The following is a 264,742-nucleotide window of genomic DNA, read 5'->3' as shown; positions in this document are numbered from 1 at the left end:
TCCATTTTCAGCTTTTTGGTAGTTAATTAGAGATAAGCCACACAATCTTTCTGCCTGGGTGGCTTCAAACCACTATCCTCAAATCTCAGTCTCCTAAGTAGCTAAGCTTATAGGCTGGAGCTGTAGGTGTGTGGCTATATTGCAAGTATAAATAAATTTGTGACTTGCATTTCCATTTTTTTTTGTCTTTCAAAGAATATATTTTGTGCTTAAGACAATTTGTTCACCACTATCTGTTTTGTGTCGTTACAAAACTTTGCAGCCGGCAAGTAGAGCACTGGCCTACCAAGCTCAAGGCCATGAGTTCAATTCTTAGTACTACTAAGAAAAAGAAAAAAAAGACTCAAAGACTGGTAAGCAAAGAAAAGTCCCACAGCTTCACCAGACTAAGTGATCCATTGCAAGAAAAATTGGCAGCCAGTTCATTTTTCATGCTTTGCTGTAGTTCCATACACATCAAAATCAGTGGAAATTTTAAATTAAGGGAAAAAAAGGAACCGGAGAGGTAGAGAGACAGGGGGAAAGGATGAATGAGCTGGTTACTTAGAGTAAGGGAAATCCAGATTTTCAAGAATGTAAGTGCTGGATGTCAGCATTGCCAAGGTGCTGAGGAAAGATATTCTGCAACTTAGAATTCTATAATGTTAATGTTACTGCCCATGTTAGCAAAATACCTCAGATAAACAACTAAAGGGAACAAAAGATTTATTTTGGCTTATAATTTTATAGAGGTTGCAGTCTATAACTGATTGGTATAACTTTGGGCCTGAGCTAAAGCAGAGAATCAAGGCAAGAGAAAGAGCCGAATCAAAATAAGTGATGCTTATGGTAAAACATGAATCTTAATATAAGGGATCAAAAGGCACACCAAAATCATGTGTGGCACACAATTCAGGCAGTGCTGAGACACATTTTGACATTGAAGTAGAACTAAACATGGCCATGTCCTGATATACATGTAGGGGATAGTGCATGTTTTAGTCTCATAAAATGTGGCTTTTCCATCCTTGTTCACTCTTAACAGAAGCCATTGCTTTCTGCTAAGAACAAGCTTTTGAAGAGTGTTCTCACTGAATTTTAAGTCTGCATATAAATTGCTTCATCATTCAATGAAAGAGTATTTGAAAACCAGACAAGGGCCTCTGCTTATAATGTATAACAAACCTTGTGCTTTGGCTCTACCCTAAGGCTAATTCCTTAAGGAAAACCTTTATCCTTAGCCTGCCCCATTTCCTTTCACATACCCTAGTCCTCTTCCCCACTGTCACCAACAGATACAGCTTTGTATTGCTATTTTTCATGCACCCAGCAAATACTCTAGTTGCTCTTCAGAGACAGGCATTGTCTTTCATTTCTGTCCATCAGTAGGATCTTGAAAGTACTTCTAAGCTCATAGGTGGCATGTGGTAAATCTCTGAGTGAATTTTTTTATTTTTATGGTCCCGGGGTTTTGAACTCAGGACCTGGGCCCTGTTCCTGAGCCTCTTTGTGCTCAAGGCTAGTACTCATCGAGTCATAGAGCTACTTCAAGCTTTCTCTGAGTAGTTTACTGGAGATTTGTCTCATAGACTTTTCTGCCTGGGATGGCTTTAAACCACGATCCTCAGATCTCAGCCTCCTGAGTAGCTAGGATTCCAGGCGTGAGCCACTGATGCCCTGCAGAATGAACTTTATGGCTTATTTGTAACCCGGTAATTTTCAAGTCATACTAAGGTTAAGTTCAAATAGTTCACAAACAATGTAATGCTCTAGGATGCTAGCAACTACTGAAATAACTCAATTTAAAAACATACAACTCACGTTTTATTTTAGTTCAGTTCATAATAGGAAAAAGTAAAAATAGTAGATATTTAAATAATAATTTTGCCATTTATCTTTTAGTACACTGCTACGGACACATAAGAATGATCTAATTTAAAACACTTTCCCTTCTGAATGTATCTCTACTTCTGAAAACTGTGAAAGTATTAATAAAAGTCATGTTACATATTTAAAAAAATAAAATCTACATATCTCATCACCATTTTTATGGGGAAAAGACAGATATAATAAGATGTGGTACATAAGTTAATGATGAAAAAAAGGTTTAGAATCCTAAGTTGGCGTATTGAGTATGAAAACAATGACACAAATGATTTAAACTCTCATTAAAACAGTTTCATATTTCTCTAAAGGTACATTTGGCAGAAAGAGGAATTGTCAGCCAATATAATATACAATGAATATATCAGTTGTTTACATTTCCAACGACCACAAACACCAAGTGGAAAACCTAGGAAGAAAATCTTACAGAGACATAATTAAATGAGCCTTAGACCTTCAGTCACTGAAGATTAAGATCCTACTTAGCTCTGGTGTAAAAAAAGTCAGAACCATTCATACAAAACAGTTGGTTCTTCTGGTGAGTATGATTTCTTCCATGGGAATTAAAGGTAGTTTCATTGTAAAACAAATTCCAAGTCACAGTACATTGTGTTAAAGTAAGGCTCTAGTGTATTTTGGAAGTGTAGTAAGCTACAGCTTATTTACTGGGAAAAATTAAATATATATATATTCTTTTTGCCTCAGGTCATTGCATTCATATCATCCCAGTAAACGTATCTGTGATGTACACTATTGATAACTTAGGTTTCAGTTTTAAGCAATTATCTGTACTATTACCCACTCTTCATTTTATGGCTTTTAAATATTGTCCTTAAATATCTGAAAAGTAATGACCATATTCTGAAAGCTCATGAAAAAAGTTCTATGAACATCAGCCTGAAAAATTGTAAGGCCTTTAAAGTGTCATTAAGTAAGGTTATAGAGAGTAAAACAGGAACAAAAAAGCTAATTTGAAAATTCTATACATGGGGTTAGGGATTTAGCTCTGTGGAAGAGCACTTGCCTGGCAAGTGCAAGGCCCTGAATTTGGTCCTCAGCTCTGAAAAAATAAAGATAGAGAAAATTCTATATATGATCCCCTTCACAAAAATGAATTTATGATGTTTCTTTTTCAAAAGTGGAAGAGGGAGGTCACAAAAAACTCCTGTTGACATTTGGATACACTAGTAATATAAGGGTTTCCCCCCCAATTTTCAAAATAATTCTTCAAAATATACAGCTTTTAAGGCCTAGATTTTAAAAGACAATAAATGTGATATTAAAGTTCCCCATCAAAATAGCCCAGCCAGTTCATCACACAGATCTTAAAATAAAATGGGCATGTGAAGACTTATATGAAAAAATTGTACATTTCCAAATTATATTTAATAATACTGCACACAATTTATGGAAAGACTAGAAGGCTTTAAGTAGCGCAAAGTCTAAACAAGTTTTAGCAGGTAAATCAGTTTTCACATTATAATTCTAATGTTTAAATTATCTAACCAGTAAGCCATAAAACCTTTCTTAGGCAAGGGTTCTACTGTATTTTGAATATGGAACCATAGTTCTTTTCCCTAAGATGAAAAAAATTGAACAAAAATAATTTTATTTGGTCTAGGTTTTAAAATATTGGTACAAGAGGTTTAAAAAAATGTTTAAATTGCTTCAGTCATAGATAAAAATTTATAAAGCAAAGAAGACCTTTAGTATATATCAAAAGTCATTTATTTGTAATTTTCTATTTTTTAAACTAGTGAGAAATTAACTGAATTACTGAGTTTTAGCTCTAAAGTTTTGATTACATTGTTCTATTTTAAAGTAGTTAAGAGTAAGGTGGATGTAGTTTAGTGCTAGAGTATGTGCTTAGCATATACAAGGATCTGGATTCAGTTCCCAGCACAAATACGAAATAAAGTTTAAGACGACATCTCAAACAAAGTTGTTTAAATAGACAATGTTGGCCCTGAATTATATCAAAGATTTTTTTCCCTCTCATCTTTGTCTGGTTTTAGTTCCTTCAGGTCAGTTACTAATGGGGAACAAATATGTCATGTTTTACAACTTAATCTGTGGCCCCTGTGTCCTTCTCTTCAGAGCCCAAAGTGCTAAGCACATGGCACGTGCAATTGACTCAGGTATCCCTGAATGAATAGCGATATACCAAGGATGGATTAAGAAATGTAGAAAATCTGTAGACGATAAGAACTACATTTGTAAAACACTTAAATGATAATTTTGAAATTTCTAATCCCTTTTCTAGACTTAACTTTGGTGTGTCTCTAACTAATAGGAAGAGAAATACAAGAATACATGGTTATATCATTGTAACTAAACTGCAAGGAAGGACACGTAAAAAATTTTTGTTTCATTCATGTATTGAAGAATGAATTTTATTTACCTCACTAGTAGATCCCAGCTGCTCCAGTTATTCTGAGAAAAAATTATTTTATCAATAACAGGAAAAATATCTTCCAATATTTGTTTTAACAATTGTAATTAAATTGCTTAGTTATACTACAGAGTAGAAGCAATTAATGAATTTTGGAAATAAAAATATGTATGTACATTACCCTGATACTAAGCCAAAATATATCTAACAACCAATCTTCTTGATTTTTGTTACTCATAAAAATAAAGGAAAATATATTGTAAGTATTTTCTATATAGATTTCAATTAGAAAATAATAGCTTAATGAAAATAATAGTTCATGTGAGTGGACTGATAAGGAGGCACGAGAAGTATTCAAAACTTGACAGACAACATACTGCCAAAAGAAAGATTGAAGAATATTTGCCTCAATGACACTTTTTATAGGCAACAGCTAGATTTTTATACATTTCAATTTTATCTTATATTCAAGAAAAATACAGATCTGCAAATTAAGATGACCCAAGCTGTAGTTAAGAACCCCTTCTTTTGGCTTGCAAAATGTAGCCTTTTGATTTGATAATCCCTCTACTTTTCACAATGACGGAGTATCTCAGCAGCCACAGTGGCACCCATTCCTGTGCCTGGATGTCAGGAATGCTCTCCTGAAGAGCTTCTTGGAAAGTTGCTTCAGAAAGCAGCTCTAAAACAACAATGAACAAAACCCCAAATTAAGTTTGAAAACAAATGCACTTTTTGTTGTTGTTGTTGGTGGTGGTGGTGGGGCTTGAATTCAGGGCCATCTGGGTGGTGTCCCTGAGCTCTTTTGCTCAGGGCTAGTGCTTTATCACTTTGAACTACAGAACCATTTCTCATTTTTCAGTAGTAAGAGTCTCAAGAGGACTTTTCTGTCTGGGCTGGCTTCAAAACATGATCCTCAGATCTTGGCCTCCTTAGTAGCTAGGGTTACAGGCGTGACCCACTGGCCTAGTCAGAAGCACTTTTTATGTAGGTAAGCATTTAAACACAAGAAAAGAAGCACTCCAGAAGTGAACACACACACACACACACAACTTATTTTTTTGTCAGTCATGGGTCTTGGACTCTGGGCCTGGGTGCTGTCCCTCAGCTCTTCAGCTGAAGGCCAGCACTCTACCACTTAAGCCACAGCACCACTTGTGGCCTTTTCTGTTTATGTGGTGCTGGGGAATCGAATCCAGGGCCTCATGCATGTGAGGCAAGCACTCTTAACACTGAGCCACCTTCCCAGCCCCAGAACTAAATATAAAATAGAATATTGTTTACCTCAGTGTCTAGTGCTATTACCTATCCTATTTAATGGTAACTTCTGGTGAAGTAGAACCTGGACATTTGTGTTTTTTGAAGATCTCCAGGGAGTTCTAATGGACAACAAGGGAAAATACAGGAAGTAAAAAGAGGAAAAATACTCATAACCTTACTAGTTGGAGACAATACATCATTTCCGTTACCAAGTATTTTCTTACAACTTTTTTTTCTGGGTGTGTGGGCCTCTCTAAATATATATAGTAGTGTTATTTAAAATAATTTATAAAATATTTAATAATGGGAAAATATAGTATGTGTGGAAAATAAATACATTAGGTTTTATAGAATGAGTTGACTCACTCTGACCTTCATGTATCTGAAAATCTTACATTCCCACCGCGGGGGCTCTGACAGGTGTCCTCTCTTCCCTTCATACTCTTCTGTCTGGTATTCATGTGGTGTATTCTTTTCTTGAAATCTCTGGTTAATGGTAAAGGCTTCCCTTACCATCCTATCTAAAACTATCACCCCTAAGATGGCACTCTTTTCCTTCTTTTGCCAACTTTGCCCACAGCATTTACCATTTACCATTTTTCCTACTTATTTTATTATCTATGTCCTCCTATTAGTATATAAATTCTTTGATGACTGGAGTTTTCTGATTTTGGTAATGTATGTCTAGTACCCAAAATAATGCTAGGTACTTGGCTGGTGCTCAAATGTCTGTTGAATCAATCAATCAAGATGGAAAAATTCCATGAGGGTCAGGACAACCATACAATAGGTATGATTTTCAGATGCTAAAGCCCCACCTACCTCCAAGTAAACTGCTATGATACTAGAACCAGTATCATATTAATAGTAGATGCTCAGTAAATTTTAGGTATTTTTAAAAAATGTGGTACTGCGTTTTGAGCTTAGATCAGTCTACTGCTTGAGCTATGCCCCACCTCTCAGCCTTATTTTGTGCCAGACTTTTTTTTTTGCCAGTCCTAGGGCTTGAACTCAGCCTGGACACTGTCCCTGAGCTTCTTTTGCTCAAGGCTAGCACTCTACCACTTGAGCCATGGGTGACACTTCAGGCTTTTCTGTTTATGTGGTGCTGAGGAATTGAACCCAGGACTTCATGCATGCTAGGCAAGCACTCTACCACTAAGCCACATTCCCAGCCCTTGCCAGACATTTTTCTAGGTAAGTACTATATATGAATTCATTTAGCCCACATGTTAACTCTATGTGTTAGCCACTATTGTGCCCCTACGTTTATAGGGAAAACAGTGAGAAGTAAAGATAACTTACCTAAGAGCACACAGATATTAAACAGTTTACACAAATAGAAAACAAATATCTACTAGAAAAGCATTATTAAAAGGGAATTGGTTATAGAGTAATAAGAAGAGGTCCTTGAGAGAGTAGTATGATACAGATTAGAATTAATGGGAATGGAAGGAGAAGAAAGCAAATGAAAAGGGATAAGTTTCTATAGCGAGAACCACAAACTGACATAAAAATAATGTTTAAAAATATAAAAAATAAAATAAGGAAGTGGTGTTGTGGCTCAGGTGGCACTAGCCTTGAGCTGAAGAGCTTAGGGAAAACACCCAGGCCCAGAGTTCAAGCCCCACGACCAACTAACTAACTAACTAAATTAAAACAAAAACAAAAACAAAAACAAAACCAGTGCTAGTATATCACACCTGTAATCCTAGCTACTCCAGAGGCTGAGGTCTGAGGATTGCAGTTGGAAGACAATCCAAGTAGGAAAAGTCATAAGACTCTTATCTCCAATTAACCACCAGAAAACCAGGAAAAAACATAAAACAATAAAAAAAGACCCTCATGATTGGGGAAAAAAGTCAGAATCATCTATCTCATAGTTTTACCCTTAATGTGGGTGGTTAAACCACTCTAACTTGTAGGACAGTGGGTAATGAAGGAAAAAAACCCCATCTATTCTGAGGAAGAAGGGCAATTTTAGAATGGAGGACTTTCATGTAAAATATTAACAAAATTCTATATTAGGAGTTAATTATTTTACAACTTAGTTGCTTAAAATAAAAACAACACAAATCTGAAAACTGTTATTTACTAATTATATATTTTAAAATTTATCCAACTCTGTTCACTCTTCAGAAGTAAACATGAAGAATCAAATGAACTGCTTTATAGAGCCAGGTGTCTGAATATTCATAGATGGAATTAGTTTGTAAAGTCTATCCAGGTTTAGAACCAAAACAAACAAAAAACGACAAGCACTATCAAATAGTAATATAAGAACATGAAAAAATCCCTCTCCTCATAAACATGTGATATTTTGCAACAATAATGACATATTTGCACATAATCTAAAAGCCAATATGTAGATATATAGAAATAAATTACCAGACTTTTCATATTACCTATTGGAAAAAAAAGGTAGGAGTTATTTAAACAAATACACACATATGTAAACAGCTCCATGATGTTATATGTGCCAGTTATAGAAATACTGGCTTATATCTCAAAATAAATCATCATAGCAACTCAGACTTTTTATTACATTATTATTATGGGTTTTTTTGGGTGCCAGGCCTGAAGCTTGAACTCAGGGTCTGGGTGCTGTCCCTGAGATTTCATGCTCAAGGTTAGCGCCCTACCACTTGAGCTACACCTCTACTTTTGGCTTTTTGGGAGTTAATTGGAGGTAAGAGTCGCACAGACTTTCTTATTTGGCCTGGCTTTGAAATGTGATCCTTAGATCTCACTTTCCTGAATAGCTAGGATTACAGGCATAAGCCACTGGTACCTGGCCCACTAACATTATTTTAATGAACCTACTGATTTGCTTGCAAAAGCTTTTACTGGAGGAGGGAAGCAAGTCACTTACAGAATCTTATTTGTCATTTACATGGAAATATACAAGTTAAAGTTTTCAGACTGCAATAATACAACACAAATTGTAAATCAGGAAGATAGTAAGTACAGCACTGTGGATGAGTTCTGAATTCATACAGAACCTAAGTCTAGGTTCAAAGTTTGTCTTATGCCAGGTAGGTGGTGGCTAGTTTCTTAAACTTTGAGGCTCTGTCTCATAATTGATTAAATGTACAGTTTTAGTTATTGTAAAGATTATAGATTGTCTGTCTAAGGCACTTAGCATAGTATCTGGCATTTAAAAGTAATAACTACTAAAATGCCTCCTCTTCTTCTGATGGAACAGTATAAAAATGAGATTGGCCGATAAATAGTAGAGTTCTTAGGTTATTCAGAATTAATGTGAAAAAAAAAACTCAGTTCACCCATAGTATGCTATGTTTTTAGACATGACAGTAAAAGCTGAATGTTTTGCTTAAATGTTTTCTATATATACATATGTATACATACACTTATATATACATGTCAGTGCTGGATATCAAACCTTGTGAGTGCTATGCAAGCAATCTATCACTGAACTATACCTCCAAACTTTTCTTCCAGTATTTATTGAAATAGAATCTCTACAAAAAAGTCAGAGATTTAAAACTTTAACAAGACATTTCCCACTTATAACCAAAATTTCCTTATATGAAAAAAATAGTAAACAAACAGCCCCTTTGAAATATTTTTGCTTGTAAGTTATGTTAAACTTTTTTCCTCCAACCTTCTTATTTTGCAGTATTGATTAAAAAAAAAAAAAAGTTTCTTTCTAGCCCAGTGCTGGTGGATCCCACTTACAATTATCCTGGTTATACAGGAGGCCAAGACCTGGAAGATTATAGTTCAAAATTAGCCTGGACAGAAAAGTATGAGAGACTCTGTATCTAGTAAACTAGCAAAAATGCTAACTAGGTAAGAGACATGGCTTAAGTGGTAGAGTAACAGCTGTGAATAAGAAAGCATAGAGAGAATTTGAGAACCTGAGTTCAAGCTCCAGTAATTACAGAAAGTATACAAGCTATTCTCATTAATCATCAAATAATGTTTCTGACTGCACCATATATATGTCTTTTCTTTTTTTCCTTTTTGCCAGTTCTAGGGCTTGAACTCAGGGCTGGGTACTGTCCCTAAGCTTCCTTTGCTCAAGGCTAGCACCCTACTACCTGAATCACAGCTCCACTTCCAGCTTTTTTGGAAATTTAGTGGAGGTAAGAGTCTCATAGACTTCCCTGCAGGGGCTGGGAATAACTGAATAACTAGGATTATAGGTATGGGCCACCAGTGCCTGGCTCATAGATATGTCTTAATAGTGGTGATTAACAAAGTATTTGATTCCTCTCATGATGCCCATTAAATTTTGAAGCTGAGATCTGAGAATCAAGGTTCAAAGCCAGCCCAAGCAGGAAAGTCCAGGAAACTCTGATCTAATTAACTACAAAAGAACAAGTGGAGCTGTGGCTTAAGCACAAAAGCTCAAGGATAGCAACCAGGTCCTGAGTTCAAGACCTAGGACTGGCACACAAAAAAAGAAAAAGACTAGTTCTAGACAACAACATTCTAATTTATCACTGCACACATTCAAAATTAAATTTCCCATGCTGGGGAAGAATACAGGGCCTTGCACATGCTAGGCAAGCCCTGTACCACTGAGCAACATTTCTCTAGACCATCAGCAAGTAGCTCCTGTCAAGACAAAAGTTTGTGATTAATCTCTATAAGAGAAAACAATCAGTCTTACCTTTTGGATCATTGTGAGTCAGTAGTTGTATATCAAACTGTTTAGCAAATGCAGTCAAATCAGGTGGCATTACACAGCAGGAGGCAAGATTAACTTGGTTACTATTTGGTTTTACCTAGAAGAAAATAAAATCATGAAGTCTTTAAATAAAACAGAAAGTAGGATGTAATAAGCAATACAGGGCTTAATTTTAGCATATGTGAAAAATCACATTCTACAATGCTTCATATTTACATGAATATTTTCACTAACCTGTGCTTCTCAAACCTAGGTTAATATTTAGGTAGCTCTAGGAGGAAGAAAAATACAATACAGTGCTACAAACATTTCCTGTTAGAACTGTTTAGCAATCTAGTACATCTGCCATGGAAATAAACATAATTTTAAGTGTGCTGGGTACACATGTTAAAGGTAAAGGATCAAATATGAGTAGGAACTTTTGGTACCAAAATGTAAAATATGGCTAATAATCACAGATTTTGAAAAAGAATCAGGTAACTTACAGTAGTTGCACTGGTAGATTTTTAGATAAATCCTGGATCATCTAAGTCTATCCAGCTATTTCTTGCCATATCTACCTATTAAGTCAATGATGTTCTTGCCTGTAAGAAACTCTGAAAGCTTTATGAAGAAGGCTAAGGCTCACCAGAGGCAGTCATCTGATCTTCTAGCCTTCAGAATCATGAACTAGGAAGTGGTGCTGTGGCTTAAGCGGTAGAGCGCTCGCCTTGAGCTGAAGAGCACAGGGACAGCGCTCAAGCCCAGACTGACAAAAAAAACCCCAACAAAACCAGAATCATGAACTAAACACCTTTCCTTTATGAACAAAACAAAGAAAAAAGAAAAGAAAAAAAAGGAGGCAATGGTGGTGGCTCAGAATGAAATAAAAGAAAGTACAAATAACTTCCCTGGTAATTTAATAGATTATTACAAGGCTAACTCTCTACCACTTTCAGCCACAGCACTGCTTCAACTTTTCCCATGGTTAATTGGAGATAAAGAGTCTCACAGATCTTCCTGTCTGGGCTGCCTTTGAACTGAGATCCTCAAATCTCAGCCTCCTGAATAGCTCAGAATACAGGCGAGAGCCAACAGTGCCAGGCTCATCACACATTTTCTAATGCCTTTTTTTTTTTTGTTTTTTTGGGTAGAATTGGGATTTGAACTCAGGACCTCACACTGTGTCCAGCTGGGCAATTGCCATACTTCCATCAATTATCATTTTTTTTTTTTTTTTGGGTCCGGTCGTGGGCCTGAACTCTGGGACTGGGTGCTGTCCCTAAGCTTTTCAGCTTAAGGCTTGTGCTCTACTGCTTGAACCACAGCGCAACTTCCGGCTTTTTTTCTTTTTGCTTATGTGGTGCTGGGGAATCGAACCCAGGGCCTCATGCATGCAAGGCAAGAGCTCTACCACTGAGCCACCTTCCCAGCCCCAATTATCATTTTTTAAATGGGATTAATATTCAGCTCTATTAAAAACCCTCAACTACCCAAAACTTTCAGGCCTCACAGTGCCCATGTTTGGAAGAGATTCCCACAGTAGGCATGTACTATGTGCATAAGGCTCAAAGTATGTAGCAAAGGTGGAAAGTCAAGTTCCTTCTCAGAGGGCTCAGAGTTTGGCCATCTTTTACCTGTGCCCACTGATACAGCTGCTCCAATTGTGTTTTGTCTAGGTCAGATGTTCCTATAGCAACAATTTTCTTGCTTTGAACTAAGTTTTCTAATTCTTCCCAGTAAGGCTGTAAATGTTCCAAGGAAAGATTAACTCCATCTTCAATAGGCGGTGAAGCAATGATCACAGAATCCAGCTGTGCAACTCCAAGGACTGAACAGGCTGGCAAGAGGATAAAGAAACAAAGGATGGATGTTTTTTACATAATAAAAACAAGTAGCACTGATGTCCACAGGTATTCCACTGAATACCATCCGGATCATTCACTACTTTTCTAAATAACTGATTTTCTAAATTATGAAATAATTACTTCATAATTTGGAACATTTTCATCTTTAAAAAAATTGCAAGAACCTACTTTCCCTGCTCTAGTTTTCCTGCTCTCGAGGCTGGCGCTCTAACACAAGTACAGATCCACTTCTGTCTTTTTGGTGATTAATTGGAGATAAGAGTCTCACAGGTTTTTCTGACTAAGCTGGCTTTGATCTCAGCCTCCTGAGTAGCTAGCATTACAGGAGTAAGACATGGGCACCCAGCTTACTTTTCTATTTTTAACCAAAATGTGAACCTATATAATTCAATACAATTCAATAGACGGCTTAAGAAATGATGCTAAAACTTTAAAAGGTAAAATTAGAATCAGCTTATTCTCCTTTTTACCTAGAGCTGATCACAAGTTATACACAAATTTGAAGTTCACTATTAAGAAAAATGTTTTAATTTTTGCTTACCCATGTCAACTGCATTTCTAGTTGATGATGAGGAATTTGATCCCACAATGAACAGTTTTGCTGGGTAGCAAAGAAAACAAAACTGATTACTCCATTTGGGCACACATCTTACTACTATATATCAATATCAATATATAATATTAACATATAGATAATCCTGAATTATTTTTCCTTTCCTGATCACATAATTTTTTATTTTTTTAGGTCATAGGGCTTGAACTCAGGGCCTGGATGCTGTCTGTGAGCTTTTTCCCTTATGGGTAGCGCTTTGCCACTTTGAGCCACAGCTCCATTTCTGGTTTTCTGGTGGTGAACGAGATAAAAGTCTCACAGATTTTCCTGCCTGGGCTGACTTTGAACCATGATCCTTAGATCTCAGCCTCCTGAGTAGCTAGGATTACAGGTGGGAATCACTAGTCCCCAGCTTTCCTAATCATGTAATTTTACATTTTTTATTTTAAACATAATTTCCACTATAGTTTTAAAATCATATGGTAGCTGTCCAACAAATGTTTACTAATAAAATCAAGTATTAATTTTGCATTTATTACAAAGCAGCTCAGATAAAGAGCTTAATTACTTTAAGTATGTACGTAATATGTCATATACATATATATGTGCATAAATGTGCACACACATATATAAAAAATTGCTTTTTTTGAGATGGGATTTCACTATGTAGCCCAGGCTAGCCTTGAACTGGAAATCCTCCAGCTTCAGCCTCTTGAGTACTAGAATTATAGATACTGCACCACCACATCCAGCTGAAATGTAATTTTTGTGAATTAACATTAATGGAGAAAATAAACCATAAAATAAACACAGTGCTCAATAAACTAAAATCTATACAAAAATGAAATTAAAAATAAGAGAGGAGGCCAGGTGCCGGTGGCTTACGCCTGTAATCCTAGCTATTCAGGAGGCTGAGGTCTGAGGATCGAGGTTCAAAGCCAGCCCGGGCAGGAAAGTCCGTGAGACTCCTATCTCCAATAAACCACTCAGAAAACTGGAAGTGACGCAGTGGCTCAAGCGGTAGAGTGCTCTCCTTGAGCTGAAGAGCACAGGGACAGTGCCCAAGCCCAGAGTTCAAGCCCCATGACTGACAAAAAAAAAAATACATGAGAAGAAAATTGAAAAAAAAAAAACTACAATATTACCTTTCTAATACAATCATTTTCAGATATTATATTCTAGGTTTTAGAAATAAGAAGCAGGTTATAACATTTTTTTTCTATTTTTAAATTAGTTTATTGTTATGGTTGAATTATATTGAGCATCTACTTTAAAGAAGATGGTGGTCTGGTTCACCAGTTTAGTCTAAAACCCCCAAACCTCTGAAATCCCCATTACTTTGAATCTCAAGCATTTCAGATAAAGGAAACTCAATCTGGTTGTTTTTTTTTTTTAAATCGGTTGTGGGGCTTGAACTCTGGGCTTGAGCGCTGTCCCTCAGCTCTTCAGCTCAAGGCTAGTGCTTTACCACTTGAGCTACAGTGCCACTTCCAATTTTCCGATGGTTTATTGGAGGTAAAGAGTTTCACGGAGTTTCTTTCCTGCCCGGGCTGGCTTTGAACCATAATCCTCAGATCTCAGCCTCCTGAGTAGCTAGGATTGCAGGTGTGAGCCACCAGTGCCTGGCAGGAAACTCAATCTGTACTTATTAAAATTTTTAGGCATAACACATGCCTGAGCATTGCCACATTATTATGCATTACTTTGGTTAGTGAGGAAGTAAAAGCAGTTTTCAATATAGAAAACATAAATATATTAAGGCCAGGGCTTTGGCTTTATTTAAACTTTTTTTTGTTTTTTTTGTTGGTCGTGGGGCTTGAACTCTGGGCTTAGCGCTGTCCCTGCGCTCTTCAGCTCAAAGCGAGTGCTCTACCACTTGAGTCACATTGCCACTTCCGGTTCTCTAGTAGTTTATTGGAGATAAGGGTCTCACTGACTTTCCTGCCTGGGCTGGCTTTGAACCTCGATCCTCAGATCTCAGCCTCCTGAGTAGCTAAGATTACAGGCGTGAGCCACCGGCGCCCGGCTTAAACTTAACTTTTATATTATATTCACTGTTCAAAAGTCTAAATTCATGGTACTGGTGTCACACCTGTTATCTTAGCTATTAGTTACTCAGGAGGCTGAGATGTGATGATTGAGATTTGAAGCCAGCCCAGGCAGGAAGTCCATGAGGCTCAAAGTGATAGAGTGCTAGCCTTGAGCAAAAGAGCTCAGGGACAGAGCTTAGGCCTTGAGTTTAAGTCCTAGCACTGGCAAAAAAAAAAAAAAAAATTCTAAGTTTACTCAATAGATAAACAGGTGGGAACTGTAGGAGAAAGGAGAATGGGCAAACAGGATAATGTAGTACCTTTATTTTATTTAAAGTGATGAGATGAGCATTTAACTTATGTAGCAATGTTCTTGTGCATTCCTTATCATTGTTCCTTCTTTTCTCTCTCTCCTTTTTTTGCTGGTCATGGGGCCTGAACTCTGGGTCTGCGTGCTGTCCAGCTCAAGGCTAGCACTCTACTATTTGAGCCACAGGGCCACTTCTGGCTTTTTCTGCTTATATAGTACTGAGGAATTGAACCCAAGGCTTCAGATGTGCAAGGCAAGCACTCTACCACTGAGCCACCCTCCCATTTTCTTTTGGTGGGTCATGGGGCTTGAACTCAGGGCCTGAGCCCTTTTTTGCTCAAAGGTAGTGCCCTACCATTTTGAGTCGCAGTGCCACTTCCAGTTTTTGAGTGGTTGATTGAAGGTAAGAATCTCAGGGGGACTTTTCTACCTGGGCTGCTTCAAACTCCCATCTTCAGATCTCAGCCTCGTGAGTAGCTATGATTACAGGTGTGAGCTACTGGTGCCCAGTTGTTCCTTTTCTAACTGTTAGTCTTTTTTTTTTTGGGGGGTCCGGTTGTGGGGCCTGAACTCTGGGCCTGGGCACTGTCCCTCAGCTCTTCAGCTCAAGGCTAGCGCTCTACCACTTGAGCCACAGCGCCACTTCTGGCTTTTTTTCTTTTTTGCTTATGTGGTGCTGAGGAATCGAACCCAGGGCCTCGGGCATGCAAGGCAAGAGCTCTACCACTGAGCCACCTTCCCAGCCCCTACTGTTAGTCTTTCTAAAATGCTTTCCCTTGAAAAACCAATATAGGTCCCTTATCAAATAGGTCAATATTTACTAATTTGATCCAATTATAGCTCCCATAATCATATTATGAGACCCCACCACTATCCCTCAATTTATGAATTTATGCCATCAGAAACAGCTTCTCTGAAGGATGAAGACTGTTTAGAAAGAGGGGGAGCAAAACCCATCAAAAATCTCAAGCACTACAGTAACTAAGAACTACCTGACTCGTGAGAGATCTTAAGATGAATTTACATCATGATGGATTACAGAGGGAATATCCATTTTACTTTCTTACACAGACAGCAATGTGAAATTAACAAAAAGATATGGATTTTGGAGTTAGGCATACCTGTGAGAATTAGTCAAGCAACTACCGGTAGCATGACCACTTTTTTTTTTTTCTAACTAGCTGACAAGGCTGGCTTCAAATTCCTGGGTTCAGTATTCCTCTGTCTTAGACTTCTATGCAGTTGGGTCTATAGGTGTGTGCCAACACATCCAGCTATATGACAAATCTCAAGTTATTTATGTCACTTATGTTATAGGAGTAAGAGATCTACCTTGCAAGCCTTGATAATTATATGAGGAAATAATATCCATAAAATGACAAGTGCAGTGTCTGACATAAAGCAAGACACTAAATAGTTATTATTGGGATCAGAAAACAATGGTCCTGATCATTTTCTTCCTTCTTTTTGCACTATTCTTTTCTTTTCTTTTTTTTTGGCTGCACTGTCATTTTTTTTTTTTTTATGTTGGTTGTGGGGCTTGAACTCTGGGCTTGGCCACTGTCCCTCAGCTCTTCAACTCAAGGCTAGTGCTCTACCACTTGAGCCACAGTGCCACTTCCGGTTTTGAGTGGTTTATTGGAGATAAGAGTCTCATGGCTTTTCCTGACCGGGCTGGCTTTGAACTGAGATCCTTAGATCTCAGCCTTCTGAGTAGCTAGGATTACAGGTGTGAGCCACCGGCGTCTGCTTGTACTGTCGTTATTTTGACATCAGGGCTTTAGTCTTGCCAGGCAGATGCTCTACTTCTTGAGCCACACCTCCATCCTCCCCCCCCCCCCCCCCTCTTTGCTTTGGTTATTATTGAGATAGAGTCTTGTTTTTTTGCCCTGGCCAGCCTAGACTACAATCCACTTATTTACTCTTCCTTCTGTAGCTGGGGTGACTGACATTTGCAACCACACTCAACTTCTGCTGTTCTGATAGGAATTTTTTAGTTTGAGCTTGTGATCTTCCACACCTTCGCCTCCCACATAATTGGAATGTTAGGCAAACATCAATGTGGCATGCTTTTGATTGCCTAGGAAGGCCTTAAGTCACAATCCTCCTGTTTTCCACTTCCCTTTGAAGCTAGGATTACATGTATGAACCACTAGTGCCTCAGCCCTAACTCAGATGCATGCCCATCTCAATGATTAGCAATGGCCACAACAATAACAATGTTAATAATAGCTACCTAGCACTTACTTTGTGGTAATTACTATGTCAGCATGAGCTTTTCATGTTATTTCACTGAATCCATCCCATTTTACATATGAAGAAGTTGCAGATGGATTAAATACTTGGTAGTGTGAAAATATACTAGCAGAATTACATATTCAGGAATTCCAGCTTTCAATGACTTTGCTAAGCTGACTACATGCTTAGGGCCATAACAGCACAGCCTTTCACTTCTGTTACTGTGGTCACTGCATGTGGTTAAATGTAACTTGTTTTATTACTTCAGGCAACTTAAGTAGTTCTTACTAGTATCTCCCCAGGAAGGAAAGGCCTGTGTTTGCTTAAAGTAGAGTGCTCTCAAGTCTTCCCTTGATCTTTTTATTTCTTCTACCTTAACCTTTTTATTGTTGTAAATACACATAAATTATTTGAAGAACAGGAAGTTAAGTTTTACTTTGACTCCACTAAAGCAGTCAGCACTGACTTCCTATAAGTACCTTCAAGAGTCAACATTCATATTCCCACAAAGACCTGTTACCAGGAGCAAAGGAAGGCCTGTCCCATGTCTGACGACACTCACTACACTCCCACTGTACAAGAGAATGAATTTAAAGGCTGGACTTTACCAGAAACTTTCATTTCTTCTCTCTCATCGGGATTTATCTTTTCTATTGCATGAGATACAGTGCATTCCAAGACATCTGGAAACTCCTATAACAAACATAGGATATTTGTAATAAATACAAATTAATGTTTCTGATCACAACATTTTCTATTGTCTATAAAGTGTTTGAAAAGAACTCATAAGACAAAAGGATTCTTTACTTATGTAAAACTGTGATACAAAGGTAAAATGCTATGTGTTCTTATTTTGTATGAAAAAGTACCTTACTTTGATCAGGATGCCTGACTCACAAAAATTAAAAATAAACAAGAAGGTGAGGAGTCGTAAATATTAGCATAGTAATCTTACTTTTAAAAATTCATTTGCAGTAACATTAGAAACCTGAAAGTTTCTATATTAAGTATATGTACATATTTGTAGTACTGGGGATTTAAACTCAGGGCCTTACCTTTAGTAGGCAAACTCTCTACCACTGAGTCATGTTTCTAGCCCTATTTTGCAATGGTTATTTTTTCTTTCTGGTCTGAGATTGGGACTCTAACTAGGTACCTGCTACTTTCATTCATGCCTCCAACTCCTGCACTGGTTATTCTGAAACGCCTTTTTTTTTTTTCCTCCCAGTGCTAGTACTGGAGCTTGAATTCAGGGCCTCATGACCTCACTTGACTTTTTCACTCAAGGCTGGCATTCTACCACTTGAGCCACACTTCACTTCCAGCTTTTTGCTGGCTAATTGGAGATAAGAGTATCACAGACTTTTTTGCTCAGGCTGGCTTCAAACTGAGATCCTATGTTCTCAGCCTCCTGCATAGCTAGGATTACGGGCATGAACCATCAGCACCCAGCTGGCTAAGTAAGGTTTCGATTTTTGTTGGGGCTCCAATCCACCTATATTATGCTTCCTATTGTAGCTAGGATAACAGGAACATACAATCATAGCTAGCTTCTTTGGTTGTGATGGAGTCTGTTGGACTTTTTTGCCTGGGCTGGCCTGCAACCTCAATCCTCTCATTCTCAGCCTTTCTATCCCATAGTTAGGACAATGGGCATGAGACCTTGGCTTAATTATAAACTCAAAAAAATAGTTTTCATTGCTTTAGATTTTAATTTTTTTTGTCAGTCTTGGGTCTTGAACTCTGGGCCTGGGCGCTGTCCCTCAACTCCAGCTCAAGGCTAGTGTTCTACCACTTGAGCCACAAAACCACTTCCATGACTTGGATTTTAATGTCACTGACCTTTAACCTGTAAATGGATTTATGTCTTTAGTAGACTCTTTTAGGTTCACAACAATATTGAGATAAGGGATTTTTAATTTACCTCCTTTTTGAACTCATCCATTTCCTCCTATTATCAACATCCTCACCAGAGTGGTAATTTGTACTGATGAGTGTACACATATTCATCACAATCACCAAAGTCCAGTTTGTCCTAGAGTTTGCTCTTGATGTTATACGTTCTATTAGTGTGGACAAATATACAATGACGTACATTCACCATTACAGTATCACAGAGTAGTGACAGGGCCATAAAATGCTGTGTCCCACCTGTTCATCCTTCCCTACCACTTACTCCTGAAACCACGGTCCTTGTTACTTACTATCTCCATAGATTTACTTTCCTTACAATGTTAAATAGTTGGAATTTCACACTGTTGTCTTTTCAAATTTGACTTCTTTTTTTAATAATATGCATTTAAGGTTCCTTCATACTGATGGTTTGATAGCTAACTTCTGTCACTGAGTAATATTCTATTGTCGACACACCATAGTTTTATCTATTAATATGTTGAGGGATACCTTGATTACTTCAATCTGCTACAAATACCTACATGCTGTTTTGTGGACAGAAATTTCAGATCCTCTGGACACATATCAAGAGCAACATTGCTGGGTCATATGACAAGAATCTATTTTGTTTTGTAATCAACAAACATGTTTAACCAAAATGTATCTTTACCTGAATGCAATAAAAAGGACCATTCTACTGCATTCTAGTGAATAATGTTATGAGGATGACAAATGTTAATATGTCAGTTAAAAACATAACAACATTTAATGAAGCAAACAGAAAATACTTTCCCATAGTTCATGAGCACATCACAATACTGGCATAAATCTGGAGTTCAGAGCTGATAAAATCATGCATATGTAGAGTGCATCCTGATTCAGACACAGATTAATCAGACATCAACAGCTATAGAGTTATAAACTTGTAGTGTACCCAACAAAACAAGTTTTTCTAGGACATTCAGTTTGTATTTGATAGGAACCTTTGGCTGAGTTATCAGAGTAGTTTTAGATGGGTATTTTATATATTAGCATTTCAGTCATATCCTAGCATTTAATGGAATATAGTTCCTTATTATTTCATCAGAAACTAACATTTAAAAATTATTTCTAGTGACTATATTTCCAGGGTAATATTCTACAAAGCAATCTACCAACCAAGCCATTGGATAATCATTCCTCTACTAGAACAAATGTCAACTGGAATGACACTGGAGTGAGGAAACTAGGATGGGAACTGAGCAGAAGAATGCTAGTTTAAGAGTGAATTTTATGCTTTATACCCATTCCTACAGATCAGATTGCTAGCATGTCAAAAGAGCCACAAGGGATTTAAGGGCTAACTGCCTATTTGATTTCCCTCCCCAAACTGAAGATATTCACTTCCTGCTCACTTTACTTCTCTTTTATCCTGTATCATATCTGCATGCCCATTTCACTTACCCTGACCAAATCTGGGCTGATTTGGGAACTCCATTCATTCAAGGTCTTTTGGATACAATCTCGAAGCTGCAAAAAGAATGCATTTTTAAAAGGTTAACTAATGGCTCTTCTATCCTCATACTTGTACAATAAGGATATATTAGTTTATATTCTGTCTCATGTCAGCGTATTTTGAACTTACTTGGTAGTAATCCAAGTATATTCACTTAATTAGTGAAGACCTATACACATATGATAGAACAAAAATTTCCCAAAATATTTATGCTCATACATGCCAGGCACTCTAGTGTCTATTAATTAGAAAATATGCTGTTCCATGACTAAACTGATTTATAAACATTAATTATCCAACTCTAGCAATTTTAAATCAATGCCTTAAAGATAACCAGAGTCACGGGGTTTGCACTCTGAGCAATCAATGAAAAAAAGGAATGAGTAACTACATGCAGGCCCTGAACACAGTTGTTCTAGCCATAAACTTGTGAACTCATTATCTAAATGATGACTGCTTCTGACAAAAGTTAACTTAATACAGATAATACAAAGAACAAGTCATTTATCCATTTAAGAGTACAGAACCAGCTGGGCGTAGGTGGCTCACACCTGTAATCCTAGCTACTCAGGGGGCTGAGATCTAAGGATCACAGCTCAAAGCCAGCCTGGGCAGGAACATTATGCCCATAAAACTCTTATCTCCAATTAAGCACCAGAAAGTTGGAAGTGGTTCTGTGGCTCAAGTGGTAGAGCACTAGCCTTGAGCTAAAGAGCACAGACAGTGCCCATGCCTAGAGTTTAAGATCTATGACCGACAAAAAAAAAGTACAGAATCACCTAGGTTAAGATTGACAAGCTGAAACAATAATTTCTGTGCTACCTACAATAATCCACTTGAATTCAAAATATAAGGCCTGTATCTTTTTGTTAGGTATATTTATAATCAAACTCATCAGTACACTAAAAAATTGGTTGATAACACTCACACAGAATTACTCACCTAAAAATCAGAAAGTTTAATGTATATATAAGCAATAAAGTTTTATTCCCTCAACACACACACACACATACACACACACACACACACTCACTCACACACACACATACCCTATTGAAGTATGCAGGAAAAAGGGTAGAATTAGAGTTCAATATGTCAAGTGAAATGAGCCAGTCTCACAAAGGCTAGTATTCTGTATTTTCTCATATTTGCAAAAATATGAAGAGAATGGAACTAAGAGGGGAATTATTTAGTGAATGTGAAAGGCAGCAGGACAAATTAGAAGTTAACAATTCTATCAAGAGTGCTCTGACTCAAATCTGAGATGATTCATTACCTATGTAAGACTTTCAGGGAAGATTTCCTCAATCCAAAATGATAAAGGTGGCAGGGCAGGGCAAGGTAGCTCCTGTTCAATCATAATCCTCACTATTAAGGGGGCTGAGATCAGTGGGTTCTGGTTTGGAGTCAGCCCCAGGGCAGGAAAGTCTGAGATTCTTTTTATTTTTGGGTCCAGTCGTGGGGCCTGAACTCTGGGCCTGGGTGCTGTCCCTCAGCTCTTCAGCTCAAGGCTAGCGCTCTATCACTTGAGCCACAGTGCCACTTCCAGCTTTTTTTCTTTTTGCTTATGTGGTGCTGAGGAATCAAACCCAGGGCCTCAGGCATGCAAGGCAAGCGCTCTACCACTGAGACATCTTTCCAGCCCAAGTCTGAGATTCTTATCTCCAATTAATCACCAAAAAGCTAGGAGAGCTGTGGCTCATGTGGTAGAGCACTAGCAAAAAAGCTCAAGGACAGTACTCAGGCCCTGAGTTCAAGCCCCAGGTACAGCACAAAATTTAAAAATATATATATTGGCCTGTTTTCTAAACACATACATTTGATTTATCTTGGATTCTGGAAAACTTACACAAAATTATTTCATTACTTGAGAGATTCACTACACTACGAAGTGATCTTCAATCTTGTAAGTAGCATTTATACTGTCAGAACATTAACCTTGGCACTTGTTTCCCGTTTTTCTTCATTCTTAGAAACACACAATATCACTAAAGATAAATATCACCACAGTTTAGCCTCTGGCTAGATCAATTTGAAAAATTCCACATGACCGGTCAAATACCCTCACAACAAAGAAATTTCTGTAAGTTTTAGACCCTCAGCACTGCCAAAATAAATAAAAAGTTTAAGGCAAAGTACTAGAGGCTCATAGGACTCAGGTTCAAAGGCAGGCCCCTATAGATAAATCCACTCATATTCAACTAACCAGCAGAAAGCTGGAAGTGAATGCCAACAGCGAGTGTCTGGAAGCCTGGAGTTCAAAGTTCAAGACCTAATAATAAATAAATTCAATATTTAATAAGATTTTAATTAAACACAAAAGTAATCTTGGCAGAGGTCATAGAATTAAAAAAAAAAGTTAACTAGGCCTTTTAGAGAAATTAAACTCTATCCAATGTGTATATTTGTTTTAATTATGAGTGATTTTTTTTCTCAGTTTCTTAAATCTCTTTAAAAAAGCTGACACTTTTCAAATACATTTCTCAATTTGGAGCTCTGGTAGTTAGTCCTGTACACAAAAATGAAACACATTTATCCTGTTCAAAAGGTGTCAGTTTCCGGACAACATCTTGCCACTTTTTGGGAGTATTACCCTCAGCTTTGTCTAGTTTCTCCAATTTTGTCCTACTTTTATGAAGCATCACAAACAAAACACCATAAACTAAAAGTAGTCCTGTGAACAAAATTTTCAAACTGTGAATCAATTTTTTTCCCCCAAAATAAAATGGTCGGGGGCTGAGAAGGTGGCTCAGTGGTAGAGCGCTTGCCTTGCATGCATGAGGCCCTGGGTTCGATTCCTCAGCACCACATAAGCAAAAAGAAAAAAGCCAGAAGTGACGCTGTGGCTCAAGTGGTAGAGCGCTAGCCTTGAGCTGAAGAGCTTAGAGACAGCCATCGCCCAGGCCCAGAGTTCAGGCCCCACAACAGGACCCCCAAAAAATAAAAAATAAATAAATAAAATGGTCGGAAAAAATAGAAACACAGTATACAATGACTGACAGCTTTTGGTCAGATCTTTGGTTTTTTTTTAATGTATTGATATATACATGTAAGTATAAAACTATGAACTGCATGAGTAAAATGCATTTCTTACTGTTTTGCACTCAAAAACTCTGTAAACTACATCAGTGTGTCATGGTGAGATAAGAGAAAATTTTACCCAGTCTCATCAAAATACATGCATAATGCTATGTTGAATAATCATGATTAGTGAGGGAAGAAACTAAGGGTGAGTGTACCAAATAAATACTTCCCTTTGGAAGAAAGTGGGATGGTTTAAGCAACACATACAAACCTAGCTGGAGCCTGAACACAGGACACGGTTGGATTCTGGTACTGATTAAAGTTACTATCAAGAATTCTCATCTGGGGCTGGGAAGGTGGCTCAGTGGTAGAGCGCTTGCCTTGCATGCCTGAGGCCCTGGGTTCGATTCCTCAGCACCACATAAGCAAAAAGAAAAAAGCCGGAAGTGGTGCTGTGGCTCAAGTGGTAGAGTGCTAGCCTTGAGCTGAAGAGCTGAGGGACAGTGCCCAGGCCCAGAGTTCAGGCCCCACGACCGGACCCCCCCCCCAAAAAAAAAAAAAAAAAAAGAATTCTCATCTGAACAGTGCTGGCTCCCACCTTTTTAGAGTAGAAAGTTTCTCATTACAGCTGGTAACTTAGATTATGACAAAGTTTAGGCAATTTGTTTTTAAGAACTGGAGGCGTAGCTTAAGTGGTAGAGTGTCAGCCAGGGTTCAAACCCCAGTACTTTAAAAAGAAAAAAGAAATGTATTCTTTCATCAAGATTTGTATTTCTCACAAACTAGGTGACTGGGAGATAAATAGCTGTATGTTGAGTGTCTTCAAGTGCTATCTGTTCATCCACATAAAGATCTGATGAGAAAGCTGTTATTCAACTTTAAAGCTATGCAGACACAGGCAGAGACTATAGCTTTCACATAGCTCCTGTATTTAAAGGCTTATTATTTTTATAATTATTTTTATAGTCTGTTTCCTTCTCTCTTGTACCATCACACCCAACTTATTTTCAGTTCACACATAACAACTGGTCACATTCACTGGAATAAAAAAAAAAAAAAGTTGGTTGTAAGGCTTGAACTCAGGCCTAAGCCCTGTCCTTGAGGTCTCTTTGGCTCTAGGCTAGCACTCTATCACTCTGACCCATAGCTCAACTTCCGGTTTTTTGAATAGTTAATTGGAGACGAGTCTTCCAGACTTTCTGCCCAGACTGGCTTCGAACCCTGATCCTCAGACCTCAGCCTCCTGAGTAGCTAGAATTTAGAGGCATGAGCCACCGACACCTGGCAGGCATCTTTTCTCTTTCTTTTCTTTTTTAAAGTGCTGAAATTGTTCCACATTACAAATGTGCCTTAGACATTGTAAGTGGCAGGTAATGCTAACTACTGGCTCAGGATTGGAAAGCAACCAATATGTCACCATCCTATAATTCCAGATTAATCTCTGCCCGTTGCACCTAGGCAAAAAGAAAAAGAGAAAAAGAAGAAAAAAGAGGCAGATTAATTTCTAGTAAGAAAAAAAAAAAGCATCCTCTCTATATACCAAAGCCAGTCGCTTCGCAGCATCGGAGCGACCAATGTCAACACTGTACACGTCCACGTCGAAAGGATACGCGGTGGCCCAGCACGCGCTGACCTCGGCGGGGCTCCTTCACCGGGAGGAGCGGGGCCAGGGGCCCGGAGGTGGGGGGGGACGCCCGGGCGGGGCTCGCCTGCCTGCCTCCCTCCCCAGGGGTCGGAGACGGGGTGCAGCCCCGCGCCCTGGGGTGCAGAGCACCCTCCAGGTTCGTCCTCCCGAGACGCCCGCTCCCCCGGTGCCGGGCGGCCCCGCCGCACCTGCCCCGCGCCCGCCCGCGGCCCGGCGGGGCCCGGGGCGCCGCGGCCCCGCCTCACCTCCTCGCTGTGCGTGGACGGGCACTTCTTGCGCAGGCGGCCCCAGTTGAGCAGGTTCCCGGTCTGCAGGTGCAGGGTGCTGGCTCGCGCCAGGAGCGCCCCGGCCGCGCGGCTGTCGGTGCCCATGGCGGCGGCGGCCGCCCGAGGAGCCGGGCGGCGGCGGGGCGGCGGGCGGGAGGGCGGGGAGGCGGCCGCCGGGCAGGACGCGGTGCCCCGGCCCGAGAGGCGAGCGCGAGCGGCCGGGCCCGCGTGGCGGAGGCCGGTGTGCGCTCGGGGCCGGGAAGTCCGGAGGGCGGCGGAGCGGCGGCCGGGGCGGCCGGCGGCGGAGCGGCGGCTTCCTGCGGCCGCCTCAGCGGCGTCGGTTTCAGACTGAAGGCGCCGTTTCCTGGAAGACAATGACTAAGCAGAAATCGCCGCGGGAAAAAAAAAGTGCTTCGTAACCGTTACTCGGCCCGCGGCGGCGGGGCCGGGCCGGGCGGGCGGGCGGGGCGGGGCGCGCAGGGGCAGCGGGACGCCGGCCCGCGGGAGACTGGCGCTCGGCCCGCAGCGGGCGTGGCGCGAGGCGCGGGCGCGGGCGGGGGCGCCGGCCGGGCGGAGGGCGCGGGCCGCGCCGCCGGAGCGCGGCGTAGGACGCAGGAGCGCCCCCTGCCGGCCGGAGCGCCCCCTGCCGGCCGTACACCCTCCCTAGCCAGGGACAGCCCCAAGGCCCGCCCAGGGTCCCCAAAGCTTTGAAATGCTGGCAGGTTTTCATCCTCTCAACCTGTTGTATTCACCCAAGTGCTTTGTCTTTCTCCTTGGCTTTGCCGTCCAAAAGAATCTTCTTAAGTCAGCCCAGATTCCCCTCAATGGAAGAACGGATCAAGAAAATGTGGACTTTTACCCATCTGTTAGAATGATAAGGCATCATTTACAAAGGAAGGGAAGGACCTGGAAAAAATTATGTTCAGTGAAGTAAGTCAGGCCCAGAGCAACAAAAGTTGCATATCTTCACTCATGGGTAGAAGCTAGAATTAGTTTACAAATACATAAGTAAACACTTTGGGTGGCATGCAAGTGTTCACATATTGTTGCCTGAAATACAGTAGATTCAGGGGGAGAGCTCCAACAGTATAAATTCTTAGAAAGGCTCCATCACAGTTCAACAAAATAAACACCAGAAACAGGTACTTGAAAGGGGTGGGGTGGGGTCAAGAGGAGTGAGGTAAACAAAAGGAGAGAGGAGGTTGGGAAGAGAATGCAGTAAAAAAAGGCATATCCTACTAAAGGAAAGTGCAGGAAAGAGTGGGTTGGGAGGAGTGAGTGAGATTATTGAAAGGGGTGACACTGATTAACACTCATAAACTGCTTTGTTGAATGGCGGCTTCTTCAACTACTTAAAGATAATACAATAAGACTTCATCTTTGGCCTTGAAAAGCTAAAACTTCAGTTCCATAAACAAAGTCTAAGTCCAAGAAATGTTAACGATCTAAGAATACAGTAGTTGCCGGCTGGGAAAATGGCTCAGTGGGAAGATGGCTCAGTGGTGGAGCGCTTGCCTTGCATGCCTGAGGCCCTGGGTTGGATTCCTCAGCACCACATAAGAGCACTAGCCTTAAGCTGAAGAGCTGAGGGACAGCGCCCAGGCCCAGAGTTCAGGCCCCACGACCGGACCCGCCCCCCAAAAAAAGAAAAAAAAAAAGAATACAGTAGTTACGGTCTGTAGTCCCAGCTACTTTCCAGGCAGAGGTCAGATAAATAGAAGTCCCAGATCTTATCTTTATGGTCTTGTTTTTCTAAACTAATTGAAATTAAAAGCCCTGGGGAGCTTGGATTTAGTGTTGGAGAAAGATGGATAGCCTAGTTAGGAAGGGAAGAAAGCGGAGAGGAGGGAGGGGAGAGATCAGAGGACATTTAGTTTTCAGGTGAGATCCAAGGATCACTCACCTGATACAGGTATACATGCAGCTAGGATTTTTTCACCCCTATTTAAATGTCACATTTAATGGACTTGGTATTATATCCGGTTGAACACTTGTGGAGCTTTCCTCAATAAACCTTCACCTTTGCTCGGACAAATTAGGTTTATTCAATGGCAAAACCATTCTCATTATCAGGGATACGAAATCTGCAAAGAGAAATAAATGGGAAGTATTAAATTAATAAACAAAATAGGAAAAGGACAGAAAAAAATCTTTCTTGAAGGTTAGAAGTTGAACCTGAGATTTAGTAATTGTTGGTGCAGTGTAGGATAGCAAAAGTTATTTGATGAGGATTGTCCTGGAAGGAAGAATTAACAAGGGCTGCTTTAATGCATGTAAACATTTGATTCTTATGCTGAACTTGCTGTGGTATCACTTGACTTTTTATTTCATTATTTTATTTATTATTTTATTCTGTAATTCCAAGAAAATAATACGTGGCTAAAACTTAGAAATTAAGTTTGTTTTTTTTTGTTGGTCGTGGGACTTGAACTCTGGGCCTGGGCGCTATCCCTCAGCTCTTCAGCTCAAGGCTCTACCACTTGAGCTACAGCGCCACTTCCAGTTTTCTGGTGGTTTATTGGAGATAGGAGTCTCATGGTCTCTCCTGCCCGGGCTGGCTTTAAACCGTGATCCTCAGATCTCAGCCTCCTGAGTAGCTAGGATTACAGGCGTGAGCCACCAGCACCCGGCCTAGAAATTAAATATTATAAACTACTATACCCCAGTACCTTTCCCAAAGGGTCAGAACATATTGGCCAGAATGTTGGTCTTGACATCTACCTGCATAACTTTTTTTTTTTTTTTTTTTTGTCAGTTGTGGGACTTGAACTCTGGGCCTGGGCACTGCCCCCAGCTCTTCAGCTCGAGGGGAGCACTCTGCCACTTGAGCCACAGCACCACTTCCAGTTTTCTGATGACTAATTGGAGATAAGTGCCTCATGAACTTTACAGCCCAGTCTGGCTTTGAACCTAGATCTCCAATCTCAGCCTCCTGAGTAGCTAGGATTACAGGCATGAGCCAACGGTGCCCGGCTCTACCTGCATAATTTATATATGTAGCTTTACCAGGAAAAGTCTCCAAACCATGAAGGGGATAGTTTGAACTATATTGAAACTCTTGATAACCTATTCACATGGAAAGTCTTCATGATTGAACCTAATAATGAAAAAAATTAAGGGAGAATGTGAGACCCTGAGTTCAAACCCCAGAAAAAGCACAAGAACACAAAAGAGTTGAGAAAGTCATGCTGTTATAAATGGAGACATGGCTGAGCAGGTCTTACATCATTTTTGTTTGTCCCCCACCCCCCCCCCCACTTTTTTTGTAGAGTTTTGAGCTTCTGTTACTAGATTTATAATCAAATGTTTTGCTTAAACAGTATTTACATTATATGGGTCCTAGAATAATTTTGGAATTAAGATAAACTTTAAAATAATAGAGGAGGTGTATAAATATAAGAGTATGTGCTAGTGTGAAGGATGTTTACTGTTATTATTTTCTCATAATGTGATTAATATGTAGAGGTAACATAGGGTCCTGGTATATTAAGATATAACTTAGTATATACTTAGATGCTCTAACTACAAATTCTCCAGTTAGGTTGATAATGGTGGTAGTTATGCTATCAAGTACTCAAGTGGTATCTATAATCCACAAACTGTATAGTTCAGATATGTTCATGTTTGAGCTCATGAGGCAAAAATAATATTGATAATGTGAAGCTGTGGGCTGTGTTTCCAATAAAATATTATTGTATTTGGATAAGAACTCAGCCTCCGGAGTAGCTAGGAATACAGGTATGAGACACCAGTACCTGGCTGTTGGTTGTTTATTTTGTTTTCTGGTTTTTTGTTTTTGTTTTTTTTAATTGTGGCGGTTATTGTGGCCTGGACTCTGCCTGTAGTCAGAGTAGTTCTGTTTGCTTATACATTTCGGTAATTTTTATCTTGAACAAACTTGTTTGGCTTAAGTGAGTTATAATCCCTCATCCCTTTTATTTTCTCAAGAACCATACTCCCTCACTTGCTGCTAAGCAGCTTTGCTAGAGTCTGAGGATTGCTCTTGGTAGACAGTCCCCTCCTCCCCCTTTAGTTTTCTTATAAATGAAATGTGGTCATAGGTCCAGCCAGTTCTTTGAAATGGGTTGCCTTGTGTAATCCAGTTTGTTTGCATTTGCATTGTCTTCCTAATGTTTGCACTAAGTTAATGCTGAGATTTGCTAGCTGATTATAAAATAGGGTGATGTCATCTTGGAGATTGGCTGGCTGCTTTAGAGATTGGAGTAAGGCCCAGACTTGCCTTTTGTGAGTTTAATGGAAAGAAAAGCATGGGGCATTGGTAGGATTCATTTGAACATTCACTATTTAAAATATATTTAAATTTAAATGCTGATGGCTCATGCCTAGCTACTCAGGAGGTTGAGATTTGAGGGATCACAGTTCAGGCCTGGGCAGAAAAGTCCCCCTGAGACTCTTATCTCCAATTAACCACCAGAAAACTGGAAGTGGCACTGTGGCTCAAAGTGGTAGAGTGTTCTCCTTGAGTGAAAGAGCTCAAGGATAGCACCAAGGCTTTGAGTTCAAGCCCCATGACAAAGGAAAAAAAGTTGAGAGGGCTGGGAATGTGGCTTAGTGGTAGAGTGTTTGCCTAGCATGCATGATGCCCTGAGTTCGATTCCTCAGTACCACACAAAAAGAAAAAGCCAGAAGTGGCACTGTGAAACAAGTGGTAGAGTACTAGCCTTGAGCAAAAGAAGTTCTGGGACAGTGCCCAGGCCCTGAGTACAAGCCCCAGGACTGGCACGTGCGTGTGCGTATGTACACGCGCGCACACACACACACACATACACACACACACACACACACACACACACACACACAAGTTGGACACTAACTGAAACCATGTTATTTGAATATGAGAGGAAAAAAAATCACATATGGATACCAAATATACATAATATTCAAACCAGACTTTTAGACCCCAGATTCTACTACTCTACTAGACCACAGCTCCAACTTTGCCTTTTTTAAAAAAAATATATAATTGGGGATAAGAGTCTGACTGACTTTCTTGTTAAAGCTAGTTTCTAACCATAGTCTTCATATCTCGGCTTGCACTGAGCCAAGCTCAAACGCATTCTTTACACTGCCTCTTAAAATGTGTTTTACTGTGAGAATGATAGAAGGAAAAAAAAAAAAAAAAGACTACCCTATGTCCTTCTCTTTGAGGAATCTGGATCAAAAATCTTCTTAGGAACAATTACATTTGCCTACAATTGGAAGGTTTATGAATGTTTGTTTCCCATTGCAAATAAAAAGAGAGCCATTTGACCTTGCTGAGTTGTAGTTGGTTTAGTCTTGCTCTTTGTGACCTAATCTCAATTTATTGTGATTTATATGGCAATGACTCAAGGCATAGAAGACACACTGCATCTGTACTACTTGTTATTTCGTGATATGCTATTTGTTTTATTTTGAAAAAGAAAGCAGAGCCTTTTACTTCCATACTTTTGTATGTTGTTCGCTAGAATTTAGAATATCCTTTTGTCTGTTTTCATGTTCCCCTAATATAGTTGCTTGGTTTTTTTTGTTTTTGGTTGTGGGTCTTGAACCTGGGTCTGTGTGCTTCTAGTGCTCTTCAGCTCAAGGCGAGCACTCTACCACATGAGCCACTTCCAGTTTCCTAGTGGTTTATTGGAGATAAGAATCTCACAGACTTTACTGGCTGGGCTGGCTGTGAGCCACCATCCTCAGACCTCAGCCTTCTGAGTAGCTAGGATTACAAGCATGAGCAACTGGCACCCAGCTAGTTGCTTGGTTTTAAAGACCCTGTGTGGGTGTGAATATTTTTGGGACCCTTTTTAGGTTTGGGTCACACAATATTCTTCTGTGGTTTTCTAAAATATCTTCTATTTATTCTATGTACAGGAAACATTTATACTTTATTGTATTGGTTGGTTCATTATTGTTAACTTTTTTTGTTGTTGTTGGTTGTGGGGCTTGAACTTGGAGCCTGGAAGCTGTCCCTGAGCTTTTTGCTCAAGGATAGTGCTCTATCATCTGAACCACAAGATAACTTTCAGCTTTCTCTGAGTATTTATTAGAGACAGATTGCCATGGGGACTTTTCTATGTGGTCTGGCTTTGAACTACGATCCTCAGATCTCAGCTTCCTGAGAATAGGATTACAGGTATGAGCCACTGGTGCTCAGCTGTTGACTTAGTAATGCTAACTTACACATAGTGTTTACTAGGTACTAACCATAGATCCACTTTGCATCTATAAATTCACATAATCCTCTCATCACTATGAGGGAGGTACTGTTATTGCCTCTATACAGAACACAGTGGAGAGCTTTCAGAGTCATATCCTACCAAGTAGCAGAGCTGGGATTCTGATCCAGCTAATTGAGATCCAGTACTCAAGCAGAAAGCCTTTTTACTACGAGGACAGGCTTACTGACAACTAATACCTAATGATTGGCTAGGCAGTTAGCAGACATCAATGCATTCTTATTGGAAGAGTAGATGAATCACAGTCCTCCTCTGAGGAACTTTCTGTATCATGACATGGTCACAGAAAACTGAGACATGAGGTCAGAGCCAAGGGCTGAGGACTGGAGAAAGCAGGAGCCTGCTGTCTGGAAATGGCCTGAGCACCGTAAGCTTCATGTTTTTTCCACAAGGAATTGACATCACAGCTGATATCACAGCTGGATGGTCTGATGGTCAGGACGGCCTGGACTGGATCATGTTTTGAAACTTGGACTTGTCACCAGATGGCTTCAACTTTAAAAAGAAATAGTATTTGTTTGATTTATAAAATTAAAAAAAAAACATTTTTTTTCTCTTGTGAGAAAAAATAGTCTTTTCTGTCAAACTAAAGTGCTTCTGTATTATATATTAATATTTCTTAGTATTGCTATTTCCTGGATTTATTTGCCTTTGGACTATTACCTGTGCTGCTTGTGACCAGCTTGCCATGTTAGGGAGCTGAGTCTTGTGTTGAAGGAGTTAAAATTATGCATTGTAATTACCAAGTGCATTGCTTGTTAAAAAGAGAAATCTACCAGGCACCAGTGGCTCACACCTATAATCCTAGCTACTCAGGAGGCTGAGATCTGTGGATTGAAGTTCAAAACCAGCTGGGACAGGTAAGTCTGTGAAACTCTTATCTTCAATAAATTACTCAGAAAAAAAAACAAAAGTGGTGCTGTGGCTCAAATGGTAGAGCACTAGGCTTGAACACAAAGAGGTTCAGGGGCAGCACCCAGGCCCTGTAAAAAAAAAAAAAAGCCCCAGGACTGGAGAGAGAGAGACAGAGACAGAGACAGAGAGAGAGAGACAGAGAGAGATACAGAGAGACAGAGACACAAAGACAGAGACAGAGAGACAGAAATACACAGAGAAAGACACAGAGAGAGACAGAGATAGAGACAGACAGACAGGGAGGGAGGGAGGGAGGAAGGAAGGAGGGAGAGAGACAGAGAGAGAGAAGTGTTTATTAATGGAATTAAATATTAGTGGGAGTTTTCCACTGACCTTGTCAACCTCCTCTAGCCATCTTACTCCCAGACAACCATGATTTTTTAAAAAAGTAAACCTTTGGTAGAAATTAAGTAAATCTGTGATAGAAACGAATGAGTGGTTCCCTTTAACCTTGGTAATCTGTTGTACTTAGACTGTGAGCCTAATTCCTTGACAAAGAGGAGTGACAATTTGGGTTGGAATAAAAACCTAGTAAATTTCTCTTTCTTCTGCAGGCAGATCTGCATAATAAATTTCACATTCCTTACACAGATGCCCAAGCAATTTTCTTCTGTCTTCCTGCTCAAGACATCGATTTAGTTACATTCCACCCAACACACCAGAAAATTTCTGGGAAGTTGGTTTTCCTTCCACTCAGACTTGCATAGAAAGAGGTTACATTAAGGAAGATCTTGATCTTTGCCCTTGTCCAGAAAGATGACAGCCTTACAATGCAATGTTTTCTCCAAAAGGCAAGGAACAGAAGACCTAGAAGTTAAAGCAAAAACAGATGATTGAAGACAGTGTTTCCATTTTAGTTATTTATAGTTTAAGGTGGTATCAAACATTGATTTTTTGATCTGTAAATTGATTTATAAGTCAGTTTTCTATTAAAATTGTTTTTAAGGGCTGGGAAGGTGGCTCAGTGGTAGAGCCCTTGCCTTGCATGCCTGAGGCCCTGGGTTCGATTACTGAGCAGCACATAAGCAAAAAGAAAAAAGCTGGAAGTGGTGCTGTGGCTCAAGTGGTAGAACGCTAGCCTTGAGCTGAAGAGCTGAGGGACAGTGCCCAGGCCCAGAGTTCAGGCCCCACAACCGGACCCCCCCCAAAAAAAAACATTAAAAAAATTAAAAAAAATGTTTTTAAGTGGCATTTTCTACCACACAAGCAACTATTTAAAATGTAGATATCCTTATATTGTGTTTTCTTTTGTTTGCACATTGGTTTAGACCAATGAAGCAGTTCCATTTTACACCTTAAGGGTTTTTATTTACTTTATTTGATAATTATGATTTTGGAAATATGAAAAAAAAAACCTAGTAAATTTCCCTGCTGGGTGTGCCTGCCTAGCTCTGGGTAGAGTAACAGTATTGCACCTTTTATGCAAAAGTATATTGTTCTTGTCTCTCTATTCATTTCTGATGCCAGACACCTCTCTATTCATTTCTGTCTATTCATTTCTGATGCCAGAGAGTTGTGCATTTCTAATACTCTCAATGTCAAAGAGTGAAGAAATGAAGCTCACTTGTATATTGCCATCTGAACAGTAGAATTTCCAAAGCAGGGGAAAGAATATTTTGTGGAAGACTGTCTATAAAACATAGAGAAAGCTATCATGAGTCAAACCCGGTTCACCAGGCCCTTGGTACATGGAAGGGATGGAACAGAGGCTTTGCCAGGCAGGCTGAGAAAACCGCATAGGTGGACCCCGGCCTGCAGTCTGGCCTGACTGTTGGGGCCAGGCTTTGACTCGCTGGTCTGGTCACAACTCTCATACACACACACACACACACACACACACACACACACACACACATGCAGATAGGTTATCATGTACTGATAAGGTGCTAAAATACAGAAGGATGTCAGAGAAACTTTGCTATCACAAAGTCTGTGCTAGGTCTTGCCCTGCTTCCTAAATATACTGGACTCCTTGGCTTCCCAGGGTTTTCCTGGCCTCTAGCCTTCGCTGGGGGCCCATATACAATCTGTCTCTCCCATTGAGCCTTTCCAAGCAACTCTAGGGTTCACTAATCTCTCAGACATTGGAAGTGCCAAAACACTTGTCATTTGCGCTGTATGACACTCTGCCCTCCAACGGTGGGACTGATGACTTATTTTTGAAACAATCTCTCAGAGCCATATTTCTCCTTTTGTGAAAGAGGACACTGTGAGAAAACTCATCTTTTCTATCAAAGTGGGATCCTTAAAAGTTCCTGCTTTGGCCTAGTGACTTGGCTCTTATTACTTTTAATCTTTACAAGTATGAAAGGGAAGAAGAACTACTTTGGGATAAGGAAGGATTGTTGAACTGTAAGATTTTGTCCTAACTGGTTGTTCTAAGATGGAATTAAAACACATCTCAGATTGTTCAAGAAATATCAGAGGGTATGTATGTTTTACAATCGCTTGTCTACGGTTAATCTTATGTCAAAATCTTTTAATGGTCACCTTATATAAATGCATCTTACCTTCTTCAAACCAGCCAATCATAAGCAGATTGTGAGTCTTAGCTCAACTAGTCCAAGCAGAGGGGTGGGGCCTGCTGCATTAGGGATAAATAGGGAGCAGCCTGGCTGCCGTGTGTGCTTGCCTGCCAGATTTTTACCTGATGGTGCACTCTTCTGCAGAAATAAATTTTGCCTTGCTTAGCAGGGCACTGGTGGCTCACGCCTGTAATCCTAGCTATTCAGGAGGCTGAGATCTGAGGATCGCGGTTCAAAGCCAGCCCGGGCAGGAGAGACCGTGAGACTCCTATCTCCAATAAACCACCAGAAAACCGGAAGTGATGCTGTAGCTCAAGTGGTAGAGCGCTCGCCTTGAGCTGAAGAGCTGAGGGACAGCGCCCAGGCCCAGAGTTCAAGCCCCACAACCGACCAAAAAAAAAAAAAGTTTTGCCTTGTTGAGAAAATTCTGTTTTCATGCCTATCATTGTGACTCTGGTGGTTCTTGGAGAGCATATTTATAACAACATGAATAACAATTCCTGAGATAAGGAGTTATTTTGAGGATTAACTGAACAAATATATGTAAAGTGATAGCCACAGAGGTGAACACACACCACATCTTCAAAAATACCAGACTCAAAAACCTCCCCTTGCCTCTGGGTCCCAGTAATCTTCCTCCAGTGGATTCAAAAAGGTCATTGTTATGTGTCCCAGAATAGCAGAGACAGAGAAAGTGAAGTTAGCTAGGGACCAGAGTTACTAATTGAGTGTTCACCTCCCGGAAATGGGATGGATCCCTTCTGGGCTACCAAACAGAATGTGCTAGAGCAGCTTACTCATTGGCTTATTTATTAACCAAGTTGGGGAAAGTTTGGCTGAGGACTAAATTTCATGTGGGCTATTAATCTTTACTCACTCTATGGCCTGATTCATTGTGGTCCTTTAGGTTTTTCAAAATCAAAGAAACTGAAGAAGTCAACTCAAATAGAAAAAAACAATGAGGTTTATTTGGCCTAAAGCTGGTAGGGGAGACTGGGAACCTGCCTGTTTGATCCATGTGTCGTTCCATTATTACATGTCCTGACAGTACCCAGCTTCCTGGGTACTTATTCCTCATTTGCCCTCTGAAAAGGAAGAGGGGATTTCCTAGCATATGAAAACTAACTATTTCTAAGTTTCTCCTATGAGTAACCAAAAGCTGCCAAGGCAGAGACATTCAAAGCTCAAAGTCAGTACCTTAAATTTGGGCTTCCTGACTTCTGATCTTGTACAGCCAGGGCAGAAACAAGTAGTCGGGGGATGTGGCTTAGTGGTAGAGTGCTTGCCTAGCATGCATGAAGTCCTCGGTTCTATTCCTCAGTACCACATATACAGAAAAGGCCAGAAGTGGTGCTGGGCTCAAGTGATAGAGTACTAGCCTTTAGCAAGAGAAGCTCAGGAACAGTTTCCAGACCCTGAGTTCAAGCCCCAGGACTGGCAAAACAAACAAAAAAAAAAAAGCAGGTTTTAGATCTGTCACTGTGGTCAGGGACAGTTGGAGTTTTACTTTTACAATTGACTTCTCAATTTTTTAATCCAGTGTAGCTGTAGCTATGAGATGGGGGGTGAAGCTACTGGAAAAGGCCAGAATTCTGGACTGTGGGATCTGGATTTGGTCTTGACATACACCTAACAGCAATGGAAAAATTCTTTCAAAATAAGCTTTAGTCAGGTACTGTTGGCTCATCCCTGTAAATGCTAGCTTCTCAAGAGGCTGAAATCTGAGGGTAATGATTCAAAGCCAGCTTGAGCAGAAAAGTCCCTGAGACTCTTATCTCCAGTTAACTAGGCTCAAGTGGTAGAGCTCCACTCTTGAGTGAAAAAGCCAAGCAAGAGGTCCTGAGTTCAAGCCCCATTACAGGCCTGCACACATGTATGTGTGCCCCTCACCCCTGAGAAACAAATTCCCAAACCTCACCCCCACTAAAAAAATCCCAAACCAACCCCCAAATGAAAACAAAAAACAAAACCCACAAGCAAACATCGTTGTGTCTAAGCTGTTAAGAGTTGCTAAGTAGCTCCTGAGCTGAGTGTTCGACAGCAGTTGCATGTATCATTTAGTCTTCATAACAACCCTTCAAGGCAGGCATTGATTCCACTCTGAAGTTTCAAAACTGAGATGCACCTCAAAGACAAATCACTAGCAATGGGCAGGTGGAACCTGAGCCAAGCTCTGACCGATGCTAAACACTTACAAGAAAAGAGCAGAGGCTGGGAAGATAACTTAGTGGTAGAGTGCTTGCCTAGCATGCATGAAGATCTGGGTTCAATTCCTTAGTACCACATAAACAAAATAAGCCAGAAGTGGTGCTGTACCTCAAGTGGTAAAGGCTCAGAAACAGTAGCCAGGCCTTGAGTTCAAGGCCCAGGGCTAGCAAAAAAAAAAAAAAGAATAGAGCCATATATTTTCATACCCATATATTTTCACAGTGAACTCTTTATTACACAGCACAATGGGCAACCTCCCTGCTCCAGTGCCTTAGGAAAGGAGCATCAATTTGATTCCAAAGTAGAAATGCTAGGGAATCAAGCTCTAGCCGAGTGACCCAGTCCAGTACCATGGGGCTGGTTATTGTGTAATTTTGGTAGGAATATTTTCTGAACAGGATCTATACTGTGACAAGCTCGTATCGGATCTGTCGAAGGAAAGGCACCTGCTCAATCTAGATTTGCTTGTTTGTAAAAAGCACCAACTGCAAAGGGCCTTTATGATTTCTGGTCTGAGTCCGAATGTGAGTGTACAATGCAAGGAGAGTTTGGTTTTAGTCAGCAGTGCTCAGGTTTGGCTGTATCCAGGCCTGAGGTCAAGGTTGGTTGTGGCCCTGCCTTGTGCCTTTGAGATTGGTCAGCTTCTCTTCTATTTCCCCTTCCAGGGTCTTAGCCAGCACTTCACCTAGGCCTTTCTGGCCTCTAGGAACCTTTAGGCCTTCCAGGAGACAGAATTGGCACAGTCACTGTTTGGCATAGAGGTAGAACTAGAACTGCAGCCCTCTGTGCATTCTTCTATTTAGTCAGGCCTTGTACCCCTCTTTGTTCTTAACAAAGCAGTACTTGGAGAACTGTGGGTGGGTGGTCTGCAGCCTCAGTGGCTTCTGATGACATTTAACAGTGAAAATTTCCAGGAAGACACATTTTAGTAGGAGGGGCTATTTCCTAGTGTTCTGCTATTATTTTTTCCTTTGGACAACAGTCCACAGAACATTTGGTGCCTGGTCTGACAAGGGTGCCGGAAGGGGGTAGGCTAAGCCAGCAGCTTACTCACTCTGCAAATGCTTATTGAGCCTTTTGTCCCAAATTAGAGACGACTGTGCTAAATGCTACAGCCCTTTCCCAAAACGCCCACAAAGTCCAACAGTCTACTGGGAACCTACTCATCCAGCCAGGCAATCAGGCTACAACCATATCCCCTGTGTTCTGGGAACACAGATGGTAAGGATCCAGAGAACGTATATGGAGTACTAACGTGGTCAAAAGCCTAAAGAATAAGCCAGGAGGTAGGTGTGGGCCAGGAGGTAGGTGTGGGGTGAAAGGCTGCAGATTCATGATGACTACACATGTATAGTTCCTGGAGCAAGGGCAGGAAGTAGGGCACAGGCAGCTAGAGATGAAGGCAGGCGACACCCTGTGAGCCTCACAGAAGATTCTGGATATTTTCTTTTTCTTCTTCTTTTTATTTATTTATTTTTTTTGTCAGTTATGGGGCTTGAACTCAGGGCCTGGGTGCTGTCCCTGAGCTCTTTTGCTTAAGGCTAGCACTCTATCACTTTGAGCCACAGGTCCACTTCCAGTTTTCTGGGAATTAGTTAGAGATAAACGTCTCATGGACTTTCCAGCCTGGCTTTGAACTGCAATCCTCAGATCTCAGCCTCCTGAATAGCTAGGCGTGAGCCACTGTTGCCTGACTTGGACATTTTCTTGAGAGCAGCAGGCTATGAGACCTGAGTTCTATCTCTCATTTGCATGTGTGGGAAAAACAAAATCTTCTGGTGGCTGCCCACAGAGAAGATGTCTTTCTAAGAGCTCTGGAGCCAAAGCCTTCTTCCTAGAGATACCAGCTAACCTTGGCAGTCCACACTGGCTACTAAACAAGCTTTTGGCTTTGAGCATGAAAATTTGACGTTAATGTTCGGTTTAGATCTCTGTATCTGACTTAAATGGTGACATTTACATATGGCTGTTTAGAATACCTGACTATGACAACTCCCTACACCCATATTTTCCACCAGATAGTAAAGGAGGCATAATTCTGCGAGGACCAGTTAAGATCCACTTGGTAAAGGAACATAAACATCTGGAAAGTGTTTAGGACACCAGTGGTCCCAGCATGGAGAACTGTTAGCACACTGGCTGGTAGCTGGAAAAAAGCCCTAGCCATGCACACAAAGGCCACTTGCTCCTTTCTGACTTGCTCATCTGAGTGTGGAGGCCACAAACAAGAGGCCCTGGATGTGGTTCTTTGCCCTTTGAGATGGTAGAATATGAAACAAAATGTTAACTTTCTGTGGCATTATTTCAGGTGAGTCAGAACCTGTTGTGGAAGAGGCTTGGGAAGACAGGCCAGGGGCTGGGCCCCTGAAGGCTCACAGTGTGGGAACCTGGGTGGATGGAGATATGGGGAGCCACAGGGTAGGATGAGCATCAATAACCTCGCCTCCTGTGCTGCAGCTAGCAGCAGTCAGCCTAGGCACATTACTAAGCCCCAAACCACCAGGCTATCAGAAGGCGGTTTATGCAAAACCCCAGCTTAAGGGTTTAGCAGTTCCAAGAAATGTGTGGGCAGGCTCTTGGTTTGGAATGTCATGATTATAGCCAACCCTAAATAGTTAGCAATATATTTATCACTGTGGGCTGCAGGAAACTAAGCTACACTTATCAAGGTGGGGACAGGAAACTAAGCCACCTTTATCAAGGTGGGGGCAGCTCTCTGAGATGATATAATTGGCATTTCAGGGATAAACAGTTACATGGCCCATACCCAAATATCTGCCCTGGCCTCTGTTAGCCAAATATACATTGGTTCTGTCAGAACCATGGCTGCAGAGCTCCTACAATCCTGATTAGACTAAATAAGGTTCAGCTCCAGGCTCCATCCTCTATCACAGCCTCGGTCCCCCAGAACTCAGAAGCGGAAAGCTGGATTCCAGAGCCTGCAGCCAGCACCCCTCACGGCACCTGGACTTTGGAATACAAAAGGTCCCACACAGAATAGTCCAGGATCACTCACACATGGCTTTTCCAGTATCACACTTCCTTTTAGAGCTAGTTCTAAGCTTTCAGCTCTTGGGCAGTAGAAGGTGACAGGAAGATTATCAGGATTAGGGGGCTTTGCTGAGTGAGCATGGACGGGGTACTTTCTGCCAGAGTGATTTTTCTGAAACCCGTCTGATCAGGCTACCCCTGTGTGGTTCACTGTCTCCTGCAGCTGTGTTTGGAAAGATATCCCCCACAACTATCCTTGTCATCAAACACACTGATAAAAGAGGGATTATTAAAATGCCATTCTTGGGTCTATTCCCTGACCTATTGAAAGTGAGGTGAGGCCATACAGGGTTCAGGAATCTACCATTAAAACAAGTGCAGTTATTCTTCTACCCACTAAAGATTTTGCTGTTGTTCGTTGGTTTTTACTTCGTTTTAAGAGTATAAGGGATAAAGGCTATTTATGGTAGGAGAAAGAGGGGCAATAGTTTTTTGTTAAACCACAAAGACCTTGGTCAATAGGAGAAACAGAGAGAAGAGGCTGGTAAGAGCTGATCAAGGGGTTTCTAACCTCCATGCCTAGATACCTGTCCTCCCCACATCTACTTGAGGTTGAGAGCCCAGAACAGGAGCTTCATTAGAAAACCCCAGCAAGAGGTCTGTTGAGCTGGCCAGAGAGCACCTGGAGAACCATACCAACCTTGCCTTGCCAAAATGTCACAGTGGTAGTTGTGTTTGGGGCTGTGACTCTAATTGTTATGTTTAGGGTTTGGTGTGGATACTTGCTCTTAGGAGCACTGACCATTGGCACACTTACCAAAGCTGACTCTGCCTCCTCTTTCTTTGGAAGTCTTGGGCTAAGTCAGCCCTCTTAGTTTCAGCCTTTCCCATCTGTAGCCCATGCCCAACAATCTCATCAGTCCAACCCAACCCCTTGAATGTGGCTTTATAACTAGCCCAGCACCACACTGTGGATTGGATCTTCTATCATTATGCCTAACTCAATCTGTAGTCAAATGTACCAGGCTATTCCCACAATCTAGGTTAATTTCTTCTTTATTAATACCTTGTCCTTTAGAGACCAGAGTTGAGATGGGGTCTTGGTAACTTTTTGCCTAGGATGGTCTTGAACCATGTCCCTCCTTCCCGCAATCTCCACCTCCAGAGTAACTGGGGTTATAAATGTGAGCTATCACGCTTGGCTGCTTTGTTTTCAAAGGTTTTTCAACCTTAGCTAGATCAGTAACTTGATTGCTTAGAGTCTGCTTTAAGGGATTCTGCTCCCAGAAGCCCAGGGAGTCTCCATGCCAGAGGATTTCTTCCAAATGTCTCGGCTCATATTTCCTTTGCTTTCGTAAATCCTTTTGTCTTGTTTTTCCAGGTTGGACCAAATCTGCCATTCTTTTCACCTTATCCAAAGGTTGAACAAAACAATGAGTACTCATTGGATTTCCCATGGAACTTTGCCTGAGGGTATGAGTCAGGTGGTAAAGCATGTGCCAAACAAGTGTGAGGCTCTCAATTCAAACCCTCTTCACACACACACACACACACACACACACACACACACACACACACACACACACACACACTTTGGTGAAGCAAGTCGTTCTGTCTCTGTAGACGTTCAGGCCCTCTCCAGGCTGCTCCAGCATTATCTCAACCCTGCCATCCGTTCTAACATGCTCTTCCAAGATTTGTTTCTTTCTAATGCTGTCTGTGCTGCGATCTATCTCATTCCTTCCTTCCAGCTCTTTGGCTGTGATTGTAGGAATACCGTGCATTTGAGGATATGGGCTGACAGGTAGACACATGTACCTCTGGCCTTTGCTTCATTTCCCTCTGCTTCTCTTACTCATTTAAAAGCAGAGAGGTGTGAACGTGGGCTAAAGACAAGACTGGGGCAGTTAGGACTTGAGCCCCATTCTGGCCTTGGTATTGAGTTTCCTCTGGCCCCAGGCTCGTTCCATAAGCATTCCCTCTTTTATTTTTATTGTTAATTTTTTAAACTTGTTTTAATGAGTATCTTTGCCAGTCACCCTAAGCAAGGTTCAGGCAAATCTTATTAGTGGTGCTCTAAATGTTAATAAGTATATTTAATACTACATGTTGAAAGATTACATAAACAGTCTTAAGTTTTGCATTTTATTTTCTTCACATGGAAGAAACTAACAGTGTGTAATTAGGATAGTCTCTTCATGGGAATGCTGAAAAATATGTAAGCTTAAATAATTTGTTAGTAAATATCTAGTTAAATTCTGAAAATGTCATGGGTTGAATCTCTCAGATGCTAGGTAGTTATGGTTTAAAAGGCATTCATATGCCAAGAAATCTGCTAACTGATATCAGGCAAGTATCCTTTTTGGCAATCTCAGTAACAGCACATTGAGGGGAAACACAAATCATCTCTCTGCCTACAACAGTGAGTGAGTACCATGATTCTATTCCACAGGAAAGAGAAATAAATTTGAGATTTGGGTAACATCAACTGTCTTCAGACTATCAAGAAAATAAGGTATTTGCCATGAAGATATTAACTCATCATTTTTAAGTTTGTTTAAGAGGTCTAAGGAAAATTGTCAATATTACTATTGTTAATTATAAACAAGAATCCACAGGCAATGTTTAACATGGATGAGTCAGTCAGTCTTTCAATCAGTAATAAAGTATTATGTTACAGAAGAAGGAGGGAAGAAACATGTGAGATCAATTGTATCACTTTCTAGCTCTCAAACTGTTTCTTGTGAACATGTTAAATATTGCTAACAATACTAAATGTTGAATATGGTGTCTCAGCCACATGTCTGCATCCTTTGGCAAATTCCTTTGTGTCCTCTGCTGCCTTTGTAAGGTCTAGTGTTAGATGTCCTCTTTTTCCCTCTGCATGAGCACCTTCAGGTAGCTGGCACAGCTTTCATAGAAACACAAGAGCCTGGGACACAGATAGTCATTAACTGTAGCTGTTAAAAAAATTAACAAGCAAATCCAAGAAAAATGTGATTATGAAAGCCAAGGCCTATTTCCAGAGGTGGGAAGGGAGGGTAGGAATGTGTGTGTGTGTGTGTGTGTGTGTGTGTGTGAGAGAGAGAGAGAGAGAGAGAGAGAGAGAGAGAGAGAGAGAGAGAGAGAGAGAGAGAGAGAGAAGAGGATCATGTGCTGTGTTACACAACATCTGATCCTTGATCCCTGGATGTTTTCCAGTGGGCAGCTGGTTGGATTGATTTGGGAACAAAAATGCATTGGAATTGCTTGTAGCCTTGGTGGGAACTACATGACTCTGTTGCTTCAGTCAGTCCTGCTCCTCTGCTCCATTTTGATACAGCCCAATGGTTTCTGTGCATCACCTTTATAATAACAATAAAATTTCAAAATGGGTAATGGGTTAGTGAAGGGCTCATTCCAAGCCTACAGGAGGAGTATTAGAACGCCCCAGGACCCTATCCTGAACTGTTCTGTAAAGCAGGGAGTTCCTGTCCTGTCCTGAGAAACTTTAACATCTGAGGCAGCTTATTAAAAACAAAACAAAACAAAACTGCTGGTGGCATATCTGTCATACTAGCAACTCAGGAGGCTGAGATCTGAGAGTGTGGTTTAAACCCAGGCAAGAAATTTCATGAGACACTCATCTTTAATTAACCAGCAAAATGCCAGAGGTGGAGCTGGGGCTAGAGTGCTAGTGGTAAGAATGCTAGACTTGAGGGAAAAAGCTCAAGGACAGTGCCCAAGCCTTGAATTCAAGCCCTCAAACTGGCACACGTATGCATGAGTGAGTACACTCATATACACACATACACTTAGAATAGTTAAGCAAGTGTTGAACAGAAAAGATATTTATGAATCAGTTAGTTCTCAGGGCCAAAAGTTGTTCAGCATTGCAATCCACACGTAGGTAGGGGATCTTTATGGGCAGAAAAAGGAAATGACATACAGAAATAGCTTGCTTGCGTACAGTTCAACATTTGCTTTATTTGGGCATGTCTTGTCAGTTTGCAGCCTGTAATTGGCTGAAAGCTTCTGCTATGACTGGCCAAAACTCAAAGTTCAAGCAATAAAGGTAGTCCAACAACAGGTGAGTCCTATCGGTTAGTTTTTGTTTGAGGCATGACGGCAATTAAGGATCATGCTCACTCTAAAGTGGCTTGATGTAAAAAGTGTCCTTTTATTTATTTATTTTTCCAGTCTTAGGGCTTGAATGCAGGACCTGGGCACTGTCCCTGAGCTTCTTTTGCTCAAAGTTAGCACTTTACCACTTGAACCACAGTGCCACAATCATCTGGCTTTTTCTGAATAGTTTATTGCAGATAAAAGTCTCTCTCAGATGAGAGTCTCTTTTCTGTCTGGGCAAAGTGTCCATCTTTTGTTGTTACCTTGGGAATACAAGTCATAGTAATCTAAAGATACACTAAGGTAAACATAAAGGTTTGGAAATCAGGCTAATCATCTACCATTCAGGATGTTCCTAGCTGAAATGAAATGTTAAGGAATCTGACTGATGCTGCTACTGTTCCCAAACAATCAGGACATGCCTTTCCACTGGCTCTAATTGTAGTCTAGAATGTGTGCTAGCCCTTATTTCCTCCATCTTCCAGGGGGAAGAATGTCTGTTACATTCATGAACAAACAAGGTAAAATGAAAGCTTGGCCTATCTCGGAAGTTCTAAAGCTGAGATCTAAGGACAATTTTGTTTAATTCGAAGACTGTTTATAAACTTTCCAAGATAAAGGCCCTAGTCCTGCATTCCTACTGAGCTTATATAAGATTCAAGACCTAGGATCTGTGTATTTTGCAAGTCTTCTAATAGCCTCTTAATTGTTTTAGGATTGGAAGCTAGAGAAAACTTTCTAATAGTTTTGATTCACTGAGGTGAAAGGGAAAGCTCTTCAGTCATCAGATCATGTTGTAAAGTGTGGAACTTTCTCTTGAAAACTTAAAACTTTTCCAGAGAAATCTTGTGACTTTTATGTACAAATGGGCTTAATTTCAGAGCACTCTTTGGTAGGGCGCATAGCAACAGATGGGCTGAATGAGGGTAGGATTCCGAGGAGACGGCTGGACTGCCAAGTTCTGATGCAATTTCTGGAGAAAGAAGGGGCTCCAGTAAACAGCCAGGTATGTCATTTGCTTTTCCAACAAAGTGCTTCCAAACAAAGCTTCACTGTCTCAACTGGAATACTGAAGAAGGCTAGGCAGAGGTTGATTGCTGTCAACCGTTCTGAATCAATGGGCACAGTGCACAACTATGTATTTCAGCTTAGCATTACAGAACATCTTGGCACCACACGTTTATTTATTGCCTATAAATCTTTAGTGCAACTTCACCTTTTGTTTCAACTGGTAGGATTAGAGGGCTATAACAGCTGATTTAGCACTAGTAAGGTTAACACAGTTTCCTGAAAATGTTTTTTCTTTTTTTGTTTTTGTGCTGGTACTGAGGCTTGAACTCAGGGCCTCATGCTTTCTCTCAGCATCATTTGAGCTATACCTCCATGTCCAGATCTTTTTGCTGGTTAGTTGGAGTTAAGGGTTTCTCATATTTGTCTGCTTGAGCTGGCTTCAAATATAGATCCTCATCTATCAGTCTCTTGGGTTAGGGAGTTAAGGGTTTCTCATATTTGTCTGCTTGAACTGGCTTCAAATATAGATCCTCATCTATCAGTCTCTTAGGTTAGGATAATAGGTGTGAGCTACTGGCACTCAGCTTTACATAAAGTTGTGATTTTTTAAAAAATGCATTACACTAAGTTAAAGTTAGACTTAATTAATAATCTGCTTGAATTTGTTTAGAGGGAGTTTGTGAATGGGACCCACCAGAGAGAAGTTGTTGTTTTCCTCCTCCTCCTCCTCCTCCTCCTCCTCCTCCTCCTCTTCCTCCTCCTCCTCCTGCTCCTCCTCCTGCTCCTCCTCTTCTTCCTCCTCCTCCTGTTCCTCCTCCTCCTTACATAACAAGCAGGTGCAAGTGGATCAAGCCTATAATCCTAGCTACTTAGGAGGCTGAGATCTGAATATTACAGTTTGAGGCCAGCCTGGGCAGGAAAGTCCATGAGACTCTTATCTCCAATTAACCAGCAAAAAGCCAGAAATGGAGCTGTGTCTCAAGTGGTAGAGAACCAGCCTTGAGCAAGAAAAACCAAGTGAAAGCATGAGGCCCCGAGTTCAAGCCTCAGCACCAATACTATCCTATTCTGTATTCCAGGGCAGAGAGTGATATGCAAGGTAGGAAAATAAAAGCATAGAGGATATGAGAAAATGGCAACTGCTAATGACATAAGGAAAAGTAGAGAGGACGATGGTAGGGGACATTTTAGGATGGCTAAGGAAGGCCTTGTTCCACCCATCCTACAGTTAGGTACTTCTGCTAACTATTATGTTTTGAGCTTTATTTATTTATTTGTTTGTTTATTTATTTAGTTGGTCTTGGGGCTTGAACTCTGGGCTTGGGCGCTGTCCCTGTGCTCTCCAGCCCAAGGGAAGAGCTCTACCGCTTGAGCCACAGCACCACGTCTGGTTTTTTAGGTTTATTGGAGATAAGAGTCTCACTCACTTTTCTGCCCAGGTTGGCTTTGAACCATGATCCGCAGATCTCAGCCTCCTGAGTAGTTAGGATTACAGGCATGAGCCACTGGCTCCTGGTTGAGCTTTATTTATTTTGAAACGTGTGTATAAGGTTCATTCATTTCCATTGCTGTATAACATCCAATGAACAGATGGACAATATGAATTTAGCTATTGGTTAATATAAGACAGTATGAAATAAGACTACAAGGAACACACTTGGATGTGTCTCTGTGTGACATGTGATGTTTCTCTCAGATCTAAAGGAATGGTTTGTGTGTACATCTTCAACTTCACTGGCTTTTGCTAAGTTGCTTTCCAAACTGGGCCTCTCCATATATATGCTGTAGAATAAGGTTAACATAGCAAGCTCCTCATTGCTATCTTTTTTCTTTTCTTTTCTTTCAAAACCAGCACTTGGTACCTGAGATTTTGCTCATTGGCTGGCATTCTACCAATTGAGCCACACCTACAATCCCTTGGCCGCTATCTTTAGAAGGGTTTGGTTGCTTTAAGGTTGACCCTTGGCTGGCATTTTGGAACTTGGACTTCTGGAATATGTCCACTGTTTTCTTACTGATAAGGGTGGCTTTTATTGTGCCCAGACTTTGCAAACAATGTGGTTTATGCTCAAGCATTGCTTTCCTCCAGAGAGCCTGGAATTTTGAACCATACTAATTTGAACAATCCTTTCCTTAATTTACTGATGAGGTGGCACATCTCTAAGAGGTGCAGTTGACTTGAGTTTCCCTATTGGGAAATATCTATTCATATTCTCTGTTCACTTTCCTCTTGGGTTGTTTGTCTCACTGAATCAGAAGTCTTCGCATTTGTTCATTTGGCATACTGAAACTCATTTTTCCCTATCTGTGGTTGGTCTCTGCTTTTTAGAACGTCTTGCATGTTTGGAAGTTTTTCATTTGAATTTATTGAAATTAATCAATTAGTCATGGGAGAGGAAAAACCTCTATTTGTGTGTGTGTTGTGTATTTGGAGAGGCTATAGAGAGTATGGTTTAGGGGTATAGCTCAGTCAGAGAGTCTCTGTCATCTATCAATCATCTATCTATCTATCTATCTATCTATCTATCTATCTATCTATCTATCTATCTATCTGTTCTGGAACCACATTATATTTTAAACCTTCTGTGAAGGTTTAAAATCCTGTCCCACCATTTACTTTGCAGTTTAGTTCACTTAATCTTCCTGACCTCAGTTTATTCATTTGTAGAATGGTGTAAAGATTATATCTGGGGTGGGTTGGTCTTAAACTAAGATCCTCCTGTCTTCTGCCCCTCCAGGAGTTGAGTTTATTACTATCACACCTGGCTTTTTGATTCATCTTCATGCCTGGCTCCTCATTTGGTCTTCTTTCATTTCAGTGGCTAATTTGCCTCTGGAGAAGCTGAGGTAAAGCTTTTTGTCACCTGAGTCCACTTTCTTCCATGTCCCCTTCTCAGTCCCCAGCAGCTGTTTCTGGGCCTACATAGCTTTCTCTTCTCTCTGTCTTGCCCACTCTCTTCGGGACTCCAGACAACCACCACCGGATGACGTGGGCTGAGCAGCACTGCTTTAGAGAAGGTTTATTCTTTTTAAATAGTTTGATTTTAAATCATTACTTTATGATTCTTGGTGAGGTTTTATGTAATCTGCTAGATGTCTGGCAAGCCAGTCCCCCAAATGTCACTGGAGAAAATACATTTGCCAGCTCCAGGGAGGTGGATCTGCGTTGTTGGAACGAGGATGGATTCCTTTGTACGTGTACAGCAATCATGCCTACCTACCTGTGCCTCGTTGTTTCCTGTCCTAATCATACCTGTGAGACAGGCACTCACATAAGCTGGGAATAGAGATTCGGATTATGGCTACTGGCCGAGGATAGTATTTACATCCATTACCAGTTGGGTGTTTTCCTTAAAACATTCAGAGATTTGAAATACAACTCCTCATTCCCCTGACAGTGTAGCAGGGTTGCACTATGACCAGCATGGAGGGGCTGTAACCTCTGTGACAGCTTAGAGCAATGGCAGAGGCCTGCACACATGCTTAGAGAATGTCTGAAATTGGGTCAGCTGGTATACCGCAGCCCATCAAAACACAGGTAGTAAGCAGTTTGTGATGAGAAGGCTTGCGTTTTATTTCTCCTTGAAAGTAACACCCACATCCCCATTCCACCCCCCCCCCCCCACAAAAAACCCAACAAACCCACTTGATATGAGGCTCAGGCCAAAGCCACAAGTGGGCTTTGTACTTCTGTCCTCTAGGTGACAAGGTGATGGTATTTTGGCTGGCTCAGTTTTACTATCTCCCTGAGTTCCAAGTGAGCCAGTCAGTTCTGGTTTCCTTCCGAAAGAGCTTCCTTTTGAGTTCCCCGTGTGCCACTCTTGTGTTTGTTTTCTGTTGCGTAGGAGTCATTTATGCCAGCCAGTTGCTCAGATGACCATGTGGGCAAAGGCTGTCCAGAGCTGTGTGGGAGGAGATCAAACCTGTGGGAGGAGATCAGGTGGGCAATTCATCATCTTGGCCTTCCCAAGTGATGAAGTCAAGGGCTGTATTACTTTAAAAAGGTTAAACAAACAATCAGGAATCTCTAGAGGGAAGTCTGCTGTGGCACTGTGGTTCTGTCAGATCACCAAGACTACAGGCCATTTTTGATTCTTTGTCTGTGAAATGGTCAACACCAGATGATCTCTGTGGTCTGAGAGATCCCCAGCTCTATGATCCAGATGTTCAGTAGTACCTCTTACCCCTGTGTGCATGGTGTGCTTACATCTTAGAGGAAAGCTACAGACTTCGTGCTGTGCCTCAAGGCTGCTGTGGGGTTTGGGGTTTGGTTTTTAGCCCAATAAAGTTGCTATGTTCTTGCTGGCTTCAAAGCCAAGAAGTCGTTATTTAAGTCAGCCCAAAGTCCAGACTTTCCTTTGTCTACTTGCTCCAGAGATGGCTCTTAGGAAGCACAAACATTTAACTGGGTAATGTAAGATGAGAGATCTAAGCTGGAGCTGACTATTGCTCTAGATCAAACTTAAGCATTAGATTCATACACCTTCCTAATTGAACACTGTCTTCTGTCATTAAGTGCAGGCTGAATTCTCAAGCCAATTCCAGGTGGGTACGGGAGAACGTGGGAAGGAGGGCGCAGGGCGCAGGCTTTCCCAGGCTATATAAAATGTGATTTATCCATCCTCTTAAAAAGATGAATGATGGAGCACTCAGGGCTGAGAGCTTGTTTCGAGGTCACACGGGTAGCCCAAGCAAGGCTGCAGATGCTTCTGTACCCCGTGAGAGTCATTGGCAAGTCATTGTGAAGGTGGCTAGTGATGTGTGAAGAAACATGAGACTCTCTCTGAAAAATAACTAAAGCAACAAAGGGCTAAGGATGCGGCTCACATAGTACACATCAGCCTAGAAGGTGCAAGGCCTTGAGTTCAAGCCTTAGTACTGCTGGACAGACAGAGGGAGAGAGGTGGGGGGTGGGGGGGAAAGGAGGGAGAGAGGAAGGGAGGGGGAGGGGGAGAGAGAGAGAAAGAGAGAGAGAGAGAGAGAAAGAGAGTCCCAAGTGTATGACCGGATATAGATAATCAGGTGTATCAATAGCCAAAACATTTTCATACTCTCTCCTTCTTCATTGCTTCTTAGTTCTAAACCCCAAGGTTTAGGGAATTTGTTTTGACTATAAGAAAAATATGTGGAAAAAAATTTCTTTTTCAAAATGCTTTTCCATACCCTCCAAATGGTTTCTAGATTACAACAGGCCCCACGTTGCTATGAACAGTCTGTCAGCACTCAGCTGGCAGGGAGTGGAATGGACATAGGAGGAGTTCTGAAGAGTTGCTAGGGTCATGGCGGCTCTGTGTGGAGCTCTCTGCAGAAGCCTGGGGCCCTGCAGGCCCAGTGCGCCAGTTGGGAGGACGATGGGTGTACCTTGGCTTGTTGGCTCGCTCCTGCAGCTCGGGGGTGCAGGGGGAGGTCGTATGTTTCAGTCTGCTGTTTAGCGAAGTTCACAAATACCTGGAAACAAGAGAAGAGGGAGAGTAAGTGGACATTTCCAGAAAAATGGCATCCTATGCTCACCTGCCCACCCACTGTGTTCCGCGTCTCCACGGTGATGCACAGATCTCCAGGGTGGTTTGCACAGAAGCCCATCAGTGCCTCACACGTAATGGCTTCTCAGACTCTGAGCCACTCCAATGGAGTTCCTGCTGGAAGAGTCAGAGGTCTTAGCACTAGATGTGTGGGTAACAAGGCAAGGCAGCCTCAACAGCAGCCCCAGTCCTCCACAGAAGCTATTTACAAGACCTGTTCTTCATTCAGCGTGTGGTGTGGTCATAACACCTGCCTAAAGGAGTCCAGTGCGGAAGCTTAAGGATGACAGGACGTGCAGATGAGCAGGGAGGTGAGCTCCTCGAAGGTTGGAGATTCGCCTGTTCCCTCTGCTTTACTGAACGGTCTTCAAGGATTATATTAAAAACAAACCTTGGGCTGGGAAGGTGGCTTAGGGGTAGAGAGCTTGCCTAGCATGCATGAAGCCCTAGGTTTGATTTCCTCAGTACCAAATAAATAGAAAAAGCCAAAAGTGGTACTGTGACTCAAATGGTAGACTGCTAGCCTTGAGCAAAAAGAAGCTTAGGGACAGTGCCCAGACCCTGAGTTCAAGTCTCAAGACTGGCACACACACACACACACACACACACACACACACACACACACACACACACACACACAAAAGAAATATACTCATTACCTGACTTCTATAACTATAACCTTACTGTACATCACCTTTATAATAACAATTAAAAATGATTAAAAAATTGGACATATTGTGCCTGCCTTGTGTGTCATTTGTTGCCTGTGCTGGGTATGGTGGTCTTGTCTCTGTCCTGGGGGCCGGGGGACTGACTTGCCTGGTCCAGTGTGGTCTGTGTGACTGAGTACTCTTCGATGAGCAGACTGTCCTTGTGGGAGATGAGCAGCTGGAAGATCCTGGCCAGGGAGGACGAGGAGACCTGGTACTGTAGCATGTTGTAGTGCCTCTCCCTCTGCACGCTGCCTGGAAAGTTGCCTTGGAAAAACTGCTCCACTGGATTCAGGTCGGGAAGCAAGTCATCCTTGGGGGATTTGATTTTCATTGTGACAATGTAGCCATCTCCAAACCTGGGGGTCGCATAGGTGTGGTACAAGTCTGTTAGTGGGTGGATCTAAGGCAGTCCCTAAATAAGGAGTAGAGACACACTGGGGAAAATGGGGATTAAAGGTTCATACCATTGACCTCTTGTTTAATACTTGGAGAAAAGAAGCTGGGTGCTGGTGGCTCACTCCTATAATCCTAGCTATTCATGAGGCTGAGATCTGAGAACCATGGTTCGAAGCCCATCTGGGCAGGAAAGTCTGAGACTCTTATCGCCACTAAAACTACCAAAAAAGCCAGAAGTGCAGTTGTGGATCAAGTGGTAGAACACTTGCCTTGAGCAAAAAGAAGCTCAAGGACAGTGCACAGGCCCTGAATTCAAACCCCAGGATGGGCACCGAAACAAAAAACAACAATAAAAGAAAATCCTAGGAGAAAATAATCACGATGGTTGTTAGAGGAACTCTGGAACAAACTTTTAGAGGTCTAAATATCTGTTTGGTAAAGGAGAGCAGACATATTGGCTGGACTCAGAGGTGGTTGTCAGTCCTGTCTATCATGAAGATCTGAAGGAACAGAGGGGAAGGAGCAACTCCCAACACCCCTCCCCCTTACCTTCCCCCCCCTCCCCCACACCATGTAGGCACAAGGGTATTGACACAGGCTGGTGACTTTCACTCACATACTGATGTCCTCAAGATCTATCTAGTTTGCAAGCTTACTGTCTGTTCCAGAAATCAGGGTCAAGTACTCATTTGTCAAATGCACTTCCTTTACCAGACCTTTTTTCCCCCATGTGTATGGATGGTGGTTTTCAATGCACCCCATTCCACGGACCAGCTCTTTGATAGTTTCCAGACTCTTGATGAGTGTATTAAATACACAAGTGACAGCCATATGTTACTCTTGCCCGGCTTATTATTAGGCAAGCAATACGATGAGCATTTCATTTTTTTTTTTTTTGTCGGTCATGGGGCTTGAACTCTGGGCCTGGGCGCTGTCCCTCAGCTCTTCAGCTCAAGGCGAGCACTCTACCACTTGAGCTACAGCGCCACTTCCAGTTTTCTGGAGGTTTATTGGAGATAGGAGTCTCACGGTCTTTCCTGCCCGGGCTGGCTTTGAACCGCGATCCTCAGATCTCAGCCTCCTGAGTAGCTAGGATTACAAGTGCGAGCCACCAGCGCCCGGCGAGCATTTCATTTTAACTGACTGCTAGCTTCAGCCACACACCATATATCATAAGGAATTACTTATGATCGTTTACAATGAATGGGTATAGAATAATCCTATTCAAGAATTTTGACACAATTGGTTTGTCTTATAAAACAGGGTTATTTTTTTTTTTTTTTGGTCTGTTGTGGGGCCTGAATTCTGGGCCTGGGTGCTGTCCCTCAGCTCTTCAGCTCAAGGCCAGCGCTTTACCACTTGAGCCACAGCACCACTTCCAGCCTTTTCTGCTTATGTAGTACTGAGGGCCTCATGCATGGAAGGCAAGCACTCTACCACTGAGCCACCTTCCCAGCCCATCAGAGTCATTTTTTTAAACTGGAATATCTAGAAAGGCTCTCATGCCCTTTGCTCTTCCAATCATTCCTGTGTTTGTTGTGGACACTTAGGAAATAGGCCAGAGGTCTTCAATAAGTAGGGTGATACCGGGTTAGTAGTGATGACCTTCCAACACCCCATCCAGACTCTGCAAACATCCCAACTCTAACCTCCCACCCAGAGGCTCTGTCTAGCCTTCAACCACAACAGCCCAATTCAGAGGAGTTTCCTATCAGCACAATGGTTTTTCCTTCTGCCTCTGGACCACAAGGCCCTATTGCCCTCAGCCTCTACCTCTGGGATGAGGGGACCACACCCACAGAGAACACAGGACAATGGTAACCAAAAAGGTAGCCCCCTCCATCTGCTCACTTGTACTTGAGGTGCTGAATGGTGCCCAGACACTGAAAGGTGCCCTTCACCATGATGGCCAGCCGTGTACACAGCGCTTCACATTCTTCCATGCTGTGGGGCAAGAGAGAAGAGGTGATGTGGTAGTAGGGTTTGGGAAGACCCCCCTCCACCTTGTCCTGTCCTGGTGATCTCTTGCCTATGGGAAGTGAGGACCACAGCCCTTCCTTCTCTGATGATGCTCACGATGGTGTTCCACAGCAGGCGGCGAGCCTGGGGGTCCATCCCTGTGGTAGGCTCGTCCTGGGGATTGGGAGAGAATGCAGGTGAATGTGGACTTGAAGTTAGGCCTTTCTTGGTCACTATATGCTAATTGACTCCCTCTTAGCAGCAGTGATCTTTGCAAAAGACAAGCGGACAGACATGTCCACAGCCAGCTGGTCCCTGGAGGTAAGATGGGGTACAGCAGGTGCAGGGTGCAGAGGCAGGAGGGGTATGTGTGAGGGGACATGAGGTACCCCTCTAGACTCATTTCAGCCTGATCTTAGAATAGGACTGATGAAGACAATACTAGAATTATTCTTCCAAATGTGTGTGGAGGCCTACAGGGAGATTGCAAGTATGCTTGTAAAGGGGTCTGGGATCTAAACCCTCATAAATTTCAAGACAGCAGCCTGATGCCTTCTCTCAAGAAACTGAGATCTGAGAATCACAGTTCAAAGCCAGCATTGATAACAGGAAGGCCTGTGGGATTCTTATCTCCATTTAAGTACCAAAAACCTTTCAGTTGAACTATAGCTCAAGTGGTATAGTGCTCTCGCCTTGAGTGAAAAAGCTAAGAGACTGCTGCTCCTAGGCCCCAAGTTCAAGCCTCAATACTGGCACACACAAAACAAGAACAAAAAGACACTTCAGGCTACAGGAACCTAAAGGACCATCACTGGTGAGAGTCGCAAAGCGTTTGAGCCAGGTCAAGACTCCTGTCTACTTTGGATCAACTCTGATCTCCTGGGGAAGCAGTGACTTTTATTGATTGATTGATTGATTGATTGTTGGTTGTGGGGTTTGAACTCAGATCCTGAGTACTATTCCTGAGCTCTTTTGCTCAAGGCTAGTGCACTACCAACTTTGAGCCACAGCACCACTTCCGGTTTTCTGACTGTTTATTGGAGATTAGAATCTCATTGACTTTCCTGCCTGGGCTAGCTTTGAACAGTGATCCTCAGATCTCAGCCTCCTGAGTAGCGAGGATTACAGGCGTGAGCCACCGGCGCCCAGCTGGAAGCAGTAATTTTTTTTGGGGGGGGGGTCTGGTCGTGGGGCCTGAACTCTGGGCCTGGGCACTGTCCCTCAGCTCTTCAGCTCAAGGCTGGTGCTCTACCACTTGAGCCACAGCACCACTTCCAGCTTTTTTCTTTTTGTTTATGTGGTGCTGAGGAATTGAACCCAGGGCCTCAGGCATGCAAGGCAAGCGCTCTACCACTGAGCAACCTTCCCGGCCCCATGGAAGCAGTAATTTTTATCAGCGCGAGTAGGACCTCCCCAGTGTGAGCTTGTGGTTCCTCAGGAGACTTTCCAGCCAAGCTTTGCTATGACTTGCCTCTCCCACAAACACACACTGGGGAGCAACCAAGCAAGGCAGCATTTTCTAAAGCTCCTGGCCCAGAAGCTGTTTCCCCAGCTGAATTGCCCTAGCCGTGAGGCCTGCCTGGCCCTGCAGGTCTGTGTTCTCACCAGCAGCACCAGTGGTGGGCAGCCGATGAGCGCAATGGCGGTGGAGAGCTTGCGTTTATTGCCCCCACTGTATGTGCCGGCTAGGCGGTCCGCATAGAGAGACAGCCCCAGGCTCTGAATACTCCAGTTCGCCACCTAGAGAAAAGAAAGAAGTCTCAGTCTGTGAAGATGAACACCTCTCCAGTCCAAGGCTGTGGGCTCTCAGATCGCTCCCCCAACCAGGATGGCACACCCAAATTAGGCTGGCTTTTGGGCTCTGGCACATGCTGCAGGGTCAGAGCCTCCTCCACACACAATCGCAGGGTGGCTCGGTCAGCTTAGGACCCAACAGATGCAGCCCCAAGAGGCCATTTCTCACTGTGCTCTGGACTATGCCTAAGCATGGAAAAGGAAGAGTCCTCAGGCCTCCTTGAGAAGATGGTGGGCTCAAGACCCCCATTGGTTCTACCCCTCAATAGAGTCACACCTGTGATCTTGGGCATCTAATGTGTACTTACAGAGCACCTGCTAGGAGCCAGCTCTGTGCTAGGCACTAGGAAGCCATTCCATCAGTCCATTTGTGCCTTAGTTATTTTCAGGATAGGGTCTCAGATGAGGCTCTGGCTGGCCTGGATTGCAATCTTATTTGTGTTTCAGCAGATTGCTTGGATGACAGGTAAGTGCTCTGGTGTCAAGCCATTGTGCGCTTCCTCTGTGGCTGAGGATGACAGGCATGTACTATTGCACCCAGCCATTGTTTGAGATGGAGTCTTGCAAACTTTCTAACTCATTTATTTTGCTTCAAGCCATCTTTTTCTTCCAAGTAGCCAGGACTATTGGTAGTTCCTTTTCATTTGTATTGATTTAGTTTATTTTTTAATTTTTCTGTGTGCCAGTCCTGGGGCTTGAACTCAGGGCCACTGTGCTGTTCCTAAGCTTTTGTGCCCAAGGCTAGCCCTCTTTCAAGTGAGTCACAGCTCCACTGCTGGCTTTTTGCTGGTTAATTGGAGATAAGTCTCATGAACTTTCCTATCTTGGCTGTCTTTGAACTGTGATCATCAGATCTCAGCTTTCTGAGTAGCTAGGATTATAGGTGTGAACCACTAGCTCCTAGCCTAGTTTTAATTTTGAATATGTAAAACATTAACATGCTTCTAAAAGTCAAAACTATGCAACAGAAGTCTTCCCATCTTCCTTTAATGTCGATTTCCTCTTATTCATTACCAAAACCATCGTTTTCTGGTTTATCTTTCTTACGTTCTGTTTATAAAGGTAAGTAGTCATATAATTTCCTTCTTATTTTTCCTTACTTTTTACATAAAAGTAACATTCTATGTGTTCCCTTTAAATTTTGAGTTTTCATTTAATATTGGGAAAACTCCATATCATTCACAGAGATCTTCCTCATTCCTTTCTTTTTTATATAGCTGTTAAGTGCCACAAATTATTCAGTTAATCTACTCTGCTTAAATGTTTAGATAAAATTCAATATTTCACAGCTACAAATTCTACAAGTAGCCTTTTGTACATATTTTTCATATGGTGGGGTGTGCATATCCAGGGGAAATGCCCAGAAGTGTGAGCTGCCTCGATGGATAAATGCCTGCATAATCTGCGAGGTATGGGGTAGGGATTGTTAGGCCTGTGGTGTTCAGTGCTTTGTCCTAACTTCCTGGGAATACATGGCACCCAGTAGGAATCTGTTGGGATGAATGGATGATTGCTACAGTTTTCCATATATAAATAAAAGCACTCTATAGAAGGGTTACCAAACTTACCAAACTCCTCTAGTGTGTGTGTGTGTGTGTGTGTGTGTGTGTGTGTGTGTGTGTGTGTGCGCGTGCGCGCGCGTGTGTCTGTCTGTCTGTCTGTCTGTCCGTCTGTCTGTCTAGTCTGTTCTAATGGAGCTTGAATTCAAGGCCTTGCTTAGCTTTTTTACTCAAGACTGGTAATCTACCATTTGAGCCATAACTCCACTTCTCGCTTTTTTTTTTTCTTGTTAATTGGTGATAAGAGTTTCTTGGATCTGTCTCCTCAGTCTAGCTTTGAACCAGCCTCCTGAATAGCTAGGATTACAGATGTGAGTCATTGGTACCTGGCTCTGTTTTGCCAAACTTTTTATGTAATCACAACAAAGCATCTTTTACCTTCTCAATTTCTTCTGCGGGTACACCCCGGAGCCTGGCATAAAGGTAGAGATGTTCTCGGCCTGTGAGCAGGTCATCAATTGCATCAAACTGAGGACAGTAACCCATTCTTTGATGGACGTCTGAAATATCGGTTAAGATGCTGTGAGAAGAAACAGCCATTAGGTGGAGAGGCTTCTGTTAGTGGAGTAAAATCCTCTTCTCTTCCCCACTCTACTTTAGAAGTGTACTGGCATTTTTTTTTTTTCCCGGTCCAGTCATGGGACCTGAACTCTGGACCTGGGCACTATCCCTCAGCAATTCAGCTCAAGGCTAGCGCTCTACCACTTGAGCCACAGTGCCACTTCTAGCTGTTTTCTTTTTGCTTATGTGGTGCTAGGAATCGAACCCAGGGCCTCAGGCATGCAAGGCAAACGCTCTACCACTGAGCCACCTTCCCAGCCCGTGTCCTGGCATTTGGAAATCAATTTGGAGACCCTTTGGTTAGCAACATGAACTTTGGGAATTTTGAGCTCTGAATCTAGTCAGATCCTTTCAAGACATTTTTTTTTTCAGTTGCAAGACTTGAACTCAGGGCCTGGGTGCTGCCCCTGACCTCTTTTTGCTCAAGACTACCACTCTATCACTTTGAGCCACAGCTCTACTTCTAGTTTTTGAGTGGTTAATTGGACATAAGGGTCTCAGGAGGCCTTTTCTGTCAGGGTTGACTTCAAACCACAATTCTCAGAGTAGCCTCCTGTTAGCTAAACTAGGATTATAGGCATGAGCCACTGGCACCTGGCTGATTTGGACATTTATTACCCAAAAGTCAGCTTTGGTGTAGGATTAGATCACCTCATTTGTGAGTTTAATAACACTTGAAGATCAGCTTTAAGGAAATGACTGATGCTTTTTAATCCTTTCAGACATTTGAGAAAAAGCCAGAAAAGATAGATGCTTATTGGTAGAGATTCAGACAATAGAAAACAAATTCAGATAGCTACTTAGAGTAAGAGCTTGGCAGAGAATATAGTTAAAGTGAATTGTTTCACCAACTCCTTTGGCAAATGTATTCTTTCTCACTAGAAAATACATTGACTTGAGAAAAAAAATAAACCATTGATCAATTATTTATGTCTAATCTCCCCTTGATAGCGTTAAGCTGTTGACTAGAGACTGATGCATGGGGGGGGGGGGGGGAGGGAGGGAGCTGGGGGTGGGAGGGGGAGGGAAAGGCTGCTGCAGTTCCTCACTGTTACAAAAGCCACTTAAGGTGTGGTTAGGGAACGTTGCCAAATTCACTGGAGCTACTCCACCAGACAATCCCAACCTTTTAACCTAAAACTTCTTTCTTTTTTTCTCTTTTTTGCTTATGTGGTGCTGAGAAATCGAACTCAGGGCCTCAGGCATGCAAGGCAAGCGCTCTACCACTGAGCCACCTTCCCAGCCCCCTAAAACTTCTTTCTGACTTCCAGTTCAGTCCTGGTCATCAGATAGCGTCTCACACAAAACTTGATGACACTTGGCAAGGTTTCATGACATCTTCCCCAACTCTTTCTCTCTATAATTCCTCTGGTTACTATCAGACCAGAAGGACCGGCAGATGAATTAGGTTTACCCATGATCTGGTTCCTTTCCTGCCAGTGCCTTTTTTTTTTTTTTTTGTCAGTCGTGGGGGCTGAACTCTGGCCCTGGACACTGTCCCTCAGCTCTTCAGTGCAAGGTGAGTGCCCTACCACTTGAGCCACAGCACCGCTTCCAGCTTTATTCTGCTTATGTGGTGCCGAGGAATCAAACTTAGGGCCTCATGCATGTGAGGCAAGCACTCTACCACTGAGCCAACTTCCCAGCCCCTACCAGTGTTTTTGTGATAGCCCAGCAGGGATGGCCATGGGAAGCTGGGCAACTGGATGTATTCTATCTGAGCACTAAAGTGTGTTCAGGAACCCCTTCCCATCAGGCATTGGGCTTTGCAGAGGAAAGGGAACCCCGCCCAAGCAGATGCTGGCAGATGTCAGCAGTGCCCATCTCCACTTCTAAAGCAGAGTCCAGAGTTCCTTGGGTCAAATCTGCTGTGTGTCAGCTTTGCTATTCAGAAGCAGCCAGCAGAGAGTCAAACAAAGGAAAGGTTGTCCTCTGTGCTGTTCCGGGGAAGACCATTCTGTCTCAACACTAGCAGAGGACAGCAGGGAGCTTCCAGAAGCCGAGGGCACAAGCCTCTTGGTCTGGCCAGGTGAAGCACTGGCACACAAAGGACCAGTGCAGATTAAGATTCCCCGAGGGTCCTTGCCTGAGGTCATATCTAGAAACAACCCAGAGAGAAGACAGAAACGGAACTTCCCCACAGGAGTTCTGAACCTTGGACCCAGGATCACAAATGTGCTTCAGGTCTGAGTAAATTCCCTGAAACCTGCTGCAAAAATGTGGAGGGAGATAATGGGAGAATCAGGTGTATTCTTACACAAGAAGAAGGTGGAGGGGCTTGCCAGAAGCTCCAAAGAGTCGATGGCACCAAAGGGATGAAGAACCACTGACAGAGCTTCTAGAACTTTCCAGGGATCCATGCCTATGCCACACTTTCTTAATACAGTTGAGTTCACTTTTCCAGTAGGTTTATGTCTTATACTTTTTATTTGTTGGTTTCCTTATTTTAGTTTTTCGGTTTGTTTTGAAATCGGGTCTCACTATATAATCTGGGCTGTCCTCAAACTCATCATTCTCCTGCCTTAGCCTCCCAAATGCTGGGAATACAGGCATATGCTACCACACTTGGCCTTTGTCTTGTACTTTAATTTTGCTCTCAGGGAAGTTCAATCCTCTGCACAGATCTTTCTGAGTTTCTCCTAACTTAGGGTCTGAGAGTCACCTTTCCTACATTGGGTCAGGGACATACGTAAGGCCAGGACCTGTGAGAGCAGCTTGAGACAGGAAGGGCAGGGCGCTCACCTTTTGCCTGCCACCGTGGCATCACCAGAGGTCACTGTGGTGTCCCCAGTGAGCATCTTGAATGTGGTGGTCTTTCCAGCACCATTTACTCCCAGGAGACCGAAGCACTAGGAGGAAACAGAACTGTCCTCAGGCTCAGGGCTGAGCTGGCAGAAGCCTTTCAGACCTAGACTGTCATTCAAAGGCTATTGTCCATGTATGGCCACATACACAAAACATCCAGTGTCAGCCAGCATGGGCTCTATGTATATAGCATGCTGGACTCAGAAAACTGAGAATGAAAAAAAAAAAGACTGAAAAAAAAATCTCATAATGTATTTCTGCATTGAAATAATACTATGTGACAGATATTGGATAGCACAAAAGCATTATTAAAATTAATTTTACCTACTGTTACTTTTTTCATGTGGCTACTAGAAAAATTTACGCTATACCCATGCTCACATTATAACCCCATTGCATGCTGGGAGAAGAGTGGTGGCCAGGAGCTGGTTTTTGGAAGCCCTTTCTTGCTAGATTACAGGGTACTTACTTCTCCAGGGTGAATCCCGACACACAGCCTATCTACTGCTGGGCTGGTGGAGCCTGAATACACCTGCAAAATCCAGAGAGAATAGGCTAAGGACGAGGCAGGGTTAGAGCAGATGAGATCAAAGGACATTTTTCCCCCAATATTGGAGTTTGAACTCAGTGTTTCACACTGAGTCACATGCCCAATCCTTTTGCTCTCGTTATTTTTCCAGTAGGGTCTCATGCTTTTCCCCGGGCCAGCTTGATCCTTCTATTTAAGCCTCCCATGTGGCTAGGATGGAGGCATAAGCCACCATGCCCAGGTTACTGGTTGAAATGAGGTATTGCTAACTTTTTTGTTTTGTCTTAGGTGGTCTTGAACCATGATTTTTCCCAATTGCCACCACCCAGGTAGCTGGGATTATGGGCAGGAGCTACTGCTCTTGGGTACAAAGGTTACTATGGACATGGGCATTCAGAGAGGAGCAGTGGGAAGGGACCCATGCAATGCAGAACCACAGTGGTTCTGGAAGTCAGCTGGAGTGGTTCTTATTAATGCAAATAATAGGGGCAATGCGTGGAGACCAGATGCTTTTACAATCTGGACATGGTGATGTCATGGAAATTAGGAAGACAGACTATGTGTGCAAGTATACTACCTAGTCTACAGGAATAAGACAATCAATATTGTGTCCTCTGTGGGAAACAGCCAGCACCTCTGAACTAACAAGCCCTCTCCTTCCCTTACCTTGGTTAGTTCATTTAATCTTAAAATATCACTTGTATTTCCCCCACTAATAATTCGTTGTCTCTCTTCAGCCACATCATCATCTTCATCAGTAATGGGCTCCCTGGTGGGTTTGGCAATCCTAGAGGAAAGAAAGGGGACAGGAAAGGATTGAGGTAGGTGTATGGAGTCTTTGGCATTGTCCTTGTCTTTCTTTTACTTCTTAGTTAGCACTGGGATTTGAACTTGGGGCTTTGTGTTTGCTCAACTAGTTTACTTGTTCAGCTGGTACTCTAGCACTTACTCCATGCTTCCAGCCTACCTTTATTGCTGGTTATTTTGGACCCGCCCTTGCCTGGCAAATAGTATCCATAATTACTCCCTGTTTTCCCTTTTCTTGCCTCTACTCAAAACTGACATGCAAGCTGGGTGCCAGTGGCTCAGGCTTGTAATCCTAGCTACTTAGAAGGCTGAGATCTGAGGATTGCAGTTCAAAGCCAATTTGGGCAGGAAAGTCGGTGAGACTCTTACCTCCAATTAACTACTCAAAAACCAGAAGTGGCACCATAGTGCTCAGCCACAGTGACAGCCACAGCTCAAGTGGTAGAGTGCTTGCCTTGAGCTGAAGAGCTGAGGGACAGCACCCAGGCCCAGAGTTCAAGCCCTACAACCCACAACAAACAAAAAACTAACTAGCAATGGGGCCTGCTTTGCCTCTTTTTTCATGGAATCATTAACCAATTCCTGGATACTTTTGATCTTTACAATGAAATCATCCTATTTATTTATTTATTTGCTATCATCCAATTTAAAATGAGTGTATGAGCCAGGTGCCCGTAGGCTCCAGCCTGTAATCCTAGTAAATCCTCAGCAATAAATCAGAAGTCTTCAAGATTCCATTGCAATTAACCCACAAAAGGCTGGACTAGAGGTGTGGCTCAAGTGGTAGAGTGCCAGCTGTGAGCAAGAAAGCTGAGCAAAAAGCACAAGAGTTCAAGCTTTGGTAACCCCCCACACACAAAAAGACAAAACAAACCAAAGCACAAGAAGAAAACCACCACAGCAAAACAATGAAATGAGTATATGGAATTAAATGAGAAATTAAGACAACATTGTAAACAGTTTAAATTTGAGAACTGGCCCTAAATCTAGCATGCCAGGGCACTGTCCCTGCACCTTTGAAATTGGTTCTCAAGGCTAGTTCTCTACCACTTGAACCACAGTTACACTTCTGGCTTCTTACTGATTAATTGGAGATAAGAGTCTCATAGACTTTTCTGTCTGGACTGGTTTTGAACAGTGATCCTGAGAGCTCAGCCTCTTGAGTAACTAGGATTACAGGCGTGAGCCCCTGGCACCTGGCTTAGCATGCAGATTTTATAACCTTCTCTCCCTGTAAAATGCAGAACCCTTCAGGCCTTGAGAATTTAAAATCCTTCGCCAAATGGGGCTCCTGAGGAAGGAGATGGTCACCCTGGAGCACGGTCTGGTGGTAGCCTCAGGATGTGGGAAGCCGTACCATCGGGTAAGGAAGAAGTGGTGCTGGATGAGGAGGGTCAGGAGGAGGTATGCCACACCTTCCACTGCCATGGCAACTAGGTTCTTCCCAATAAGGTTCCACTGGAACGGATTGGAGATGTGCTCCTCTCCTGTGGAGAGAGGCCACCAGACATCAGCAGGAACTAAGTCTGTCAGCGACCCCAACTCACCCCTAAGACCTGGCTATAGCCTGAGGCCCACTGAACTGAATGTGAGGCAAAGCATGAATGAAGTAAGACCTCCCTGCCCCCCCCCTCCCTCCCAGCCTCTGGGCCTCCAATGCCACTCACCAAACCGAGCATAGACCTCTGTCACGGCCTGGCTCAGCGCCAGGTCAATAAGTCCCCGGCCAAGGCAGAAGTGGGGAAAGATAATGAGCAGCTTCCTCAGCATGGTATTGAACCTAAGCAGTGTCTGAAACAAAGAAGGATGGCTGCTGGAAGTGGGGGCAGAGGCTGATGGGTTCTCCTGAGCAGGTGGGTCTGGGCCCCCTCAAATTAGGCCTGGCAGGGTTGGGGGCTGCAGACAGAGGTGTCCCTGCAATCAGGCTGGCCACAGGATGCAGAGGGCTTGACAGGGAATTCAGAAAGTGCAATTAGGCACTAGGAAGTTCTCAGGGAAGAATCAAACCATGACCAAGGCTCCCCATAGGTTTCTAGTGAAGAGCAGCTGGAACCTTTGTCTAGCCAGGCAGCACTTTTGAACACTTGCTGTGCTCAGTACTTTGTGAACACGGTGAAGAAGGCACACATCGCTTTCCTTAACTCTTAGCCACTTGGAGAGCAATGGAAGTAATCTATCAAGGAGCCATGGCCCTCGCTTAGACTCCCTTCGCTATCACACAGAACCCTCTAAGGCTGCTGGTACTAGGAGCCTCAGCAGCTGCCAGGATGGAGCCAGGCATGAAGCACAAGGGAACATGACTAGGTATATGCTTGTGGAAGAGGTGAGGCTGGCCAAGCTCTGGTGGGCCAGGGCTGCCTTCCCCATATGGCTGATCCCTACCTCACAGCCGCTTACCTCTCAACTACCACTCCTTTGCTGAAGTTCCCCTCCTCCTTCAGCCTACCCTTTTCCATTCTTCCCAGAATGCTCGGTGTTCCTTTGTCTCTCAGCTTCTGAATCTCTATTATCTGGTAGTTAGTTTTCTTTCTTTCCTTTCTTTTTCTTTTCCTTTCCCCCTCCCTCCCTTCCTCTTTCCCTTCCTTCGTTCCTTCCTTTCCTCCTTCGTTCCTTCCTTCGTTCCTCCCTTCCCTCCTTCCTTTCTTTCTTGTTGGTCATGGGGCTTTGGTAGTTAGTTTTCTTAGCAGGAAAGCATATACATTTTCCTGCTGCTTTCTGACAGATCTTGCCCTTGTTTAGAGAACTTGCTCATGTGGCTCCTTCTCTTTTAAGCCTTCTCAGAATCCCATGGCAAATTCCCATCCCTATCTTATGTTACCACCTTCACAGGAATGATTGATTGATCAGCCAATCAGTGGTTCATCAGTGGTCCTCTGCAGGGATGAGGTCCAAGTTATTTCTGTGTTTTCTTAAACACCTTGCTTATAGCAGATTCTTCATTATTTAGTAAATGGACTAAAATGTGCAAGCCAAATTCAACTTGAAAGATTCTCCTAACCCCTGCCACCCAGCTCCCTGGCCTTTTATCGCCCTTACTCCTTTGACATGCACGAAATCTCATACCCTGTTCTGTGGCTTATGTTAGTTGCTCACCTGACGTGCTGGTCATTTTCTGACTGGAACAAGAGCTCCTGGGGACGAATGGGTCACACTTATCTTTTTACTACTAGCCCAACTATCACACTTATTATTATTTTTTTTTACTACTAGCCCTACTATCACACAGTATTCACAAAGCAGAGATGGTGGCTTCTGGGACTGGGGCTCCTCCCATACATACGAAACCAGAAATGTTTGTGGCATCTGAGACTAGGCTTGATGAGAGGGTGTGAGCTCAGTGAATGTATGATGTGGTTGTGGGGGGAGAATGTCTTGGAGGGCTCTTCGCTGGCCATGGAATTATTCTGAAGTAACACATTCTCTGAAGACTGTGTTGAGTGTCTTGGGCTTGTGACAGAAACAGCTGTAATGAGCATGGTCATCTAATGGCCTGTGCTGACTGTGATGCACCATGTTTCTAACATTCATGGGGCTGATGGATTTCATTTCTTGTTTGGTAGCCACAGAAAGACTGACTAGGACTGGGATGAGCTGGGCTTCAGCATGGCTCTGCTTAGTAAAGATGGGCTGGCCTGTTGGACCCTCTGGACTATGATATGAAGGGCCAGTGAGGGAAGGAAAGGCCAGCAAGACACCTGGTATTCAAGCACATGGGTGTGCAAGATACTGTGAGGACAGCCGTGGTAGACTGACACAGAAGCCGGGGCTCCAGTAGTTACAGCTCTGAAGACACTGCGTTTTGGTTTTTTTCTCTCTCTCTCTCCCCTCTCTCTCTGGTCAATAAGTCAGGGGGTGTTGACAGGACAATTGGACCTTATAGCTCATACAGCTGAGTCAGCTACCACAACCATGATTTCCTACTCCTGTCTGTGGCATTAACTTGGGTACAGGATAGTATGTATTAGTGTGATCTGTATAAAAATGTGGAGGAAAGAATATTTTATGAATTTGTTTATCTGTCTCCAGAACATGTATGAGAAACTCAAATAAGGTTGCCTATGGAGAAGGGAATTGGGTGGATCAGAAATAGGAGAAGGAAGAATTTCCATTATTATAACTTTTTGTTCATTGTACATTTTGTTGAAATTACCTGAATGTGGAGTGTGTGTGTGTGTGTGTATGTGTGTAAAACACACAAGGAAGCCTTGAAGAAATAAGAAAATAAAAAAGTTGAGTTGGCTGGGTGTCAGTGGTTCACACCTATAATTCTAACTACTCAGGAGGCTGAGATCTGAGGATTTCAGTTCGAAGCCAGCCCAAGCAGAAAGTCCATGAAACTCATCTCCAATTAGCCACCAAAAAGCCAGAAGTGGAGCTGTGATTCAAATAGTAGAATGTTAGCCTTCAGCATAAAAGCTCAGGGACAATGCCTAGCCCCCAAGTTCAAGTCCCAGAACTGGTGTATACACACACACACACACACACACACACACACACACACACACACACACACACACACATTATGTTGGTGGGAGGTCATTTCTAGCTTGTAGGTTAAAAACCCCTAACACTCTGAGCATTCTCACTGAGCACATACATCAGTGAGAAAAGAAGGAAGGATGAGAGGGCTGGGGAGAGGGGAGCAAGGAGGCAACACTCATCTATGTAGTGAACATCTCTATAGACAATGCTTGCATAGGCCTTGCTTGATCAGCCCATACTTGCCAGTGTCCTATGAATCAAAGAGGCTGAGAAAGTCATACTCACCCTGTTATTCTCAAATAACTCCAGGATGAAGGTGATGGCACTGCTGTTGATGCCGACAAACAGATTAGCACAAGACAAAGCCACATAAGCTGTGCTGGGGACATCGAACAGGAAGGATGCTGGGTACATCATGGGGATGACAGCCCATCTGTGTGAGATGACACCACTCAGGGGGAGGGCTCCAAGTTCTATTCCAGCAGCCAACCCTCTGGATATAATGCATTTCCCCCTCATGATAAGACGTGACATGTTGGAACTGGCCAGAGTCCCAGGAGCAAAAAGATATTGCATCCCTGGGTCTCTGTGTCTCTTCTTTAAATGGAGATGATAATGCCACCTCATCAGTTTGGTGAGGAACAAAAGGGATGTTAGCTATGTGCATACTGTGTGAATTGCAAACCTTCTGTAAAATAAGCAGTGTTTCCCACTCTAGGCTAGATCATCTTTGCTGGCCAGTGTACAGGAATCTTCTATTTACAGGGAGATGAATGGAGATCTTTACTTTGGTGAGCCTCTCTTGGCCCACACAGGAACGGATGGGCATCATTATTTCCATTTTTCACAGATGAGTAAACTGAGGCTCAGAGGAGTGAATTACTCATCCATAGCTAAGCTTACAGCAAGTGGTCGGACTGGGATAAAGATACTGGCTTTACTCTACCATGCAACTGGACTGAATCCCTGTGTGGGTCTCTAGCCTGGCTCAGGAGCTTCTTTCTGGCTGGGGTCTCCTACTGTTCACAAGTAACTCTTGGGCCTGTACAGATGGAGATCGTGATGGGCAAACTGACCACTGAAATAGAATCAGGGCTAGAGAGAAACTGAGGAGTGAAGGATTTCCAGACTTTGGTCAAGGCCATAGTCTCGATTGGTCATAGAAGAGCCAGACAAAGCCGGGCGCTGGTGGCTCACGCCTGTAATCCTAGCTACTCAGGAGGCTGAGATCTGAGGATTGCGGTTCAAAGCCAGCCCGGGCAGGAGAGACCGTGAGACTCCTATCTCCAATAAACAACCAGAAAACCAGAAGTGGCGCTGTAGCTCAAGTGGTAGAGTGCTCGCCTTGAGCTGAAGAGCTGAAAGACAGTGCCCAGGCCCAGAGTTCAAGCTCCATGACTGACCAAAAAAAAAAAAAAGAGCCAGACAAATGGAGTTTCTCCAGTGTCTCTGAATGGCCGAGACCTCAGATTCATCTCCAGTGGTGGTGGAGGTGGCAGCTAGACAGACTTCCAATTAGCAGCTCAGTTCTTCCTGGCATAGAAATGAAACGTGTGCAAAAGTGACCACCACTGGAAGATCTAGGATTCCATCAGAAGGCACCAACCCCTCCTCTGATCACATTTTGGCATCTTCCTTTGGTGGCATTAAGTAGGGGCCCAAATGACTCACCCATACAGCATGAGCAGGGCAACGAGGGCAGGAAGGTTTTGGGGAGACGTGTAGGCTTTCTTCTGAAACCCGATGAAGATGCCCACCACCAGCCCTGCGCTCACAGCATAATTCATCTTGAAGAGAGAAGAAGACAGCAAGTCACAGAGCCTCAGGGATCTCTGTCTTCAGCTCTGGACAGTGAGGAGTTGGACAAAGTCCCCCTCCAGCTCTTAGGGACTAGATTGATTCCACTAGTCATTCTTGATTAGCAAGCAGTGAAGCGGTTCTGAGTTTCCCCTTCCCCGCCCCCCCTGCCCCCCCCAACCCCCGGTCCCCCGAAGTCACATAGATGCTGAAATGATTTCTGAGGAACATAGTCCTAAAGCTATTATTAGGACAGACATGAAAAGATGAGCAGTCTTTAAAGCTGGGTTCTGTACAGTATGAAAGCTTGGTGAGGGGGAGGAAGGCACCCCACTGAAGGTGCTTGGGGTTGGGATAAGGAAGGTATCCATATAGGGTACCCATCAGGTGTGGAGGATCAGAACCAGGATGGAAAGGCAGAGGGTCTCCACACAGCAGGGGGAGAAGGGAGGGGAGGCATCCATACAGGGAAGGGTTGGTGGCAACGATGGGGCTTTCATTGACATCCTTTATACCTTACCTCCATCCAGGTATCTGGTTCTCTCTCTTTCTCTCTCTCTCTCTCTCTTTTAATTGTCTGACAAACTTGTTTACTACTTGTGTGGCAGTAAATAAATGGGTCACCTAGACCTTGGTATATGAAGGCTATTGTCCACAGGAATCCTGTGCCAGGGTTCAAGGGAGATTGCTGGCCAGGAAGGGATAGAGAAGGTGCAGGGCCAGTCTGTAATGGGAGGGACAATGCCAAGGAGCATGGGGACACAAGAGGACACAAAGGCCACCTTGAAGGGGTTCTCACTGGCTACAGAGGTAATCTGCCTTTCTTATTAATTGTAATCCATTGATTAACACAGGAACACTGGCTACATACAGATATAAACAAGTAAATGAACAAAGGGAAAGTTTGGCAACAAGCTAGATATCTGCCTATCTTCAGTTATTCTGATGTTCAGCATCTTCCTTCCTTCCTTTCCTTCCTTCTTTCCTTTCTTCCTTCCTTCCTTCCTTCCTTCTTTCCTTCCTTCCTTCCTTCCTTCCTTCCTTCCTTCCTTCCTTCCTTCCTTCCTTCCTTCCTTCCTTCCTTCCTTCCTTCCTTCCTTCCTTCCTTCCTTCCTTCTTTCCTTCCTTCCTTCCTTCCTTCCTTCCTTCTTCTCTCTTTTCCTTTCTTTTTTGTATGCTGTGCTATTGGAACTTGAACTCAAGGCCTCACATTCTTGTTTGGAATTTTTTTTTTTTGTCGGTTGTAGGGCTTGAACTGTGGGGCCTGCGCGCGCACTGTCCCTGAGCTCTTCAGCTCAAGGAAAGCACTCTACCATTTGAACCACAGCACCACTTCCTTGTTTAGAATTTTTGCCCAAGGATGGTGCCATACCACTTGAGACACAGCTCTATATTTGTTTTTTTGGTGGTTAATGGGAGGTATTTGAGAGTCTCACAGACTTTTCTGCTCAGGTGGCATTGAACTTTAATCCTCAGACTCAGTTTTCTGTACTAGAATTACAGGTGTAAGCCACCTGCACCTGGTATGAGCATCATTATTAAAAGTATTATTGGAAGGAATCTATGATGGTCACTATCAGCTAGTAATTTTATCATGTTGGTCTTAGAATGTTGAAAAAAAAAAAAGGATCTTATTGCTCAAGAGACCCAGAAGGGGCTGGGAATATGGCTTCATGGTAGAGTGCTTGCCTAGCATGCATTTAAGACCCTGAGTTCAATTGCTTAGTTCTACATAAACAAGAAAATACAATCACACACACACAGACACACAGACACACACACACACACACACACACACACACACACGTAATGAATTGGGTGCTGGTGCTGGTGGCTCACACCTGTAATCGTAGCTACTCTGGAGGCTGAGATCTAAGAATCATAGTTCAAAGCTAGGCTGGGCAGTAAAGCCCCTGAAAGTATTAGCTCCAATTAATCACCAGAAAACTGGAAGTGGAGCTGTGGCTCAAAGTGGTCGAGTGTTAGCCTCAAGCAAAAGAGGTCAGGGACAGCAGCACCCAGGCCTTTGAGTTCAAGTCCCACGGACCAAAAAAAAAAAAAAGAGGTATATTTTGGGGGAAAAAAGTCAGGTGTTGATGGCTCACATCTGTAATCCTAGCTATTCAGGAGGCTGAGATCTGAGGATCATGGTTCAAGCTAGCCCATGCAGGGAAGTCCATGAGACACTTACCTCCAATTAACCACTAGAAAATCAGAAGTGGAGCTGTGGCTCAAAGTGGTAGAGCTCTAGCCTTGAGCAAAAAGAGCTTAGGGACAGTGCCTAGGCCCTGAGTTCAAGTCCCAAAACCAACTACAACAACAAAGGAGACCCAGAAGGGACAGGTTGGCACTGCCATATTAATTAGGCCTTTGCTAACTAATGCATTTTGATCCTGTGGTCTGTCCTAAGATTACCATGCCCAAACATGCTGCCCACAACCTTTATTAAGAAAGAGGAGGCTGGGGTGTAGCTCAGTGGCAAAGAGCTTGTCTAGCAAGTCCAATGTCCTGGGTTCGATCCCTACTACCAAAAAAGTAAAGACACGCAAAAAATACAATTAAAAAAAAAAAAAAGGAAGAGGTAGGTAGTCTTGCCGTTAAATTACTAATTTTATTCTCCATTTCCCCTACCTTGATGTGAGAAAATGAAGGTCTTTCAGCCAACAAAGAAACAAAAACCATAAAAACAAATACAAAGAAAAATAAAACAATAACAAAAAAACTCTTAGGAACAGAGCCCAGGCCCTGAGTTCAAGACCCAGGACTGGCGCAACACACACACACACACACACACACACACACACACACACACACACACACACTCATTATCCTGAAACTCAGATTTAACTAGATGTCCTATATGTCCATCTGGTGACATTCCCATAATATCCTTACCCTTTTGGGGTAGCGGCTAGGATTTTAAGAAGGGGACATTGGATGAAGGACCCCTGGGAAGGCAAGAGGTCTTGTTGCAACAATTACTTGGTAAGGCAGAGGTTGTCAAAGAGGCACAGGACACAGAGGGCCTTTAATCAATGTCTGTGCACCACAGCTTTGGTGAGTCTCTTCCTAAGAAGATGTCAAGGGATAACAGATACATGAGGCTGTCGGCCTGGCTCCTTCCAATGCTCCCTGCAGTGTGAGAAGCCTCCCTACCTGGATCTCCCTTTGTCAGAACCCACACAGGTGCCACTCACAATGTCCCACAGGAAGTTGGTCAGCCAGTAGGTGGTGGGGCTCACTCCACTGACAAACTGCAGGTGCTTAGCTTTAGTCACTCTCTCTTGGATCAAGTAGAGGACAAAGCTGGCCGGGACGAAGGACATGGCGAAAATCACACAGATGGCAACCACAGCATCCACAGAAGTGGTCAACCTGCAACAGGACCAGAGACACAGCGAGGGAGAAATGAAGAGGGAAGCACAGAAACCAGGGAGGCTACACATCAGGCTCTGGGCCATTCTCAGCCACCTGAGGACCCTCCCTTGAAGCGTGACAGTGCACTGAGTTGTCTGAACCAATCGAGGCCAAGGTGAAGTGGGTATTGTTTATTGGTTTTCTGTTTCAGGAGGAAATTTCTAGAGAAACTTTCTTTTAAAATAACAACAGGGGCTGGGAAGGTGGCTCAGTGGTAGAGTGTTTGCCTTGCATGCATGAGGCCCTGGGTTCGATTCCTTAGTACTACATAAGCAGAAAAAGCCAGAAGTGGTACTGTGGCTCAAGTGGTAGAGCGCTAGCCTTGAGAGCTGAGGGACAGCTCCCAGGCCCAGAGTTCTAGCCCTATGACCACCACCACCACCACCAACAACAACAAAACAACAACAAAAAACCCAACAACTATATTTTCTGCTGGTTACTGGTGACTCATGCCTGTAATCCCAGCTATTCAGGAGGTTGAGCTCCAAGGATCTCTGTTTAAAGCCAGCCACTCAGGAAAGTTTGTGAAACTTTTATCTTCACTTAACCACTTCCCCAAAAGTCATAAGTGGAGCTGTGGCTCAAGTGGTAGACCATTAGCCTTGAGCACAAAAGCTCAAGGACAATGCCCAAGCCCTGAGTTCAAGCCCCAGGACTGGCACGTGCGCGTGCGCGCGCACACACACACACACACACACACACACACTATATTTTCTAATTATTTGTGATAGTATATAGAGAGATCTTATACTAAGCTCCTGTTAGGTTTAGTAATTTTCTTTTGTCAGAAAGAATTGTTACCTTGTTTAGTCACATTTTGGGGAAGTGTTCACAATATAAAACTTATGTGAAAAAGGGAACAGGCCAGTCTTACAGGAGCAGGGTTCCAGATACCCTTCCTGGACCAAAGAGAAGGCATCTGGCTTGTGGGGTAGTGAGGGCTGAAGCCAGCCTGATCTTCAGGACATAGGACTGGACACAGAGCAGGAGGGGGTGGGGCAGGGAAGCACCTCTGTACTGAAGGAGCACTTTGAGCTCCACAGAGTCACCATCTGGGGTAGTCACGCTCTCATGACACTCTAGAAAGCCTCGTCCTCATATAGAACAAGCAGAGAACCACAAGTGTGTTTCTAGGAAATGTCCTAAACTATGAAGGGCTACTGATACTAAGTTCTTAAAACGCTATTATATACATTTCCTTTAGTGAACATACTATTAAAAAATTTCAATTCTGTGTGTGTGTGTGTGTGTGTGTGTGTATGTGTGATACCAATAATGGGATCTTGAAGTTCGGGCTTTGTACTCTTGTTTGGCTTGAGGGCTCTTGCTCAGGGCTGACATTCTACCACTTGAGCCATGCCTCTAGTCCAGCTTGCTTTTTGAAAATAGTTAATTGAAAGTGGAAACTCATGGACTTTTCTTCCTAGGATGGCTTTGAACCCTGATCCTTAGCTCTCAGCCTCCTGAGTAGCTAGGATTATAGACATGAGCCTCTAGTACCCAAGATTTCTTGAAGCTGTCCTGTAAGAGCCTGAACACAAAGATCTGAACACTCAGAAGCAGGACCGCGTGAGAGAAAATATCTGAATCTAGAACACAAGAGTAAACCTAGAATCTTCTGCAGCCCAGAAGATAAAGATTTCTGGATTCTTCCCAGTCCCTAGCAATCATAGGGGAATCTTTGTGTCAACTTCAGGACCAAATTGTTACCTAGAGCGCAACAGAAACAGCATAAAATATGTTTACTTTCCAAATCCATGTGATCTCAGCAGAATGGCCATACCGTTTGCACACATAGCATTTGAAAGTGTTCTATTCATGTGTGTCTGATCTAATAATGTGGCCATTGAACCCAGCACTGCAGGGTAGTGAAAATTCTTTCTCATTTCCAAAAGTGGGAGGAAGGGGGAAGGGATAAGGGGGCAGGGCAGGAAGCGGTGGGGAGGGGCGGGGCTTACACAGTGATCTCTGAGAGCTGCTCCTTGGTCAAGTTCAGGGGCTGGCTGATGACCGTGATCCCATGATCCTCTGGGTTTCTGCCCTTGGGCAGGCTGGCCCGGAGGATGGCATTGTGGGCCACGTTCAGAAAGCTTACTAGAGCATGCCAACCTTTGTTGTTAAACCACACCTAGAGAGAGGACAGAGATGGGCTAGGTTAGGCTGTGTTACAACTTGACCTGGAGAAGAACTTTGATGACAGCTGTTTAAAGAAAAAAAAATCTAACAACAAGAAAAAGAATGTGGGAAGGAGGAAAAACATGGCAGCTGGGAGGGATTCCTGTCTGGACTGCTGCTGCTGCAGAAGCAGCAGCAGCAGCAGCAGCAGCAGCAGCAGCAGCAGCAAGGATGGAATTTAATGAAGCTGGGAACACAAGAATAACCAGATGTGCCAGGCCCTAGTGGCTCACACCTGTAATCCTAGCTACTCATGAGGTTGAGATTTGAGGATCATAGTTCAAAGCCATCCTGGGCAGGAAAACCCATGAGACTCATATGGCCAATAAAATACTCCCCCAAATCTGGAAGTGGGACTGTGGTTCAAGCAGCAGAGCTCTAGCCTTGACCAAAAGAAGCTCAGGGACAGTGCCCACACCCTGAGTTCAAATCCCAAGACAGGCACATAAAACAAACAAAATCCCCAAACAAAACCCAGATGGCATGAGGGCAGATCATACTTATCAAGTACCTTAATGTTGTCTTGAGTTTCAAGGTATTTAAGGAATTCAGGTATTTCTTTAGAGGCCTCTCTGGTGATAGAGCCCTAGAAAGCCAAAGAAGCAAATGAGAGAGTCCCCCTCCCCCTTCTATAGTACTCATGACAATTTCTATTTCATAATAAGGAAGTTAAAAATCCCATTCAAATGCACAGCCTGTATACATACCCCGCTCACATTCATGATCTGGCCAAGGTCTCTTAAAAAACTAACAAGTGCTTCTCCAGTAATGGGGATGGCTGGGAGTTTTCCTCCAATGGATATTCCTCCATACCTACCGGGCAACAAGAAATCCTCAGGTCAGTGCCACAAATTCATGTTTACCTGTGTTGCTTTCTCCTTCTTTCTTTCTTTCTCTCTCTCTTTCTTACTCTCTTTCTCTCTCCTTCCTTCCTTTCTTCCTTTCCTTCTTTGTTTTTTGGTCAGACTTAGGGCTTGAACACTGGGCCTCAGCACTGTCCCTGAGCTCTTCAGCTCAAGGCTAGAATTCTACCACTTGAAACATAGTGCCATTTCAGGTTTTTTCTGTGTATGCTGTACTGAGGAATTGAACCCAGGGCTTCATGCATGCTAGGTAATCACTACCACGAAGCCACATTCTCAGCCCAGGGTATAATTTTTTTTTTCAGGTTATAACTTTTTATAAGAATAGTTTCTATGGGGCTGGGAAGGTGGTTCAGTGGTAGAGTGCTTGCCTTGCATGCATGAGGCCCTGGGTTCAATTCCTCAGCACCACATAAGCAAAAAGAAAAAAGCCGGAGTGGCGCTGTGGCTCAAGTGGTAGAGCACTAGCCTTGAGCTGAAGAGCTGAGGGACAGTGCCCAGGCCCAGAGTTCAGGCCCCACGACCAGATCCAAAAAAAAAAAAAAAAAAAAGAATAGTTTCTATGCCCAGCCCTGGTGGCTCATGCTTGCAATCCTAGCTACTCAGGAGGCTGAGATCTGAGGATCTCAGTTCAAATCCAGCCCAGGCAGGAAAGGCTGTGAGACTCTTATCTCCAATTAACCACGGGAAAAGTGGAAGTGGTGCTGTGGCTCAACAGGGGGTAGGGGGCGGGGGTAGGGGAGAGGGAGGAGGGGAGATAAATATATATATATATACATATATATATATGTATATATATATATATGTATATGTATATATATTTTTACCTCTGTTCATTGACCCAGAATTTGCTCTTTAAGCTGAAAGAAAGAAAAAAAATCATGCAATAAAAACCACACATATGGCAGGATTAACTCTCCTTCTTAAATAGTCATTGGGGTGTTTCAGTCTTCAGGGATATTTTTGCATTTCCAGAAACTCAAGCAATGTGGAAGTGGCCCACCAGGGAGGACAAGTATGAATCCACACTGGGAGAAAGAAGTGACGGCTTCCATGATCAGATTTTCCCATCCTCTCCTGCATGCCCAGCTTTCTGACTACTCTGTGGTCAGGTCACATGCCAAACCCATGTATGAAAACAGCAACCACCATGCCAGCTCTCCCCCTTTTACCATGGGCAAAAGAGACTCTAACAATGCCCTGCAGACTGGAGGAAGTGCTGACTTGCTTCTCAGCCTGAAGTGAAGACATCAGCTTTCAGACAAGGAGAGATAAGATGACATGATGGAAGAAGGGCAGCAAAGAAACCTATACCACAATTCAAGTCATCTTGGGTTAGTATTGTCAAGGATCATCAAGCAAGCAAGCAAGCAAATAAAATAAATAAATGTAATATTCTGTATTTCAGATTAGAATGGGGCAAAGTTTAGAGTGGATGCTGTTTGTTGCTCTGTGCTTTCTGCTTGCATTTTGGGGCTTGGAGGGACTCTTGTTTTGCTAATGCTACAGCATGTAGTATATTCTAATCCTCTCAGTCTGTTCATCCTTTCTTCATGGATCTGGTAGGGGAAGCAACTGAAATACTGTTAAAATTATACAGAATGTTTCATGGTTAAAGCCTGAGAGCAATATAGGGGCTGGATCCCATTTCTGGAGGGATTCTTTTGGTGGAATGCTTTTCACCTGGCTGCTTGCTCTTCTGATAGAGGCTGCTGAAGGTCTTCCATCTCAGAGCATAGAGAACTAGTTATGAAAGAGTTCATGGCCACTTCAAAGGTAGTGGTAACAGGGGATAATGTACAGTTCTAGTATGATGATGCAGCTGCCCAACCAGCTCTCTCCACACCCCCCCCCCCAACCATCTAGTTGTCTTCTTGTCTTGCTTTTTATTTTCCTTCTTGCTTATCCTTTTTCTCCTCTGCCTGCTCTCCTTTATTTCCCCACCAAACTCTATCTCTCTTTCTTAACTGGTTAAAATATAGGGATGTATTATTGAATAAATCCTATGCTTAAAAAATCATATAGTAATTTGTATTATATATGTGTGTATGCTTGTGTATATATGTGTGTGTGTGTGTGTTGTTTGGGCTTGAGTTCAGGGCCTAGGCACTGTCCCTGAGCTTTTGAATTCAAGGCTGGCTCTCTACCACTTGAGCCACAGCTCCACTTGTGGCTTTTATGGTGTTTAATTGGAGATAGGAGTCTCACAGACTTTCTTGCCTGGCCTGGCTTTCAACCATAACCCTCAGATCTCAGCCTTCTGGGTAGCTAGGATTCCAGGCATAAGCCATCAGTGCCCAGATATTTTTAGTAAACTGTTAATAGTGCTTGGGTTAACTGGGTACCAGTGGCTCAAGCTTATCACTGTAGCTACTTAGAAGGCTGAGATCTGAAGGATCATAGTCCAAGGCCAGGCCCTGGGAAGAAAAATTCACTAGACCTCATCTCTAAAATAACTAGCAAAGAAATCAGAGACAGATATGTAGCTCAAATGGTAGAATGCCAGCCTAGTAAGCACGAAGCCCTAAATTCAGATCTCTCAGTACAACAATAACAACAAAAATAGTGCCCAGGTTAAACTTTGACAATTTGCCCTAAACATGGAAACAAACAAACAAACAAAAACCCAAAATGAAGTTGCATTTTACTTGTATATACCTTACCTTGCTTTTTCTGTTAGATGAGACCCTCACAATTGAAAAAAGGAAACACTCTACTGCCCTGCTCATAGATAAACTGTCAAGAGTAGATTAACTCCTGTCCCTAACCTATGTGTTCAGGGGGCCGGGATGAGATGTATCAAAGGATCTTCTCTTACCTGCTTCTTATGAGAGCGGGGTACGTCTTTACCAAGTAGTCAGAAATGTTCCTGTTAGTCAGGTCTTGTAGGATTTCAGTGCTGGGCTGTGTTCTCTGAGCAAGGAGACATGCACATTATTTTGGAATATGAGACTGTACAGAAGCTGCTTGCTGTTCATTTCCAAAAACAATTTATGGACTCAGAAGCTGGATGATGCTAAGCAAAGAATCAACAAGTTCCCACATCCATGACACGACGCTCATCTGTGGTCCCTCTTTTTCTGTCTACTCCATGGATGACACAGAATGGCTAACTCCAAATTACATCTCAACCCATCTGTGTCTCTTCAGTGCCGAATTTGCCACCCTGGTTCAAGTCATCACTCATCTCACCTAGGCCTCTATGGAAACTTCCATACGGCCTCCTGAATGCCACCATTGATCCGCCACATTCCAGACTCCACCCAGCTACAGACTGAGCTTTGAAACTGTAAATCAGCCACCTTGCTTGCCTGTAAACTCTAAGATCAAATCTGATATCATTGCCAAAGCTTACCAGAAGCCCTGCCTCTGTGTCTGAGATCACCTGCTGCCCACCCCACACTCCTAGAAGTGAAAAGTGAATTATCCAAAAGGTTTTGGGGAATTCACAAGTTGGGCCACCAGGTGGCACTATCACCTTATAGCTAGGAACACTCAGCATTGAGTTTCTTGTGTTAACCATTTTCATAGATCAAAAATGCATAGCTGATAGACTCTGGTGGCTTACACCTGTAACCCTAGCTATACAGGAGGCTGAAATCGGAGGATCATGGTTCAAAGCCAGCCTGGGCAGGAAACGGTGAGACTTAATCACCAAAATGCTGGAAGTAGAGCTGTGGCTCAAAGTGGTAGAGTGCTAACCTTAAGCAAAAGAGCTCAGGGACAGTGCCCAGGCCTGAGTTCAAGCCCCATGGCCTAAATAAATGAATAAATAAATATATAGACACATGAATAAGACAGAAAGAAAGACAGAAAGACAGACAGAAAGAAAGAAAGAAAGAAAGAAAGAAAGAAAGAAAGAAAGAAAGAAAGGAAGGAAGAAAGAAAGAAAGAAAGAAAGAAAGAAAGAAAGAAAGAAAGAAAGAAAGAAAGAAGCATCTATTCTGCCAGGGTGCCTTGTGGAGGTAGCTGAGGGGACTGCAGTACCATGAAACCATGGCCATCTCTATATTCTCTTCTTCCTTATCTGCTTTCTCTCTCCCTTCCCTGTCCCAAAGTCTCCTATCCACTGCAGCTCTTTCCTGTTCCTGCCCAGGTCAGATGGATGGTTGCTGTTGTCTCCCTTAATCCCCACGCTCTTGTGGAAGAAGCATTTACACACAAACAGAGATTGAGAAACCTTGCTGACTTAGCCCTGGGAACTTGTCAATGGCCAGTGTAGACCAGGAACCTACCTGTCTCCTCTAGGCCACACTGCCACCTGCTGGCCACACTGTCACCTGCTTGTCACCCTGACAATGGCACCCAGAGGGACCTGCCTAATTCCCTGGCTAGAATCTAGGCTGGAACAAGTGCTGCTGTCTGGCATGATTTGTGCTAAATTGTTTTCTAAAATTCTGTGAGGAAAAAAAAAAACAATTCCACATGTACTGGCAGTTGGGGCCACCTCAGGACCCACCACCACTGAAAGCACAATTAGAGCAGGAAGGGACCATGGAGACCACCGCATCCCATGGAGATCACCGCATCTGCCATCTTGCTTTCCAGATGAGGAATTCACCACATTGCTCTCAGCACTGTGCCCTCTACTCTTATTCCCAGTGGAATGGCAGAGTCCTTCAGTGAGGGAGGGAGTGGATGTGGGGTGTGTGTGTGTGTGTGTGTGTGTGTGTGTGTGTGTGTGTGCATGCTATTTTCTTCCAGAGGCACGAATGATCGTGAGAAGTAGAGGCAGGAAGGAAAAACTGGTTTGCCTTTTCTAGAACTTCTTCTTGTTAAATTGCTATCCTGGGACCATAGACCAACCCTACTGAAGGTGAGTTTCTAAGTTAGAAAGGCAGCCTGGGAGTTAAGATTCATCTAAGGGCACAGTCACCATGTAGCAAGGCTTGGCCTGCTCTCCCCACCCCAGGGGAGACCTTCATGTGCAGCTTACGGCTGCCACCACAGCTACCTGATTCAAACCAGATGGAAGCCAGGCTTCCTCTCAGAGAGTAGAGAACGGGAACAAGCTGGTGGCCTCCTTCCTTCCCTTGGGATCGCCACCTGCTGTGGTGGAGTCATACTTCATAGGGAGACTGTATTGCCTGAGATTGATAATAACATATGTCTTTAGAGTATTAAAACAATTGGCAGGAGAAGGTTAACATTCCGTCATATAGAAATTGAGTTGCCTTATATCTGTTCTTTCTGCTGTCACTGTTAGAAAAGGGCCTTTTTTTTTTTTTTCTGGGTGGCTGCAACAATGAAGATGGTAGCCCAGCCTCCTTTGATGCTAGGTCTGTTCAGTGACAGGTAAGGGAAGGTTCTGGAAATCTTTCTTGCACACTTAGTCTTCTCTCTCTCTCTCTCTTTCTTTTTTCTCCATCCCTCCTTCACTCCCGCTGTCTAGAACACAGATTTTGCCCCCCAGGCGGATGAGCTGGAGGACTGTTTAGCACAACTGAGGACATGATGGACCATGGGCAGGAACTTGAACATGGGAGAGGAACAAGCCACTGCTAGCATAAGGTTGTCATTGCTTGAGTTGAATCTGATCCTAAATAATTCATTACCCACATTATTTCACAAAATCCTCCTAATAATACTATGAAATTAGCACTTATCCCCAACCTCTTCTAGGTAAAGAGATAAAGGTTCAGAGAGATCAAGGAGGCAGCATGGCCTCTCTGACACCTAGGCCTACACCCTTCCACCACAGCGGAACACACAGCGTCCTTGGGAATTGTTCATTCACTGACAAGTCAGGAGAGCAGGTGTCCCAAGTCAGCTGAGAGGCTGTTTCAACCAGAGACAATGTGAATCTTCTCTACCCTGTCTAAAATCCCTCACAAAAGGTCTAGAGTGCAAAAGATGCACTGCTGGCTGTGTGTGTGTAAGGGCATTTGAAGGTATATCATAGCATTATTTATGGTAGAGAAAAAAAAGAAAACTCAAATGACTAACAAAGGGAGATTAGTTAAATAGCTTAAATGAAATCCAAATGCTGGAATGGCACATTGGTACTAAAAATTATGTAAATGTATAGTTATTGGCTTAGTTGTATATTTATGATACGTTACTAGGTGAAGATACCAGAGTTAAGACAATATTTTGGAGCTGGGTATTGGTGGCTCACACCTATAATTCTAGCGACTCAAGAAGCTGTGATCTGAGGATTGAAGTTCAAAGTCAGTCCAGGCAGGAAAGACCATGAGACTCTTATCTCTAATTAACTACTAAAAATTCAGAAGCTGTGCTGTGGCTTAAGTGGTAGAGTGCTATCCTTGGTTAAAAAAACCTAAGGGACACCATCCAGGCCTTAAGTTCAAGCCTTAGTACTGACACGTATACACATATACAGAGAGACAATATTTCAACTGTAATTCTGTTCATGTGAATAAACCACAACTATTATTGATGGTTCTTTCTTTCTTTCTTTTTTTTTTTGGGGGGGGGGTCCGGTCATGGGGCCTGAACTCTGGGCCTGGGCTCTGTCCCTCAGCTCTTCAGCTCAAGGCCAACGCTCTACCACTTGAGCCACAGTGCCACTTCCAGCTTTTTTCTTTATGTAATGCTGAGGAATCAAACCCAGGGCCTCAGGCATGCAAGGCAAGTGCTCTACCACTGAGCCACCTTCCTAGCCCCTATTTCTTTCTTTCTTTCTTTTTTCTTTTTTGTCGGTTATGGGGCTTGAACTCTGGGCCTGGGCACTGTCCCTGCGCTCTTCAGCTCAAGGTGAGCGCTCTACCGCTTGAGCCACAGCGCCACTTCCAGTTTTCTAGTAGTTTATTGGAAATAAGAGTCTCCTGGACTTTCCTGCCCGGGCTGGCTTTGAACCTGGATCCTCAGATCTCAGCTTCCTGAGTAGCTAGGATTACAGGCGTGAGCCACCTGCACCCGGCTTGATGGTTATTTTTCTAAGTGATGATTTGTTTCCAAGAGATGATTTTTTTTCCTCCAGACTTCTCTATGTTTACTAATTTTTCCATAATGAGCATATATGATTTGTACAAGCTCTTAAGGTATTAGTTTTTTGCTTATCTTGGGGGTTTGAACTCAGGACCTGAGTGTTGTCCCTGAGCTTTTTTCACTCAAGGATGGCGCTCTACCACTTGGGCCATAGCTACACTTCCAGCTGTTGTTTTTTCTGGTTAGTTGGCAATAAAAGTCTCACAGACTTTTTACTGCCCATGATCCTCATACCTCAACTTCCTGAGTAGCTAGGATTATAGGTGTGAGTCACTGGTGCCTGGCTTCAATCTCTTAAATATTAAAAAACTTTTCCTTTCAAGATTAACTAGGATGCATTTGATTAAAAAAGAAGTTTTAGGGGTGGGGAGCTGGGAATGTGGCTCAGTGGTAGAGTGCTTGCCTAGCATACATGAAGCCTTGGGTTCCATGCCTCAGTACCACATACACAGAAAAAGCTAGAAGTGGTGCTGTGGCTCAAGTGGTGGAGCTAGACTTGAGCAAAAGAAGCTCAGGAATAGTGCCCAGGCCCTGAGTTCAAGCCCCAAGACTGGTGAAAAGGGAGGAGGAGGATGAGAAGGAGTGGGGGGAGGGGGAGGAAGCTTTTGTTCTGGGTGACTGAGTTGTTCTGGGTGATTGAGGGCGCAGTGTCTGGCCCCTTGCACGTCTGAACTACAGGCTCAGGAGATGACACACAGGCCCCAGCCCCAGGCCCTGGTTTTGGAGGGGGCAGCGGTACCTGGGGGGGAGGGAGCCCGCCGGCTCCCTCGGGGCACTCGGGCAGCATGGTGAGCTTCTCCCTGGTGCTGCATCTGCAGGAGGGTGAGGGGTTGGCTGTCGTCCATTTCTGCTTCTGGAACAGGTGGGTGAGGTTTGGAGACACAGAGAGAGTCTTCCAGGGTGTGGAGTTGCCGCACGGGTACTCCCTCATGGAAAAACGAGAGAATATTCCACAGTCAGTTCCAAAGGTGATGTTTAAAAAATCTCCAGAGAGGAAAGGTGACCAGCCCCTCCTCCCCAGAGCCCTGAATTGTTAGATGGTTCTTGTGGAGTTTCTGCTGGAGAAATAGCAAGACCAGGATTCTCTTGACTGACAAGGTATGAAACTTGGAAATAATTATCTCTTTTAATTAATTAATTAATTAATTGTGTGTGCTGGTCCTGGGGCTTGAACTCAGTGTCTGAGCAATGTTGCTGAGCTTCTTTTGCTCAAGGCTAGAGCTCTACCACCTGAGGTACAACTCCACTTCTGTTTTATTTTACTTTATGTTTTTTAATTGTAAATAAAAGGCTCACAGACTTTCTTGCTCAGGTTAGCTTTAATCTTGATCCTCAAATCTCAGCCTCCTGAGTAGCTAGGATTATAGGCATGAGCCACCAGTTGCCTGGCTTTCTTAGTTTTTTGTTTTGTTTTGTTTTGTTTTGCAGGGAGGAGCTCAAAAAATCTCTAGCTGTTAAGAGATGAAACAAATACAGGATCAATGTGAAATCAGTCTAGCTTTGAAGAAAAAAAAGGTTAGTTGAGAGATGACTGTGAAATTATATTGAACCCACTAGGTGCTGGTGGCTCATGCCTGTAATCCTGTAGAAGTAACTAAGGTCCAGTTACACAGTAGCAGAGATTCCTACTTCCTTTTATCCTCATTTGAAAGCCTTTCACATGGGTTGTGAGGAATCGTATGTGAGCTCCATAGAGAACACCTAAGTTAAGCCCAACAGACCTGTCCAATGATATCAGTATTATTTATAGGTACTGAAGGAGTAGCTGGGTCAATGCTGGTCAGAGATAAGGAAGTGATCCAATTAATATACAGCAGGATAGGGGGCTGGGAATGTGGCTTAGTGGTAGAGTGCTTGCCTAGCATTTATGAGGCCCTGGGTTTGATTCTTTGGTATCACATAAACAACAACAAAATATATACATATATACATTTATGTGTGTATACATACACATGTGTATATGTATATGCCCGTGTGCATGTATATATGCATACATGTATATGTGTATATGTATACACATATGTGTACACACACACACACACACACACACACACACACACACACATAAACATGCATGCAACAGGATGGAGAGGTCTCTTCCAGTCCCGCCAGCCTGGACCCCAGCTCTGGCATCTCCCAGGGGTATTGTTGGTGTTAAGGCAGAGGGACTTACGGGAGCCATTCTTCCTTCAAGCAGCGGTTGCCAAAGCCTGGCTTGTTTAGGAGAACGTCTGCCAGTTCTGCAAGGCGCTCGCTGCCCGGCTCATCCATGCTGCGCAGAGGGAGAGAAGCAGAGGGTGGGATGGTCGTAGGACTGAGATGAAACCCTACCAGCAGGCATGAATGAACTGGAGACCATCAGTGCTGCCTTAGGATGGTTGCAGGTCTCCTGGGAGTAGCGTAGGCTTCCCTCTCCCCCAGACTTCTGATGGCAGATCATATGCACCCCAGTGAGATGGAGCTTTGCCCCACTTTCTTAAGCTTCACACCCTCTTTCCCTTTTCCCCTTCCGCTTGGTGGCTCCTTTCTAAGTAGTGACTGGGACATTACCTTCCCTCCTTGAGGGCAGCCCAGGGCCCCTGCCAAGAAGCGTTTGGTCCAGGAGTCCCACCCCAGGCAGGATGCTGGCAAACTTGGGAGAGTCTGCGCACCTGAAGAATGTGTACTGCTTCCCATACATCCAGGGGTGAAGGGTCAAAGCAGGAAATTCCCCAAAAGGAGGCACGATGATGGACAACATCAGAGCCAGAAACACAAACGTGGCAGGGAGCACGATCTGAGGAGGAGGAGGAGCGTGGAAACGCGGGCGGTGGTGTGAGTGATGGCAAGCAGGCACACCTGGGTGTACACACACACACACACACACACACACACACACACACACACACACACACACACACATACGCTCACTGTCTTGAGCTGCTTCTTATCTGATTGCTTCTAATGGGAACGCCAGCCTTCTGGGGCTGGAAAGCAAACAGAATATTCCTGGAGCCATTGAAGAATGTAGTCATGGCTGGGAAGTTGGCTCTGTGGTAGAGTGCTTGCCTCGCATGCATGAGGCCCTGGGTTCAACTCCTCGGCACCACGTAAGCAGAAAAAAGCCAGAAGTGGTGCTGTGGCTCAAGTGGTAGAGTGATCACTTTGAGCTGATAGAGCTGAGGGACAGCACCCAGGCCCAGAGTTCAGGCCCCACAATTGACAAAAAAAAAAAAAAAAGAATGTAGTCATGCTCAGCCAAGGTTAAAAGGAAGTTAGTTCAAAGAGCAAACACCTGCTTGTTATTCTTGGAATATTTCTTTCTTTTTTTTTTTTCTGGATGAATAAAACACCCAAGAAATTTAAAAACAAAAAAAGAACAACGGAAGGTCATTGCCCAAACAACTGAAAATATAACTTGACCCTTTAGTGTAAAAAAATGAAAGCATTATGAAATTGGCTCTTGCTAAGTGATGTCCAATACTAAACAAGGGTTTGCATTGTCAAGAACCGAGGAGGAAGGAAAGCAGGGCGGATCTGGAAGGCACTGGGCTGTGCCTGAGCACAAGTGCTTGGATGTTCAGGAGAGGGCGTAGCCAGCCCTGGCCAATGTAGTACCTGGGCCAGGAAGTCCTTGTAGCTGCGGAGCGTGTGGTGGAATCGCTTGACCAGCAGAGCCTGCACGTGCTGGAAGACTAGCCGGGTGCCCGTGTTGAGTGGGGGACTGGAGTCCTCTGGCTCCGGAGGAGAAGTCTGGCCCTCAGAGGGGGCAGCCTGCCCAGGGGAGCAGGTGTGGGGAGGCTGCCCCCCTTTCTTGTTGGAACCCAAATAGGGGTGTCGGAGAGTGGTGGGTTCCTTTTTCTGCTGAGTGCCACCTGTTTGGGGAGATTAAACAATAATTGGGAAAGGCACACAGGGAATGTGATTTTTTCTATTTCCTATAGAGCTGTAACAAAATGCCACATATATAGGTTAATTGTGTGTGTGTGTGTGTGTGTGTGTGTGTGTGTGTATTGTTGGTCATGGGGCCTGAACTCTGGGCCTGAGCACTGTCCCTCAGCTCTTCAGCTCAAGGCTAGCTCTCTACCACTTGAGTCACAGCGCCACTTCTGATTTTCTGGTGGTTAATTGGAGATAAGAGTCTCACGGACTTTCCTGCCCAGGCTGGCTTTGAACCGTGATCCTCAGATCTCAGTCTCTTGAGTAGCTAAGATTACAGGCGTGAGCCACCAGCGCCTGGAACATATTTGCATTCTGTTCTTCATTCATGTAAATCTTTGGCTTTGGATAAGCTGAAAGCATTCAATGTCTATTTACAAAGCTCCAAAGGAAACCTGGGTCCTGTGGTGAATGACTTCTATCCTTTCCAGAAGATTCCTTCTCCTCATCTCACCCCATTCCCATTAGGCCGGGATAGCTGCCTCTTTTGGCCACCAGTGGGCTGGAGCCCATGCAGGCTGTTTTGGTAGTTCTATGCATAGGTGACAGATGCCTGGAGTGACTTGAAGCCAGAGGAAACCCATCTTATTTTACCCCGGAGGGAGAAAACAATGTGTCTAGTGAGAAACTCTCTGAGGCACCACAGCAGGCCAGAGGAGGCAGCCTGGGGGTGTTGTCAGGCTGCAGGGAATAATTGCTACACATAATTGTGTGGAGGAGAAGGGAGAGAGTGGCCCAGCAGGGGGCTGATGCCTTTTGTTCTGTCAGAAGGGGCTTGTGCTATGGCAGATGCGTTGCCCCTCGCTTCCATTTCTCCATCCTCCTCTTCTGCAGTGATGTCCATCACACTCATTGCTTTGTGAGGAAGGAGCCAAGGTAGACAGAAGTAGTAGAGAGAAGAGAGACTCTCAGAATCCATAGGAATGTCGGTCCCTCCAGTTTCAAAGGCCATAGGCTCCTAAATGAGTGTTCCGAATGGTTTTTATCTTAATCTCAAAGGAGCCAGGCCACTCCAGCTGGCTTCTGGGTTGTATTAACTGTCACTGTTATCTCTGAGGATGATGGGCTGTCACTCATACAGACAGGAATGGATCAGAGGCCTGCTGGAGATGAGGGCGGTGATGAGCAAGAGACTAGAAATCCGGGATGAGAGTTTAGGTAGAAAGCTACACATCCAACCTGGATATAAATCCTGATTCATCTAGAAGGTTCCTATCTAGACTGCATTTCTCATTCCTTTGTCATCCGAAGGCACATGGCCTGTCATTTGAAGTTAGGATACTCCCAAGGACTTATCTGGGTTTTGTTACTTTTGCCTTAGATTTTCAAGCTAGAGCTTGGAGCCGAGGAGCGGGACCAGCCACTGCCCCCATATCGTACCGGCAAATAGAGATCCCGCATCAGAGTCCTCCGTGACCTTCAGAAAAATCTGTTGAGAAATACACAAGGGGGCATTTGGTGCAGACATTTCCACAGTCTAAACAAAACAAAACCTAAACCTGATTCTGTTTTGTGGGCTATTGCTTCATCAGGAGAAAATACATTAGGACTCTTGATGGAAGAAGCTAGTCTTGTATAAATATAAAAACTGAAGTCTACAATGACCCCAGGTGGGTAACATATGCATGCAAGGAGAAAGGATGTAAGCCAATAATGAAGGGAGTTGCTTTGCTTAGGTGGGGAATGAGGGCTTTTCTTGCTTGCTTGCTTGCTTTTTGCTGTCGTTGTTTGTGGGTCTTGAACTCAGGGCTTGATTGCTCTTTTTTTTCAAGGCTAGCGCTCTACCACTAGGAGTCACAGCACCACTTCCGGTTTTCTGATGGCTTATTGGAGATAAGAGTCTCATGGACTTCCCTGCCCAGGCTGGCTTTGAACCTCGATCCTCACATCTCAGCCTCCTGAGTAGCTAGGAGTGAGCCACTGGCACCTGGGGAGGCCTTTTCTTTTCTAAACTTGATCTAGTGTGAGACTTTGACAAAGGAAACCCTTCTCCTTTACCCCCCTCTCCCCTTTTTTTGGGCATTGGACAGAAACCAGCCGGCATGTCTACTTTACCTCTTCCAGGGGAGTGTCAGAAATTCCAAAACTGCTGAGCCCCAAGTCAGCCAGCGTCTCCTCTAGCTCTCTGAAAAGGCTGGCATACGCTCTCTGCTTGAAATTCTTATTAGGCAGAAGGAAGATAAGTTCTTGACCAATGCATTCCACCAGCTTGGCTTCTGGAACATGGTGCCGAACCAAGTCCTTCAGCTCATTTACATCCCCTGGGAAAAGGAAAGAGAATGGTGCTCATTGGATGTTCTAGAACTGGGAAGACTGTGATAGCCCAGGACTCCTGGTCTCTTCTTCCTCCTCCTTGGGGGAAAGGGGTATGTGTCTGTCACTCACCAGGAATCCAGAGGATTGCTGCTCATCAAGTCTATTTTGGGCTAACGGCACTATGGCGGAAGCAAAAGCCCTCCCTAGGGGCTCTCTGCACAATGGGGTCCTTGTGCTGTTGTTATGCTTCTACCCTGGCTTCCTCATCTGTCTTCACTTCCTAACTGTTTAAGAAAGTTAATCCAAGATGGGAAGGTGGCTTAGGTAGAGTGTTTGCCTTGCATGCATGAAGCCCTGAGTTCAATTCCTCAGTACCACATACACAGAAAAAGCCGGAAGTGGCGCTGTGGCTCTGGTGGTAGAGCCTTAAGCAAAAGAAGCTTAGGGACAGTGCTCAGGTCCTGAGTTCAAGCCCTAGGCACACAGGGAAGTATTGGCTGCTGTGACCATGAGCATCAGCTCAGGGAAGAAAGTTCTTTGCCACTGTGCTTGTTCTCATTCACTAAGCCCTCAATAGTTAAGTTGGGTGCTGGTGGCTCATACCTGTAATTTTAGCTACTCAGGAGGATGAGATCTGAGGATCATGGCTTGAAGCCAGCCCAAAGAAGGAAAGTATGAGACTCATAGCTCCAATGAACCAGCAAAAAGCTGGAAGTGGAAGTGTGGCTCAAGTGGTAGAGCACTAGACCAGCCTTGAGTAAAAAAGCTAAAGGACAGTACCCAGCCCCTAGTTCAAGGCTCCCCTGACCTAAAATTTAAAAAAAAAATGAGTTAAGCCAAAGTTGATTTCCTTTTCCTGGTCTGGCCCAAACAAGCTATAGGGAAGTTCTCCAAAGGACATACCTGACAAGCAGGGGTCTCTTTCCTAGCACATGCGCATGCCTAGTCTCACTTACACCCAGTTAGCTCCTAGGAACTGCAGAAGGAGGCTGAGACCGCGGACTGGGGGTGGGGAAGAACAAGAGGCATATAGCATGGAGACTGGGCTCCCACAACCAGAACAGATTTGAAGCACAAGCATGTATTACTTTAACATTAAAAACCCAATTTTAATAACCTTAAGGCAAATATTTGAAGGCAGAGTTTGCTGTGTGTTATCTTGAGAGATAGGTCAGAGGGGAACTCATGTTCTGAAAACTCAGAACGTGAATTTTTTGGAAGCTGGTTTTTTTTTGTTGTTGTTGTTTGTTTGTTTTTGTTTGTTTTTGTTGGCCATGGAGCTTGAACTCTGGGCCTGGGCGCTGTCCCTCAGCTCTTCAGCACTAAGCAAGCGCTCTACCACTTGAGCCACGGCGCTGCTTCCTGTTTTCTGGTGGTTAATTGGAGCCAAGAGCCTCACAGACTTTCCTGCCTGGGCTGCCTTTGAACCGAGATCCTCAGATCTCAGCTTCCTGAGTAGCTAGGATTACAGGTGTGAGCCTCTAGAGCCTGGCTAGAAGCTTTTTTTTTTTTTTTTTTTTAATATTATTTTAGAGTCAGCAGCACCCCCTAGATTCTTTACTTCTTTAAAAAAAAAATGGACTCAGGTGGAAAAATTTCTTGCTTTCAGCCAAGGTCCTTCTACTTAGCCGGCTGGAAGGCTTGTTGTGTGGCGAATTAGACTGGATTGTCTTTCATTATGAATGACTTCATCCAGCCTGGGAGATTCTTGTAGGCCCAGCTTTGCCCCATTAGGTCTGTAGGGGCTGTGTTAATTGTTCTCCGAGGAAGGAAATGGAATCAAAGTCATTGGATTCCCGGAAGTGTGTCTTAGATGTGTGTCTTAGATGTGTGTCAGCCTTTGAGAAGTAGCCAGTCTGTGAGTGTGGGAGGAGCATGTGTAAGGGAGGGAAAAGCCAGTCAGAGAGTTCAGCAGGGCTCAAAGTGATCTCTCCTTTCTTAGAGGGTAGATTCACTGCAGGTCCCACTACTCATGGCATATTTGTTCTACACAAAGAAGGTTTTTTTGTTTTTTTTTAAATTTCTTTAATTGCCTTGCTAAGCGCCAGTGGCACATGCCAGTAATCCTAGCTATTCAGGAGACTGAGATCCAAGGATCGTTGTTTGAAGCCAGCCCTAGCAGGAAAGTCCTTGAGAAGTAGAGCTATGGCTCAAAGTGGTAGAACGCTAGCCTTGAGCAAAAGAGCTCAGGGATTGTGCCCACGACTGACACACGCACACAAAATTCCATAAAATTCCACAAAATCCCACCTGAGAAGGTGGCTCAATGGTAGAGCGCTTGCCTTGCATGCATGAGGCCCTGAGTTCGATTCCTCAGCACCATGTAAGCAGAAAAAGTCGGAAGTAGAGCTGTGGCTCAAGTGGTAGAGCGCTGGCCTTGAGCTGAAGAGCTGAGGGACAGTGCCCAGGCCCAGAGTTCAGGCACCATGACTGACCAAAAAAAAAAAAAAATCCCTAAAGAATTAAAGCTACAGTTTTTGGTAGTAAAGTGCTTACCCATAAAGTACCACAAAGAATAAGAAGAAAAGGAGAAGGAGAAGAAAGAAAAGCAATAAAGAAAACCATATTGAACCAAGACTACAAAAACCCCTGTCATCCCAGCCAAGCAGGCTGTTTCCAACTTCATTTGGGTAGACTAATTAAACTAATTAAATATGTTAGTATTATTTTAAAAATACAAAAATTTCTGGGCACTGATGAGGTATGCCTGTAATCTTAGCAACTCAGGAGGCTGAGATCTGAGGATTGTAGTTCAAAGCCAGCCTGGCAGGAAAGTCTGGAAGTGGAGCTGTGGCTCAAGTGGTACAGCACTAGTATTGAGCCGAAAAAGCTCAGGGATGGGGCCTAGGCCCTGAGTTTAAGCCCTAATACTAACATAAGAAAGAAAGAAAGAGAGAGGGGCGGGGAAAGGAAGAAAGGAAGGAACGAAGGAAGGAAGGAATGAAGGATGGAAGGAAGGAAAAGAAGGAAGAAAGAAAGACCAAGATTCTTAGGAGGAATCTTCAGAAAGCTGGGTAAGGCCCAGAGCAAGGCACAAACATTCTCTGGAACCTGGAATGCTGCTTTCTGCTCTTCACAAGTTCTGTTAGTATACAGGGAAGAGGTATGGCACAGGGCAGTGAATACTAATGAAACTCTGGACATTCCCTTTCAAGCTTTCAGCATAAAACATATATAGTATCTTGAATTGCCAGGTTTTTCTTAGTAAGCTATTTAGGTTTAGGTGGGAAAAACTGTGGCAAATAGAAAATCAATTGTTTTCTTTGATGAGCAGATATTTTGTCTCCTTTAGCACTAACTTTAGTTTTGCTTCTACTTGACATTGTAGGGTGTGTGGTATTCTATCTGCAGAGATTCCCCATGATAGCCATGAGGTTGGGCATTAGCAGAAAATGCAGAGTTGTTAGCAAACTTTCTGGATTCCTAGGCTCAGATCCTACCCATGAGCCCTCACTTACACAGTGATAGCTTCTTTACTGCATCTCCTTGGAGATGGGGGTGCACCTGTGAGTCAGTGCACCCCAGTTCAAGGGAGAAGCATTAGAAAGCTGGGAAAACTACAGGGAGGGATGGAGGAGTGTGACATTACATTAGACCTGCTGTCCACCCAAGCGTTCTCAGATGCTCCAAAAATGCACTGTTAAAGACTTGTGTGTCCCAGTCATTCCACCAGAGGGCGCGTGGCACACCTTTAGGAGAGACTGTCTCCAGATAGGCATGTTCCCTGGGGACTGGAAGATCCCAGGAACCTAGCCCTAACTTGGATGAGGGCACCGAATGAACAGACTGGACCCTGCAACCGAAGGGATGGGGCCCTTATAAGCATGACTTCGAAATCCCTTTGGGAATGGAGGAAGAAGAGAAAGTAGCTCGAAGAAGAAATGCACACTTGTATGACCTCCAGCCTGAGATGTACACCAAGAGTTCGCTTTGTTCTAATACAAGGCATCCCAACAAGACGTGCCCAGATGTTGCTGGGCTGGAATGAGGTATGGCCTGCGCCAGCCCTTACCGTCCAAGACTTGTTCTTCAGTGATCTCATCCACTCGAGCTGGACACCTGGAGAAGCCCTTCGACGCACAGCTGCAGGTTCCCTACAACAGATGGATGGGAATGGCTGGCTAGATGGGTATCATTTGCGAGAGAGGATGGGAGGGAACAAATAAGAGTGAGCTAGGGAAGGGCTAGTCCAAAAAGAACTGTACTCTTTACCTGCCTGATGGAACTGTAGCCCCTCTGTACATCACCTTTACAACAACAATACTTTTTTTAAAAGATGCATCTATCAATGACAGCATCTCTGCCATGCCAACTGCCCCCGCCCTCTGCTTTTGTTTATTTCTCACTGCCAACTGCGGTCCACACATTTTTGTTTCTGCGCTATTTAATCTGTTCATTGATCTGCATATTTGGAGGGCGTCGACTCTTGATTTTATCTTGGAGCATGTGTGAGTCAGACAGAGAATGAGAACCTCAAAGCCTCCCTTTGGGTTGTCCCTCATCAAGTGATGGCTCTGGGTGGGCTGGCAGGGGGCGGGGCATTGTGTTTTTCCCTTTCCTGGGTGCACACTGGGCTGAGAAAATCTGTCTGGAACAGGGAGACCTACAGCAGCCCCTTCCACTAGAGACATGGACAGAGCTACATGGTAACACCTGTGACATCCCGAGTGTGGGCGGTGCCTGTTTTTCAGAAGCCCGGTGGACAGTCAGTTCTAAAGAGCAAGGGACGGAGGTCATGAGTTTTGTTTTCCATGTGGAGAAAGACAACAGCAAGGAATGAATAAGGTCATGGCAGGCCAGACCTGAAACTGGGTTTACTGATATGCCCAGCAGGGTTTTTTGCTAGTTAGCATTTGGAGGGGCTTCATCACTGTGAGGACTTTGTTGTCAATGAGTCTTTCCTTAGATTTCATTTACCACTGGAGATCAGGGTTAGTTAGGCATCATGAATATTGGAATGACAAAAAAAAGAATGCTTAAATGATGAATCGTTTTCTCCTTTTTGATAAATATTTTATATGATCAGATGTACATAGGCATTATGCTTTTGTGTTCCTCTCCTGAGAGTAGCTTCCTTTGGTATCACTGGGTGTGAATGCCTAGAGTCTTGCATAATGTACCATGTTCTAGTGTATGTTAGATCTAGCTTTTGCATATGAGAGTAAACATGCACTGTTTGCCTCTCTGAGCTTGGCTTACCTCACTTAACCTGACTTGTTCTAGGTCCATCCTTTTCCCTGCAAATGATAATCTTATTCTTTTTTTTATGGCTGTGTAAAATTCTCTCATGCATTTTTTGGAGCTGCTTATCTGTTGCAGGGCATCTGGGCTGCTTCTATAACTTGGCCATTGTGAATAGTGCAGCAATGTAAATGATGATTCTTAAAGCAGTCTAACCTGGGAGCATTACACACTTGTTCTTATATTGCACCAAACTAGAGAAGTAGTTTGAGATGCTAGTGTATAAATGACTTCAGATTGTTTAAAACTAGTTGTTTCACCAGGCTCCAGTGGATCGTGCCTGTACTCTTAGCTACTCAGGAGGCTGAGATCTGAAGGATTGAGGTTCAAAGCCAGCCTGGGCAGAACAGTCCTAGAGACTTCATTACCAATTAACCAATCAAAAGCTGGACTGAGGGCATGGCTCATGTGGCAGCATGCCAACTGTGAGCAAGCAAGCTGAGTGAATCTGAGGCTCTGAGTCTGCCAGCTACAGCCCGAGTGGAACATCTGGAGCCCTCAGGATGAGGTGCTTCTCTGGGCACACATGTACGTACCTCACAACCACCTCTTTGACTCTGGATGTTTTTCATCTTGCGAACTAAGGTCAAATAGAAGCCTGTGCCGAAGCAGTTCTTCAGGAAGAGCGGGGTGCCCGAGCAGTAGAGCCTGCCCTGGGAAATGATGGCGATGCGGTCCCCTAGGAGGTCTGCCTCGTCCATGTGGTGCGTGGACATGATGATGGTTCTCCCTGCGGGGGTGGGGGTGGTGGTGTCACCAGGCAGACAGGGCACGGGGCGGGCTTGGGAGAGGATGGGCTAGGAGACCTTGAGGAAAGCAACATGGCCTAATTCTGCAATACGTGTCAGGGCATAAGCACAGTAAGAAGGAAGTTGACATTTCAGTGTCCTGGAGTCTCTCCAGCACTGCCAAACAGTGTCTCTTCATCATGCAGAGGTGCGATGCCAGTAAATCACCACATATGGAACACAGCCAATAAGTCAGCATGCACATGCTCAGTGGCATTAGGCTCTGCTTCATCTAGGTGCTGGTGGCTCATGCCTGCAAGCCTAGCCACTCAGGAGGCTGAGATCTGAGGATCTCAGTTCCAAACCAGCTCAGACAATTAGCCAGCAAAAAGCTGAAAGTAGAGGTGTGGTTCAAGTGGTACAGTGCTAGCCTTGAGCAAAAAGCCAGGCAAGAATGCAAGACCTTAAGTATAAGCCCTAGAACACACACACACACACACACACACACACACACAAGCATACTCTTACTAGTTGGAGAGGTCATTGGAAGAGAGCAGTCATAAGGAGTTCAATAAGGTGCCTTCAATGGAAGACACAGGGTAGGTACAGTGCAAACAGAGTGGAGAAATCTCTGGGCTACCCAGGAACCGCACTGTCATTTTAGGGGCTCCTCTGAGCTCTACCTGCTGTGTCTTGCGGATTTGGGTCCTTGGGAGGAGCTTGGGATAAATGGATGAAGGTCCTACTGGGAGACATTTCCATCTCCAAGGTCTGACACTGTGAGTTGCCCTCACGCTCGGTCCCGAGTGGCTGCTTGGGATGTTTGTAGGTGACATCCGTCCCTCTGGTCACAGGGGAGTTTCATTCGGTACTGCATTCATTGTTGCAGAGTGTGGGACTACGGACTGAGAGAACTTTCTAGAATATTTTGGGAAGTAAGGCTGTACCACTGGTGACTTCTTATTTCTGTTGAGGTAAGTATCTCAAGAGACTTGAACTCAAAACTTCACTTCACCGGAACACATTGACCAAGTGTCACAAAATGCTAGTATGAGAGAATGAGGCCCACAGGGAAGGCTGGGGGGGGGAGAGGGGGGGTAAAAGAGAAGGGGAGAGAGAAAGAGGGAGAGAAAGAGAGGGAGAGGGAGAGGGAGAGGGGGGACAGAGAGAGAGAGAGGGGGGTGGTATGGGGGCACTAGGTAGCAGCCTCACCTGAGCGATACTTCAGGAGCAGGTCCCAGATGGAGCGTCTGGAGTAGGGATCCACCCCAGAGGTGGGCTCATCCAGAATCACCACCTTAGAATCGCCCACAAAGGCGATGGCCACGGACAGCTTCCTCTGCATGCCACCTGCAGGCACAGGAGGACGAGGAGAGGGTCACCGGGGGCTGTGGGACAGGGAAGAAGAAGGCCCAGGGCTGGGGATAAGGGGGCACCTTAAATCTAGCAGCAATTGGACGCTGCCACTTAGACACAGCATGCGGGCTTCATAAATGCAGACGCTCCACCTAACCATCTGGTGTGAGTGTGGGAACATTAGAACCAGTGACGCTCAGACCGCTGCAGGTCGGGGCCTCACAGGGCACTATCTGAGGTTCTTAGAAGTAATGACACAGGGGCTGGAAGGTGGCTCGGTGGTAGAGTGCTGGCCTAGCATGCATGAGGCCCTGGGTTCGATTCCTCAGTACCACATACACAGGAAAAAGTCAGAAGTGGCCCTGTGGCTCAAGTGGTAGAGTGCTTACCTTGAGCAGAGAGAGGCTCAAGGACAGTACCCTGAGTTCAAGCCCCAGGACCAGCAAAAAAAAACAAAAAAAGAAGTAATGACACAGATTGGTTCCTGTTTGGGGCCTCAACTCCTCCCCCCCCTCCCCCCAAGGAGGTGTGGGTCTGCCATCTTGTCCCCATGTCTTTCTAATACCAGGCACCTGAGAGATCCTGGGCCCCTTCATTCCTCTTGTGGTGGAGGCCCGTGTCCTCCAACATGCCTTCGGTCTCCAGCTGGGCCTCCTCCCAGGACTTCCCCTTCAGCTGGGCATAAAACAGGATGTGCTCGGCTACGGTGAGGCTGGGGGCGGGGGAGACGGAGGACAAGAAAAGAAAATGGATGGTCATGGCTAGCAGTTTGTCTTACGTATGGAGATTTAGCCATCAAGATGTTCATTGTCCTCTTATCCACAATGCGAAAGCAAAACCACCAGCCCTGCCCAGATAGCAAAGGACTAGATGGCTTAGAGCATTTGGGAATGTAGTGCCTATTAAAAAATTCCTTTAAGCCAGGCCTGTGGCAGATACCTGTAATCCTAGCGACTCAGGCTGAGATCTGAGGATTGTGGTTTGAAGCCAGCCAGGACAGGAAAGTCTAAGAGACTCTTATCACCAATAAACTACTCAGCAAAAGAAAGAAGTGGCACTGTGGCTTGAAGTGGTAGAGGGCTACCCTTGAGCAAGATAGCTTAAGGACAAGATCCAGGCCCTGAGCTCAAACCCCACAACTGACAAAAAAAATTCCTTTAGAGAGGAATATGACATGGTATGAACAGATATTCATAATATCTTAAGTTAAAAAAATCACACTTTTAAAGTCAGGCACAAGATTAATCTCGAAGCTTTATTCTCTAATGATTTTCAAGAATCTATAAAAAAGACCAAAGCATTAATTGATTAACAATGATTTGCATGGTTAACAAAGGTGTTTCTCTGGATTGTGAAATTACTGGTGACATTTTTCTCTTTTTCTTCCCTCCCTCCCTCCCTCCCTCTCTTCCTTCCTTCCTTCCTTCCTTCCTCTCTTTCTTTTTCTTTCTTTCTCTCCTTCTCTCTCTCCTTCTTCCTTCTTTCCTTCCTTCCTTCCTTCCCTTCCTCTCTCTTCCTCCCTGCCTCCCTCCCTGCCTCCCTCCTTCCCTCTCTCCCTTCTTCCCTCCTTCTCTTCCTCCTTTCTTTTCACAATAACTCTATAGATTTTGAAATAAGGAATAGCTATTTTAATTTGAAAAAAAGAAAGAAAGAAAAAGTGCGTTATTGGTGCCATGGCTTCAAACAGACAAAATGGACAATGATTATTCTTTTTCACTTCCTTCCCCCCTTCTCCCTCCCCACGCTGTCCTCTGCAGGAAGTCTTTCAGGGTTGAACCAGGGGCTGGGCCGTGATGGGCCACTTTGTCAGGGAGGGGACCTCATCTCTGAGCACTAGAGGCTCAGCCCCCTTCAATTCCAACTCCCATTGCAAGCAGGGCAAGAACCTGGAGCATGGGGGGAAAAGCAGGCAAGCACATGGCCTCCTGTGTGCCCAGACCAGGCAACCCTGAGTCTCCCATGTGTGGTGGGCAGGGGTAATGGCAGGGGACATGTTTTTCTGTACTGTGGTGTTGAGGAACGGAACCCAGGCCCCCTCCCCCGCCCCCCACCACACACACACACACACACACACACACACACACACACACACACACACACACACACACACACACGGCACTGAGCCCCGTGGTAGGCAATCGCATCTCAACAGCTTACTCACTGGTGGAACAAGATGTTGTGCTGTGGGCACATGCCCAGGCTCTGGCGGATTTCATCCAGGCTGGTTTCAATGTCCTTTCCCCCAATGAGCACAGTTCCTGATGTTGGTGGCAACAGACCTGTCAGGATAGACCTGCCCAGCAGAGATACCCTTTAGGGACTTAGAGGATGGCAGTGGGAGGGGTTCAGTGATTCTGCCGTATCCCACCTAGAGCATCGTTCATTATAGGCACCAGGAGTTTCCCACAGAGTACCCATTCATCCCCTTGGATACATTCAGGCCCCAATGCACAGGGCTGCACCTGTTTTCTTTTCTGTTTCTATTTGTTTCCTGTTGTTCTTACACCTGCACTAATTTCCAGCCCAAGTGGTCACTTGCAGCCCCGGGGACCCCCTAACTCAGACATCACCATGCCTGCTGCTAGAGAGACTCTGTTGAAGGCATTCAGCACACAGATGACTGCTTTGCCTGCGAGGTGAGCAGCAGGGGACACTGAAAAGCCACATGTGAGCACTACAGAGTCCTGATAAGGTCCCGATGCCGATGGGAGAAGCCTGAGCACCTACAGGCATTCAAGGTGGATCTGTCAATTTCAAGTCAAACATGAGAATTATCACCAATATCATCATGGGATCCAAAACAGAGAAATCCCAGTAACAAACTGAAAGCCGATGGCTCACGCCTGTAATCCTAGCAACTCAGGAGGCTGAAATCTGAGGATCATGGTTCAAATCCAGCCCAGACAGAGCAGGAAAGTCCATGAGACTGTTATCTCCAATTAATCATCAAAAGGCTGAACATGGAGCTGTGGCTCAAGTAGCAAAGCACTAGCCTTGAGTGAAAAGGCTTAGGGACAGCTTTCAGGTACTAAGTTCAAACCATAAAGACCGACACACACACACACACACACACACACACACACACACACACACACACACACAATGTTATTCTCTGTCAAATGAGCAACAACAGCTTTCACAATGATTGTGTAGATTCTATGAGTGAATCATACACAATGCACTAAGAACAGAACCAGTATAAAGTAAAACTCTGCAATATCCCCCCTCCCCCATTATTATAAAAACGAGTATTTTGACCCACAAGGGAAGTTCCTATCGCTGTGAAGTAATGTGTTTGTGTTTGGAAAGTCCTGGGGTCCTGAATGGATCTCCTAGATCAGGGACGATATTAGTTAGCAAGGAGATAGACCAGGTGCCACCACTCCCAGCCCTGTCCTGAGAGTTCTGATAAGATCTCAGGCTCTCTGGAGTCTCCTTTGCAGCTGAAATCTCCGTCGATCAACCACTAGAGGGAAACAGAAGCCAACAGAGTGGCACTAGCTCTGCATTCCATTCCCACTGACCCGCCCCAGGGCGCATTCCTGCGCTGGGTGGATGCTGCTGTTCCTTCCTGGGGTTGTGACTGATGTCACCCGAACTGCGTTCCTCAGAGACGTCTGCCTGGGAACCTGGGAGGCTGTGTTCTCCACAGCAGATGGCGCTGGGGCCCCTTGGAGAAATAAAGGGAAGCCCTTTCCTCCCCAGTCCTCACAGATCTCTGCATCTTCCCTGAACTTGGCCTTCAGTTTGTCTCTTGTTAATCCCACGGACCCCTCAAAAAGACTTCCTGGGCAATGTGACCAGCCTTTCCCTGCAGTGCCGTGCCTGAACACGCATAGGAAAGGTAAACGTTCCTTCACCAGAGTGGTGTGCGGATCGTTGGGCCTGTGGGTGTCATGGTTGTGACTTTATCCCCAGCGTGGATGATAGGCAGGCTGGGGAAGTTGGGGACAAGGAGAAAAAGGACTCAAAAGTGTTAAAACGAAGCCAGGTGCTGGTAGCTCATGCCTGTAATCAGGAGGCTAGCTACTCAGGAGGCTGAGACCTGAGGATCGCAGTTCAGAGCTAGCCTGGGCAGGAAAGTTTGTGAGACTCGTCTCCAATAAAACGCCAGAAACCCAGAAGTGGCACTGTGGTTCAAGTGGTAGAGCACTCGCCTCGAGCTGAAGAGCTGAGGGACAGCACCCAGGTCCAGAGTTCAAGCCCCACGACCGACAAAACAACAACAACAACAAAAAGTGCTAAAGAAAAAAGCAGTGGAGGCATGAGCCATTCGACGCGGTGGCTTTGGGAAAGTCACTTAAAGCTTCAGGACTGTCCACTTGCCCATAGCCTCCAGTTGCTTCTTGTGAAGATAAACTAAGATACTATGTGAGGACTGCGGTGGGTCTTTGTTTCTTGTTTTCATAAATCCTTGGGACCACAAACCAAATCATGCATTTTGTCATCAGGATTCCTTCACAGTAGGCTGGAGTAAATGGGGGAAATGAAGTCAGGAAGCCCAGGCAGGCCTCCTGGGTGGAAAACTCACAAAGTGGTGGTTTTTCCCGCGCCGTTGTGTCCAAGGAACGCGGTGATCTGGCTCTCATAGAAGGTGATGTTGAGCCGGTCCACAGCTGGCCGGCTACAGGACTCAAAAACCTTCGTCAGATTCTTCACACACACTCCAGGAACCAGCCCCGGAAGCTCCCGTTCAAAGAAGGAGTCTTGAAGGGAAATTAAAAAAAATTATAGAACCACACACCTGATAGAAATATGATGTGATGTGTTCTAGAGGTCTGTTCATCAACTACTGTCTGAGTGTCTATAATTTCAACCTGTCCCTGTGGGACAGGATGGAAGACCAAATTAACGGTAATGATTGTAGGGCACATTTATTTAGCAATTACTATGCACAAAGGCTCTTTCATGCACTTTCTATGACTTACTTCATTCTACCTCGTAACAATCTTATGGGTAGATATTACCAGGATCATGTCTACAGGCAAGGAAACCTAAGACAGAGGACATGAAGTGACCTCTGAAGGTCACAGGGCTGGTGAATATTGAATCCAGAGCCCACTCCTCTCATCTATAGCACCCACTGCCTGCACTTATCACTAGCCCCAAGCTCCCTCTTAGGTCCTTGTTTTCTCCATTTAGGTCTCTGGGATTCCTAGTAGTAGCTCAGGCTCCTCCAATTCTTCTCCAAACATCATTACCCTCTGGACCTCTCTAGTCATTTCTGGAACTACCATTCTTATGGTCAACCTTCGCTCAGATCTTTGCCAACTTTGACTACAGCTGACTTCTTCCTCCAGCCTCATCTCCATCTTCATGATGCTGTCTTCATGATACTCTCCACTCTTCCCTCGCCCCTACCCTCCCTCCCTTCTTTAGCTCACCCTAGGGAGCATAGCTTCACTTGTCTGAACAGTGTAATTCTAAACATTGCTCCACCATAGCTGAAGTGGAATGAGTCTCTTCTGTTCTATCCTACCTCACCAGTTTAGCCTTATCATATCATTCTGGGAGAATGAAGCACCACTGCCTGCAAACCAGCTTTCTTGATGGGTTTTGTGTCTCTGACTTTAGCTTTGTGACGTAGGCCTTGGGGATGCACGGAGTCTGGACTCTCTCACATGATGTCAGGCTAAGTCAGAGTCCAGCCACCTCTCTTAATTCAGAGCTTTAGCCTCCCCAGAGAAATACGTAGATGAAGGGATGAAAAGCCACAGGAGAATTACAGAAGAGGTTCAAGAGGGAATTCAGAACAGAAAAAGCCAGAAACATAATAAGTCTTGAGAACCTAGCCCATCTGTCCACCAATGAGTCAGTAACTTCCAGGTCAGGAAAGGCTTTTGATGGCTTGAATGAATGGCTTCTCAACTTGTAAAGCATGAGTGAAGGGCAGTCAGCTCCTCTAGACTCTTTCCCTTGCACACAGAAGCATTTATTTTTGTCTTTCCTTAGAGCTCATATCCGCTCTAAGTCCCAGTGACCCAAGTCATTGTTCTGGCTAAATCCTCGGAAGTCAGCACATTCGGGCAACTCACTTGGGGTTTCCCTAACAAGGGCACAAACACACTACATACTTGGGATTTGCTTTCTCCAGGAAATATGCGCTCATGTCTGGGCTGGGCCATTCGTCCCCTACACCAGCAGCTGGCCATTGCTGTGGTACCCATCCACAGAGAGTGCCTGATGCCCGCTCTTATTTTTTTGAAGTATGTATCTCCAGTCCTTCCTTGGGTTCACAACCTGGACTTTTGCCTCTGCTCCGCTCTGCCCCCTGGGGGTTTTTACCATTCATTCCAGGATGCTCTGGGTCCTCCATTTCCTCTGTTAGGGGTTCAGTCTTTTCCAGGGCCCTTTCTTCTCTCGTTGAACACCCTGTGCCATTCAGAAGCCAATATTATTCTTTCAGTGAGAGCTGAGAATCAGAAGAAGTAGGAAAGGAGGGGGAACAATGTTCCCACTACTTTGGGAAGGCATAGTCGGCACTGCACACACGTGCACGCTTGTGGAAACTCACACACACACACACACACACACACACACACACAGAGAAGCCTCTGACCTCCTCCTGGGATACAAAATATTCAAGTCCAATCATGCAACCTGTGCCAAGCCCCAGGGGCACTTTTGTAATTGTAGCCTTGGAATTAGAGAGTTTTGCTTTGCTCTCGTTCTTTTTTTTTTTTTTTTTTTTTTGTGGGGGGATGGCATGGGAGGAGAGCATCCAGGCCAGGGCCTGGTGCATGCTAGGCAAGGGTTCTACCTCTGAAAAATACACCCAGCCCTCTCTTCATTCTTTGAAGGTGACAGGAAGGTCTCAGCATGTCAGATAGTGTGCTTGAAACAAACAAACAAACCTCAATAACAATGGAAGCATCTCAGGATGGAAATTGGAATGGTTTCATGTGCTTTAGCCCATTCCCAGTCCTTTTCACTTTGATCCAAAATATATCAGCCACAGTGAACCTTGGGTATAGAAGTCCATTCAATAGAAAGACTTGGAAAAAATTTTATTAAGTGAAGTAAGCCAGGCCCAAAGAAACATAGGTCCCATGGTTTCCCTTATTTGTAATAACCAGTATATGTCTGAGACAAGCAGAAATGGGCAGATAAGTTGATGTTAGACGAAATGAACCCCAAGATAAGGACTCAAATGGTTTTTCTTTCTTGCAATTGTTTCTAACATATTTATAAGATATTTCTTTGTTGCTTTATATGTCCCTCCCCCACGGTATAACCCCTGTCTTCACTATTTGAAGTTGGTATATTTTGTGGAGGGGAAGGGAAAAAACAAAATTGTTTAAATAGGGATACAGGTGGACCCATTGCAACAATGAGATATACAAGATGCTATGCTGAAAAACGAACTTTACAACTTTGATGCGGGGTGGGGGGGGCGTGGGGGGCTTGGGAGGGGGGAGATGGGAAGGAATGGTAATAGGAAACAAAGGAAGAGGCAACAATGCTTGATAAGAAATGTACTCATTACCTTGTTCATGTAATTGTAACCCCTCTGTACGGTATTTTCACAATAAAAAAAAAAAAGTCCATTCAAGGTGATACAGCAAGCAGCCAGCTTCAATGAGGGCTTCTTAAGAAATGGCTCCCTGGACTCCAGGGACATTCAGATGTTTTGGGATTAGCACTGGGGTGGATCCTGGTGGGGGTGCAGATCTGGACAAATTCACACACACGCACATACACACACACACAGACACACACACACACACACAGAGGCATTTTTTGTCAAGTTGATATTTGGTCTCAAAGGACATCGTGACTTCCTGGAAGGGGAAGAGGAGCAGAAGGGCCACACAGCCAGACAGGAAGCAGGGGCAGGAGGAAGTCATCTCTACCAAGCACCTCCGAGCTCTGGCCTCAAGTACACATGTGCAAACAGCTGGATACAGCCAGCCGGCAGGGCCTTGGGATCTGCAGGCCATGTGGGCAGCGGTCTGGTGGCCAGGGACACACTGACTTCACTATTTCCATCCCTGCTTCCTGAGGCCATTTTGAATCTATTCTCTGCAGTTCCTGTGGTCACTATACTAGCTGTCACACAGCACAAGCATGATCAAATAGCAACCACAAATATCTTTCAAAACAGCCCGGATCTATTGGCTCATCTATGTAATCCTAGCTTTCCAGGGTGGCTGAGATCTGAGGATTACAGTTCAAAGCCAGCTTGGGCAAAAATGTCTGTGAGATTCTTATCTCTAATCAACTAACAGAAAGCCAGAAATGGAGCTAGTAGTTTTTGATAGTCTGAGATAAAAGTCTCATGAACTTTCCTGCCTGGGCTGCTTTGCGTGATCCTCAGATCTCACCCCATGAGTGGTTAGGTTTACAGGTGTGAGCCACACATATCAGGCCTACCCATGCCTTTTAAAGGCCCTAGACTAATCCCTCAGAGAAAACAAACATCTGTCTTAATACATAAAGGCTTGGCCCAGGCCCAATTCCAATTTCATTGGAAAGTTATTTCCTTTGCCTCTAGAACCTCCCAGCTCTAGGGGAGAGTCCAACTCAAGCTCTAGAATTTTTCTGCCCTCTCTGAATTCACAAGAGAGAGGTATACTTTCCCAATGTCTCAAACTTTCCCTCTGGCCTCTTGTTTTGATCAGGAGAAAAGATAAGTCTTAGCTAAGATGTATCGTGGGCAAAAGTCCTTTTAGTCTTCTTCCCCAACTAGAAGAAACAGTATCAGGAGAGCCTGGAAGGATCTGCCTTGGATCTCAACAGCTTGGTCAGCTTCAGCCTCATCTTGGGGAGGATGAATTAACTGATATTCTGAGAAGGTGGACAGGAATGCAAAAGGAGGAGGGAGGCAAAGAAGACAAATGCAGAGGGCCCCCATGATTCTGGGAATCTCTAAATGGAAGAGTGGAAAAGCCTTCTGATCCCTGACCTGGTGTGGACTTTTAATGGAGCCTGAGTTTGCTAGGGCAGGCTTGTCAATCCACAGCCACTCATTCTGGCCAGGAGCTCACAGAAATGGGGTCACAGAGGCTGGGGTGCTGTGCCCTCATGTTCACTGGGTGGCAGAATGCCCCAGGAGGCAGCTGGCTTATCAGGAATCGAAAAAACCTTCACATATCCTCCTGATAGCCCAAGGAACTACTTTTGAACATTGACAGTTTGTTGTTGCTGTTTTAAATTTTTTTTTTTGTCGGTCATGGGGCTTGAACTCTAGGCCTGGCCACTGTCCTTCAGCTCTTCAGCTCAAGGCCAGTGCCTTACACTTGAGCCACAGCACCATTTCCAGCTCTTTTCTGCTTATGTGGTGCTAAGGAATCAAACTCAGGGCCTCATGCATGTGAGGCCCTGAGCCACTGAGCCACCTTCCCAGCCCATTAATTTTTAATTAACTTACCTTCACCACCAAGCCAATAAGACTCTTGTAGAAGGAAGTACCAAGGAAGTGGAGTTCCATAGTCTCCTAAAAGGAAGATGATAAATAAAGAGAAAAAGTTTTATTTAACTAGCCTTCCAATTCCCCAATCCAAGAGTTCCAAATAGATAAATAGAATTTATCTATTTGCATCTGAAATTAGAGTCTAGGTGACTATAGTTCACAATTCATTATGTAGTCATTTACAGGCTATCAGAAAAAATATTACTTCCAAAAAGTAGTAAGCTATCCAAGAGATCATTTTGTTGTTGTTGTTGTTTGGTGGGAATGGGGTGGGGGGTACTAGTAAAACTAAGACTTATGATCTTGGTTGACATTAGTTTTCCAAGAAATAAATTTATTCAATAATTAGATCATGAAAATGGAAACAGGCTTATGTCTTTAATTGTTGGTGATTTTTTTGGTGTCTTTTTGGGGGGTCATGGGGGATGCACAAGAATGGAGGGAAGGAAGGGTGAGCAAATGCAGTCATTATATTCATATGTAAAAAAAGTGAACCAGGCAACTTATGGGGGAAGATGGGAGGAAGAAAATGGGGGAAAGTGAAGGAAAGGGTGACATTGTCCAAGATGTATTGTATTCATTACCAGACTTATAGAATCTTAACCCCTTTGTATGACTCCTTAATAATAAAAAATGACTAAGTCATGTCTTTTCTAAGCAATTACAAGATAATAGTAATGATAACGTTCATTAATATTGGTTGGATACTCTTTCTGTGATAGGTCTAGCTGTAAACACTTTACATGTGTTAAATGATTTAATCTTGAAAATAACCCTGGGAGTTAGGTAATAGTTATTCAGTAGATACAAAAAATTGAGGTATGCTAAATTTGGGCCCTCTACCCCTAATCATAGCTAATTAAATGAAAAATATTGGTGGCTCAAGCTTATAATCCTAGTTACTCAGGAGGCTGAGATCAGGAGATTGTGGTTCTAAGCCATCCTGGGCAGGAAAATCATGAGACTCTGAACTCCAATTAACCAAGCAAAAAGCTGGAAGTGGAGCAATGTTGTAAGTGATAGAGCACTACCCTGAACAAGAAAGCTAAGGGTAAGCACCCAGGCCCTGAATTCAAGCCTCAGTACTGGCATATATGTGCAGACACAGACACAGACATACAATCTGGTTCTATGTGGATATTCTTATTTCTCTACCGGATTCTACTGGATCTAGCTATATTTCAAGAAAAGGATTCCCAGATTTCTAGGCCTGTTCTCTCCGCAAATTCTAGTTTCCATAAAATATTAGTTTTATTTAAAAAAAAATACTGTCTTTGCTGGGTGCCGGTGGCTCATGTCTGTAATCCTGGCTACTCAGGAGGCTGAGAGCTGAGGATTATGATTTGAAGCCAGCCCAGGCAGAAAGTTCATGACACTCTTATCTCAAATTATACACCAGAAAATGGGAAGTGGTGCTGTGGTTCACAGTGGTAGAGTGCCAGCCTTGAGCCAAAAAGCTCAGGGACAGTGCTCAGGCCCTGAGTTAAAGTCCTTTACCAACAAAAACAGAAATTAATGTCATCTTTGCTTTTTCAGTAGTTATGGTTTTTGCCAGCAGTAGGTGTTTTTTCTCTCTCTTCTCTATTCCTTTCTTTCTTTCTTTTTCTTTCTTTCTTCCTTCCTTCTTTTTTCTTCTCTCCTCCTTCCTTCCTTTCTTCTTTTCTTTCTTTCTCTTTCCCCTCCCTCCCTTTCTTCCTCCCTCCCTCTCTTCCTTCCTATCTTCCTTCCTTCCTTCCTTCCTTCCTTTTTTCTTTCTTTCTTTCTTTTTGGTCTGTCATGGGGCTTGAACTCAGGGCCTGGGCACTGTTCTGAGATTTTTCTTTTGCTTTGCTCTAGTCTAGAGCTCTACCACTTTGAGTCACAGCACCACACCCAGTTTTCTGGTGGTTAATTGGAGATAAGAATCTCATGGATTTTCCTGCCCAAGCTGGCTTTGAACTGAGATCCTTAGATCTCAGCCTCTTGAGTAGTTAAGACCGCTGGTGCCTGGCTAAATAAAAGCTTTAGTTAGTTTGGCTAAAATAAAGTTCTGGAATTATGTACAAATTTCCATTCCAAATCTAAGCCATTGCCACATACTAAGTCCCTTTCCAATGGCACATGGAGATACAAGAAAACCAGGCATGTTCAGAGGTCCTGCAGAGGACAGGTGCTCCATGGGTTGCATATACAGTGGGGAAGACAAACATGGCTGGAGCAGAGGAACCTGGGGAAGAAGTGAGGGGTAGGAACCAGATAACAAAGGCACTGGCAGGCCAGGGCTGAAGTGCTGACTTTTACTCTGAAGGAAAGAAAAGCCAATGGTGGGGTTTGAACAGGGAGGACTGACACCGTTTGACTTAGATTCTGGAAAAGGCCGTCAGGGTTCAATGTGGGGGGCATCGTCATCACAGGTGATGGCGGATGAAAGCTTGGACTGGAAAGTCAGTTGGGGTGGTCACAGGAAGTAGATCTGGATTCATTTCTAAAGTAAAGCCCACAGAGGTTGCCCATGGAGGTTTGGCTTATAGACTGAAGTGACAGGTGCTTGGTTTTGAGAAGAGATGAGATTTGAAGGGGATGTATGGAGGAGAGCTGAGATGCCCTTTTTCCTCTGAGCAGGGAGATGCTCACCTGGAAACACCTGGTCCAGGTACCAGGCCAGTAAGCCATACAAGGCGGCATCAAGAAGCATCATCTTCATAGACAGCAGGAAACTGAACTCATCTCCTTCCATGGGGCTGTTCCCGATGTTGTCCCACTGCAGCCCGAGGCCTTGTTCTTCAAAGCGGACCAGATACTCGGTGCCAAACCCAAATGCCACGGGAGACAGCAAGCTCTGCCATGGGGAAAAGAGGGCAGAAAGGCCATCAGAGGGTCATTTCGATACAATCAAGTGGCCACCAGGTGCCCACAAGGCAGGGCAGGGAGGAGGGTCAAAAGAAGGTCCATGTTGAGTTCAAGCTTAAGGTTCATAACAAGTCAGGAAGCAGTGAAAATTCTCTTCTCATTGGAGAAGAATTGGAGAAGAGAATTCCAGAAATGCATCTCAGTCTTCAGAGTGCCTGTTCAGTAAGACACACTTGTGCTATGGGGTAATGGAGAAGACAAAGAAACGCCATACAGCACTCAACACTCAAGAGGACCGAACATCCTCATTGCCTCCTCCCTATCTTTCCCCTGCTTTCCTTCAAACCACGTTGGTTCTGGGCAGAACAAAGCTGCTACCCAGTCCTCTGCTTTATGAGAACCCCAAAGTTATCACATCTAGGCCAACCTAGTGGGCTAAGCAAGGGATGGAAAGGTTAGAAAGCAGTCAGATTGGGCCAAGCACTGGTGGCTCATGCCTGTAATCCTAGCTACTCAGGAGGCTGAGATCTGAGGATCATTATTCAAAGCCAGCCCAAGCAGGAAAGGCCGTAAGACTCTTATCTCCAATAAACCACTCAGAAAACCGAAGTGGTGCTGTGGCTCAAGTGGTAGAGCACTAGCCTTGAGCTGAAGAGCTGAGGGACAGTGCCCAGGCCCAGAGTTCAAGTCCCATGACTGACAAAAAGAAAAGAAAAGTAAAAAGAAAAAAGTCAGATCATATGACCTATCGCCTTTTCCATCTCTCAAGTGGGGACAATGACTTTCTTAGGGTCTCTGAGCATCAAGCTGAACAGGTAGAGCACAAAAGAAGTCTGAAGAGCAAGTTCACTGACTTGGTCTCCATAGATGGATCCTGATCCCAACATGGCGTCACACCGATTTGCTGTTCCTGCATCCGCCGCTCAGAGCTCTCCCTGTGATTCGGAATATCCTGGATAGAGTTCACAAAATTTCTCTGCAGAAGCAAGGAATCCTCTAGCTATATGTTTACAAAAAATACTTTATTTTCTCCAATTGTGGGACTTGAATAGGGCCTGGACACTGTCCCAGAGCTCTCTTCGTGCTGAAGGATAACGTTCTACCACTTGAGCCACAGTGCCACTTTCGGGTTTTGAGGGGTTAATTGGAGATAAGAGTCTCATGGACACTTTCCTGCCTGGGGCTGGTTTCAAACAACAATCCTCAGATCTAACCCTCCTGAGTAGCTAGGATTACAGGTGTGAGCCACCGGTACCTAGCTACAAAAACCACTTTTAAACCTCAGCTCAGCTCTTTTCCACAGTAGCAGGAACTATGACATCCTGGTGGCTGCACATTACTAAGAAGCCATCTGTCTGTCTACCCAATGATTACCAAAATAGCCCAGCTCTGCCCACCGGCTGAGTCACAAGGATTCCTTACTACTCTCCGTTGTGATCATCATAGATAATTGGATGTTATAAATGGCAGTAATTAACTTCTTATTTAACATGAGAAATAAAAGATGCCAGATGCCCAGGCAGTCTTGAGCCAAATAAACTTGAGTGGTGAGAACAGCTTCTTCTGCAAGGAGGCAGAGGAGAGCTGCAGAGAGACAGAAATTCTGGAGGATAAGGAAATGTGCCCCTCTAGGGCTGAGGCTGATTAGCCTGGGTTAATGAGAGCATGGAAATGGCCCATTTGACAACAATTATAGAAAAGTCTGGTGCTAGTTTGGGAATCCTGAACTAAGAGGTCTCTCAGGCCATCAAAGTCAATGTCTGGCTAGAGAGCCTTACTCTGTGGGCTCTCTGTTGGGGGGGGGGGGGTCTCCGAACCCCTTTTGTGTGCATTAGTAGAACAAGTTAAAAATACTCGAAGGACTGTTCCAGTGTGTTTTTTTGGAGCAGCGGGGAAACAAACATTGAAAATGAATGGAAACATCTTTTTGGATAGATAATATGGGGTCAAGCTTCCTTCCTCTGATTCTTCTCAAACAGAGAAAAGGAAGGGCCAGGCACTGGTGGCTCAAGCCTGTAATTCTAGCTACTCAGGAGACCAAGATCTGAGGATCATGGTTCAAAGCCAGCTCTGGCAGGAAAGTTTGTGAGATCCTTATCTCCAGTTAACCACCAACAAACGAGAAGTGGCACTGAGGCTCAAAATGGTAGAGTGCTAACCTTGAGTCAGAAAGCTCAGGGACAGCATCCAGGCCTGAGTTCAAGCCCCAGGACTGAAAAAAGAAATAAAAGGGAAGGAAAAGAAAGGAAAGGAAAGGAAAAGAAAGGAAAGGAAGGAAGGAAGGAAGGAAGGAAGGAAGGAAGGAAGGAAGGAAGGAAGGAAGGAAGGAAGGAAGAAAGGATGGAAGGAAGGAAGACAGGAAGGAAGGAAGGAAGACAGGAAGGAAGGAAGGGAAGTAAGATGGTCTAATTGGATTTTCTTCCATGTGAAAATATATAGGGCAGGAACTGAACTAGTTTTTTAGTGAATTCCCAGGACAGATTAGTCAACAAATTGGTGAAGAGTAACTGTTCATTGCTCATGAGGAAGCCTGTGGCTATTCTTGTACCTTGGGGCTTTATATTAACATTTAACATTTTATTTATTTTCTTTAAATTTTTTCCTTTTCTTTTTCCCTCCCTCCCTCTCACCCTTCCTTCCTTCCTTCCTTCCTTCCTTCCTTCCTTCCTTCCTTCCTTCCTTCCTTCCTTCCTTCCTTCCTTCCTTCCTTCCTTCCTTTTTTTTTGGTGCCAGTACTGGGGCTTGAACTCAGGGTCAAGGAGCTCTCTCTGAGCTTTTTCTCTCAAGGCTGGCACTCTACCACTTAAGCCATACCTCCACTTCTAGCCAATTAATTGGAGATAAGAGGATTTTTGTTTGTTTGTTTGGTTTCTTTTCTTCTCTTTCTTTTCTTTTCTTTTTTTCCCCCAAGGCTGACTTTGAACCCTAATTTTCAGATCTCAGCTTCCTGAGCAGTGAGGATTATAGATCTACCAGAGCCCAGCTGACGTTGACCTTTTAATATAAAACCCCTTTGAACCAAATCACAAACTGGACTTTCTCGGATAACAGAGTGGGTCATGACAGAAGCAGTCAATAGTAGGCTGGGGTGAGCCCAAAGTCCCTCACCACAGCCTGCTTGAGCTCAGCCGTCATCCGGTCCTGCCAGGCGAAGCACAGGATGTGTGGTAGGTAGAGGGTGAAGTAGATGACCCCGCTGCAGGAGGCTGCTAGGCTGGCCTTGGAGAAGAAGGTGCTCAGCAGGAAGCACTGCATGATGGTGGCAGTGGAGAAGGCCAGCAGGAACAGGAAGAGGATGAGCGGGTCGCTGTAATGTAAGATTCTTCCATGCTGCAAACAAAGAGATCATGCATCACAAATTTCCACCTATGTCCAGAGGCACCCTTCTACTCCGGGGGTGACCGGTGTGCAGCGATACCAGCCTTCCCCGCCCCCCCCCCCCCCCCCCCCCCCCGGCAAGGCCCCTGTTCCTAGGGGGTTTCTCTCACCAATCTGTGGTTAGTCTTAACTTTCTACAACTTTCTCATTGCATTGAGTTCCTTTAACTTTACTCATGCCATTTCCCCAGAAGAGTAAACACATTAAGCTGCCTGTTTGTCATGAGGAATGTCCAAGAAAATGTAACTGGAAGACCTTTTTTTTTAGGTTGTGGGGCTTGAACTCTGGGCTTGGGCGCTGTCCCTCAGCTCTTTAGCTCAAGGCTAGAGCTCTACCACTTGAGCCACAGCGCCACTTCCAATTTTCTGGTGGTTTATCGGAGATAAGAGTCTCATGGGTCTTTCCTGCCCAGGCTGGTTTTGAACCACGATCCTCAGATCTCAGCCTCCTCAGTAACTAGGATTATAGGCATGAGCCACCGGTGCCCAGCTCTGGAATACCATTTGAATTAGCTGAGGCAGCTCCAGTGTTCTAGGTTTCTACCCAGGCAAACCAAAATACCACTCGGAGTGACTTAACCAATCAGAATTACCAACTAACCTCTAAGTAGAGACTTTAGCTAATTGAATAATTTCTTTGTCTTGCCACCTCTCTACTCTTGAGTGGAACTTGATACCACTTGAGGTCTAACACTGTCTAATACACAAACCACTATTTACTCAAACTTAATTTTTTTTAATGAATGTAAAATTATCTTTTAGCAGTAATTATTGTGGGTTAAGCAAGCAAGTCTGTCTGTGTAATCCTAGCTATTCAAGAAGCTGAGATCTGAGGATCTTGGTTCAATGCCATCCTGAGAAGATAAATCTGAAATATTCTGATCTCCAATTAATTACCCAACAGCCAGAAGTGGAGGTGTGGCTCAAGTGGTAGCGTGTAGGTGAAGGAAAAACTGAGCAAGAGTCAAAAGCCCTGAGTTCAAGCCCTAGTATGAGCAAGGGAAGAGGGAAAGCAGAGGGAGGTAGAAGGGAATCTTACTTATCAAAGTCTGAAGGAATTGAAATAAAACTCAGAATTAGGGGCTAGGAAGGTAATTCAGTGTAGGGTACTTGCCTAGCATGCACAGAGCTCTGGGTTCAATCCCTAGTACTAAGAAGAAAGTAAAAATTAGGATTCAGGAAATGGTGCTGTGGCTCAAAGTGGTAGAGTGCTAAGCTTGAGCAAAAGACCTCAGAGAAGGCGCCCAGGTCCCAAGTTCAAGCCCCATGACTGACCAACAAAAAAATAAATAAATACAATTAGGACTCTGAGTTTCTGATTATGTGAATCAAAAGGTGTTCCATTTCACCTTGAAAAGCCCTACTCCTCTTACTTAATCACAGGCGATGCTGTAAAAGCAAGTCCACCACTGGACATGGCTTTAGGATAGTTGCTATTCTCAGGAGAATGAAACCAATTTATTATCACAGCCCAAAGCATATCTTGTAGATATGCAGGCTGTAGCATTTCTCATTGATTTCAGCCAGGGACGGAAGACCCTTTGCTCTCACCATTTCATGGGCTCTGGCTTCTTCCAATGACCACTTTTCTTTTTCTTTATTCTTTTTGTTTCCTCTCTTAGTCGCTTGAATAACAATGGATACCCCTCCCCCTTTTCTTTCCTACAGAGTTGAGTTAGGGAGGAAGGGGGAGGGGAATCCCCTACTTTGGTGTGGAAAGCCTTTTCCGTCATCATGGAACAATATTCTGGTTCCCACCAGGAGAAACCCCTTTGTGCTAGAAACTCAGAGAACACACTTCATCTCACGTCCTGAAAGCTTTGAAGTCCTGTGGACCATTCTAAGGCAGGCAGAGCTTGGTGTCACTAGTAGCAACAAGTCAGGCAAAGGCTCCCTGATGTTCAGTCACATGTTTTCATCCCAACTCCTTCCCTTCTAATGACACTAGTGTCTTGAGGAAGGGAGCAGAGTGAGGCTGGGATAGAACGAAGAGCCCCCAGCAGAAGGGCTCATTGCTCCGCTCCCCTCTGTTAGAGCCTTGATACTTTTGGTCAATATAAAGCCATATTGCATGCTGGTGAGCTTGTTTGAGGAGAATGACTTCGGCATCAACATGGATGGGATTCCAACACGGTCTGTTGAAGGTCGTGACTCCGTTCATTGCAATGTAACAGTTCAAAACAAAACCCCTCTGAGCCAGGAGCCAGTGGCTCATGCCTGTCATCCTAGCCGCTGAGATCTCAGGACTGTTGTTCAAAGCCAGTTGGGGGGAGACAAATCTGAGAGACTCTAATTAATCAGCCAAAAGTCAGAAAGGGAGGTGTGGCTCAAGTGGTAGAGGGCTAGCCTTGAGCAAAAAAAGCCAAGCAAGAATATAAGGCTCAGAGTTCAAGCCCCAGTATTGATACAACAAAACAAAACAAAAACAAAAACAGGGCAAAACAACATTAAAAAAAAAAAAACCCTCAGATTTAGGATACTTTACTACAAAGAGAAGGGGTAGGATTTGGGTTAAATAGACATGTGTTGGTTGGACATGTGTGAGTTGGTATGATTCGTGGCTCAGGTAGCCTTCAGCACAAGACGAGATACACTGAGTGTGGTTCGTGGTCCAGATTGTCTAGTGCAAAGAAACACACAACACAATGAGCATGAAGAAACAGGACAAGCTCAATGCATCTCTGGTGGGAGCTTGCAGGCCCTGAAGTCTAAAGGTTGTACCCATTAAAAAAAATTACACCTACCAGGCGCCAGTGGCTCACACCTGTAATCCTAGCTACTCAGGAAGCTGAGATCTGAGGATCATGGTTCAAAGCCATGCCATGCAGGAAAGTCCATGAGAATCTTATCTCGTTGACCACCAGAAAACTGGAAATGGTGCTGTGGCTCAAGTGGTAGAGTGCTAGTCTTGAGCTGAAGAACTGAGGGACAGCGCCCAGGCCCAGAGTTCAAGCCCCATGACCACCACCACCACCACCACCACCAGCAACAACAAAAGGTTACACCTAATTAAAAAAAAATCAAAACAGGATAGTGGAGGTATGCCTCACATGGCAGAGCTAAGCAAGAGTGTGAGGCTCTGAGTTCAAGGCCCATTACTGGCGCGCACATACACACACACACACATACACACACACACACACACACCTATTCAAAACCAAAACCAAAAGCTATCAAATGTTTGCATTTATCTTCCAACAAGTATGAAAGATCCTCTATTGTGGAGGATGGCAATGTAGTGTGGAATAGTTTATTTCCAGCTCTACCTTGCAAGGGAGTTGCAGATTTGCGCTCACTGTGTGGCTATAAAAATTCTTTCTCCTTGAGAAGGATGGACTCCAAATACCATCCTTTCAAACAGAGACCCCTTGGAGATGTCAGGCGGTAGAACATTTCAACCGTCTGGCTCTGAAGACGATTAACAAATAGTCCAGGTCTCTTTCCTAATACCACATTCCAACTGTAGCCAGTTACTATGATGGGAATCCCAGAAACTGCTCCCTGAGCTCTTGCCTGTGTCTGGAAGGATCAGATCCCTTTGATCACACACACACACACACACACACACACACACACACACACACACTGCTCTGGGCTTTGTTATTAGCAGCCTCTGCAGGTGTTCAAGGAGTGGAGTTGGAGAATCTATGCAGACTGTGGCTTTCTGGGCATGGAAGTAGGAGATGGAGGGGAAGTTGTTCCAATACAATGACTCCTTGTCTCTCTGACTGTCCTCTACCTCAGCTGAAAATAGGCTAGATATCATGCATAGATGACTAGCCCAGAAGGACTAACAAGAGAAATAAAATGATCCAAAAATCTCTGAGACTTCTCCATCTGGCTTACCATGATGAAGATGGTTAGGAGGAAGATGCTCATCAACATGATGGAGAAGCTGTCCAGAAACCAGGTACACCAAATCACTGCATTCGAGACACCCTGATTTTTCAGCGTCTCCTTCAGCCTCAACTCTTTTTCCAAGACAATGCTCTTGACCGTCATGGAGACGGAGTAGATCCACGCCAGCACCATGAAGATGGGAAAACAACGGTTCAGGATGATCATAAAACTAAACCAAGAAGAGAGAAGCAGAACAGAGTGCTCTGTACCTGGTAAATGTTGGTTGAATGAATACCTTGAGAACAAAGTCCAGATAGAGGGAGAGGAAAAGCAGAAAAATCTCTACTGGGCATTCAGTGAGCGGGAATCTTTAAGTACATTCTATATCTGCCCTGAGATGTAGAATAGTTGGCCCAGAGATGAATATTCTAGCAGTAACATGAAAATGCCCCACCATATAGATTTTCCCTGTAAGACTTTGTTGGAGGCTATGGTTGAAATAGATGGGTTACATGCACAGTGGCATTGAAGCTTTAGAGAGCAAACTGAGGAGCTACTGTGGGTGAGATCAATAATTGGGCTCCCTATGAGGTCGATCAGCATTCTACAATCAGTCCATGTAGCACTTTGTAAAGACAATTGACCAATCAACAAGTCAACCATGCACAAGTGGAATAGATCCTTGGACACACACTTCAGCAAGTGAGATAGATCCGATCAACTGGAATTCCTCTCTGGCAACTTCACACATGTTTTTCCTGTACACGATATGCTACTGATCTACTACACGATATGCCTTGTGATTCTTATCTATTGAAACTGTGGGGTGTTATCACAGGAAAAGGGCACAATTACGGTGTGGGAGGTTTCACTCAAAATGGCCCTGGGGAATTTTCTAAAGCATGCACTTCTGGGGTTGGTCACTAGAGGATGCTCTCACACTGAATGACCCCAATCCTTACTTCTTCCCCCAACTTCCTTCCCCATTTCCCTGCCAGCCATTCCCATTCTGTCCTAAAAGTAGGCCTTGGCACTCTTTGTTATCCAGACTCAAACTAAGTGCAGAACAGCTACATTCTCTTTTTTTCCATAGAGGCAGAGAACTGACTGGGCTTGAGTGTTGAGAGAGGGGTTCCTGTGTCTCTAGTGGGCACTACTTTATATTTTCTTCAACTGGAAGGTTCATTCTTCCTTCCTTCAGTACAGTGAACCACTGAGTCCATGAGCCAGCCATAGGTCTCTACTGACCTGGGTCTGTTTCTGACCCCAAATGAGCTTTCCCAGCACCTCTCCTCTCTAGAACCCCAAATCTATTTTCAGCAAGTTACTTGCTTAGCATGCTACTGGCAACAGACAAACAGGCCAGGGGCTAGGGGTGGTCAGGAAAGAAGGCCAGAGCTCATCCAACACATTCCTTTACATTTCCATCAGGCATACATCATGGGAATGTTAATTAGCCAAGGAGCTGCATTATCCCCCCGGGCTCTTAGGAACCAGACCTACTTGCCATGCATTCCCAATCTGCTGATTTAGCCAACGCTGGGTGAATGTTCTGTCCAGAACCTTCCACATACCAAACATACTATGTAGTGGGAAATTTAAATAGCTTTTCATCCCCTCCCCCAAACTCACCTCCATGACTTTAATTTTCACCTTCCCCTGTGTACCTCCAACACCAGCTCATTCCTCTCTCCCTACCACTTCACTTTCTCCCCTTCCTGGAGCTGGAGACAAACCGGCTCCCAGGTCAGAGCTCCATTTCCACCCCCTCCCCCGCCAATTGGGATGCAGTCTCTAGAGTTCTTACTGGAGACATCAAAGTCTTGGGAGCACCCTACTCTACGACTGGCCAGGGAGGAGGATGGGGGGTGAGGGAAACTTACGAGTCATCCACAAAGCAGGGATAAGGCATCTGCTGAAGATAGACCCCAATGGGAGCTGCTGCCCGGGCCTGACTCCTGGTGATCCCCTGCTCAACCATGTCCTGCAGATAGGCAAAGCCTCCCCAAATATACCGGAGATCTTCCACAGGGTCTGCCCGGGGACCAGAGTCCCAGTACCTGCAAAGGTGCGGTAGCGGGGAGGGGGGGGGGGGGGAACAAATGCTATAAGAGGGAAAGGTAGCTCACTCCCTCCACTCACTCAAAGTGCTCAGAGCTCACTCTCTTTTTCTTTGTGCTTGAACTCAAGGCCTGGGCACTATCCCTGTGCTTTGTTTTGTTTTGTTTGTTTGTTTGTTTTTAGCTTAAGGCTAGGGCTCTACCACTTGACCCACAGCTACATTCCTCGTTTTCCGTGGTTCATTGGAGATAAGAATCTCGTGGACTTTCCTGCCTGGGCTGGCTTCAAACCACAATCCTCCAATCTCAGCCTCCTGAATAGCCAAGATTACAGGCGTGAGCACCTAGCTGAAAGCTCACTGTCTTGAAACCTTTCTTCTAAATATTCTCCTACTATGCAGTTCTATGTCTAATTCGCAGTGAAGTTCTCAGGCATGACTACTATGAGAATGTGTAACTCTGATTGCTTCCATCTAAGGACTCTAGTCAACGCTATACAAAACAGTTTAGCTCCTCTCAGTTAGCTTTTTCCTGACTTACAGGCAAAGTTCAGCCTCAGTCTCCTACTCTATACCAAATGGAACTCACCACACCCTTTGGAAAAACCCGACAAGCCCTGCCTGAAAGCTCACCTGTCTTTGATCTTATTTGTTTTCTCTACCACATCTATGTCCATCCGGATCTTATACTTCACATGGCGTGGCAGGTGGCTGGTCCAGGGATACATGTCCAGGAACACCACACCAGCCCAGAATCGGTTTTGTTCTAGCAGAGACAAGGCTCGCTGGGTGAGCTGCATTTCATCATCGTAGCTTTCAAACTTATCCAGGACCAGGCACTGCAAATAATCACAGAGGTGGAGAGAGTTGGAGACACAACCATCTTGACACTCAAGTGCACACACAACACATAAGCCAGGCACTGGTGGCTCACACCTACTCAGCTACTCAGGAGGCTGAGATCTGAGGATTGTGGTTCAAAGCTAGCTTAGGTAGATAAGTTGGAGAGACTCTTATCTCCAATTAATCCCCCAAAAGTCAGAAGTGGAGGTGTGGCTTAGGTGACAGAGTGCTAGCCTTGAACAAAAAGCTTAGGGATTGTGTTTAGGCCCTGAGTTCAAGCCCCAGAACTGGCACGAAAAAAGAAAGAAAAAGAGGAAGGGAGAGAGGGAAAAAGCAAGAATGAGATAAAGAGAGAGAAAGGGAGAAAGAAAAGTAAACAAGCCGCTGGCCTAGGAGAGGGTCAAATACAAGATGACCTATGAACTTGATGTTTCTTTAGCTCTGGGGTCTGGTGTTAATTTCTACCCGTCAGGGTGTGTGAGGCTTGGAAAGGTTGACACACTCCTATCCCTGTGGAGTTAGTGAGGACTGGGCTGTCCAGATGTCCAGGGCTGTGCAAATATTCAAGTTCTCAGAATGACACAAATACTCCCAGCCGTCCTTCCCCAGCATGCCGACGCAAAGGCAGCCGGGTCACTGTGGACTCCGGCTGCTTTGAAGATCAGAAAGCCTGACGATAAAAGAGTTTTACAGAGGCAGAAACATTCCTCGCGTTGTGGAACCTTCCTGGCCCCCTCCAAACACACAGCATGGCCAGCCGAGGGGTGAACGGGGAGGGAGAAAGGACAGGACAAACAGCGAACATGATTCCATGGGAAGGGGGTGGGGAGGGAAATCATCTTCATGTTCAATTTTATGACAAGACATACTAATGGAGAAGGAATTCCCCTAATATGTCTCTTTCTTCTCCTGGACAAGAAAAATAAATAAATAAATTGCATATAAAAGAGCAAAACTAAGACTTTCTTTAAATTTGAATATGAGGGGTTGAGCCTTGTCTAGACTTGCTGTGGCATTTATAGTCTCCTGGAATGTGTGTGTGTGTGCGTGTGTGTGTGTGTGTGTGTGTGTGTGTGTGTGTGTGTGTGTGTGTTTTCTCCCTGAACTGCTTGTACCTATAATACACTGGAGGGGGAGGGGTTTGTGTTCATATTTCTTTCTTAGAATGTAACTCAGCAGAGGTAGAATGGCCTTGTCTTGACTGATTTGTTCAAGGAATACTTACTGAGAACAGGCGGTACACCAGCGCCGGCTTGGCTCCCGGGATATAAGGAAGAAAGATAAAATCTTTTCCTGAAAGAAACTCAAGCCTAATGAGGGAGAAGGTTGCAGTCAACCAATCACAGGGTAGAATGATGGGCTATGAATGATGGGCTATGAATGACAGCTAGACCAGTGGGCCCTGGGAGCCTGGGGATCTGAGACAGCCTGGCACACTTCCGGAGAAGTCAGGAAAGGCTGCCTGTGGGAGGAGACTCCAGAACAGAGGGAAAGTGAGCCCAAATTGGAATCAGCCAAAGAGGAAGAAAAGGAAGGAAGGTCAACTGAGGCCCAGGGAGCAGGGAGTGTGAAAGGAGAGAGAGGGGTTCCCTTTGTCTATGGCTTTACATCATTCAAGTGCTCCAAAAAGACATGGCTAGCAGACCCCACTCTATATAATTAAATTGGAATCTCCAGAGGCAGAGCCTGGGCATCAGCATTCTGTAGAGAGTGCCCAAGAACTTGAAGGAGTTGCAAGCCACCGAGAAGAGTCACATGCGGGCAGAGATAAGTGGTGGTAACCAGATCATCTGCTCTGCTCTGTAGTATGATCGCTTTCCAGATTTCCTAGCACCTGGGACTTTCAGTGCTAAAACCAGAGAGCTCTGGGCAAACACTGTAGATAGGGTGCTAAACAGAAATATGACATGGATCAGACTGTACCACTAAAAGATCGATGACAGGGAAACAGAGAGGGAAGCAGGAAGATATAAGAACACATTGAATCTCACAAAGAGCCCGGGAGGCAGCTTGAATCCTCATTTTGCTGGAGAGGAAGCTGAAGTCTAAGAGGAACCCAGATGAGATCACACAGACAGAAAGCACCAGAACCTGGAGTCCCTTCGACTTTCCAGCTCTAGCCCAGGGTTCCTCTAGGAACATGATGGGCCGCAAGAATAGCTCATCAATCAGACCTGGCACTGGGAGGTTTACAGTGCCTTCCACATGTTCATGCTTGTCTTGTACAGCAGGAAGAGCAAAGGTTATTGCTCATCCTCATTTGTAGTTCAGGAAACTTAGGCTCCATGAGACTACTTAACTCCTCCGAGGGGTGGAATAGCTATGAAACCCCAGATCATCTGATTCCACGACACTTACCAGGAGAAATGAAGAAACTAGATAGCATGGATTGTAAGGTCTGGGCCAGAGAACTAAACTCTGGCTGCACTGACAAGAAGTAAGCAAAATGACCTCATTTCCTAATCCTGTCCTGGAATCTCAGAGCACGGGGCAGAAGAGAGTTTATATTTGAACCCCAAGGGGTTGCAACCTAGCCTTCCTAGATCTCCTAAATTAAACCATCCCACCTCAGGATCCATCCCTGAGATCAGGTCCAGCTGATGTGGGCAAGAGAAACACATGTACATTGAAAATACCAAGAGTGCCAAGGCATAAGAAGGTAATAATTTTGAAAGAAATGGAATTAGTTTTCTTAGCTCTACACCATAAAATTAAAGAAAACAGAGAGATGACATTGATCAAGGTACATTGCATTCAGTAACTGCTTTGTTAAATATCTACTCCTTCGTACAACTAAAGATAATTTTTTTTTAAAAAAGAAGAAAATAGAGGGTTTTCTTTAGTCAACAATTCTCTTGAAAACAAGTATTTATTACTCAGCCTAATATTGTTCAGTCCTTAAATAAAATGAAGGACGCACACTGAAGATTTTGGATCAATGTTCACTTGTTCTGGACCAAAGGAATGTAAGTAATGTTTATAGTTTTGTAAAGGAGGGTGTCTAATTCATAGACTTGCCACAACCGGAGACCAGAAGCCTACGTCCAGTTGCTAGTATTTAACCCAATAACACTTCTGTGGGGAGATTGGATGGGCAGCGGGCGTGGGCAAAGAGATTTTAGAACTGAACTGCTAGAGTCTATTAACAAGACAAAAAGGAATTACTTCTGGTTCTTCTTTAGCAAAGCAGGGTAACTGTTAGTTAAATCGATGATATATATGACTACAAGTGTACAACTTTACCAATACATAGAAATAAATAATGGTTAAAGAGATAGAAATGCTTACTGCCCCGATTTATTACATACCATATATATCTATTAAATTATCATAATGTACTCCATAAAGATGTATACTTATTATGAGTTCATTTTAAAGACCTGTATATAGAGAGTGTTTGCAATCAGAGTCAATCAAAAATTCATTTTCTAAAATAAAATGCAAAATTATTTCGGGCAATGAAAGTTGTTCAAAGCAATTCCCCTTTGTGACACATACATAGACTGTTCTAACCCATCTCGCTCATTGTGTGGGAAGGGGCATTGCTCCTTCTTGGTCCTTTGAGGCTAAGCCACAGCCCAATCACAATGGCACAATGTCAGGACACAGCAGTCCTGAAGATTTCTCGCCTTAGGGCAGAACTTTATGCAGTGGGGGAATTGTTCTGTGGCTGTCCTGTCCAATATGGTAGCCAGTAATCCCACAGTCCACAGAGCACTTGGAATGAGACTAATGTATCTGATGCAATGGACTTTTAATTTTAGATAATTTAAGTTTGAATACCACATGGAGCTGCTGGTTGCTCTATTGAGCAGCTCAGTTCTACAGAGAGTAAACTCTGAGGTCAAGCCATGTTTTCTCCATTGTAGTCCCTGGAATAGTATTTTCTCATGATCGTGACTCATCAAGTGTTTTCTGAATTGAATTAATGTAAACTTAGGAGCCCAAAATGCTGTAAAAAAAATGCAGCTGTATTACTGTGCTTTCACCATAATTAATTCTAGGTATCTCAGAATCACATGGTAACCAGTAGAAATTTATAAACTGATTTTTTTTTTCCTGCTGTGTTGTTGAGAGTGTAACTCTTGAAATAAAAAAAAGTGAATATAAACAAGTGCATTTTTTAAAAGAATGTGATTTCCTGAGCTTGCTCATTCTCTTTGAACGCTCACGTCTGCAGGTGATATCAGTCCTGGAAGAAGTGGCTGATGTTTTCAGTGATACTGTTGACCCTTCGATGACGTGAGCTCCATCCTGACTGGTTGAGCAGGCAGCTGATTCATGGTCATATTTCCTGATGTGTCCCTCTAGATGAGGACCTTGATAGTTTCTGGGAATCACAAAGCCTAGGTGGTTTTCACGCACTCATTTTTATTCCAAATCATCCGATCCCCCCTTTATTTTTCTCCTTCATCTTGGGAAATAGCATGGCACAGAAACTTAGTGTCCAACAGAGCTGAATACCACCCCCTTTTGCAGTTTTCTAACTGTGGCTTCTGCTTCTCTGGTTGTAAAAGTGAGATGTATCTGACTTCAGAGATTTCTCCTAAGGATCACATTGGACAACATTTGCAATAGAATCAACAAGTGACTCATTATAAGAACGAAGAGCTGAGCTGGGTACTAATGGCTCACACTGAAATCCTAGTTACTTAGGAACTGAGATCTGAGGATTGAGGTTTGAAGCCAGCCCAGGCACCAAAGTCTATGAGACTCTTATCTCCAGTCAATCACCAGAAAACTGGAAGTGGAGCTGTGGCTCAAAGCCTTGAGCAAAAAAAGCTCAGGAATAGCACTGAGGCCCTGAGTTCAAGTTCCATGACCAACAAAAAGAAAAAAGCTGATTGCTGAGGTAAGGGTATAGCTGGGTTACGATGCTGGCCTATCACGTGCCAGGCCCTAGTTTTGATCCCAGCATGGCAAAAACCAAAACGGAACAAACCCCTGGTGCTTACATAAGGCTTATTCTGAGCTCCAATCTGGGCAGAGGGCTTACCTGGCATTAATCCATTTCATCCTCCCAATAACCTTACCAGGTCAGTCATCACAGTCACCACAGGTGCACTTACAAAGTACCATGAGGTAAACTTCCTCTAGAGAAAGTCTGATTTCCACTGCTGCATGCTTTTCACGAATAGCGCAGACCTAATAAATGCCATTTTTATTGCTGTTTTGGTGACATATTTCGAACATTAACAGAGTCAAGTGACTTTTAAGTCCCTGCCAGCTTACTTTGCATTCACGACAGCTGTTCATCAGGAGGAAGAAGGCAGTAATTACTCTCTTTAAATGATCTGTCTGGGAACCCAACCACCCTGAGCTGAACAATGCTGTGGACAGATGCCAAGGCCTAGGCCCACCTGGGCAATGGGCGTGGAGGGGGTGCTGGGTCCTAACCCACGGGTGTTCACAAGCTGCTCATTGGCTTTTAGTCAGACAACTGTGCCCAGAGGAAAGTGTTGTAAAGCCAATCCAGACTGGCATCTTCACTAGATGTCCTTGAGGGCCAGGCTGAGCAATTGTGGAAGCCACTGGACATCAGCCAGAAGCTCCGAGGTCAAACTCTGGTGATGATTCATGACGTAGCTTGCAATCTCCTGAGCAGGACACCTGCCTCAGAGCAAGTGACCTCATTCCCCATTGGTGTCTGTGCTGATGTCAGAAGCTAAAACTAGCGCATGTGCATATGCGGTATGCTAGAGGTCCTGGATTTTGACGTGTTTGGTCTTGTAGAATCAGCTGGTCAGTTTTAACCCACTGGGTTGAATGAGGTTGTGACCCTGCCTTGTGTCTGGTCCTAAAGCTATGTGGTTCTACACAAAGAGAAACAACAAGGCCATGGAGATAAGAGAACAATGTAGGTAGATAAGACTGAATAGTGTGTGGATTCCAACATAAACCCAGCACTGGTGGCTGGGGAAAGAATTTAAAAGGCCTCTTCTCTGAATATAAAGTTGGTATCTTATGGCCTCTGAGGTAGACCCTCACTGACATCAGTTAGAATGGGCCTCGGATGGCCAAGAACACAGCTGCTCTAGGCCACCCTGGGTGGGCAAGAGCCACCCCCATTTGAAATCCACACAAATCTCCAGTTCCTTCCTGGTTGTTTGGCTGACACTTGCCAGGAAGTAGAGTTCACCTGGCGGAAGGAAGGGCCGGGCCTCTCTCCGGCGCAGGCAGCTGTGTTCAAGACCTCTGGAGAAGGCAGGCATTTGTTGACACAGCTAAGTCAAACACCACCTTGGGGGAGAAGCCAAAGGAACATCAGGCTTCCTTCTTCAGCGGGAACCTCTCTGCCTCGAATTCAACCCCATTAAGTAATAGATCCATGAAATTACCTATGAGTGGGCAGCAAAGTCCGTTGGGGGCGGGAGGAAAGCCTCTCTTTTTGTTTGAGCTGGATAATCAAGGGGGCTGGCAACCCGGGCTGAGCTGTGCATAAGCAGCCATATTTTGACTATTAGCTCTCAGACACATGGTGGGGAGGTCTTGGGAGAAAAGAGAGGCAGTGAACCTTTAGGAGATGGGGCGCTCTAATCCTGCCTCTCACACTCATCTTTCATCCTCAAGCTCAGGCAGAGAACAAAGCGGCTGGTGGATGCCAATGGTGGCCTCAAGCAGTCCTGCTAGTGTTAATGCAGACACCTGCAGCTCCTTCTGAAAAATGCCAATGGATGTGGGCAAACATCCCAGAATTAATTTCCTGGCAGATCTAAAGTGTAACATTCAAGATTTATTTCCCACTACATGGAAAAAGCCACTGAATAGACCAACTCTGGGCTGTGTGGATTGGTTGCGATGGTGGGTTAGAGGCCGAAGGTGCTGGAATAAATTTAATGTGCATAAGGGATCACGAGCAGACATCTGAAATAGTCACCCATAGACAGCGAGGAAACACACAGCAGGGCTTGAAAGATAAAGGGACAGGAAATGCACAGTGATTTAAACAAGAATGTCTGTTTGTAAAAATAAATTAAATCATGAAACGAATAGAAAGGCCGAGTTAGAACACAAAGATGTGGGGTGAGCTAGAGCTACTTGGTGATGCTTGCTCTCTGAGCCCCATGGGAAATGCTGTCATCTGGCAGGCAGGTAACTGTGGGGAGCTTTAACTCAACAAGTTTCTGATCCAACCATTCAAACAATTCTGGGAAGTGGTAAGGACAACAATGGACAACCCCATAGGCTAGATACTGACCATTCGGACCACACTGCATCACACACACACTAGTGTTCAAGCCCCACTAGTAGATGCCACCTGATGTGAAGCTGGGTGTCAGCCTCATTTTTTTTTTTTTTTGGAAGTGAAATGGGGATGCTGTGACCAATCACAGAGCCCCATACCATAGGTTCTAGAAAGCGTATCTCTTCAGCCACTGCAAAGCACGCTGGCTGACTCCAGACTCCGTTGTTTCTCCCTCCATGCTACGGTTACAACTCTGCCTACCTCATTTCACCTGGTCCTTCAGGTTCTTACTTTGCACTTGCCTTATGCTCTTCCTTCTGCCTAAACACGTCTCTTTCTGCCTTCCTTAGCCAGCAAATATGATCCTTCAAGAGCAACACAAATGTCATTTTCAGCTGAAATTTGTGTACTGTACACCACTGCAGTTCACCCAGGTGGAGAAGTCAAAAAGAAAAAGAACATCATTTTGGCCCTTGAGCGGTTCAGGTCGGCGAAGGTAGGAGAGCGCACGGACAGCTAGCTATCCACACAGGTCTGGAACACGGGCTCGACGTCCTGGAGTGTGGATGTGGGTGTGGTCAGGCAGTGGAGGGGGCAAGGAGGGACAGGTACAGCTGTGGAAGCCTGGGACGGTCCTAGAGGAAGTGGAAGAGTCATGAAGGGACTAGACAAGGAAGGACTTGACATAGAGAAACGTGGAGTCCCTAAAGAACTGTAGCCCTGGTCATGGGGAGTTGGGGTTTTAGAAAGATCTTGCTGTGAAAGCTGAATAGGAACAGCCTGGAGACTCCAATGACCAGCTAGGAGAGAGGGGCCAGCCCTTGGTGAACACAGGGCATCCATGGAGAGGGAGAGGAAGATGGCATTTAGGAGATAATGTAGAGATAGAACTGGCAGTTCTTGGAGGCTTGAACTCAGGCCTGGGCACTGTCCCTGAGCTCTTTTGCTCAAGGCTAGTGTTCTATCATCTTGAGCCACAGCACCACTACCGGTTTTCTGGTGGTTAACTGGAGATAAGAGTCTTTTGGACTTTCCTGCCCAGGCTGCCTTTAAACTGTGATCCTCAGATCTCAGCCTCCCAAATAGCTAGGATTACAGGTGTGAGCCACCAGCACCCAGCAGCTACAGTGTTTTGAATTTGGATTCTTACTTCATCAGACTGATACTGTTCAATGCCATGCTCATCATTCATCTCTTTGCATGGAGTGGAAACCTCTAGAGAGTCATGGGTTAACAGTCTTTAGCAGGTTTATCTAGCTGCATTCATACAATTGTCCGGCTGAAAGAAAGAACTCAAATATTTTTTTGGTTCCTACTTTAGTTATTTCCAAGCTGGAAAGACCTATGCATAGGAATGCCTCTTATCTTGAATACTACAAAATAATCACTTTCTTCACGGGGCTCATGATGTCATTTATCCCATTACAAGGGAAAGAAGGTTTTCATCAGAGTTGGACAGGTTCAGAATTTTGGATCTCCCACGTACCTTCTGTGGAGCATTGGGTAGCAAGTCTTTTCAAGGTTCTATAGTGTGTATGTGTGTGTGGTTGTGTGTGTGTGTGGTTGTGTGTGTGTGTGTGTTTGGCAGTACTGGCATTTGAACTCAGGGCCTTGTGCTTACTCTCCACGTGCTCTACCACTTAAGCCATACTCCAATCTTTTTAACTTTAGTTTTTCAAGTATAATCTTATATTTCTTGCTTAGGCTAGCTGGACTGTGATCCTCCTATTACATGCTCATCACCTAGATATAATAACAAATATATTCCACCATATATTTGCTTGCTAGGTTTTTGCCTGTGCTGGGCTTGAACCTTGATCCTTCCAATCTCCACCTCCCAACTAGCTAAGATGACAGACATAAGCTGGGCAAGCTCTGTTTTTTAATTCTATATAATGACTGCAATTATGCCTAGACTGGAGTAGGTAGACTGAAGTGTTGCATGAAATGACATGTACATGCATTCAACATAGTCCTGATTCATAGCAGGGTCCATGTCTCTTCTTTCTACCCTGACCCCAGCCTATCCTCTGAGTGCATTTTCCTTCCTTGGCCCAGTTCTGATAGGCTGAAGTGGCATAAGATAGGGCCATTGTCTGTGAGTTGCTTAGAGTCTAGTTCATGGCCCTTGAGATAGTATTGCTTTCATAGTATAGACTTCTGCACTCTGCTTAACTGGCCCCCAATTTCTCCCTAGATGCTCAGTGCATTTCCAGAGCGAGGCAATTAACAGAAGAAAGCAAAGGATCAATAATCAGCAAACATCTACACTTCTACAACAACTTTATCCTATGTTTCCCCCCCCTTCTTAATCTAGCCTGAAAAATACATTCTCTGAGAACATTCTGATTGAGTTGTGGTGGCCCAGAGCCAGAAGTTGGCAAGGTGTGGAGGAAAAGTAGTCAAAAGAATTTGGCTACTGATAATTCCACAAGATAATCACCATGCAGATAATAAAGAGTTATGTACACATATTAGTTGTGTGAACAGCCAAGGAAAAGGAATTAATGAATGCATTTTTCCCAGGTAGTTATTATTAGTTAAAGTACAATTTTATGCCTTGATCAGAGGTATTTTCATATTAAATCCTGGCTGAATTCAGCTTCCTGATATGAAATTTAAGACCTGAAATTCAAATATACTATGACATAACAATACACTGTGAAAACTAAACACTATTTTATTTGTGTCAGGACTAACCTTTGGTTAAACAAAGAAATCAATCAAGGGAGAGGGGTATGTATACTTCTTTTAACCAAAGAGTAGTCAGAAGAATAATTTATTAGTTTTTTCTAATTGTGCTTTTCTCCCAAAGCAGCATATGTGAATAGAGACACATTAGATCTGAATATAGATGTACACATGTGAGTTTAAGATAGCTAAACAAAAAGGTATTTATTTCTATGAGGCTTCATTAGTTCTCAGTCCCCTCGGGTTTAGAGAGTGAAGAAAAGGCATATGGAAACTCTCTTCCTACCAGTGAGAGAGGTGAGGATCCCCAAATCTCACCCTATCCCTTTCTTATTGCCTACTTTCTAATCAAGAGGGGACCAGAAAAAGATAGAACTAGGTATGAAATGAGTACAAATATAAAAGCCCCTTACTTACTGGGGAGTTGATCTGAGGATAAGAAAAGTCCTAGAGCCAATCAGCTATGGTCCATGAGAGCCCAGCATGCTGCCCAGAGCCATCATCTTCCTGTGTCTTCAGGAATGGTCAGACATGGCCCTGACACCAAGCCAAGTCTTCCTATTAGCCAAGGCTCAGCAGCTCTGAGCTTATCATATGATGAACTCTATCATCCCCACCTGACAGATAAGGAGCCAAGGGTCGGTCCTCACACGCATTTACTCACGTGCCTGGCTAGTAAACGGTGTGGATGTGCTACGTGTGAGCTTTCTCTCTCCTTTCTCCTCTCTCTTTCTTCCCCTTTCCTCCCTCTCTACATTCTCTTTTCTCCCTCTTTTTTCTCTCTTCTATCTCCCTCTACCTCTCTCCTCTCTCCATTTTCCTCTCTGCCATTACTGGGGCTTGAACTCAGGACCTGGGCACAAGCTCAAATCTACCACCTGGACCACAGCTCCACTTCTCACTTTTTGGTGGTTAATTGGATAAGAGTCTCACAGGTTTGTCTGCCTGGGCTAGCTTTGAATCACAGTTCTCAGATCTCAGCCTCTTGAGTAGCTAGAATTACAGGCAGGAGTGAGGCACTGGCACCAGGCTTTTCCCTTCTCTCAATTTGTCCTCAACAACTTGAGGGATCTCCCTATTGTTACATGGGATTTTATGTAAGAAAATGGAGCCCTAGCGGTAGCACTTGTCTTTCTCAGAGAGACATGGTGATAAGCAGAAGAGCTTCTTTGTCTCCAAGCAATTGCCTAACACCAATGCATAGGGTGAAGTGATCCTGCAGAGATTTTAATCTGTTTAGTAACCAAAGACTCTTGAATCACCCTCATTTCCTGTAATGTCAAAACCCCTAGAGGTTTGCTCTTAGTACTCCAAGTTTCTATTATTGCTCAATGTCACCACTGAGTACCACACTGACCTGGGTGACACAATCCTTATATTAAGGAATTCATTTGCTTAATGACTTTCCTATAAATGGTTCACTTTCTCTGTCTCTGTCCCGCTCTGCCTCTCTGTCTGTCTGTCCGGAATAGGCAGTGGTGATGGCATGTAGGCTGGCCATGAAAGAAATATTTAGGTCTCCTTGGTCGAAGTCCTGTGCTGCCAGGCTGCCTTGATCTCCCTCAGCAGCAACACATTCCCTTCCCTGTCCTGGAGGGACCTAGACAGCCATTGGGGAAGAGCTTTTGCGGCCTGGGGGCGATGGAGGGATTCTCGGGGTGGGCTGGGGATTTTCAAGGCTTCTCTGGATGTCCTGGGCCTTAGTGCACTCATAGAGAATCCAGGGTGCGTCATGTGACATGGCTCTCGGAGCATGTGCCCTGCTAAGTATGTGCACTTTCCAGTTCCTGGCTCCTATTCTCTACTCCCCAAAAGCCAGAAGATCAGATCCCACAACAACGTGCCTTCATCTAAAGGTCTCATAGGAATCCCCAGGGGAGCCCACTGACCTTTGGCCACAGTGACCTGTGCTGAGAGACCCTGGGCAACACCTGATTTAGCCACTTCATGATCCCTAGAGGAACACTGCTCAGGACCTAGCCTGATTTAGATAAGGCTTGTTTGTATTTTATTTAAAAGTTAATATTCAAGCTGGGCACTGGTGGCTCGTGCCTGTAATCCTAGCAACTCAGGAGGCTGAGATCTGAGGATCCTGGTTCAAGACCAGCCAGGGCAAGAAACTGCATGAGACTCATTGCCACTAAACTACTCAGAAGTGATGCTGTGGCTTAAGTGGCAGAGGCTAGCCCTGAGCACAAGGAGGCTCAGGGACAGCACCCAGGCCTTGAGTTCAAGCCCCAGGACCACAAAAATAAAAATAAGTTAATATTCATTAAACATAATAGGACAATGCTTTGTAATGAGTTAGAACATTGATTTTCCTAACATGTCTATCAGGTAAGTCTATCAGGCTGAATTTTAAACTATGTAAAAGGTACATATATATGAAGTAGCTGTTGAGTACTTGATAACCATACTAAGTACAAGCTACCTGGAAAAAGATTTCTTTAAGAAAATAAGGCCTTCAAATCATGATACAAATGTCAAGCAAAAACAAGGAATATTCTTGATAGTACCTGACAATAACACAGATACACACACACACAACCAGAATTGTAAGGACCACTGAATGACATTCCGTGAGAGCCAAGGAATTGCTTCTATCTCTACTAACACCTCTCCCTCCATACTCCTGCCTATATTAAGAGGATAGTGGGTGGATAGTAGTGGGTTTGGCCAAGCTCATGTGCTCAGCAAGTAGAGGCACCATGAAAAGGTGGCGAAGCCAATTAGGCGATGCTGTGTATGTAACTAGGTGAGTTTGAGACCTGCTTAGTAGTTACCAGAACTCTGGCGCTGCTCCTGCGATGCCTGGCATCTTCTGCAAAACTACCTAAGTGGGTATCTGCTGCAACTTCCAGGGTTCTGGAGAACGCAGGTCTAGGGAAATGCTGGTGGCTCCAGGGCTGTAGAGAGACTTTGAAAACAGCCAGTGACATCTAAAGCCAGGTTTTTCCCTCACGTGTTATTCTTCTGACACAGAGGCCTGGGGTAAGATGGCTCCTTCATGTGGTTCTCAGCTTAATCTCCTCTCCTTTTGCCCCGAGCTCTTCTACCTCTCCATGCTTTTAGATGACCTGTGGCCCAGGCTCAGCCCATGGCTGAGTGTGAGCTTTTGAAAATGACCAAAGCTGACTGATGCTGAAGAAATGCAGTCTAGCTACTCAGTCAGAAAAGGACATATTGACTTTGAACTTGGATGAGGGTCTGAGACGTATGGAGAGTGAGTCAGGGAGCATGGAAGAGGAAATTATTAAGCGTAAGTGAAAGCAGTAAGGGATATTTGAGGGCTGAGTCTCCAAGAATGAGTGGATAGGGCTGGGGCTGTAACTGAGTCTTATAACACTGCTCTTGCACTTGCAAGGTCCTGGTTTTAATTCCCAGCACTGCAAAACAAGGCTAAATGAGGAAAGGGAGAGTCCACTTTAGGCTTTAGGAGACAAACATTGTGTTTCAATCCCGTCTCAAGTAAGCAGGCCTCTTGGTCAGAGGACCCCACCCCAGTAGAGTGGCCAATAGGAGACCTCTCTGGGAGTATTGCATGTGCTAGGAAACGCCCTTCTCTCTTTCTGTGGAATGTTTGGCATTAGGATGACCACTGAGGGTTGTCAGCAGCTGGGGCCCCACCAGACACAGAGAGGCACTGGCCAAGTACTTTGGGGATGGAGTCATTAGGATTTCAAACGTGAGAGCGAAGCTAGCAGATGAGCGTTCGGAATGTAACTCTGGTTATCTGAGTACAGAAATGCTCAAGCCTATAGACTCTGAACCCTGGAAGCCAGGGAAGAAGCTGCTAGAACAAGTTGGTGAAGAGAGGACAAAGTTTCTCATCCTCAGAGAGCCCATAAAGTAAAGAGACAGGGTTGAGAGACATTTTGAAGGTAGAGGAGACACAGCTAGAGGAGAGGGGGAGGTGACAGGGAAAGGTCACCAGGGCTGGCTCTGAATTCAGGCACACCCACACTTGGGTTCTGCTTTGCGACTCCTAACAGCGATGGGATCTTATTCAGCCTCCTTAAGCCTTGGCTCCGGCCTCGACATACTGGCAGTAATAACAGTGCATACTTTATGGAGTCATTGGAGGATTAAATGAAGCAAATATATGCAAAAGCATGAAGTATAAGATTTGGCGCCAAGTATCACTCAATAAATGACAGCTCTTTGTGTGTGTATGGGAAATGAAGAAAATGAGTGTTGACCCTAAGTTCCCTCGCTGGAGAATCTGAGCAAATGCCGATTGACATTAATCAGGACAGGAACTGCAGGAGGTTAGGTTTCATGGGGAAGGAGGACATGAAGTTTGGTTTTGAATGAGTTGAGTGGTCCGATGTGTCAGTAGGACTTGAGGACAGCTTGCCCGGCTAGCCACGGCCTCAAGCCTCGGCCAACAGATGATCACTGAAGCAATGACTGATGGGAGCGCATTGAGGACAGACTTGTGCTACAAGCAGGGAGGAGCTGGCCAGAGCAGTCATGGAGGAAGGACGCATGGTAAGGAAACTAAGTGTGGAGGAGCCATTTGAGAAGATGATCCGAGTGAGGTAGGGCCACAGGAATTCTTGTTCTGTTTTGTTTTCCCGATGGAGAAAATGAGTATTTAAACACAAGACTACTTGACTGGTTAAGGGGAATTTCTGGTCCTACCCACGAGGCCCACTGTGGCCCTTGCTTGCTGATCTTTACCTCCAAGTACTGATTAATCAGGCGTAGGGAGCGGTCAGTGATGTTAAATATATCTCTCCAGTCAAAGTCGGTTGTGTCCTCAGACGGGTTGTCTCCCGGACCCTTATAGAGGAAGTTTAGAATGGCTTCCGCGGTGACACCTTCTCCTGTAAGCTGTTTATTCACAAAGTCCTTTACTGTTGGGTGCCCCAGCGTGTCCTTAGGAAAGAGAGAAATACAATCACGAAAATGAGACACACAACAGGAGTTTTGGTCTGGTGCTTAGGCCATTTCTGATTCTGTTTTCTTTCTTTTTATCTGTGTCAGCCTTGGGGCTTGAACTCAGGGCCTGAGCACTGTCCCTGAGCTTTATAGCTTCAAGGCTGGCACTCTACCACTTGAGCCACAGCTCCACTTCCAACTTTATTTTGTTTTGTTTTGGTAGATAATTGGAGATAAGAGTCTCTCAGACTTTCTTACCTGGGCTGATTTCAAAGCATAATCTTCCAATCTCAGCCTTCTGAGTAACTAGGATTACAGGTTGAGCTACCAGTTCATTAGAAATGACCAGCTTGGTCATTTCTAATTTTTAGTTTTTAGGAATAGAACTACTAAGTCTCCCCCTCACCCCACCAAAAAAAATATCTGGTGGCTTTTCCTTCATTACAAGACCATTATCTCTATCTCATTTTTCCTAAACACAGAACCTTCTAGAATAGAGGGGAGGTAAGTGTGGGATATTGGAGACATAGACAAGGGGGCATATAAAATGATACAGAAGATGCTCCCCCTCTTTGTTGGTGGATTTTTGTTGTTTGTTCTTTTTTACTTATACCTGCTAAACAGAATGCCTTTATCTAGGCTTCTCAAAACCTGAGACCAGACAGACCCAGGCAACCATCTTGTAACAGAGCCTGTCCTTTGGGAAGACTTCCTTTGGAATCTGAGGCTTTCAAGTGAATTTATGAAGTCTAGAAACCTGTGGAAGCCACTGGTCTTTACGAAAGCGTTTAGATTCTCCCCACCCTACACCCAATCCAAGAAACATATTTCCCACCCAAAGTTGGTGAGTCCAAGAGAATCTTCCCTGGTCCTTCCCCATCACCCCAAGTCCATCCTTACTCTGATCATGGTTATCTGGGTGCTCTTATCAAAGAAGTACCAGATCTGAGGCCCTACTTCTCCCCAGGCTTTGATGAGCTTCCTGAGGCGTTCCAATTCTTCAAAAGTTGAATTTGCCTAAAAGGAGAGGGGGAGAGAGAGGTGATAAAGAATCATCTTTAATGTCCATGTCATAATTCTTAATGTTTGAGAAAGTCTTTTCATAGAAATGTTTTTTATTTTTCCAGTGAACTAGTATTTCCCAGAACATAATCATTTCCCAGCCTCCCAAAATGACAGAATCAAATTTGCTAGTATCTCAGAGGTACACGAAATATTGATGATGTTACAGTTTCAAAACCTTATTAAAACTATATTTGGATTCCAATAGCGTGACTCCTTTGAGCACATAATTCTAAGTTTAAAACAAAATGAATGTCAGGAAGCTGAAATGTGTCTTGTCAGATGGGAATGAGGCAGAGAGAGAGAGAAAACACTGCAGATGAAAGGAGAGAGAAATGGTGGGGAAATACAGCCATAATACTTAATGCACACATATGAAAATGAAGCCAGGTAAGTTGGAGGGGATGGGGTAGGGGTTGAGGTAGATGGGTAAGTGGAGAGAAGGAGGGAGGAATGACATTGATCAAGATGAATTGTACCCATCAAGTGAAGTTGAATTGAAATGCCTTTGTACAACTACTGAAAGATTAAAAAAAATACAATAACAAAAACAACTATATTTGTACTCCTTCAGGCAAATATTATTCCTCCCTATCTTAGTCTGTTCCAGGAAGCTAGGATTCAGAGAACTGTGAACCCTTTTATTAGGGATGTAATTCAGGCAGTGGGAAAGAAAATCTCATTGTAGGCTGCTGTAGGGAGGGAGAGAGGGCCGGGCAGAGGCGGTGGAGCAAAGCATTCCTATGATGGCTGTGGATGAGGGAGGAAACCCAAGAGTCCATTTAGCAGAAAAACAAACAGGAGACTCACTGCCAAGAGAGCAGATTCAAACTATCTCTGTCTCTATCTCTGTCTCTCTGTCTATCTAGTCTGTCTGTTTGCCTCTCTCTTTCTCCTCCCTCACTTGGGAGCTCCAAGGTATAAGAAACAAGACCACTAAGATCTTTCTTACATTCTTCAGTATTCTTCGCACTGCAGGGGAGTCAGGAGTGAAAAGGATTTTTCCCATAAGCAAAGGCTTTGCTGCCCTCCAGGCTATTTTGGTTAAAGGGTTTGACTCCAGGCTCTGGATCAACGCGTTACAAAAGGATGCTACAGAGAGAAAGGATACATTTATTTATTATTTTTTAAAAAAGAAAATCCCCTGTTGATCATCCTGGAACATAGTTATTAGTGTCCCAAATCACATTTCTCATTCTCATTCAACTCCATGCTGCAGGCTTTAACAATAACCTAAATTACTAGGCTGGACCTCAGCAGTGACAAGCTCATAGTTAGCAGCGAGATGCCACCATCCCACTTGATAATGGCCTCATAGGAGGGACAAAAGATCGGGCTCCCTGGTAGTTTACTCTGCGCTAGAAGTAGCTTGAAGCTTGCCTGTGATTATTGCAAGACACACACAAGCCATTCTCAGATGGAAGGGACTGAAAGCCCAGATACAACTGTCTCTTGCAATCTCAACGTTAGCCTCAATAATTTCATTCCCTTTAGCTGTTTGTCTTTTTTTTTTTTTTTTAATTGTGTGTAGCTATTGCAGAACAGCTCCTTATGGCATGTGGGATTTTTTTTGGCCATTTTTAACCAGAGTTTCCCAGTTGCATTTCTTCCCCATTCCAACTCGCTCTGGCTCACTAGAGCAGAAAAAAAAAAAAGTTTACGTTAGAAAAGATGGCCTGCCAGAGAATGGCCATTTGGCATGCAATTCAGTGCCACACACACACACACACACACACACACACACACACACACACACACACACACACCACACACACACACACACACACACATACTTTCATGGTGCTGTGTTTGCAACAAAACAAAACAAAAACACAACTGTCCCCCAGCCCTGACGACTTGCCAGGACCTTTCTGACCTGAGCTCTGCTTGCACCTCTAGACTGCCTCCTTGTTGATCATCCTTCTCTTCCTCTAGAACTTAACCCTACTTCAGCAACAGCACTGGTCAATGGCCCCTCTGTTCCCTTTCCAAGTGCGCTCAGCACTTTCCCTGGCACACATCCAGAATGTTCTATGAGGCCCGCTCTCCTCAAGAGGGCAAGTGTGCTTTCTGGAGAAGCCCCTTTCCCAGGGGCCACCCACTCAGCCAGATCAGCAACCCCAGTACAGTTTTCAGTGGGAAGAGTCCACCGGTCCCCTTCACCAACACCGGAGGCTGGACTGTCCATAGAGCTCGGAGAACTCACTTACTTGTTCTTTTGTCATAGGAATAGACAGGGTCTTTCCTTGTGGAGTCGATCCCCAAGAAGGCCTTGTAGTTATTGTCTTCATACCAGTTGAAGGAGAACACGCGTGAGCCTCCTCCCTCGGGGTACCCACACACGAGGTCAGGCAGGAGGCTCATCAACTGGGTGCCAGTCTCAGGACCGCTTTTCTGCAGGAGAGGTCTCATCACCCACAGCAAGTCTTGAACACTTGGCCGATGGATAAACTTGAGTAAAGGAAAAGCTTTGGATTATTTTAGGCTATTAAATTCCCGCCCCCCCCCTCGCCCCAGTACTAGGGATCAAACCCAGGGGATTGCATAAGTTAGGTAAGTGCTCTACCACTGAGCTCCATTCCCAGTCTACTCTTCAGATGATCTTAAAACAGCTAGAAGCAAGACTTCTATATAGTTGACTTCCATATTTGAAAGGAACCACTCATACTAAAAATTCTTAATCTGAAAAGCCAAACCTTCTCAGACTAGGAGAAAAAAAGTCAATCATTTTAATATCTCCTTTCTCTGTTATTTGAGTTTCTGGAGAATACACATTCTTAGGGAAATTCAGTTATTTTGCGTAAGCCAGTTCCTGGGTTTTGCTAGCCCCTCAAAATTGGGACGCTAGGAGGAAAAAGTTGGGAAATAAAATGATGGAGCAATGTCTCTGTTCTAGAAAGATAAGGTCAGGGCAAGTTTCTTTGGTTAAATAGTATCAAATCTGCCTTTCTAGGGCTGGGAAGGTGCCTCAGTGGTAGAGTGTTTGCCTTGCATGCATGAGGCCCTGGGTTCGATTCCTCAGCACCACATAAGCAGAAAAAACAAACAAACAAATGTGTAAATCTGCCTTTCTACATTTGGATTATTACCTCATTAGTTTAATCTTATCAGATGTGAGCTCTTCATTTACCTGGAACTTGTGGCTTGTATGTGTATGTGTGTGTCTCTCTGTGTGTGTGTTTGTGTGTGTCTGTGTGTCTGTGTATAGCTGTGTATCTCAAGGCCCAAGCAAACATAGAATAGGCAAAGTCTACAAATTCCTGGCCAACTAAGGAGAGCCTAGTGGCCTGTTCCTCTCCATAGAGTGTTATGACCTTCATGGCCTTGCCCATCATTCTCTGATGCTGAGAACTAATTGAGACACTAGCCAGAGTGGTCAGTATCTTAGTTCCTAGGAAGCCGTTTGGCTTTTAGAGGAAAATGAAATATAAAAATAGTGCTGCTTTTATTCCCTAAGCATCCATTATTATTCATGTTCAAAGCACTTGGGAATTAACAAAAGAGAAAAAAGAAAACCATTAGGATTCAACCAGGTGAGACGAAAAACATTCTCCTACTGCAATAAGTGGTGTTTACCTGTGGTCCTAGCTGCGTGCATGCCAACACTTGCCCTCTGAAACTGATGGGCGTCATGTGGAACCTACACTGTGAGTCATGCCTATAATCACAGCCTGTGCTTTGATATTAGAAGCTAGAATCTCAGATTGCTTCTACAATAGCGACTCTTATGATGGTCTCACAAGGGGATCCTTGCCATTATTATGTCATTCATTTAATCAGAGATGTAGAAGGGCTGCGTGAGTGTTAAATGATCTCATGTCAGTTAATATATACCCAATCTTTTGCTTCAACTTCACTCACAAATGCTTAGATCCGCTATCCAGACAGGAAAGGAATCTTCTGGAGCTCCCACACACCATTAAGAGTGATTTTTGTGTCTTGGGAAATTTTTTACATTCTCTGTCAACTTCAGCTCTATTATGCAGATAAGAGGTTTCTAGATGCTATGAGGAAACTTAGCCACAGCAGTTGGTACAACAGGCCCTTTTTGAACTTTTTGTGTACAATGGGGTTAAGTTCTAAAAACAGTCACTTGCTTTTCCAAGTTAACTGAGCCTAAATCAACTGCAGGAAATCAGAGGAGGAAAAGTTGGAGGAAAATCTCATTTCACCTTTTGTCTCCCTTTGGTAATACTTGTCCCATTGAAGAGTGACTCCCTTCTCCATCGGCATACTTCCCACAGCCATCATTATAGCTCTGCCACGGATCAGCTCTCAAGTTGCAAGGATCAATTTACATGACAGAAGGCTTGTGAACATATGTTATTAAACAACATAAAAACTCACTGGAAGAGCTGGGTGCAAGTGTCTCACGCCTGTAGTCCTAGCTACTCAAGAGGCTGAGATCTGAGAATCACTGTTTGAATGAAGTCAGCCTGGCCAGGAAAGTTTCTGAGAGTCTATATCTCCAACTAATCACCAAAATGGCTGAAGTAGAGCTTTGGCTCAAATGGTAGAGTGCCATCTTCCAGTGGAAAAGCTAAGCAACAGTGCCCAGGCCCTGAGTTCAAGCCCCAGTACCAGTACTGGCACACACACACACACACACACACATACAATGACAACAACAACAGCACAACACTCTCCCTGGAAGAGAGAGAAATTGGGTTGATGTAGGCAAAGCAGTTAGAATAGCACTTGTAAACTGAAAGAATCCATCACATCCATCCCAGGGGACCACACGGAGGCAGGCAGGCACAGGAGAAAGATTATTTCAAGGTTTATTAGAGGAGCCATAGAGCACATGGCAGCCTCCACTATGGAGGTAGCAGCAGGGTGTGGGCATGGGAAGTGAGGAAGATGGGAGCTCAGGTAGATCTGGGTGGAGAAAGGGAGGGGCCAGCTCTATGGGAGGAGCTCAGGTCTGGGTGGAACTGAGGACCAAAGGTGGGCATAATGCTTACATAAACACTATATAAGTATGAACTATTACTAGTGGCAGTACACATTATATGTATTTGAAGAACATAAGAAAAGAATGGATCTCCTCAGTACTGAAAAGCTTTAGATTTAATTGTAAGTCCACTGATGATTTGTGCTATATCAGACACATTGCTTATTCAAATTATTTTTATTTCTTTATTTTAATACATATAGTAACCTTTGTAAAGACAATTAAATTATAATGAATAGCATCAGGCTACTTACCTCTTGAATTCTAGGTGAGATATCAGATAATATTCTCCCCCAGGATCTCAGATTGATACCTTGAGAACTTCTGTCCAGGATGGTGGGAAGCTGTAATTGACAAAAAAAGTTTATATATATATATATATATATGTATATATATATATATATATATACATATATATACATATATATATATATATATATATATACACACACACATACATACATGGGCCAGGTTTGGTAACACATGACTGCAATCCCAGCTGTATGGAAGGTTTAAGTAGGAAGACAGATTTGAGTCAGACCAGGAGGAAAAAGCAAGAGATGCTATTTAAAAAATTACTAAAGCAAAACAGGGCTAGGGAGAGGCATGAGTTACCCCCCCCACACACACCAGTATCACCACCACATACACTCAGAGGTCTGTCAATTCTCCTTATGCTTTTTTTTTTTTCTGATTGCAGCACTTTTTCTGCAAGATTCCTTTCAGAAACAAAATTCTTTTCCTTAATTGAGAAAAATCAAAAGCTCTTATTCCAAGTAGTCCTGCTGAGCCAGTCAGTCACAAATACTTTCATGGTAACATTACATACACTACAGTGATTCTGATTGCAGACACCAAAAAAGATTCCTGGAAGATGAAAACCAGCAGAGCTGGCCAAGTGTAAAGGAGGGTGTTGGGAAGGGTGTCCATCTGTTCATCTTGGGCTCTCTGGAACCTTCCAGGCTTCCTTCAATGCTTACAACTCTTCCCCTTGCTGCCCTTTTTTTTTTTTTTTGTGGGGGGGGGGGGGGATTGTGACTCTTTTCCTCTGTTCAAAACTACGCTGTCATGGAAGATTCTACCAGTTCCGTCACTTTTGTTAAAAGCTACTGTTGGCTGAAGTCAGCAGTTTCCTGGTCAGTTCTCCAGTTGAGAGAAGGGTTTTTGTGATGTTCGCTCACCATGCATTTATGAAAATCAAGTTCAACTCCTGATTGACTATTCTCCATAGATCCAAAAGTAATTGATATCCTGTAAGCATCTTTTAGTATTGAACTCTAAGAATTGTGTGTGTGTGTGTGTGTGTGTGTGTGTGTGTGTGTGTGTGTGTGTGTGTGTGTGTGTGTGTGTGTGTGTGTGTGTGTATGCTGGTCCTGGAGCTTGAACTCTGGGCCTGGGCACAGTCCCTGAGCTTCTTTTGCTCAAGGCACTCGACTTCTTTTGCTCAAGCACTCTACTCAGCCACTGCTCCACTTTGGGCTTTTTGGTAGTTTATTGGAAATAAGAGTCTCATGGACTTTCCTGCCCAGGCTTTCTTCGAACCATGATTCTCAGCTCTCAGCCTCCTGAATAGCTAGCATTACAGGCATGAGCCACTGGCTTCAGGCTTGAGTTCTAAGCTTTAAGACATTGACTTTCAAACTTCAGTTTGCGCCTCGAGTAGGCCCAGAGGGCATCAGCCTTTGGACTTGGAATTTTCACTCAAATATTTGTGGACCACAAGCATTTTGTTGGCTAGTATGGTTCTCAGTAAAGCTGAGGAGCAGGTGGAGTTAGGTGTTGATCAGCAAGTGTTGCATTACCTTTTCCTTTGCCTAATCTACTCATAGCTACATGAAAGGTGATTGCCCCCCAGGTAGAGTTACATGGGCCTTTTTGCTTGACCTCACAGTTAGGTGTCCTATAGGCACATTGTTTATGTCCTTCCTTGCCTCCCACCAATGGGGCTTGCATGTGTTGATGTGTCATCTGTCTCTTTTGCCTCGTATCCATAGAAACTATATGTGCTAAGCTCACGGATACTCAGAAGGAGACTCTGATAAATGAGAGGTTACTCTTATTGTAGCAACAAGCAGATGGATCATAGTTGTGTATATACTTGATACTCTTTGGAATGCTGTACTCATTATGGACAAGGATTTTCATTCATAATTTTGTATCACATAAAATTCTTATCCATTGCATTTTTTGGTAGCAGCTTAGGATACTTGGGAAATCCTAAACTCCAGATGCTGGGAGGTGAAATAAAGATTGCTTTAGAGATATTATATAATTCTCAACACCCAGTTAAAAATGTCTATGAAATACAAGTCTGCTTTTAAGTTGCCTAGAAAAACCCGAAATAAAATTTAGCTTTATCATCTTGTAAAATTCTCTCATATTGACATCTGATTAAAAAATAGATACAGTGGGCTCAAAGGGCATGGTTCAAGTAGTAGAGAGCCTACTTGGTACTTGCTAGTAAAAGATCATGAGTTCAAATCCTGGTACTGAAAAAAACAGTTGATGCAATTAAGGAGTAATAATGACTTCCTGAAAACTCACAATTATTCATTTCAATAATTCAATAGTTTAATTTATGCTCAGGTAGTTCTGAATCAGAAATAGAATATTCTAGCCTTTATTCCCCTTCTCCTCATGGAAGCCAGGACCTCACAAATGTTAGAGAAGCAATTAACAGTGTGATACATCTTTCCTGTTTTTCTTTTTCTTTTTCTTTTTTCCAGGGCTGAGGACTGAACCCAGGCCTTGTGCACGCTGGGCGGGCGCCCTTCCACTGGGCTAAACACCCAGCTTCTTCCTTTTTTTCTTAAGATAACAAGTAATAACACCTGCAGAGAACTCTCACTGAAATCAGCTCCACCCCTATGCAAGAGTAATCACTAGTAAAATTTTGGTATGGATCCTTCCAGAAGCATCAAGCTTTTAATTTTAAAAAATTTGTATCTCTGGGGGCTGGGGAGGTAGCTCAGTGGTAGAGTGCTTGCCTTGCATGCATGAAGCCCTAGGTTTGATTCCTCAGCACCACATAAGCAGAAAAAGCTGGAAGTGGTGCTGTGGCTCAAGTGGTAGAGCACTAGCTTTGAGCTGAAGAGCTGAGGGACAGCGCCCAGGCCCAGAGTTCAGGCCCCACCACCGACCAAAAAAAAAAAAAAATTGTATCTCTGGTTGACAATTACTCATTTCTATCACAGTTCTGAATAAGCTACACAAGCTGATTTGTTAGAGCTTGTAGAATATTTAGCCTCAGTGGTGTTCTGATCTTCTCTTAGTCCATTCTGTCTACTATAGTAGAATGGGTAGCTTATAAATAGCAGAATTATATTCCTCACAGTTCTAGAGACTAGAAAGCTATGATCAAAGCTCTGGGAGGTTTGTGTTAGGTGAGAGCCTGTTTGCTGCTGGCAGAGAGCATAGTGTTTCTTATCTTTATATGATAGAAGAGTAAGCTGGCTTTCTGCTATCTTTTCGTAAGGTTTCTAATCTCACTCATGACCTATTCATCTCTTGTAGGCTTCATCTCCAAGAATAATCACCATAGGGATGAAAATTTCAACGTGAAGAGTTCTGGGAAGGCACACTCATTCCAAGCAAATACCTGCTTGCATTTGCATCACTCCATTACCTAAAGGGCCTTATAGAAACACACACACACACACACACACACACACACACACACACACACGTGTGTGTGCTTACACACTCACTAATAACCTGAAGCATAAGAAACACTACAAGGATAAAACATTGATTTAACCAGTTTTTTTTTAATTTTTTTTTTGGTCAGTAATTTTGGGGCTTGAACTCTGGGCCTGGGTGCAGTCCCTCAGCTCTTCACCTCAAGGCTAGTGCTCTACCACTTGAGCCACAGTGCCACTTCCGGTTTTCTGGTGGTTTATTGGAGATAAGAGTCTCACGGACTTTCCTGCTCAGGCTGGTTTTGAACCGTGATCCTCAGATCTCAGCCTCCTGAATAGCTAGGATTATAGGCGTGAGCCACTGGCACCCAGCCTGGATATATATTTTTTTAATGTGTATTTTCAGACCTCTGCTTTTTTCAGCACTTTTGGTCATATACTTTCCCTCTCTTGACATCCACAATATTGTTTCTTCTGCTTTACTCTGCTCCTTCTCTGCCTTGCTCATGAGCTCTTCTGCCTCCTCTGTCTCCCTAAAAGCTAAGGTTCCCTGAAGGTCTGCATCCTCTTGCTCTCTTATACTGCCCTTCTGTACTACTCTTGACTTTTTGTGCCAATACTGGGGCTTGAGCTCAGGGCCTTGAGCTCTGCCTTGGCTTTTTTTGCTCAAGGTTGGTATGCTACCACTTGAGCCATACTTCTCCTCTCTTCTGCAATACCATCTTTTCTAATTTTCATTTAATCTGCTACCTCTTTACTGATAACTTCTAAATTTGATCCAGATCTCTCCCCACAGCTTCAGCCTACACTTCCAACTGTCTGCTAGACATTTGCCTTGATACTACACATCCTGTACCAATCACTTTGTCTTCCCCCAACTACCTTCTGTTCCTAGGTGCCTTTTCTTTGATTAGTTGCACCAACCTCTGTGAGGCACTGTAATAGATTCTTCCCTATTTCCCTCTGTATTGCTTTTGTCCTCATCTGACAAAATATCTGCAAGGAACAACCTAAGGGAGAAAGGCTTTATTTCAGCGCAGTGTTTCAGAGAGTTCAGACCACAGTCCTTGGTTTCTTTGATTCTGGACCCATGAAGAGGTAGAACATCATGGTGGCAGAGGTATGTGGAAGAGGCTTTTCACCTTATGGTGGACAGGAAGTAGAGAGGTAGAGAGCGGGGGAAAGGACCAGGGGCAAGCTATAATCTTCAATCTTGACCTACTTACTCTGAAATTTCCAGAACTTCCTAAAATAGTGTAACAAGCTGGGGACCAAGTGTTCAACATGTGATCCTATGGAGGATAGATCAAATTCAAATCATAACACCATTCTGCTGTCCTTATCTCCACCCTGGGGGCCCCAGGAACTGGTGTGGGATATGAATGCAAGGCACATATGTACTAGAGAAGGTAGCCAGGGAGGTCTGAAAAATGACATCAGGAGGAAGCCACAATCAATGGCCAGAGTTTATAGAAGCAGTGTAGAAGGAACAACCAGGTCCTAGAGAATGGGGATAGGGAGCTCAGAGACACAGGAATGAAGGAATTTTCACATGCAGGTATCTCAAGGGATTAGACATCAAGTAAATCCGTCACAAGCTCAGAACACTTGAGTTTCTTCCTGCCCTGAGTTGGTCACCTGTCTTCCTCACTGGACTGTGGTTTTGAGATTGTCCATGGCTATGTTTCACCCACATGAACATCTTCTCTCCATTCTTTCCTTCACAGGTGGGCACACCGTGGCCGTGAGCTTGCAGATTTTAAAGCTGCCTTCCATGCCTAGGCCAGTCTATTGGAAAGCACTGATGTGCTTTCATATCTGCATATTCGACTTTAAGGCTCCATGAACAATATGATATGAGTTCTGGGTATCTATTAGGAATATGTGTAAAATGGGAAACCTGACCTATAAATTGGACCTTAAGTTTTATATTTAGGAATACTGAATTTCACCATAACGTCAATTAACATAACTTTCCTTAAATACATAATTTCATGTTTATTAACTTTAATCTTAAAGCTTTTCTGTGTATTTTGGAATCAATTTTTCTTTTTCACTTCAAGTCTTAAATCTTTTTGTAGGCTTCTTTACAACTGTGGTCTTTAGGCACTACAGTTATCACGTTAGGGACTAAGGGATAAAACAGTCAACTCACCTCACATCCTCCCATCCTCAGTCCCAGATGGGCAAGAATCAACTCATCTGAAAGTTCCTTGCCTCACCTCTGCAGAAAGCCTGTACCACTCACCCCTTTTCCTTGCCCTGTGGCTTACTCCTAGCTGTTCCCTTTATCCATTCTCGGCACATTTATCTGTGTGACTCCTAGATTATAAGCTTCTTAAGCAGGAACGACTTTATTTTATTTTCAGAACATCTACACAGTAGGTACTCAATGGCTAGGTGTTGAATAAGAGCATTATAATCCTGACTTAGATTACTGTAACCCCTTTGTACATCATCTGTATAATAACAATAAAAATTTAAATTGAAAAAATTAGAACAACAACAAAAAGAACATTATAATCTAGTAAAAAAGAGACTGAGTCTATTGAAGTCTTAGGAGCCATGAGTCGTGGTGTGTCTGCCAGGCACAATGAGGACTTACAGAGAGCAAATGGTCGGCTCTACCTTGATGACCAAGGTGACACTTGAGTTGATGCTTGTAAGAAGACAAGCTGATGACTGCGAGGCTGACAGCAGTGTCTGTGGACAAAAGGGGAGGGCCAGGAATTCCAGGTGGAGACAGGAATGTGAAGAGAGCTAGCAAGAGAGTGAGACCAGAGGTATAGCCAGATAAGAACTTCAGGAATCTAGGGGAGAGGGACAGGAAGACATAGCTTGATATACATTTCTGTGTCTGGCTAACACTTTCCTTTTGATCTGCTAACAATTTCATAATATTCATCTATCAGACATGTGTTTGGCACTCTAGCTGCATTTCCCTTTATAATTCTTTTTTAGTGAAAATGATAAATAAGGAGGCTTGGACTCACATCCTCATTTGCTATATTACTTACATCTCACAATGGTGCTGGTCTCCAGGAAACCTTCCAACTGTATCTGTTTGCTAGTTATCTAATGTTGAGGTAAATTATAAAATAACTGTTCTAAGGCTCTCTTCTTCCTTTAGTTTCCACCTCATTATCTACTCGGATGCATAGGAATTTTCCTTGCCAAAAGAACTAGAAGAGGCCATAAATTTATTTGAATGGAAATACGGAAACATTTCTGAGCAAAAGGTCATAGACCAAAATGGAAACAAATATCTTCCCCCCCACACCCCCTACACCAGATTCTTAAACCAAGAATTTATCTTAACTTCCTAAATAATACCTCCATGCCATTATCGGGCTTAGTACCACCAACACAAAGTCAAGGTCTAACTAGATCTCTTAGGAAGATTGGGTATACAATAGAGCTTCAGCAAAGATACTCAATGAACCATGGTTGGTCTTCAGCAATCCCAAAGCCTTGATCTTGTACTTAAGAAATTGATACAAGGTAGCTGAAGGATTTTGGCTTCAAGAGGTCTCTGAATTGTTTGTTTTAGGGACAAAAACAAACAAGCAAACAAAAAACTCACAACAAAAAAACAAAAAAGTACTCTTTCTTTGAGATTGTGTAATATTTTATAACCTAAGCAGAATCAATCATATCAGCTCCTAAAAAAAAAAAAGTCTTGAGTAGTATTTGCTGATGCCTCAGACTGACTTCATGAGTTAATTGAACAGCTGCCAATCGATCAGCACATGAAAGAGGAGTCTAATGAGTTGAGTGCTTTGTTTATACTCTGTTCTCTAATTCAAAAGAGGCAATCTGGGAGTGAAGGCCTAGTGCCAGCAGTGCTGGGGAGAAGCAAGACTGTGAGGCTGAAACAAAACTCAGTCAAAAAATATAGGGTATGACTTAATTTTGAAGTCAAGGATGTACCTACTGCAAAGGTCATTAGGTAGCCTCAGGTTAAAAGTTTTAGGATCAGCATGGTCTGTAAGAGTGGTGGAAGGTTCTGGAATCAGAATGGGGGTCAGAATGGGCTGGGTAGCTATCCTGAAAGTACCCGCAGCACAGGGGAAGAGTAGATGAAGAGGGGAAGGGAAATGGGGACAGACAGCACTGAGCTGCAGGGTTCAGCTCTGGGCTGCAGCTACAGGAAGCCCAGATTTATCCGGGAGGGAAGTTGTTGCTGGGCGACTGGGGGGAATGTGGATTTGAAGCTTGTTTGTTGCAACCTGACAGTTGTTAAGCATCAAATGAAAAGAGAGGAAGCTGCTTGGGGGGGGGGGGGGGGGAGGGTGTCAAGCAGGAGTGGCGCCTGCGTACTAGGAAATGCGTCATGAGTGGAGAATTCAGACTCAGTCATGGCAGGGCAGGGGGTGGGGGTGGGGATGCCCAACTATCTCTACTGGAACAGGTCCCCAAGACATGCTATCTTCCCACAGTCGGGGAAACAGCATCTGAACCACAGGGTGGACTCTCAGGCTGTGTGAACAGACAGGTTACAGGACAGGTTTCAGCTCCACCAAAACTAGGCCTTTTTCTCTCTGGTGACTTCCATCTTGAAGAAAGCAGGATGAATGCAGGGGTGGTGAAAGGTCACTCTGTCTGAGGGGGTCTGACGAAGGAGCAAAGGGACCACTGCCAAGAGGGTGTCTTCTTGCTTTTAGGAAGAGCAAAATGCTTTGGGTTTTCAAGTGTTTTCCCATCCTCCTCTCTAATGTGAGTTTCACTCTATCCCATGAGACATATAGTATCATCTTGATTTTACAGATGGGGTGATGGGGTCCCTTTAAAGGACAGCAAGCTGGGTTCCAACCTAGAGTTTAGACCCAGTCTCCTGGCCACTAAGAGATACTGGGTGGTCCTAGACTCTGCTCCTTTCAACACTGGTCCCACCCCATCCTTGGGAGCACGCTGTTGATGGTGTAAAGAGAGATGAGGTAGAAAGGACATGCATATGATAGGTAGGTAAATTCCATGAGTCACGATTCCTTGTGTAACTGTGGGAAACGATTAATGCTTCTCAAAAGTGATTCAAATCCATAAAAAAAAAAGTTAGAAGCTACTGTTCTGTAGATATCATCAAGAGTCAAAATTCGGGGCTGGGAAGGTGGCTTAGCGGTAGAGTGCTTGCCTTGCATGCATGAAGCCCTGAGTTCGATTCCTCAGTACCACACACACAGAAAAAGCCAGACGTGGTGCTGTAGCTCAAGTGGTAGAGCATTAGCCTTGAGCACCAAGAAGCTCAAAGACAGTGCCCAGGCCCTGAGTTCAACCTCCAGGACTGGCAAAGAAAAAAGAAAGAAAGAAAGATGGAAAGAAAGAAAGAAAGAAAAGAAGGAAGGAAGAAAAAAGAAATGAAAAGGAGCCAAAATCCTTCTATAAACCAGTTTATACCAGACAGCTCAATCCTTCTGACCGAATAAAGGCCAAGACCTCAGTACTTTTCATCCTAAGTATCCTTCCCGGGGCCTGCTGCTAGCCAACCTCATTACGTGTTCACTTCTCAATAATTCTCTCTTTCTGAAACTATAAAGCAAACACGTGGTGTGCTGAGGAAATAGGCCCTGGCTTGTTGTACATCTGGAACTTAAAAGAAATCAGGGCACGTGCCAGGTGTGGCAGTTCACACTTGTAATCCTAGCCACGTGGGAGGTGGTGATAGGAATATCCAAGTTAAGGCTTCTCACATTGTCACTCTGAACAAAGTGAGATCCTATCTGAAAAATAAATTAAATCAAAAAGGGCTGGGAGCGTGGTTCAAGTGGTAGAGTACCTGCCTAGCAAAGAGGGTAAGACCCTGAATTCACCTCTCAGGTGATAAATCTGGTGTGGCAATTAATGTAAACTTTGTGTACAATCAAGAACCTCTCTTTTATTTCTATTTCTCTCGTCTATCTTCCTTTTAGTTCTTCTTTATTGAAATCCACTCACCCAAAGAAAATGTTGGTTACAATAGACACCGATTTTTGTAGATTTAGGGGGGTAAAAATGCAAATTTTGTAGTCAAATACACTTGCTCTGGCTTAATGACTTTCAAAACTTCCTATTTTCTGGCTAAGTTTTGCTTTTGCTGCTCCCTGGTTCTGCTGGCATTTTGGTTCGCTCCTTTATCTCCTCTCTCAAAGCCTTCATGGAGAAACAGGAGCAAATTGACAAGGTAGAGACTTAGGAATCAGAAGAGGAAATCATGATGTTAAGTCACTCATGGGGATCTTATTGTAAACTTCAGGAACGCGGGGGCTTTCCTGGAGACTTCTGATGCAGCAAGAACCTTCCAAAAATCAAAACACATAGTTGAAACTTAACCAACTGCGGAGACCGAGCAGGAGAGCAGAAATTAGGGCCAGCTCCCCCCTCTTGCCGGGCATTGGGCAGCCCTCCCCTGTTTCTTCCCAATGACTCAGGAATTCAGGGAGCAGAGCCAGGAATGAAGCAAGACATTGACAGGAGCTGTAGACCCCCAGGACTGGGTCTTTCCCTTCTCTGGAACTCAGTGGTCAGCCAGTCCATGCTCACAGGGCAAGAGCTATGATGAAGTCAAGCAAAGTAAAAACCACAGCAGAGTAGAGGTTGAAGGAAGGAAAGAAAGCTGAATCATGCCACACCAGGAGCATTTTTTTTTTTAAACAGAGAAGAAAATGGAGCCAAAAGAGACCAGATTTCCTCCATCAACATCCATTGAGCAGGGGCAGGGATAGGGGGCAGGGGGAAATCACTCAGATTTCCCAGCAGTATGGCTGGTCTTGGCACTCATTTCAGTTCCCTGCTGAATTTCCACAAATAAACATTCAGAGCAGAAGGGACAGATTTGCTTCTCAGCAAGATTTCAAAGCTGTGCACCAAAGTAGGAGAGAAAACAGGAAGGATCATGGGGGCAGGGTGGGGGTGAGGGGGAGACAGAGGGGATGGAGAAGGAGGAGGAGGAAGGGGAGGAGGGCATAGAGGAGGGGCACACAAGCCTGGACCCAAATCAGATGGGAAAGCTCCCAACTCCTCACCCGAAACTAACTGACACACTCCTTTTTATGAGGTGTGAACATTTCAGGTGACGCTGACACAGAGGTGAAAATAAGAGGAACTAAAATCCAGCCACCTGGTACCTGGTTTCTTGCTTCTTTTCCTAGCCCATCTAGGTCACCAATGTGTGTGTGTGTGTGTGTGTGTGTGTGTGTGTGTGTGTGTGCACGCACACTTGCTCGACTATGAGAATGGACAGGGTGGGGTAATCCATGGGCATTGCCTTTGAATTGTTTGAAGATGACAACATTCACTTCTGACCTCCAAGGGACAGAAGAAACACAGCTGGTCTCAGTTGGGGCTCAGCCCCCCTCCTCCACCCCTGCCCCTCAGTCCTCTCAGCTCTGTGGGTTCACAGGACTGGAGAGGTTGCACCCCTAACCTCAGCTCCATCCTTCGAGGGCAGGTGCTGTTCACAGTGGCTTACTACGATTTTTTTCCCCCTCTTTCATTGTTAATGAGAGTGCACTTAGCATTTCATAAAACCTTATTTATACACTGGCTACGTGCTCATGAGAACAGCCCAGGAGAAGCGCTGGCCCAGAATCGCCTGGCTGGAGTTAAGGTGGCTGAGAGCCAACCAGCTGCAATAACAGCGAGGCCCAGGGAGGCTGCTCCAGGCTCCGCCCACAAGGGTGGAGGTCTGCCCCGGGCCATTATCTTAAAAATACTCCTAGGATCGGAAGGGAAGCTATTCAGCTAAAATCCCATCTTAATTCTTGCAATCATTTGAAAAGTTCTTTATTAGTGGTTTTCTTTCAATGGTTAGCTGTGCTATCCATTCGTCTAATAGCTAAGTGCATTTCAAGGGCACCTGAAAATGAAGCCAGGGTATTAACTCCTTGTTTGGGGTCCACATGTCCTGTGTTGGTCAGGAGCCCAGGAAAAACGTGTTAAGCAGGAACAATCCTCAGAGGCTGAGGCCAGCCTCCCATATGAGGCAGTCTTCTCTAGGTGGTTTCACATCCACTCTGGTCTCTGGTCCTCTCCAGTTGTGGGAAGAGCACAGATGGATGGGAGCCTAAGTACAGTGATTATGACATCATCTCTATAGAAACTGAGATTTTTCTGTTTTTTTAAGTTAAACCCTTATGTTCTAGTCAGAGTTTCTTGATGCTGGTAGGAATTTGGGATTATCTAGAAAGTTTCCCCCAAACATTAACATGCAGATTATGGGTTCCCACTAAGTATCGCTTTAAAAGTTCTCCAGAGTGATTCAATGCATAGCAAAGCCTAGTATCCTCCTTTTTTTCTTGGCCAGAAGTTGTTAGTACTGGTCTTTCAAAGCTCACATCTGTGAACAGATGTGTTCATAGATTCGGTAAAGGTGAGAGCTTGGGGTTTGAGCCCTGGGTCCTTGCCAGTACCAAGCCCCTGGCAGGGACCTGATTCAGGTGTGAACACACGAATACACATACAGAGGTGGCAAGTGGGCACCGTGGGCCCGGCCGAGGTCAGTTGGACTCAGTGATGTCAGTGAGAGCAACTGGCAAAAGTTAGCACCTGAAGTCCGAACAAGCCCCATCTCCCCCAAAAAAGGTAGACAGAAATATTTTCTGGTTTTTCTTATCTGTGAAGTAAACATTCAAAGCCAATGACCCAAGTTTGGAGTCTTCTCTAGTTCAGATCTCCAGTATCTTCAAAGGCCTGTGTGTTAAAGGCTTGGTCCCAATCTAGGCACTCCTGGGAGGGGATGGGACCTTTAAGAGGTCAGCCTAGTGGGAGGTCTTAAGGTTATTGGGAATGATGAAGATGGTAGTACCGACCCCAGGGTCCTTCCCTCACTCTCTTTTGTTTACTGGCCATGAGGTGAGTGGCTTTGCTTCACCATGATATGCTACCTCATCACAGGACCCAAAGTAATGGGGCCGATCAACCATGGACTAGAACCTCTGAAACTGTGAGCTTTTCTCTTTGTAAATTGCCTCAGGTATTTGTTACAGTAACAGAAAGCTGACCAGCACAAAGTCCAGTGGCTAATGGAAAGTTTTTGCCCTGGTGCCCTCTTGTCTAACCACACCCAGGGCTGTCCTCCCAGAACGGATGGTCATACCCCAGGAGACAAATTAACCTACTACTGGACAAAGCACCTCCAGAAGGAAGCAAGTTCACTTCTTCATGACCGGGGACTAAATGGTGCTGGGACCTGGGCATCCTGGCCCTGCTCAGGGGGTTCATAGATAATTCTTCATGCTGCCTCACGGGTGCACGAGGGCCCTGGGTTTCCTGTGGGGTTGGGCAGGGCTCTGTAGACCAGTCACAGTCTCCTGGGCTGGGCTATGGTATAGCTGCCCAGAATAAGGTATGTTTGTCATTTTACTTATCTGTCTGATTCTGAAACAAACCATGGTGTGTATCTGAAATTGGGTTCCTTTTATGACCTGGAGCAGAAATGTTTTGACCACAAGGCTTTTAATTCTTTTTGAACCTTGGGAAGCCTTGAGACCTTTTCTGGGGTCCTAGATTCTCAGCAGTGGGGGCATCTCCAGGTCCTGACCCCTTGTACCCACTGTGGAGGCCCACCCAGATATGCTGGGGAAAACTGAACAGTATCTTCCAAGGGAAAGGCACAGTTTGATTCAGAACTCTGCCAGCAAGTGTGTGGTCTTGTATTTTGTTTCATTTTTTTTTAAGCCTTCTGCTTTTTTAGAAAGACAAGCTGGGAATTGATTTTTTTTTCTTGAAAGAGTTATCTTAAAAATAGACAAAACACAAATGCCTTACTACGTAGTGACTGGCATTCTTCACAATGAAAATGTCAGCAAAAGAAAACACACAATTCAGTGCTAGAGATATTGTATATGTCATCTTCTCTGAAGAACTCTGAGTATTGCTGAACATGTGGCTGACTGCCATCCCCAGCAGAATCTCCCAAGGTAACAGGGAAGGAAGGTCTCCTGCCCCAGCCTGGGGTGGGGAGTTGGAACTTGACCTTTCGCCAGCCTCTCTGATGATTTTCACGCATCCTGCACTTTGACAGTCCCATTATAGATGTCCCTTTCATCCTGTCCTTCTAGCAAAGGAGGAGGTAGTGTCAGGTCCAAGCAGTCTACCCAAAATGCAGTTCTAGAAAAGAAGGCTGAGCTGATTTTTTTCAGGCTTTCATAATATTTTTAAGACTAGGAAATGTTCTGTTTATTTTTAATATGTAGAAATAGGAACTTTTGGGGTCAAGTTGAGACCAAGAAGAAGAAGGAGGAAGAAGAGGAGGAGGAGGAGGAGGAGGGAAGGAAAATAAGGAGGAGGGGGAGAAGCAGCAGCAGCATGCTGTGTCTTTTTTCTGTGTCTTTTCGTACCATTCTATAAAGTGTTATTTTGTCGGTTGTGGGGCTTGAACTTTGGGCCTGGGTGCTGTCCCTCAGCTTCTCAGCTCAAGGTAAGTGCTCTATTACTTGAGCCATAATGCCACTTCTGGTTTTCTGGTGGTTTATTAGAGATAAGAGTCTCAGGGACTTTCCTGCCTGGGCTGGCTTTGAACCATGATCCCCAGATCTCAGTCTCCTGAGTAGCTAGGATTACAGACGTGAGCCACCGGTGCCTGGCTAAAGTGTTATTCTTGTTGTATAAGAATGTCTAACAGATGAATAACAACACTGAGCTGGGCAATGGTAGCATGGAAATCGAGCCAGGCCTCTTCTGTCCTTATCCACACTGCTGGAGGAGGCAGCCAGTGTCATCTCAACCTTGGAGCAGACACTCATATGCCATACCACATACCTAGAGGTGAACCTAATAGCAACTCCCAATCCTGGCCACTATTTTAGAAAAACCGTTGTTGAAGATTCCATGAGCCCTGGGCATCTGGAGCTTCCTTGGGGCCTGTCCTGAGCAGCAGGCTCACATTCATGAACCCCGACTGCTTGCGTGCCCCAGGAATCTCCAAGAGGGGAGTGGAGAGCCCTTTTCTTACCACACGGAAGAGCTTGAAGAAGTCCACGTTGGCGTACAGAGTGTCTTCCATCCACTGTAGGGTGCCCGGGGAAAGGGGACACAGGGTATCACGCACAGTCTGTGCCCCGCGATACTGGCTGAAGATGATAAAGCGCTCCAAGAGGGCCTCGCTGCAGGCGATGTCCTTCAGTGCCAGGTCTGGGACTCCATGAGCAAACTGCAGGGAGGAGAGGCAACACTTGTAGGAAAATACCGCCTCCCTTCTGCACAATCATACCCTTGTCCTAACCCATAGGGTCTGTGAAGATATCCCAGTCCATGGCACAGCAAACTAAGATGGCAAATTGCTATGAAAGAGGTCGAGATGGGAGGATGCTGGCTTGAGGCCGATCTGGGCAAAAAGTAAAGTGAGACGCTACCTCGTAAACTATGTATACGAAGATAGCATGATGAAGAAGAAAATGGAGATGAAGGGTGAACTTGTTCAAACCACACTGTGCACATCTGTGGAATGATCACAGTGAAACCTCCTTGTACTATTAATGCAGGTGAGTGAACAAAGGAAACAAAGCTTGGTGTAGTAGTTCATGTTCTAGTCTCAGCTACAAGGAAGGCAAAGATAGGAGAATCTAAGCCTAAAGCCAGCCCCAGGTAAAAAGCACAAGGTCCTATCTGCACATAGTTATAGCAGCAGCAGCAACAACAAAACTAAAGCAAAAAGGGAAAAATAAACTAAAGCCAAACATGCTGCGGGCATGGGTCAGGTAACCCAGGCCTACCAAAAAGAAAAGAAAACTGCTGATAGACTAAAGTTGCTAATTAGCTGACTTTAACATAAGCAGATTTTCACAGACCATAAAGGATCTGTGAAAAGTGGAAGGAGACACAAGAAACAGTATCAAAGCAATGTAATAGGAAAAAGGTTAGATGAACCATTGCAGGCCTTGAATATAGAGGAGACCACCAGCCAAGGAATCTAGGCAATCCCTAGAAGCTGGAAAAAGCAAGAAACTAGGCTTCCCTTTTATTTATTTATTTATTTTTACTTATTTTTTCCAGTCGTGGGGCCTGAACTCTGGGCCTGGACGCTGTCCCTCAGCAATTCAGCTCAAGGCTAGTGCTCTACCACTTGAGCCACAGCGCCACTTCTGGCCTTTTCTGCTTATGTGGTGCTGAGGAGTTGAACCCAGGTCCTCATGCATGCAAGGCAAGCACTCTATCACTGAGCCACTTTCCCAGCCCTAGATTTCCTTTTTATATTACCAATAGGAATGAAGTTCTGCTGGCACTTGGACTCCCAGAGTTCTGACCAGAATCACAAGATAATAAATACATTCCATGTAAGCTATGAAGCTCATGGCTATTTGTTCCAACTGTAACAAGATACCCAAATACTCCCAAACCATGCTTTATTGAAGGGAGAATTTTAAAGAATTTGATAGATCTTGCCAGGCACTGGTGTCTCACGCCTGTAATCCTAGCTACTCAGGAGGCTGAGATCTGAGGATCACAGTTCAAAGCCAGCCTGGGAGACTCTTATCTCCAATTAAGCACCAAAAAAAACACAAAAACAACTAGAAGTAAGGCTACGGCTCAAGAAGTAGACCACTAGCCTTGAGCAATGAAAGCTTAGGAACAGCACCCAGGCTAATGTCAAGCCCCATGACCAGAACACACACACACACACACACACACACACACACACACACACACACACACACACACACACACACACACACACCTTGGCAGATCTCTGCATATGATGCTAAAGTACCATCAAGACCTCTCCTGAGGCGGAGGTGGAGTGGAAAGAGCACATTTGTAGTAGTCTATGACCCACTTTCCCTGTTTACTTTTACCAAATTTAGCTCATAAAAATACCAAATGCCGGGCTGGGAAGGTGGCTCAGTGGTAGAGCACTTGCCTTGCATGCCTGAGGCCCTGGGTTCGATTCCTCAGCACCACATAAGCAAAAAGAAAAAAGCCGGAAGTGGCACTGTGGCTTAAGTGGTAGATCGCTAGCCTTGAGCTGAAGAGCTGGGGGACAGCGCCCAGGCCCAGAGTTCAGGCCCCATGACCGGACCCAAAAAAAAAAACAAAACCAAAAAAACCAAATGCCTAGTTTAATTTAAACTTAAAACATACACACACAAATAAACTCTTAGAATGTCTCAAACATAATTGTGCTAAGTTTTTGTTGTTTTTCATCTGAAATTCAGAATTAGGCACTATTCAATTAAGTATTTAATTAGGTACTATTCCCCCCACCCCTCCCAAGCCTTGTGATCCTAAGTACTGGGTGTTCCAAACCCCACAATTCCTAGGGTATGATGCTGGGTTGGCAGCAGCCTCTTATCCTCTGAGGCCACTAAGCAGGGATGTGTTTCCACAAAGACTTCCTGTTCTGCCTTCATCTCCCATCTTTCTCTAGGTAAACCCTATCCTTGTCTCCAATCCCAGAGGCTGAAACCTTTCAAAGTGGAGGCCATCAACAAACTCATTTTGTCCAAGCCTCTTGGATTCCAGAGCAGGTGGATAGAAGTTAGAGGACGGAGGAGGGTGAAGTGATGAGAAACTCACAGCTGGCTAGCCAGAATACTGGTACACCATGAAAAGTCCCACTCACTCAGTCACTTCTCCTCAACACCTGTTCACGGACTTCCCATTGTGCTGGGACCATGGTAGTGAATCTGGAGAGAGAGAGGATGGAGGCAGGTTTCCTGCCCTCTGAGAGGCTCTCTAGCTTGCTGGAAATGCAGCATTTCAATAAGAAGAAAAGCTGGTGAACGTGGCTCGCTCATACTCCTGTGTGTTGTATGACATCATGCTAAGTGCTTCCCACCTATATGAAATCTTTCCACCTCCACAACCACCACACATGGTCAGCACTTTATGATTTCCCTTTACAAAGATGGAACCAGGGGTGCAGCAATTAGTTTGAGGTCACAGTGAAGTGTGTGATCTTGTGGAGATCTAATCCCAGAGTTTCACCACTCCCTGTTAACTTACGTGACACTAGGAGTAGAGGGAGAGGACTGGCCAGGGAAAGGACTCCTTTTCAAGTTGAGTTCAGATGCCAGGTAGAAAGGACCAAGATCTAGTTCTGATGATAAAGAAGCAGACTCCTCCCTTGCTTACTGAGGATGGTATGCTGTACAGCCATGAGTCACCGTGAGAGCAGAGCGGGCTGTCATGGCTAGAAGTTCTAATGGCCTGTTCCACTGATAAAGAGTCATAGAACCCAATGGAGGCTGAGATGAGGGTGAACTGGGAGAGTCTGAACGATGAGGAGGCCGGAGGTGCAACAGAGGCTCCATATCCATGGCCTCGGCAAAACCCAGGAAGCTCTGAGGCTTGCTAATCTCTAGAGCATCAGCAGCTCAGAGCTAGCCACACTCTGATAAAGGCACAGCCTGGAGACCCCAGCCCCCTGGAAAGGCCTCAGCTCTGGCGCCAGAAGCAAAGTGACTTAAGCTCCAAAGGTCATGTCAGTAGGAACTCGAGAGAAATTCCCCCTAAATTCCTGCCCTTATCTCCATCTCCCTTCTTTACTACCAACTGCGGATGTACATAGGCATTGCCAGTACTGGACTTTAATGGGCTGAAGAGAAAGAGAAGCGGGAAAATGAGCCATCAGTGCCAATGACGCCTCCCCTTCCGTGGGACATGCGGAAGCCAGGCAGTGCCAGACAGTCAGGCCTTCCTCCCAGGGCCTCACCAGGAGTTGACCCTGTTTCCCTCATCTAAGCCAGTAAAACCTTGAGGATCTGGGCAATTAAGAACTAGTATGAACCAGGCTGGTGCGGGGGGGGGGGGGGGGGGGGGGGGGGAGGGAAAAGTGACTCAGGTCTAGAACCCTAGCTACTCAGGAGGTTGAGATTTGAGGATCATGATTTGAAGCCAGCCAGGGCAGGAAAGGTTGTGACACTCTTTTTTTTTTTGGGGGGGGGGTCCAGTTGTGGGGCCTGAACTCTGGGCCTGGGCACTGTCCCTCAGCTCTTCAGCTCAAGGCTAGTGCTCTACCACTTGAGCCACAGTGCCATTTCTGGCTTTTTTCTTTTTGCTTATGTGATGCTGAGGAATCGAACCCAGGGCCTCAGGCATGCAAGGCAAGCGCTCTACCACTGAGCCACCTTCCCAGCCCCATGTTTGTGACACTCTTATCTCCAATAAACTACTCAAAAAAAAAAAAAAAACCAGACGTGGCACTCTGGGGCTCAAGTGTTGAGTGCTAGCTTTGAGCACCAAAGGTCAGGGACAGTGCTCAGGTCCTGAGTTCAAGCCCCAGGAACAACACACACACACACTCACACACACGTATGCACACACGCACACATGCACACATGCCAGACAAATTGATATGAAACCTTTTCTGTTCTAAGCTCACATCTTTATCTCAAAATAGACACAGTTTTTTGCAGTTCTGACAATTCCTAGCTTGGTAGCTATGGGCAAAAAAAATCTTACTCTGTTATCAGACATCTCCCTTTTCCCCATCTGTTTGACCCATTTTACGATCATTGTGAGGGACAAAGAAACTAACTGATGTAAAAGTCATGTGTTTGTGGTAAAAATGCTCTGTCTAAACATAGGAAATTATTAAAATGGAGGAAGTGAATTGTGGGAGATATATAGGTCAGAGATAAATCAGAATCATAGATGAAGTAGTTTGCCTGGCACCAGGAAGAAAACATCCAGGAAGCAGTAAGTGGCCCTTTTTCAAATTCTGTGACTTTGGGAGGTGAACTCGGCACACAGTGGAGGCCCCCACCTCCCAGGTTTGTGCATGGCTGTATTCATCTCAGTCAGGGCTGGTAAAGTGCATTTTCAGGGGGGGCTTCCCAGAAACCTGTCCTGGTCCCTGTGATTCCTGATAACCGAGAAACACATGACAGTCCCTGCTGCATTATTACCACCAGCACTCCCATGGAAATGTGATCGTCCTGATCCAGAGGCTTTGCCTGTTTCCTTCTCACCATATTCCAGTACATTCGACTGTCCCTGAAGGTTTGAATAGTGAAGGATCAGAGGGCAGTGCCCCCAACCCTCTAGGGGAGGTTGAGCCGTGGGATTCCAGGATCACTCAATCACTCAACTTCCTTCCAGTAATGAACACCTGAGGAGTTCTGAGAATGGCAGGGGGAGTGTGTTGTGTGTGTGTGTGTGTGTATGGGGTTCTGCTTCAGTGTTCTTCATTTGGATGACCCTTAGGTATTTCTCTAAATATGGGACATGAGTCATAGATTCTGAATGTGGAAGCCAGGGGAAAAGAGAAAGCCATGGTCTCCCTTGCCTTTCTCAGGTGCTGCGCTCACTCCTCCACTCTCCCAGGCCCACTGACCTGTTCCACGCGGACTTGGGAATTGACCAGAAGGTTGGCAACCGAGTTGGACAAGCCAATGTTCCTCATGAGAAACAATGTCAGCGTCTCTTCATCTTTTAAAATATCTCGAGTTTGTATTCCTCTTCCTGTATATGAATGAATGAGAGAATGAACAGAGTTTTGAAGAGGAGATGATCACACACACACACACACACACACACACACACACACACACACCACAGCTAGAATTGACTAGAAACTTTTCCAACTTGACTCTAGATGTCCCTGAACACCTGGAGGGCAGGATCTGGCCAGTAGAGGTCACCAACACGGTCCTACTGTCATTTACTGCTGAAGCAGCTAGGTACACCTCAGTGGGGATGGTAAGCCTAGGGTGGGCAGGGTTGGGAGTCTTTGTGGGGTTGGTGTAGGACAGTGGCTTTCAACAAGGTGGGATGGGAACAGTAGCGGGAAATTTGAGCCCTTCCAGAACATTTGGCAATTGCTACAATGTCCTTGGCTGAGCTAGTGGAGGCAGGGCTAGCGGGTAGAGGCCAGGATGTGATTAAAACTTCCACAAGGCACGGCACAGGACAATTTTCCCTCCCTCAGGCGAAGAACTACCTGGCCCCCACATGTCCATGGTTCTGAGAACCCCAGCGCAGGATCGGAGGCGATCCAAGCTCTGTCCCCACTGCCCTTGGGATAAGTAGAGGATTCTTGGCGTTCCTGACATCTCGGCTCAGGCTCCAAGCTCAAGGCACTAACATGCACAAACAGGGATGGAGTTATTAAGGGCAAGAAGAGCTTCATGAGGGAAGAGGAGGGCCAGGCCTGCTGCCTGGGCTTGTCCTGGTCAACCTCAGTCACATTTTCTCCCGATTCATTCAAAACCTGCCAGAATCAGGAATTCCTTTAGGAGACTTTAGAGGGTGCCTCACAGTTAAGGCGGCCGTGGGGCAAGTGATCGCACCATTCTCCTTGTCCACGTTCTCCATTTCTACCACACGGGAGGGAGGACTGAGAAGCGCTTAGCCCTTATGCCTGACAGTATTGTTTCCATTCCTGGCAATATTCTTCCTTCCTTCCTTCCTTCCATCCTTCCTTCCTTCCTTCCTTCCTTCCTTCCTTCCTTCCTTCCTTCCTTCCTTCCTTCCTTCCTTCCTTCCTTCCTTGCTTTCTTTCTTTCTTTCTTTCCTTCCTTCTTTCTTTCTTCCTTTTTTTGTCAGTCATGGGGCCTGAACTCTGGGCCTGGGCGCTGTCCCTCAGCTCTTCAGCTCAAGGCCAGCACTCTACCACTTGAGCCACAGCACCACTTCTGATTTTCCGGTGGTTTATTGGAGATAAGAGTCGCACAGACTTTCCTGTCCGGGCTGGCTTTGAACCGTGATCCTCAGATCTCAGCCTCCTGAGTAGCTGGGACTACAGGCGTGAGCCACCAGCGCCCAGCTGACAACATTATTTCTGTCCCTCCTGGGGCACCATACCTTCACCTTTCTCCTCAGCCCCTTTCCAGGGCCAGTGCTCAGCCTCAAGTTGGCCACTGCTAGGACTGATAACACTGGCCAGAGTCAAACTCACAGAGCCTAGAATTCTTTTCTTTACTTTTTTTCTTCTTTTCTCTTTTTCTTTGTTTTTGTGCCATTACTGGGGCTTGAACTCAGGGCTTAGGACCATCTCCTAGCTTTTTTACTCAAGGCTGGCTCTTTACCACTTCAACCACTCCTCCACTTCCAGCTTTTTGCTGGTTAACTAGAGATAAGAGTCTCAAAGACTTTCCTGTTGGGGTTGGCTTTGAACCATGATCCTCAGATTTCAGCCTCTTGAGTAGCTAGGGTTACAGGTATGAGCCACCAGTGCTGGCCTTAGAAGTGGTTTCAACATGAAGGCAAAATGCCAGGCATGTGAAGGCCCAGTTCTACACCTCAAGTTCTCTAGGACACTGGGTGATGACTTAGCTTCTACTTTTTTTTTCTCCAGCTTGAATTATCCAATGCCTGGTTCCTTCTGGCCCCCTTTCCACCTCAAGTCTCCCTGTTCTAGGGGCTAAAAAGTCTAAATGACCACATCAATATTATTGATGATTTCCTCATAAAGGGACAAGGAACAAGCTCCCAGGGATACCACTGAGCCAGGGGCCTGAGATTCCAACATAGCATCCTCATTGGCTATCCTGGGTGCTCTGGGAATTGTGCCAAAGGGTAGCCACTGTAACTCTTGGAAAAGAGTCCAAGAATTTTGGGAGAACCTGAACACAGGCCTCTACCCCCACCCCCCGCTGTTGGTTACGTTTGTCATTCCTCCTTTACACAAAATAAATCCTGCATCTTCCAAACTCAGCTTTCTCTGCCTTCCTTCTTATTCTGGGGCACCAGCCCGACTGCTCTTTTCCATTGCCCCTTTGGAGTGTCACATGCTTTTCTGCAGCTCTCCATGATGCTATGTGGCTCCTTCCTCCCAGCACAACATGCATGTGCATATGCCCACATGTGTGTGTGCATACACACACATGTACACATGTGCATGCATGCATGCACACCTGCAGACATAGTCTTTTTTTTTTTTTTTTTTCCTGTTCCTGAGGCTTGAACTTGGGGACTGGGCACTGTCCCTGAGCTTTTTTGCTCAAAGTTAGCATTCTGTCAGTTGAGCCACAGTGCCACTTCTGGCTTGTTGGTGGTTAATTGGAGATGAGTCTCATAGACTTTCCTACCCAGACTGACTTTGAATGGCTATTCTCAGATCTTAGCCTCCTGAGTACTTGGGATTACAGGTGTGAATCACCAGTGCCCAGCTCAGATATTTTTTTTTCAGAGTTGGAAGCTGTGGGTCTTATTTTCCTTACACCTTTCATGCCATTCACCCCTTCCCATATCTTTCCAGTGTTGGGTGCACGGAGGTAAGCCCTAGAGGTCATCTCTTTCTGATTTCCTGACATTGAATCAGGGTCTCAGTAAACATCTGCTGAATGAAACACAAGGCATACAATAAATACTTGTGGTCCGGACCGGAGAGTCAGACCCCATCTGACTGTTTGTCTCCTAGTTATTCTTTAACACTGCCCTTACATACAAATATCTAGCTGGGGGATGGGCAAGCCTGGGGCACCAGCAGTCATTTTGCCCAGGCATTGCACAAGAGAGCACCCAGGTGACTGAGCTGCAAAGGCCCTGGGGAGGAGGGCAGGAGGCAGGGGGCGCTGTTCCAACACATGCCAGAAGACAGGGATGGAGGGATGGAGTGGAAGGGGGGTGGGGCGGGGGGCATCCTGCTGGGAGAGCTTGGGGCCCCTAGACTGAGAGGCAGAGGTGATACCAGACAGGTGCTTCATTAGATTCCTGAAGGAGAAATGTGAACTGTGGGCCTGGGGAAAGAAAAATATATTTGGTTTAAAATGTGGTTCTTCTTGTTCTCTTGGCTGGGAAGATTAGAGGCGGGGTGGGGGCTGAGGGGAGCTGAGGGCTCTGGGAGGGGATGTTGAAGATGATTAAAAGACCACAGGGCTGGCTGGGAGGAGGGTCTGGCCCAGGTCTGGTCTTTCATCCTTAATCCTCTCCTGCTGAGAATGCAGTGGGACTGGTTTGCAGTGAAAGGCAAGGGCTGCATACTTTCCCAGGTGACTGGGGACCTGACTGGCAAAAGCACACACACACACACACACACACACACACACACACACACACACACACACACACACACACACACACACACACACACACACACCTCTGCCACCCACCTTGCTCTCCAAGGTTCAGCTGAGGATTATAATATGTCAGTTTGACCCATACCTACAAAAATCCTGGACAGTTTCTAGAACAGTTTGCCATCGGCCAGTGGGTTGAGGTCCCCAGTTTAGGATTCCTTCAGGAAACGTGCTTGTTACTTGGGGATCCAGTCTTGTCCCCTCTAGGGCCCTAAGGTCAGAAAGTCTGCCATTTTCCCAGTACTGGGTGCCTTGGCTGGCCTTCTCCGATCCCTTGTCCCCAGGCCCCGGCTGCTCAGCTATGGACAGCCCGCAGGACTGCAGAGAGACTGCTGGCATGCCAAACTTGTCCTGCTTTTGGTTTAGGAAGTGGTGATTTGGGTTCTTGTTCACAAACCTCAGGGATCTTATGGTTGGACTTCTTCCCATCCGCTTCCTCCAGCCAGACTCAGTTTGATGATGGACCACTCTGAGAAAAGTTCGCCTCATCACAGACCCCTCTATTGAAGCGAGTCTACAGTCTGTCCAAGGGCTGAACAGCTGCTGCCCAACTCTCCTACTTGTTTAACTTGGGGCAGAAAGGTTCTGCTTAGTGTGTCACCTACCTGTTTTCTTACATCAAAATGCCTGTTGCTACTCACACGTGTGAGAAGACACCTTTAATCCAAGCTCCTCAGGAAGTGGAGCTAGTTCAGGCAGGAAAGTCTGTGCAACCCTTATGTCTGATAACCACCAAAAAGCCAGAAGTAGAAGTGGTAGAGTATCAGCCTTGAGACAATGCCCAGGCCTTGAATTCAAGACCTAATAGCAGAACCAGAAAGAAGCAGCAGATGAGGAAGTGGAGGAAGAGGAGGAGAGGAGGAAGAAGAGGAGAAGCCACCATGTTGGCATTGTTACTGCTGTGGGTTTTTTTTTCTTTGTTTTTGTTTTGTTTTGTGCTTGTTTCTTGATTTCCTCCTGTGAAGGAGAGAAAGGAGGATACTCTTCTATCCTTCCTCCTCATTATTCCTGATTCTAATAGTTCTCCTTGCCTGGGTGCCTCTAGACTCAACCTGGAAAGTGAGCCTACTGGCCACTCTGCCCAACTTTCTACCTTCTAGCCTGGTATAGAGAAAAGCTCTTTGCCAAGATGACCACCACGCTGCCGTTTAGTCCCTCCCTTTCTGCTCCCTCTTGAATCTTTTCCTACACAAGCTCTCCGGCTCTACCTTAGCTGTTCAGTCTCTGACAGAGGAGGCAATGATGAGCGAGACCCCAGGAGTTCAGGTTACCTGCAAATCTCTCAGGGTGAGTCCTCAGGGTGTCCATGAGCCTGGCAAAGGTGCGAAGCTCCACCCAAACCTGGCCAAGATGCTGGCTCTCTGGTGCATCCACGAGGACTTCTCGAAAATCTCGATACACCCTTGCCAAACTGTGGGAAGGACAAAGCATTAGCAATGAAGAAATAGCCACAATAAAAATTAACAATGAGGGGCTGGGAAGGTGACTTAGTGGTAGAGTGCTTGCCTTGCATTCATGAGGCCCTAGGTTCAATTTCTCAGCACCACATAAGTAGAAAAAGCTGGAAGTGGTGTTGTGGCTCAAGTGGTAGAGCGCTAGCCTTGAGCTGAAGAGCTGAGGGACAGCGCCCAGGCCCAGAGTTCAGGCCCATGACCAACCAAAAAAAATTAACAATGATAATACCAGTAATAATAACACTTTTGCAATAAAAAAATAGTATGTTTGATTTACCTGTATGCTTGATTTATATTATATGTCTTTAAAATATTGCCACAGCAAAAGAGGTAGGATTTTTTTTAGTACTGGGGTTTGAACCTCAGAACCTGGTAGTTGTCTCTTAGCTGATTTTCACTCGAGTGTAGTGCTCTACTACTTAGGCCACACTTTCAGTTCTGGCTTTTTTCCCCCTTCCTTCCTTCCTTTTCCTTCCTTCCTTCTTTCCTTCCTTTCTTTCTTTCTTTCTTTCTTTCTTTCTTTCTTTCTTTCTTTCTTTCTTTCTTTCTTTCTTTCTTTCTTTCTTTCTTTCTTTCTTTCTTTCTCTCTTTCTTTCTTGGCTAACTGAGATAAGAATCTCATGGGGAGCTGGGAAGGTGGCTTAGTGGAAGAGTGCTTGCCTAGCATGCATGAAGCCCTGGATTCCTCAGTACTACATAAACAGAAAGAAAAAAAATAAAAAGCCAGAAGTGGCACTGTGGCTCAAATGGTAGAGCGCTAGCCTTCAGCAAACAACAACAACAACAACAACAAAACCACAAAAAACAAAAACAAAAACCCCAGGGACAGTGTCCAGGCCCTGAGTTCAAGCCCCAGGATTAGGAAAAAAACAAAAAAAAAAACCCAACTCATTGGCTTTCCTTTTCAGGCTGGCTTCAAACCACAATCCTCAGATCTCATTCTCCTGAGTAGGTAGGATTGTAGATGTGAGCCACAAGAACCCAGATAAGGAATTTTTCTTCTTCCTTGTACATGAAGGATAACAGACAGGGGTGCGTGGTTTGTTCAGTGTTCCAATTTGAGAGGGCAGGCTCAGCTGTCCACCCCTGGATGAAGCTATCAACAGGATGACCATTGTGGGTAGGACTGGAGGCTCTTCCTAGACTTGACCCATTTCACCGAGACCTACTCTTCCACCCATTGGTGGCTCTGATAGCCACGCTCTGTCCATGGGCCCACCCTGTGTACACACATGCACATCATAGATGCATCACTACACACACACACACACACACACACACACACACACACACACACACACACACACACACACACACACACACACACACACCTTCTGCCAAGACTGATTGGACAGGGAAAAAGACATTGGGCCAGCCAGATGTGTACCTAGGAGATGAAATGAGGACCAGTGCTGTGCATTAGATGACCCTGAGGAGCAGGGGAGACTGTTCCATGGATGAGGGGGTGCTTAAAGGTCCGCACAGGAAGAGCTGGGCGGTAGCTCCCGACCACTCTCCACTTCTGTCCATTCCCTCCTCAGGCCTGCCTTGGCTTGGTGAGAAATCTTAACCAAGCCAAATCATGTATTTCCCCCAAGGTCCAAGCTTATTGTTGAATGGGTTTCTGTGCTTTGCAAGCAAAACAAACTTGGAGCGAGCTCTTTTTTTTTTTTATTGGATGAATGCAGTTTTCCTGATTCAAATGTCACGTCTTCCTCCCACTCCTCCATCTTCCCCAGGACCATCCGTACACAGTGTCAGTCCACCCCCAGCGGCGTGCAGCCTCCACTGACTTGTCTTCCAAGGCTCTCTGAGGAGCCTTGTGGCCCCTGGGTGGGGACCTCTTTTCAGGGCCTGCGAGGAATCGGAAGCTGAAAGTAGAGCTTTCTCGGGTGACGTTGGCCGCGATGGGAGTCCAGCTAGGAACCTCACTTCACTGATTTTCCTGGAAAGAATGGCACTCCCTTCTCTGCCATTCTGCCTATCTGATATTTATCAGCCGTGAATCATCACAGGCTTGCAGGCCATATTGTCTCTGCCACTTAGCACTGCTCTTGAGAGGAAAAAGCCCCATAGTCTCTCCCTCGTACGAAATGACCCCTCAGAGCATTAGGCTGACCTACCCATGTTCTTTTTTCCCAAACATGGATGCAGAATGTAGTGAGGATTTATATTAAGCTCCCCTAAAGAAAACAAACCAGTCACTACAGAGCGAAGGTTCCAGCTGAACTGACATCGTGTCACACAGGTAGGATAAAACCTACTTCCCACTAAGCCCTCCTAGACCTTTCCGGGATAAACTTTCCAAGGTACAGCGTGAGGGATGTCCCTGTCCGTGTTCCCTTGTGTCTGGCTACAGGAGGTGTTTAGATTCGAAAGTACTCCAAAGGTACTCTTCTTCTAGAGGATCTGACTTGAAATTCAGTCTTGGACCAGAGGTTACAAACTTGGAATTACACTGGACAATCTGTTTGGCTGCAGGGGTCTATTTTAGAGGTTAGGACTCATCCATTTTCAGCTGGTCTTCAGAATATTCTTGTTTCTTCTTCTGGTCTTCAGAATATTCTTGTTTCTTCTGTTTCGAACCATTGCTTAATCAGGTATCAGTGGCTTATGCCTGTAATCCTAGTTACTCAGGAGGCTGAGATCTGTGGAATTTGGTTCAAAACCGGCCTGAGCAGGAATGTCCATGAGACTCTTAACTCCAATTAGCCAACAAAATGCTGGAAGTCAATAACTCCAGGAAATGTAAATAAGAGATTTGTTTGGTTTTGTTTTTTGTCTTTTTTGTTCACTTGTCTGTCTTTGCGAGGGTAAGGGGAGCACAGAAATAAAGGATCAAAGGGTGAACAAATGCAGCTGTGGTTTTCACTAGAAGCTATGTTGAAAATAAATTATACTGTTGGTGGATGGGGCTAGGAGGGAAAAACTGGGAGAGAACAAGGAAAGGAGTGACCGTGTCCAAAAAGAAATGTACTCTTGGGCTGGGAAGGTGGCTCAGTGGTAGGGTGCTTGCCTTGCATGCCTGAGGCCCTGGGTTCGATTCCTCAGCACCACATAAGCAAAAAGAAAAAAAGCCAAAGTGGCGCTGTGCCTCAAGTGGTAGAGTGCTAGCCTTGAGCTGAAGAGCTGAGGGACAGCGCCCAGACCCAGAGTTCAGGCCCCGCGACCGGACCCCAAAAAGAAATGTACTCTTTACCTGACTTATGTAACTGTAACCACTCTGTGCATCACCATCATCACCATCACATCTTTTTTTTTTTTTTTGGCAGTTGTGGGGCCTGAACTCTGGGCCTGGGTGCTGTCCCTCAGCTCTTCAGTTCAAGGCCAGCGCTCTACCACTTGAGCCACAATGCCACTTCCGGCTTTTTCTGCTTATATGGTGCTGAGGAATCAAACCCAGGACCTCATGCATGCAAGGCAAGTGCTTTTCCACTGAGCTACCTTCCCAGCCACACCATTACATTTTGAAAAAACAAAACAAAAACAAAAACAGAAGTGGAGCTGTGGTTCAAGTGAGTGTGCCAGTCTTGAATGAAAAAGGCCAGAAGTCAGTGCTCAGGCCCTGAGTTCAAGCCTCCGTACTAGTGCTCTCTCTCTCTCTCTCTCTCTCACACACACACACACATACACACACCTCCAGAACCACTGTTCTTAAGCCACATTCTAAGATCTGACTCTCTGGAACATTAGTAGCAATTTTAACAGAGAATTTGGACTTTGTCATTTTCTCCCAAGGAATAAATTTTATCCCACCAACCTTATTTCATCAATCCTTGAAATTACTCCCTGACATTTTTCTTAGCCCTTAGATGTCTAAAAAAGTTCTGAAAGACACAGAGATGAGTCTGGGTGACCTGAGCAAAGGGTGCTGAGGGAGAGCTGAGTGTCCCCTTCATAGTACCCCCACCCAGACACATGGAGGCCACAAGATGGTGGACACATGCCACCAGATTGTAGGTCACTCCTCGGAAAGCTAAGGACCAAGAAATCTTGTTCATGTGGCTTTCCTTCAACAGTTCCTCCCCCAAATGTCCTGCCACTAATAGGGAGAGAAAACATGCTGTGGCCATAACCAGTTAGGGGATGGAGCGGCCATGAAGTCACTTCTTCAGGGTTCCATGCTCTGTGTGGACAGGCAGGTGTGTAAGGAGGGGAATGAGTAGGGGGTGCAACCTCCGCTTACCCAATGGGAACCTTAGCAACTTACATGGAGTTGTTATAGTTTGACACAATGCCAGGAGATTCCCCCGGGGTGGGGCTTCGAAAACAAGGATTGTTCACATTGCAGAAAATCCCCTGGAGCCATGGCAACATTCCTGCTGAGGGCATCGCCTTGTTGGGAAAATGGCCTTTTAAACAGGGAATGAATGAAGACAGGAAAGAGTTAGTTGAGGAGGTCAAGCAGGCCCTAGCAGTGGGGTCCTCTTCCAGAAGGAATGTGGCCCCTCTGGAGCTCTGTTTCACTCAGTGTTCATGAATAGGAGCATCTTCTGCAGGCCAGGGCTTGGGCTGGGTGCTGGAGCCCCCTCCTAGGGAGGAGGCAGAGAACAGGTCTCCTGGAAGCCTGGCCATACGTGGGGAGGAGGAACTGAGATGGGGCACATCAGTTCCCCCAAAGGAGAGTATTAGCTCAGGAAGGGTGCAGAAGGCTGTGGTGTGTACCTGGGCCGGGGGGGGGGTGGTGGTGGTAAGGAGACAACCTCACTCCACCCTGCCACGGCCAGGTTGCAGGTTCAGGGCTTCTAGAGGGAGCTGCAGAAGCAAGACTTTATTGGGGCGTGAGGCTGACTGAGAAATGGGAGCTGGGCCTCTCACGGGGTTTGCTGTTGGCTCCTGATATTCCAGGGTTCTGCAGCATAACATTTTTTAAAAAAATTTATTTATTTTTTAATTTTTTTCTTGCCAGTCCTGGGGCTTGAACTCAGAGCTTGGGTGCTGTCCCTGAGCTGTTTTGCTCAAGGTTGGCACTCTATTACTTGAGTCATAACACCACTTCTGGCTTTTTCCGAATAGTTTATTGGAGATGAGAGTCTCATGGACTTTCCTGGGTGGGCTGGCTTTGAACTGTGATCCTCAGATCTCAGCCTCCTGAGTAGCGAGGATTATAGGCATGAGACAGTGGCAACTGGCTAACGTTTTATTAAGTATCATTTATGATTGTAATAGCGTCTTCTTGACTCATTTTTCCTCCTAGCATCCAGTAATAACACAACCCCTAACTCAGTGTTTGAAAAATAGACCTAACTTGGTGTAAGAGAACTTTCTATAATCTTTTTTTTAAATGGGTAAGAATTTAAGAATAGGCAAATAATATTAATAGAATAATAATAATAATAATACATCCCTTCAGCCCCACATTTAAGTATTTGCTTAGAGTAATTAAAACATCAGAATTTTTGCAGTCCTGTTCTGGTGCATTGGAGCAGCCATGCAACATGAAACAATGGGAATGCTCCCCTAAGCTCTCCTCCCCCCACCCTTTATCCTCCACCCTCCCACCCCCTGCCCAAGACCTTCTTAAAAGGAGAGGACACGCAGTGTCTCTGGTCCGCCCAGGCTGCCCGGCCATGCTCACATTGGTGTTGGCTGTAGAGCGGGTTAGCATTCCTTAGCCAGATCAAGATGAGAAACAAGGATAAAGGCCATACTAGTTCCACCACAAAGCGAATCTGAGGAAAGAAAACAGAAAGAGAAAGACCAATGGTGCCAGGAGATTCCTGGAGACTTCACCAGAGCAGACACATATCCTCTGGGGGCTGCAGGGCTGGGCTGTGGGGGCCAGGGGACTGCACACATCGCAGTGCCCCATACCGGTGCTGTGGAGCTGTAAACTTCCTGTGCCTGTGGTTGCAACACTGCAGGTCAGCCCAGTACTCACGTGTTTGTGGTGTTGGTGGCACTATCATTGTAGCACCCACTGTGGGTCAGGTAAACAAGCGTAACACATACAATTATGGGCAGGACATAATACCCAATAATGCTAATAAATAACCATGTTATTGGGTGTATTCCTATTCTATGCGTGTTATCATTATTTTAGAGTGCTTTGCCTACTGATAAAAAAAAAATATGCTGAGTTAAGTCAGCCCCATACACCTGCTGTTTATCATGTCTCTGAATTGCATCATTTTCTTGTGTGCTCGATTTAATCTTGTGTTTTGTTCCTCATGGCTACACCAAACACACTCATACCATATGACCATAACAGCCTAGGGGGTCTATGAGGCTATGCCATATAAGTTTGGCTGAACGTGCTGTATGATTTCTAAAATGACAAAATCACCTAGTAAGCATTTCTTAGTAGACCTTGCTTCTTTTGTCCTGCCTCCTATGCCACCTCTAACCAATCAGATTTTGTGTTAATCTGGGTTCCTCTCTGCCTTTATTTCTGAAAACAGCCTTGGCTTGAGATGGCTGTAAAGGAACACGGTGTTTCATCAGTGCATACTGCTGCCGATTCTGCACCAGAAACCCACTTCCCACCCCCAGATCTTGCATATCTAACAAGCTCCCAGGTCATGTTGGTGCCTTGGTGGTAAAGTTTTCATCGTGTACCTCTCCTTCTGCACAAGGGAAAAGATTCCTAGAGGCCAGGTGACTTGTTCAGTGACAGCCTGGGAAGCAAAGCCCAGCTTTCTACCTCCAGGGCCAGGCTCTTTCTGGCCCTCCCCATTACCTCATCTTCTAGTGCTTAATAGACCTCATAGGCAGTCATGGAATGAATTAATGAATGAACCAATGAGCAAATGGCTGTGAAATACTGTGAGCCACATTAAAGTCAACAGAAATCTGGCTCACATTTTTCAATACCTTCACTTCCTTCTGTCATTTAAAGAAAGCAAGGTATAGTGCCAGAAGTTTTGGCCCCAGAAGAGGCAGCTGATACCCACACTGGGTGGAAAGTTGGTATTTAAATGTAAACTCAAGTTAGAGCTTAAAGATTCCTGAATCCAAAAGAGCCTGTTGGTTCTTAGAGTTCAATCTCTGGCCCTACACACAAAGCTGAGGGTTGGAGGTGTGAAATTACAGAGGGGAATGAGAATTAAAGAATCAAATGGTTCTTCTACTCAAGCCCTTCTCCACAGACTTTAGGAAGGAAACTCATAAATTCCAATGGAGACCATAAGCAGACCAGACTGCCAGGAAAAGAGACTTGAGACTATACAGATCAGCTGGGAGCTGTTCACATGGTCTTTCATTTAACCCTTTATTGAGAACATGAACCTGTTCTCAGCAACCTATAAGTGCTTAATATATGTCTCTTTCTTCCTATATTCTTGATTTTAAAAAAAGTTACTGGGTACTGGTGGCTTATGCCTGTAATCCTAGCTACTGAGGAAGTTGAGATCTGAGGATTGTGGTTCAAAACCAGATTAGGCAAAAGAGTCCATAAGAATCTCCAATGAACCATCCTAAAACCAGAAATGGTGCTGTGGCTCAACATGGTAGAGTAGTAGCCTTGAGCACAAAAGCTCAGGGACAGGCTCACGTGCAGAGTTCAAGCCCTATGACTGATGAAAGGAAGGAAGGAAGAAAGAAAGAAAGAAAGAAAGAAAGAAAGAAAGAAAGAAAGAAAGAAAGAAAGAAAGAAAGAAAGAAAGAAAGGAAGAAAGAAAGAAAGAAAGAAAGGAAGGAAGGAAGGAAAGAAAGAGAGAGAGAGAAAATTTAAAAGTCCATAATAAATTCCCATCAAATATTTATGGACTGAGTGAACCCTTGTCAAGCCTGTTCTAGGAAGCTTCTTCAGGAAAGCTGGAGGTAAACCAAGGGCTGAGGCCATCCACAGTCTTCAGATTTAACAAACTGCACCCCTCAAATCCATTGACACTGGCTTCACCCCTTCTAGGTAAGGTTAGGGAGCAGGTTCAGCAAGATAGTAATGTGAGTGACAGTTGCAAGTGATGAAACTGGAAGTTGTTCACCAAGGAAGCAAGACAGCCAACCCGGATTCTTCTCATCTGACTCCCCTGGAAACAATTGCTTGTAATGTTGGCTTTCTTTCAAATGAATGGGGCTGCCTTCCTCACAGTGATGTCTATCTGGGAGTGGTCTGGTATGTTAAATGCTGATGCTGATTTGGGAGTGGGAAGATCCAAGTTTCAACCACTTTGGGGCTTGCTTAACCTCTGAGTCTCGGTGTTCTTACCTATGAGACAGGACTGCCATTTTGACCTGCAGGCTGCACTGGTAGTTAAGAGTGGACCACTCAGGAGCCGAGTACTGGGGTTCCTATCCAGCCTTTCCTTGTCTCAGGCATATGACCTTGGTGACCCATTCGAGCTCTCCCTGCCTCCGTCTCACCTGTAACATGGAGGTGATACCAGGCCCTGCGCCTCAGCATCATTTTGGTAATGAGGTGAATTAATCGTGCCAACCACAGAAAGCAAGCTGTGGCACATGGTAACACCCAGTCCACATGGGCCATGGGTGAATATCCTGTAGCATTGTCACAGGGGTCACAGGGGCATTGTAGGTGACAGCAGATGAAGACAGATGTACAAGAACATACACCTAAGATCAACTTCAAGCTCTTAAGCCCGCCCTCCACTGACATTTGTGTCTCTTCCCTTCGTGGATTCAGAGTTCTGGCACCTGCCACCTTGGAAACACAGAGCTTCCTAAGAAACCGATTACCCACTGTCCCCTACAAGAGGGGCTTGCCCAGGGAGGTGGGGAGAGCCAGCTAGTCTTGCCCTTTTGTTTTACGGATGGGATTTCTAGACTCACACGAATATGCACCCTTCCTCTAGGAAATGTGAGGCACTTACTCTTGTATTTTTGAAAGGATCTGGTCTGTGCATTGTATTGGGATTAAAAAGTCCTCTATCGATGGAAGGTAGGGTCAAAATCCCCCTTTTCTTTCTGCTTTCTTCACTTCAGGTCTGGTACAGCTTTGCCTGTGTCCTTGTTCACATCTCTGACTTAAGCCTTTTGTGTTTTGCTCATGATTCAGCCCCCTCGCCCCCACCCCCAACAACCACCCAGATTGTTCACCTAGATCAACAGCTCTTACATGGCTGCAGGCTGGGAATGTGTGGGCATCTCAGGCCAAGCTCCATGGGACGTCAGATTTTTCCCCCCCAACATTTCTATAGGTACCAGTGGCTCACATCTGTAATCCTAGTTACTCAGGAGGCTGAGATCTGAGATCATGGTTCAAAGCCAGGTTGTGCAGCAAAGTCTGAAAGACTCTTATCTACAATTGACCAGCAAGAAGCCAAAAGTAGAGTTGTAGCCTCAATTGGTAAGTGCTAGTCTTGAGCAACAAAACTCAGGGACAGTGCCCAGGCCCCATGGGTTTGAATACACACACACACACACACACACACACACACACACACACACACACACACACACACACACTCACACATGTGCATGTGCACATGCACAAAAATGAAACAGAAAAAAAACGTTTTTCAATATACAAACAAGGCTGAGAATCACTGGGTCTTGGTGTGGTCGGAAATCTTTGAAAACCTTTTGAGGGGTCAATGTTACTGCTCTCTGAATGTGAGCTTTGGAGGGGCTTCACAGTTTGCCTTAACCCCTACACAAAGACCACCAGGGCCTTTTCCTCCTCCCCCTAGAATCTTGCTTTGTACCCCGACCTCAGAAGCAACCTTGTCCTGGATGCTCAGCTATGCTCCCACATACCCTAGGGAGAAATTCCACAGCATAATCAAAAACATGTTTCCAGAGCAGCTTGGGTTCCCTCTACCTCTTCACTCTAAACATGTCTGTAACTTTAATTAAGCCCAGTTGAAGCTCACAAGGAGTCTGTGGAATTTTTTTTTTCCAAAACCAAACTGGCATTTACTTGTTCTCTCCGCCTCCTCCCGTTCTTGCTTTACCATTCATTCTGTGTGGAGGTAGACGGGCTCCTGGTGTGGGGTGGAGGGGCAGAGTTGTGCTTACTGTTTTTAAATTTAGCCAGTTAGATTTTCTTCCCTTCCTCTCTGTTTTCCATTTAGAAGGCAGTAGCCAAGACTGGAAATAAGAGGTGTAATCCTCTCTCCTGGGCTGGGATCCCAGATGGGACCCAAGCCTGGTTAAAAGCCATCCAGAGCCTCATACACGGAAGCTGGCTGCCCAGTCCCCCTCCATCCATCATGCTGGGCCCAGGACTAGAGGCCACTGCTCCCCCAGTGCCCAGGTCTAGGGTCCAGGAAGTGAGCCCTCTACTCTCAAGTCTTTAAGGCCTTCCTCCTTGTCCTGTCTTGATCTGAAGCTAGATGGATACTTAGGGAGAGGCTCTAGGAAATGCCCAGGGACCCTTGCTGTGGGTCTCACACCTAGTGATGTTTACAGATCCCACTGATGCTGGCCAGACAGAGTCAGTGGGAGGCCCATGTGGAGTTCTGTCCTCCAGCCCAGGGTCTCATCTGACCTCACCACCCACCCCTACCCTATGCTTTCTTCTTCTCCACAGTCACACTTGTGTTTCCACTGAGTGATTATGATAGTCAGCCTCCTTCTTCCTAGCTCTGAATCCCCTAAGGGAAGGGGCGGTGTCCAGTTCATCTTGGTACAGGTGAACATGCAGCATGAGAAATTATCCAGCCCCTCTTAGTGATCTCCACGAGCTGTCGGTTCTATAAACCTGTAAGAGTACACTACAATGCATGTGTTTGCTTGTACTGGAGTCACACTTGGTTTGAGTCCCAGGTTCAACCCACCCTAGCCCCTCATTCCTATGAATAGAGATAATGGAGGTCTTTTCTGGAGCTGTTGTGAGTATTGAATGAGGTAATTCATCTAGTACTGTGCCAGGCATTTAGTAATACTGGGAACAAACATTAGCCAAAAAAAAAAAGAGGGAGGAGAACAGAGATGTGAAGACTTTTATCTTCTGTCTTTAGGAACTGAGAAGAAGTATAGGGAAATTTATTATAGGTTTTTCTGTTTTCTTTTTCTAGTACAGGGATTTGAATTTGGAGCCTTAAGCTCTTACCTGGCTTGCTTTTTTTCTTTTTTTTTTTTTTTTTAACTCAAACTGGTGCTCTATCACTTGAGTCACAGCTCCAGTTCCAGCTTTTTGTTGCTTAATTGGAGTGAATTGTTTCCTGGACTTTTCTGCCTTGGCTGGCTGTGACCTGTGATCCTCAGATCTCAGCCTCCTCAGTAGCTAGGAATACAAGTACAAGCCACCAGCATCTGGCCATGTTACCTGTTTTTACTCTTGCTTTGCTCAAAGCAGTAAACATCTAAGACCATGAAATTTCTATTAAAAGTTATAGATTGCATGTGAAGTATTTTTCTTAGTGCAACCAATTTCTAAAAGCAGAAGTTTCCAGAAGAACCACTGATGCCTTTCAGAACTACTAGGAGATGTAGGATATGCCTCAATCTTATCCAGACATCTTGAAAACTCCCAGGGTATGGTACCCATATAGGTCATTAGGATGGCATCAAAAGAAAGCTATCTTTGGTGAGGCCCAGCCCTTAGAAGATGCCCACAGCCATGGCTGGCAGCCTGAATGACTCCATCCCCTGGGATCATGCTGTGGAGAAGCCCAGACTCCCTAAATAGGAAGATGCCCACCATTGCCTGGGAAAGGGAGCAGAGATTAGGAGGCCTTCTGAGTCAGACCTTGTCTCTGAAAATTGCATTAGTCCCCAAACCAGCAACATGCTGCCCAAGAGAATGGGACCATTACAGGCCAGCAATGAGGGCCATTAAAAAGACATTGAGGGCAAAACAAACTGCCCATCTTAATTCCTTGTGGACAAGAGCAAGGGGAGAGGGGTGGAGAAGAGAGGGAAGAGACATGAAGGAAGGGAAGAAGGGTGAGAGAGAGAAAATGCAAGAGAGGGAGTGAGAAATTGGATTTTCTTCAGTGATACATAGCCAATATGTGTTGTGCAGGCCACGACTGTGTGGTTGTTTTCCTTTACCATTGTATGCGGTGACTATTACTTGAACGAAGGAATGAATGAAAAACAGTGAATATATTTAACAGTGAATCTTGGTCATGATTGGTCAATATTTTCATTCAAGAAATGAAGCTCCTGGAAAGGATGGAGACTCCGATTCCTGAGAGGCCTTACTTGTGGCACAAATGATGTCAGTGCTAATTTAGATAGTAGTGTATCCTGCGGACAACACTGTCTCCACAGATGATTGAGTTCGAACCCGGCCTCCTCCTCCAGCATCCTTGTGTCTCATCAAAGTTATATGGCAGCTGCTGGACTAGCTCTATGGGGAGTGTGCCTGCTGCAGCTACCTTTGCTGACAGTCACTAAGCTGTTGTCCCTTTGTTCCAAAATCCTGGCCTGGGACAACTCCTTCTTGAGTCTGCACTTTCGACCAATTGTTAAGGCCCAGTAGCAGCAGCCTCCTCATGTCAGCTCCACTGACTTCTGGTTTTTGATGTTATCTTTAATAATCTCACTGCAAGACATTTCTTAAAATTATCTTTAAGTAGTTGTACAAAGGATCTGGATTCAACATATCAACTTAGGAGTACAATGCTTCTTGATCCATATCTCCTTTTTAATCATTCTCTTCTATTGATACCATTTTCCCCCCCCTCCATCCTCAGAGCTGAGTTCTGCAATCCTACCTCTCCACAACACATTGGAGTTTTCCTTTACTCTCTGGGATGCTAGCTGTGTGCTTCCCTGATACCCTCCTTCCCCCACCCTCCCCTAAAGCTGGTGTCCCCGTCTAGCCTGTGGTTTGCCATTAGCTGATCTCAGCCCTCCCATTTCCCACCCTGGCCCCTCCCTTCCTCCTCTTTTCAGCTCCTTGAGTCATTTGGCATTGGCAGAACACAATAAGGCTGTAGGGGAGTATATTATTGCTTTAGAATTATGTATTCATTCCTTCACTTTCCCAGAAAAATTAGACAGAGGCCATCTGGGGGTGGTCACATTTCTCATTCTCAAAACATCTGTCTGATTTCCCCAGTCAACATGGTAGCCCAACCAGAGGGCAAATCGCTGTCATGCTTTGCAGTCCCTCATCTGGCCCATCTGGGTATCTGATTATTGAAGAGGCTCAGTAGATGTGTATGGTGTTCAAGAATACATTGCAATCATTGAGTCTAAGATGTAGTTTTATTATGATTATTTTTTGCACAAAGAAAGACAAGAATGGGACTTGTGGTGCACTGTATCCCATTGTTAAAATGGGTGAAATGACTGTCTCTGTGCCAGGAGGCCAGTTGCTGTTTTTGTTTTCCTTTGAACCTGTGCTGGAGTTTAGGATTCATGTTCACTAGGTGTTGTGGTTTGGACCGGCAGGTGCCAAAAACCGGAAACAACGAGCCAGTGATGGCTTGATATCCTGAGGGGGGGGGGGTGTTTGGAAGAAAGGTGGGCCCTCGGTAAGCTTATATAGTGGGGGTTGGGGTGGGAGGATATTTTAATGGGGCCAAGGAGAGGGAGGCACAATATCCTGTGAAGGGTACTTGTCAGAGAGGTGCACAGCTTCAGAGCAACATGGCGGCAAAGACCCTCACATCCCACCCCCACGCCACCCCATGCTTCTAACCCTCTCGCCTGTCACACACCTCCCCTTCAGACGACAGACAGAAGCCATTACCTTTTGCCTTTTCCGCAGGGTCCAGTTTTTCCAGAGCAAAAGCTGTATCTGTCTAGCGAAGCCCATGCTGGTGAGCACCCTCGGCCCTGGGGCTCAGCCGCAGCCAGGGCTTTGACAGCAGGGGACGTAAACAGTCCAGGCCACCTCTGGCTCAGGCCACTGTGCCCTTCTGGTGATTAAAGGCTACTTTTCCTCTGCAAACATAATCCCATTTAATTACATGTAATCCCTTTGTCTGCGAGAGGAGGCAGGCACTGCATTGGCTCCTTTTTTTCAGAAGAAAAAGAAAGCCCAGCACTAAGGGAACTTTCAGGGGGAGGGGGGATGAAGTCAATGGGAAAGCCATGTCTAGGCTCTTCTCCTCCATCCAAGGGGCTCCTGGGGTTTCTGAGGAAGAGATCCCTGACCTTTAAGTTTGATACAAAAATCTCTTTACATTTTTTTCTACAATAGCCTAACATGAACTGCCACACAGGATTTTGACTTGTCTCCCTTTAAGTCTCATCAGCTCACTTGCCTGAGCTGAGACATGATGAGATTTCCTTTATAGCCCCTTGTCTTGCTCTATAATGACTTCAGGCCAGCTGATTAGCTAGTCCTGCCTGCCTCTGAGCTGTGCTGAAATTAAGAACAAAAACAAAAACAGTAGAACGTTGCTGGTTTAGCAGGACAGAATCCACAATTGATTAGCAATGTCTGTCATGGGCTAGGACATAAGGCAGGGCAGCTGATTGCTATTTATTATCATTCTAACTTGGCAGGTGGTCTGTGGTGAGGTAGGTTGATTATCAGGTAATGGATTGCAAAAGATATCCCAAACACAAGCCTTCCTGATACTTCACAATAGAACTTTTGTCTTGATCAACTCAAACCTCAGATTTTTTTTTCCTCTTTGAAAAATTCTAGACTTGTGAGACCTCAATGGGACTGAAATAGAGTAGGAAAAGATGCTAAGTTTGTGGAACTCTTGGACTGGTTGTAAATGTGAGCGATGATAAAGAATAACTGAAGGAGTATATGTAATGAAAGACATGAAGACTTTGCTTTTTAGCCGAACGAGATAGTTTCTACTCTGGATGTTAAAAAGGCTCCTTAGAGGTACTGGCATTTAGGATAGGCTTGATCAACATTAAGGTGTGTGTGTGTGTGTGTGTGTGTGTGTGTGTGTGTGTGTGTGTGTGTGTTTACTGAGAGTTGAGCTCTAGGCCTTGCATTCTAGCTTGGCTTTTTCACTAAAGGCTGACACTCTACCACTCTGGCCACATCTTCATTCCCAACTTTTTGCTGGTTATTTGGAGATAAGTATTTCACTGGGTTTATCTGACCAGGCTTGCTTTGAATCTTGATTCTCAGATTACTGGCATAAGCCACTGGTGCCTGAATCAAACTAACATTTTACAGTACACATAGGATGTGCCATAACTGTTAAGTGATTTTAAACATCTTATTTTATTCTTATTTTAATTTTGTAAGGTAGGTATCTTCTCTTCTTTACACATGAAATCTCTTGATGACCAGTGAGATTAATCACACATGATAATTTTGTATTCTTGAACAAGTAAGCATTTAAAGTCTATGCAAGGACAAAGACAGAACTAGTTTATCCTGCTTTGGAAAAATCAAAAATAAAGCATGGCCAGAAAGAAAGCTCTGACATGGAAGAGGCTAGAAGAGGAGGGTCTAAAAGGAGACAGACTGGAAAATTGATGAAAAGGAACGATTTGATTGAGAATAGCCATAATATTGAATGTATATATGTGAAAATGAAGCTAGGAAAATTCAGGGGATGGGTGGGGTTGAGAGAGATAGAGGAGAGCGATGAAAGGGGTCACATTGATCAAAATGCATTGTACTCATAAACTGACACGTTGAATCAAAACCACTTTGCACAACTACTTAGATAATAGAAGTGTTGAGATTCCCTGAGTTCAAAGAAAATGTTGTAATTTACTGAGCGTGTATGAAGTCATCCCTAAGAGGCCTACAAATGTAGGGTGCCCCTAAACAGCAAGCTCTGGAAGTTCATCAATAAATCCTAGGTTTTATCATATAGGAAGAGATAAAAGATTCAAATCCAATGGCTGCCAGTTCGCTCTGGCAGCATGAGGAAGTAGATTGACAGGGAGGAGCAGATCACCTGAGCAATGGCAGTGATGGCTACGATGGAGAGAAGGGAGGGGGCATGGACTGGAGTGACAGGAAGGAAAGAGACACATCAGTATCAGATAACTAATTGGAAGTGGGTGGTAAAAGAGCAAATGGCTGGGCTGGGAAGGTGGCTCAGTGGTAGAGTGTTTGCCTTGCATGCATGAGGCCCTGGGTTCAATTCCTCAGCACCACATAAGCAGAAAAAGCCGGAAGTGGTGCTGTGACTCAAGTGGTAGAGCCTTGAGCTGAAGAGCTGAGGTACAGCGCCCAGGCCCAGAGTTCAGGCCCCATTAGTGACAAAAAAGAGAGAGAAAAGTCAAGCTAGAAGGACTGGGTTTGAGTCTTGGCTGGCTGACTACTGAGTTAAATGATGGCATTCCCCACTATGGGATAAGTGTCAGAAAAAGGCCAATGGTAGACAGGGAGGTGGTGAGGAGAGAAGATATTGTATTGGTTATGTTGAAATGGAAGTTCCTAGGATGCCATTGGAGTCAAGCTATTCAACACGCAGCTGAGAAGCTGGGTTTGGAGTTGAGAACCAACTTCTAGGATGGAGACATGGACTTGAGAGCCATCAGCAGGAAAGTGGAAGAGTCAGTCCTGGAAGTGATGATCTGGTTTGAAGATGAGATGCGCCTCCACAAGCTCATGTGTTGAACGCTTGGGCCTCAGCTAGTGTGGTATTTTTGGACATTCTGGAAACTTTAAGAGGAGAGATATATCTGGAGGAAGTAGGCCGCTGAGAGTGTCTTTGAAGGGATATGCTCTGATCCCAGCCCCTTCCTCACTCACTCTTTATTTCCTGTCCACCATGAGACGAAAGGCTCTTCCATCACATGTTCCTACTCCTGTGACATTCTGCCCAAACTCATGGGGCCATGGACTGAAGCCTATGAAACTGAGCAAAACAAATCATTCTTTCCTTCAGTTGTTCTTTTTTCTTTTCTGGTCCTAGGACTTGAACCCAGGGCTTGGACTCTGTCCTTGAGCCTCATTGTGCTCAAGGTTAGCGTTCTACCACTTGAACCACAGTGCTGCTTCCAGCTTTATCTGAGTAGTTTATTGGAGATGAGAGTCCCATGGACTATTCTGCCCCAACTGGCTTAACACCACGATCCTCAGCTCTCAGCCTTCTGAGTGGTTGGATTATAGGCGTGAGCCCCTGGTGCTTGGCTCCTTCAGTTGTTCTTTTAGGTATTTTGGTCACCACTGAGGCAGGAAAATAGAGCAAAAGTTAAAGAGGGCTTTGTGGTCAGAGCCATTTGAGATAAAGAGGACATGAGGCTCAAAAAAGATGACACGTACACAGCTGGGTGCTTGGCTGACCTTAAACAACCTCTTCCTGTAAATCTCTAATTAAGGCTTCATGTTTATGCACCGCATATCATTAATATCATTATAACAGAATGCATTGTGGGAAAGGGCACGTGCAATTGAAAAACTATTATATAACCACAGCCTGTCACTCAAAACTCTCCATCTTGGAGGGCCCCTCCTGTGGGAGAACCTTTTAACCCTTGCTGCAAGTGATATCAGGCTTAAATTGTCCCAGATGCCAGTCCTCAGTGCCTTGAGCTCTCCTGCTTTATTCCCACTTTATTCTTACTTACGTGGGTGGGTCTTGCTCAGTTCTTTGTTGAAGATGCTAAGAAGCTGGGGCAACACTAAGACTTACTGAGCCACACAACTACCTGAAAGGAACTCATACAAGTGGCTGAGTGGGATGCCCAGGAAAGCTATTTGAAGAACAGCAGCTGCAGCTAGTCAAGGAATGTGTCATCCTCCAATTCCCAATAGAGAGACAAAAGACTGGGTCCTATTGTAATTTTTAAGTGCTCTACTTTTAATGGTGTAAGAAAAGTGTTTAACTATAAGCACTTTATTAAACTTCAGTTGATAATGCTACCTCAGTAGCATTATTCCCATCTAGATGGTGCTTTTGTCGGAACAAATGTCTGTTGTGTCTGTGGCTCATGCCTGTCAAGTAGTAGCGGCTGGCTATACACATGAAAGCCAAGCAAGATTAAGCCAAAGAAGCCAGGTGCTGGTGGCTCATGCCTGTAATCCTAGCTCCTCAAGAGGCTGAGATCTGAGGATCGCAGTTCAAAGCCAGCCCAGGCAAGAAAGTCTGGGAGACTCTCATCTCCAATAAACTATCAGAAAACCAGAAGTGGTGCTGTGGCTCAAGTGGTAGAATCCTTGCCCTGAGCTGAAGAGCTGAGTGACAGTGCCTGGGCCCAGAGTTCAAGTCCTACACCACCATCAACAACAACAACAACAAAAGAGTAAGCCCAAGGCTCTGAGTACTGTAAAAACAAACAAACATCAAATGAATGATGAATGAATAAAATAAGTAATGGATAAATTATGAAATATATACGCTTTACCATTTTATTCACTTTCAGTGCACAGTTGAGTGTTGTTAAGAATTTACACATACTACTCAGGAAGCTGAGATATGGGGATCATAGTTTGATGAAGCCAGCCCAGGCAGGAAAGTCTATGAGACTCTTATCTTCAGTTAAACACACACACACACACACACACACACACGAACATACACCATCACTACATGACCATACTTAATTTTCAAAACTTCTTTTTGTGCAAAACTTGCTAAGCTGTGTGTAGACACAGAAGTTAGAAAGACAAGGCAGCTTCAAGGCACACTGGCCACTGAGCTGTTTGATTGGGAATGAGGCACTTACAGGGTTATCAAAGCATTGAAAATTGCTTCTTACATGCTTCAGTGGCCAAAGAGTCAAGTGGGATATTTGTTTCCAATTTTTGAGTTAACCTTTTTGTTTAAAATGTACTTATCAGTTACAGTTACCAGAATTCCTTGTAGAGAGCTTCAAAGTGAAACTGTAAACACATTTTTCATTTGCTTTTAAAAGTAGAAGGAATTCCACATAGTTTCTCTTCAGAGAGAAATGATAAATATTGCAAAATCACTTGGCAGAGAGAAGAGAATTTTTTCCAGAAAAATAATCTCTGAAAGTATTTTATTAAAAATATATTAGAAGGGGGATGGGAAGTGGGCTAAGTGGTAGAGTGCTTGTCTTGCATACATGAGGCCCTGGGTTGGATTCCTCAGCACCATATAAGCAGAAAAAAGCCAGAAGTGGTGCTGTGGCTCAAGTGGTAGAGTGCTCGGCTTGAGCTGAAGAGCTGAGGGACAGCACCCAGGCCCAGAGTTCAAGCCCCAACCCCCTGCCAAAAAAAAAAAAAAATGTGTGTGTGCATATATATATATATATATATTATATATATATATATATATATATATATACCACTAAGCCACATTCCCAGTCCCTTCATATATCATTCCCAGTCCCTCCATATATATATTTATATATATATGGAGGGACTGGGAATGTGGCTTAGTGGTAGAGTGCTTACCCAGCATGCATGAAGTCCTGTGGTTGATTCCTTGGTACCACATTAACAGAAAAAGTGACACTGTGGCTCAAGTGGTAGAACACTAGCTTTGAGTAAAAAAGAAGCTCAGGGACAGTGCCCAGGCCCTGAGTTCAAACTTCAGGATTGGCAATAAATAAATAAATAAACATATTAGGAGAATAAAAAAATTAAACATGAGAAATAGGGTAGAGCATTTTTCCTAAAATTAATATATAAGCCAAGTGTCAATGGCTTACACCTGTAATCCTAGCAACTCAGGTGGCTGAGATCAAAGGATTGCAGTTTGAAGTTAGCCTATATAAGAAAGTCCATAAGACATTTATCTTTAATTAACCACCAAAAAGTTGGAAGGGAAGTGAAGGCTCGCTCAAGTGGCAGAACACTAACTTTGAGTGAAAAATTCCAGCAAAAGCATGGGGTCCTGAGTTCAAGCCCCAGTACTGGTATATACACACAAAAATTAATTAGTATGAATGGCTAACTGTATTAATAGATTTAACTATATTAGTAGATAAATAGATGTTATAGATTTAACTATCACTTGATTTTTTGAGACTAAGAATACCAAAATAAAAATAATTGATGGATTATTGTAGAAAAGCATGGTAAAATATGTAAATTTTCTGTATACATGTTATGCAAATGTAATCCCCAAACTAAAATAATGACAGCGCAATTTCATCTTTTCCTCAATCTTGTCTGTTCTCTTGTCTGACTTGTAGTGAGCCTTGAAGCCTGGAGCTATTTCATACTGCTTCAAGGCAAAGCAATCAGGCCAGCAATGGAGGCAAGAATGTCTCATCTACTCTCTACTTTCCCAGGCTTAGAACACTTATGGAGTGTCATAAAAGACATACAGACAGCATGGGTGGCTCTCACCTACAATCCAATTATCTAATCAGGAGGCTGAGATCTGAGGATCATCGTTCAAAGCCAGACAAGATGGAAAAGTCCCCGTGAAACTCTTATCTCCAATTAGCCACTCAAAAACCGGAAGTGGTGCTGTAGCTCAAATGGTAGTTAGCTTTGAGCACAAAGGGGCTAAGGACAGTGCCCAGGCCCTGAGTTCAAACCCCACAGCCAAAAAAAAAAAAAAAAAGAGGTACAGACTCTATTACTAATTGTTGTACAGCAGGAATAAATGACCAACTTAATTGGAACCAAAGAATTCAGAAGTGTGGAATCACTTGTACCAAATGACTTAAGTAGGAAAACTCATTGGATTTGATAGTAGACTTCGGAGAGAACAGTCTTCATGAGAGACGAAGCAAATTGCAGAAGCTGCAGAATGAGGCACAGAGATTGTATCCACTCTAACAGCCTGATGGTGAAGGGAAAGAGCATGATGAGGCAGGGGCTGGTGGCTCAGCAGGTCAAACAGGCCTTCATTTCCCTTCAGGCAGGAGAGCTTGAGCTTGTTACAATGTGGGAAAGAAATGCTAGTTACTGGGAGATGATGGATGGGGCCAGAGGAAGGGGAGAGGGGAGGAATCAGCCTGGGGCAGGGCAAGGGGGCATCGTACATTCCAGAACACTGGGAAAGGAGTCTGGCTCAGAGCAGGTGCCCAGGCTGGGGATACTCAGCCTGACTGACACCCCTGTTGCCTGAGAAACCAATAAGGGCATGAACGTAGTTTGTGAACTACCCATTGGCCACAAATGTGGGGACTTAAAGTTACTCCTTCGCTTTCTATTATAGATTCAATGTTGGCTCAAGCACCTATAATAGGAGAAGAGTTTGTAATAAGTATGTAGAGTCTTAGGGGCGTAAATGATTCACACACATATCCCATCATCGTCATGCAATTTATTGACAAATTACAGGTAGAGTCTTTCTATTCTGTTCATCTTGATTGTTTAACCCAATAATCACCAGCTGAAAAAATGTCTTCTGGCAGTTACTTCTGGCCCAGCATAGCTGGCCCCTTTCAGAGATCTGCTGGCCTCTGGGGAAGGGTGGTCAGGCTCTGGGTTGAGACCTCCACTTCTGCTGTCCTTCCTCAGCCTCTGGGGGCCTCCCCGAGCTCTTCCATCTTCTGCCCAGCCCCAGTCATTGCTCTGCAGTTGATCTCTCTCTTTCAAATCAGGTTGCTTCAAGGCTTCTCCTGGGCACTCACTCTTCCATGAAGACAGATTGGCTTGGGGAAGTGACCCACATGGAACTTTAAGATCTGGAAATGTTTCCCAGGGAACTATTCTGTCCTGGCACCTTTGGGAAGTCTACATGGACCTCAGAAGGTAGGGATGGAGGATACAGAGACCAGTATAATACATTCCGCTTTGCAGAGTTTAAAAAAAAAATCAAGTTATCAAGAAAGAGGAGGCAGCTTGCTGTTCCGAACACAAGTGGTTTTTTTAAAAAAAATATTTATTTATTTTTATTAAGTAGTTGTACAAAAGAGTTTCGATTTCAGAAATTAGGCAATGAGTACAATTCATCTTGATCAATGTCACTTCTTTTCGTCTCTACCCTTCAGTACGTAGTTCAATTTTTACATAATATAAAAGTATGCTGCCTATGCTAATAATGTTTAATGTTTCTTCTACTCCTTCCTGCAGTAGTTCCGAGGTCTGATGTTGAGGTCTTTGATCCATTTTGAATTGCTATTAGTGCGAGGTGACTTGCGGGTTCAATTCTAGTAGTCTATGTCCCATTTTCCCAACACCATTTGTTGAAGAGGCTGTCTTTTTTCCCCAGAATAAATGTTTGGCTTCCTTGTCACCTATCAGATGGCTGTTAAGTAGAAGGCATTTGTTTCTGGTTCCAAACACATTTTATACATTCACTCCCAAATCTGCTTAGAATTTTGCTGATTTGACATTCAGAAAACCCACAAGATCCTAGAACTGTTATATTATCTGAGTAGAAGTATAAAACCAGAGCAGAGTTTCGGTAGAGGGGTGGTTCATGGCAGACCACCAGTGACCAATTAAAAAGCCAGAAAAAGAAAGTGGAGTTATTGCTCAAGTGCTAGAGGGCCAGCCTTGAATGAAAAAGCCAACTGAGAATGTTGAGATCTGGAGTTCAAGCCCCAGTATTGGCACAAAATAAATGATAGATAGATAGATGGATAGATAGTAGATAGACAGTTAAATGGCACAAAGAAAGAGACATACTTTGGGAGAGTTAAGACAAATAAAGACAGATTCTTTGTAGTGATCCATTTACTATTAGATAAACAAGGTGGCCATTTGAGGAGCTGTCTGGGAGGGCACCTCGTGATGAGAAGGGGTTTTGGCCTCTGTCCTAGGGAATTCACACTCAAGAGATTGCAAAGTGACATCTCTAGCCATAGACCTTGGACTTGCAGGAACTGGATGGTACCTGCCTCTGTGAGCATCTTACAATTGAACCAATGAGTAGTGAGCATCTTGCAACTGAACCAATGAGCCTCTTACAATTGAACTAATGAGCGGCGGGGAGGGGTCTTCTCCCATTCACCTGCTGGACAGCAAAACCAAACAAGGACCTGGAGTCAGGCTGGGTTTTTGTTACTGTTTGATCTTGCACATTGAGGACAAAAAGAGGGGAATTGGAAAGCTCAGCATTTGGGGAGGTGGTGGAAGTATCGTGGGAAAATATTTCTACAGTTTCTACCCACTCCGCCTGACAAAGAAAGCTTGTGGCTTGACAGATTGCTCTGACTAAATGTGTCAGAGGGAGGAAAGTCTCTCACTTGACTCTAAGAGGAACCCTTTCCACCGTGACTCACTGAGGCCTGGGGCCTCCCTCCTCTCCTCTCCTCATCTACTTCCAGCCCGGGAAGAGAAGTAGAGGACAGGTTTATAAACTGAGAAAATCGAGTGTCATGCTTTGTTCCCAGCATAGGAGTCATTTCTAGCTTGATCCCAGTGGGACTATCATATGGTCATTTCTGTGAACTCCCAAAACAGACATGGTACCACTGGGTGAGAGTTCCCTACAGACACCTTCTCCCAAGAAATCGTCCCAGAAGGTCCCAGGAGTGAGGTGCAAGAGGCTCTGTCCCTAGGGAGTGTGTCCCTTTTGTACCTCTTCACTCCTTGGTGAAATTAAGTTCTATTAAGAGGGCTCCTTGTAATCCGAACGAGGGCAAAGATTTAGACTGCATCCAGAAGCTCCTTTGGGAAATACATGAAAGGCTTTGTTCTTAATAAGTGATGTTTTTTGCCCCCCTCTCAAGTTGCATAGAAGTTGCTAGAGTGTATTTGGAGAAAGATTGGCAGTCCCTCAAGGCCCTTTTTGGTAGCCTTCTGAGGTCAGCACTGATTTTCTCAATAGCTCCTGGGATAGCCCATCTGAAGTGAAAGTCCTGTCATCAAAGACAAAACCAATCTAAAACAGTTATTCTCAGCTTTCAACTTTTTTTTTTTTCTGCAGTGAGGAAATGGCTGGTGGAATTAATCCTGTCAGGGCCGAGATAAACCTTTTTCAGACCCCTTAGGCTTTTTCCCTAAAAGATTCAGGGTCAGGAATTTGCAGATATCAACAGTAAATGCTTACTTTTCCAACTACCTCGGAGGGCGTGTGTCTGTGAGGTTTAGATCACTATGGAATGCTGAGTGAAAACTTGGATTTGTTAAGGGGAAAAAGCATCAAACAACCCTCTAGCTTAAATTCCCTTCCTCATTGGTTTGAAGAGTTCCAGCTGGAGAAGGGGATGGGAAGGCCTTGGAAGCTTTGAAGAGATATCAACAGACCTCAGGCCAGAGACCAATAGAGATCAATCAGAGATAGCCTGAGCTACTCCTTGAGATAAGTCTGTTTTCAAACAGAGTAAGTTCCACTCAGTACCTGCCTCTAACTTTCCCTGTATGTGCCACATTTGTGGAAAACATGACTTTACTATATGTAACTGATTTTTTACCTCACCTTACGATCATTATCGGAATCCCAAACAACAGTCTGGGAAATCACTCCTGTTTATCTTCGCCACCCCCTTCCCCATCCTTTGGATCACAGAACAATTACAAAGTATTTTTTTCACAGACCTTTGAAAAGCATCTGAAGATTCACCAGTGGGCTGAACACTTGGTCAGATGGTCAAATAGATCAGGACAGCAATGACTAATATGGGGGGTGGAGGGATTAGTGGCTATTTTTCTTTTTCCTATGCTACCTAACAAGGCTTCTGAGCTTTATGTGGTTGGAAATAAACCTAACCAGAAAACTCTCTCTCTCTCTCTCTTTCTCTCTCTCCTTCCTTCCTTCCTTCCTTCTTTCTTTCCTTCTTTTGTTCTTGTTTTTTTTTTTTTTTAATCTAGAAAGATTTTGAGAGGTGTTATCTTGCTTGAGTGTACTGGAAAGTAGGCTGGATAAACACATTACACTTCACACAGAGAGGAAATTAAGGCTCCGAGTTTCGATTACTGACCCAGAGACACATAGCTAGTGAGTAGTGGGTTAGGAATGAGAACAGAGCTTTCAGGATTCCTCTCCACTTACTTACATCACACAGCTCCTTCCTAGCACACTCCTTGATCACAGGCATGTATTTCTCTAGGTGGGAGAAATACATATACGTGTGTACGTGTGTGTGTGCGCGCGCGCACGTGCGCGTATGTGTGTAAGATACATAATCATGCACCAATTTCCAGACAGGAAGGAATGTAAGATAAGATCAACTTGGCAGAGTCTAGACTTCATCTCCAATGACATAGAATACAATTTTCATTCTCTTCATGATGCTAGGGGCTGTGGTTGGAGGAACAGCTCAGTAGGAAGAGCACTAGCCAATGAGCGAAAGTGGCTGCAGGTACAGAGTTCAAGTTCTGGTCTCAGACCTAGAAAAAAAGAAAAGAAAAGAAAAGATGCTAGGGGTTAAAAAATACAGGCTGTAAGTTGGGCATGAGGGTCCATGCCTATAATCCTAGCTACTCAGAAGACTGAGGGAGGGAAGATTAATTTGAGGCCAACCTCTGCACAAAACAATAAAAAAAGTGGGCATTGTGCTGGGAACCTGTCATCCCAGCTGCGCAGGAAGTCTCAAAGGGAGGATTACAGTCTGGGCAAAAAGTGAAACCCTATTTGAAACATAACCAAAGATAAAAGGGCCAGAGGTGCGGCTCGGGTGGTGAGTGGCTGCCTTGCCAGTGCGAAGGATTCTAAATGTACACTCCACTAGTGCCAAAAACTAAAAAGGAAAACAATTACAGGGACTGGGATTACAGATGATAGGAAAAGAAGCTTTGTGGCGGGGCTTAGGCTAAAGAAGGGTTCACTGGTAGCACTGGTAGTATGTCTTTGATAAGAAATGTCTACTATTGGCACCCTTGGGACTTGATGTTTTAAAACCAATGATGACAGAATTGAGTGTTAAAGATGGGTGACCTTGGTCAAGAGGTTGATATGTTGAATTGCAACCCCTTAATATGCCTATTTGAAGATAATAAAATACATGGGAAAATTGGAGGTCCATCTTCATATATGTAAAAGAAACCTGGGAGGACAGTGAAGGCATTTAACCATTTCTCATTCAAAGGCAAGTAGATTCACTCTAGTCTCTCACTTCATTTCTGTGAGCTAGGAGCCACTGCTGCTCTTCTGAATACTTTCACAGAAGCAAAAAGACCCATTGAGGAGCTGGGAAGGTAGCTCAGTGGTAGAGTGCTTGCCTTGCATGCATGAGGCCCTGGGTTCGATTCCTCAGCACCATTTAAGCAGAAAAAGCCGGAAGTGGCACTGTGGCTCAAGTGGTAGAGCACTAGCCTTGAGCTGAAGAGCTGAGGGACAGCCCAGGCCCAGAGTTCAGGTCCCACGACCAGCAAAAACAAAAAAAAGACCTATTGATTTATTTTTCCCAGTACTGGGGCTTGAACTCAGGGCCTCAAACTCTTGCTTGGTTTTTACTCTCAGTTTTGGTACTTACCACTTGAGCCACACCTCCACTTCTGGTTTTTTTGCTAGCTAATTGTCTGCCCAGGCTGGCTTGGAACCACAATCCTCAGATCTCAGCCTCCTGAATAGAAGCTAGGATTACAGGTGTGAAATCCTTTTTTAAAAATAGGCTTAAAATGTGCATAAACTCAGATATACAGATTAACCTGTCTTTTACAAATGCCCTCTGAGAAAGGTATTTTTTTCATTGCATGGATGTGTAGACATCGTCAGAAATGTTGGGTGAGCAGCTACCTTACCTAGACTGAAAGCAGGGGGAAAAAAAAAGTTGGTGCGGAAAGTTAAACTTTCTTATTCTTTCCCACCACATGAGTCTCTGACCAAAGCAGGAAATAAACACATATTTGAACTGGCTTTTGACTTATCTCTCCCCTTCCTGGAACCTAAGGCAGAAGCTTCTGCAGAAAGTTGCTCTAAGCCTCCAAGAGTGAGCAAGTTTTGTGCTCTCCACAGCTACCAGCTCAGAAAAGCAACTGAGCTCTCCATCCTAGGACCAAGGCTGGCAGTCCTGCTCAGATCCTTGTATCCAAACAGGAAAGCAGGCAATTGGGACGGAGCAGTTTCTAAAAAGGAAAGCTGAGTCATTTGTTTTTCCCTGCCCATTTCCATTCTAAGTTCCATCTGTGCTGATGGATGGCAGATCACTTCCAGAGTCTTGGATGACTCACGCACATTATTGGCAGCTTGTCTTGGGTTCCAGTTCAGTTTCCTCTTTCCTCCCTGTGTCAGAAATGATGACGATGGACTTCAGTTACCATAGTGAGGCTCCAAATGGAGGAAAAGCCTGGGTTGCTTTAGGAAATTGTCTGCAGGGACCGTCTTCCACCATCATGGCAAAGGTCAAATCATTCATTTTTAAAGGAAGGATTCCAAACCCCAGATTTCACCAACACTCCTGAAAGATACCAAGGGAATAGACACTGGAAATGAAGAGAGAGCAGAAAAGGTACGGCAGAGAGGGTAAAAGTGAGAAGGTGGACCAGGTCGCATGATCTCCCTTTTGTCAAGTTGGGGAACCCCACGGGGTGCTGGAGCAGGTAGAAAGCCTGACCTGGTCTTCCTATCTCTTCTCCTTTCCCTCCTCCCCCCTCCCCCATCCTCCAGCTTGAATGAGAGCTTTAATAGAGCACATTTACAGCACTGTTTACCAATATCTCCCATTACCCACCACTGCGATCCTATCTGGTTACTTAATATATTGCCAGATGAGATTATAAATTACATTTGATATTATTTTAGTGGAATCTATGTGTTTTTGTTTGCATTCAATGCAAAGGGTAGGATGTACTAAAACTCACTATAAATGTGCTGGTATAACAAAGGTCTCCCCTTTGGGGAGGGAGGGAGGAGACCTTGGTAGAATTTCTTTTGCTTCTGATCTACTTTGTCCCAGATTGATTTTCCCTTCTAATTTTTTCTCTCAAGATTTATATAGTCTTTTGCCCATCAGTTTCAATTCAAAAGATAAGTCCAACTTAACTGATTATGATGTTAACTGATAAATAATCTTTCTTCAAATATACAGAACTGTCTTTAATGGTATATATTGACTAGCATAGTGCATGTAAACTACTGTGAGGCTTAACTTGCAGAAAACTCATGTTTAAGCCAGGTCCCATGGTTCACACCTGTAATCCAAGCTACTCAGGAGGTGAAGATCTGAGAATAGTTCAAGAAAGTCTCCAAAACTTATCTCCAATTAACCACCAAAAAAGTCAGATGTGGAGCTGTGGCTCAAGTGGTAGAGTACTAGCCTTGAGCACAAAAACAACAACAACAAAAACTTAGGGGATAGTACCCAGACCCTGAATTTAAGCAAGAGAGAGAGAGAGAGAGAGAGAGAGAGAGAGAGAGAGAGAGAGAGTGTGTGTGTGTGAGAGAGAGAGAGAGAGAGAGAGAGAGAGAGAGAGAGAGAGAAAGAAAAAGAGAGATAAAGGAAAGAAAGAAAAGAAAGGAAGAAAAGGAAGGAGAGAAAGAAAGAAAAAGAAAGAAGGAATGAAGGAAAAAAGAAAGGAAGAAAGAAAAGAAAAGAAAGAAAGGGAGGGAGGGAGGGAGTGGGAGAGGGCGGGGGAACTACAGGAACTCACCTAGGAGGCTTAAAGTCTACTGTGAGATTCTGGCTCAGTATGCAGCTTCATGTACCTGGTTTCACTGTATCTCCGTTTGTTTGTTTAGTGCCAGTATTGAGGCTTGAACTTAAGGCCTCACACTTTTGCTTGGCCTTCTCTTTCAAGGTTGGCACTCTAGTACTTGAACTACACCTCCATTTTTGGATTTTTTACTAGTACATTGGAAACAAGATTTGTCTATCTGGACTGGTTTGAACTGAGATCCTGCGATCAGGTGGTTTAATTTTAATCCCCTTTCCTTCCCTGAGAAAGCACTTTGTGTCCCTGAATTTCCCAAGATAGAGCTTCGAGGATGGTAACCCCTCCATCTTCTTTGGGGACAACTCCTGAATAAATCAGAGTCCTTCTGTGAGGAAGAGCTGGCGTGTAGTGTAGGAATAAGGACATCAACTTGAAAGAACTTGGCCAGGCTAAGTTTACTTCTGCAGAAAGGTGCGGGATCAGTCAAAATAGAGCAAGCCAGCTGAGAGAGCGGGCAGGCTGCTCCCTGTTTATCACTAACCCGCAGGCGCCGCCCCTCTGCTCAGATTGGCTGAGCTAAGGTTCACAATCTGCAAAAAGATGTAACTAAAATTCAAGGAGCTCCCAACAGGATATCTTAATGAAAGTGCTCAGGAAAAGGATGTGTGGAACGAACATGTAATTAACAAGGGTCATATTACCTGGCCAAAGCAGAAAGCCCTTCAGAAAAACCACTCCCTCAAGGTTTAGAAAAAAGAAGCAAACTTGCTTTTCTCACACTTCTTTACCAATTCTTTGGTCGTGAATATCAGCCCTTCAAAGTGGTGGGGAACCGGGCGCTGATTTCTGATAGCTGATCATTCCAGAATCAGAATTAATCAGCAGGAGGTGAGGTTGTTAACAAGCTTTCAGTTTTCTTAGGGGCACCTGACATTGAGAAACAGTTGCGAGGAGATAAAAGATAGGCTGGAGTGCTCAGAGATAGGAAAGGTAGGGCCCAGTGCTAGCCTTTGCCTCCAGGCTCTGAGTTCTCTCAGCTCTAAGACTGCTACAAACCCATCACCTCTATAGGGAGTCTGCTACTTCAGTTTACACTAAGAGAGTGAATCTGACTTCTGTAATACCAATTGGTGTACCCCACCCAAACCAAATATGCAAACCTTGGGGAACTTTCCCAGTACTGAACCACCTAGCTCAGCATTGGAATCTTTTCTCTGAAGCTCTTTTTGAACTGCACAAGCACAAATATTTATCCATTTTTAATCAAGGAAAGACATCATAACTATAAAGAATAGTCCATGATAACAAAGGCACATGTGTTTCCTACAAACTGAGGGACAAGAATCTGAAATGGGGGAGAATGATGAAAAGGGGTGATATTAATCAAGATGCATTGTGGTCATAAACTGATATGTGGAAATAAGCGCCCCTCTGTACAATTATTTAATCAATTAATTAATTAATTAATTTAATTTAGTGGGTTGGGGGTTTGAACTCCACGCCTGGGTGCTGTCCCTCAGCTCTTCAGCTCAAAGCTAGCACTCTACCACTGGAGCCACAGCACCACTTTTTGTGTGTGTGTGTGTGTGTGTGTGTGTGTGTGTGTGTGTGTGTTTTGGTGGTTTATTGGAGATAAGAGGTTCATGGACTTTCCTGCCGAGGCTGGCTTTGAACTGTGATCCTCAGGTATCAGCCTCTTGAGTAGCTAGGATTACAGGTATGAGCCACCAGTGCCTGGCTAATTTTTAAAAATTAAAAGAAAGTAATCTCCCTACCACCACTCCCTCCCCCACCCCCCAAAAATCTGTAAGTGCAAAAGAGGTTGGGCCTGTCCAGGTTAAATCAATAATTTGTTGGGTTTGGATTGGCACGGTTGAAGCAAGTGTAAAGTGGCTTTGCCAGCATTGTATTTACTCAGAACCATGAGTCTGACTTGATGTGCTGGCTGCCAATGGTCATCTCAGAGAAGGACTATCTCTCATGGAACCCAATCACTAACTAGATCACGTTATATAAACAATGTGTGTGTGTGTGTGTGTATGTGTGTTGCTTAACTTGAGATAAAGAGACTCACAGACCTTCTTGACCAGGTTGGCTTTGAAGCGCAATCCTCAGATCTCAGCCTCCTGAGGAGCTAGGAGTACAGGCATGGACCACGAGCACCTGGCTATATAAACAGCTTTTGAGGATTGTCTACATGCTGGCAATTACCTTGGGCACTATGGGGACAATTTAAGTGATTCTCAACATTAAACTATGTGTCAGAGTTACCTGTTCAGCTTTTTAAAAACAGTGCAGCACAGCTTTTACCCCACGCTCACTGAGTCGGGGCCTTCAAGGGCAGCACCCAGGTCACACTGGTCAAACCTCTCCAGGGGCACTTAATGATGGTCAAGGGGGAAAGCCACTGTTCAATCCCATTAAGAACCTTCCCCTTTGGAGAACATTGGTTTTGGGTAGATAATAGTAATGGAAACATATGAAGAACATATTTTGGGCAAAATACAATTGCCACAAATAACAAGGAATGACCCGAGAAACAACAATACAGAGACAGTCAATTCAAAATTGGCAGAGGTTAGGGCTATATGAGCCTATACCTGGGCAGATTCTATCACCTCTGGTTACAGGAAAAATTAAAATCTGTTATTCCCTTTGGGGATTTTTCACATTAAAGGCTTTATAGTTAGAAAAGCTGGTGCTGAATTTAAAAGGTAAATTCTTGCTAGATGCTAGTGGCTCCTGCCTGCAATCCTAGCTACTCAGGAGGCTGAGATCTGTGGATCATGGTTGGAAGCCACCAAGGCAGGGAAGTCACTGAGATTCTTGTCTCCAATGAACCAGCAAGAAACTGGAAGTGGAGCTGTGGCTCAAGTAGAAGAGGGAAAGCCTTGAGCAGAAATGCTAGGCAATAGTTTAGATCTCCATACCGGCCTCCCTCATCCCTTCCCCCAAAATGGGTAAATGCTTTAACTTTTTCAAAAGTTAAATAAAAGCTTACACTTTAAAAAAAAAACCAAAAGCTTAAATTAGTATGTGTGAACCTAAATGAACTGCAGTGGTCAAATTTTTATTTTTTTATTTATGTTGGTCGTGGGGCCTGAACTCTGGGCCTGGGTGCTATCCCTCAGCTCTTCTCAAGACTAGCAGTCTACTACTTGAGCCACAGTGCCACTCCCAGCTTTTTCTGCTTATGTGGTACCGAGGAATCGAACCTGGGGCTTCATGCACTCTACCACTGAGCCACATTCCCAGCCCTGCAGTGGTCAAATTCCAAGCAAGCAGAAACCAAAGGTTTGCAGCAGCCAGGCTAATGAGAGGGTCTCAGAGGCAACTGTGGGGAATGCATTTCCCTTGGCAGGTGCTTCAGTGGACTCAATTCAGTTCTAAGCAGATTTCTTTAATCCTTGCTTCTAATTGGGTCAATGCCATCTGATTTCAAGTGCTATTACAGGAGACTAGTGCACACAGTAATTATTGAGAGAGCAGCGTTCTCCTGGAAGCTAAGCACGGATTCACATAGCTGGAAAAAGTCACAGCCATCTTTATTTTAAGAGAGGGGGTAAGCTGAGTATAGATGGTGTGGTCTTCAGAGGCGAGACAGACTAGGAATTTCAATGATAATTGCTAATTATATATATAAAACATATGATATATAACTATAATTACTTATATATAAGTATATATACTTATATATGTGTTGTTATATATTTAATATCACCTATTATCCATTATATTATATATAAGTGTGTAAATATATTACATATATTATATATTAATGTTATATATTTTATTATGTATTATACAATTAATAATATATTAATACATAATTAAGTATAATTCAAGTATTGGGATTTGAACTTAGGGCATAGGCACTGTCCTCTAGCCTTTTTGCCTAAAGCTGAGACTCTGCCACTTGAGCCACACCTCCATTTTTGGATTTTTGTTGGTTAATTAGAGATGAGTCTAATGGGCTTTCCTGCCTGAGTTGACTTCAAGCCAATGATTCTTAGATCTCAGCCTCCTGAGTAGCTACGATACAGGTGTGAGTCACCAGTACTCAGAGAAAAGAAAAGAAAAAACTTTGTAATTGAGTCTTCAAGTGATGAAGTCAGACAAAGTCAGATAAAAAAGAGATCTTCAGACCTCAGTTAGAATCTCACCAAGTATAGCAGCCATCAAGACTTCTGATAGGGTGCTTAAGAAATCCATCTGATGGCCTTTTCCCACCAATCAGCAAAATTTATTTACAAAAATTAACCTCTGTTCTAGATAAGATGTCAAACTCTAAGCAATATGATTTCCCCAACAAGCTTAAGTAAATCTGTCTGACCTTTGTACTATTTAACAATTATGTGACAGTGCAAACAGAGATACTTACCTTTGTTTATAGGATTCTTTGTAACCTACACTTGATATATTACAAATCAATACATATATTTTACATAATTATGCAAAACTACAAGCTATACTGAGTTTTTCATGCTTGTACTTTCAGATGTGACAGTTTCCTATAATGTCCTTTATGCAATGAAGAAAGGAATAGTGAAGCTGCTCTTTGAGTTGTGAAGTTCAAAGGGATTATGTTTGGAATATGGTTGAAAACAATACTTCAAAACTGTCTAATTCTGGTATACGTACAATTTAATATTTGAATCTGTAATCCAGTCCTGGATTTCTTTCACCACTGTGCAAAACATTTAAGTTGCCAGCCTTGAATCGCACTGGAAATGTATAACATTCTTGTTGAAGTCTGTCCTGAAAGACTCTCAACGTATTTTAAAACCTAAATAATGAGATGTAAGTAAACAGCATGGCTCAGAAGGAAGTTCTGGGCAGCTGTGTGCTTAAAGACTCGCTCAAATGAAAAGCCAAGTATGACACTATGTGCATATTAGTTGGTAGCTTATAGCTATTATAGAAAAATATTAGAAAATGAAACTGCCAATGGCCATTTATGAAATAAAAAACCCTCCTGTTTAATAGAGCACAAGTGTTTTGTTTTTTTTTTTTAAACCGTATCATTTATATTGGAGCATAAAAAAACAACTATTATACTTGGCAATGCTATTTTTTTTATACTTTAAGCACTTAGTTCTGGTCTAGGAAGTAAGATTGCTCCTAGCTGTTTCCATCAGTTTGACAACTGTACTTTATTGAAGATGGGTTAAAAGATATGGCTTTATGGGAGAGAAAAACCAATGAAGCATTTAACATGTTAAATCAGCATATTGCATTTATCAGTTCCGAAACCCAAAATACTGTGGTGTGGGTAATGAACCCAGAAAGCTTCCAGAAGGACCTGGCAGGCTTCAACTCTCTCTCTCTATGTAAGCAGTTCGAGAATTTGGAGCTGAGTAAGATCTAGATGTTTACTGACCCATTTTTCTTGAGAATATCTTGGTTGATCAGGGGCAAAACCTTGATGTTTTCCAGGGGGGGGGGGAAAGGGGGGGGGAGGGAATGCATGTCAATTAATTTTTTTCTACAAGTCACTTAATAGCCAAGTGTGACTGAGTTTATAGATACATAAACCCTCTGTTGTAAATGAACAGAGCCTCACTAGCGCTTGGTGAGCGATAAACAATGTTTAGCTCAGTACCTGATTCAGTAACTCCCCAGTCTATGCAGCTATTTTATTAAGATCTCTGTTTCTTTAGTGTATACTACGCCATGGGATGGAAGAGCCACTGGCTTAGAAGTCAGCGTAGCATAGGCTCATTCACATCTGAATCAAACCAAAGGACTAAATCTCCTTAGGTAGGTTGCTTGTGGCAAAATGGTAATATTCAGATTTTGTGGAAGAATGCTGGCTTTTTGGCAATGTTATCTCATTATTTTACACCTCTCCTATTTCTGCCATTATCCTCAAGATGGAGAAAGAGGTGCCATCTTGGAGGCAAAGAGCTAGCCTCCTTTATCAGACATGGAAACTGTATGATTCTTGATCTTGGACCTCTTAAGCTCCTGTGCAGGGGAAAAAATAACCTTTTTATTTATAAATTACATAGGGTATTTTGTTACAGATACAGGAATGGATTAAAACAGTCCTATTCATCTAGTTTTTTTTTTATTTGAATATGTCCCCAAGTAACTGAAAAATCACAAGATCACATGTCCCAATTTTAATAGAATGAAATGCATTACTTTGTGAAGAGCTTTGTCAGACAATGACTTAGCTGAAATAAGATTATGAGTTTTAAAAACATCTTTTGAGCTGGGAGTATAACTCAGGGGAGGAATGCTTGGCTAGATGTGTGAAGCCCTGGGTTTAATGCTCAGAACTTCAAATAAATAAAAAGAACGGGCCACCTTTAAAAGCAAATGTAGCTTAAAAGAGAGGAAGGCAATGAGAAAGGAAAGGACCAATGGATAGCCAAAAGGTTTTGTAGTGATCTAGCCCAGCCCAGCCAACTCCTTCATGACAGAAAATGCTTGCCTTTGTCACATGAAGTCTTATAGGATCACAAATAGTTTTGGGCTTTCTCCAGATTGGGCCTTAATTTCACTAGAACCCTTTAACAGTCAGTTTAATATTTAGGCTCAGGCCAATCATAGGGCCCATACTTGTATTCCCAGTGTTTAGGAGATTGAGGCAGGAGATTCAAGATTAAGGTCAGCATGGGTTACATGGTGAGATCCTATCTGTGTGCTTGTCTCTCACACAGACACACAGACATAGATACACACACTCAGAGACACATACAAAGGGACCACATCTCCAGGCTGTACCTTTAACCAAGTTGCTGTTTATAATCAGTCTAAAAACCCCAATGTTATGAGGAAATTTATTTCCTGACTTTAAATTTATTTAAATGAATAAAACTTCTGTAATATAGATGTTTAAAAAAGGAAGGTGGGAATGGAGAGAGAGGGAAGGAAACACCCTGTTGTGTTGATCTCTGGAGTTTTCTGGGTGTACTCTGGGTTTGTACAAGTGTCATTGGTTTGAGTACATACTCAAATAGAGGTAATGGGACATCCTGTTTGAAATATTAATCCATAAATGTGTGGAATGTTCTTGAAAGGTCATGTGCTGAAGGCCAAGTCTCAATGTGTGTGTTCAGAGGTGATTGGATCATAAGAGCTTTAACTCAGTAACAGTTTAGCTTATTGGTGGATTCATAGTTTCTCTGAAAACTCTTGATAAGAGTCCAAAACTTTCTCTATGATGATCTTCTCTCTCTCTCTCTCTCTCTCTCTATATATATATATATATATATATATATATATATATATATATATGATTTGGTCTTAGGTGCTTCAGTTTTTAATCCTATCATTGAAGAGATCTTTCTAAATACATTCATTTCTGTTAGTCTGGGTTATTCAGGATAGAACTGATTTGTGCATCTGATAAGGGACTGTGCTGACTTGGCTGAGTTACAGATAGTGATGGAATTGTCTACCCATCAATACACCAAAAATCATTTCCTGTTTCTAAGTAGGAAACCCCCAGAGAATTGTGACTACAGCTTTGTTAAGAGAGATGCTTATAGTTAAAGAAATACTAGACATGGCAATGTATGGGACTATAGTAGACTTAGTTGATCTTTACATGAAAGCATTGAAGGAGTTGGTTACTGTTCTATTTGCTGGTGAGACTGCTAGGCCCTAGTCCTTGAAAGGAATCACACATTATCCTATGTTGAATTGCTTTCTCCACGATACCCATGATACTGCTATACATTCTCCTGTCTCTCTGCCACCTGTGTTGCTCACTCATTCTGTCTTTTCATTCTCAGTTCCTTCTCGGAAGGCAAATTACAATGATGTAGAACGGTACAGGTTTGGACTTAAAAATGTCCAAGTTGGAATCTATGCACTGACCCTCAGCCTCTCAAGATTTCCCCTTCTTTACTTATTAAAGGAGAAAAAAAAAAAAAAAACCACTGGATGCATGTGATTTTTGGAAGCCTAAACTTCAGTTATAAATCCTTCAATGCTGGTGTACAGCAAGAATGCCATAGTCAGCTGTCTTCTATATCTTTTGTGTTTCTGATTTTACTAGCTTATAGTTGTTGAACATAGGGAGATTTTGTTACAACTCCACATTTCTCCTGTATTGCAATTAATTTCACCCCCTCTATCCCACTCCCTGCCCCTCCCCAACAGGTTTCCTTGTTCCATTTTGAGTTGTAAAGTCTATGTGGACATTTTTATTCTCCCCAGCAGTCCAACCTCTTCCTGCTTGTCTCCACCCACCTGTAGTCTATTTTTCTCCCCCTCTATTGATCATCCCCTTTTGTTGATCTTCTCTATGCTGCTCTCGTACGTAATGGCAATGTCATTCACCCTTTTTCCTTTCTCCCCTCCCCTTTTCCTGTCTCTTAGCTTGACTCATGTTGCTTAACCACGTAAATATATATGTGGATATATGGATGTACCTATCCATGAATATGAATCTTTTAGGTCTAGGTTCCACAAGTGAATAGACAATATTTTGCTTTTTTGAGCTTGTCTTGTCTTGCTCAGTATGATGTCCTCTCGTTGTATCATGTTCCTGCAGATGGCATTTTCTTTGTCTGTATAACATTCCATGTTCATTATCCACATCTTATCTATTCATCTGTTGTTTAGCACTGGTTGATTCCATCATTTGGCTATTAGGAAGAGTGCTGCAATACCCATGGATGTGCGGGTATCTCTCTGGTATACTGATTCGCTCTCTAGATATATGCCCAGCAGCTGTTAAGGTAGGACCATAATGAAGATCCACTTTTAGTCTTCTGAGGAATCTCCCAGTTGATTTCCAGAAGCTGCACTAGTTTACATTCCCACCAACAGTATGATCTTCTTCCCAACATCCTCTCCAGCATTTGTTGTTTTCTTGATGGCTGTCACTCTGAACTACAATGGAATCTTAGTGCAGTTTTGATTTGCATTTACGATTAAGGATATTAACATTTCTTCATGTATCAGCCATTTGTTTCTCCTTGTGAGAACCATTTATTCAGTTTGTAATTTGATGAATGGATTACATTTACTGTTTAATTCACACTATTAAAAATGATTTTCAGTATTTGTAAGTTCTCAGTGTGGCTAAGGAAGCATCGTCAACCCTCATGATCACTTGTCAAAACTTGCATGTGCTTCCAGCACAGCATTCTGGTGGTCCTCGTAATTGTCCTTTCTTCTTGCTCACATCTCACCCCAGTGTCATGGACGGCTCCCAGGGAGTAACATCCATTACTTTATCAGTACCAGGACATAGTGCTCTGTAGGCACACTACAAATAGCTATTTGTTTGCAGGTGAGACTCGCTTTAGCCCCCAGGTAACTAGAAAGCACAGTGTGGAAGAGATGCCAGGAAGCCCTATGGAGACAAATGATCTCTTGTGAGGATTAAGTAAAAGGAAACAGAGCAACAACTTTATTATGTGATATGCTGTCTAAGAGTCCATTTTCTAAGTGGTAGTTTGGGATGATGAAAAAGTTCTGAAGCCAGACATGGGCACAGCTGCAGAACAGCATGGGTAGACATGATGTCCTGCAACTACATTCTTAAACATGCTTCAGTGGTAATTTTTATGTGTACTTTGCAATTATATAGATTTAAAAGTAGGTTTCCTATTGTTAAGCACTTCCCGGTACTATAGTAATCATGTAGTCATCAAGATAGGATGGTGATCTGTTTGAGATTGGGTTCTTTCTGCTTATTAAATCTGTGAATTTAGAATCCTATCACTTCATTATGCCTCAGTTTTCTTATCAGTGACACAGGAATAATACAATGCTCACTTGCCATTCTAGGTAGTAATGAATTTATATAGGAATTTTGCGAAGTTCAGGGTGAGACATTTCAGTTCTGGCTGATTCTTTTAGGTTTTCATGGTGTACAATGAGGACCATACGCTCCAGCACACAAAGGCTGGTTATCCACTCATCCCTGGACATAATGTCACAAATGCTTGTGAGACCATCTGCCATGAAGCCCATTCCATATTGTGGCCACTGGAGGCCCTGACTAATGACATCCAAGTGTCACAATCCCGAGGCATGATGCCAGAGACGCCACAGGAACAGAAATAATTTAACAAGTCAATATATTTATCAAGGGTAACGTGGTAATATAAAAAGCATTTACCAGAATTACAATGCACGCATACAAAAAAGGCCTTTTTATTTTTTGTCCCTTTTATATCCTATTTTAGACAAAACAGTGAAACCAAGAAAACAATGGAAATGCACACATTCTAAAAACTGGGTATTAACTGGGTATTTTATAAATGAAACAGACCCCATCATCTATTACTTCTCAAATTCTAAACATGAGACGTATTGAACTCTCAGAGTCAACTTAAATAAATCTTTGCTAGATCTGAATGAAATATACATTTACAATGACTGGCAGTCCAGACAGAAAAAGTTTGTCATGTCTTACAAGTTAAAACATTTCATATAAGAGAAATGGTTTTAACAAAACTCAGACAGTATCAAGAGGAAATGTACTGAATTAAAAACCTTCTGAAACAGCAATTTTTTGGACCACTATAGAAAATACCAGAAGTTCAAACTGTTGAAAAACAACAGTGTACAAAGGGGTAAAAAATGTATTTAGAGCCAAATACAATATAACTGAGCCATATAATTTAGAAAAAGGGTTTAAGTGCACTTTCTCTGTACAATTTGACTACCATATATAAAAACTGGCAATCGATTAAAATGCAATTAAATACAGATTTGTAAGCCTTCTGGCCATTATATAAATACTAAAAAGTGAACTGCCAATTGAAAAAAGCTTACATACATACTCTACAAGCACAAATGGGCAAAGATGTAACTATAAAACTGTGTGGGAAAAAACCACCTTCATAACACATAAAGATGTTTTGGGCACTTGCATTTAGAAACGTTTTATAAATAAGCATTTAGTTTCACGTCCAAAAATAAAGCTAATTTTCCCCCAATTGCACCTATTAGTTGAGAACTCTAACATATATTAGGGATGCCTTTCAATGGACCATTTTGTGGGGAAAACTTTAGTAAATATAAAAACACAGAATTCCAAGGTAATTCCAGTGAGGCACGGTGAGGCCTTGTCAAGACACTCTGGCACTGCAAGTGGTCAACAGACGCAACGTGACCAACAGCCACGGAACGGCCACGTGTGCGCTTTGGCAATCCTGTGCAAGAGGGGTCCCGTCAAAATGTTCTCTCACAACACAAACACAATATCACAGAACAACACAACACAAAGGAGAACAGCTGAATTCAGACAACCCTACACAAATTGTGGGATTTCATCCTCAAGGTCTTCAAACTGCTGCATCCGTTTTAGCCTTGGTCTCTGGCATGCTGGCGTAATGTCAGGCAAGCCAGGCTCCTCTGGGGGTGGTGCCGGCTGACTGCCTGGTGGCGTGTGGCAGGCCGATGGGTCTGAGTCTAGGCCCTGGGTAGCGGGGGCTGTGCCAGGTGGCGTGGCTGCGGAGGGCAAAGCTGGCTTCTCCTCACTGCCCCTGACACTACTGGTGGGTGTGCGTGGCTTATAAAACGTCGTCCAGTGCTGGGGCTGCAGTGTCCTGGGAGCTCTGACAGGAGCAAGAGGACTGGAGTCCGAGGAGCGTCTCTCGGCGGCCTCTCTTGCAGCCCTGCCTGGCTCTGTGCATGGCTTCGCCGCCTGCCAGGCGCTGCCACAGTCCCCACTCAACCTGGCGCTCGGTGTGGCTCCTTTCTCTTGAAGCACACTGGGCACCGTGGCTGTCGCAATTTTGACAGTTACACTGTTTTGTTCACACTGTTGGCTCCATGTTTTTTGTGGGTCATAGCCATTGAATTTGGAACAAATAGTAGTAGGGGGATCTTTTCTATTAAGTTCTTCAAAGATAGGATGCTTGCCAAACTTGTCTGAATTTCCATTCCCCATATTTCGGCTGCTTTTCTCATTAGGAGAGCTTGCCAGGAGCAGTCTCTCCACAGGCAAACTCACAGGCCGAATCTTGGTCCTTGGCATATGCCTATGCATATGGCTTGTGACCCTATCCGAATGCAGAAGAAGTGACTTGGGGCTTTTACAAACATCTTCCCTCTTTTGCAATGCCAATTCAAGCTCCTGGTCTCGAAGCAAACGCTTTTTCTTGTCTGAAAAAAGAAAAACAGAAGATGTATTTAACCTCATTGCATAGAGCTATAATCTAATAAATTTTAGACGAAATTCTCTAGAAACAGGAGTCTGAGAATATTAGATTGGAATAAAATCTGCAATATTCTGGTATCTAGACAGAGGAGCTAAATATTCAATGTTATTAAAGGCATACTTTGGATTAAAAAGGTTTTAAAATATATCAAAATTAATAGACTTAATAGCTACAAAGCAGATTTGTAGGTTAGTAAAAATATACAGACAAAAAGTAAAAATGAAAGCTCTAGTCTAATTAGAACAATTGTCTGATCTTGGCCAGAGCTTCTGGAGGCTGACCAATGTGGGCAGGTGCGAGCCCCTGCACCTGTGCTGCTCTGGTGGTATGCTTTCCAGCCACCAGTCCTCAGTGAGGAGAGCAAATCAGAAGCCTTGACAGCTGACACACCACACATCCCCAGGCTGGGACACCATTCTGACTGAATGGCATGGCAGCGGGCTCTGTGCGCAGCCCACAGTCCTTCTCCACACTGATCTGTCCAGTGGTCCCACCAGCATCACCCGTCTTCCTCAGCGAGGGCTGCTGCGTTTTCTTCCCTAGGCTGACAGGCATGCTCCTATACCTAGTTTTCTGGGCCTCCCCAACATTGCAGACGCTAAGGCGCCTGACCCACTGCAGTTGGGCTGGAAGCCCCAGGACATCCTTCCAGTTCTACAGGGAAAACATGGAGCACAGGCGAGAGCTGCTCTGCAGCCAGCTGCTGCCTGGTCTCGGGATCAGTTTCTGCTCCCCTTCTGGTCTGGACAGGGCCCTTGTGAGATGCGCCTATCTGCTACCACCTGTCAAGAAAGACTCCTGTGTGCAGGTACATTGTCCTGCGTTCTTACTCAACTCTCTGGTATATAATAAGCACTCAAAAATGATACTTTACATTTATTTATATTTATTCATCTTAATTGGGAGCTCTAGACCATGGGATAGTAAAAACCAGGCTAGGTTGACCAATCAAGATTGGACTGGACTCCCGTCCTGACTTCCCGGTGCATTAGAAGCATGACTTCTGGCATCAGTAAGCATTCTGACCCTAATGTACAGGCTCATGTGGAGGTGCCTGTGCTCTATTGTATGGCACAGAACTAGGAAGATGAGAGCAGATACATGGACTCAAACAATGGGCCTGGTGCTTTGCACAGGTAGAAAGGTATTTTGTTCCTTTTTCTTTTTCAACCTTTCAGGCTCTGTTCATTTAATATATATGGCTATATTTTGAAAAACTGGATTCAACTGTAATAGATTTTTTTTTCATGTTCCTTGACTCTATACAGCAACCACTGAATGCCACATAACAGCTGTGCAACACGAAGAGCCAGGAATTCTTTTGCACTATAGCGTAACCAAAAATGGGGAAAATCCCATCATCGGTTTAAATATAGTGCTGCAAGAATACAGAACTGTAACAACAAATGCGAGCCTTTATACCTGCTTGACAGCTACCATTTATTGCTATACAACTGCTGAGAAAATAGTGATTAAAATGATTAGTCAAAGAACTGAAAGACATACACATATGTGGGCCTAATGTTAAAAGTAGGTCACAGTTAATTTTAGGAGCCTCAACTCCTTGAGTTTTAGAAGTCTCGTTTGACTCCTGAGCAGCAGGAGTAATATCTGAAATACAGCACAGAACATGCTGTGAGTTAGCAGATGGCTCAGCTCTTTTCTGCCTTGACATAAAACTTATGACAAGAAGCAAACATGAAAACAAGAATACTTTTCAGAAGGAACACAAAAACATTTATGAAACTAAGGATTTTTTAAAATAAAAGGTATTATAAAAGGTATGATTACAAAAGGTTCACTAACAGGCAACTTTCTCAATGGCTAGTCCAGATGTGTTAATAAAATTTTGAGTTCTGGATCGCCTCAATTGTATTCACCCTAGCTTTTGGCTTTTTTTTTTTTTTTTGGCTGGTCCTAGAGCTTCAACTCAGGGCCTAGGCGCTGTCCCCAAGCTACTTTTGTTCAAGGCTAGTGCTCTACCAGTTGAGCCACAGTGCCACTTCCAGCTTTCTCTGAGTAGTTTATTGGAGATAAGAGTTTCATGGCCTTTCCTACCCAGGCTAGCTTTGAACTGCGATCCTCAAATCTCAGCCTCCTGTGTAGCTAGGATCACAGGCATGAGACACCAGCACCTTGCTTTTTTTCCTTTTTAAGTGATGTTTTAGTGGTACCTGGGATTGAAATCAAGGCCTCATATGTACAAAGCAAATATTCTATTCATTTTCGCTTCTGATTTATTTGCTATGTTTTAAAGTCAGTAAACAGAGTTTCTACATGGCCACTCACCAATGAGACATGAGTCACATTTTTCCAATGCATTGTGCTTGTGTTCTGATTCCTGAAATGATGTAGTTGGTTCAAACATTTTGCTTTCATTAACTGCAGTGTGAATATCCTGTCAAGGGAAGAGAATTTTCACACTTGAAGAAGCACAACACATTCCAGAATAAACAGCTTGAAGATGTCTAACAATATATTAACATCAATACTACAAAGTTCTAATGCAATTTTATAAAATTCAAAACTCACTTCCTTTGAAGAAAAAAACATTGACTTCATAGAATGTTCTGGGTCTCTTTCTTCTGGTGACAACAGAGGTTTTGGAAGACAGCCTTGATCAACCTGGTGTGCAACAGCACCTGTGCCAGCTGCAGCATCTTGTGGCTGGAGAGACCCATCGAAGATCTTCTGTGAGTATGTAATGAGGAACTCTACCAGTCGTGCCTGGTGTGAATATTCCGCAAGGGAAGAGATGGTGACAGGAGCAGTTGTGGGTCTTGGCCTAATGAGACTTGGTCCAAATATGACTCCCAAGTTTTTGGAGTTCATCTTGTTTTCTTCGGAGTGATCTACAACCCTGCAAAGTAGAGCACAGAAAGCTACAGGAGATCAGCCTATTAGAGGTTCCTTAATTGTGGTTTACTATGGGATGGGAAGGAAAAATAGATTGCAAAAGACTAAGAAAAATTTGTTAAGGGTCAAGTTTGAGTGTATGTGTGGGGTGGCTAGGAAAAGAATACACTCAATTAAAATATTTGTTACAAATAGGGTTTACAGTATTATATCAGAATAAAATCCAGGTACAAGGAACTACTGAGGCTTGACCAGTGGAAAGGAGAATATATCCCTTAAAATGATTTCCATCTCAGCATGTGATATACCCTCCCGTATGCGGGAACAAAGCATCACCGGCTTTCTGATTGCCACTGCTAGGTTTTAAGCCCATGATCCTCTCTCCTGAAAATCACTTTATTCTATCACACTCCCACCCTCTGGCTTTACTTCAAGCTCTCATTACCTTTTACTTCTGTAACTGTTCAAGGAGACCTGAAGGTCTTCAACCCATTTTATATATTTCTACCAGAAAGAGCCAATGGGTGAATCTGAGTGTATTAAACATCTAGCGTGCAATTCTTTAAAGGGTAAGTATGTAAGACTTTCTTATCAGGCCCCTACCTAGTTCAGTTTTGGCTCCTGCTTGCTTTATTATAACCTCATCAAATCACTTGTATTTCCCAAATCAAAACAATCTCATTTATCTTCATGTCTGTAATCCTCTGCCTAGAACACTCTTCTGTAAATCTTCTGTCCAGCAGATCACTACTGAGTTCTTTAGGTCTCATTCAAGGGCTATCTCCTCTGACCTATAACCGTACCCCAATCTTTTCTGCACCCAATGATGCTGCACTGGGCTAGTATGCAGGTTTGTTCCCAAGGATGGTCTCACAGACAGCAGAAATCCTTTGTTTCCCAGCCAGAACCTGGCATATAGACAGCATCTGAGAGACTGTGTTGGTGCATGAACTTACATTCAACATTCAACACTCCCTCTCCCTAACACAGAAAAATGAAATTTGTTTTACAAACAAGGTGGATGGACTTCACACTACCGGAGTGTACAACAAATGATTAAGACAGGGACATTTTATTCAACAAAAACCACCCACCAATGGATGCTCTACTTATAAAAAATGCTTACCGCCTGAGGTGCACAATGAGGTAATGAAGACTGTTAAAATTTGATGGTGGCAATTGTCTTAGAAGGTCCTTGCTTTTTAGAAGAATTCGGTTTATTTCTATACACATGTTTGGGTACTTTTTGTCCTCAGAGCTATCCTTTTTTGTCTCTTGTTCTTCATTTACATGTTGTATCTCTTTTGCAAGGTCTATAAATTCCTTGTATAGTCGAAATAAAATAAATGGTTCTGGGAGCTAATAAAATAAAATTACATTAGGAATATATTTTTTTCTCGTTTATTTTGGTTAATACTCAACTGTATTTACAGCTTTTCAATGCTTTTGCATATCCCTCTAGATTAACAAATTTCAAGTACAGATGTGACCTATAGAGTGAATCATCAATATAAACTATATTTAAAACACATGTTGGGCTGGGAATGTAAGAAATGGTAGAGTGCTTGCCTAGTATGCAGGAAGCCCTAGGTTCAATTTTCTCAGTACCACATAAACAGAAAACAAGTGATAGAGTGCTAGCCTTGAGCAAAAGAAGCTCAGGGACAGTGACCTGGCCCTAAGGACTGGCAATAAATAAATAAATAAACCATGTTAACCAATAGTCTCCCTATGCCTATTATATTTATGAGTGCTCTAAAGACAGGATGACCACCAACTTTTACTGAAATGAACCTAGGATAATACACAAAACAATCCAAATAGAAAAAGCAGTAACCTGGATTTTACTGGTATGGGGGATATAGAAATAATAAAATACTACAGGGCCTTAGTGTTATAATTTGGCCAGATTACAAAGAAGCACCAGACAATAGACCTACAAAAGATACAGCCAACAATTTATCTAACTTTTAAATACAGTTTAACTTGCCTTGATTTGTCAAAAGAAAATACTCCTCTCCCCAAATAACAAATGTGCTCTTATGAATTTCAATGTTCACACTGTTCTGAAATGGAAAAATACAGTGTGCTCTGGCTACCACTGTCCTGTCTGATCCATGGAAAGCTAAGTGTCATCTTGAGAGCAGCTTCTCCTGCCACTCTGAGACATGGAGGCAATGATTTCACCTCTTGAAACGTCCCACTTCCCACATGAAAGTTTTGATTATGTTCTAATATTCAAGACAGAACAAGAGTTTATCATTTAGACCCCATTCATCTCTTCTCCCTGATGGGCTAGAAAAAATAAAGGGGAAACATTTCTATTTCTCAATGTAGGAATCTACATAAGTATAACTAAACAACAAGCAATACTTTTCTGGATTAGTATGACTAGGAGAATTTTTTTTTTAAAGCTCTCCTCCTATAAACAGCCTGAGGTGATCTGTGAAAATGGTTTGCTCCTCTCTTGACCCAGAAGACCCCACAAAATCATGCAAGTCAAGAGGTTCAAATTTTTGTGTTTCATGTTTACTTTAAGAACACCTACAAAACAGCCCAGGTCATCAAGGGTATGCATATCCAAAAAGCTACCAAGTGTTTGAAAGACATCACTTTAAAGAAGCACTGTGTATCGTTCTGGTGGAGATGTCAAGTGTGCCCAGGCTAAATAGTGGGCTGGACATAGGGTCAGCCCAAAAAGTTAGTGCTGAATTTCTGCTGTGCATGCATAAGGATGCAGCGAGCAATGCTCAACTATACTCTCTGGTCACTGAACATATCCAGGTGAACCAAGCATCTAAACTCTCTGCTGAGTTTACAGAACTCTTGGTGGGATTAACCCAGCACGAGCTCCTCCCATTGAGATGACCCTTACTGAAAAGGAGTCAATCATTCCTAAACCAGAAGAGGATGCTGCACAAAAGAAACTGAGAAGAAACTGAAGAAAAAAATTAAGGCACAGGAATAAATTTAGTATCAAATACATGCAAATAAAGGGGAAAAAAGGAAAAAATTTGAATAGACAAAAGCAGCATCTTACAACCTAAAGTGACTGCTAAACAGTGACTCAGCCTAATTTATAGAACCTAATTTATAGAATCCTAAGGACACCTGAAGTGTGGGCACCAGGTTCTCTGATCTTAGGGCAAGGTGGGCTGCATGAGGAAAGTCTGGAGGTGTTTCTTTACAACAGATGCCAACAGATCCCAAGGAAATAGCTACATAAATGGTTTTAAAAAGATCCAGTTGGAACAAGAGTTCCATAAGCTGATTGTTGAGGACTACCAGCATTATTTTCTCTGCTATTATTATGTCTTCATTTTCACCCAAAGACTTGATGCCAGCTGGATTTGGCCCAGATCATTTTTGTGCCTGGTTCATGACAATGTGCTGATTAAGTTCCTCTATAAGATAACTGCTGGAAGCCACTTATTTCACCCCACAGATGTTTTCTTTGGATCTACTCCTATAAGCATAGAAAAAAAAAATCTAGGATAACCCCCCTCTCTGATTGTATTCTTGTTGACATTCTAGTACCTAGCTCATACAATAGTTTTGCCTGATGGTCCAAATATGATGAACTTCCTGGCCTTACCCACTGACCTCCAACAGCGGTTATTTTGAGGTGTTAATGAAGATAAGCCAGACTGTGATCCAAACACTATTGTATAAATTGGATTTTCAGTATTGGGGGGCATGGTTCAAGTGACACAGCACCTGCTTAAGCAAGCATGAGGCCCTTAAGTTCAAACCCAGTAATGTAAAAATGAAAAAATAAAATCTAATCATGTAACAATGTGAACACTGGATTGTCTTTACACAGCCAGAATTGTACTTTTAAGTCATATAAAGCTTAAAGAGTTGTTTCTGCTTAGGAAAAGACTGTTTATTCCTTTAATTTGATCAGGGAAGATCTTGTTTAAGGTGGGTAATAAGAAGTGAGTTTTTTGTTATTCTTTTGTGCCAGAATTTTATTATTATTTTGTGCTGGTACTGAGGCTTGAACAAGGGTCTCATGCTCTTGCTTAGCTTTTTCTGTTCAAAGCCGGTAATCTACTACTTGAGCTGCATCTCTACTCCGGCTTTTTGCTAGTTAACTGGCGATATGAGTCTCTTGGATTTGTCTGCCTGGAATGGCTTCAAGTAATTGATCCTCAGCACTCAGCCTCCCGAATGTTAGGATTACAGACATGAGCCACTGGTGCCTCACTTGCTATTTTTTTTGTTCTTTAAAAGACATGAATCTTTTATATACTCTTTGGTCTCCACATTAACAATTAGAAGACATCAGTATGGTCTATGTCAATGAAAATATATGCATAGCAAATGTTATAAACAAAATATCAATCATAGATTTATTCTTTAAACTTCATGATTTTCAAGAATAAAAGCTTTACCTGTCGAAGGTATAACTTTAAGACGTCACAGATGTCATGTGAACTGAATTCTGAAATGTCCACCAAGTGCATTCCATTTTCCAAAGCCTGACACAGTTTTTCAGTTTTTATCTTGTTCCCACAAACACGATAAATCCCCTTGAATAAAAACAAAAAAAATTCCATAAAATATCCCTTTAGTTTAGTAAAAATGGATAAATGCAGATATCCAAACTTATTTGATGTGTTTGCTCCAATTTTTTTGTTAGCATTTCAGAAAACACCTAGTCGGAGACAAATGAGTTAATAATTCAAATATATCTGAATAAATCTGTTACTTTAAACTAATAGTACTGGTGTCCTTTAAAGTTTTCTTTTCACTAGAACAAATCACATATACATTCATGTTTTTAAATTTTTTTTTTTTTTTGGGTCCGGTTGTGGGGCCTGAACTCTGGGCCTGGGTGCTGTCCCTCAGCTCTTCAGCTCAAGGCTAGCACTCTACCACTTGAGCCACAGCGCCACTTCCGGCTTTTTTCTTTTTGCTTATGTGGTGCTGAGGAATCGAACCCAGGGCCTCAGGCATGCAAGGCAAGAGCTCTACCACTGAGCCACCTTCCCAGCCCATGTTTTTAAATTTTAAGAGGCACAATTTACCTGTAGACACAAGGCTCTATTTTCAACTTCTGAGGCACATATTTTGAGTATAAAAGGAATGCCATCGGGTTCCTTCTTTGCTACTTGTGTAAACTCTGCTCCAAATAAGTGTATTTTTCCAAGAAGTTTCTGGTGACCGCAAATAATGACTAAATTCTCCAAACACTTCCGATGACAAACAAGGAGACACTACCCAAAAAAAAAAAAAAAAAAAGACAAAGCTTAAAACGGATTAATTCACCTTAAAAAACTCACCACTAGGAAAACTGTAAGTACAATAGTAGCAACAAAAATGAGTTTAAAAGCTATTATGTGTGGTGTTTAAAATATATGAAATGGCAAAGTATTTTTAAAGAACACATTTGCAAAAGATTCTAGTAAGTACAATCCTAATTAAAAAGTACATAGCAAAAAAAAAATGTAAGGGCAAATGAAATTTTAAAAATATCATACCTCTTCACATTCCACACCCTGGAACACTACAATGCCTTCACAATCTCTACATTTTGTGGGGGACCTCAATTTGCGGAACTTGTGAGTGAGAGCTGCCTTTGACATCAATGTTTTTTTAAATGCCCCGAGGGAATTGGGTCCTTGCAACAGGAAAGACAATATGTAAGAATGGCAAGATAATTAAATATTATACATGATACTGCACTTTGATTAAATCTTTCAATTTTGTAACATCCACATATGATGCAAAGATATTACTCTGAGTTTCTAATATCAAAATAACATCCAATTTATAGACTTTAAAACTACACATTTATCAAGCATTTTGGTAATAATCAGCACAAAACCAGAAAGATGATTTTAAGATGCTACTGAAAGATGTTTTCATAATCAGAAGATACATGCCTTTATTAAGATGTGTTTTAGATAGCATTCCATTCTTGGGGAAAACCCCAATAAATGCTTCAAAGGAAAAGAACTACATGAAGCTAAGGTGTCTGCATCATTTGCAACAAAGGATAAAAGTTATTCTTACACTGAGCTATGCTCCTAGACCTGAACTGTTTTAGAAAGGTTTTTCAGAATTTCTCATTTACTGTTATCCTATTCACACTGTCTAGTGTTTATGAAAGGTTATCATGTCTAGCCTATTTTAACACCATGCCAACATAGTAACTCCCTGTTGTATTTGATCTTTTGATTAATAATTTCCAACCTGTATTTATACATAATTATTGGCATGATATGTAGTAGGTTACTGTGATGCCTTTTTTAAAATACATAGCAAAGAATTGATTATACATAATTTTTTCCGATGTCATACAGTGCTATTAGTTCCACTAGTGTAGTGGAGTGGGTCTTAATTTAGGTGAATACACTACCAGCTTCTGAAGGGGAGGGCGGCTCTCTTTCATCTAGATCATCTGCAGAAGACATAGTTCCACTGGATGGAGTTCGTGGAAGTTTTCGGTGGAAGTCTCCTGAAAGAAAATTGCAGATACCGTAACCTGACTCTTCACAGGAGAGTATCAGAAATGGGCAATGAGGACAACTTTTGGAATTATACAAGTCATATTATTTTATTAGCTTCAGTGTAAAATTTTTCCTTTATTGTGGATTAATAATGAATTCTGATGTCTATGGCATTCCAAATGATTTAGGACTTGCTCTAGTCAGGGCCTTAATTGCTAGCACTAGCTTGAATAATTTTGTTTTTACAAAGCTAGTTACAAATTATTCAGTGAAGACTTCAGTCTCTTATCTCCAAGTGTCCCTTGAAAAGTGCTTGTGGTAAAGGAGGCAGCAAAGCAGCAGTTGATAATAATCTGTCTATAAACTCTACTGCATGCTGCATGGAAAAAAATTCCTAACTTGAAACACTGGTCTACATAAATAAAAATTCTGTAATACATAAAATGCTTTCAAAAACACCTTGGAATTTGAAGTGGTTAAATCTAACACACCTCTCAAGATTCTAAGAGGAAGTAATAGCCAGAAAGAACAAGGCTGGAACAGTTTTTGATAGGGGAAGGAAGAAAGAGTTGAACTGAAAAGCTCATGTGTTCAAGAGCTACCTACTCCTGCTAGCTGCAAAAGCTATGGTAAGGTACTCTCCTTGAAACACTAGAGTTCAAAAAATTGCCTCTCCTAGGATTTTGAGATATCACATTATTTTAAAACACATTGTAAAAAAAACAAAACAAAACTAATTATCACAGGCACAAAAACTGTCATAATGGAATTCCTCATTATAGCAATTAACCATAAATGAAGCTAAAGATAATGATATTTAAGTTCATATAATATACAGTATGAAAACAGAGATAGCCACTCATATCAATATGGAACTCAGAGTGGGGGAGCATGCATGAATGAAGTCATAAAAAAGAACAATATGGTTTCATTTGTGTAACATACACAAGAGGGCAAAAGTCCATTACATACAGGTAGTAAAAGCACTTAAAATAGTTATGGAATGATTTATAAAATTTAGCCTGACAGTTTATTCTGGTAGAACAATGGGCGATGCTTTTTAAAAAAGACAATGGATAACATGCCTTTTCCTCTCATATGTTGATGTTAACCTAAAAGATAAACATACCTAAACACATAAAGGATCGTATATTTATGTGTACATGTATATGTAGGGATGTATGTATGTATGCAGTAAATATATGTAATTGTGGGACTGTATGAGAGGACTAGAGAAGGAAGAGGAAAGAGAACATTAGAGGATGGCTAGTACTGAAATATAATGCATTTATGAATGAAGATAGCAAAATAAACCTCACTGAAAGCTGGCTGACTAATAGTGGAAAGTAGAGATGGTAAAGCAATGGTAAACATGGGCGTCAATCTGACTAACACATCTGCACCAGTGAAATACCATGGTGAAGCACCTTCTTTATGACTATAAAACAGGTCTTGTTGATGAGGATACTAGTGCTGGAAGGGGCAAACAAAGAGGAAGGTAAATATGGTCAAAATACTTTATGTGTATGTGTGAAAGTAAGACAACACAGTTTGTTGAGATTTATTTGAGAAAAGGGGCTAGGACGTTCAGGGAAAAAGATGGAGGGGGTATGTCTAATCAAGGTATAGTGAATGCATATAGAGACGTGTAAGAATGTAACCCCTTTGTATTACTAATTAATGCTAATAAAAATATAAAACCTCAGAAGGTGTAAACAGGGGGCTTCTAGTGTACTGTTCTACTTAGATTGAGTGGTGATTATCTTAGGGTTTGTTTCATTATTTTTCAGTAAACTATATAGATATTCATATATATTCTTTTTTGATGTCTGTTACAGTTAATTTGACTATTGAATTTTTTCACTGCTTTAAGTATTTATGTACCTGGACTTATAGATTCTGAGTCCAGAGATCTGGATTCACTGCTCCCTCCAGTACTCTCAGAGTCACTAAACATGCCAAATGTCCATGATCTTATGTAAGAAGGACCTTAAAAACAAAAAAAAAAACTGAAGTCAAAACTTGGGCTACAGATGAACTCCATAAAGTAAAACACCGACATTATATAAAATTAAGACCATTCAAATGACCAATTTATGGGCTTCGATATAGTCACAGCAGTCACAGTTGAGCAAGTTTCTCTTCCTACCTGTTACATCTGCACTGTTAGAGCACCTGTCCTCTTCCATTTTATTACAGCTGTCTGGAAGTCGTGCAACATCCTCCAAAGAGTCAGCAGGTCCATATCTAGATGTCTGGGGACTATTTGTTAACTGTTTATTTACATTCCTGTGGGGAGAAAACAAATAAAGCTCAGCATTATTAATCAGTCCATTTTATTCCATATTCAGAAAAATTTGTTAATTTGAGTGCAACTACGGTAAGCTAATTAGAGATTAAGAACAAATTACATCACATCATTCAGTTTGTTTCAGACTTTGTGAATAAAAACTTAAATTATCTGAACTTAATACAGCCTCAAAGGAGCAGCAATAGAATATCCAGTAACGTCATGATTATACTAGAAAATGTAAAAAAATGTAGGTTAAGTTTTGTTGACATTCAAAATACATGTGCTCCTTATTTTTTATCTCAAAGGACTGAGGTCTAGGGCTGGAGATGTGCCCAACTGGTAGATTGCCAGCTGTGAGTAAACAAGTACAGCAAGCTCCAGGTCCCCGAGTTCAAGCCAAAAAAAGAACTGAGGTCTATGTCAAAATGGAAAGCTTTACTCTTGACCAAGTTACATCTATTCACAAAATGTACTAAGAAACCACAAAATATAAAAATATTCCAAACGTTCTAAACTTAATTCTGCGGATGGATGAAAAGATCACTATATTGAACAAGGACTTAGTAAACGTTTCATCTCTTGAAATAATTTTACTGATACATTAATTCTCACCCATCAACTTTTTCCTCTTCTGTTGAACTTGTAGCCTTGACAAATTCACTGTATTCTTGGCCTGGGTCATAGAGTTTGGCATTGTCACACAGGGAACGTAAACTGTTTGCAAGGGAAGCAGCCTGCAAGTGCTGCATGTGGAAGAGGTTAACTGTTACCTGTGGTCACAGAGACAAAAGGCAGAAATAACTCATGCTGTATAGAATGCTATGTGCATGCATTTATGTCAATGGCTGCACCAATCACTGAACACTACTGTCCACATGCTGTGCTTGGAAAGAAAAAAAAACATAAATGAGAGTGAATATATATAGCTGAAGAACTTCATTTGTAGATATGAAAAAACAACAATGAAAGCTGAGAATTGTTTTAAGGAAGGAAAGGGGAGAATAAGGGAGAGTGATAGAGAGGGTGAGGTTGATGGAGCGAACGCACTGTATGCATCTATGGAAATGTCACAATGTAATTCCCCTAGTACAATTCATGTATGCTGATAACAAATCTTAATGAATAAAAAAGTAGCCTTAATCTAATACCTGAGAAAAATCACTAACAGGAAAACTGGGTTTAAACTGGATAATTAAAACATATAACCCCACAATCCTACTTCCTCAGTTTTAGGAGAGAAAGGTAATTTTTAAGGATCCTAACTGCACTCTGAGTGTCTGATCACAACTACTTAAATGCCTATGCTTGAAGCAAACTCAATAAGCATTTTTTTCACTGTCTGTCTTTTGATATTGGGGGGGGGGAATCTGTCTGCCTATCTTGCCCAGGCTGGCCTTGAATTCAAGGTCCTCCTGACTCAGCCTATCAAGCAGCAGGAGTTACAGATATGTGTGATCATGTCTGGCACTTTTTTCACTTTTTCAATCTTATAAAAGTAGAAATGTTTTACTGAAGGACTTAAAAAATGTAATTATACCTACAACTTACAGTAACAACTTGCCAGGTGCTGGTGCCTTATTCCTGTAATCCTAACTACTCAGGAGGTTGAGATCTGAGAAACTCAGTTAAAAAACAGCCTAGGCAGAGAATTTCTACAGAATTAACCAGCAAAAAGTTAGAAGGGGAGGTGTGGCTCAAGTGGTAGAGATCAGTTGTGAGAGAAAAAGCTAAGAGCAAGATGCTCTGAGTTCAAGCCCCAGGACCAGCATACATACACATGCATGCATACAGGCGCATGTGCATGTACACACACACACACACACACACACACATATGCCAAACAAAGTAACAGCAACTACGATAGCAGCCATAAAGTTCATATGACATGCCAGACTCATTCTTAGAGATTTAAATTAACTAACTTAACATTCACCAAAAAAATCCCTAGGCTTTGGTTTACTGTAGCAAAGACAGATGAGACACTGGTCTTCACCCACTTCTGTGTTTTCCTGAGGGTGTGTCAGGGAAAGTTAACAAGTCATGCAAGTATTTCCTGGTACTAAAAAAATGTTAGCAATACTATCCAAGAATGTGAGATTATGGAATATGACCATGTGTTTTGGAAGGGTATTTTGAACATGGAAGATTATTAAGAAGAGCTTCTCTGATAAATTAACGTTTGGAAAAAGGATGTGAGACCCATTCTCACACTAAATTCACTTAGAATCCATGATGGAATGCAGGAATTGTCTGCTTATGGAGTCTAAAGTTAAACAAATGGTAGCAGGGAGACTGTGGAAATAAATTACAATTTCAGGTATCTTTTCTTAACTGCATCCCAATCTAGCTCCTATTCCTAGATCAGCTGCTATTCAAACACAGCTTGATTCCCAAAAGCATAAACTGGGAATGGACAGAAAGCGCTAAAAGAAAGCCCTCTCTATACCAGGAAACCGAAGGGGTTGGGGTTTTAAGAACAGAGTGACAGAGTAGGAGAAATCCCTGTTTTCTCTCCTGCCTCACTCCCCCAAGTCTGTCCAACCCCATAGAATACAATCCTGTGGCAGTTGCAGCAGGACAGATATCTAAAACTAAGGGTATTCTTTATGGCCAGATGTATTGTAATTAGAATGAAGTACTGAAATTCCTGTCACTTCTTTGTTTTTAAACACTTTCCCCCACTAACCCCCCCTCCAATAACAGAATTAATGCCCCTGACTATCTAGAGAAAAGCTTTCAGGAACAGAAGACCAGGAAGAGGGCCACAGAAGAGCTGGGGAGTAAAGCCTACTTATATCAAATGCTGCTGATTTTAAAAAATAAAACTCAAAACAGTCTTCAATATAGGTTATAACCAGAACTCTGAGACTAATATAAAAGTTACACTGAAAATGTATAGGACAACATCCAAATATACTCCTCTCTCTCTCTCCACACACACACACACACACACACACACACACACACACACACACACACACACACACACACACACAACAACAACAACAACAACAACAACAACAACGGCAACAAAAAAAGAAAATCTTAGTAACTCACAAGAGAAAAAGGTGAAAACCAGACAGCAACACTGAGATGGCTCAGATACAGGATCTCAGATGAAGATTGTTGTAACAGGTGTGAGAAGGGTAAACAATCTTGAAATGGAGAACGACAAGTCACAGAGAGAAGTAGACATAAGAAATAAACAAAAAGAAATTTTACTACCGAGTAACAAAATTTCCCAAACAAACACATTTACTGAGGGGTGTCTAGGAAAATGGACAGATCATCCATCGGGAAAACACAGCCCTTCTCAATTTAGATGGGGTTATGTTTCTATAAACACACCCTAAGAGGAAAATGTTTTTACTACCACGAAAAACCCACTATAAAAACCACAGTTTTGGGGCAGGGTATAGGAGAGGGCAGACCATCAAAGCTTGTGAGAAAGTAACAAATCAGAGGCTTGAAGGCACTGAGCCTTAGAGGAAGAGAAAGAAAGCACAATATTTTTTCTCAGAGATATTTTTTCAGCAATAATAGTTAAAAACTCAAATCTAAAAAGTTATTTAAATTTACACATACAAGAAGTGAATTTAGAATAGGAAAAAAATGAGCAAAATTCATACCCAGGAAAGAAGTTGAGTATGTAAATATCTTCTAAAACCTCAAGCCTATATACTTTTCTCTCTCTCTCCCTTCCTCCCTTTCTCTCTCTTTCTCTCTCTCTCTCTCTCTTTCTTTCTTTCTGTCTTTCTTTCTCTTTCTTTCTTTCTTTTCCAGTTGTGGGACTTAAACTCAGGGCCTAGTTGTTGCTGTCCCTGATCTTTATTCCTCAAGGCTACCACTTAAGCCACAGCTCCACTACCAGTTTGTTTTTATTTAGATGGTTAATTGGAGATAAGAGGGACTGGAGACATGGTTAAGTTGGTAGAACACATGGCCAACATAGTCAGATACTGGGTTCAAATTCTGGTCTTGGACCAGAAAAGGGAAGAAACTGGAGATAAGAGTTTCATGAATTTTCCTGTCCAGGCTGGCTTTGAACTGCAATCCTCAGGTTTCAGCCCTCTGAGTAGCTAGAATTACAGGTAATATGTGTGAGCTACTAGCACCCCGCTAAGCCTGAATACTTTTACCAGGAAATGCTACTGAACATTTAAATGAGTTATAATTTCACACAAATTCTTTCAAAAAAACAGGAGAAAACAGTTCCCAACTCATTTTATGAAACCAGACATCAAAACCAAACAAACAGTAAAAGGAAGCTAAGATAAACATATACCAGTATCTTTTGTTAATAAGAAAAAGAAAATAATCGTATTTAGTAATATATTAACAAATGGAACCCAGCAGGATAAAAAGGAAACAATGTATCACAATCAAGGAGGTTCACTGTGGGAATGCAAGGCTAGCTCAGGACCCAAATGTCAATGCAATCCAGCAGATTTGCAGAAGATAAACAACTAACCCAGGTACCCAGCACTCAAGAAGCTGAGACAGACAGGAGGATTGTGAGTATCAGTCCAGCCTGGGTTACACAGCAAGACCCCGTGTTAAGAAAAAGAAAAAAATATATATATTATGATCACAAATAACATGGAAAAACATTTGGTAAAATCCAGCCTTTATTAATAACAAAGCTCTCAGCACTAAATGAGAGGTAACTTCAAAGACCCTCCACTGTCCATCTTTTCTGGTGAAAGACTGAGTGTTCTATCCTTAATGTGGAAGACAAGGTAAAGGGGAGTCTTCTCTCACCTTTCCTCTTCAATGGCAGAGTAGAGCCTAAACTAGTGCATAAATAAAAAGCAACAAAGACTAGAAAGGAAGGCAGAAAACTGCCCCAATTTGTAGGTAACATGATTTTCTATGTAGGAAACCCCCAAGAAATCTACAAAAACTCCTAAAACAAATGAGTTTAGCAAAGTTGTAAGATATAAGAATAACATACAATAATGAACCTTTTTTTTTTTTTTTTTTGTCGGTTGTGAGGCCTGAACTCTGGGCTTGGGTTCTTCAGCTCAAGGTGGGCACTCTACCCCTCGAGCCACAGCGCCACTTCCGGTTTTCTAGTGGTTTATTGGAGATAAGAATCTCACAGACTTTCCTTGCCCAGGCTGGCTTTGAACCATGATCCTCAGATCTCAGCCTCCTGAGTAACTAGGATTACAGGCGTGAGCCACCGGCGCCCGGCACAATATTGAACTTTTAAAATTATTGTTGAACACTCAGAATCTGAAACTGTGGGAGGAGGGCAAGTACTGGGTTTGAACTCAGGGCCTTATACTTGGTAGGCAGGGTCTCCACTGCTTTAGCCACAAACTTAACCCTCTTTGCTTCAGTGATTTTTCAGATAGGGTATCCAATTAGCTTTGCATTTTTATACTTCCTACAAAGCTAGGACTATAATTATGTACCACCAGAACTGGCTTTATTTGCTGAGGTAGAGTCTTAGTAATCGTTTCCATGCTATGGCCTTCAACTGCAATCCTCCTAATTTCTGCCTCTATTTGGTTGGATTATAGATATAAACCATAGTGCTTGGCTAGAGTTTGAAATTAAATGAAAAATATACATATACAAATTATATAATAGCTCATTCACAATAGCCACCCCAAATAACATGCACATATACGCTTTATATTTTGCAAACTACAAATGCTAAATAAATGGAGAGACACATGGTATTCATGCTTTGAAAAACCAACTTGAAATGCTATATAAATAATTCTTCATCATTTGACTGATCAAAGATTCAATGCAATATCTACCAAAAAGCTTGGAAGACATTTTTTCTAGACATACACAAGCTGATTCTAGCATTTTTAGGGAATGTTAGAGAACTCTAAACACATAAACAATTCTGAAAAAGAGTGAGACTGGAGGATTCACATCATTATCTGATTTTATTTTTATTTATTTATTTTTTTTGTCAGTTGTTGGCTTGAACTTGGCCTGGGTGCTGTCTGTCCCTGAGCTCTTTTGTTCAAGGCTAATGCTCTACCACTTTGAGCCACAGTGCCACTTCTGGTTTTTGAGTGGTTAATTGGAGGTAAGAGCCTCACATGGACTCTCCTGCCTGGCTGTCTTTGAACTGTGATCCTCAGCCTCCTGAGTAGCTAGAAATATAGGCATGAGCCACTGGTGCCCAGCACATTGTCTGATTTTTAAGACTTGCCCTAAAGCAATACAAAATATAATCAAAGCAGTGGGATTCTGGCAAAGGATAAACAAGTTTTCATAGACTAAAGTAGAGAACCCAGAAATTCACACAAATTTGGTTTTTGAAAAAGCTATATATATATATATATATATTTAAATTTTTTTTAGTTTTTGTCAGTCATGGGCTTGAACTTAGGGCCTAGGTCTGGTCCTCGAGCTCTTTTGCTCAAGGATAGCACTCTACCACTTGAGCCAGAGTTCCACTTCACATTTTCTGGTGGTTAATTGGAGATAAGAGTTTCAAAAACTTCCCTGCCAGGGCTGGCTTTGAATCTCAATCTTCAGATCTCAGACTCCTGAATAGCTAGGATTACAGGTGTGAGCCACCAGTGGCCAGCTATAAAAGCAATTTACTGGAAATAGCATAATGTTTTTAACTAATTGCACTACAACAAGTGGATAATTGCACTACAACAAGTGGATACTACACTGGCCATATTTTTTATTTTCTGTATTTCATGATATATTGGTATTTTAAAAAGCATGCTTGCCAGGGAGATTTTCCCTTACTTGGTAGCTGATCAAAGTCATTATCTTGTGCACTGGCCTTTCCTGAGGAAACCCCAATGGACTCTCATCCTCAGCTTTCTGTCCCCTTCTACTTCTCCCTGTTGAATGTGAAGTTTTGTGGCCGTGTGTGGCTCGATGCTTCCCTTTCTCAAGATATAAACAATAATGCTTTCAATGGCACTGATTTCTTTGTGTTAGTACTGAGGAGCTTCCATAAATTAAAATTCTATAGGTATAATTAGTATAACAGCTGTATGTTAAGATGCATCTCCATCTAAACCTTACAAAAAAATTAACTCATAAAAATAACTTATAAAAGTAAAACTTTTGGTAGAAGACTTTGTAACCTTAGCTTAAATAAGCATGACCCACACAATAAGAAGCTAATAAGCTAGACTTTATCACAACTGAAACCTTTTGCTCTCTTCTGAAAGGCCTTGCTAAAAATGTATGTATGTTTGTATGTACTGCAAATAAATCCTTGAAAAGATTCTTAGTGTCAATAGGCATTCTGGATACATAAATTAAATTCACAAGTATACACAATTATATGTACACCAGAACAACTAAAACTTAGAAACAAGTAACAAGTGTCAAGGATTTAGAATTGGAATTCTCACACACTGCTAAATGTAGCTACCCAAATGTCTGGCAGCTTCTTACTAAGTTAAACATACATTTGGCAAATCAACCAGGTGTTTACCCTAAAATATGAAAACTTCTGTTCAACAAAAAAGCTGTATGCAAATAATTATTTTTATAGGTCTACTTAGAAATACTACAAAGTGGAAATAACCCAAATGTCCAAATGGCAAATGGATAAACACAGTGGTGTGTGGTGTAGTCAATATAAGCCATTCAACTCAGCAATTCAAGGGAAGTGAATTAGGGCAATATATAACACTGATGAACACCAAAGACATCTGTAAAAAGTGATCTATGTAAAGTGGTCTGTTCTCAAGAGGCCTATTTCAGAAGGTTACATGAGTCCATTTATATGGAAAAGACCAGACAAGATGGAATTACTTTCTAGGAGGTTAGAGGTAGGTAGAGTTTGAAAACAAATAGGCAATATAAAAAAAAGTTCTGAAGTGATTGTTATGAATACTGTTTATGGTGGTCATCACAGATTTATGCATTTGTTCAACATTCAAAGCTAAAAAGTTTTAATTAAAAATGTCTTTGAAGAGGTAAAGAGAAATGTGAAGGCAAATGCCTTATCTTCAAGTAAATCACTGGGTTCAATTTTAATATTTACTCAAATTCTGAATATCTTTTTCAGAGCTAACAGAAGTTTCAGGGGCCAAATCAATTTTATTAACCAAAACTAGAAAGATAATGGCTTAGAGGGTCATTGCAAACTCTTACATTTAACTATAACAAAGTCATCAATCTAGGGGACATGGAGTGGGGAGAGAGATCAAAAGTAACCGAAAGAACTATGCATAGTGGTGCATGCCTGTAAGCTCATCATTCTAAAGAGTGGGGTAGGAGGATAGTACCAGCTTGGGCTACATAGCAAGACTTCTTGTCTAAAACAATAACAACAAAAACCTATCCAAACTATGTATCACTACTTAAAACTGAAAGTCAACATGTTCCACTAATGTCAGAATTTAAATCTGGTAAGAATCACACATCACCTCCCTTCTGCAGTTAGTGAGAATCCTTGCCCCTCTTGCCTTCAAATTACTTAAGTAATCACTTACAGCTTTCAGGGTGAGGTCACACTGGAAAACAAGGGTACGAAGTTGTGCTAAAATTTCTCTTTTGGTATTTTCTAGATCGTTTCGTCTTTCTTCAACATTTGTCACACAAACTTTGTAGAGTTCATTTGCTTCTTCTACCTATAAGAATATCATATAAAAAATAACTATCACTAAAGTTTACATTTTAAAATGCGTACTGTGGTAAAGAAATTTAAATAACTGATGCACCTTTAGTCATGAAAAATCCTGTATTTCAGCCACAATGGTTCTCAAGCAAATAGTAATGTCTTTGGTCAGTGACTGATGGGGGACATGACTCTGATGGGTAGTTAAATACAATTTACTAATTTATTACTACTATACTCTACTAAAAACTACTGCTCAAAGGTATTTAGTTCACAAACTCACAAATTCTTAAGTCTCTAGCATAGTGGTTCTCAAAGTGTGAACTTCATTATCACTTGGGAACTAGCTAGAAATCCAAGCTGTCTGGGTCCACTCTTGACCTACTGCATCAGAAACCCTTCAGTGGGGCACAATAACCTGTCTGAATAATCCTTCTACGTCATCCTACACACTATAAAGAACCAGGCAGAATATACTACAACTTTTAAAAAACAATAAAATTACTTTTTGAAGAGCCTCCTCTTCCAATCTCCGCTTTTTTTCTAATTGTTTGTTGAGATTTTTGACTGATCCACCACTTGAATGCTCCTCTTCTGCACGAAACATGGAGGATTTTGCCTTTTCATATTCGTCTTGACGTTGCATACATAACAATTTTGCCTTTTTGAGAGCCGTCTCTGTTTCAAGCTACATAGAAGAGAATGTTAAGTTCGAAATATGAAAGAAATTCTACTATCCATGTTGCTGTTGCATATTCAGACAACAGCAAAGGTTTTGGAACAAGAGTAAGACAGGTAATTATATACTGCAGATGATTTTAGATGTTCATAGTAGGTAAATGAAACTCTAGTGTAATACTAACCATTTTATTTTGTTCCTGTTTCCAAAGTTCTTTTATTTCTTTTCTTTGCTTTTCCATCTCATTTTTCCTCCCAAGTAGAGGCTGTCAAGGGTATTACAAAAAAAAAAAAAAGCTGTTTCTAAAGTTATGCTGTTACAAAAATACATATTAACTGTACATATATAAATTTTTACCTGTATAAATTTGTTGGCTTGGAGAGCTGCAATTGTTTGTTGTAAAAGTTGACTGCTCTCTATGTCATTAAGAAGTGCATTGGTAAACAGAGACTGTAGTGGCATAAACTCCTAGAATTGAAAATTGAAAGGCAAAATTTTATAGTAGATATGGCAGGTAGATGCACTTGCCTAGCATTCATGAGACTCTGGGGGCTCAGCCTTCAGTACGAGGGAAAAACAAAAACAGCACTAGATGTCTATTCCTACCCTTATTCTCCTTGAAAAAAAGAAAGTTTTAGATTTTTTTTCCTCAGAAAAATGTATAGTGATAAATGTGACTATATGAGAAAATATTGCAGTTAATTATAATTAACTATAAACTAGTTAGCAAAATAGGCACCTATTAAGATAATAGATACTTGAATAATTGTGTATTTTCTAGTTTTCTCACAATGAATAGCCATTAAAATTTTAAGTGATTTTATTTTGGAAGCAAAAAAGATTAGCAATTAAGTTTTCTTTTATAAACCAATACTTTCATTTGAGTAGTCTCTTACTAGAGAAGTCAAGAAGTTTATCAAACATTTACCTGTAGTCCAATGTTAGCTCTAGTTGCCTCTGCCAATTTTACAATATTTCTAGTGGACTCCAATTCTGAAAATATTGAAGATATCAGAAAACAAAATTAACTCATTTTCTCCTTCTATACTCTAAAATCATAATTCTCACAATAAAAAGCAATCACATAAACAAGTGTGCATTATGATATAATGCAGTGAGCCTTAATTATAAGTTCTCATCAGAATCAACTGGGAAATCTTTTAAAAAAATGAACTTGCTAGACTTTAGTTCTCTGAGGGACGACAGGACCTATACTTGTGTACTGTTTAAAAGGTTACATGGCTGACTCCGATTAGTATTGACCATTAAAACAAATAATGCAAGCGGGGTGCTGGTGGCTCATGCCTGCAATCCTAGCTACTTAAGAGGCTGGGATCTGAGGACTGTGATTTGAAGCCAGCCAGAGCAGGAAGTCTATGAGACTCTTATCTCCAATTAATGACTAAAAAGCTGAAATTTGAACTGTGGATCAAATGGTAGAGCACTATCCTTAATCAAAAAAGCTTAAGAGCAGCACCCAGGCCCTGAGTTGAAGCCCAGGACTGTATCAAACAATGACAACAACAAAAACAAAGCCTCCCCACCCAACCCCCCAAATAAGGTAGCAGAAAGATTATAGGTTTTCATAAATTCTATTTAATTCCACTTACGTTACATGACACTAAACAAATCTTTTCTTAGACTAATTAAGCTTATTGAATTAAAATTTAGTATGCTAACTACTATTCTTTATTCCAAGCAAAATTGGATCTATTATTTCAACACAACAACTAATACTTAAGAGTCAACAGAAAATGAATCACAAACAATCTCAGTTATTCAGTTATTGAGATGCTCCAGGATAACTCACCCAAGTTGAGCTTTTTTTCAACCCATGATACTATGTTCTTGGTGTATTTTGACCATGTTTTAGCATATGACAAAGCCAATTCTATAGAGTCACTGTTCTTTAACAGCACACTGTCTAGTTCTATAGGGGAAAAGTTTCCTGAAAAGAAAGTAGCAAGGTAAGTATACACAAATGTAATTTTACATAACAATTCTAAACAAACACTTAGGTCCCAAGATATTCAAGTAACAATTGGTTTTTAAAAATTCAAGTAGCAAATTTACAAAACAGCTAAAATTTAAAATTATTCCAAATTATACTGTATTTTTATCTTATGTTTCTATTATTCATCAAATTATAAATCATGTAATTCTTTATTAGTATACTTCACATTATCTAATCAAGGTTTTTCCTTTATGTTTCATATGTGAAACTTCATGTAAAATTTTGCATTAAAAATGAATGTACTAGGTTAAGCAAGAAAAGATTAAATGATTCAAAATATAAATGAAAGAAATCACAAAATGTTTGATAGAAAAATTCAAAGTGCCTTGAACATTACCTTTTTCATTGGGCAAGTCCACTGAGTCCACAGAAATGTTTTCATAAGACTTATAACATGGAAGAAAACAAAATGGAAGTTAGAGGAAAAGACAACCAATCTTTGCTTCACAAATTTTGCATCTCAATATGTTACTGACATATTTCCTGCTAAAGAACAACCAATATTAAACACCCAAAGGGCCAAAAAAAGTCTGTTTAAAATCAGAATACTTTTTATGACAGTTCTCAAGCTTCAATAGTGAACAACTTTATTGTTAACCTCATTAGTTAAAATTAATGAATTCACACAAAACCTTAAATGCTGCAGACCCCAAAACATATCTAAATAGAAGATATAGATGTTTATTGTCCAGCCTATCTCTTACCATTTTATTACAACATGTCTTTCAAAGTGTATTGGGTAACTTAGCCCCGAACCTTCTATGATGATAAAAATGATACATATATAAAACATTCACTAGTTGTTCAAATCTAGTTAACTTAGCTGTTTTAATTTTTATACATACATATAATGTACTTTGATCAAATTCCTCCTCTTACTTCACCCTTAATCTCTTATCTCCTACCCCTTTCTAATAAAGTTTTAATTGATTTCTTTATTCTATTTTCATACATGCATGAAAAATTTCCAATTATATGGTTCCCCAATCCTTCTCTCCTTTTACTCTTATCTCTCCTTTTGTCTTCCCTACAAATACCCCCTTTTACATATCTTATCTTTTTTTTGAAGGTGAAATTCTGCATGAAACAAAACATGTAAAGTCTGTCCTTCTCATTCTGGCTTATTTTGCTTAAATCATGTTATGTGGTAGGTACTAGCTACATGTGGCTACATACCCACTTAAAAAGTGGTTAGAATAATCAGGAAACTAATTATTAATTTACATTTTTAATTTAATTAATTAATTAATTTTATTTTTGTCGGTTGTGGAGCCTGAACTCTGGGCCTGGGTGCTGTCCCTCAGCTCTTCAGCTCAAGGCTAGTGCTCTACCACTTGAGCCACAGTGCCACTTCTGGCTTTTTCTGCTTAGGTGGTACTGAGGAATCCAACCCAGGGCCTCATGCATGCAAGGTAGGCACTCTACCAGTGAGCCACCTTCCTAGCCCTTAATTTACATTTAAAAACTACATGTGATAATGCCTATAAGACTTGAAAAATACCATCTATCAAAACTGTTAGATTTTATACCAACTTAATCAATCAATACAGGACAGGCAGGGATTCATTTTCTTTTTTTTTTGGGTCCAGTCGTGGGGCCTGAACTCAGGGCCTGGGCGCTGTCCCTCAGCTCTTCAGTCAAGGCTAGCGCTCTACCACTTGAGCCACAGCGCCACTTCTGGTTTTTCTTCTTTTTGCTTATGTGGTGCTGAGGAATTGAACCCAGGGCCTCAGGCATGCAAGGCAAGCGCTCTACCACTGAGCCACCTTCCCAGCCCCTAGGCAGAGATTCAATACAAATGGTATTGAGTAGATCTGATTCTCTTCCAACTCTATTAGCAGGATTACATTAGGCTACACATTTAAGCTCACATAACTTCTACAAAAAGGGACAACACCACTATTTTCATGAGATTGTTTTAAAAATTAGCACAGTTCAGGATACATTAAGCACTTTTTTGTTTTAGCTATTATTATTATTTTATTTGCCAGTCCTGGGGCTTGAAGTCTTGGCCTGGGTGCTGTTCCTGAGTTCCTTTTGCTCTACCACTTGAGCCACACTACCACTTCGGCTTTTTCTGTGATTAATTGGAGATAAGAGTCTCTAGGACTTTCCGGAGCTAGCTTTGATCCTCAGATCTAAGCTTCCTGCACCACCAGTGTGAGCCACCAGCACCTTGCTAGAAGGAAAAATCAACCAATGTCCCTGATGTAATTTCTTCAAATGTTTTACATGTGATGAAAAAACGAAATCAGTCAAATGAAAATATTACTACTATTGTAAGTATTAAAACTAGCAAAGAGTAATGCTGAATTTAAGTTGGGAAATAAGATAAATTATTAAATTAAAAAATATGAAAGGCTTTGCCTTTAACTAACTTAGCTCACCTTGCTTTCCCGAGAGGCAGGCAGTCGCAGCAATGAGTCAGTACCTACATCTCCCATAAGGAAGCTTGTAAGTCTATCCAGGGAAGAAATGGATATCAAAAGGTAAAGTGGCTACATTTTTTTGTCATTACATTTCATATATCATCTAGAAGAAGTTATTTAATAAGAACCTGACAAAAACCTAGGAATCTATTCCCATAAACCACAAACAGTCGCTTGTAAATAGATACTGCTTCTAAACAGCTATAATGACATTTTATAGTAATAAAGCAACATAGAATGTAGATTTTCCCAAGTTGTGATAATGCCATGTTACTAAATAAGACTTTGCTTTCTGTGTATATCATTGGTTTATGCAATCTACTCATTAAGATGCTTAAGATCAGTTACTTGAAGTTGACAATCCTCTACTTACATATTCCCAAAGGTGAAAGCCAAAGTTTCAATGGAAGAAAACACTTCTCGGAACAGATCGTTCTTGTTTTCTTCATTAACATCTGTAAAGTTCACAGCTATAAGGAAAGGTTGGTTATAGTAAGTGAGGGAGAAAATATGTGAAACTATATGCAAAATCATTGAAGCCTTTAATTATTCACCATTACTAACAAGCATTAAAAGATCCAGAAACTAAAGTATCTAATACACAAAATGGATAGGATGTCAAAGTTCTTCATTGATGAAATAATTCTAAAGAATCACTTGGCATAAAAGTTGCTGGCATTCCAAACTGACTGTTCTCAGCATTACATATCTGACATATTTAAAAAGTGACTCAGTGTGAAATCAGTCTTGGAGTCAGAGTCCACGTTACATCAGATCACTTTATTAACAGTGTTCTGAGCTTTTATTTTTTTTTATTTTTTATTTTTGGGTCCAGTCGTGGGGCCCGAACTCTGGGCCTGGGCGCTGTCCCTCAGCTCTTCAGCTCAAGGCTAGCGCTCTACCAGTTGAGCCACAGCGCCACTTCCGGCTTTTTTCTTTTTGCTTATGTGTTGCTGAGGAACCGAACCCAGGGCCTCATGCATGCAAGGCAAGCACTCTACCACTGAGCCACCTTCTCAGCCCTAGGCTTTTAGTTTTTTCTCTCTTGCTTACTGCTTTCTGGCATTTTAAAAAAACAACTCTGAATATTCTTGTGCCAACAAATCACACACACATATTTATACACACACACACACACACACACACACGTATTTGCTAACAGAACCTCTAGAGACATCTGGCAATATTAAAAAGTATAAATACAATGCTCTGTGAGCCAACAATTGCTCACCTAGGAATCTACATAACCATTTACTGAAATATCACTTTAAACAAAAACTGAAAACAATCCAAATATTTATTAGTAGTGAATAGACTAAATGGACTATCATGAAGCTTTTAATAAACAAAACAAAATAGTAACAAGAGAACAGAGAAACCCTTCCTGAGCAGAGAAATGGGCAGAACCCTGCCATTTGTATTTGCTCGTATAGGTGTAGTTTATCTTTGGAAAGAAATAAAAGAAAGCAGTAATAGTTACTGCTTATCAAGAGAAAGGAATGGAATTGGTAGTTAGGAATCTGAAGAAAGAAACTTTACTGTTGAATATCCTGCTAACCATCTGTATTTTCAATTGTGTGAATGAACCATGTTTGCAGAACAGAAAGAAAATATGAGGCTTTGACAATTGTGGATGTTTCATTAATGTTTTTCTTTTTTCTTTGGCCATTTAAAAAATAAAGGGCAAAATATAAATCATGAAAAACTTGAATACCAGGGTTCTTTTTACTTATTTTACAAATAACTGAAAATACAAATACTAGGTACACATCATAAATTACTAAGTTCTTTTTTTTTTTTTTGGGTCCGGTCGTGGGGCCTGAACTCTGGGCCTGGGCGCTGTCCCTCAGCTCTTCAGCTCAAGGCTAGCGCTCTACCACTTGAGCCACCGCGCCACTTCCGGCTTTTTTTTTTCTTTTTGCTTATGTGGTGCTGAGAAATCGAACCCAGGGCCTCGAGCATGCAAGGCAAGCACTCTACCATTGAGCCACCTTCCCAGCCCCATAAATTACTAAGTTCTAAAGATATTGTTATCTGCTTCAAAAATAGACTATCTGGGCTGGGAAGGTGGCTCAATGGTAGAGTGCTTGCCTTGCATGCATGAGGCCCTGGGTTCGATTCCTCAGCACCACATAAGCAGAAAAAACTAGAAGTAGTGCTGTGTCTCAAGTGGTAGAGAGCTACCCTTGAGCTGAAGAGCTGAGGGACAGCGCCTAGGCCCAGAGTTCAGGCACCATGACTGGCAAAAAAAAAAAAAAAAATAGACTATCTCTATTGCCACATTGCAAATATTTTTGTCACACTGACCTTCCTGATTAGAGACAGAAGTCACAGGAAATACAAATCGCTACTGGAAGTAATGAGGAATACTAAGGATTTTTCTTTTACAGTTATTACAAAGTAAATTCCACATGTACAATAAAAATACAAGAAATTGAAGATTCAATTTCTCATTTCTTATGCATAGGAAGTGGCTACAGTTTATTCATTCAAACTTGTGGTAATATGAAATTTATACATCTTTGATTCTAACACTATTCTGTATTCCAAGATCACTGTTATTTAAAAAGATGAAAGAATTCTATATTGAATCCTAGACTGAACCACTGATGACTGGCTAAAATAAAAATTAAAAATATATTTATAGGTTTAGGATTTCTGGCAAAGATTGAAATATGTAAACATTTTGATTATTTGGCACAGATTAGATGTTCAAAAATGGTTTCTATCCCTTGACTTTTTAGGTTTTGAAAAACTATATTATTATGAAATGGATAAATTAAATAAGCTCTGATCTGACTTCATTTTGCAGGTCTCAATTATTTAGCTATAAGAGTAAGAATAGGGAGAAGTTTTTATTTAGAAACATAACCTACCCAAAGAAAACACAATTTTCTTTTTCCTAGTCTCATGGAATCCTATGGAAACACAGTAAGTTTCCTGAGAACTAAGTCATCTTCTTTCAAATTTTGTCCAGTACAAAAATAAAAGGTAACAATAACCCCAAGTATTCACTACCCCAAGGTAGTCACTGTAAGAAATAATATTCAGAAGACTTTTACCTCAACGACAGAAAGATCTTCAAGGCAGCAGAGAGACCCCTCTCCTCAAGTCTGCTTATGGACTGTGCTCAGCAGCACAGGCCAATGCTTCTTACGCTCCTTCCCCAGGACATCCTGACTGCACACAATAGCCACTGACAATTCAACTAGCTTGCTATTTCCAAGCATGGAAATTTTACTATCTATAGACACAAATTTCCCTATCTAAGTGGAGTTAAATGGCACTTGTAACCAATCTATTTAAAAACAAATTTGGTTACTAAGCATGTTTTTTAAAGTTGCAACAAAAGCTACCCGGGTTTCACACTCAAATTAATCCTCAACACTTATTCCCCATCTTGCCTGAAATAGAGGAAAAAAAGGAAATGATACGGGGGGGGGGGGGGGGGGGAGGGAGGAGCTTGTGCGTGCGTGTGTGTGTGCGTGTGTGCATGTGCACTCGTGCATTTCTGGGGACAGGGTCCTCGGTCCTCACGTTTGGGCTATATTTTACTTTTTTTTTTTTTGGGGTAGGCTTTTATTTTTTCTTCTTGCCTCATCCTTTGACACTGCCCTTTACCCTTTGCAAATATGTGTTCACCAATTTCACCACCTCCTTCACATCCAGAGTTCTTATACAGGGGCTATCCCAGCCCAGTCAATATCTGCACTTGATCTGTAAAACTAACTAAAATAAAGAGGTTTCCCTTCCTTAGTCAGCCTAGGATACTGCTTACTGTGCCCCCTCCTACCTACGCACAGACAGGACTGCTGTGATCTTGTCTGTCACTGACTCCACTATATCATGGCTACCCAACAGCCACCTTCTATATCACCACTGCTTGAATGACTATTGCCTCATCAGTGCCATTAGACTCACTCAACACTGTGCACCATTTAAATCCAGGACACTTCTATCGGATCATCTTCCTACTTTCTGGATGCTTCTGGAGTTCCATCTTCTATCCCTTGATCTCACACCCACCCTTTATCTACTCTGCACACTGAGTCAGTGCTATCTCTTCCACTGCTACAAGTCCACATCATTAACTTCATACTCCTTCGCGGTTCTGAACATTCAGTCTTCTATTTTGCCATCCAACTCAGCCTTGTATATGACAACTGACATTCTATCAGTACTGTGCCCCTAGCTTGCTCTTAGAACAGACCTTCAGCCTTTTCATAACCCATTATTTCTAACACTCTTCTAAATGATCTAACCATTACCTTTGCTGTTAATACTTCTTATGTATTGCAGGCCCAAAGAATTTTAACAAAAGTGAGTGGCAAGTCATTTCAAGTATTGATGTTGCATGAACATATATGTACCTACCCATAAACATACACTATAAGCTTACTTAACAATTCTAATTTCATTTTCATATCTTAAAATAAGACTTGTTTTTCTCCATTTTGTTTCCTTTTACTAGTTGAGATTACTACAAATGTCCACATCTAAATGCCTTGCCTTCACATAGTAAAGGCTTCAAAACTATTCTACCAATTAACTGATTCATAAAACCCAAATTTTAAATATCAGGTGTTCGGTGTAAGTTAACATAATTGCAATGTTTGCTACCAAATACAGTTTTAATTTTATGAAAAAGAAAGCTTGAAGTATGACTTGGGAATATTTTAACATCAGAACATACCTAACTCTTTGATGCACATCATACAAATGCTGAGATAGCGCTGTAATCATATAGACCAAACTGTACCACTGGATCCCTTTTGCCCACAACTACCCACTTTTAATATATCTTCCTTACCTTTCACTTTCGCAGTAAGCATTTCTGCAGCATTTTGAAGATCAACAGAATTGAGGTTCTGATGTTTATTCATTACAGACTTTAAAACACGAAGAAGCTCATCCAGGCGTATATGAATGACTTCTTTAAAACAGTCTTAAAAAAGACCAAAAAAAAAATTACATTTTTTTCAAAGCAAAAGTTCTAGAAATCAAAGCTACAAAAGATCATGTGAAGTATATTTTAAGTACAAAGCACTGATTCCACAAAATTTACCTACTAAATAGATATTCCTATTTTAACTATTAGAATAATATACAATCTACATTACCTTCAGATAATCCTAAGTCAATTCATTAAAGAGTTCAAAAGCAGTCATAGTTATGATCAATTTTACACTACTTAAAAAAAAATTTCTCAGTCTAAATATGCTATCTATATTTCCCTTGAAGCAATTTAAGGTGTTTCCTGTCTATTCTTCTTATTATCACATACTTCCTTTCCAATGAGGATCAAACCTAGGGCCCTGTACATGCAAGGCAAACCCTCTACCACTGAGCTGTGCCTTATTATCATGTACATCTTAATATATATAGCAACAAGTCAAAGTCCTCCACCCCAAAGTCTGATACAATGACCAACTTAATCAAAACCAATATTCAGTATTAGAGCCTGGCTACATTATTAGTTAATGGAAACCAGTAACCATAGGAACAAGGTATATGTAAGGACCATCATGTGACCTCAACATTTTCAAAACTGTGATTTAACGTACAATAAAAATGCATGCCTATCTTTGACGATGAAAATTGGGGACTATTTAAAAACTCCAGATTTTTGCCTACTTTTGAAATCTTGAAATCTGTTTACCTCAGGTCCGCCTCCTTCCTTAGCTGGGACAAAACTGGGCTGCCCTGGTAGGTGTGTTTCCCCAGGATCCCACACTACTCTAACCCCAGCCTATCTGTTCTTTTATACCACTTCAGTCAATGGAATGCACAGGAGAGTTTTACAATCTCCAAATATGGTGACCATATCATTTATCATCCAAACCAAAATACTTTTGTACTTCAAAAGGAGGACGCTAGTGTGATGTTGTTTTTAGTTCATCATCTTAGGTAACCAGAATACATCATCACCCTACCTTTAAAACTCTAAAGTAATCTACTCTAAATATGATAGTCTGGTATTATTTTCCTTTCTGTGATGTTACAGAGCAATGGTGTTTAATAATGGTTATTGTTTATTAAGTGTTAGTATATGCAGGATACTCTGCTACTGACTTTCCTACTGAAATAGCTTAAAAAACAGAACACTTTTTAAAGTGCTCTTTTTAATTACACAAATTCTTTTTCCAAAAAGATTAAAAGTATACCCTCAAAAAGAAAACCTACAGAAGGAAAAAGCAAAATATTCTATCATCATCTACTCACTAATGGCACTATCAAGAGAGAAAGAAATGTGTAGGGTTGGGAGAGGGTGTTCCAGGTAAAAGGGGGGGAGCAATGTAAGGAGTTGGGTATAGCAGTGCAAAGAAAGGGTGAAGCACCTAAGAAGAGCAGTCCAAGTAGGGCTAGATGCCAAGAGAACACAGTGCCTTCCAGAAGAAAATCTGACTCATTCATACAACCAATTTTACTGACACAGAAGAATAGGTGCTAATTTAAGTAACTATGGAAATGAGTAGAATCTGGAAAAGGCAAAGGAAATGCACATGAACACTGTTCTGTAGCTGATAAAGTACTGTCTGGGTTAATAATTCTGGCATTGCTGTATTTGAACTGAACAACTGAGTAAATGATTAGCAGATGGCTTGGCTTTTTCCAATACACATATGACTTTCAAAACTTCACTAAGGAAAATATAAATAGCCAGTTTAAATTATTTGAACTAAATGAACAATAAGTTTTTCATATATATGAAATAGATAAGATAGATGAATAGATACATGTTAGGAAGGTTTTTTGTTTTAGAGTAGGTATAGCATAATTAGTTACTGAAAAAGTTATCAGTAATTCAGTGGTTAGTTAGGTAGTTTTACTTAGTTAAGACAACAACAATTATTAAAAAGTATAGCAGGCCAGGCGTCAGTGGCTCACACCCATAATCCTAGCTACACGGGAGGCTGAGATATGAGGATCACAGTTCAAAGACAGCCTGGGCAGGAAAGCCAATGAGACTCTTAACTACCAAAATCCAGAAGGAGAGCTGTGGCTCAAGTAATAGAGTGCTAGCCTTGAGCAAAAGGAGCTTAGGGACAGTGCCCAGGACCTGAGTTCAAGCCCCTAGGACTGGCACACACATGCACACATGCACAGCCAATGGAATCAGACTATCTGGTTTTCAACTTCATGTCTGAAAAACTCGAAGCCAATTACTTTCTCTGTGTCTAGTTTTCACACCTATAAAAAGAAGATAATGAGAGCTACTTCGTAGAGTTGTTAGGAGTTAAAACCCATAAAGCACTTAAAACATAGCTCTCTATAAACATCTGCAGCCAGTAATTATTATCTTAGGCAGTAGTAGACATAGGTTAGCTCTAAAATGGAAGCCAGCCCCATTCAAATAAAAGAAATTCCTGAAAAAAATGAGTAAGAAATAATTACAAAACTTTCCTGGCTTCTTATTTTAGCCTAGCTATACATAGCAAAATCTATGCTAGCATATGCTAGTCCTTCTTCCTACTTACCAAAAACAAGGTTGAAGAACTACCACAAAGAGTTGTACTATACTGTTACAGAAATGTAGCCTATATTAACATTCTAGTTTGAATGCTGAATGCCCCCCCCCCAAAGACCAGAAGAGACCCTCAGGACCCTGGGGATGTGTCCTTGAAGAGGACTCAGAGACTCCAATTTCTTCTCTTCTTTTTTGTCCCATAGTTCATGGTATAAAGATGTTTGTTCCATCGTATACACAATCACAGGCCACAAACCATGGACTGTAAACTTTCTCTTTTGTAAATAAAGGAGAATTATCTCATGTACTTTGGTATAATGACCCAAAGTAGTAAAAAAGAAAAATATTTTTCATTTTTATTCTAATATAAATGTTAAATATATTAATATATACTCAGAATTCTGTGATGGTATTTTGTCTTGTTTTGAAGTCTCAGGAAAACAGCTCGATTTTAATTGAGTGTCAACAGCCATCAGTATTCAAAACTAGTGTACGATAATATGCAAGAACTGTAAAATTTTAATTGCATTAATGCCTAAATAAAGCAATCAACTGTGCTCTTCTCAAAGTAAAGACAAATATATAGAAAGTAATACTTCAAAATTATTTGTTGGTACTGGGGCTTGAACTCAGGGACTAGGTGCTGTCCCTTAGCTTTTTTTGCTCAAGGCTAACACTCTACCAATTGAAACATAGCTCCTTTCAGCTTTTAGGTAGTTAGTTGGAGTATCATGAATTTTTCCTGCCAGGCTGGCTTCATACCTCACATCTCAGCCTCCTGAGTAGTTGGGATTATAGTCATGAGCCCCCAGCATCTGACAAATACTTTTAAATCTTATCGTTTTAATTTCTAACATAGTAGATAACATGAAAACTCTCTGGGCTCCTTTTAGCAATATAAAGATATCATGTGAATACCTGTTATTGTTTTTCTTGAAAGATTTACCAGCTTGAAATTCCCTTTTTTTTTCCTATAAGGAAAGTCCATTTAGGAAACAGACACTGAAGTTGTTCCAAATCAACATCCTGAAAAATATTAACTAAATTATCTAATAACATATTTTATACTGCACTATAAATAATTGGAATTCCTATGATTAAACACACTTCTGAAGCCCAAAAGTGAATACAACTAAACAAGGGTTTATATATTCTCTTATATAAAACAATGACTAGGACTATTATCAGACTATTTTCGGCATATCCTGATAATACTTCAACGGGACCTTCATAAACTAACAAACCCTCAACTATATGTGTGAACCAGAAAAAAGTTACTTTTATTAAATATTTTCCCCTAGTATAAAATTACCTCATATTCTCTTTATGAAGCAAAAGGGATTTGGAGAACTGAAAGTATAATGAGGGTTTCAAGTATAATGGTGGCTCACACTGTAATCATGGCTACTCAACAGGCTTCTGAATATCTGGAAGATCTGAGTTTAAGAAGCCAGCCCGGGCAGAAAAGTTCACTAGACTCTATCTCCAAAATAACCAGCAAAAGCAGGTCTGGAGATATGGCTCAAGCAGAAGGTAGGCAGAACAAGCACATGGCCTTAAGTTCAAATCCCAGTACTACCACAAGTAAAATGAGGGAAAATAGGCAGAAAATAGCTCCTTCATCAATGCCAAAATATTCCTCTTCTCTGCCACAAACTAACACATTAAGTAGAGGAAGTAAAGAAAGATGGGTGCTTGATGCAGAAGAAAAATTTAGGCTTTGATTAAGAAACCTGGGTCCCAATCCTTGACAGGCCACTTTCCTGACTGAAATGTTTCTTGATCTTGATTTATCACCAGTAAAAACTGATAGAAATTCCTATTTGACCTACCTTCCAAGGTAGCTATAAATATCAACAGAAATGAAATTATTTATTGTCTTAATATACACAAATAGTGATCATTAGTAAATCATAAGCCATTCAAAATGAATACTCTTGAAAATGGATATGCCTCATATAGAAATACACTCAGTAACCAAGATTCTTATATAGCCAGGACCCACATGTTTTGGTTTCAATTTCATTTCATGTGTAAAATCTAAAGTAATAGCCAGGTATGGTACTGCAAAGTTGTAACCTTAGCTACCCATGAAGCAGATGTCCAAGGCCTAAAAGTTCTTGAGACATCATCTCATTCAATGGCTGGACACAATGGTGCATACCTACCTGGGAAGCATGAAGTCTGGGTACACAGGGTGAGCCTGCCATTGTCAGTAACGTGGGGAAGCATGAACCGGAGTATTACAGCTCAGGCTGGCTCAGCCATTAAACAAAACCCTACTCCTCAGCTCAGGCCAGCCAGCCACAAAGTAAAGCTCTACCTCAAAAAATAACCAAGGCAAAAAAAGAAAGGCTGGAAACTTCGTTTAAGTGGTAGAGTTCCTGCCTTGCAAACACACCAGTTCAATACCATCACACCACCACCACCCAAAAACAAAACAAACAAAAGGGTTAACCAACTACATGGAAAAAAGAATGTTTTATATACATGGCAATTTATTTTTTGGTCAGTCATGAGCTTGAACTCAGGGCCTAGGCACTGTACTTGAGTTTTTTTGCTCAAGGCTCACACTCTATCACTTTGAGCCATAGTGCCACTCCCAGTTTTCTGGTGGCTAACTGGAGATAAGAGTCTCATGGACTTTCTTGCCTGGGCTGGCTTTAAACAACAATCCTCAGATCTCAGGCTCCTGAGTAGCTAGGATTACAGATGTAAGCCACTAGTGCCCAGCTTACATAGCAATTTAAATTACAATATTCATTCTAGTCCTATACCTAAATACAAGATGATCTTTAAATGTCACTATGTCCTCATTAAAAATGTGATAAAGTTGAACTTATAGTACAAAGGTATCATAAATGTGAATATACTGAAGTCCAACTGGTCTTAATACTGGTTATCTAGAATAGTAAAGCACAATCCCAAACTTTGCTTGTTTATCTAGTCCTATTTTAATTTAGATTTATTATTTTACCCATTTGTGCCATTTATTTTCTGCTTCATTCAGCTTATCAAGTGAAAACAGATTAGCCAGCTCCACATTTTGGTTCTCATGCACTAACACAATACTTTAGTGTTTATACTGCAAACACTTCATGGAAATACTTAAGTAAATAAATGAAAAAATCATGTTTTCCTTGCTTTAAAAAAAGAAAGAAAAACTGACAATAATTTTAAAGCCAGTCTTGTTAATTCAGCTTAAGCTCTCTAGGGAAAACAATGAAAACAACCAAAGGAAAAAAGCATCAGAACTTATCACTAGGAAACTCCTAATTTTTTTTTCTTCTAACTTTTGAATTCCCAGGATGAAAGTAAACGCGGAGGAGCAGCAGCTTTCTTCACTCTGCTACTGGGAATTGTAAAAATAATACCTGGAAGACACTTACTTTAAGAGCTTTACATATCTAAACTCATTAACACATTGCCATGCATATTAATATGTTACATATTACACACAGCCATATATGCACACTGAACATGGACTGCATTCATTCATCCTTTCTCCACTCATCTGCCCTGCCTCCCACTGAACTCTCCTTGCCTCCTGACAACACATTTCTGCTTCCTGGTATTCATATTGCTAACTTTTAAGTTAGTAACTTAAAGGAGTTACACTATTGCAAACCTCCCCTGAGTATATCATACTTATAGTCAAAACATTTGTGTATAAAAGCATATGATCCTGTATGTTTTTTCATACACATTTATAATTTATACCTAACTTTCAGATATGTGAGTCTGACTTACTCCAACTCAGCATAATTTTGTCTCTCTGAATTTGACTTACTCCACTTAGCATAATTTTTTCCAGATTATGTTTTATAAAATAAAAATATACTCTTAAATTTGAAAACATTTTTTAAAAATGTTAAGTAGTTTATCTGAAACTGGTAATAAATCTGTATGTTTTTCCCTAGCCTATTTAAAAACCACCACCACCCCTCCCCCATCAAAAAAAGAAAAAGAAAGGGGGAGGACATCAGAAAAGGAAGGCAACCATAGTCACAATAGTAAATTTCATTAAAATCCATTTGAAGTATATATATATATATATATAATTGAAAGATAAAGCTTACAGGAGTCATTAGACCATTGTTTTTCCTTTCAATATACTTTATAATGTTAGTCAATACTTCCAAGTAGCAAATAGCAGAAAAAGCAGACAATGTGCACTATTCCTTCTAACGAAACTGAAAAGATTTGCTAATTAATACTGTACTACTTAGGAATGGGGAAATGTGTCACAAAGACATACTTTAAAATTACCACATAAGCTAGAAGAACATTTAAGATTGTTATTTGAATTATGGAACACAATACTTCTTAAAGAACAACTATAAACCTGAATACTCACACTCCATAGTAATGTACAGAATCATCAATAAACACCAAGTGCACATACAAAAGTGAGTACCTTCAATGTTTTAACGTAAGATGCCAAAATTATCCCTGTAATTATTCATAATGTATCTAATGGCATTGGCAAAAGATCTAAAACAGGGAATTCCACACCTGCTACTTGTGTAAGACCAACCAAACTCAAAACCACTTGTCACAAAACCACTTACCCTATATATCAAAGTAAGAATGGAATGTTTTCACAATCTCAGGATCTCTCATATTAAGGTCTCACATATTTTTATTTGTAAGTTAAAAGAAAAATTCAACCATGTACCAGTGGCTCATGCTTATAATCTTTTAGCCTATAAACTCAGGAGGCTGAGAGATCTGAGGATCATAGTGTGAAGCCATCCCAGGCAGGAAAGTCTGTGAGACTCGTATCTCCAATTAATCACCAAAAAGCTGAAAGTAAAAATGTGGTTCAACTAATAAATCACCATCATTGAGTAAAAACACTCAGGAATATCATCTAGGCCTTGAGTTCAAGCTCCAGGACTGGAAAAAGAAAAAGAAAAGAAAAAGGAAGAAAGATTTCATGCATATATTAAAACTGTTGGCTTGCACAGAGCCCTTTGACAAACACTTTTTTTTTCTAATCAGTTCCTTAATCACTATTACAATATGAGCTTCAAAGTCCTATTTGGAAAGCTTACATTAATGTCACATTTAAAACACCTATCATAAAATTCACACACACAAAAAATCACAGAATGGATGGCATGGGGCATAGGGAGAAGGGATACTCTGTAAAATGCATCACACAATTTGAAACAAATATTCAGCTGTCTTTAGCTAAGTATTGTACATAAATCAGAATAGTCTCCAACATCAATCAAACCTTGAATCACAAAATGATAAAATGACAGCATGTGGTACAAGTGCCACATCCTCATTCTTATTTTTCCCTTCCCTTCTTCTCCCCTCCCCTCTCCTTTCCCCTTTTTGTTCCTTTCCTTTCCTTTCTTGTGCCATTCCTGGGGTTTGAACTGAGGGCCTGGGCACTGTCCTTTAGCTTTCTGGCTCAAGGTTTGTGCTTTACCGCTGTGAGCCACAGCTGTACTTCCTGCATTTGGCTGGTTAATTGGAGAGTCTCATGGACTTTCCTTCCTAAGATGGCTTTGAACTATAATCCTCAGATCTCCTGAGTCGCTAGGATTTCAGGTGTACTCTTCGAATATAAATTTTATTTGTAACTCAAGAACTCATCTCAATACTAATGAAGGCCAAATGTCTATACCAGCACTATTTGCCAGAAGTTTCTGAAATAACAAAATGTACTGTATCTTTGATCTGTAAAGGTAAGCTACAAGCCACATCTGCTACTGAGTATGTGAAAAGTAGCTACTGTAACTGAGGGGCTACATTATTACTTTTAATTAATCTCATGGTTATCATACACAGAATGAAACGAGATAATTCCCACAGAATTAGCTAAAGAAATAGTGAAAACTGAGCAGTGTTTGCAGAGTGTCTACCATATGACAGAGCTGAGACAACATGGAAAAAATATACATTTCTCCATTAACATCTAGGCTCCAAAGGAAGACATTAATTATCAAAACTTGAAGACTGACAAAAGTGCATGATCTTTGTTATACATACTTATGTACATATGTATGACATATTACATATATGTCATGAAATAGAGTAAAGGTATCTACCTTTGTGGAAAACTCATGATTAAACATTTTTCTGTGTGCAAGTATTCTGTAAAATGAAAAGTATCACATATAATTTTAGAAGCTGAGTGTCCCTTATCAAAAATGACATCCTTTATCCAAATGAGACCAGAAATATTTCCAATTTTAGGGTTTTTCACTTTGGGAATATTTTCATAGACTATAATAGCTGGGCATCCTTAATCTGAAAATCCAAAATTCAAAATGTTTGACATCTAAAACTTTTGCATGGCCAAAGGGCTCAAAAAGTTTTGAATTTTGGAGTTTTGGATGAGGGATTCTCAACCTACACATCATTTCTACTTATCTACTATGAAGACAAAGGAGACCATAACCATAAACCAATCACAAGTCTATTCATTTAAGTCTAACTTCAACTACATGATTAAACACTTGAGGCAACAGTCAAATGAATTTGTAGATCATGACCTCATTACAGCTAATGCAAACATAAAAATTATATTCTGATAAGACAAGAAAGTAACTTAACTCTATAGTCACATTCATTATACTTAAGGGCAAACAGCTAATGCATGTGAATAAATATATAACAAACAAGGCCAAAGACTGGTACTCTTCATAGTAAAGAGACAAGACTAAATATTGAGGAAGGCACTGAGAAAACACAAGGCTCTTGCACTCCAAGAGAAAAACCTGGCTGCTGTTTATGGCTATGGTGGTAATTAGAGAGGTTCTAGGATATTTCTCAATACCCATGACCTTTGTCCACAGGAATATGTGTAATTTTGCCACCTGAAATAGTTGTGTCCTATTATTTCATCTGCCTTTCTGAAGACTAAATCTCAGTGATTCTTGTAAATAAGTCAGTCTGATACTCTAAAATCATGATCAAAATTAAACACATGAATACTACTAAGTATTCTTATCTTTTACAATGGGTTTCTTTCATATGTTTATTCATGCTTCCTTAAAGAAAACAAAACCAAAAGGTTCTACAACTCAAATTAACTAAAGAGTATTTCTGGACTTTGGTAACAATGATCCAACACAAAGAAAACAAATTCTTGTTAAATTTCCAATAGATTTTTGTTGGGCAGACATATGTCCATTTAACTATGATTTACAAATCAAATATTAAAATCAAATTGGGGCAAAAAATGAAAATTCTGTGGCCAAAAATACTAATAAAAAATTGTATTTTTTTAAAAATTGGTCGTGGGCCTTGAACTCTGGGCTTGGGCACTGTCCCTGCACTCTTCAGCTCAAGGTGAGCACTCTACTACTTGAGCCACAGCGCCACTTCCAGTTTTCTAGTGGTTTATTGGAGGTGAGTCTCACGGACTTTCCTGCCTGGGCTGGCTTTGAACCTGTGATCCTCAGATCTCAGCCTCCTGAGTAGCTAGGATCATAGGTGTGAGCCACCTAGCCCACCGGGGCGCCCAGCTCATTTTGTATCTTATACTTTTCTTTTTCTTTTTCCTCACTTAAGATAACTTCAATCCTCTTCCTTTCTAATTCTTGAATTATCTAATCATAAATTAAAACAAAAAAAACTTTTAATTGGTCCAACTCACTTTAAAATACCTCCATTTTAAATCTGTGAAACAAAAGATAACTACATAAGAATTTTTAAAGAATATAAATATCCTAAGGAAAATAACAATAAACAAATTCTAACTAAAATATTACTTATACTAATTTAAACAACTTAAAGGGCTAGGAAGGTGGCTCAGTAGTAGAGTGCTTGCCTTGCATGCATGAGACCCTGAGTTCGATTCCTCAGCACCACATAAACAGAAAAAGATAGAACTGGGGCTGTGGCTCAAGTGGTAGACCGCTAGCCTTGAGCTAAAGAGCTGAGAAACAGCGCCCAGGCCCCAGAGTTCAGGCCCCACAACCGACAAATAAAATAAAATAAAATAACTTAAGTTGCTGTGTTAAATAAAATGTCTTACCTTAAAATGAAGTAAAATTTTCAACTATTTTATCATTTTAAATTTCATCTTAAAAAAATTAACCAGAAATGAAAACGACACCAGAAAGGATAAATTTTACTACATGTAAACTTAATTTTTTAAAAAAATTAACCCAGTTAACATATCTTTATTACAAAATTATACTTCTTTATATAAATGGTAGATGTGTCATTTTTGGTAAGAAATTTATTACTAATGTAATATCTTTAGGATATCTTTCACCAATAACATGTTTACTGACATTTAATAAATGCACAATTAGCTTCAAAATCAAACTATTAAAATTAATAGAACATAAACAACTTTTCTACGAATATTTACACAAGTTCAAAAGAACGTATGATTACTGTTTTAGGAACAAAACCAAATTCAAGCTATTCTAATTTGTTTTTTAACACAAATACTAAGCTTTAATACTAAAAAGTTCAACTTATTTAGAAATAAAATTTTAATTTAGTACCAGCACAAGATGTGGCTTTAGATTCTGTTTTACAAAACATGTATCAGCATAAACACTTAACACATATGCAGAAATATATGCTGAAATGTTGATACTTGTCTATGAATGTCTAGGAGTCTCATAAAATACCACTGGAAATCTTCACTTTCTCCATCTAGATAAACAATTACAAACTGCTATTTATCACAAAAGAACAGGAACTGCTTCTAACTATTACTACTGAAATCAAATTGAATATTACAGGGACAGTGAAAGTTTAGAGACCTTGGTAGATATAAGAGTTGAAAGCTCTAGGAATGCATATAGTCCTTTGCTTCGGAAGAATCGAGTTTCATGTTCCATTATCCATTTCTAGACAGAGAATAAATCCTGTGACTATCCCTTAACCTTAAGAAAAGGTTACAGGTCAGCAAAAACGAAGTAAATTTTACTGTTGCGGAAAAAGTTTCATGCAAATGCAATCATTTTTAAATTTTGACAATAATATGGAAAACTGAATTTGAGGCAAAGTGTCAACAATGTAATTTATAAACATGAGTCTGCTTATTAAAAACCAATCAGTGTATTACCATTGACAGAAAGGTTAGAACACCACTGGTTCCAAATTTTCCCATGTAAAATGGACCTGTAAGAAGAAACTAATTCTTCTTTTTCACTGTCTTGCTTGCTCACACTAAACAAAGCTTTTTATTGTGCATTGTGCTATTATCTGACTACAAAATGGTTTACATTGTAAACATCAAACATTTGGGAGGAAAAGTCATGAAATAACTAAAGCAGAATATCCTGTTCCTACCAAAGTATACACACTTATCTGTAGTTAAACTGGCATTCAAACTTAACAAACTATCCAGTAAGAATGCTAAGAAAAAACAGTTAACAAACCTGAAAGAATAGCTTCTTTCAAATATAGTAACATATGGGAGAACTTCCTGATATCATTCACCAACTCCTTGATGTAATCCGGGTCAAAAATGGAGTTGGAACTTACAGACTTGAGCCCCATTTCAGAAGTTGTAACATCAGTAGACAGTTGGCCTGATGCCCAAACACGCTTTTTCTTTGCCTTTTTCTGTTTGTGAGCAATCATCCTCTCATTAAACAGTCAGAAAAACTGAAATCCTTTGGGGGAAAGAAACAAAAACAAGAAAGAGAAACACAAACACTATATCAGCCAGGCAAACATACTAAGTTTTCACCAATAGCCCAAGGCCCACCTTAGAATTCTATATTTAGATCTTTAACAATAAATAAAACACTGCAATTCTAATGCTTCCATTTATTTTTTTTGGGGGGGGGGGGGGGAGGGTCAGTCACGGGGCTTGAACCCTGGCCTTGGGTGCTGTCTCTGCGCTCTTCAGCTCAAGACAAGTGCTCTACCACTTGAGCCACAGAACCACTTCCAGTTTTCTGGTGGTTAACTGGAGATAAGAGTCTCACGGACTTTCCTGCTCTGGCAGGCTTTGAACCTCGATCCTCGGATCTAAGTCTCCTAAGTATCTAGGATTATGGGCATGAGCCACCCAGGCCCAGCTAATGCTTCCATTTATGAAGTGTCCAGTAATCTTGACAATTCTGATATTCATCTCACAAGTGAGGAACATAAGGTTTAGAGGTTGAAGTTTTGTGTGCATTCTTAGATGATAAAATGGGAATTAAACCCTAAATCAACCTTGACACCAAAATCTGTGCTCTTAAATAACTTCCTCTTAATTCCAGGGGTATTGAATTTTTTTAATTTTTAAATATTGCTCTAATCTTTCACATGCCAGAAGGAAAGGTCATATTTTGCCTCCAGAATATCACTTTCAAAAATAAGGATGAAATAGGGGCTTTGAAAAAATAAATGCTTCAAAATCCTCCTCTAACATCCACTGTATGACCTGATAAGCCGTTTATCATCTCTTTGCTTTTCTATGCTCACTTACAAAGTGAGAAAAACATCCTGACAACACCTACTTAGGAAAATTGTTATAAAAATTGAATGTGAACGAAGTACCCATTCAGCACATAAAAGAAGTTCAGTTATGGCAGCATAAAGATGCATAGACAGGAGAACAAGAACACATGTCTGCTTTATCAAGGCTCATCAAAAATACGTTTGCTGAAATTAAGTTCTAAGGATGTCCAATTCTCTCACATACTCTGCATGAACAAATAAATATGAGATTAAGAATAAATATATTTTGATTTCAGAATAATAAAAAGGTAATGTTTCAGCACAAGGGATCACAAAATATATTTTGTTGTTAAAAATCTAATCCTGGTCCACCGGCCCTCAAGAAAGTTCTAAATTGTTCCTTATTCATCCTCCCTTTACTTTTCAAGAATTACAAGTCCTAATTTAGTTTGTATTTCCTGAAATAAAAAAGAAAACAACTAGGGGAATTAAATTAGCTCAGCATTACCACCTGTAATCCTAGTATTAGGTGATAGAATAGGAGGATTGAGAATACGCAGCCTGGGCTACATAGAGAGTTTTAAAGCAGCCTGGGCTATAATGGCAAAAGAGACTGTCTTAAAACAAAACAAAGACAAAAACCAAGTTTTTCAAATATTTTGTCTTGAAAGTTTTGTTATATTGTTGTCAAACACAACTCAGATTTTTTTCCCTTCTTGATTAGTTCTCTAATCTGTCTGTCTCACTATTACATTAGTAAATTACCCCTATTTCTGATCTGAGCTACTGCACTAATTCACTAATTTCCAGATGATCTCTCCAAATCAATTCTTGTCCCTTTACAGACATTATGAGTGAACTTTTCAAACATAAATCTCATGATGTCATTGCTCTGCTCAAAACTCTCCCAAAGAACAAGTGAAAAGTCACAATGAGATCTGCTTCCCACTTCCCTCTGAATTGTCATCTGAAGTCATATTCCTAGCTCTCAGCACTCCTACTACACATGCCTCCTCTTCCTTCTTATAACAGTTATTGTTACCTACAGCATGAAATAACTTTGCATCATAACCAGTACACTTGTGAATACCGTTGCTGTTGTATGTAAGAATGCATGTGTTTCCTAAAACACAGACTCTGGCTAAGGATTTCTGTGATGTGTTTGGATTTTTTTTAAAATATCATTTCATTTAATGATAAATGCAAGTTGTAACTCACTAAATTGACTTTATACTTGGCTCTAAAGCTTGAAAAAAAAAATACAAACTATTTGACTCGGGGTCCTGTCCACATGTAGTTCTATCTGCTTGAAATACTCCTCTTTCTCCTTGGTTTACGTTCTACTATGCTCAGCACAGAGATCACTTCATTAAAGAAATCTCCTTTCTTGTATGACTTGCAGTCCCCCTATACCACCACCACCAAACTATAGCAGATTCCTCAGCAAGTAGTCTCTACTACAAAGTCAATAATATCCTATATTTTCTATCAATGCATGAATCAGAGTTCAAATAGATTCTTCATGTCTTCCCATCTAATCTACAATCTGGAGGAAATCAAGCCCAGGTCTGTCAGTTAACCATGTTTCCTTGCTCACAGCACAATGCTCAGCATATAAAGGATAGCTTTCTCAAACTTTGAAGGATGAAAGAATCTGAAGAAAAAATTGTGGACTTACAGGATTAGAAGTTATTACAAGTGATTTTCACAGAAACAATAAAGTAATAATAATAAAATAATTCTAACTAGCTAGAGTTTTTTTTTAATTCTCTAAAATTCTCTGAAAAAGAAGCATATGAAGCTAAATGAAAGAAAACAAGATAAAACCTTTTAAATCTCCCTTATGCAATCTTTTTGTTAATTTCAACTTACTATTTCTGGGAATATAATTTTTAAAGTAGTTCATAATCTAATAATAATTCTTAATTTCTAAAATGAATCTGTGGCAATATTTGTGCATTATTATGTCCAAATCCCCCTTTTCACCAACAAAAATACAACAATAAAACTCAACTGCTTTGTGCGCACAGCTCTTTTAAAAATCACTAAGAAAATTAGACTAACAAACTTAATCACTTTTGCAGTTTATACTTTTCTGTTTAACTTTCTGGCAGCTTTTAAATTTAGTAATTTAGACAATTAGTGACTGCCATTGGTAAAGATGGCTATAAAAATTAAGGATTTATTCTACCTCTAAGAAAGCACTATGATTAATGTGCTAATTTTGTTAGTTTTTATTATTTTGGCACTTAAAATTTTTTAAATGAAACATTACAATTGAAAAGATGTTTTGAATAACCAATTTAAACCAAACTTTCAAAATGATGAGAAAGTTTAGATAATAGACATTTTTCAAGATCATATACACTACTTTCCCATGTATTAAAATGAACATCCTCTAGTTAGTGGCAACATAAAATGTAGTTAATAACAGACTGCAACAGGCAATTTAACTGGCAATTTAAGTGCTAGTGTGTGCAAAGTACTTAGCATAGTACCTAGCAAGAAGACTAAGACATTACTACCAGCAGTACTTTATTGTGGGAGATTGTTTTTAAGCACACTTAAGTAATAAACAAACTGTAGTCTTACACTGTATCTATGGGTTGCTAGCCAGAATACAGCCCTGGAAACAATCCCTGAGGCTTAACTGATTTCATGGAAACCTACAAGACTGCTTCCAAGTGAAGTTTGAACTGTGCAAACAGATTTTTTGAGCAAAATATTTGTGGATGCAAACATCCTCATCTCCCAAAGGGTGGTTTTCCCAAAACTCGAGTATCCCATGTCAATCAAATATCCACGGTCCCATACACAAAAACCCCATAATGTACACTGTAATAAGGGTGATTTTTATTTTAGTCACTGAACTCTGACATATAAAATGCTGCAAAGACCTGTACTTAATATTTCCCACTTTATTATTTCCACTTGAGGAACTATTCTAGATATTTCAGAAATCTGCTATTTCAGCACAACTTCTGCCTTGGTAAGAATCTATTTCAAGATACTGAAAAAAAAATCAGTCGTTAATTCTGAAGGTCTTTGTATTTTTAATAAGCACCCCCCACAAAAACAGAACGGGAACACGACAGTTTTTATTAGTAATATGCAAACAATTTCTCAAGGCAGGCATGCACCACACATACACTTCATTCCTGTGCAGTTTGGACGCAGCCTGCTTAAAAAATAGGAAGCTGCCCAGCCTCCCACGCTCCAAATGTCTAGCATTCCTGCAGGCAGGGGTAGCCTCTGGCCGGCCGGAGCTATCCCGTGCCAAAGAGCACGGCCCGGTTCCCCACGCTGGGCAAAGGGACGGGGACCTGCGCGCCACACCCAGGGGAAGGGAGGGGGCGCCCAGCATGGCCTTTTGAAGGGAACTTCCTTCCCCAGAAAAGGAATTAGGCAAATTCTCTTAAGAGAAGCAGATAAAACCAGATGCGGGGTTCACGAGGCTCGTCCGTCAGTACGTGTCCCCTCGAGTTCAAGACCGCAAATATGCACAGCACATAACTGGGACGATCTGGAGAGCCTGAAGAATGCTCAAGCAGAATACCCCGAGGACTCCTGGGAGAACAATTCTGGAGGGAATCCTAAAATACCTCGGGGCCGGGGCCGGGCCGCCCGAAGAGTGAGGAGCCCCGCAGGGTGGCGGGACCAACGGCGCCCCGGCTCACGACCGGCCGTGGTCCGGCACTGCTCGGCGCGCTGGGCAGGCTTGGCCTCAGTTTCCCCGAGGGAAAGACGAGTTAAATAACTGGACCCGTCCCGGGGACTGCGAGCCGCATCAGCGAGCGGCCAGGCGAGAAGTTCTCATCCGGCGTGCGGCGTGCTGTTCCCCCGAGCTCCGAGCTCACTTCGGCGGCGACCCAGCCGCGGCTCGGGTCCTCCCTAGGCCCCTCATGCCCGGCGGGACCCGTGGGACCCTCACCGAGAACCGCCAGCCCGTCATCCCAGGTCCTGCCCGCGACCACCTCCACTCGGGGGCCCGCGCCAGGGCCGCCGGGACCCCGGAGTGCAGCTAGCTCGCCAGCTATCGCCGCAGGCGACCTAGTGCGGGCCAGCAGCCCGCGAGCCGCAGCCTCTCACTCACCGCAGAGCTCCATCCTGCGTCCCGATGCGGACGCCCGCCAAACTCTCACGGCCGCCGCCGCCGCCGCGGTCTCTGCGGGCCCGAGCTCGCCGCCCCCATCCCCCATGCACAGCCCTTGGATGCCCGGCCAAGCCGCTGCCGCCGCCGCCACCACCCCAGCCGCCACCGCCACCACCGCGCCAGCCGCGAGCGCCCGCCCCAGCCCCGCCCCTCCAGAAAAGTCCTGCCCCCACGCCCCATCCCATTGGCTTGCGCCCGTGGAGGCGTGGCCTGAAGCAGGTGGGGGCCACTTGCTCGCCGGCTGTCATCTGTACCCCAGCCCAGACCCCGTCCCTAGTGCCTCGGGACGAGTCTGCTGCTGGCAGCAAGGGGGAAAGTCACCTGCAGCCTCAATCCAATTAATGGGCGTTCCCAGATGAAAACTATTTCTGGTAAGAGTTCTGTGGGACACCTTTGGCCGTCCTCCCCAAGCCCTGCAACCCAAGAGGTGGCCACACAGGGAGTGGGCACCCCGCCGGCAGCACCCTCCCAGAATGCGCTAGCTACCTCCAAACCGTCAACTATCTGGCGGGTTTTACCTATCTACTTTCTCCAACCGCATTAGCAAACCACCTCAAAGAAAACGAGTAAGGAAGAACGATCGGAGAAAGCAGCAAGGGTGGAAAGCACAAGCAAGCGTTCCACTGCAACATGCGATCCACCTCAGTGCTGGCACAACCCAGAAACACAGCCAGCCTGACGGTGCATAGTCTTGGGGCACAGAGAGAAAGGACCACACACAGGACAAACTGAAAACGACCCAGGACAGTGTGAGAACTGGAAAGCAAGTGGGAGTGTACACACAGGGAGACGGGCAAAAACCAAGCAACCGGTGAAATTAGAGAAATAAGGAGGTGAACGTGTAGCAGAGTGACAAGTGGGGTAGTGAGGCAGGAGAATGGGATACTTTCTAACTTCAAACCACTGCAGGAAAAGCTGTTTGTAGAAAGACAAACGTGATTTTTCAGACTCACACAAATTTATCCCATCAGCCCTCAAACAGAACACCAAGTTTGTGCCACAAATACCCAGAGAACCTCAAAACTAAACTATCTTTGAACTGCATTAGTGGAGTAGCTTGAAGAGTAGTGTGCCAGCCTGGCAAATATGAGGTCCTGAGTTCAAACTCCCATACTGAAGGGGACAGAAGATGAGGCATACGAAGGAGAGGAGAGAGGAGGGGGGAAAAAGCAAAGAAAGGTGTAAGAGACAGAGACAGACAATTGTGGTAATAGAGGGAAAAAAGAAGAAAAATGAAAGTAGAGGAAAGAAGACAGGAACTACAGAGACAAGGGAGTTTGTGAAAGAGAAAATAAGTTAGAAATAAGTAAAACTGAGACAAAAACCAGGATGATATATATATACATATATAAATATATATATGTATATAATATATATACATATATATATTATATATATATTATAATATACATATTATACACACATATATATATATATATATACACAGAGAGAGAGAGAGAGACCACCCTCAGATAAAGGAAGGAGAAGGGGCACTTCACACAAGCAAAAAGTTCTGAGGGAAATGAAGTTAATTATCCACCTCCCAGGTTGTTACTTGAAAAAGATAAAACTGAAAGCTCTTTTTTACCTAGCTCCATAATTATATTTCAGACTTAACTTTTAAAATTTCAGCCACTAAAACCTTAATCATAACTGTACCAAGATTGAAATCACTAGTAATATGAAAGACACCTAAAAAACATTCCAATCTGTAAGAATTATTAGGTGGTTAAAATATAGCTAGGGTTATTAAAGAAAGTTTTTGTTAAGCCTCTTAGTATCATTCTTGCTCTTACATCTTCTGAAAAAAAGTATTATCTGCCATCCTTCATCCAGATGACATTTGCAAATACAAAAATGGCAACTTAAATTTAAATTAAAAGGCTTATTTTATTAACCTGTCCTGACTTTATTTAAAATAATTTTATACCACATAAATTTTAAGGATGAAAAGTACATTAATGAAATGTTTATCATTAAGTCCAAAATTATGGGTTTGTAATGCAACTATAAAACCAAAGTAAAACCATTCTTGTATCTTTACAGAAGTCCAACATTTTAAAATATTTCAGTTGTGGAAAAATGTTTCTGGAAGCAACTCATAATTGAAAAGAAATTGCATGTATTTTAAAACCATTTTATATTACTACTGTCTCTACTATTTTTGGCCTTTTCAAATGAAAATTCATATCCTCTACATGGCACTTTTGTGTGAGTCATTCTGTGTAGCCTCAACCAACACATTCCTCAAATCTTCTTCATGTGTTCTTTTCAAAATGTCTCTGGTAGCAGATTGAATAGAAAATTATCTATCTGTAAATGTTAGTATATTCTGTATTGTTAATTTTGCTAGATAAATGTCTTCATAATCTTGAAGTTGATTCTGTTGTTTAGGCAGAGGACTTGTCATAGCACAACATGGGCCTAAAATCATTGGACAGTCTCTGGAGACATTCTGGGTGGTCCCAATTGAGGAAGGAGTTACTACTGACATCTAGTGGGGAGAGGACAAGGATGCTGTCAAATAGTCTACATGAACAGGAACACCTACCCTCAACAAATTATCTTGCCCTAAATGGTCAAAAGTGCTAAGGTTAAGATACCCTATAATAATCAGACAATAATTACAGACAACTTTATAAGTCATAAGACAGATAGATGTGATAAATTATCCACAAAATACATTAGGCAAAATCTGGACTGTTAGGCATTTTACAGTACAGTTAGCCTGATATATTCAACAACAACAAAAAAGTTGCAAAAGAAGTTAAAAGAAAATTCTCTTTAAAAAAAACCCTTGAAAAATTTGTCAAATGAAAGGATAAATTAGACCAAATCTATCCTTTCATTGTAGTAAATAACTAGAAAACTGAATAAAATATATATTATTTTTAGACCCTGGACTATATAGAGCATAAGTCTATATGTAATCTCTGAGAGAGACAGACTCATAAAGAAATTAGGTAAGCCAATCTCTTGCCTAAAGTTAGATTCTAGATGATGGCAAAGGAAGGGAGAAGCCAAGAGGAGTATGGCACTTTTGATAAAAATGAGGAGATGGGGATCATTGTTTCAGGAGATTGAGGGAGCTACAAATTGAAGGACAGATCAGAGAGGAAGAAAGTAAGGAAAAGGAAGAGCTCCAGAAATTTGCATAGGGAATTAATTCTCCTGAATACTAAGATGTACATGGTATAAGGCAAAACTTGAAAACAATGGGCAAAGAATTTCAAGAAAGCTGTAGCTGAACAATTCCATGTGTCCAAAAGAGCTGTGACCTCTGAGTTTTTATTGGACAGGGAGAATGACTTTGAACACCCAAGGGAAGACAAAAGAAGAGCATACTTTATAATCCTAGTCCTAGTGGAAACTCACCTCAATAGAGCTCCATGGCTAATACATAGGTAATAACAATGTGTTATGGCACACACACACACATATATATATGTAACACGTATGATAATGGTATAAAGGAGGAGGGAGATTAAAATATAAAGGGTAATAGCATAGTTATTATTTGAGGCCTATAATAAGATAAAGATAATATATATTAAGTGGGTGCTGGTAGCTTACACCTGCAATCCTAGCTACTCAGGAGGATGAGATCTGAGGATGAAGGTTCATATCCAACCCAGGCAGGAAATTCCATGAGACTCTTATCTCCAGTTAACTAGCAGAAAACTGGACCTGTGGCTCAAAGTACAAGAGCGATAGCCTTGAGCAAAAAAGCTCAGGGACAGCACCCCAGCCCTGAGATCAAGCCCCATATCCACCACCACCACCAAAACCCAAATATATATATATATACATATATAAATATAAAATGACAAATATATATATATATATATATATATATATATATATATATATATAAAATCTCCAGAGATACAACTAATAAGCTATTGGTGAACATAAATAGGATTTTAAAAACTAAATCCAAAAGCAGGCAGGACAAGAATTAAAAAAAAACAGTAACAGATGGGACAAATAAAAGATGGCAAGGCAATAAGATTGTTTGTTGGATGGGTTTAAATTCAATCCCTCTAAATATCTCCAATAAAAAGGAAAATATTCTTAAGAGTGAGAAAAAGTTAAGATTCAACTATATGCCAGGCCCCGGTGGCTCACGCCTTTAATCCTAGCTACTTAGGACGCTGAGATCCAGAGGATTTAGTCTGAAGCCAGCTGGGGAAAGAAAATTTGCAAGACTCCATCTCCAAAATAACCAGTAAAAAGACCACCCCTGTAATGTTAGTTACTCAGGAAGCTGAGGATGACAATTCAAAGACAGCCTAGGCAGGAAAATCCATGAGATGCAAATCTCCAACTAACCACCAAAAAAAAAAAAAAAGGCCAGAAATCTAGCTGTTGCTCAAGTGGTAGAATACCAGCCTTGAGCAAAAAAGATACAAGACACAGCCCAGGCACTGAGTTCAAGCTCCAGAAGCAACACACACACACACACACACACACACACACACACACACACACACACACACACACACACACACACACACACACACACACACACACACACACACACACACACACACACACACACACACACACACACACACACACACACACACACACCTACCTACCTACCTACCTACCTGAGTGGAGGCAACTCAAGTGAAGATCACCTAAGCTAGCAAGAATTTGAGGTCCTGAGTTCAAACTCCAGTCTCCCCCCGCCCCCCCACACACACAGATATGACAACAAAAAAGATATATCATAGAAATACTAATTATAGAAAACTCAAATGTTTGTTAAACAAAGAATATGACCTAGGATAAAAAGTATTGTTTCATAATGATAAATGAGTCATTTCTTTGTAAAATTTTAACAGTCCTAAATATATATGCACCTAAAAAGAAGTTCTAAGATATATGAGACAACACCTGACAGAAATATTAGTAGTTTTGGGCACCCTGGCTCACACCTGTAATCCTAGGCGCTCAGGAAACGGAGATATAAGGATCCTGGTTCAAAGAAAGCTTGGGCAGAGAAGTCCTTGAGACTCTTTATCTCAATAACCACCTGAAAACCACAAGTGGTGCTATGACTGACAGTGGCAGAGCTCTATCCTTGAGCAGAGAAGCTCAGAAACAGTGCCCAGGCCCTGAGTGCAAACCATACCAACAAGAAAGAAAGAAAGAAAAGAAAGAAAGAAAAGGAAGGAAGGAAGGAAGGAAGGAAGGAAGGAAGGAAGGAAGGAAGAAAGGAAGAAAGAAAGAAAGAAAGAAAGAAAGAAAGAAAGAAAGAAAGAAAGAAAGAAAGAAAGAAAGGAAGGAAGGAAGGAAGGAAAAGATTAGTAGAAACAGACAAATCCACAACTTAAAATTTTCAGTAATTGACTCTTCATTTACATTAACAGAATAACTGAAAATTGAGAATATAGGAGGCTTGATAATAACCAATTTGACCTAATATACATACATGTACAAAAAAACTCTACTCTAAAATGGCAGAATAAACATTCAACTATGCATAGGATGTTCACTAAAATAGACCATATGTGGAATCATAAAACAAATCCCAATATGCTTAAGAGGAATGAAATCATACAGTATATGTTTTCTGACTTAAACAAAGTTAAACTTAAAATCAGTAAGAGAAAAATATCTGTGGAATCCCAAAATATTTGAATATTGTAAAACATACTTTAATAACTTGTGACCCAAATTTTCACAAGGGAAATTTTAACGTTTTAAACCGAATAAAAATGAAAACATACCTCAAATTATGGAGCGTATAGAGCAAAAATTATGCTAAGATAAATACATTGTTTTAGATGAATTATTTTAAAAAATGTTAAAAGTCAATGCTCCAAGATTCTACTTTAAGAACCTAGAAAAGAACAACTCAACCTGAGTAAGAAAGGGAAATAATGATAAGAACAGAAATTAATCATGTAGAACATATGGAAGAGAAAGAATTAATGAGGCCAAAAGCCAGTTGTTTGAAAAGATAAAACTGATAAATGCTAGAGTGATTAAGAAATAAACAAAAACCATTGATATGAATGAAAGGACATCAGTAAAGACCCCACAGATCTTAAAAGGATTCCAGGGAATGTAGAAATACTTTATGCTGATAAATTCAACGATTCAAATGAAATGGAAAATTTCACTGGGAGATAAAACCTTGATGAAAGAAACAAATCAAAAGGTCAGATTTATCACTGAAAACTCCCCATAAGGAAAACTGTAAATCTAGATGAGTTTCACTGATTAGATCCACTGAATCAGAGGGGAAAAAATCCTACACAAATTCTTGGATAATAAAGGAAATAGGAACTTCGTAAATTTATTCTATGGCAGCAGCACCCTGCTATAAAAACTAAAGATGCTACAAGAAAACTACAAACCAAGTTCTACAAGATACTATTAGCAAGTCAAATCCAATATTATGGCTAAAAGGATTTGTCCTAGGAATGTTAGTTTAGCTTAACATTCAGTAGAGAAAAAAATACAGGACCATCTCAAGTGATGCAGAAAAAGCATCTAACAAAATTCCATTCTCATACATAAAAGTAGGCAAAGTCAGAATAAAAAGGAATTTCTTCAACAGGATAAAAGGCATTTGCAATAAGCCTACGGCTAACATTATATCAAACATAAAAGACTAAGATTTTTATTTGTTTATTTATTTTTGGGGGGGTCCAGTCGTGGGGCCTGAACTCTGGGCCTGGACACTATCCCTCAGCTCTTCAGCTCAAGGCTAGCGCTCTACCATCTGAGCCACAGGGGCACTTCTGGCTTTTTTCTTTTTGCTTATGTGGTGCTGAGGAATCGAAACGGGGGCCTCATGCATGCAAGGCAAGTGCTCTACCACTGAGCCACCTTCCCAGCCCAAGACTAAGATTTTTAAAAAACACAGATTAAAAGAAGCAAAACATTTTAATGAGAGATAACATGCTAATGTACCTAAAATATCCTGAGCTAGTCCATCTAATAAAATACATCAGATCAAGGTACTGGTGGCTTGCGCCTATAATCCTCACTACTCAGGAGGCTGAGATCTGAGGATCCTGGTTCGAAGCCAGCCCAGGCAGGAAAGTTTATGAGACTCTTCTCTCCAATTAACTACCAGAAAAACAGATGTAGTGCTGTGGCTCAAAGTAATAGAGCACTAGCTTTGAGCAAAAGAGCTCAGCAACACATAATTTAAGTCAATAAGACTACAATTTTATTTCTATAAGCTAACAACTGAAAAAAAAATGTAAAATTAATTCCAATGTCATCAAAAAACCCCAAGATTTTGGAGGCGATAAGTTTAACAAAATGTATGCAACATCCTAAGTCGAAAACTATGAAATACAATTTTAATAAATTGAAGAATAGACAGACGGGATAATATCTCAATTTATCAACATACATATAGGCCAACAGAATAAAGTTCAGAAGTGTGTGTGTGTATATCTATCTATATCTATATGAATGAGACCTAAAACTATCAAGCTTGAATTCAGGGATCAGAGGAGGTCACTGAGAGTTTTATAAATAAAGGTGGCTTTTTACTTAATTTTTTTATTTTTATGCATTTTATGCATGATTATGCATTGCATATAACTGCTTTTGAGTTAAAATAAAAGAGTTCAGTAGCAGAGAAAGTAAGGCCTGCACATAAAGTGTCAGCATCTTTTTCTAAAAGAAAATATAGGAGGTGAGTTCTCCCACAGATACAAAACACAGAACTATAAAAAAAATTAATAAATTGGATAAAATTTCTAACTTCTAACTCTGTGAAAAACATTGCTAAGATATGAAATGCAAGCCACAAACTGGGAAAAAATGTATTTGACAAAAGATTTACGTTCAAATAATAGGAAAACAAAGAAACCAAGAAAATGAGTTATAGACACTTTGCAAAAGAAACTACACAGCTGAATGATGATGCTCAACATTAATATCTAATATCAGACAAAGACAAGTTAAAATATGAGATACTAAAATAATTACAAGGCTCAATTCCAGTTAGACTGGCACAGATGCAGAACTGTAGATGTAATGCTACTATAAAAGATATGAGATTACTAAAAAACAATTCAGCAGTTTCTTATAGAGTTAAACATATATTTAGCATATAACCCAGCAATTATGCTCTTATATATAACAAAAAGAAATGAAAATATATATTCAGTCTAAAACTTGTTCAAATAAATTTTTTCATAATGGTTAAAAACTATAAACAATCCAATATCCATCAACAGATAAGAGGATAAACCAATTGTGGTATAATTTTACCATGGAACATCATTTATTCATGACAAAGAAAGAAACCATCTATGAATATCAAAAGCACTATGCTAAATCCAAGAAGTCTGACAGGTGTCAGGTGGTTCTCATTGATAATCCTACCTATTCAAGAGGCTGAGATCTGAGGACCACAGTTCAAAGCCAACCTGGGTAGGAAAGTCTATGAGATAATGCTTCAAGTAGAGCTGTTGCTCAAGTGATAAAGTACCCAGCCTTGAGAGGGAAAAAATCAACAACAACAACAACAACAACAACAAAACCATGAGACAAGCCAAGCACAGTGGCTCACACCTGTAATCCTAGCTACTCAAGAGGCTGAGCTCTGAGGGTTGCAGTTTGAAGTCAGACAGGGCAAGAAAGCCCATGAGACTCATATCTCCAATAAAGTATTCAGAAAAAACAAAAACAAAAATGTGGCTCAAATGGTAGAGTGCTAGCTTTGAGCAAAAGAAGCCCAAGGAGGGATAGAGCCCAAGCCCAGAGTTCAAGACCCAGGACTGGCAAAACAAACAAAACAAAACAAAACAAACTTGAGACAATACCCAGGCCCTGAGTTCATGCCCCACTGAAGTAGACAACAAAAAATATATGTATATAAGGATTCCATTCATATGAAATTCTACAGAATGTGAAAGTTAATTTTTAGTGATTAAAAAAAATGTATCACTGGCTGCACAGGGACAGGTGTGGGAGAGTTGCAGACAAGCATGAATGAAGGAAATGTTCTACATTTTACCATGGTGGTGATTACATAGGTATATACATTTATCAAAACTCATTCCACGCGAATACTTAGGAACTATGTCTTCTTATATATAAAGTATTCATCAATAAATTAGCATGTAGATGTCTGTGCATGTATATAGCATATTAACTACAGAATATGGGCCTAATCTAGACCTTATTTCAATCTGTGAAACAGGAATAGAAAAACTCAGAAAATCCAAATGACTCTTCAATTAATGTAACAATGAATTAATTTTGAATTTGTATTGAATTCAACTCAATATAATAATGATTAAATACTGAATGATGTTGGTATTATATGTAATAAAGTAATGTTTCTTTGGGAAAATATTCCCTGAAATATTTATGGATAAAATAATATGTTTGGGAAGTGCTTCAAAATATTATGGAGAACTAAAATGAGTGGGAATATACTTAAAGGAAGACTGTCTGGGTGTGGTGACATACCCTATAATCTCAGCTACTTGGGAGGCTATGGCAAGAAGATCAAAAGTTTATGGCCACCCTGGGCAACTCAGTAAGATCCTGTCTCAAAACAAAACTTTGGTCCTGAGGCTTGAACTCAAAGCCTGGGCACTGGCCCTGAGCTTTTGCACTTTTTTTTTTGCTTGAGCTTTTGCACTTGAGCCACAGTTCCATTTCCAACTTTTCAGTGGTTAACTGGGGATAAGATTCTCACAGACTTTCCTGCCCAGACTAACTTTGAACTGAGATCCTCACATGTCAGCCTCCCAAGTAGCTAAGATTACAGGTGGGAGCCACTAGAACCTGGCTAAAACAAAACTTTATATAATAGAGTCGGGAGTGTATTTCAGTGATAAGAGTGCTTGTCCAGCATACTTGAGGCCCTAGGATCAATGTCCAGTAGAGATTTTTATAAAAGAATGACTGAGTTTATAATTTTTAAATGTTTTTTTTTCTTATGGGTCTATGCTTTACTACTTGAGCCATGCCTCTAGACCAGCTTTTTGCTAGCTAACTTTTGAGGACATCTCATGGACTATTCTGCCCCAGGTGCCCTTAGGTCTCAGCTTCTTTAGTAGCTAGGATTACGGGCATGAGCCACTGGTGCACAGCTTGAGTTCGTCTTTTTTTTTTTTTAAATGAAGTTGGAAATAGAAGGTTTGTTGTATTATTTAGTCTACATATTTGTATATACACATGTACATTTGATATTTCCATAATAAAACATTGTTTTAGTTGGTTTTCTTTTTTAAGGTCTATACCTTGGATCTACTTTTGGCTACTCAAGATTCTCCCTACCAGTAGCATCATTCTTCTTCCATCCAGATTCTCCTTCCCTTTTTTAATCCCCAAAGCACATATATAATGTGTGCTCAGGACTGACTCAATCCTATTACACACTAAATGTCCTTTGGAAGCCCATCAGCTACAAACAAATGTGACAAACTAACCACAAATCTGACATCAGACTGTGTTCAATCAGATAAATTATAAGCAAAATTGTGGGAAGTTCTTTTTGAATAGTCCTTGAAACTTTCTTTCCCTAGTATTTAAAAAAAATATGTTGTAATTGCTCCAGTTGTCCTTAGAAAGGAAGACTATGATGTTTGAAAATGTTTTCAGCAACACGTACTGAAACATTTTATTAAGAAACGATCTTATCCAAGGAGGATAATGTTTGCTTTCTGAACACTGGCTTATTTGCTTGTCACAGTAATAAGGACAAAGAATAAAAGGGACAGTCCACAGAAGTTTCTATCAAACCAGATCATGCTCCTAATCTTCCTTTTAACTTCCCTTGTTTCTTTACGCCATAAATATGTCTTTATGTGAATAGCTGGAAATGTGCCTGTATGTGTGGCTCATCACCATGCGGGGTTGAGTGAGAAATCATAAACAAGCAAACAAATTAGGCTTCAAAACTTCAATGCAGAAACACATCAGCTGGATCAGTGACGTCTGATATGCATTTGAGATGAGAGCAATTCTGCTCCAGAGGCCTGTTCTAACTTCTGTGCTTTTAAAATCATCCTTTTGCCTTCTAGCTCACACAAAACACTTCTTCCAAGAAACCTTCACATTTCCTCCACGTAAAATAAGCATTCCTCTTATCTACCATATGGTATTCACCATACTTCTCTCAGGAAACCCATTATATGATGCTTTAGGCCTTATTTAGTTGGTATTGTCTGTTGCTACCTAACTGATGGGAAGATTCTGCAGGGCTCTGTATAGCATAGAAAGATCCTGGTAAACTTTCTGAGCTAATGCTGCCAAAATCCTTCCAGGGTGCCTTTTGAGTAGGAACATTATTCAAGGTATCCCCAAACAGCAGTTATCCTAAAAAGCCCACATTCCTAGGTCAAGGGCTTTCACAGCTGGGAGGTGAAGGTGCTGATAATTGGAATGGGTGTTCTATTTTAGTGGGGAGTGTTGAATAACCAGCTAGCAAAACATTCACTAGATAGTACTCTCTCATCTCCAAGTTCTCTTGCCTGCCGACTTAGAAACTGATACAGACACTTCTTACCTAGTCCTGTCTTACATTTTTCAGGTAAGGTTTCCCACCCCCCCCCCCCCACACATACACACAAGACCAGGCCTACATACACTGTCAAGCTAATGAGGCATAACTGCCAGCGTTCTTTGCTTGCAGCTCCTACGATATAAGAAAGTGGGTCTAAATAGACTTTACTGGCAAATTGCCTAAAGAAATCACTGCGGATAAAGACCTAATTCTCCAAGACTCCTATGGTGTTGAGATTTATTAAATTCAAATATTCACTTCCACATCTAAATCTGAATTTTTTTTTTCATAAAGGGGGCAGAGGTGATGTGAATTCCCAAATAGGAGGAGAGGGGGGAAAAAGTAACCTTGGAAAGAAAGCTGCTCCTACCTTGGCCCTTTCAGCTGTGGTCCTGAAACTGTCACAAAACATCCAACACCCCCCCCCCCCCATTAGATTCTCCATTAAAAGATGTTAAGAGTCCTTACCCCTTAAAAAAAAATCACGCCGCTGAACCCCCGCTCCTAGATCCCTAGAGATGGGGTGAAAACGAGTGATAAATCGGGGCGTGTGGTGACAAGTTGAACCCTGTGTAGTATCAGGGTCTGGGCCCCAGAAAGCTCCTCCTCCAGGACACCCGGTTTGGATCACCGATAGGGTCGCAGGGGGGGAGGGAGAGAAATTCGGGGGGGGGGCACGCTCTCCCAGTATGCAGTGACTGTAACCTCTCCCCTCCAACGATTCCCATTTTGCAAAGCACACACTTGCCCAGAGACTACGGCTTGGGGGGGAGGGGAGGGAGTGGTGTGAAGGTGAGGTGTGCCGGAGCCGCAGGAAGTGATAGAGGGGATACCCGGGGAGGGAGGGAGGGAGGGAGAGGGGTGGGGGGGGAGGGGGAGGGGGAGGGGACGAGAATGTTTTTACACCTCCGGGCTCTGGGCCTTGGGCCACAAACAACCCCAGCCTGCCTCCTGGAGGACCCGGGGCGATAAGAAAAGATAAACGTGGGATACGAGGTGTGCGTTCTTCACCCGCAGCCTCCTGGGCGTTTGTCAGGTTTGAAACTCCATAAAAACTTCACACACCCCCCGCCAGAAAACAACAACAATAATAATAACCCATCCCAGTGCCAACGAGGTGCAACCCGGGCGGGCAGGAAAACGAATGCGGCGAGGGTCCGAGGCACCCCTGAACCCTTCCGGACGCGACCGACGCCCGGCCCGGCCCGCACAGGGCGCAGGGCTGCGGGACGCCTCGCGAGGCCCGCCCCGCCCCGCGCACGCCCGCAACGTCGGCGCCAGGGTCCGCAACGGCCTCGACGGCCATTTAGGGGCCGTCCCGGCTCGTCCACGCCCCTCGTCCCGCGCTCGACTCTCCGCGAGGAACCCCGGGCCGGAAGGACGCGGGGTGTCCCCCGCAGTGGCCTCTCCATGGGACCCTCGACCGCGGCTCTCCGGAGACCGTCGCGGACGCCCCCCCGCCCCACACACACCGCAGCCTCTCACTCACCGCGGGGCTCCATCCTCGCCCACAGGCGGACGCCCGCCGAACTCTCACAGCCGCCGCTGCCGCCGCCTCTGCGGGCCCCAGCTCGCCGCCCCCATCCCCCACGCACAGCCGCGGACGCCTGACCAAGCCGCCGCCGCCGCCGCTCCAGCCGCGAGCGCCACGACCGCGCCAGCCCCGAGCGCCCCGCCCCGCGCGTCCCGCGCGCCGGGCCACGCCTCCCTGGGCCCGGCCCATTGGTCCACACCCGAGGGGGTGTGGCCTAAAGCTGGTCGGGGCGGGGAAAGGGTGGTAGCCTGCTGCGGGCCAGACCCTGCCCCGCCCCCCCCAAGGTCGCCTGGCTCCCCCCAAGGTCGCTAGGCTTGCCCTGGTGGCTACAGCCCCGCAGGTGGACCACCGAGGGAAAAGTAGCAGCGGTTTCGAGCTTGTTTAATTGTATACTTCTCAGGTGGACACTGAGTCCCTTCCAGTGATGGTTCTCAACTTGTTAGATTGTACTTCCCTTCCCTGTTTACCTCTCAAAAGGAAAAAACATTTTGTGTCCAACTTTTGAACTTTCCCCCTCTTTTGCTTTCTTCCTTCAACTGTCGTTTTACAAAAAAACTAAATTACTCAAAACGGAGCTATTAGGCACAGTACCTAGCCACGTGAATGCTAGTTGACTGCACAGACCCTAACCTTGCTACTTACTTCTTAGCATCCATTGTTCCTGGTTAGTTTGACTCACTATGGTGTGTGGGGAGGAGGGGGAGATGGTCACCCCAAATTGAGTCATTTAGAT

General features: G+C 42.7%; 3 protein-coding genes and 1 non-coding gene across 8 annotated transcripts; all 4 read right to left on the bottom strand.

The window, feature by feature from the left end:
- Positions 1-1,780: 1,780 nt before the first annotated feature.
- Positions 1,781-25,652, bottom strand: Gclm (glutamate-cysteine ligase modifier subunit). The gene is made up of 7 exons (XM_042677077.1): positions 25,453-25,652; positions 20,487-20,552; positions 17,759-17,843; positions 12,561-12,620; positions 11,789-11,991; positions 10,155-10,269; positions 1,781-4,937 (listed from the first exon to the last, which is right to left on the bottom strand). Exons 1-7 carry the CDS (start codon positions 25,576-25,578, stop codon positions 4,768-4,770), a joined length of 825 nt encoding a protein of 274 aa, XP_042533011.1. The 5' UTR covers positions 25,579-25,652; the 3' UTR covers positions 1,781-4,767.
- A 23,456-nt stretch (positions 25,653-49,108) lies between these two features.
- On the bottom strand, positions 49,109-177,067 carry Abca4 (ATP binding cassette subfamily A member 4). The gene is made up of 50 exons (XM_042683963.1): positions 177,002-177,067; positions 169,031-169,124; positions 167,663-167,804; positions 163,270-163,409; positions 158,314-158,441; positions 152,992-153,189; positions 138,681-138,770; positions 135,683-135,923; positions 134,425-134,564; positions 133,311-133,427; positions 132,210-132,407; positions 117,440-117,645; positions 116,631-116,807; positions 114,754-114,976; positions 110,639-110,860; positions 107,315-107,519; positions 104,660-104,725; positions 101,575-101,661; positions 99,821-99,995; positions 97,451-97,582; positions 95,862-96,001; positions 95,146-95,283; positions 93,742-93,935; positions 91,977-92,058; positions 87,764-87,969; positions 87,089-87,137; positions 85,388-85,644; positions 84,442-84,566; positions 83,964-84,062; positions 82,530-82,716; positions 77,658-77,752; positions 75,667-75,699; positions 74,684-74,789; positions 74,488-74,562; positions 73,760-73,929; positions 71,582-71,759; positions 68,259-68,374; positions 66,873-67,020; positions 63,773-63,896; positions 63,463-63,592; positions 61,965-62,085; positions 61,239-61,301; positions 60,707-60,813; positions 57,782-57,923; positions 55,656-55,790; positions 54,121-54,224; positions 53,943-54,035; positions 51,802-52,051; positions 50,822-50,908; positions 49,109-49,383 (listed from the first exon to the last, which is right to left on the bottom strand). The coding sequence occupies exons 1-50, from the start codon at positions 177,065-177,067 to the stop codon at positions 49,378-49,380; spliced, it is 6,807 nt and encodes a 2,268-aa protein (XP_042539897.1). The 3' UTR covers positions 49,109-49,377.
- Positions 177,068-201,568: 24,501 nt separating this feature from the next.
- Arhgap29 (Rho GTPase activating protein 29) lies at positions 201,569-264,072 on the bottom strand. Of its 5 annotated transcripts, none has more exons than XM_042676782.1 (23): positions 263,965-264,072; positions 245,808-246,044; positions 233,785-233,919; positions 229,348-229,444; positions 228,933-229,005; positions 226,883-226,931; positions 226,342-226,479; positions 225,460-225,524; positions 224,889-224,999; positions 224,716-224,796; positions 224,358-224,540; positions 223,728-223,865; positions 215,896-216,053; positions 215,140-215,279; positions 214,875-214,979; positions 212,900-212,998; positions 212,019-212,158; positions 211,566-211,754; positions 210,930-211,067; positions 207,659-207,891; positions 206,209-206,536; positions 205,966-206,074; positions 201,569-203,620 (listed from the first exon to the last, which is right to left on the bottom strand). In XM_042676782.1, exons 2-23 carry the CDS (start codon positions 246,010-246,012, stop codon positions 202,764-202,766), a joined length of 3,771 nt encoding a protein of 1,256 aa, XP_042532716.1. In that variant the 5' UTR covers positions 246,013-246,044; positions 263,965-264,072; the 3' UTR covers positions 201,569-202,763. The 5 variants fall into 5 exon arrangements, with proteins under 5 accessions (XP_042532716.1, XP_042532733.1, XP_042532725.1 ...); XM_042676799.1 differs by lacking the exon at positions 263,965-264,072 and adding an exon at positions 263,487-263,543; XM_042676791.1 differs by lacking the exon at positions 263,965-264,072 and adding an exon at positions 250,916-251,006.
- On the bottom strand, positions 204,922-205,056 carry LOC122112819. The gene has a single exon (XR_006148275.1). It is a non-coding gene; the product is annotated as a small nucleolar RNA SNORA46 (small nucleolar RNA).
- Positions 264,073-264,742: the final 670 nt, after the last annotated feature.

This window comes from Dipodomys spectabilis, unplaced genomic scaffold (assembly GCF_019054845.1).
Source record: "Dipodomys spectabilis isolate Male_0828 unplaced genomic scaffold, ASM1905484v1 ptg000002l, whole genome shotgun sequence".
Lineage (NCBI taxonomy): Eukaryota > Metazoa > Chordata > Mammalia > Rodentia > Heteromyidae > Dipodomys > Dipodomys spectabilis.
This window is presented reverse-complemented; position numbering and strand designations above follow the sequence as displayed.

Bases quoted from the DNA above. Each gene is read 5' to 3' on its own strand.
- Abca4 (XM_042683963.1), bottom strand. From the start codon at position 177,067: ATGGGCTTCGCTAGACAGATACAGCTTTTGCTCTGGAAAAACTGGACC. The intron at 138,771-152,991 runs GTAAGAAAAGGG...TGTCAATTACAG, and splicing joins TCTTCAAGCTCTTCCGTGTG to CTTCCCACCATCCTGGACAG. The intron at 54,036-54,120 runs GCAAGAGATCAC...CTTGCCCCACAG, and splicing joins GTGGTCCTCACTTCCCATAG to CATGGAAGAATGTGAAGCGC.
- Gclm (XM_042677077.1), bottom strand. From the start codon at position 25,578: ATGGGCACCGACAGCCGCGCGGCCGGGGCGCTCCTGGCGCGAGCCAGC. The intron at 12,621-17,758 runs GTAAAGTCCAGC...TTTGCTACCCAG, and splicing joins AGAAGAAATGAAAGTTTCTG to CAAAACTGTTCATTGTGGGA. The intron at 4,938-10,154 runs GTAAGACTGATT...TTGTTGTTTTAG, and splicing joins GACTCACAATGATCCAAAAG to AGCTGCTTTCTGAAGCAACT.
- Arhgap29 (XM_042676782.1), bottom strand. From the start codon at position 246,012: ATGATTGCTCACAAACAGAAAAAGGCAAAGAAAAAGCGTGTTTGGGCA. The intron at 233,920-245,807 runs GTTTGTTAACTG...GTCTTTTTTAAG, and splicing joins GAAAGAAGCTATTCTTTCAG to ACTGTTTTAAAGAAGTCATT. The intron at 225,525-226,341 runs GTGAGTTATCCT...CAATATTTTCAG, and splicing joins TGAAAAAAAGCTCAACTTGG to AATTGGAGTCCACTAGAAAT.